The sequence below is a fragment of the Hippoglossus hippoglossus genome, chromosome 22 (assembly GCF_009819705.1).
Source record: "Hippoglossus hippoglossus isolate fHipHip1 chromosome 22, fHipHip1.pri, whole genome shotgun sequence".
In the NCBI taxonomy this organism is placed as follows: Eukaryota; Metazoa; Chordata; class Actinopteri; order Pleuronectiformes; family Pleuronectidae; genus Hippoglossus; species Hippoglossus hippoglossus.
Window position 1 is genome coordinate 21,697,421 of NC_047172.1, and position 288,358 is coordinate 21,985,778.

At 40.4% G+C, this 288,358-nt stretch overlaps 1 protein-coding gene across 1 annotated transcript; it reads right to left on the bottom strand.

Annotated features, from left to right (window-relative positions):
- Positions 1-3,832: 3,832 nt before the first annotated feature.
- Positions 3,833-146,429, bottom strand: LOC117756351 (leucine-rich repeat and fibronectin type-III domain-containing protein 2). The gene is made up of 6 exons (XM_034576795.1): positions 145,556-146,429; positions 99,007-99,142; positions 71,657-71,788; positions 51,008-51,078; positions 11,151-12,544; positions 3,833-7,304 (listed from the first exon to the last, which is right to left on the bottom strand). Exons 5-6 carry the CDS (start codon positions 12,521-12,523, stop codon positions 6,317-6,319), a joined length of 2,361 nt encoding a protein of 786 aa, XP_034432686.1. The 5' UTR covers positions 12,524-12,544; positions 51,008-51,078; positions 71,657-71,788; positions 99,007-99,142; positions 145,556-146,429; the 3' UTR covers positions 3,833-6,316.
- Positions 146,430-288,358: the final 141,929 nt, after the last annotated feature.

A 288,358-nucleotide genomic window follows, 5' to 3' on the forward strand; every position in this document is an offset into this window, starting at 1 on the left:
CACCAGTGGCAAGACGTAAGGACACAATGTGATTTAGGAATGCATACTTTAGGCTTAACTGTCCAATAGGATGCGAACACCTACATGTGACATAGAGAGTGACAGCAATTCTAGCCATTCATGGATGTGCTGTTGGAATGGGTGACGCAAGATATACTGGGATGCTGTGGGAGACATCTTCAGATTTGGGTGAGACATTGCTCATGTTACTCTGTTAGCGTTTGTATATTGTATATATATCTACATTCAAATCTTCCGCATACGACATCAGCTGCTGCCTGAGTTCTCCTTTCACCAGCTTCCGGAAAACCTCCATAACAATACCAACCTTTATCAAATGAAAATCATGTGAGGAAGCCTGTGTCCTCATTGTGTCCAGAACACTATGGAGGAAGCTGCTGCCCTCAAAAATAAATAAATGAATATATACATAGCACTGTGAATGGTGTAAATAGGGAAACACATGAACGTGAAATCATCAACCCAACAGTGCCGTACGGTTAAGGGACCATCAGGATTTGGGCCTTTGCTGCCTCTGGGCCTGGTTGGCTCAGTTTAATGTCAGCCCACCCTGACATTAAACTGAGCTAACTATGCCACGTAAAGCTCAGCAGACATGTAACTACTACTGTCTGAGGCCCAACGCTTAACTCAAGAGAGATGCTGTGAAATGAAGAGAGCCATTTACAGCAGACATCCTAAGAATGTGGCTGAGCTGAAGCACTAATGGGAGGAAGAATGAGACAACATTTCTCTTGAATAGTGTCAGATAGGATCCACACATACTTGAGGCACTTGTTTGAGGTTAATACAGCTAGAGGAGGTTTGGCCTGTTTTTATTTTGTTCTATTGCTTGTGAATGGTTATTTACTCAATTCAGACATGAAAAATCATTTCAGTGTGTGTGTGTGTTGTGAAATCATGTTTTACAATGCATTAATACAGAAAACCAGGGCATTCAAATATGTTCACTTACCTCATCTTGCCATGATGCCTTTCCTCAAGGTTTCACTGTTTTTAAATGTTGGTAAATGTTAGCATGCTAACACGTAAGGCTAATAAGGTGAATATGATAAACCTTATGGCAGCTACATCGGAGCATTTAGCTCAAAACGCCACTGTGCACAAGTACAGTCTCTCAGCAGGGGTGATCTGAAACAATAATGTATCTATCCCAGGCTCATGCAAACCATTCCACTGTGTTCAAACCAAATGTAAACAATTTTCTTATGACGCTATTACATAAGAAGTCAATGCAAGGAGACTTATTTTTGCCATCTGTGAGTTATACGATACAACTTCTCTGTAGACAAACACAAAAGGAGAGGGCTTGGAGATAAGTCAATTAAACATTTGGACTACCAGGTAAGTTACTTGATTTCAGTTATTTATTTGTTGTTGATATTAGCGCTAGCGGCCATCCCCATCATTAATCCATTAATCCAATAAATAGATCAGTGGCTGTATGCACAAGTAACACCAGATGGAAATTTACTTTGAATTAAGTTTAAACACAACTTGAGTCAGCTACCTCTATTGGCTGAAGTGTTTATAAATGCACATATGTTCATGTACAAGTGGCTGCTGCACCTGATTTACCACCACAGACTGATCATTTCAGCAGAGGAAACTGACTCTGAAACCGATATTTAGAGTGTAAAATCTCCTGCACTGTTATATCAGACACAAATGTAGAGAAATTCTAAAATAATATTATTAGGTCACTGAGAGGGAGAGAGACCAATTAAAAGATGCCTCATAACATTAGGGTTCTTTACCGAGGTTCTCCACTCAGCACACAAAGCAGAGAGCAACAATATGTCAACCTGTTTTTCTTTCACTGTCGTTTTTTGTTTCAGTAACATTGAAACAGCTTGATGAGGTTTGAAGTTTTGCAATCAAATCACTCAATCAAAATGTTTCATGTCTGAACAGCTTCAGACAAATTTCCTCACATACAGACGTCCTCTTGTAGAACAAATGGACGCCTACAGTTTCAAAAGTGTCTTGTCATTAACCAGTCGTCCAAGTTCAGACATCAGAAAACACGTCCTGTTGTGCTCCATCGCTCTAAAGACTTTCACAATATGCATCAGAGCATTATTATGCAAATAAACAAGACCTGATGCTGGGATTTATGCAAGTCAGATGACCTGCATATTAAGAGAAGGAAATATTATAATATTATAATGGACTGGGTTTACTGTTGTGATGTCCTCAAGACACCTTCACTGTGTTAATGTTAAGCTAGTTTAAGAAAAAGGGCTGTTAATGCTGTTGTAAAAGTTTCAGAAAGTAACACAAGGTCGGCCACCGATGGGAGGGACCTGAGACAGGAGAAGATCGGGGGGGATTGGCTAAGAGACAGGAAATGTTCTGTTGCTGTTGTTCCTGTGTGTGTTGTTGGACAGACAACTCAGAGCTACTTCTTTGCTCGTGTTTTATTGTTTTGGCGTAGGCTGCGGCCCACAGTAGCGTGTAGCCTGAGTTGTAAATGAACGGTTGGCAAAACTAATTCAAGCTGTAATATGCTAATATACATTGGATTTTTGAACATTGCGGTTACATTTGAAAAAATTTGAGATAAACAACTTTTTTGTTTGATGAATCAGATTTCCTGCCAAATGACACCCTCGTCTACTCAACCAATATATTTGCTTTGATTTCAACGTCTTCTCTGTCATGACAGTGCAAACTCTGACAGTAACAACCTTCCTCCACTCAACTTCCAGCCGCCATGTTCCTCCCGAGCCTTCAGCAGGTGCACATCGCTGTCTTATCATGTAACGCTTGGCCCTCGTGGAGATTATATCTACTCTGTGCTGCCGTAAGCACCTTTCCTGACAGATTATATGAATTAAGACCTTATTATAGGCTCTGGCCAGGAGCTGCGTGTACCAGTGATTTGTAACAAGGGCAGTGCTGAGGTGAGTCAGCAGCGGACTGGCCTGATTACAGCAGCTGGACCTCGGGAGGAAAAGCCTTGGCTCATCGACGGTAAACAAAGACAACGAGAGGAGGAAGGACACTCCATTAGCCGCCTGGCTCTTTGTGGCCAGGGACAATAAGGCAGCAGTTTCAGCCCAGAGGAATCTAATTAGCAACATAATCCGAGGCACGTGACATCATTTGTGAGAGGTTGTCAGAAGAGAAAACACAGAGGAGCCAGGTTGGTTCATAGGAATGAATCAGTATTTTATATTCTTTTGTAGCAAAATGTTTTCACACAGAAACAGTTTTTTTTTTCATGTTTTTATCCTAGAACCTCAGGTGAGAATCATGTCTATGTCGAGTCAAGTACACACTTAAATGGTGTTCTCAGTTAGCAGAGTAAAAGGGATTGTTACACGATGCAACAAGTAGAGAAGTTAAAGGGTTCATTCACCCAAATCACTTAAAAAAATAACTTTTGTTCATATACCTCTTGTGGAGTCCAGCCGTGAAAATAGTTTTGTTCAGGATTTGAGATATCTGTCTTTGAGATTGTCGCCTTTAAGTATTTACAAAACGATGCTAAAATAATTAAGCAATGCATCAGAAAGAAGCTCACATAACCTCTTCTGGACAGATTTCCGCAAAACTTTTTATCCATCACCAAAACTAAAAGGTGTTGCAATTCTACTTATCGTTCCATATTTCCCAAATATCCTCCAAAGAAGTTTTTTCTGAAAATAATAATGCATGTTGTCAAACATTACAGGAAAATTAAATTTAGAACTAAGGTAGTTTTAACTTAAAACCCTCTACCTCCACTTAACTCTGGGAGTGGGGAATATGGATAAAATCCTCTCATGATATATGACATTTTATGCAGGAATATCAATTATCAAAAGGCATTGCAATCTCTGACGAATGGTGATATTCTGTATTCTTCTTATTAACACATCTCATGAAAAGACCACAAACAACAACACAATAATAAAGGATGCACTCAACCTTGAGTTGCTCAATGTGCATTAGCAGGGGACTATTTTCTGCAGCAGATTAATACACAATAGGCTACATCATTTTTTGTGTATTTTGGATTGACAGTACAGTGTGTGTGTGTGTGTGTTCAAGTGACAGAGTGGCTCACTGATGTCTTTTTAATAGTTTTTGGATAACAATGGAGGCACAGAGGAAAATATTAATATCAGGTTTTAAATACACCGACTATTTTGTATTAATGTAAATCAGTGGTCTTTTCATAGGATTTGTTGTAATATATATATAGTATTTTTTGCATCTGTATTTTCAATGTATCTAAACATAACCAATATTGCACAGTTGATTTGACAAAAATTTGCTCACAAATACTTAAAATAGCCAGATATATATTAAAGGGACAACTCGTATGGTTTAAACATTGTGGCCAGATCTCTGACATTTGACACATATTGTCTCACCTTGTCGTTTTGCACACCCTGACCCCAAATATATTGTAGTAAAGGTAGACATCTCATAGAAGCACATATCAAACCCTGGGAAAATAAAACTAATAATATTTACATGGTTTAGTACAACTTGAGTTAAGCCAGACAACCTGCTTTTTTGTAATTTGGGTGAATTGGCCCTTTGAAAACAGCCACTCCCTCACTTCTCTCCACTTGCCGTCATGTAAAATACCATTCCAGTGAGCCAACTAACAATGACCAAGTTGTTACACCACAGTAAAGCACCTTCTCACTGTTTGCTTCACAGGAAAATAAGAGTACTATTTCACAACCCCCCCCCCATTTACATTCTCACCCAGTTATTGTACAAAAAAAATGCTAATATACAGAACAGTACACCTAGGGAGGAAAACAATAATAAAAAAATGATGACCACCCCACATCTTGAAATGCAGCAGAGACCAACAGGGTACTGAGAAAGGCATCAGAATGTGTGGGGATGTTGTGGTTAATCTGAATAGTCAATAATTCAAAGTATTTCACTGCAATGTACAGTCCAGTATGAAAGTGAATGAGAGATAAATAAGTCAATTCAAAATAATACATAAACCAATACAGGTTGAACCATTATTGTATGGTTTTTTAGCTGTTTGGCCCTTAATCGTTTTTCATTCTCCCTGTCCTCTCCCAAACAGCATCATGACCTTTATCAGCACAATAAATGTGATTTTGGACTCAATCCCCCATTTAACCTTGCGGAATGACCAGCTGTCACACTCTCGATTGGGAATCACAGCTGAATGATACATCTCGCTGTGGTTTTAATCATGTGATTATGTGGGGTCCTATGGATTTCAAAGACCATTCACATCTGGCTACTGTAGTGTGCGCTGATAGCATCTGAAACCATACCCTGAGAGAACTCTCTGTTTATATCGATGGAGCTTTAGCCCACAATCAATGGGGGGGTAGTATATCAAAGCATTTAGAAAGACATTTTGTTGCAGCAGGATGAGAACTTACTGAATTCAATTGGTTCGAAACTAAATATATTATTTTGCAAACAACTTTGGTTTTGTGTTTGCAATCCATCCATTTACATTAAATTCTGGTTGTACTTCTATTCATATTATAAATAACCTCATATGATACATAACCTGAGGTAGAAAACACGACTGGCTTGTTGTGGTTCAGTGTTACCGATATCTAGAGACTGGGACTGGTTTTTGCCTTGTTGTCCGGTTGTGATTGATTTAAACTTGATATAAAGCATTAAATTAAATGATGTGAGATAGCAGTATGTGAAGGGACACTGTAGCTTCTGTGTGTATTTTTGATCCAACAACTACAACTACCTCATTACAGAGCTGTGCGTCTGCCTGCTGATGAATCACCTCAAATAATAAATAGTAAAAATGATAGAAAACCCCAGATGAAAATAAAGATGACTTTGCTTTAATTCTCTACTCGCTCCACTGGTCCTTCTCCCTCTACCATTGCAGTAGTCCCATTTCATGCTGAGGATCCACGACATTGTGATGTGCATTCAGTTCAGTTTCACAGTCGGGGAAAATCCTCTTGGCGCGAGACAGTGTATCCACTTTTAACTCCTTTTTCTCAGAGAACACTCTCATGTGCCCTCTAGATTGGGAATTAGTCCACATGGGCCATATATCTGCACAATCCAACATTCTGTGTTGTTCAAAATGGATTTTTCTTTTTTCAAATACAGAGAGAGGCTGACAGAGAGTTGAGATCATGGCCAGGAATCTATTAATTCAAGTGTCTTTTCACACATAGTTACTTAGACAGTATTCACATGGATGATCTTCATGCAAAGTTGTATTCCCAACGGAACACGCCTTCCTCTGCACTGATGGTCCTTTAGTTCCTGATATAGCTTTATAGTTCGACCATAGACCTCACAGTTAGACCAACTGCACTCAAACTGTGCTCTCCATCACCCACTCGGAGCTCTCAAATGTGGGCTTCTCATCCTCGCTGTCATCATACTGCAGCAGCATGCCGTTCACAGACAGACTGCGTTTAGTCCAGATGTTACTGATCCTGCGGGGGTAGTTGCTGCGACATTGCGTGGACCCCACATGGCCCATGTCAAACGAGTGGCTCCTCTTGGGCTTACCCTCCTGGGGTAGCCCCAGCAGACGTCCCAGCATGGTGGTGGACTCTGCCCTTCCTAGCAGAGGTTCTTTATCAGACGGGGGAGCAATAGCCACCGTCATCATAGTATTGGGAGCGGTGGGAGGGCCAGAAGTCCCTTGCTGGTCCCTTGCTGCCCCTCGCAGCTCCAGTGAGGTAAAGGCCCCCAAAAGGTGGTCCAGGTTTGGCCGTGCTTTGGCGCTATGCCCGTGCCTCCTGAACTTGCTGGGCAGGGTGCTGCATTCACTGCCCTGCATGCTGTAGCGGTCACCAGCCCCTCTCCCTGGTTGGCTCTCTAATGAGTTAGAGGAGGAGGAGGATGAGGAGAGGCTGCTCTGGAGAGATCCACACTTGAACTCCACCATTTCCTCACGCATGACAACCACTGTAGACTTGACCTGCGGCGGAGCCCCGTTGAACCGGTTCAATCCCCCATTGGTCTGCGAGTACGTGTTGCTCACAGTGGGTAATTTATTAGTGTTGATACCACTGGTCACCTTGTAGCGCACCATGAGAATGATGATGAATACCAGCAGCGTGGCCACGATGATTCCACCGATGACCAGGATCATGGTGCCTCCCAGGAATCCACTGTGAAGAGACTGGCACTGCGGATAGTCCTCCGTAGTGATGAACTGGACGCAGCCGACAATGTTGGTGGCAGTGAGGGTGGTAGCAGTGTCATCCCAGATGGCCAAGACACACAGGTCATACTGGACCCCCGGGACAAGATTTGTGACTACAAAGGCTCTGTTCGTCATGGGAATCATCCTACATGGAAGATAAAGAGACAGACAGAAACAGCCTTAGCAATATGGACTTCTGGCTTTGAGAGTTCAAGACAAGGTTATATCACTTTAGCATTAAAAGTAGCACTTGGTTAATTTATTAAGTTGGAGCAGATCAAAGAAAGAGCAAAAATAATGCATGCTAAGTAGATATTTATATGCACAGAGTAATTCAGAAAGATGACTTCATTAGCCCGGTTTCATTATATTTGATATGCATGAAGCAATAGTAATGAGATAAGTATTGAATGGCCACTTTTTGAATATTGTTTTGGCGGAATGTAATTTCTTGTAGATTCAGTTTAACATTCATTGAGTTGTTTGAACTGTTATTATACCGGATCCTAAAATATGACTGATTAACTAAGCCTTGCTGCTTTTGACTGAAAGTCAATGCTGCTGTATGTTAATTTGTTCAAAAAGGTCCTGCCAATCAATGGAATGCTGTAAGAAGCTCTGTTGTTGTTGTTGTGTACTGCGCAATGAGAAAAGCTTTTATCTATCAAGCTCATCCATCTAGACTATAGATCGATCAGAGAGATCTAATTAATATGTACTGAAGTTGTCACATTATGCCTTGTAGAGCTTTATACATCCCTGGCAGTATTTAAACCTCTCTTCCCTTGTATGAAAGGCCTTTCTGTCAAAAGCTATACATGTCAATTGGAAAAGACATGTGGAGGTTTATTCTTTTACTGCCATATTGTCCATATCACGTATTAGCACCTTGTACATGACTCGGCAATGGGACCTAGATAAGATATTTAAAGCATGCACATATATAATGAATGTTGTTTGTATTGATGTGTAATTCCATGCAGTGCTTGACTTGTCAAACATACTGCAGTTACAATTTGAAACCTTACACAAGCTGAAGAATAAGTGCTGTGTTTTGAAGGATTTAGATCAATCCTGCTGAGATGGACTGTCCGCATCAACTCTACTCACCATTTCTTCACTAACAGAATGGAGGCTTGTGGCCATTTGCAGAAACTATGTTGCAAAGCCAAATATCCCAAGGAGTAACATCCAAAGGACAAATTTGAACACCAGACTTTTTAGTCTGCTGCCTAATGCAGGAAAAGGGAACACAGCATTTGGTCTTGGAGAATGTCACTAACAATTGCCTTTTTTTAAATTGGAATCCTGTTTCCCTAACCGTAAACTGGATTTGTATTTCTGTTTTATCAACATTTTACCAACATCTGTTGGTTTCAAGGTTACACAACAGGCTACACCATGAAGTTGACATGAACCCCCTCAAAAAAGTCTGATTCAAAAATAAAACATTATATGTAAGGGGATGCAACTAGCCTGGAAGCCAGACTTATCAGCAACCTACTGTTTATTTGTCCTATGTTAAGGCAGATTTTCCCCGTGTCCTTCATCAAAACCCTTTATCTAAACTTGACTGGTCTGATATGTTGACTTACAGTGATGAGCTGAAAAGCATTTTAGTTTATAACTAAGATGGCTGCAGAGTTCTGTTATATCTGCAATTGTGACCAACCAGATGGTATAATTGCAGATAGAATGAAGTGTGGCAGATAAATATATTTCCCTGCACTACGTCATGTGTTTGGTTGCTCTGTAGTTATATCCAATTGTCTTCAGAAGCAATTTGTTTTTTGAAAAAAACTGAAAGATTCTAGAACCTTTTTCCAAATGTGAATAATTTAAAAAAATTGTGTGAATGAATGTTCATGAAATTAATTTTGTAAAAACAAATCTGATAGGGCTTGAGGTGTAACTCTCAAAAATGGATGAGAATCACTTCCGAATACAACTTGAAGTAACAATCAATTTGGGTATAAAATGTCTGTCTTGGGTCATAACCATATTGGTAGTTATCTATGAATAGATTCCACAGTCATCTATCCATTGTTAGCTTGTTGTTCTCCTACAGAACGAGTGGCCAAAGCTTTGATCCATCTGAAGCATCTCCGCCACTGCTGAATAACTTGAAAGAAACTGTGTTGCATCACGTGTTTGAGACGATCCGTGCAATCTTTCTCCTCCCCCACATGGCTCTGATTGATTTTTAATCATGCTGCTGCTTGAGCGCGGGCAGTGCCCTGGGAAACTGTGTCAGCCAACTAGAGCACAGTAGGTGTGCATGTGCAGTCAATGAAGTCATATCAATATTAATTCAAAAGCAGTAGGCCTCCCTATGCGTATTATTTTCCCCCTCAAGCTCCTAATTTGTCCTGTGACATGCTGAAGGCCTGCAGAGGCATAATTTATAAGCGCACATACAGTAAAAGTATTCCTTTAGTTCCTCTTCCTACTCTATATACCCTGATTATAATGCATCAAATCTCTAGACAGACGTTTGTAGCAGTTCATATTTTTTACATAATAGTTACCCGCAGAGCAGAAAATTCCCTTTAAAGAGAAGAAATTTCAGTACTAAGAATGAAAATCACTGAATAATAGTGATGTAAATATAAATGTTTAAGTTGCTGTGCTTTTTGTTTGCAATAACTGAGTTTCTACAATATCAGGACGGCCATTAAGAGTAAACACTGTTTCATGGAATTATTAAGATGCTGTGAATCAATGAATGCAGAAATAAATGAAGTTCACAAAGGGAAAATCTGTGTTATGTTTGTAATGTTGTATAGAGTAGAGAGGAGTAGAGAGCATTTAGAAGAAACACTGATTAGTCTCTAATTTTTCTATCAGTGGGAGGAACAAAATAGAGAATTCATATTGTTCTCTTTGCTCTGGCGTGACAAACTGGCACAGAAAGAAAATCAGATGAACACCTTATTATTGAATTTGCAGGGATGGTGAGTTGTATTCTGAGCAAAGAAATATATTTCTTGGTTATTGTGTACAGTTTTAATCTCATATTCTCAGCTAATACCGAGTCATTTTGCTCTTCCATATTCCATCAATTATCTTTCATTGAATGGCTCTTGCTGGAATGTACAGTACGGATACATTGTGCAGGACTATTGCACTAAATAAATTAGAAACGTCAATGCTAATTCATGATGAGGGGCTGATACATTAATTGCCACAGATGACATAAAACGGCTGTAACTGCTATCAACAATAGGACACTACTGATTTTCACACTATGCTGATTCAGGGGTACTCAGGGAAATAATTATCTGGAGTGACCCGTCAAAGTGTTTAGTTGCATTAAGCCAATGGAAGCATAAGCGATAGTGCATTAAGAAAGAACGCAATATGAAAAGATGTACTGTTTGGCAAAATGTGACATAAATGTATTGCATTGTTCCATTTGTTTGTTCTTACAACACATCCCAGAATTTTGGGATCGTTTTGATGCCCCAATGTGATTAAATATTAGGGCAAGGCTGTTATCAAAATTTCCAGTTTAATTATCTTGGATTAATGTCACTGCCTTCACTGTCTCATTTGACACATGAAATAGATTTCACAGAGCCCAAAGATCTCCAGCCGCAGTCTCCAAGCTTATATCTTATGGACTTGAGCAGCTTAGGAAAGATACATTAAAAGGGGGTCTATAATCCTTTTCTACTTGGATTTGTAATTAACAGTTTCACTTTGGGTTTGCCAAAAATGTGAAAGCAACATCTCTTCCAATGGTCAATTTGAGGTCAAAGGGAAAAAAAAAAGAAAATCAAGGATTAGGAAAATGAATGTTGATCTCCAAGGGACACCTCAGAGTAAGTGTCTCAAGTAGATAGCAAGAAAACAATGATATGTCGGCTTCAGAGGATGAGAAGACACTGTAATGAAGTTAAAATGTATTTCTGCAACCTAATTTATCCCTTTGAACAGGAAGTTATCAGCTCCTACTTGAGTGTAATTGAGTTCCATTAATCATTCTTACCTGTAAATGAGGACTTCATCCTCAGAACAATTGTACTGAAGCTGAAACATTTTGACCTTTGGAGTTGATTTGCTCACAGTCCACTTGACCAGAGCAGAGACGGCAGTCACTTCTGATACAGTCACCACCTTTTCTGGAGGTTTAGGTTCCCCTTTACTTATCTTGGTAGAGCTAGTTATGTCCGAAAGCCCAGACTTGGATTGTGTGGTACGATTTGTACCATTACTCAGATGAGGGAGTTGAATAATTGATAGCTCAATGGAGGCTGTAGATTCCCCAGCAGCATTAGCAGCTATGCAAGTAAAGACACCGTAATCCTTGGATGTGGTGACTGTAATGTCCAGGGTGCCATTTTCATATACCGTCGCACGGGAGGAGTTGCTGATCAAACGGTCATCAGGGGCAACCCAATGCACGGTTGGCATTGGATCCCCAACAGCCTTGCAGCGTAAACTTGCCGTTTGGCCTTCCAGGACTAGCAGCTTGTGCGTATGTTGCGTGATCAAAGGGGGCTCGCAGACAAACTCCTCCTCACGAACAGACCAAAAATAGCGTCCTTTGAGACTGGCAGGAGAAGCACAGGTTTCCATGTCATCGTCACGTTCCAGCCTTCGAAGCCAAAGCACTTCACAGTTGCAGTGCAGTGGATTTCCACCAAAGCTTAGAGAGAGCATAGGTGTGTATGGAGTGCTCATCACAATACTGCTCTGAGAGCGTGCAAAGATAGGGTCCGGGGGGAGCTTCTGCAGACGGTTGGAGGTGAGGTCCAAACGGGCCAGTTTTTCTAGATCTGTAAAAGTCCCCTCAGATATGAAATTGATGAGATTATGATCCAGACTCATCTGATGGAGGTTGACCATCTTGCGGATGGCTTCCCAAGGCACGCTGCGCAAGTTATTATAGGACAAATCCAGATCCTCCAGTGTCGGATACAAATCATCAAAGGTTGAATCGGCGATCTGATTCAGCTGATTGTTGTTGAGTATCAGGTGCTGCAGGTTGATCAGCCCTCGAAGGTCGTCCGGCCCCAGCTCGGTCAACCGGTTAGTGTCCATGTGCAGAGATCTGAGGGTTTCCAAGTCAATGAAAGAGAAAGGCTGGATGGTGCTGATGGTGTTGCGGGACAGGGTTAGATCCACCAGACCAGTCATGTTGGCAAAGTCCTGAGTGGTGACCTTGAGGATGAAGTTGCCGCCCAGCCGGAGCTCCACAGTTCGCCGGTCGATGTCCGGTGGGACGAACAGCAAACCTTTGGAGGGACACAGAGTCCCGAGAGACTCTGAGAGATTCTGGCAAGAACAGTATTTGGGACATGCATGGACCATCATGACTGCGGTTCCCAGGAGCAGGAGACTGATGACCACTTTGTCCATGTTAGTTCATAGAAAGTGGACCTGCAAAACGAAAGAAAACAGAGAATAGGTTTAAATTGAATATGAAAGATTTTACCATTTTGGCATCATGATTGTTTCAGATCGAGGTGCTTCAGTCCAGTCTTACATTAAAAGTGACAAGTAACACATCATTCCCATAAAATCAAAGGTTCAAATGGAATCCAGCTATGGTCCGTAGACCTTATCGGCAAAAATTGCCCAAGTGATGAGATCTATTATAAAATTCATATGCATGTATTTTACAATGCAAAGAATGATTGAGAAATTACACAAGGATTGTCTAAAAGAAACTCAGGATTAAACCGCGCTAAGAAGCAATTTTTAATGACTCACATACTTATCTGTCATTAAAGATGTAATAACAATGGAAACTAGTTTATGTATGTGTATGGCACATGCATGTATATGCAATAAGAAAAGAAAGAAGATGATGGAAAGAGACAATTGCTTCTCATGCTCTCGTGTGTTTTCTGTGTATTTACACTGTTTCTCCTCAATCTGTATCTCTGTGTATGTCTTTATCCTTGTGTCTGATTTGTTTGCTTTAGTCGTTATCTCTGCACCGTTTTGTTAAGAGACAATACAATTTGGGAAAGAAACACTCCTCGAGCTGCAGGTGTTACACTCATCAGTCTTGGCTGACAAAATCCGCTCGCCTCTGTGAATGTCTTAGAAGCTCTCACACCTGGCTGACTCCTCTGAATGGATGGCCACACTCGGCTTAATCCAACGACTTTTTAATTCCCTCAGACATTTGTATCATTAATTTCGAATACACTCAAAGCGTAAAAATCTATTTCAATCATCTTCTTTTTTTTTTACACCAGCAAAATTCATTAATGGGAAACTCTGCCTTGTAGTCTGTGTGTTTCTCACTAGAACCACTGGGAGGGATGCCTGTAATGTTTTAGTGATAACCAAATGTTTGTGCCATCATTCATTATTATTCATAAGTGTGTGAGATGCTGGTTGCAGCATGAGGACTTCTTATCTCCGACTTCCCTGCAACACCCCTTCATGTGTAGACCCTTCTTTTCAATAACTCATAATTACAAGAGGAAACATGTAGCCTATAAATAAACCCTCTCCCTTTCAAGGAGTCATAACCATATTTCAATTACACCATGAAGTGCCACTGCATCTAGACTGTGTGTTACACATAATTAGAATGACATGGCAGACAGAAATCCATTTATTCAAGAGTCTGCAACAATCATTAAAATTTTACAAAGATTATGTTCATGAAATGTGCCAAATTTATTATTGGACCAAATGTTGTGCACAGTACTGTACCACGTTTTTGCTTTTTAATACTACAGGAACATAGTCTAATTAAAAAGAGGGTTGATTTCAGTTTGACATGTGGCCTAAAGCTATTTAAAAAGGAAAAAAAGGAACATGTGACAAATGTGTGAATAAGTAAGGAAGTCGTAAGAGTACTGGCACACGATTTACCCAAGGAGCCTCGGAACTTTCAGATTATGTAACTTTTGTCGTTATTTCAAAATCAGAAAGTGATGAAGTTTGCAAACTGACTCTGTACTATTCTAAACACAGTGATATCGATGTCAGCTTTTTTTGTACCATTAGGCCAACACTAGACACCATTTGTAGGAGCAGGATGTAGCTGTAAAACTAAACTATTACTTGCATTTTACAATGACTCCTCAGATGTGCGAGGAACCATAAGGCTTTTAGGTTATAGGCATCACTTATCATTTAGGTGTTATGTGAACACCTGCTGGATAATCGGCACTTCTTTCACGTTTAATGTTTTTCGCACATGTTATATATCAGAGGGGGGTCGAGCAAGTTGTCTCTCGTGGGTCTAATTGTGATGATGACAAACGACCAGACCAGACAACAAGTACTCGTCTGTAATCCCAGCATGTACACCGCATGATGGTTTGAATCAAACGCGGACTGAAATAGAGTAACATATGGAGTGCCCAAACCACTGATGAGATGCCAGCCAAGCTGAACTAGAAAATTACAGCCAGAGCACTAGCATAGGGATTGTGGAAATATGAATCTTTGTAATTGCAATCGTTACGAAAAAAAAGGTCAAAAACGCACTAAGCACATATACTGATTTTCTTATTTTGATTTCACTTTGGTTTATCAGGCATCATGCAAAAACGTATGATGCAACCATCCTACAGTTAGTCCTTGTTCTCTCTGCATGTTTCTGAAGGGCCATTCAAATTGTTTCAGCACTGCACAGTGTTCATTTAAGCCAAATAATTCCAGACTTGATCCATACTATTCTGTCCCTCTTGGCGCTCAGCAGCAAATCCCCCATAAGGCTTCATGGTGAGGGCTGTCACTGATGACAGACAGTTTCTCTCATGGACTCATTTTAATGGACGGCATCTAGAAACACTGAATGAAAAACCCAGAAGCAGCAGCCTTTTATCATTTTCTTTTGATCTTCCTTTCCACTGAGAACAGACAATTGTGGGCGGGGTAGGCTTCTTCAAAAACTGGGGTAAGAATATACAAATTTGAAGAAATGCACGATGCGGGCTGGCATCAGTTAGAAAGTTCAATATTGCAGCAGTTTCCCATTAAATCGAGCGTGATTTGCAGGGAGTACCGTGGCTAGTGGGGAGAGAAAACCAGGCTGAAGAGAGGCGAGGTGACCTTTAGGGGACAGAAGAGGTTCAGTCACAAAGAGATGGGAACCGAGGATGATGTTCAAGGTCCACATCAATTTACCAATGGCCTTTACCAAGCCTGCAACATCATCTACTAGTCAGTGTAAGGGACCCATTTTCTGCTGAAATACTAAATGCATGTATTCCACACATATAGATACATAGGGTATTAATGGCGATGACATTTATTTCTAACTAATTTCAATCGAACTGACCCTGTGGCTACCTCAGCGAATTCAGTGCTGGCCTTAATCGCCTCTGTGGCAAATACAGCAAGGTTACTGAACTTTTCTTTCATTTGAAGTGTTTTAAGTACAGCTTACGTAAGTTATTAATTAAAAATAAGAGCATATTAAACTTCACACATTGCTTAATGTGTTATCAGTGGAAGATAGCAACTGATCAGGCCCTTCCCTAACAGTGAAGTCCAATGTAGCTCAGCAACGCTATGTTTTTCTCCACATTCCGAAGCAGTGTGTATGGGGCTCTTGTTTAAATCACACTTGCCATCTTTTTACTTAATCCAAAACCACAAGAGAAACAGGAATGTTGCTGTGAGGAAATGCCTACTCTAACATTGGCTGCAATCATTAGCATATACAGCTAATTAGTGCATAACTAATACTAGAAAGGCCAGTATAGTGTGATGATAAAAAGGCAGAAGAGCTCATCATTAGCTATTATTACATTATATTGTGGGGTTTAGATTATGTTGAGGAATGAAATATTGATAGCCTGGTCAAAAACGTGGGGCTTTCGGGTAACATTAGCAACTCTGTCCTGCTGCAATTGTATTTAAGAAAGTTTAGAATCGAGCAACTCAAACATTAGATTTGCGATAGTCCCATTCCTTTTGTTTCTGTATTGGTGACAATACAAATAGTCATCTGTTAACCAGCCATCATCTATACCACTTGCAGGGGTGGTTGGAACCAGTCCCAGCTGACATCAGGCAAGTGGCCGGGTAGACCCTGGACTGGTTGCCAGTGTTTTGCCGGGTTGACATATAGAGACCACCAACCATTCACACCGTTTGACATTTTATAAAATCTCTAATTGACCTAACCCCAATCATGTTTTTTGGACTGTGGGAGGAGGTCTGAGTAAACTGAGAAAACCCAGGCAGACACATGGAGAACCAAGAACCTTGTTGCTGTAAGAAGCCAGTGATAACCACTGCACCACCAAGCCATCCAACAATACAAACAATTACTTGTCTAAGTCTTTTCGTGGAAATGGTGTTCGGACAAAATTGTTCTCTAATTTAAATTACATAATAGAAGCTACATGTAACACTATTTCTAGGTTCATTATTCATAATGAGACCAAACTGCTTTAAAGGAGTTTGGATCATCAGCAGGCAAGTGCATATTTAACAATGGTTTGTCTTTAACAATGTGTCAGTCGCCCTTTTTCAAGCAAGTAACAGTTAGTAATGATCCCTATAGCTACAGTTGTGAAAATTCACAGTTGTAATTTTGGCTGGGGGAAAAGAAATGGGGTTTGGCCTGCGATACAAGATATTGTGGAGAATTATGAATGTAGCAATTAAGAATTAATAGGCAAAGGTGAAGTGTCTGTCTTGGAACATTTATGTTTGCAAACTGCAGCTATTGTTTGTACATAGTTCAATTTCTGACAGCATTTTATTTAACACTGTATCTAACTTAGTTAACGGAAAGCTTAACAGTAGAGTGTTGCTTTGAATATTTTACGGTTACAAGATGTTACCCTTCATGCAAATGAACCAGCAGGATGAATCCCTATTCTTGATTTTTGACAGCAACTTGACTGTCGAGACTGTCCCAAAAAGAATAATCAAGCACTCTGCATCAAGTGCAGAGTGCAAATAGTTACATTTATTCTGCTTACGCTATATGAAATAAAATGTACTGTTGTTCCTCCTGTAAAAGTGAAGACAAATCACTTTCCCAGCAGAACAGGAGGATAAAAAACCTCCCATTGGGTGTTTGGAGCTGCACATATAAAGGCTTTTGAAAATGGCCCATTGTTCAGTCACTTGGGGTGCGATCAGTATCGGTGGTGTATCAATCAAAAGGAGAATAAAAGGGTAAATAGACATTTCTTTGCAGTCCACATCTGTGGATCATCAGTCATGCAGTATGTGCACTCCAGAAACAATTCAGTTCAAGCCTTTTTATTTCCTTTTCCAAATGCAGATATTGTTCAACATGAGCATCAATAATATTTAAATTCTTTGACTGATTGTGTGTAGTGGGCTTCATGGTGGATTACAGATAAAAGCTACACTTTTTCCTTGTGTGGGTGTTTCAGTCGTTGCATAAGGCTACATTAAGAGTCTGATCTATTTCATTTGCATTAAGTATAATAGGTGCCACACATGCATTTAAATGGCCCCTGCAGTGATTGTAGCGGCAGGGGGGGAAAAAAAGTCACGAGCAATAAAAGCTGTTAATGTCTTTAAAAGCTTTATGATATGGACTGTTATCACACCATTAAAAGGGTCGTAGAGTGGCAACAAAGCATTTAGAGTACCACTCAACATGGGAGTCCTGACAAGAGGTGAGTTTCTTTTACAGATCTTTCTGTGCGATTTTATCTTGTTTACTGTATGATAGTGTGAATTTACGTTGAGCAAGTATATATTATACACAGGGGCATGGAGAAAGTCTGGATTACAGTGATCAGTTGTTCTTTGTGCATTTCCTGAAAGGGAACATGTATTTATGGATCTGATTTCCTGTCGGTGTCATCAGAGCAGACCTACTTTATTGACTATGTTGATGGACATTGATTAGTCAGCTGCTCATAGTCGACTGGCGAGTTTGTCAGACTGAAAGCTCAGCGGAGCCTGTGTGGACTAGTCTGAACCAGTGTACATGGTGGCATATGTCTACTGGGAGAAACTCAGTGGGACAACCTTATGTCAGCCAGTAAAGTCAAACATTCTGAATGACAGGGAAAATATTATAGATTACTGAGGATATTTAAGTTTCTAAATGTGGGGATCTTTTCTGAAGTATCTATAGGCCAAGCAAAGTTGCATATTTATTATATTTTCCTGTAAAATTTAATTTAAATAAAAAAGTATGCATGCAACTTGTATTATATATATTTACTTGTTTACTATTAAATTTCATTAACTGGTTTTTATTAATTGGAATTGAAAGATCTGAAGCAGAATTTCTAACAAACTAGGCAGGGGAGATGCATAGTATATGAATTTGACTGCGACCCAACAACATCTGGGTGGAGTTCGGCGTATGTCATTTCACATCTCTCTCTTCTCTCATTTTCTACCCAAGGATGCTTCACATATTTAAAAAAGGGACAAGGACATATTTAAGGGGACTAAGATGAAGACAAGATGGTGGACAGAAATAATTAAGTCAGGTCTAGGAATTATTCCTATCATATTATTATCATTGTGTTGATTGAAATATCATAATTGTCATAATTTCCTTCAAAATGTATAGGTACATACAATTTATCACTATATAACTGTAATTTCTAGGAGAAAGGACTGATTTGATAGGCAAAGGTAGAAATAGTATGAATAGTATCATTGTGATGCAACAAAGTGTGGGAGGCCAGTGTCCTTTCTCCTACTAATACTCACAACACAATGATAACAATGTTTCAGTAACCCTGACTTCTAATTGACTGGCAGATCAGACAAGAGACATGCAATTCATTTTTTGCAATACATTTTGTAATGTAATGACAAACAACCTCTTGCCGTGGAGGGATGAAAACACAAAACAGACGGTGAAGGACAAACAGGCCTGGCAGAGAGACGGTCAGGATAAAATCCATCTTTGTGAGTAGGAGTCTGTTGTACAAAGGTAACCTCCGTGCGAACAAGCCTACACGGCTGTGTTACCATCTGTTCGACAAAAGAGTGTGCTCCACGTAGTGTGGGTCCTGAGGGAGAGGACGGAGTCATTCGGATGGCTTCTTCTGCCTTGGGCACCAACAAAGCAAGACCTTCGATTGGGTCTGAGGCATTTAATGTAAAAACTTCATGTCTCAGTCCAGTGGATCGTTAGGAGATTATCTGGAGTTCAGCAGCTTTTGTGATTCTGGACACTGAAAAGATCTTGACATTCTCAGGAGGGGCTGTATGTGAGATGCACCTCCACATAGAAGACACCGATGAAGATGTCAAGATAGCTTTTGGTGATGAGAGCCAATGCTGGTGTTGATGTGCTGTAAACACAAACACATGATCTCCGCAGCGGAATTAATACATTATTACATCCTGCCTCCTACATGTTGCACCACCCTTCACCTGACTGCTGTGGAGATTTCTGTGTTGTTGTGAACGATCAATCTCCTGCTGCTTTGTTCATGTGTGAAAGGCAACATCCGGAGAAAGCCCATTCATATTGTGTGGACATTTTCCGGAGTCTATGTCTGAAAAAGCGAAGGCAAAGCTCCAGCCCTCCTCACTGTCACCATCTAGACTCAGCTCTGCCCACTTCGGCCTCAGTGATAATTTGCCGTTGTCAGCTGTATTCAGTGGCGTGATCCTTCAACACGCAAACACAGAGCACGGGGTAAACTACTCTATTGCTGCAAAGGTGGAGTGAGCAAAGATGGAGTGAGCACTCTGAGCAGACAGACCTGGACCCACCAACACTACATTACATTGTCTTTGTTCTGCTACGCTTTGATAAAACGGGTCACGGCATGACAGCTTGGTAAACCTGAGTGTGCTGGGTGCAATCCCCTGATGTCATGTTACATCATACGCGGGTGCTGATGCTCAAAGTGGTAACAACAGTTATCTCTCAGTGCTGTTAGGAGGAGCCAGCACGTATGAAGTTGACTCGCGCTGCTTTAAACTGACAAACTTGTCTTTTCTTCCTCTTCTCTCACATGACTCATCTGGCATCTTTGCGTCGGGAGCAAATTGCATGTTAAAGCCGTATCTTGGCAACACGGAAAAGCTTGACAAAAAGATGGAAATTATCAGAGTGGGGAAAAATGGAAGCGGCACATTGTGGCTGAGACCTGACTCTTTCTCTGGATGATAATCAAAGTAATCTTTCTGCTCAATCAAATACACACACACACACACACACACACACACACACACACACACACACACACACAATCATCTGTCTGCCAGATCAGAAATAACTACCTGAAGGACTCTACCTTCCTAGAACAGCGACAGTCAGCTACTGAGGATTACATCAACCGGCTGCGAGCTTGTCTCTCTGCTACCTTACCTGACAAGCTCCTCACTTTTATCAGTTGGGAGCCTATAGGAAAACTCAGCCTTGGACTGATGAAGGACACTTGTACAATGGATATGCTGTCTACGAGCACTGGTTGAACAGAGCTTGTGCGGGTGTTTACAGAGCGAGAGAAACTGTGATTCTGAGGGGCTGCTCAGATAAACTAATGTTACTATATTTGAAGCTTCATCACTGCCAAGTGTTTTCTGGGTAGTATACAGGAAGGTCATTAGTCTACTTTACTCCTGTGCAGCCAAAAGGCGGTGGTTAGCAACACAGTTTGCACATTTCTTCACTCACAAGAGAGGTGTGGCCGACCGGAAGCACTTATTTCAGGTGCCCAGGGATGCAGAAGTAAATGCCCATTTTCTACAAGTTGACTATGTGAGGTGTACAGGCAAGTGGGACACTTCCAAGGATACAGTGGACATGCAAGTCTCCGAGGGGAATCATTAGTACAAAAGATCACCAAAGATGCTTTCAGACCTCCACTGAAGTCCGAGCATTTTCCTGATATTTTTTGGAGGAGCTGTTTGTGTATGCACATATTTCAGAGTGAAAAAGAAGTGCCACACACACTGGTCAGGGACAATGATGTCAACTTGGAAAGACAAGGGGATCTGAAAACTTTGTGTGATAAGGGTTGCCACTCTTGTTTATGTGCTGTAAACAAAAATGTGCAATTTCTGTGGGAGAATGTATACGTCATGTCCTGCCTCCTTCACGCTGTACCCAGGAACCACCCCTCACCTGAATGTACCAGACAATAAAATGTGCAGACCCAATTTTTGTATTCCACAAAACAGCCTGTGTGTTAGAAAATAGCTTCATGAAAAGTCGTATGGTAAAAGCCGTATGAGGAGACAAGTAAATTCTGTAGCGAAAGGTGCTGTTTCACATTCTCTGTAGCACCTCTTACAGAATTCATACAATCTAGAGCGACAGTGACAGGTACACATACTAAAGAGAGAAAGACAAGTTCACGCATGAGAGCTGCATTGTATCCTCACTTGCAGGTATGCACACAACTGCAGCTGAAACAATGAGGCCTGACTGTCTACATGGACAGTAAAAACTTTATGGCAATAGCTTGAGCATTTAGGAAATAGCGCTGCACACAGCTATACGATGAAGCAATGGTGTAAAAAACTAAGTAAGAGGTCTCTTATGTTAATATGATAGGCTTCAAAAAATATTTTGGTTCATTATTTAACTGTAGTGGGACAAATTATAATATGGTGGGTCACCACTGTGCAGATAGTAAACAGGAAACACTGCTCTAGCATGGCGAGATACGGCATCAGCAGAGGTATAGGCTTCCAGAGCGCCCTTCTAGTTGTTTATATTTTTTGCACACAAAAGTAGTGCTTAAAATTAGGCTAAATTAGCTATTAACAGATCCTGTTTGCATTGCACCCACCTTGATACGAAATGTAAAACTATGTTTGTAATTGAGCATTTTGATTATGTGATTAGATATATATTTTGATATCCCCAGAGAGTGTAGAACATATTAAATATAAAGGTATGTATACCAGGCCTGTGCGTTCAGATTTGTTTGAGTATGAACTTTGATGCAAACTGTGCCTGAATGAGTTCAACCTAAATATGGACATTTTCGCTTTCCCTTTCAAAAGCTTCTCGTTCCAAACCACTGTTGGGACCTGGTATTTGGGAACTACACATTCGGCCTACATGTGTAGTCAAAAGCCTAAAGCCGCATGTCCCTTTGTTCTGGAGAAAACCAGAGCCTCCAGAACTCCGTCTCCCAGGGTGCCTCAACGTCACACAGAGGTGTCACCGGGCCAATATAAGGCCAGGTCTCCCCCTCTTCTGTCTCTTTCCATGCAACGCCGAGGGGAGAAGCCTGGCTTCTCCAGCTCTTCCTTCTCTTTCCATACACCTCTTCGAGAGGAGCACACCGCTCTTTCTACGATCCCTCCGAGGGGAGAAGTCTGGCTTGTCCAACTCCTCTTTACGATTCTTCGATTTTATGGTATCACGTTTAATGCATTATTGCACAACACCACAGTCACAAATATTGCGGGTCTCCATATTTCAGAGTGCAAACACATTCACATCATTTGCATGGTAGGAGGGGATATGAAATAATTATGCATGAGCTAATCATTTTCAATTAGTTCCATTGTTCACCTGTAATATTTCATTCATCAAACAGGCCGTCATGGAGGGGAAGGCCACACACATTCAGGATTGTGTACCCGTGGACTGTGTTGTGCTAATTACATACATGCCTTTGACACCTCACTGCAAACACACATTGTCACACATGCTGATTAACAGAACAAAACTTCACAACCCTGCCTGGTATTTGATAAAAGCCTCCCTTGCATAATAATATCACCCAGAACAGGATCAAATTAATTGATGCTGCTTGATGCCAGGAGTTAATAAAAAACATTGTTAATTCTTTTAAACCATTGCCGACCTAATTAACCTTTATCGCATTAGACTGTGTCTATTTATCTTTATGTTTTGCCTGGCATAATGTTTAGCCTGTAGAGGCTGTTAGGTCCCTGAATGCTCCTCAATACTTTAATAAATCCAATTCTTCTTGTTAATTTCCTGCTGAAATTCGACTTTAATGATTTGGTGCGCTGTAGAAAGGAAGTGCTGAAGTCAGAGGAGGGATTCGAGGGATGCCTGTGGCCTTCAGATTAGAGATAAAGACGTACAAATTAATAGAGGTTAATAATTTATAAGAGAAATTAAGTAAACATGAGTTGGTGAAATTGAATGTTAATAGCAAAGTAAGAAGCTTTATTGTGTTGATATTAGAATGTAGACGGGCAGTCTGAGATGATGCAGGACTTAAATCATATTCAGCAGCAAATGGGCCATCGGAGGTAAACTGAATCCACTGAGCTGAGCAGGTTGCACTGAATTGTCAGGGATATTCTGCGGTGAAAATGTGCCAGACGCATGATTAAAATGTGGATGCTGCAGATGGAGAATCAGGCTTGGACAGGTTTTTTATTTTCTTTTCAAGCTCCATAATGACGCAAGTTGCTCAAACCATCTGGAGTTTGTCCCACGATGGGGGAGCAGCTGAAGTTACTCAAACTGGATCAGAAGTCACTGTTGGTCATTGTCATTTCAGTGTAGTCGCACTATAGGTTTCTATATTTACCGGCCCTGACCGTGTTTGTGTGTTACCTGGGGACACCTGGAGAGAGAACTACCAGGCGGGTTTGAATAGTTTGGCTTGTGGCTGATAGCGTCACAAATGTTGAAGTTTCAGTCACAAAACTTTCCATGTGTGTAGTTGAAAACAGAATGAATTTTAAAAACTTGAAAGATGATTGCTGTCCGACCCATGAGTGTAACATGTAGTAACTACTGAGTACTCACATAATAATCACTCTCAAGGCTCTAAAAGTAGAGTACGAGCCAGATGCTGCACCCATCAAGCTCCTCTCCGGTAGAATCCCCTCCCAGTTTCAGTTCAGGAGGCAGACACCCTCTCTGCATTTAAGACTAGGCTTAAAACCGTCCCTTTTGATAAAGCTTTTAGATAAGAGCGGTTTCACATCTGTCTTCGACCAGCTCTTAGTAATGCTGCTATAGGCCTAGATTGTCGGAGGACACAAATGACACAAGTGGAGCTTTTCTTTCCTTTTCTCCCTCTTTATCACATTAATGCCTCATCAATATTGACTTCTTCCCCGGAGTCCCTGTGCTTTATCGTTTGCACATCCAGGATCGCTGCTGCGGCCACATTGTGGATCATGAAGATCGTAGATTTTGATCGTGGACCATAGATCATGGACTATGATTACAATAAGACTGCTTGATATACAATATGCCTCTCACATATTCTACCATTACTAACAATAACTCACACGATGCAGCATTGACAAATGTAGTAATAACTACTGAGTATTTATATAATTATGAAATAACTACTGTGTACTTGTGATGTAACAATGTAATGTAACAAATACTAAGTTATTATCACTTGTGTACAAAGTAGTCATAGCACTAATTACTTTATACTCATGTAATGATTAGTAATTGCTGAGTACTCATGTTGACAGGCGTCACTGTTGGTGTGATCTCATCTCTGCTTTAATTACTCAGATAATTCCACTGGCCGCTGCAGTTTGACTGTCAGCAGGTGTTAATGGTTGTCCATGTGCAGCTTTGCTCTGGTGACGAATTGGCTGTCAAGGCTTGTAACTGATAGTGGGCAGGAAACAAGCTAACAGAAGGACCAGTTCATCAAAACAAACTACTGTGTAACTGCTGCTGACACTGAGCGATGGACATGAGGACTGACGTATATATACACTCTCTGTTTGACCTCAGTCCATTTCATAGGCATGTTTATGGACAGTGTCACATATAGCAGCTTCACCATGCTGCAAAACAAGCATTTAGAATCATTCTCGTAGATACACAGCTTAACTTTATACTATAAATATAAATGCGCAGTGGTGACGGTTAAGGCTTGATTACCCTGGGGGGTGCCAGATCCCGACAAGGCCACACAAGCTCCAAGGGTCAGACAGTGGCTTTATTCAAATGTGAACTGAGGTTTTCATTGAGTTTGCATCTGCAACCTGTGTGTACTCAGTGACTGACTGACTTTGACAGCAGCTCATTACAGTCAGCTCCTGCACTGCGCCTTGCACTGAACGTCCAATACACACGAGTTCACGCCAGGGATGGAGAGCTCCTATAGATGCATGAAGGTGGGAGTTCTATAGAATCACTTATAGACAGTCATTCTCAGGTGCTCTTTTCAGAGCTATTACTTAAAACATAATCTTAAGCATTAAGAGGTAGAAGTCATTGCGAATGATCCGATTCTCTTGAATGGCTTAAGTCATGGGATCCTTTTATAACTGTGCCCAAATATCTCAATGCAGATATTTGAAATTAGGTCAAGCAATACAGGTAATTTAATGCTTTTAAACCGAGTACACATGCAAAAAAGAAATTGGTGGGATGTCTAGGATTGATTCTCATCCAAATCGTATCCTCGTTAGGTTTCACACATTAACCTAGTAACCCAGCCTCCTCTTGGAAAAGGATGGTGCCAGCTGAAATTCCAACACTTACTGTTACTTCATTCCTACGAAAATGCTTTTTTTTAATATCATCAACTTGCAGTAATCAAGTAGCCTAATTTGCATGTACAGTGTTCATTTGGAGTCTTTTCAAAGATAAAAAAAATGTGGAGAGAAATAATTCAAATCTGTTGTAGCACCTACTGCTGTTATTTGCATGAGGGTTCTGGACTGACGCTGTGTGTAAGGACTGCAGCCTGCTCTCCCAACAGTATTTCACAGTGTTTGCTTGTGTGCGTGTTTGTGTGTGCACGCTTGCTGTGCGCACTCATGCGCCCTGTGATATCTTCCTTCCACCCTGTGGCTCGGTGAGTTATTTTGCCCTCCTCCTCCATCTCTGCTCGAGTTGTACGGAATTCTACGGCGTGTAACCATCGTCCTCTCTCTCCCTCTCACAGCAGCAGGTTTGTTACGTGAGGGCTTTCACCTTGACCATAGCCAATCGAGCAAAAAAACTATTGTTGGCCATTTCATAACTTTATATTCAAATAATAAATATACAAATGTCAATTAGGCATTCAAATAAATCTGATAATGTATTTAAAAACAAGTTGCTCTGAGGACCACAGCCAGAGAGGAGAGGGTGAGAAAGAGAGAGACGGATGGAGCAGCTCCAGCTGCTCAGGTGGAGGTGGGGCTAAAATGTATGTTAATGCGTGAGGTGACTGAAGCAAAGCTCTTACTTGAACGACTTACATGTTCATACAGATTCATTCATTACGTGTTTATTAAAAATGTGTTCATTGATAATTGCTCATTTGCTTCTTTTTCCTCCTATAATTCATTTTGTAGTTATACATAAGCCCATACTTCATACAAATCTATTTCCACCGCTACAACCTTGTGTTACAAGAGGGAGTAGCAGCCTCAGGACCTGCTTTATTAGGTAGGATAATACCAAGACATCAGGTCCTGGGCTTGAATAAATATAATTTTATAGAGCTGTAACATTTAACTTTAAATTGTGCTAATGTGGTGCTTGTATAAGTTGTATTTAACCTCAGATACCACAAACTGGGGGTCAACCAGGCGGTATTCAGGGTGTAAATCCAGCTTTAGAGAGGAAGCCATCAATTTGAAGTAAGCAAAGAAAACAACATGTTAGTCTACTGATCAGGTCCTGAAGATTTGATTTTAAAATGATGCGTGAATGTTTCCCCCAATTTTCGAGCAGTGATTTGAGTCCATCCATCCATTGCGACTTTCAGGAGGATAAGCGGTATGACAGAGAGAGTGAGAGCCAAGAGGTGGGATACTCCCTGGTTGCCAGCATATCACAGGTCCAATTTAGAGTCTTCAATTAACCTAACATAAATCTGCATTTCTTTGTACTGTGAGAGGACCCCGGAGTACCAGGAGATTAGTATTCTATTCGGGAACCTTCTTGCTGTGAGGTGTCAAGTGCTATATGGCGAACTAAAAAATATGTGGCTCTCTCCAAAGACACAATGATTTGCTGTCCACAGGTTGTAGCAGGCTTAGAGTTTGTTTTAACCAATCAGTACATCAAAGTCCATTATGACTTTATCTTGGTGCTGTCGCCCAGCTCCTCCAAAATGTGCTGAAGAATTCTGAGCAATCTAAAAATATTCCTGGGTTGTTACAAAGTTCCTGCGGTGGACAATGTTTATTTAAAGACAGATGAATCAGAAACAACCTCAATGACTGCAACATTAAATTAGCGTTTTTTCCATAACCGCTCAATAAGCGGATACTATAGAGGCTCTGATATGTAACAGTACAAGACAAGAGACAAATGTAGGGATGACTCAGCTCGCTGTACATTTTCAGACGGCTCCCACACAAATTGAGTTAGGAGATGACCACATGTATCTCAAGCGGTGGATGCGCTCCTGTGCCCATCAGATATTACCGCTCGCACCTCCCGAGGCAAGTCACAGGTTCTGCGCTATATCAGACACAAATGGGTAACTGACAGGCCATTGCCTACGTCTCATGCCTTTGCTCCTTTTATCCAGCCAAAGCATCTCACTTGTGTCTGTTATTCATTTAATATTTGGCTGGCTCCCTGCCCGGCACATCGCATCGCTCCTGACTGCTGAACTTTCCGGCCCAAGCCTCTGAACCTCTCAAGCGTGAGATGGAGAAAAGGGTGAGATACGAAGGTCCCAGATGGTGTGTGTGTGTGTGTCTGTGTGTGTGTGCATGTGTTAACTGTGTATGTTATTCCTGTATGCTCTATGATGTGTTTGATGCTCATGTCTAACAGTAGAATCAAGATGCTGTAACAGAGCAGCCCTGAGGAAGCGAGACGGAGAAAGATCCTGGAAGTTTATTCACGAGGTGATGATGCATTCGACAGTAATTTGACCGAAAATGAACTGCAAGCCCAAAGGTTCAATGACAAAGGAAACATCACATCAAAATGAAGTTACAGCCTTTATACAGAATAAATGATGTTATACATTCTGCAACTCATATTCATGTTGATGCCAGTGGAGGTCTGTGTGAGGGTCACAAGGGGGAAATACAATAACTTAAAAGAAAAAATGACCTTTGAGTTATTTTGAAGATTGATTTTTTTATTTTACTTTTCTGACTCCTGAGACTTGATATTCATGAGGGGCACAGAAAGGTGTTTAAAAGTCGTGTATTTCAAATGATGTGTCTGACTTGGCTGACCTGGTTTTGTTCTCTGCCACAAAATTCTACTTCTCTGGCAAGACTAAAATGCATATTAATCCATCAAAAGATAAAAGCCAGTAAACAGATGTTTTTAACTTAGTGATCAGAACTGATTATTATCATCGTTATTGCTATTTTTACATATTTCAAAAGTATCTGGGCTTTTTACACTGCTTTTGATACTAGAAAAGAGGAAGGTGACTGTAAATGAATAAGTGGTTTTAATTGTTTCATGGAAGTTAATGTATATGACAGACACAAAAGGAGGTAGGCAGTGATATGTGATGTGGCTCAGGAAGTAGAGCGGGTCGTCCACTGACCACAAGGTCGGAGGTTTGATCTCAGTCTCAGAAAGTGCTCCACACAGATGCACTGTATGAACGTGTGAAAGGCAAAACTGTACTGTATATGCTTTGAGTGGTCATCCAGATTAGAGAAACGCCACATGAATGCAGACCATCTACACAAATACAGTTATACAATCCCATACAATATATGTACCTTCTCAGTGGTTTGTGTGGTAGTTATGTTTTTTACAAAAAAGATATTTCTCTCAGAAGTACAGCCATTTAACTTCACTCAACGAGACGGATGTGCATAAGTGAACAAATGATTTCCTACTTTGTATATGTGCAGCACAAAAAGTCCCTTCTTCAGCACACAGCCATTAGTATCGAGCGTGACGCTAACGACTGACTCCACTCGTGACAAGCTTAGAAAATGCTGTAGGGTTTTATGAAATGGGAGGATGATTATAGCAATTAGGTGTGTCTGCCTCTTTCCCAAGAGTCACATTTGGAATTAATTGCTGAATTACAAATAATGTTAGACCCTTATATCCCACCCCCACAGCCCCAGGTCAAACACAGAATTAAGCTAGGGAAGACGTGTAACATGGGACATATTTCCATCAAGAAGGGGCACATATGCTATTCAACAAAGTAAGCCTAGGAGTGAAATTAATAAACAGATGTTGCAGTATTTATCCTCTGAGGTGAGCAATTCATTTGAAACTTCATGGAAAGAGATTATCTGTGTGATAAAGTGCAGCCTGTGGCTCCGATTATCTGTTCACCACCAGTAAACCAAGCCAAGGCTTTACCTGGAGCATGTTCCACCTCAACTTGAGTTGCCAGGATCTGAACTAGTATCAGCAAGATCTCGACTCTCCTGGGGTACCATCAAAGTCTTTGCCTTTGTAATCTTGAAGTTAAGCCATATTTTTTAACCTCTTTGACAGTTTGTGATAAATAGGCCAATCTTGAAGCTGCAGTAATCCATATTCTTCACATTAACAATGGATGAAATGACTGCAGTGTATGTGGCAGCTATGATAAATTGACTTCAAGTCTCCTCCCCAGCGTCAGCTTGTTGCTAATGGATAGCAACAACATAGAAACAATGGTGGGACATTCAGCAGAGACAAGACATTTCCATCAAGAGTTGGTGGAGACCAAAAAGGAGCTAAAGGTAGATAATTGGATTTGCCCGAAATTTTGTATTTTTCATTTTTGAAAAAACCTCTATCTCCAGAGTTCAGTGCATGTGTGAAAGCAGCTTATGTTTTACTTATATTGACCAACCAGCAACAGTGTAGTTCCCCTCAGCTCTTCTAGCTCATTGTTTTGGTTGCCCAGCCCTCAAACTCTGCTCTACTCAAGCTCATGTCCAGCAAAGCTCATATTAAAATATATACTACTCAATGAGTCTGTCAGTCAGTCCTAAATGCCAGTCGCTGATGAACCGAGTGGAGCAAAGAGCCACATACCAGATCTCAAGATATAGTAGATATATATTTGTTTAAAAGTGGAATAGCTTGTCGTTTGCTTGATTATAGCCATAATAGTAGTTATGTCATAAGTCATGTATTCAGCTTCTGCCAAGTGGACAGCAAATACATGCCGCTTTCAGATTTGGTGCAGCATATGAGAAAATCATCACAAAAGAGCAAATAATTGCATATCTTTTTACTGCATGTAGCCATTTCTCACTGGAGGCACATATGGTCACTGTGTTAACTTTGTGGTCTGAATCCATTGTATAATAATTTTCCTGCAAGGTCCCTTGGACACAGGAAAAACCTTGGCCAAGTGGTCTCCCTGGACGACCGAAGGAAAAGAAAAAATTAAAACATCTCAGAAGGAATAGCACCAGCTCGCTCGCTGGCTTTCTTATCAGAGGCTGCCAGATGCCAGCCCACAACACCATCCCACACATGGCCTGAAGGTGCACTGCAACACGGAGCCGTCGTGCTGGGGAGGGAGAGTGAGGGAGAGAGCGAGATACAGTAAAGAGGAGGGAAGAGGGAACAAGAGACATATAGCCCGGGAACATACGGAAGGAAAAGTGGATCACTGTGCGGAGGAGGGTCAATTGGAGCAGAGGGAGGCCAGAAAAAGGTGGATCGCTAGCATCAAAGACCAATCTATTCCCCCCGCCACCATGCCTGAGAGGAAAGAAAGGAGTAACAACTTTTGATGGGTTCTGACAGAATTTGATCTGTTACAGTGAAAAAAACGAGAGTGAAAAATATGTGGTTTACGACGGTTCCCACGGGAGATATATACGGCAACAGTAAAGATGATGCAAATCACTTGTGAGTAACAAACTCCATCCATCACCCTTGTTACAGCTCCGACGTAGAGAGCGGGCCCCGCAGCGAAGCCACTCATGCACACATTGCATGCAAAAGCCTACAGGCTGTCTTTCACTGTGGGTGGATGACTTCTAAATTTTACATGTGGGAAAGCAGAAACCCTCTTTACCAGAGTAAGATACACTGTCTGATCAAGCCATCTGTGATTAGATTTTGTATGTACACTCGACTGACACACACCAGCGTACGCACAAACTCACAGACACATGATTGCTGGCAGCTGCTCACTGCTTTAACTTCTTTTTCAGGCTGCCAGTGAAAGCTGATTACCAGCACCAGTCGTCCCCCAAACAAACAGCAGAGAGCGAGTCAGAGTGTGTGAGCGGAACAATTTGACTTTGAGGGAGAGAGACAGGGACGAACGAGAAGCCGTCGTGAAAACAGCAACTACTAGTGCAGTTTGTAATGTTCTTGTGTCTTCTCCTGTGTTAATGCTCCGGCGTTACTTCAGAATTATTCCTTGTCATTTCACTTGTTAATGTTTGTGTGCTGGTCGTTGTGTGCGGATCTTTTTATGCACGGTCTACGGTGCAAAGTGAAGTTAGAAAACTTTGTGTTCATCCTACCTGATTATCTGCAGCGACGATTTATTCCTGAATGTTTTATGATATAGTCAAATGTGAATGATTTACTGAACGGTTATCGTTTTCATACTGTGCGTTTTCGGCTATTTCAGAGCTCTGTTAAGCAATCAACTAGATTTTTAGACCGAAGTTCTCAACTTTTCAAATTAAAAGTTCTGTAATTCAGCCCAATATAAAGCATCGCAGTAACAAAACAAACACTGTCTTTTACTTTGTAGTGAAATTTCAAAAGATTGTGAAAAAAGGTGATTATTTAAATGTTTCCATGACAGTTCAGCACAGTGTCTGTCAGTCAGATCATCAAAATGATCTGGCAGAACAGATACTATTGCTGCTGTGCCAGTTTTGCCTGTTTATTAAATATTTATTAATATTGAATTTTTTGCGTGTCCAAATCACACCAAAGTTGACACTGCACTTCCTTGAGTGGTTAACAATACACATGCCAGGTGTGAAGAGGAGATTTCAGGAATTAGAAGATAGAAAGATAGATTCCAGCATCCTTGCAGAGAAATCTGCAAGGATGCTGGAATTAATACATTATATGTTTTTGCTTGATAAATTACTTAAGTAATGAATTATTGATGGTTGATTTTCTGATCTATTAGCAAACCTATCCTATGAGTGCTGCGTTAGCCGGCCAAGGCTGTATGAAAACTCATGAATATGAATAGACAAAAAAGAAAAAAAGTCAGGACAGTTTAGGTTTCTTGTGCAGACTCACTCAACACATCCATAGGTGCCTGATCAATAGAGAGAGCGGAACAGATGCATCCCCATTGTTCAACTAGGGGAAGCGAAGTTAAAGTTGTACAACCTCTTTCTTTGTCTGTATAAAAATAAACTTATCATACAGTCTCTGCAATGTGATGACTATATTTGAGCAGCATATGTCAATGATCATTTCACTATTTTTGGCAGCTGACAAGAAAGGACTAAAACATCAAACTGTTTTGGACCACCCTTTGAGTTGGTTCAGTCCAATCCTTCACTGATGCATTGGAGCGAACTGACAGCACAGTGACAGACAGACAGAGCGGAGGCTTTCCTCACAGCGCCACAGAGAAAAACAGTCATATCATTCAAATGTTCACAGATGGAGAGTGATTTGCAAAGACTTTGATTTAATCTGTTTTTACTTTCAGACTTTGGATGGAATTATTTTTAAATGTGAGGACGATTCGCTCCGTGTAATGATCCTTTCATCCAGCCGCTCTGCTTTGTGCTTTCATTATTCCGATTATTCTCTCATTTTCCGCATACAGGGTAAATGAGAGACTGTAAGTGTTGGTTTCACAGTGAGGTCTAGTCATCTACTAAAACGACCCTTTTAAGTCTTGAGGTGAAAAAGTCATCTTCTGAGTTGTGGATTAAATTAGTTCTTGATTTAAGATCGTGTAGGTTCAATTTCAACTTATATATATTCCTTTATTACATTATGACTACAGCCAGTGGTGCGACAAGAAATCTGTAGAAATCACAGATTCAGATTGTTTCTTTACTTACTTTTAGGTTAGGTGATGTAAAAATCCCCAAAATGTGTTTTAAATAAAAAAAAATCCTGGAGGAGAACCACAGATCCCACATTCAAAAACAATCAAATGCCCCTGGACACACAGTGTCCTGCAGCTAATGTCAGTACAGTCATACACTGGCTTTTTGGAATTAATATTCATGGAGTTCAAAAATGTTGCCAACAGATTAAGTCACAGATATTAAGGAGACATACCTATATGCTTTCTCGAAGACAGTTCATTCCGATCGGTCACCTTATGTTCGCTATGTAAGGCTACAACTAATAGCTGGTTAGCTTAGCTTAGCATAATTAGTGAAAGGTAGGCAGTTAAAAGCTGCTACTTTTTTTTAGACTACTAGACAAGTACAGATTATAGCAGACAAATGTCACCCACACAATGCCTGACACGTAAAACAGTTTTTTTAGACAAAAATATGGTGTTAAATTGTGTCTATATTTGCTGCCAATATCTCTTCTGAAAAAAACGTTTTGTTACCGGCATGCAATAAATCCTTGGATAGGTTGACTTGACAAGGATCCACCCATGGATGGAAGGACACATTTCAGCCATTGTGATCCAATCAATCTTCAAATGCAGTCTCCATAGGAGGCATCCCCTGCGTTGTGACACAGCTTATCTGTACTTCTAAGCATGTTCCCTGTCGTAATTCTGTACATCTAAAGTGCTTAGTGTCTGATAAGGCTACAATAATTAGGCCTGTTGTGTTTTATTGTTCCACAAGAACATACTGATAATAATAGGGTACAGTGAGAGATATGATTTGACTGTGATATTGTCCCACACTGTCTCACAGTCTTAGAAACACTAAAGTGAAATAGATTGGCTGGAGTATATGTGGCATGAAAAGGAGAAATTGAAGTAGGCCTAGACATTTCATAGTAAGTCAATAATGTATTACGTCACTATTTACTGCATAAGATTTAACTGTAGATAATTACCATTTTTATGAACTGATCACTTATATCTTGTTTTGTTAGTTAACGGGTGGCTCGGTGCAAGACTATTCCTTGGACCAGCACAGTGACATTCCCAGTCTCCACTGGCTGCCTGGCAACCTCGCAGCGATGACACAGCTCCAGGAAATAGACAGAGCCAGGTTCGGCTAACACCTCAATGTTTTCGCAGTTTGATGTTAATCCAACAATAAGGAGCATGTGTCTAAATAATTAGTATTTTAAACTGGTTAGAGTTCAAGTGAATTTGGCTGAGCCACGTATGCTATACCGGGGGGGGGGAGTCTATCACAGGCAAAGTGTTTGCAACAGTGGTTAACATAGCCATCTGTAATTCAAACTTTACCCAACATTAAAACTTCTGAGGCAGTAAACCCCACCCATCTGTCAAACCAAGATGCATAAAACAAACAGAGAGAGGATAGTTGGTGAATGTAAATTTAACTCAGGTCTGTCCACAGAAGCGAACAGAGGCGGTGTCAGATATGATACTGGGAGATTAGTCCCTATTTGCACTGTGCTCATGCAAGTAAGATGTGTGTTTATGCAGACGAGTGTCCATATGGAGGCCTGCTATATAATTCATACTGAAGGTGTTAAAGAGCTTATGCTTCCTGAATGAGAGACAAGCAGTTTTGAAATAGGCCCCTCACATACAGTCTGGCTGCATGCTCACGAAATGGCTGACAGAGGGAAGTCATTGAGGAGAAATATGCCCGGTACAGGGACACACAATGGGAAGGGAATATGAAGGGCACAAAACCAATCAGCGGCCTGTCAGCCAGCTTTTTGTCAAACAAGAACATGTCTGATGTGAGGTTTCCCTTGTGGACAGAACGCAGTGTGTCTCGTATTTGTTTGAAGATGAGCTGATAGAGAAGTTTCGAATCAAATCAAAAATAATCAGCGTGTGATTCCGTCAGCCAATATTCTCGTTCCAATAATGGGATTAATTTTTGTTTCTTGCTCAATACGTGATCTGCTTTCAAAGCCCGATAAGACTCCTTTTTAATTAGCTTCAGAAAATGTGATAATAAAAGAGGATTTAAAGTGATGTATGATTAAAGCGGGCCTCGATTCGGAGATACTGAATGCTCCCTTTGATACGAGGTGCACTTTGCTGCGTATTCTGCACGGTAACCATCCGTGTCACGCAGGAGATAGTACTCACCAGAAGACAAGAAAAAGATCCCCCATCAGCGGAAACTTGTACAACAAAGGCAGCCAGTAAATTATAGTGCTTAGTGAGGCTCTTTAGTGCATGTTGAGGCCACTGAGGCTGTGCACATGCAGCTGGGTGGTAGAGCCCCGCTTTCTTCAGATCTCTGTAGGATTCTATCACCCGCTGGGGATACTTTTGTTTTTCTGGTTTACTTCTGGAATCTTTTTTGTGGTCTTCCTGTGGGGTTATGATGGGCCCAGAAAGTAGAAATCTGTCAAAGATGAACACCAGTGTAGGAGTAGCTTAGCATATTTACTGACCATTGTGACGTGGCCGTGGCTGTGGCACACAGCCTGTAGTCTGGTGTTGAAAAGTTTTCCCCTCACACTCAGTCTTGGTGGAACAGGATTTTTTTGTCATCTGAAATCTGTCATATCTGGAGCATCCCTTTAAAATCTCCAGTCTGAAGCATCCTTTGAACACGTTGGACCCAGTCTGCCCTCAGCTCTCACCATGTGGCACTACTCAGTGCCAGACCAAAAAGGAAAAACAGAAGATGAATGCACTGACTCAGAAGGCATGTTTAGAAATAGCTGTGATCACAATACTACTGGTCATTTCCTCACCCAAGAAATGTTATTTTATGAATCCATCCATTATCTATACTGTTTATCCTTTCAGAGTTATGGAGGGGCTGGAGCCAATCCCATCTGACAATGGGTGAGACGCAGGGTACACCATGGGCAGGTCGTATCGCATGCGCATGGGCCAACATACAGAGAACAACCAAACAGCTGTAGGTGTGAATGTAATTTGTTTATCGTCTCAAATTAACCACGTCAACCTCTCCTTGATTTTATATGGACAGAGGCCAGACAGAGAAAGTCCGCAGAGACTGCAGAGCGTCTCACTCAGACATTTGCATGCACACATGCACCTCCTCGGGAGAAAATACAGCGCAGAGTTCAGTGCATGTCTGAAAGGAGCTTATGAGTCTTGACTACAGCTCTGCAGTGTTTTTCTGTTTAAACCCTCACTATTTGTCCTATTTGTCACTTGTTTACCACATGACTTTTTTATTGATTTCTGGAAGATTAAATCAAACACTAATTCAAATATTGAATTAAAAGCTGCATTTCATAATTTCTTTGTCACAAACCCCCTCAACACCATATTAACCATCACCTAGTAAAATATTAGCTACTTACTTGTAGGGAAGGTTTTAAATGCCTATTAACATGCCCAGCAGTGGATTAATGCTCCATAGCTGTATATTAAAGCTGGCGACCATGAGGTGAAAGACGCTAAAAGTCCGAGCTGAGTGGGGAAGTGCAGATCTTGGCTGGTTATTCTTAGTTTGTAACTGTGAGTGAAGCTTTATACATATTACATTGTCATTTTCTTTTCCATTGGTAAGATCAAATATTGATTGTTGCAGGATTAAATTGGATGTTTTTGTCACAGTAGGTATAATGATTATGTATGTCAGTGCTGTAAAAATACAAATTGCTTGTAAATTGTTTGTAATCTTACACTTCAGAGCAACAAGATGGGGTAAAGGTTTCCCGATTCCATCATCAATCATTCACTCAGTGTGATTCAAATTGCAACATTGATCCTGAAACAGAAATTGCATGTGGCCCGAGTTCAGAGTGCACACAGCAACTTGATCGGCTCTGTGGTCATTGGGATGGCTGTGCTGATATCCAGTCACTGGAGTCCATTGATTGAAACATAACAGTCAAGTAGTGTGAGAAAAAAGAATGGGAGCACTGTCAAAGTCATGCTGGGGGGGGGGGGGGGTCTGCAGGCTCCTGGAATCCATTTATTGATTCTCGCCGGCTTCTCACAGCTTCCCTCGACAAGGTAAGATCTTCAGAAGGACACCGCGGACAAACTTTACTTTAGAAATCATATGCTTTTACACTCAGCCCACCACAGGAGAACAAATATAACCACTGTCATGATCTCTCATTTGTTGCTCTTGCGAGATGTGTATTACTGTTTGGCATAGAACTGTCGGTTCAATTTTGCCTCCCCATTCCGTCTGGTAGGATTAAACCTAAAATCTGATCCCTCTCATGTGACATTATCCAACATGCTCTTACTTAATCGATAGATGCTAATCATTTCCTCTTTATGTGTATTAATGAGAATACTGCAACTCATGCAGCACTTACAGCAGTCGAAACTAGTCATTGTAATAGTGTGCATCATTTCTCATAGCAACAGACACAGGACGTGCAGGACATCACACATCACTCACACACTGGCACAGCTCTCAGGGGCCATTTGTGCTTCAGTATCGTGCCCAAGGACACTTCAATACCCGGAATAGGGGAGACATGGGCTTGAATAGTCAACCTTTTGTTGAGTGGACGACCCACTCCTCCTCCTGAGCTACAGCCGATTATGTGAATGCAAATAATGCTCTCCACACTGTTTGCCTTTGATTGGTCAAACTAGAAAAAGAAACTAGAAGGCGTCTCGTTCAAAAATCATGTCCCTCACCTACAGATTGTGTATATTCACATGTAGAATCAGTTTAGTAGAGAATACTGCAGGTATAAGAAAGCCAGGAATACGCAGTTAGAGTTAGATGACTTTACAAATAGCTGGTCATGTTGTACAGACTGTTTTTTTAGCTGACTAAGAACTGAACACAATCGAATCTTATTGCAATTAAATCACACCGCATGATGGGTTTTTCTTTGTCCAGATGCGACAGACGGATACAGGTTGCATGTAAATAGGTTCAAATAGAACATCCTGAACTGTACCAACACTAAATCTTCATATTCTACATATGCTGAATTGTAAAATGGGTTAATGTACCGTCGTATTTCATTTTGCTCTCAACCAGAAACAGCAGAACTAATTGCTGCATCCCTGAGAAAGAAAAAAAAAAAAGTAACCAGTAATATTACCTTTATATCTGGTAATCACACACGATGACAGAGAGACTGCTTTATGTACTCAGAAGCCACCAAGCCTCAAATCTAAGCATGTATTTTTCTAAATGCGTGTAAAATGTCCTTGGTTCCATCTATCCCTTCAATCACAGGCTTCTCTAAGTGCCCATGGTTCCTTCTGCAGACTTGGGAAACACATAAGGGAGGATAACAGAAGACCTTGCACTGATGAATGCCTTGAAAAAACATTTCCAAGGCATGAAAATAATCCTGATGTTATGATGCAACGGAGGGCAATTTAATATGCTCAACGAAAAACGAACTTGTCCGCAAAAGCTTTACCCTTGATGCTGTAATAAAAGTGAAAGAGCTAATCACAGAGGGGAGACAGGTGGGGACACAAAAGGCACAACATGAAAACACAACCCGACGGAGGTGGAAAATAGATTTGCTTCCACAGCAGAGATTTCAAAATTGGGGTCTCCAAAGAGCTAGACGAGCTTGTTCTCGTGCAAGGTTGAGTTCCTCTGCTTTTTGACTCATCTCTGCGTACACTTGCATGACGACTTCCTGTGCCTCCGCAGTGGAAGAATAGACAAAAGCACATGGTGGCTGGTGCGGCTTTTTAACAGCATTAGTTCAGCTCCACTGGGTTTGTCACATCAAATTGGGTGGGGATAGAAAACCCGCTCCGCTTTAGCGCAGATCAGTGCTCTCCTTTCTAAGGAATTGTCCATTGTGTGCAACAATCGTCAGAGGTGGCCCAGTTTGAAATGCATCATATAAGCTTGTTTAGCTGATGGGCTCTGTTGTGGAGGGGTTTCATTTGCCGACTGAAACTGATTAATTATCATGTAAAATCATTCAACAAAAACACAAAGTAATCCCAAGTTAATAAGCAATTAAACCAGGCAAATAAAGAAAGATTGTTTTTTTCTCCTTCTGTACTTGAACGCCACAATGAAAATGTTCATCTGCAGTGAAGGAAACAATCTGTCACTGATCCATTAACATCTTCAGATGTATCCGATCTGATGAGCCATACTCTCCATCGTCAAGCTGACGGACCCCTGCTGGGAGCTTTTTGACTCATACTTACATAATGTACATATATCACACTGCCTGGTACATATAGTTAATGTCAGTCTGCCACATAAAAATGTCATAATGCATGAGAACCATTGTGTGGGAGTGTTTACAAGATATCTTGTTCTCAGCACGGCGCACACTCATTGATTTTAAGCCGTACAGGCATGATCGCAAACAAAGGATCATTTCAAACACTTCACTGGCTTCTGCAGGCTACAGCTAAAATACAGTCAGCTCATTATATGTATTATTTTCCCTAATTGCTTCTTTTATCATGATAATTACACAAGCTGTTACACGTGTATGAATGTAAAGTTTCACAAATGGAGCGACGCTCGCGAGCTAGTTCAGGAAGCCAACTCGAGCTGCGCTGCTCCAATCGTGTGACATACCTCACTCTCCACAATCATCTATAATACACACCCACCTTATTAGGTGGTCTATTTAAGCAGATACCCAGCACCCCCACCTGTTGGTTTCCCTCAGGTGGGGGTTCCAAGTATTTGCTCATCACTCCCGTCATATCTGTGTAATCATATCAGTGATTAAGTCGGAGCCTACACGCCAAACACTAACCTGTTGTACTGTTTCAAGTTGACTGACTGAACATTTCCAAAGGGTCTAACTGATACTTTTTATTTCAACAAATGCCCAGGACTATGTGTGGTGTGAAATGGACGGTATCCCGAAGGCTTAAAGCAGCATTTTATTGTCTTTTAGCTTGTTGTTTTGGTTTTCCTGCCCACATCATGTATATCATACCAACTCTGATAAACCTGCTGTGCACTATATGTCTAACACCAAACATCGAAGTTAGTTAAAACCTCTCAATGTAATGCTGCAATTTTGACCTGCCACACCAATATGATCCCTGGCAGGTTATGGGTTATTTGTCTTAATTATAGACGACATGACTGCACCCCAACAGCATCTTGATCGCCTCCTGGTGGCTAGTTGCAATATAGTTCACAAACCCCAGCTCCTCCATGTTAGCATCATGGGATATGGACAAAAGTAGAAAGTCAAAGTAATCATACACTGATGTATGTTCAAGTGCCCCTTTTTTTCAGGTGATTTTGGATTTAATTAGTTATGCTTTACACCGTTTCTATAAAATCACATGATTGACAGCTGAGACTGACTTGCGATTAGTAGAGCAGGAATTGGCGGGAACTTGCTACTTTACAGTCTATGGTTCTAACCAATTAACTGAAGACAATTAGGTTTAAATTTATTGATTTAATAAACAATTAAATGTTGTTGTAAGCTACATCTGGCACTTGTTTACAAATTGCAACAGCAGCCATTGTTTATTTTTTATTTTTCACAAACCTACATGCTGCACGAACATCAAAGACAAGTTCAGCGTGGCTTTTATCTGTATTGGTAGAACAACAACAGCAACATTCATCACTCATTCCTTCAGCCTGTTTAATTAATGATTGCCATTTTCAGAGTAAAAATTAAACGTTAAATTAAGACAAGATCCAAAAGGTCCTCTTTTGTAAATACAATAAAGTATATCCACAAAAAATAGTGGATTGAAGCATTTACTTATTTCGCTTTATTAAAGATTAAAGCCCACTTTTGAAAACACAGAAGATGGCGGTAATGCACCTTGAAGTTGATCGTCTCCTGCCAATAAACTGAACAAAGAAAAAAAAGGTTGAGTTAAGGTTTAATTTGACCTTTTCTTTGTCTGATTATTATTTAAATTTGATTAAGTTGGGACTTGTAAAAAGTGAATGGTAAATATGCAGCAGAAAGCTTGAGTGTTGACATTTTGTCTTAGAACGGGTCAAACTGGATCTTACAACTCAAAAGCATATTTAATTAAATATTTGCTTCCTTATAAGCAGATCTTTGAAACCCCTTTCATGCTTCTTGCCTCCTTCCGTCTCCACAAATCTCCCGAAATCATTTGACCATGAAACACAGCTGAAATGCCAACGTGATAAATCATGATTCAATTCCAGAGTATTTTCTATACATCATCATCCGTGTACAGACACTATTTTGAGTCTATTTGAGCTCCGTACATTCTGGCTCTTGCAGAAAGACACTTGTATTGTGTAGCGCTCAGACGTGGTTAATGTTGAAGGCTATAGAGTAGCTAAGATTAATGTAGTAATACACCCACCAGTTACACCCACCCACAGTCCTCTCCAATTTAGTAGGTGTTCATCTTCATCAAGCAAAAGGCACGTGCTGCATGGGTTTGCTGAGAGTTGTATCTTGATAATTACTATCTATAATTGTAGAAAAAAGAAAAATCCCAGTCTGTCAATTAATCTTGTGCTGAGTACTTAAATCTTCACTGATATACTGTATCTGCCAGTGGGGTAAAATTGTGCTTGTTCCCAAATGCAAATCAGCTTTGCTTGTTTGAAGATAAGAGCACACACCCACTAACAAATTATATAGGACAAAAAAATACAATATTTTGGAGAACAAATGGGTCGCTAAGAGGGATATTTCTGCAGTGAATGCTGTGCGCCTCTATTTATAAAATCATAAAGTGGAACATGGTACAGTTTGCAAATAGAAAACAGGTCTAAGCCTGATATAGCTACTGAAGTGGCTGTGTATATCTGGTGAGTAACAAGTAACAAACTTTAAAGCAGCCAATCAATGACAGACTTATGAATAAAGAAATAAATCTGCGTAGGTTTTCTTTGTTTGAGTTAACATTATACAGAACTTATTCCAGGTAATGTGGACTCAGTAGAACTTAAGTTGTGAGGATCGATGCCGGGATAAAAATATATAAGTATAAAAATACGATCACAGTCAACACAATGTTAACTTTATAGCTTTGTAACTTCTGGTGAATCTCAAAAGCATCTGTGGATCGATGACCGATATACACAAATTGTGTGTTTGAAAATTGTTTTAACGTGAAACAATCTCTGATGTAATTACTATCACCACACTAGCTTGGCAAATCAAAAATCGCGAGTGACTTTTATTAGCCGTTAGCTTAGCTGTGATTTAAGTGTAAGTTTAAAACTAAATTAAATCGCAAATCCTTTAAACCACATTAATATGTTGTCAGAAGGCTTAGTTTGAACAGTCTGTGAGCTTTAAGGCCATTTCAGATACAACTCAACAACAGTACCACGGCACAATGACGCCTTCTCTTTTGAATGGCCTGCAACATGCAAGAATTAGTTTTTTCTGTGCTGAAACATATTTGTTATTTGGCTTATATGACATAAAGTGTTAGTGTATATTGAGACCTCGAGAGGAGGGCTATGTCATGGAAACACATATCAATCAAGTCAGCTGTGTTTTAACAGTCAGGTGGCTTTGTTTCATTTTGACAGAGAAATCAGCTTCGACTTAGCACATGGTTGAGTTCAAACCTCAGCAAGACTGTGTCTGAGCAGCTAAGCTAGTGAGATGCTAGTGGACACAGCTCCCAAGACTGCAACCAAATAACTAAATACATCAGTGCTGATCACCAACTTCCAAATATAAAAGTTGAATTTGAATAATATGCCTGTGTTCTGAACTTCCAGGTTAATACCTTGTTAGGTTTAGACATAAAAAAAATCACCTAGTTTAGACCATAGATTGTATATATAAGGTTTAGACACCTTGATAATGATGGCAACGTTAAAAGTCAAAATAATCGAAAGGCTGACTGACACACGAAAATGGCTGCCCCATAATCATCTGTTATCCATTTATCAACACTTACAATTAACAAATGAGTCCTCTCCAAGACAACTGAGAAGACTCCATCCACTCATAGGACCATGACGGGGGATAATAAAGTATTTCATTAGAAAAACTAAGTTAAATCCCCCAAAAATGTTAAAAAAACATTGTATATTAGACGTTTTAGAACTGAGGGTAAAGTTTATTTGTGTTTCTTAAAACGGTTGCATTTTGTAAACAAAGCCTTTAGTTGTGAATTACTTTACGCTCACATTCTTTCTAGAGCTTAACACCCTCTGAAGTACAGGAGCGACTTTTAAATAAATGCTGGTGTTTCTCACATAACTCCCCAGACAGTAGGCTGTGCCCGGTTCATTGATGTTAGCAGATATTCAAGTGTGTTACTTCATTTGCACCTCACATACACAGAGCAATAATGTTTTAATTGCTTTTGGGGTTTCAACCACTTTATGGGTCCAGCTCCTAGAGTACACTTTTGGTTCTCATGGCCTTTGCACTGATTTCAACACTGATCAACACTTATAAGTAGAGATATAACTGGAGTGAGGGAGCTTCAAAGTGTTCAGTCAAACTGATAATGTCATGACACATACATACGTTATAGCTGCATTATTAAATGCAACTGTACAATGGTTACAACAATGTCATGTATTTTATGAACAAAGACACAAGGTTTAAACCATCTTAAAAATTGTAAATTGTCGGGGATGAAGGCCTAGCATTGAGGTCCCACTGCAACATGCACTCTACGTACTCAAGTCAGTTTTAGCTGTCAATCATGACGGCTCACCCCATTTTTATAGTACCAAATAACTTATTAAAAACAAAGTTAATGGAAAAAGTAACCCTTGAACAAACATCATGTGAAGACTAATAAAAAAAGTTTATTGAACGTGTACTTTGACTTTTGAGTTTTGCCCATATCCCATCCACAAACATGGAGGTGAAGTTTACGATCCATACGGCAGCCCGCCACCAGGTGGCGATGGAGATGCTACAGCTTCACTTTTAGGGAGCAGTCATGTTGTCCATCTATATACATCTTTATAAGTTGCAGAGCGTCACATAGGTGTGACAGAATTATAACAATTACTAGTAAATTTGTTTGAATTTAGGGATTTTAACTAACATTACCCATCATGAGTCATTTGTCCATCAGGACATGTCACCTCATTTTTATAGCGTCTCATAACTAGTTAAAACCAAACTTACTGAAAAAAGGAGCACATCAGTGTGATAACAACTACCTAAAACACCCCAAAACATCTTGGACAAAACATTTATTTGGCGGCAGAATTTTTGAACTACAAAGCAAAAAACCCACCAGGAGGCGATAAAGAGCAAGAAAATGATTCAGTTAGTCGCTGTTGCCTCCTGTGTTGGATGTTTGAAGTGAGTTGTCCTACAGTGAAAACCAGCAGTGACAGTTTACTGGATGACTATTTCAGCACAGTTTATATTGTTTTCAGTATAGAAGTGGATCCCACAGCAGCTCCAGCAGCTGACTTCTCCCTCTGTATCTTTGATCACTATTCTTTCATCTTTCGTGAGCCTGAGAGTGTCACGAAATTGCTGCATAGCATGATATATGACATTCCATCTCAGCAGCGTATGAAAAATAAATTAGATTTCCCTACACCATTTCCTGATCAGTCCCCCCCACCAGCAGCCCGCCCTCCTTTCATCACACCTGCCTCTCATCCTGCCAATACACGTGGCACCTCGGCTGTGAAACAAACACTGTGTACGAACAGAGGGTTTGTTCAAACTCTGCGTGTCGGGTCTCTCTTGCAGCATAATGTCATTCAGACTAACCCGGATAAGACGACATATGGTAAAAATGTAGATCCCCATTGTATAACGCACATATACATGTAGAGGATGTGCCTTTACACAAATAAATGTCACATTTGAGAATTACACTTACAAGTATTTCTTGAGGAAAACTATACTATATAGAATGTATTGGGTCAGGTTAGGTTTTTTTAGTCCGTGACTTTTCCTCAGCACAGAGTTGTACATTTAAAAACCTGAACTGAGTGAATTATGGCCACGCGAGGTCAGTACAAATGAGCTGTTAGCCACAATATTGACATTTCATCAATATGATATAGTGGAGGTGGTGGCAAGCAGTTGCTAATTTCCATACCAGTAAATATGGGGCAACATTAGCATTAATTTGGGGTCATGTTTGTATGCTCCTGCTGAAGCACAATGTTCCCTCTCCATTTTACTTCTGTTAATAGTCGACATCAATTCTTGTAGGAAAGATCAGGCTCTTTTGCTGCTACAGGCTCCAATGTTGCCAACTTAGTGACTTTCTCCCTAGATTTTATAAAAATCTATGAAAAACACCTATAAATATTATAGGTGCATTGATAATAATAGTTTGATAAAAAATAGTTTCAGTTAAGTTTAGCTTTTATTACTATTTTATCCTTAATATACAAATAGATAGTTGTATGACAATATTATGAACATCAAAATTATTGTGCGGCATGATCTAGTAACATTTCAAGTCTATTGCTACTGTCCATTGAGAGCAGTTGGCAACACTGTGCTCCGTGACACTCACCTAACTGCTAGCTACCGGCTATGTTTTCATTTTAAACAGCTACCTACTGCAAACAACATTAAAGTTACAGACTGTGAAACCAAAACAACGGGCTGAGAAAAAGTCAAACGGTCTCTAGAGCTGAGGAGAGACGCAGAGCTGTGGAGAGATACTTGGATTCGTCACAAGGACCAACATGCAATCCATTGTAGTAATGATAATAATAATAATAATAATAATTAATTGATAGCAGGTTTAAGGTTGTGTTGATACACATTTCATAGCAACTGGAACAGGGGAACTGGATTCAAGTTATGTTTCTCTGAATCAGTCCAAATGAGATGAAATTACTTTTTCAGTATTAATGTGTCATGGCTCAACACATACAAGATTAAATAACATACAATATATAGGTCTTTTGTTCACAGGCCTTGTTTTCTTCTTATTGTTTAAGATATAAAAGACACAATAAAGACAAAATAAGGAGTGGATGTTACCTAAATATAACACAGAGCCCTGTCACACTAAACATGCCCATTACAGTTAAAATTGACTGTGTGTGCAAAGTGTTTTCGTTAAGATATCACAGTTGATGAATCACTGGATGAAGGGGGGAGCTAATTGAGACAATGCATGATGGATTTCCTGACACATTCCTGAAAGGGAAAGCAACTTATTTTTTATCCAGCCCAAGCTCGTTGGATCTCCTCCTCACCGCAGGTCAAAGACGATTTATCAAGCTTTCACTCATTCTGCCCACGAAATATATCTTCATCTATAGCTGCACCTTTTTCCCGCTCAGCCTCGGGTTCAGCAACATCACACGTTAATGAACCACCTCCACCTCATAAAGCTGTTTTATGAATCATCAAACTGCAACACATTATAAATAACACAGTAATCCCTTAACAATGATGCATTGTATTCATCACATTCAAGCCTGCATCTTCAAAAAGGCATCTTGGAGTCAAAATAACACCTTCAATTGATTTGCAACATGGCTTTGATCCATTTTCTTGTGTTATATCCTTTAATTTAATGTGAGAGCCAAATATAGCCAGACACCACTTCCCTCTGATCATGTGCTGTACACACTAAGCTCAACGTACTTCAAATCAAAAATAAATCCTCCACTGCTCAAGTTCAAGCATTGTTTTCCTTCAGTGCCGTGACGTACAGAGACTGAGGCTAAGCTGGTGAAAGTTGCGCATTACAAAAAGGTAAGAGTGCGAAATTTGTATTCCGCATCTATTCTTTAATATCTTTGCTGTAATTTTTTTCCACAGCAATCATACGACCTTCAAAATCCTCCCGCGTGAACATGCATAAAGCATCAAAAGCATGAAAGTGCTCCTTTGATCGTGTCGAATTGCAGGAGAGAAAGTGTGCGTCAATAATGTAGGACGACGCTCGATGAGTGTGAATTAGTGACATCATCATAAGGTGATCAGTATGTAACCCATCACCGCCGTCCTCGTGTTCACGTGCTGCTGCACCTGGAAAGTCCTTGTGCAAATACATGCAGTGTTAACATATTTCATGCACACTGACAGGAGGGATGCAATCAGCTGCTGAGTGGACTCTGTGACAGAACTGTTTTGTCAACTTCTGTCTATGAGGTCACGATCAATTTTCAATCTCAGCTAGAAAAGAGACTGTCATCCTGTAATAAAAGAAAAATCACCCAAGATGGAAAGAAAGGAAAAAATGTTCCCCCATAGGTCATGACTCTGAGATTGGTTGGACAGATTGATTGTTTCAGCGTGAATGATCATTAACTTAAAACTTAAGTCTTGTCTAAGTTGTTTTGGAAAATCTGTGCTTTGTCAGATTTCGTGACTTAAAATGCCGTTTGCATGTTGATGCAAGGCCCAAACCCAGAGGAAAAATCCAGATTGTTTTGCAAAAATATTCGCATTAGCGTGGACAGGGCTTTAGCTGTGTCCACGCTAACAAAGGACCTCAAATCTGAAGAGGGTTTTACTTTTAACCCAATCAACTTAAATCTAGTAAGTGTTATTCCTAAAGCTGACAAAACACTGACTATTCCACAGCTTTTAACACAACTGTGTTTATTCTGGTTCTGACGCTACACTAAAACAACACCAGCCCAAAGGGAACTCTGAGACATATCGATTTTCTTTTGTATGTATTTAAATATGTGATTTTAAAGCTATTTAACCATTTATTAACACATTTGAGATAGCTATGGGAAAATCTAAAATAAACTTTAGCATTTGTCTAGCTGCAGCTATCTCATATGTTAGCTTTCAGTTAAAGGGGACATTGTATGCCCATTTTACCACAAGTTGATATGGTTCCTTGGGGTCTTAATGAAATGTCTGTAAAATACCACAAGGATCATTTCAAACAGCACCCTTTTTACCCTGTCTAAAACAGCCCTCCACAGAGTGACCTGTTTTGAGTGCCTGTTCCTTTAAATGCTAATGAGCCAGCTCCCCCCTCCCCCCTCTCCCCCCATGATTTTAAACGATATAAATTACATATTTTATATGATATAAATTATCAAATATGCATCCCATACTTTGTATTCCCCTTCTGTTGTCCTGGAGTTTTAATTTTCCCAATCACATAATTAAATGTCCCCCTCTGCCCATCCACTACAAGCACACAAGCAGACAGACAGAGAGAGAAAGAGAGGTGGGGGGGGGGGGGGCTATGAAGACCATCATTTACCCCCGAACCCCGACATTCAACGGGTACAACAACAAGCGGAGAAAGCAGAATCGTGGGCTGACCAGCGCGGAGAAATGCGCGTCCAATGGGGGGGCGGGGGGGGGGGGCATGGCCATGTAGGGAGACTTCCAGTGTATTGTGACGACACAATACACAGGAAGCTCATTCCAGTCACTCAAGCATGACGTTTTTTTTTCCAGAGTTTTGGGGTTGGTAGGCCAGATACCCACATTAACGTGTAGAAGCACTAACAAAGTGGAATTTTCATGATATGTCCCCTTTAATATCACACCCTACTTTATATATCATTTGGCACGGTGGTGCAGTGTTTAGCACCGTTTCCTGACAGCGAGAAGAGACTGGGTTCTAACCAGGGCCTTTCTCTGTGGAGTTTGCATGTTCTCCTTGTGTATGCATACGTTTCCTCCAACCGTCCAAACACATGCAGGTGATGTGGGGACTCTAAATTGCCTGAAGGTGTGAATGTGAGTGTAAATGGTTGTTTGTCTCCATATGTCAGACCTGTGATGAACTGGGGACCTGTCCAGCCCAATGTCAGCAGGGACTGGCTCCAGCTTCCCCGCAACCCTCCGCGGATAAGTGGTTTACGGCAAATAAATGATCTTTAACTATCAAGTCAGCCATCTTTCAAAATACAAGCTGTTAAATTGCGTCATTAGCGAGATGTGCTTGCAGGCACAGACAGAAAACAACCAACAATAACAGCACTTATGAGGAGATCAACACAAACAGTTGTGTTTGTGCCTAAAACTGCACAAATTGCAAAAATAATGAGCGGAATGTATCTCTGAGTCTATCAGTGGCAGATCTGGGTTAGACGAAGACTGTGGATGGCTTTTTTTACACTGAAGCTGCAGGAATAAACAACAGTTTCATGGTTAGACAGCTCGTCACTGTGTGTTCATGGCTCTTTCAGGGATAATGATTTGTCAGCGTTTGGATGTAAAGTGTGGCGAATCATTTTGCTTATAATAAACTTCTTAAACAGCCATGCAGGGGCTATTTCACCACTCTGAGTAACGATGAAATCCTGAATTGACAGTTTACACTGTTTACAGTCCAGTCATTTATAATATTACTATAATCATAAAATGAGGGTCTCTGAGGGCTGTTAAATTGTGCAGCAGACAAACAATATGCTAAAGTTAGTGTTTCATACAAAAACAAAGTGTTTTTAATTTCTAGTCAGTAGGTCTGTGCAAGTATGATATTGTTACAACAGCTACCGATTCTCACTGGGATGTGTGTTAGTGTGGTTATTGTATTACTGCATTTATGTGGTACATTTCACGCACACATTCACACACTGACAGCACCACAGCTGTTGGGGGCAACTTGGGGTTCAGTATCTTGCCCGAGGGCACTTTGGCAGGGATGACCTGCTGACCTTCTGATTAGTGGATTGACCCGCTCATAGCCACCCCATAATAACACACATCTGCAATGCAAAGAGTTTGTACATCTATGCAGCACAATAGTTTCTTATTATTCAGAAGATTCAGGTTTGACCGAATGTGTTTTGAGTAGTATTGTGTCCACATACTTTTGTCAACTGCTCATGCATTCAGATTTAATTGCACACATCAAATTAAAGTCCCACACATTTGTCATGAACCAGCACATATGACAAATATTTACCATTCAACAAACAAACGGCAGCACTTCATCAGAAAGGCTACTCCTGAGGAGAAGGTGAGCTATTTATGTTTGGATTCCACTCATGGCTTCACTGCTGTAAAGTGGCCCTAGTGTTGTGAAGCCGTAAGAATTACAGAAATGTGAAAGTACTTCACCAAGGCTTCTAAAAACACAATAAAGCTACCAACTGAATATTTTGCTACGTAAGTGGCATCACTTGACTCCTGCACAATCTGAGGGAACAATTCAGATTTGATTTGATTTCCTTAGAAATTGACCAACAACTAGAAAACTGATGGACACCGTCAACCAGTTAAATCCCCATCAATTCAAACTCGTAATATTCTGAATATATAGTCACCCCAAGGCCAAGCTAAGATATCTAAACTCTTTTTTTAGAGAATGTCATTATTTTTGTTTACACTTGCGGCGGCTCCTATGGATAATCTCCTGCTCTATTCTCTGCAGATTTTTACAACAGGACAGGAAAACCTGCAGAGAACGTCCGCAGCCACTGATTCGACATTTGCGTTCTCACATGCAGCCCCTCTGGAGGATGTCAGGAGATTATCTGGAGTTCAGTGCATGTCTGAAAGCAGCTTAACATAACATTATTTATTTAAACTTTAAAATGTCTCCCTCTGGAACCACAGAAAATACTGTACTGTAATACTGTAAAATTAACTCTGTGTGCAAAATTGGTGAAAGTTCGCCCTGACAGGGAATATGACATTTGTATTGAAACTGAAAATTATTTTCATGGTGGAGGTTATTACCAAAGTCACCACTAAACCAAAAATATACTGTTAATTCTCTGATTAGCAATGCGCTATCTGATCTGGTATGTTGTTAATTTAAATGTATTCAATTATCTGTTGAGACAAGCTACATATTGAAGCACGGAGTACAAGGGTTAGTAAAAAAAAGTAGCTATGTAACATGAGTGGGAGGTTTTGATTTGAAAGGTGACCTGAGTGATTTATTTATGTTATGTGGCAATTTGGCCTTTCACAGGGCAGTTTTATGTTTGCCGAGCTACTTCTTCATGCAAACACCACACAATGTTTAATCTTGCAGATACTAAGCATCGCTGCAGGGTGGAAGATAACGAATACAAGACGATTTCACCGACCAAATCCACAAACCCAGTGTTAAAGGCTGAAAATGATCACCTCCCACCCTGAGCGCTCTGTCATGTATCAAGTTAAAAGTCCTTTGAAAAGTGGAGACCCTGCTGAGGCCTGAGGTCACTTTGTATGTGATTGGATAAGAAAGCTCAAGGACTTTTCGGCTGTAATTTCAGGCCTCAAACTAGAAAAAAAATAAGAGTGGACAAAGGCTCTTTCCTTACCTATAATGTGTGGTATTGTGCCATATGGTCCCTCAGAAACCACACATTCACCCTCAAAGAGCAAGATGAGCCTGTGGAAAAGAAGCAGAGGGTAAAAAAAGGTTAAGGGACTGTTTTCTTTGTTCTTACAAGTGCTGCACAACTCATGTAATCACTACGTGACGTTAGCAAGGGCAGTTATGTAAACGCAAAAAAAAAGCTGCGATTCAAAGTCTATATGTGGGGGTGTCCAGCATTTCATCGTTTAACTAAGTTAACTCACTGCAAAATGACACTGTTAGGAACAGACCTTCTGTTCACACATTTTCACTCTTCAGACTTTCTGGGCTCATCATTTATGAAAGACGTAGTTTTTTGTCTGTTTGACCGATTTTTTTTGCTGGTTCATTTCTGCAGTACAGACGTCATGAGACACCAAGAAGTCCTTTTCATTCGTCTTTAATCTATTTCCAGGGTGACAGCAGCGTTCACAGACAGGCTAAACAGGACCAAACTAAAACTTTTAAGTCTGAAGACTCACTATATACAGGCTTGGAAATACTCAAGACTAGCAACATAAGTACGCTACATATACAATGCAACAAAATACTGTAAATAAAGTGGTACTCTCCAATAAAAAACAACATCTGTTGTGATGAATAAACGTGCTATTGTCTGTACGACATCTGTCTTGTACAGTCATTACGGTAACCGCTTTTAATGCTCATTCAGTTTAGAGACCTCACCGAGTATTATGTTTTCATTTTGTCCATTAAACTCAAGTTCACAATAATGCCTCTATTCAAAAATAGATTGTTTTAGTAATTTAATTTTGTGAAATATCACAATGTTAATATTTTACGTTTTTTAAGTTGTTCAAGTTCAAGAGAAGAATGTTAAAAAAAATGAAATGATCAGTGATCTGTGCCTTTTCTTCGATAACCAAGCACTCTTGTCATTTTTCTTAATTATCACAATTTGGTTCACAATAATGACAACATGGCCTTCTTATTACTCTTTCTAACCCTATCCCTGGAAATACATTACATCCCATTATCATGTTGATAGTAAAGTGTGGGAAATTCAAATAGGTTGAAGGAGATCCCATGTAATGAAGTCACTCTACAGAATACATCACTGTATTGAATTACGCAGCATTATAAAGAGCCTACGAGAAGGGTCTGACTCACTCCTGTTCATATTGGACCTCTGTGACCACCTGAATAACCGGTTGATTGTGACGCCGCCTGGGACGAGGCCATCAGACGCACGTCCTCTGCGGCTAAACCCAAAACTCTCCAGACCAGTGTAGGAGGGAGGGGATTAGATTGGTTGATAGGAAATAATTGAAACAGATCACAGTCGGGTGTTTGTGCACGGCCCTGGCTCCCAAGTGACATTATAATCTGGGTAAGGACTGAACGCACATTATTCATCGCTTTTCTCAAATTATTTTGTGCCCAGTCATCACTCAACAAGCTGTTTGCCTTTCTGAACACAGCGAGAGCTTCATATTGCTCGTTTGCTCTGCCAGTGTGTGTGTGGGAGTAATAGTATGGGTGTGTGGTTGTCTGAATACGTTGGTGCTCTGCTTCCCGTATAGGGATGCTTAATTTAGAAGGTCACACATGTACTGCACACATTGGTTGGTTGTTTTAAAACACAGAGCAAGGAGAAATGTCATCTTCTGCTCTTTGAAGGAAACACATGGTCTCTTGGAGTGATGAAAGAGGGTGAGGAGGCGTTCAGCGTAAAAGGAAATGAAGAACATGGCGCCTCTTTTCTTCCTCTGTTGATAGTAAACATCTTTATATTCTGCTCGGTGCTTCTTCTCAAGCCTTTTCAAGTCGGAGGTGAAGCGGACACACATTCACTTCATTTTCCTGCATTCCTCTCGGTTAGGAAACCTAGTTGCACCTCCCTAATCACCCTCCCTCTCCAGTTCCCTGGCGATGTCATTGTGATGATTGGAAAACTTGCAGGCGCACCCCCAACGGCGCTTTGATTTCTGGGGCAGAGTCTGCTCGGTAAGGCTCTGCTGTCGGCCAGGGGGGGGGGGAGCCAATTAAACAACAGCTTTACCATTCGAATTTAGCAGGTCCCCGGCTGGGCTTATCCCGTCAATCAACTGCGCTAACGAAGGCATCAAAAGACGCATCTTATCATCCGAGAGAATTCAACTCAAACCTTCTGACTGAAATATGATCAAATGATCTTTGAATTTGATGGAGATAGTGATTGGATTCTAATCACCAGATCTTTGCCCATTCAAGAGGTCGATATTAGCTTGTTTAAAAAGGCACAACAGCCGGGAAATCCAAGTCACCTCTCCTGGACTGTCATAGCTGTCCAAATTTAAATTCCATTTAACTGCTTCCAGCAATAACCTGCTGTGTGGTTCATATCCGACCTGACAAAATGACTGAGGGAATTGAGACTTTAAAAAGATGCCATGGGAGCACAGTTTCATTACGACAACACAATAGGCCTATTAATAATATCCATAATGTACTTGGAACTTTGTTTGTCCTTCCTTTATGACATGCAGCAGCACTACTGTTCATTAAAAGATTCTCTCCATAATGTGCTTTCGCAGTAAGTTAACAGGGGACAAAATCCAAAGTCATTCTGGGCAAAACTCTATTCCAAAGTTTACCTGCAGTTAATTTGATGCATCAACAGTCAGATTTAGATACAATTTAATTTATTTAAAATTTGGAAAACTTCCTCAGTGTGGTCCTGACAAGTTTTGTGGTGAGCTGTGGTTGAAGAACATCATGGAAGCTGTCTCTTGGCGAGATAATCTCTTGTGATAGACTTTAATTCACTTCAGTTAAACTCTTGAATTTCTGCACTGTAGATTTCCCCCCCCCCCCCTCATTTACACTGAAAGGGCTTTGAGAAAGGATTTTTAATGGCCAGTATGAATGCGAGGGACAATGACAGTTTGCAAAAGCCGTTTCAAGGCTCATACGGGGAAACGACTTATTTTAGGCTTGGAACAACGGAGTCTCTCTTTTCCAGGGGATGTCCTTGTTGCAGATGAATTCAAATCCAGTAAGCCCTCAGGCTTATAGGCCCACATTGTCAGACCGTTGCTAACCATGTTACTGCTGCTCTAGTCAATACATCTGGTTTCAGTAACATTCAGTTAAAGCTCTACGATGCCTGTCGGAATTCAAATTGAATTATTCAATAAATTTGTTACAGTAAGATCAATCTGTGGCGGCAGCTTGCGGTTTTATTTTGTTGGAGTATTATTTCCTGTTTTAATTTGAAACCACTCATGAGCTGTTCCTCAATTCCGTGGCTGCATCCTTCGGAGGTCACAGTTACACAAAGGATGCGGTCCTCATGGGCCGCGTAGACTGGGAAAGCTAAACCGAAATGAGAAACCCTCGGGTTTTTTTCAAAACATGTGTGCGGTTAGCTGTTTGGTTGACTCGAAACTTGATACTGAAGCTTGTTGGCACCACTACCTCCTTGAAAAACAGTTCTTCACTGAAGTGGGATAGGTTGGGCTGGGAAGAACTCACCCGTCATTTCTCAGGGAAGAAAGGACGCATTTTCAGGGGCCTTCCAAACAGGACAGGCACGCATTCCATCTTCAAATGCAGCCTCCAAAAGAGCCCCTTGATTGAGACACAGCTATTGGGAGATGAGATCAACCCCATGATATTTTGATGACCCAAAGTTTTGAGCACGTCTGATATAGAAATAAGAGGAAGTTGTGTATTTTTGGTACGAACACCAACATGTCTTGCATCTAATGAGGGTATTTGAGTTAAGGTTATTAGCGATAGACTCTTAAATTGGCTGCTTAATTCGCACTCAGTTTTGCATCATATTAAATTAATAAGTCCAATTATTTTTTGCTTCCCTCCAGGATTCATTTAGAAGAGTTGTGGCCAGGCATGAGGATAGATTGCCTGCCGAAGAAATAGGATGAGCTCTAAATGCTGAATGATGAAGATTTTAATCAAATGTTCTGCCCGGGTCAAACTCCAGCTGATTGGCATTCACCTTAAAAAGCCAGGGGGCACAGGGTTAGTTCTATGTGATGTTTCAGCTAATCTGATAATGCTGAGACATGCGATTTATTTAAATAAACAGTTAACATTGGAGAGAAACGCAATGCAATTTCAAATGGGGATATTGGAAACATAATGTCTAGACCAAACCAACAAGTATTCATTTTATATAGTCTTAAATACCCTCAAGTCCAACAAATTATTTTTCATTCACCCCTGGAAGAAATATTTGTAAAGTCAAAAATAAAAGTCGAATAAAAAATATATAAAAGGTACATTATAGGCCTCATAAAAGTTTTCCAAGCACACAACATTTTTCTGCCTGTGTTTGTTTAGTTTTTATTTCAAATGTTTTTTTTGTTTTCTATTTAAAACACTTCCTTTAAGCCTGGCCAAGGTACGTCATCACTGAACAAATATCCATTTGGAAAAAATATTCTTTAATAGGTAATATGAGTGTCCTCTCTTCAGGGTCAGCACTGATGTCAAAGCGTATTATTTATAAAAACTGAGACCTTGGGACCCAAAAGGTTTGCAGACTGTTCCCCCTGGAGGCTCCAAATTCATTTTTAGCATTCTGTTTGGGGTTAAAAATATATGTGGTAATCCATTATTTTTTGTATTCATCACAAGTAGAAACACAGCCATTCTCATATAAAGCCATATTTTTACCATGTTTCTTTCTCGTGATGTTTTCCAAGCTCAGACTCGTGTATTTTTCATTTGCGTGGTGCTGCTTTGTGCCATACACTGGGTCATTTCTAAAGATGAAACAATGTATTTGTGATCTGCCTTTAAAGATTTACAACGTCCACAGAAATCAAACGGCAGGGAACTGACGTCCACAGACAGGGCAGGGTAGTCAGAGAGTGTTGCAATGCTGAGTGACATAATGCCGGTTTTGGTCTTTTCATGAGATTTGTTTCCCATCTGAATAATATGAAGTGATGCTTGGCTTGTCCTTACAACGCCAATTATGAAATATTTTTTTGGTAGGAATTTAAATAGTATTCAGACCAATAAATTAATTTAACTTGAATCAAGATCCAAATGGAATAAAAAATTGTGCATGAATCCTTTAGTGTCATACCTGAGCTTATCGAGCATTAAAAAAGAAGTTTTAAATGATATCTTCCAAAATGCTTCTGTCAGCAGAATACCAATGTGTTTCTTTTTTTTCTGCCTCTCTGTGGTACAGTGCCAAGGTTAAATCATCTCAGATACATTCAGGATTTCTCAAGGAAAAAGAACGAAGGCGATATTAAAACCACTTCAGCAATCAGCATGGTTCCAGTCATTTCAACATCATTTAGCTCAGAATGAACCACTGGGTTTTGCACCACAACAAACCCTGCTGTGTGAAGTTATGTTCAGGACCCACTTTAAATTTAATGAATGAGTGCATTTTGGGTAGGCTGGTTATGGTTATGTTGTGGGATTTAATGAGCACACCGCCATGACACATCACACGCATTCATGATGACTCTACGATGTTAGTGATGGAAACAATGAATAAGTCAAGTTATTCTTCAAATGTAAATATGAGCCACTGTTACTATAGTAGTTTTTGAATAAACTTTGCTTTCTCGTATTGTTTTAACGGTTGCATATTTTAAACTGGTCAGCATGTGTGGCTCAGTTGCTAAAGATAGCTTGCTGTACTCTGAAGTTTGTTATTAAACTCTGGCTCGGGGCAATGGATTTTAAAAATGTAATAATGAATGTGGGGAGCCCAAATGTGATTTAATAACTAGCTAAATAGGCTAGTGGCTAACAATACGTTTGTACTGTGTAAGCATTGTCTCAAAACACAAATCGATTCTTATCTTTGAATTACACATTTAGGTGCTTAAAAGGGTCTGCCTAGATTTGGCATGATCACGTGTTATTGGTGTTATGGCAGCAACGGTTAATATCACTCAGAAGGAAAAGAGATCCAGGTTGAATATACATAATGTTCATTTATAGATTTTTAATCATAGCACTTGCCACAAAGGGGTTTCCACAAGAAACAATATAAAAAAAACAATGAAATTCAAACTACATTATTAAAACCAACCAAATGGAGATAGTCATACATTACAGTAACATGTGCTGTACATCTGCAAGTATGTTTGCATTATTCTATGATCTTCATACTTAAGTCTCTCATAAGCATGATAGAGATGATTTGAGCGTTTTGAGAGAGGAACATTTTGTACTGCAAGTCCTGGGTCATTACACCAGCTAAATGATGACTGTTCTGGAAAAAAAAAAGAGTAAGAACCCTGCATCAGTGAGGACAGAAATTAGTCAAAAGTCACAAAGGTTTGGTATTTTGATTTAATTTCAAAGATCACTTTCTACCTCAAGTGGATGAATGAGTCACTCAGTTCTTTTTCTTTTGCAGTAAAATATGTATCACTCATGAGGCTGTAAACAACAGCCTCTGGCAGCTGGCAGGCATTTAGCATTTTGGCTCAAACTGAAAACCTATGCTCATGCTGTGGCCGTACTATTTTTGGCTTTTTACTCTGTCCGTATTTCAATTACCTTCAACTTAAGAGTCAGTTTACACCAAAGAGGCTACGACACATCCTGTCGTCCATACAACACATCAAGTCATTAGCAACTGGCTCTCGCTCAGCTTCAAAAGCAGATGGAGAAACCGCACACAAACGCCTCCGCCAAAGGCCTCCTCGGACATTGCATGCGTGTCAAAGTAGTTAGTGGGCATGAGGAAACGGACAGAACTGGGGTCTCAGCGACAAGCCAAGAGCCTCCCTGCAACAACGTCCCACACTGCACCGCCCGTGGAGAAGTGTAATCACATTTTCCGCAAGGGCGGTTCTAAAGCCCGTGAAAAAAGGGTTTATCGAATTCACAGACATTGTCATTACGCAGTCCGTGTGGTTTCCCTCCATATCTGCAGCCACTTATATCCTGCCAGTGCAGTTTAAAGAGCTTCGAGGCTCGGAAATACACACACACACACACGGGTGCTACAGATAACACACAGAGGGAAATTACAAGGTACTGTCGATGGGGGATGTGTACTGAGGTGCAATTTTTTTTTTCTCTAAATAATTGAAGTACTGTAGATCCAGGTATATGATTTATTGAGATTGTGACTGTATCTATGACCTATTTTAAACATTTTATCCACTTTACTTTTCATACTGTTAAACCTTTGAGTTGTTGTCATTTTAGTTTCTGTAAGTACTGTCTGTGGCATTTCACTTAAAGTCACAGTAGTTTAGAAATGTATTTTTACATTCCCAGAAAGTTGGGGGACTTGCAAGGTTTAACATAGGCTCAGCCGTGTTTGGAGCCAAATGCTAACGTGCACAAAATAACAATGCCCCTGACTGACCCAACTTGTGAACCCTGGAGCCGTCCCATGGCTGGAGAAGAAAAAAGCAGGTGCTGAGGTATCATGGCTTTGGTCCCTATGGGTCATAGGCTGTATATAAAAGATGGACGACGTGTCTCCACTTTCTCCCACTGCACCAAAATATCCCAATGGTGAGTTAGTGGAGCTGTGGTGTCAAGGAAAATTAATTAAAGTTTTTGTTTTGCCCATGTGCCATCAACTAACATGGAAGAGTTGTTTATGACATACTGCAGCCACCACCAGGGGGCTATGGCGGTGTTTCTTCATTTTTGCAAAGCTGTTACGTAATCCATCTTTACATTAAGTCTGTGGCTGTTTCCGAAATCCCCCCCCCCCCCTACTTTACTATATAGGGTGTTCTATGTAGAGGACTTTATAGTGAGCTTATCAAATAAATAAACGTTTTCGTTGTCGAAGGATTATGTAGAACAGCGTCTACCGGTGGAAAATCTGACAGTATATTTTAATGTTCATTATTTTACAATCAGTATGAATACGTTTAGGAAATAAACTGAATCACCATCTTTAAATGTAGAAATAAAATAGTTAGTCTAAGTTTGTGCTGCGATGCTCTGCTCTTATTTACTTTTGTACGACAGATTCGGCTGTTCCTGCTTCCCTCTCTCCTGTCATCTCTGCGCCGCAAGCACAATGCATGATGGTATGTATTACTCAGTTAGTGACCATCAGTTGTAAACTAGTTTTCATTGTGGGAGACAATGAGTCCACGACAGCACTGCAAAATGGCAAACTCACTATATAGAGAACATATAGTGATTAGTGAGTGATTTCGGACAAAGCGTATATCGATAAGTGAAGCTCAGAGGTCACTGGGTCCTTCACTTCCCATAATGCAACTTAGTAGTGATTTTTGTTGAATTCCACTTCTTTTTTATTAACTCTGCCAGGTTGTAAGTCCTGGCCTAGATATCCCTGATTACATTTTTAGGGTAATTTTGCCACACTGGATTACTCACAGAGAAAGGTTTCAAACTAAATGTTATATATTTATGTATTTTATTTAAGTGTTCTTATAATTAAAGTGTTAATAAAAAAAACAAGGATGTCAATAATGTACAATTCTACATAGCCCTCAAGTTTAAAAAAAAATTTTACTTCAAAAGACAACATTTAATTCTAGCTGTCTCCACAAACCTTCAATAAATTAGTTGGGAAAGTGTCATATTAACTCTTCCTTAGACAAGATGTGACATATGCCGGGTTTAATCATTCATCAGCTATAGCTGTAGAAGTGGGCTAACAAGCCGACTGACCTGCTTTAGAATTACAAACTATTCCATGACATCTACCAGGAGTACGAGTGTTTACTCCAGTTTGGACGACACAGGCGGACTGACCATCTGGAGTCTCTTTTTTCCCCAGAGAGGTTGGTGGATGTGTGGGCCGGTCGTCAGCCAAGCACGGTCTAAATAATGTCCCGCAGTGATTTTGGCTGGTGTACTGTTCATCCCCGATCCATTTTTCTGCCCGTAGGTAAATGTTTGGTGTAGACACAGAGTAGATGGTCATATTCAATCAGAGGGTCTAAATGTAAAAATGAAATGTAGTGTAAAATTGAAAATCTAAAAAACACAGTTCTGACTGAGGATTTGAAGGCGAAAAAAAACCATCCCTGAGGCAGAAGCGGCCTCACAGCATTAACTGTTTCATTCATTTGTCAGAACAGCAGCAACTGTCAGTGCAACATTTCTCCTGAGATCAATATATGACTGCATGTTGCCGTCACTGCGTCTAAGTACTCGGCTATCTTGTCTTCAAGTGCCTCTGGGATTTATCCCCTCCTGGTGAAAGGTAAGCCAACACAGATCCCCAGCTTTAGAATCAGAAATGAGCGAACTGCGTGCAGTTAAATTCGTATCGGCAAGTGCCCCCTCCAATAAAGGCTCGCTGGCCACAAGTGCCTGTAGAGATGTGGAGATGTAAAGCGTCCTGCAGCTAAGCACTTCAGACAGGCTAAAAACATTCCACCTGACTGCTGGGGTATTTAGCAGCAGCGACAGCATGTGGCTGCGATTGCTTTCACTTTGGAATGACATTACATTCAGCCTGGTTTGAAATGAACCCAGCTTTCTCATTCATGTTAATCAGACCACTTGTATTGTGGTGCCCGGGATCGTCTAAACAAAAAAGTGGAAAGACAGTGTCATTCCGAAATGCAGTGGCGTGGCCAATAATGACATGCGACCACACATATCTGTCACAAACAATATCTTGCCGCTTGTAGCATTGTGTATCAGAATCGTATTTATTGCCCACGTAGGTTTTTCAACTTGTTTATGCAGTGCATCAACATTAAGTTGAAGAAATAGGTTGAAAAGAAGAACACAAGCCTCGGCCAATGCCCACCATGTCCCTTTGATTAAAACTAGCCTTGTAGCCATATTAGGTTTCTCAACTCCACACTGGTGGTACTTACAGATTTCTATGTAGCACTTGTTAAATCTCAAACTTCACATCCATAAATAACATGCATATGATACAAGTGCTGGGTCATCCCCGAGTATGGTAGTTTTTCCGTAATCCTGCCAACTAACAAATAAGCAAAAAAAAATCTCCTTGGCGGAGAGAATCAAGAAGCAGGCCTAAATGCATCTACCTTACATAAAATTGAGGCCGAGGAGCAACTTACTAACTTTGCCTCATATTATTTCAAACCGCTGCGCATTGCGTTGCTGTTTGATAAAACTTTAAACTAGATCTCCTGGTTTGCTATTTCATCGTGTACACCTGTAGCAACCCACACATCACACCACTCTTTTTTGTATCTTCTAAATATTCAGCTTTGTTTTATGTGCACATGAGCCAGAGAGTTCAACGGGATCACAAACAACTCAACATGTGCTTACGGGTGGAGAACACAGTGCGCTTCTCATTGTGTCTTCTAGTTCTCAAACAAAAGAGATCAATGATAATGAACAAATGATGAAGTAAAATAAAAAAAACATGTTGAAGCTTGCATTTGGATCTCAATTCATGAGCTGACAGGAAGATAACACCAAACAGCTGCGTGTAAAGGCTGCGTGCTTCAGTCAGTGTTTTACAGCTCATGCTGTAACAACAGTCCATTATATAGGCCACACCCACAGAGGAAATCAACAGGCGTAATCATGACAACGGAGTACAGGTGCCACCTATCAGAGAGAGTCAAACGGCACGTGGAGTAAATCGATTATACATCTTTGGGTTCAAATGTAATTTTCTGCTTTATCGAAAAATGTGTGTACTATGTGAATGAAGAGAAAAATCACATTTCTTAAAGGACAACAGGAAATGCTTGCGTCAGTGAGGCAAAAACACAAGTGTCAGTTTCACATCAAATTCTCGAGTCTGTCACCTTCCCTTATATTGCCCATAGCAGATTCTGTCCCCATAATTGCTCCACAGTGTGTGTCCGTGTTTACCCTGCGGATATGTGAGACAATTGGATAGTATTTGTGTCCCTGAAAGACTTTTGCAGCTGCCATTTGCTGCATCCGATGTCAAAACTACACAGGGACAGTTCTGCATGTAAGGACACAGTAAATAAAACTATGATTTTTATTTATTTATTGTGATGTCGCTGAATACGAATCATATCTCCATGAGGTGTATATAATTGATATGCTCTCGGCTGCTCAATCCCTCCAGATGTTTACTAATGAGCGGGTTATGGTTAATTAAATTCAACACATCTGTCGAAAGTATTATTTTGTGGACAAACAAGGTCTTAATCCTCTATTATTCTTTAATCTTCTTTCACTTGTCATGCTGCAATATAGAGTTGACAAAACATTTTGTTTTCACAAGCAAGGAACGATTATTTTAGAACCACAGCCCTGTCACATTCATTCATTTCAGAAACGTTATCTTCTTACAATTTAATATGCATATAAATAAATCTTTCACTTTAACTGTCTATCCATTCATCATCCCTCCATTCATCCAATTACTTTGAGGTTAGCAGGGATACAAAATAAAAAAGAATACAATTTTATTGATTAAAATGCCATTTAAAGTCCTATTTAAAAACAAACTTGTCTAGCAAATGATGTAATAATATAAAAGCATGACTTATATATGTATATTTATAATTGACATCACATGTGAATATGATATATGCTATTTTGGTAAAGGTCTTTAATTTGTTTGGTCTTCTCCTTGCACATTACTTTTAAATAAGAGTTTAACAGTGAGAAATCTGAAATGGCACCGATTGTGCCATCTGGACTAAAAACCTCTTTGACTTTGCTCTGCTTCACTTTATTAGAATAAACTGTGGCACAAATAATGTTAAATAACAAATACTGTTCTGCTATTGATATCTAAAGGTATTGGGATACAATTTTTTTTAGGCGGACATGAAATCTTTCATTTATATTTTGTTCTATCTTCATTTACTCTAAATAACATCTATACTGATGCAGAAAGTGTTACATTTATATAGATACCATGATTATTTCATGTCATTGAAATAATCATGTCATTTATGAGCAAGGCCCCAAACAGGTTAAGGATTTGTTAGATTTTTTTTTAAATGCCATTCTAAAAGGTATTGCATCCATGAGTTATTATAGGTCTAATTTTACCCCTCCACCTGGGCAGTATTATTTTTCTTTTTTGCTTGTGTGAAAGCAGGTGCTGAACACGGTCATCAGCGTGACGAGATAAGCTTCACCTGGACCTGGTGGTGCGCGCCGCTTTCTAAAACCTGCCTCCATCTGCAGCCTGGTCCTCTGGAGAGGAGTTCCCCGCGCCCTGCAGACCTGATGGCAGCTGTGGTTTACCTGGTTTTATTTCCTTAATAATTCTCTCACCTTGATGATATTTTCCTCTTTTTTTTTAGATAAATCCCTCCTGTTTAGTTGCCATCTCAGGTTGTGATAATCCACAGAGCCGAGCTGCGACATTTTACTGACAATCGCTCACTTCATCCCAACTGTGTCGAGAAGTGGGTACACGCTGGGAAAATGACAAAATGAATCGCGCTTCAAAATAAGCAGCATGAATATTAAACAGGTGATTTGTGAATGGAGTGTTTCGGAGGGAGAGAGCACATCTGTCCTCTATTGTCATCAACTTCAAAACCCTGCTTGTATGTGCGTGACTGTGAATTTAAATACCTCACTCAGTCTGGGTGAGTGCACATGCTTCTAATGTAAAGCACATGGCGTTGACCTGTAAAATACATTATATAAATAGCATGGCCTCGCTTTGATTTGAATGCAAGTGAACTGTGGGTTAAATCAGCCCTGTACTGCTCAGTATAGTCCAATAATGTGCCACTGAAAACCATTGAGTAAATCCGACAATCAAGATCAATCTGACAAATCAATTCAAGCAACCAAGCATGAATATTGACTTGCCACCGGTGCATAGGATTAATGCTACTGGTGCATAGGATTAAGTTATATTAGGAGTTTAAATTCAAATCTTCCAATATGTGTCCTTTAAAGAAAAGAGGTGCTTTGACAGCAGTAGAGAATAGGGACCTTAAATATTATATTTCAGGATTTAGTCACCTGTCAAAACGCTCACAGGGCATAATATTGGGGTATTTGTTTTTAATAATAGCCCATGATGTGACATTTTCTAGGTCATTTATAATGAAAACCTTGCCAACAATTTATGGCGTTTGTTTTTGTCAGGACATTTATTTTCCCATGGCAGATTTGGAACAAAAGGAGAGAGGATGTGGTTAAATATGTCAGAAGATGGTGATTTGCACTACATGCATGATTGCTCTGTGATTAGATCCTTTATCACTGTGAATCAGTCACAGGCTGTGGTCTCCAAACACATCAGTGATGTCATCTAATGACTGGGCCCTGCAATTTGTATATATATATACTTTGACCTAATCATGGAAACACACCAGTGCTACAGGCATATTGATTGTAGGTCATAATCTTGATATAGAGAACCTAAAATGCCTAAATGATAACAAATTTAGTAAAGTTTACTGCACTTATGTGTTTTGTTTTTATGTATATCTACTTTATCACAACTAAATGAGGAGGAGATATTCGGGCTTGTTTTTTTAATAAAAGAACAAGTTGTGTAGCACTGTGGCAAGACATGTCAAATCTACATTAAATCACAACACAGAAAACAAGAGGATTTAATTTCGGTGTCCTCCAGCCAAGGACATTGTAACTATAAATCAATGGTTTTAATTCTTGCGAAGAAAAGCAATGAAGCCTTTTCATTTTTTGAAAATGAGACACCAATGGCGAAATGAAATCAGCTGTCCAATTACAGCCTGGCCGGGGGACTGTAGGTAGAGTTTAGTCCGACAGAAACCTGCTTGGTGAAACCTTCGCCCATTGTGACACCAAAAGTAAAAGGAGGAGAGGTAATAGTGCCAGTAGTGTTGTAGACGAGCATAGCCAGTGGGCTTCTGATTCGTGTCGGAGTTCAGACATATTTAACTGGGTAAAGTGAGGAAAGCGGATCAATTCACCAACTGACGTGAACGTGTCTCGCCTCGTTCCACACGGAAATAAACGGGAAGCGAAGTTGTTTTGCTGAGTTGTGGAATTTTGTGAAGGCACTTTACAATAAACTTGCACTCAAAGTAAGTCAAATGGACATGCAGTGCACTATATGAGTTTCATAAACAGTGCTCTGCATTAAAGGGTTCCAGTCGCTTGGGGCCTCTACTATTGACTCTACGTTCAGTTGCATTTGGAATACAGACAATACTTGTGTGTCTGTGCAACAGTAGTACTCACCCACCCTCATGCCCTCGAGCTATGACTCTGCAACAATGTTAAAACTATTGGAGAAGTGCAGGGGGGGGGGATTTCTATGTAGGGCTGGATTATAAGTTCCTAATCAAACAAACTATAACATTAAGAAACTATTTGTTGAAGCCTTTTGGCAAACTACGATGACATAGTAAAAGAATACAACCTGCATGAGCAGTGACTTGAGGCATGCAACAAAAGAAGTTGGGAACCACTCCACAACTGTACCTTGACAGGATGCTGCATTTTATTCAGTGCATAAAGAGAACCTGAGAAATGTTCAGCTGTTATCACCCGGGCCACCTCTGGTTGTTGAGTACACACCCACCACCGCTTGAATACAAAAAAAATCCACTACAAGTGATTTACAAATTGTACGCCCCGTCACTCAGAGCATATTTCTGATGTAGAGCCAAAGCTGCTCAACTTTGTGATTCGGTGTCGCGGCACATGATTTGTTTCCTCCAAGCCCATTTGGCGCCGCCTGTCAGTGCGGCTTTAGCACCGTATTCTCAGGAAGTTAAACGACTGGATGTGCGTTCAGCATCTCCGGGACTTTTCCCGGTTTTGCGGCTAAGCCCCCTCGACGTTGCAGCTACCAATTGGTCTCAGTTGTTTCCACAATGAATCGGAAAGTGTTTTAATAAGGAAATCCAAACAGCTGGCGGTGTGGACAGAGAACTTCAAAGCCAGGTTAATATAGATCCCCTGAGCATTTGTCGCTCTGCCCCAACCTTTACACAAGTTGAAGAGGGGATGGAATTAAACTCTTATTTTTTTTTGGGGGGGGCGGGGGGGCTATAAAAAGCATATTTGTTTTTCCGCTCTCTGGGCGAGGTTCGCTGTCGGAACACTGCAATAAAACGAAACATGAAGAGTAACAGCAATAAATGCAGAGACGGGTGCTGCCCTGGGAGTTAACCTGCAGTATCAAACCCCACATGCACGGACGATAACATAACTATCCCTGTGATTCCTATAGATCCTTAAATCTAACAGATATTAATGTGAATCCAATAGAAAAACCCTGCACCCCCGGAGGAGGTGCATTTACTGTAAAAGAGGAAAGTCTCTCTAACATGCAACCTGAGCACAATCAAGTTCTCTCTCCAAGATATAGCGAGATCAGCTGACTTCCCCCATGTTATCAGGTCCTGCAGCTGACAGAGACATCAAAATCCCGACACGCACTATATTGCACATGGCACATTCATGACGTGTGCACATGCTGCCAAAGATGAAAGCCATGAGTCTGGAACAGGACATGTGGGAATAGATGTACAGTAACGAGAGCCTTGGGGGCCTGGCTTAATGAGGAGGATTAGTGAACCATGATGGGGCTCTTGTGCGCCGCTGTAAGAGGGGTGGCGAGGCTGGGAACGGCCAGGGCCTAGATATATGAGGGAGCAGCAGTCTGTCAGCTAGAGGACGGGCTCACCTCGGTCCCCAGGAAACTCTTAAATGAGGCGGAGGGAGCGCAGACCAACAGATGAAGCCAGATTGTAAAAGCTGACAAGTGCAATCAATAGATGGCACGCTGATATTAACTCGCTATCATCTTTTTGATATCCTGCTGAGATGGGACGGAAGAGGGAGGCAATTCCCGGCGTTGAAAAATGTTGTGTGTCTTCTTCACCCTGCAAATGTTCACGATTAGTTTTTCAGCACAAACATTATGTGACCTTAGAGCGCTCCATGAATCTCTTTCCAGTTAATTAGGTTAATTTGCCAATAATATTCTATCAAGAGGCACTTTACTACTTCACTGTTCCCATCATTGCGGATAGGACAGATGGTTACGGATATTTTTTGGAGGCAAACTTCCCTAATAAGGACCAATAATGGCGACACATTTGTCTGTTTAGGTTTTTTTTGTTAATTGCTTTCGAGTGCCATCTCTCCATTACCCGTGTGGGGAATTCTCCTACAAGCAGGGACGATACCGATCTTTCAGATCTCGATCTCTGATTCAAGCCGGCCAAGGACCTGACATGCAGTGACATGTTTCTGCTAATATATCTTACAAATGGCCCGGTCACAGCCGACAGTGGAGGTCATTCAAGCAATTCTCCCAGTGAAGCCAGTGGATGGAGCCTGGTGTGTCGTGATCTGCTTCCCTTTGAGAACCTTTTTTGGGGGGACATCCTATTTAGAAAATGGTTCTCTTGTCTTTGTGGGGTTTTTCTCCTACTTTTCTGTTGCACATGTGTCTTGTTTACCCCTTTTTAAGTGCTGTTCACCATGTACTAGTGTTCTGTTCTTCCTCGTGTTTGCCTCTTCGGACTGCTTGTACCTTTTGTTTTGACTTTTGGACCATTACTTTGGATTCCTTCATATTTGCATTTTGATTTGCAATTTGATGGTTGCTTCTTGGATTCCTTCATAGTCTTGACCGCTGCCTGATCCCTGGAAGCCTTGTTTCTATTATTATTCATCCACAGAACTGAATTGATGATTTCTGCCTCAAGATCTGTTTATCATATTGTATGTATGTATCCTAGTCTCATTGGCATGCTACCAGCTAACATGGAATGTACTAGTTTGAGTCAGAATCATAGGCTTTGACTGATATCACTGCTTTGTTTTACTTAACTGCATTGTGGGAGTGTTGGAAGAAAGTAGTGAACATGATGTGGGCATACAGTTGTTTGGTAAGCCATTTTGGAAGTTTTGAGAACACTTCGGTAGCAATAATTGCCGAAATCTGTCTCTGTCAAACCAAAGTTCAACCGATAGACTTCAAACTTGGCAGGTGTTTTGCTGACGACCCTAAAAGTAAATTGTCAGCTGAAGTTTTTGTTTGGATGAGGGGATGTCAAGAAAAACCAGAAGACAGATTCTTTGCATCTTTTTCACGATGAAAAGAGGGAACCAGAGGGGTGGAACTCTGGAACTCTGCAGCAGTTCAGAGAAACATTTAATTTCAGACCTTTTCAGGAGGTGAAGCACAACCGGAGAGAGAACGACAAAAGACCGCAGACAGTGACAACAATACCACATAGAGATTTTATCAGTGAATGGCTCAGAATGGGCTGAGCAGCTGGAGGACTGTGAGGTAGCATACAAGGCTCTACCTGCCTAGGTCAATTGTTACTAAAGTCTATCTGATTTTTTTTTTACCCCTAAAGCACAAGTACCTCAGATTTATTTAGTTTTTTACACTAAACGGATTACCTTGTGGTTCCCCCTAAGAAAGGAGACAGTAAATTAATATCTTGTATATACAATTTGCAATGTCGTCAAAACTTTTTGCTTCATGCGCTCATGTAATTTTTTTTACTGCCTATTAAATCTAAAAAGTATCATGAATACCAAGTAGAATATATTTTCCCTGGGATTTATTAAATTGTGTTACCTGTTCATTTTCACAACAGCTGGAGGGTTTCGCCGTATTACATTTCAACAGCATCTTTGTTATGTAAAATGAGTATCTATCTTTGCAGCTTTTTGGCACAAGTCCAACACTTTCTTTATGTCTAAATGCCAGCAGGTATAAGGACTTTTTATAATCATCAAAACCCAGAATAAAAGTGAGTTCATTCCTACAGCATGCACATCAACTCCACGTCTTATCTTCAAATTAACCCTGTTTTCTTGTCTTTATTCTGTCAGTGTAATTAAGAAAGCTTAGTCGAGGTTCACATTGCAGTGTGTGACTTGGACTTTCTATAATTAGACTCCTGGAAGGAGCTTTATCTAAGACGGTGAACTTTACAAATGATACCTCCCTTTCCAGTGGAAAAGCAAGGCATATGGTTTGCAGACAGTTCTCCTTCCAGCAGCTTCGGAGTTCTTGCCGCAGTGTTTTACGTCTCCTGGTGGCGATGATAGTGAAGATGTCGATGAGGGAGAAAGTCCCTGCAGTTTCCTTGCCCTAGATTTCATCAAATCTTCATTCTAGTCTAGCAGGAGTTTTTCTTTTTACAGAATGTGTGTCTTGACACTCTTAGCAAGCAATTTTAGGTTTTAGAGAAGCGCTCCATCAAACCCATAGAGAAAAGCCCTTAAAGGCACGCCCAACTTTTTAAAGAAAATCAACCTTATTTACCAGACAGATTGCATTTTATCTTTTTCTTGCCCATCCCAATCACTGCAGTCCACTTTGCCTGCTGTATGGCGCCTCCTTGCCATCACTCACCCGAACTCCTTATCTGTTTTCTTCCCCCCGAAAGCAAAATTGAAACAAGCATGGATTAACTCAATGTCATGGCAGCTTTGTCCCTGGGATAATGGGAGACAATGAGCTCAGCAGTGACGGCAGTAAATGATGCCAATTTTCTCACAGAAAGTGATAGGACCAGAGAGGCAGGAAAGAGTTGAGGGGAGGTGGCTTAAGACTCCAACCTAATCCAACTTTGTAAATCAGAACGCTCTAGGTTTTTGCTGAGTGCATCATCCAATCATTGTGGTGCAAGCAGCACGAATGCTGACAGAAGACATGTGACAGGTTGGTTTTAAGAAGATTAGGTGACGAATGTCAAGTTTCTGAGAGGAGAGAATTTTACATGTTTTTCTCTTATTGCGAAGAATGAAGCCATAATTCATCCTTGGTTAACCTGTGAACACTTGAGCATTCGGTGTATATACAACATTTATGTGACTGGAGGGTTACCTGGAGTATGAACACTGATCTGTTTTAGGGGGAGTGATGTTTGTTTTTCCCTGCTAAATGTCAACGCTTCTACCTGAGAGAGCTTATTTGTGCTGGTTTTAGTTTGACTCGACTTCACGGAAACAAGGGCAACAGCACGCACCCTCATAAACAACCATACAGAGGCTGCATGTTCAAACTTAGCAACTTTTGGAAAGTTTTTTTCTCTGGGTAATTTATATATTCTTATTTATGTATTTATATAATGTAAGGTTGCTGTCTATTGCCAAGACCATTTATCATGTTTTGCATAAAAGCTAATGCTACTCGTAGATACTCACATTCTGTATGTGAAATATTTAACAACAGGATTTTGGGACTGGTAGCCCTCCGGTGTGTTTCTAGTTTGACCAATCACGTTTGAACAGCCTTTGGTTGCCCGCAGGTAAAAAGTCTGAGAGCAAACACTGACTGTAATCCATCAGCTACTGGCATTTTAATTTCTCTTCATTCATATGCAAATAGCTATTAAATGAGTTTAGCCAAAATGTCTTCTGGACCTAAAATGCTAACAGTGTTTTGTGTGGAGAAACATGCAAATTGTGTGATAAAAGAACTATGTGGACTGTAAACCGTGTACAGCAAACCGAAGACAGAATCTTGGCCTAGATACCCACTGTCTACACCAGAAGCCCCAAAATATTGACTGTTGCCCGTAGAGGCTAATTCATAGTCGGACAATAGCCGATGGCCTCAGAGATTGGGTTGTCTACGAAATGGGATCCATCTGGGCTCGAGAGAAAACGAAGCGAGCCTGACACAAACCTGACCTGGGTTTTTCTCTTTCCAAACCTGAGCCCGATATTTCCTCGATTACACTCATGTACAGTTTAAAAGAAATAAATGGCCCAGCCAACATGACCAAACCTGAATAACATTTCAAAAGGTTTGTCCGATATATCTGACAAACACATTGAGCAGTGTATCCACACTCTAGAGCGCATTGCTGTGGTAACTGGTTTCATAAACGTCCATGCGGAGAAGCAGTAGGTTGTTTAGTAATCAGATATCTCTCACCCCTGACATCATGTTTTGGAACGATGCTTTTATTTTGTATTTTCTTAGATGCAACACAATCCTTCTATATTCTTTTTGGAGCATCAATATTGAAGTCAGTGCAGTCAGAGGTAGACTTTGTAGTGTGTGTGTGTGTGTGTGTGTGTCAAAGTGACAATGTGTCTGTATTATACAAAGTCAAAAGTTTAACTGTTAAATCAGTTATTTAGTCCTCTAGAGGCTAAGTTGTGTCAGTTTTTGCCTGACTTTGGATCTTTTTTTTTTTTTGGGAAACTGGAGCTTTATCACTAAATGCATCAGCTAATTCCCTGGGACATTCCTCGTGTCCCAGCTTTACTCTCCCTTTCTGAAGTGCATGGTCTATATATACGCTTAAATAGCCAGTTAGAAACCTGGTTACCTCTATATAGTTCATGGCCATGATACAGCTGCTTCTCCTCCTGATGTACTGAAATTAGGTTCAACACAGATTGTACGTTTACAAAATCCGATTACTGCAGAAGCCTGACGAACCAGGGTAATTAAACCTGCAGTAACCGATGTCGTTTACTGAAGGGTGTAGTTTGTGCTGCTGTGGAACTACAATGCACCACACAGAGGTCTTTGTGATATTTATCCTACCCATGTCAATGAATGAGGTGGAGAAATAATAAACACCAGTTGGAAGCGACTATTCTCAGTGTCACATTGTCACAAAAGGTTCATCATGGGCACTTAAATTGCATTTAAACCGAAGGGGGAACATTTGTTATGAACGCATATGCTACATTCGATGTTGTGAGCTTCAAACGAGCATGCAGATGGATGGATATCACTGTGAATATCCTTCTCAGTTCGTGCTTTGGTACTTACAGTTATCAGTCGTCTGGTCAGGTCAGGTATCCGAACACATAATGCCTCGTGGCAAGAAGGACGCGTCTGATTGGTACAACAGCTCCCCTCGCTAGTTTGTCACATTTGTCTCTGTTGGGTTTATCAGGTCACCTGAAGGAGAGAGAGAGAGAGAGGCAGAGCAGGACCAGTTAGTGAAAAGTAGAAATGGCTGACCTGAACGCTGCAGAGTTCTGAACAAAACATCAGTGGAAATTGGTGTTTTGGAACATGACGCACTCTGAATGTTTTCTGCTAAATAAACTGCAGGTCTTCTGAAATTCCAAGGTAATACAGGCAGAAAGATGTGACCTTTAAAATGGGAGGGAAATAACAGCCTGCCCTTTTTGACTTTGGCCTGTCATGAGCTGTATCTCGTACCGCAAGCGCACGGTCGGCCATGACCGAAGCGGAATTAAAATGTCGAGCATTCAAACTCCACTTGAGTGCAGGAGGGAACAGAGACATTGTCTTGGCTTTCTGTTTGGTAATTGCATCCCTCTGATTTTCAGTGTGTAGAATTAAAGTATGGGTAAGTCTGCTTGCAGGGAACGGTGGAATTGAGGACATCAGGGTGTGGCATCAACGGATTCAAACCCACACTGTGAAAAGTTGGTGTCTGACAATAACAACATTTATACATCTCGTTAAAATTCTGCAACCATGTCAGAGCACATGTCCTCCCAGAACCCACTGCTGCTTCTCATCCTAATGGGGGGAAATAAAAGCGCACACACACTGCAGGGAGGGAGAAAGGTGGACACAACAAGGTTTTTATGTTTATTTTAAGAAGAGAATAGTGTGTTCTTTCTCCAGACCGCGCCGGCCAAAGTTAATAAACAGACGCAATTTTGAAGTCTCGATGTAATTTGTGCTCTCTTTACAGGACAATATATCTCTCGTCTTGAGGTTCGCATCTGCCAGACGTCCGTCTTTGCCAGATCAGGTAGAACAGTAAATTACACAAACTCCCGCCGGTTGAGAGGAAGCCGGAGTTTTAATGGCAATGGACAAAAGATAGCACATTAAATAGCGTCAGTGTGATAGTGGATAATAAGCACTGTGGCACAGTGGTGTAGCATGATAGAAAAGCAGAGAGATCAGTCCCTGGAAATGACCATGATTTGCACTTTGTCTATTTAAAAACTTGCCTGTGCCTCTAGAGACCTGCAGCTTATTTAAGTCTAAGTCTGTTCAGCCACGTTATGAACTCGAATTGCAGCCCTTTGGTTGTGCGCCTTCACCAACAGCGCAGTTTAGTTCTGCTTTTCCCAGACTAATGAGATCAGCATGACCTTTGACCACCGTAATCGTTATTTCATGAGTAAGTGAACATCGGTGGCAAATTTTAAAGGATCCTCTGAGTTTTTACAATGTCTCGTTCACAAGGGAAATGGTTTTGTGAGGCCACAGCGACCTTAACCTTTTGACTTAAAAATTCTCCAGGTTATCTGTAAGTGTATAGGTGAATGTTTTAAAAATGTTTGAGTTAATAAACTTATTGCTTATTTGCTAAAGTTAAACCCTTTACAGTACACACTGTCCCTGGTGCATTCATTAGAAATGGGGTTTATAAATTAGAATTTGATGAATGGGTTGAAAGAAACGTTGTTTCATGCTGTGTGATTTCTGCCTCTGTCACAGCTGAAAAGCTGCAGAATATCCTCCCGAAATCCCATTGACAAGCTCCCTCTGCAATGTGGGGTGTTACTAAGCCACAGAGATTTCCTGACTTTGTTGGTTGTAGCGGGTTGGCTGTTGCCAAGTACACCTCTGCTTTGATTCTGACAGCATAATATGCTTAATCAGATGCCAGAGCCTGCGAGCTGTGTTCTCCATCCCTCCCCATTCCCACCCACAGCAGCCCGGGTGCCCACACTGCCTCGTGGTGGGCTTAACACTGTTCGAGTGCAAACAGGCACGGAGCTGTAAAAGTTAAACCAGAATTCAGACAGCTACAATTTCACGCCGTATATTAAGACACTGCTGTTGGCATACATGTGGCGTAGGTCATCAGCAGCTGTCAGTCTAGATTATGGTTGATGAAACGCATTGAAACATGGTACAGTGGAAAAAGGTTTTTCTAAGTATGTGTGGACACAATGTTCGGCGTGAATTTTTTAGTTAAAGGAATTTTTAATGCAGATTCACGACATGACATTACTCATGGGGGTGTAAGGCCTCGAAAGTGATGAATATGTAAATCTAGGAATGTCCACCATGAGGTTATAGGGCACAAACTCATACCGTAGCCTATATGTCTTTTTACATTATGCACCCAAAATACTACTATACTGTGGAGATCCATTCTTAAATATTCAAAGAAAAAGTAATATGATAAGCACATGAAAGAGGAAACCATGATGTTTGGAATCATTTTGATTGAACTGCTTATCCACTTTAATTTCATACGACTGCCACAGTTAACTGCTGTTACTAGAGCAACAGTGACACCAAAGTAATTTGGAGTCAAAATATGAACAGTAGCTTCTGCTGTAAATAAAAGGATAGAGACAGAGACGTATCCATTGCAAAGTTGCAGGAACTGAGGCTGTGTGGCAGAGAATATAATAAAACAAATATTCCCATGTTTACGACTTGCAGGTGTTTTTGAAAATTCATAAATCTCCAGGATGGCAGCTGTCAGTCTCCTTGTGCGACTGCTTTTCACTTGTTACTGATTCAAGCTGTCTAAGTCAACACCATCAAAAACCAAACTATTTGTCAATGAACTTCATGTGACCTAAAAGGCTAAAAAAAACTCCAGTGGCTACTAAACCAGAGTGTGACGGTCGTATTACTACAGATTTGTGTGTGTGTGTGTGTGTGTGTGTGTGTGTGTGTGTGTGTGTGTGTGTGTGTGTGTGTGTGTGTGTGTGTGTGTGTGTGTGTGTGTGTGTGTGTGTGTGTGTGTGTGTGTGTGTGTGTGAACATTGTTGTTGCTAAAAGCACAAACCGTATTGAACTTCCAAACCTTAAAATGGATTTATCTATCATGTGCATACTTTTCAGTGCCAAGTTAGATATACTGGATATACCAAGTTGTGGATGGTTCTTCCCACTTGTCTGCTTGCAGTTTCATTTAAAATGATACGTGAATGCAGCATAAATAAAAAAAAGAGAGGTTTCGTTACTATGTCTGTATTAGAGTGGAGGTACCCGATCTGAGTCCATTGGGATATGTCTGATCGGGTCTGGACGAAAGACACTTACATTTCAGAGCGACCGTTCTTCCCAAAAAGAGGCCTGAAGCATGTGATTGGCTGAAAGGTGACTGAGTGGCGAGCACCTCAGTATCATGAGAAAATTGTTAAATGAGACCTTATCAAATTCAAAGCTGAATGAAGATGTCATTGTGGCATTATCAAATAGTTTGACCAATTGTGTGCTCGATTATATACAAAATGTATTACCTCCACCAAGGAGGTAATGTTTTCATCCCTGTCTGTTTGTTGTCAGCAGGATTACACAAAAACGGCTGAGTAGATTTCTACAAAACTTGGTGAAAGGATGGGACATTAGCTAATAAAGAATCCATTTAATTTTGGCTCTGGACAAAGCAGAAGATCCATGTAATTTGTTTTGTTAACAATGAGATTTCCTAGTGAATAATGGACAGCTCTTAAGGGGAAAATAATCATTCTTCCCCAGTGGATGTTTTAAGTTCATGATTTGCATTGTATGTAGTGTATGTATTGAGGTATGCGCTCCAGTTCCATATTAAACACATTGGGGTTCTATGTAATGGCAGTGGTTGTGAGCTATCTTGATGTAAAACAAGCAATGTACGGTCTCATAAACGTCAGATAACTTAAATAAGAAGTGATTTCCTGAGTGCCTCTAGGCAAATTAAGCTGGGCAGTCGCTTTATTTGCAAGAAGTTGCACCAAGGCAATCAATCAAGAGCGCGTCCTGTCATTTTTGTACTCTTTTAAGGGATCAATCAAGTTGGATGGAGGACGCCAATAAATCGTTTAAGCTGTGTGTCCAGTGTTAGTGATGAGCTCCATCTCAGAGCCAGTATCCCTTCAGGCATTTGTGTTAAGGATTCACTCACAACAGTATGTGAACATCATGAGTTGCAGAATGAAACTGCTTCTAAGCCATTCAAATGCAAACTGTGAACCAGACACAGATGTGTACGGAAACAAAACGTCAGCATAATACAGCATATCAATTAGGCTTCCATATGAGAAACAAATATCCCCTCATAGTAAACACAAACAAACACACACTGTTGCTTCTCATGGTCAGTTTTAGTTGGTCTGAGCCACAGAAAACACATCTGATCCAAATCCAAAGCCTCAACTGGACTTCCCCCAAGGAGACAGCAAGGAGTCGGCTGTTCCCCTGGAGTTAGATTGTTTTTACTTTCCATGCATAGAAGTTATCGGGTGCATTTAAAAGAAGCAGGCCACGTAAATTGATGTGCACGTGTTGGCCACTTATTCATGCACAGACACATAAAGGCTCTATAAAACAGCAGGCCATGAAATGTATTTATTGCAACTGGATGTACAGTGCGGCTGTGTCCATAAAATCTGCTGAAGGCTCAAGCACCAATTTATCATTCTATCAATATTCAGTTGGTCACAGCCAAGACGATTAAGTCCAACAGGGACCAATCAAACATGGCTAATTACAAGAATGTTTGTGTGGATGGTGTTTACATTGCTGGGTATTTTGATCTGCTAGAGAAAAGAGCCGACTGTAAACGCTCTCCAAACAACAACACAGCGACATTTGCCTTCAAATATTTCCACTGTACGTAATGTAAAATCTGTCTTCTTTTTTTCTTTTTTTTTGCTTCACAATTTGGTTTCCCAGCGACTACATATGTATTATTAAATGTACTCTAAAAGAGTCTACAGCCATTCTAGCAGCTCTGTGGGCCTGCACTTAATGCTGCATTCACACAATGTCATCAGAATGGGAACAAGAAAAACACCACTCGGCTCCTCTAGCTTGTGAGTGTTCATGCATTATTTCGAGGTGGTTGGTCCTCGTGCGAACTTTGTTGCCACATAAGATCAATGGTCTCAATTTGTTCAATTTCTTGGGTTATTCATGAGGTGCAGTTTGTTGCAGAGTGAAACCTGGTGCCATTTGAGCAAATAGTTCCTACATGATAAGATTCATTGATTATATAGATTTCATTTTTTTTTTGCCAGTGGCAGTACATTTGCAGCCATTCTGCTATCGGTGAGGCCTCAGCAACAGTGATGCTTTAAGCTAAATGTAAGCATGCTTATATGCTCACAATGACAGTACATGCTATTGTTAATTAGATATAATTGCATGTTCACAATCTTATTACAATGTGTCAACCTGCTAATATTTGCTAATTAGCAAACCACTCATGTGGCTAGAACATGCAGCAGAGGCCAAGGTATGCCGACTTTTACTCCCTAATGTGGGCCAACCTCCACAAACAATATTGGATCCTATACTTCCCATAATGCATTTCAGTTATGTATTTTATTTGACTCTCCTTGTCTGGCCAACACCCATGAAACGCAGACTTCCTGTTTAAAGTCTGCCAACAAGCCACAAATCGGGTGATGAAACTTGATTTCCCCAGCCTTGACAAAGCTCGTCCAGAGGCAGTGGACATGAGACGGCTGCTTTCCCACACTTAAGTCGTACTAACTAAGAGTACTGAATTGACACTACTACACTACACCACACTTCCGCAGGGAGGAAAATCCACAGGTTCCCATTCACTTTGTCCCGTCTTTCCCAAAGTCTCCACACAGCCTCCATACATACTCTTTCCCTCCTTTACCATTACCTGTCCCTCCAAATAACATCAAATCCTCCTCTGCCTATAGACCTGACATAATAAAAAATGACACGTTGCTCAGTAGTATGCCATGGCATTGTCTATCTGGAGGGATTTGCACATGACACCTAAGCTGCAAATGAGGCATCTCAAAGACTAGCGGTCTAGAAAGAATGCTAAGCACGTCGCTCTGCCCTGCTGTTGGCAGTGTTTTGATCCAAGCGCTGGACGGGAGGACCGGTGGTCCCTTTGAATGCAAATGAACGATGTCTTCAGAAAGGCAACACTCCTTAGAGTCACCTTAAACTACTGAGCCTGATGTTAAAGACAACATCAAAGTGCTGGCACAATAGAAAGGCGCTCTCATAGCTCAGCACGTCACCGCGAGCGACGCGTCACATTTAAAACCAAAGCTCAGTTGGCTTGAGACGGACATCTGGCTCAGCCCAGTGGTGCAAACATGAGACGTGCAGCTGGATGAGAATTGAACAGTGAGTTTGCAATAAAGGAAGCAAACTTCAGGAAAGTTTCAAAGATTCTCGGACACAAAGCAGTTTCCTTTTCTTCCGCTCTCGACTTTAATCTTACCTTGTGTGCTGGTGTGAAGAATGTAACACACAGTCTCACCCGCTGCTATTTTCCTAGTGCAAATGGTCCAGTGCCAATACATTTTAATGATTCACACCAGTTCTCTCACTGCCTCCAGAGGCATTCTTTCAGAGTTACATTGCTATATGCATAATCTGTGCTCTAACGACAGATGACAGCTTGGCACGCTATTAAACGTGCTGCTGTGGCTTCTCGATCCGCCTATGCATTGAACCTACAGTGTTTTCTACAACACCGTAGGCCCCCGCGCAGGGGAGATGGACCTGACCAGTTGTTGCCTCTATCTTTAGCTCCGCATCGTGGCTGACACGTCGTGCGGTTTGCTTGAGCGGGCCTATGCTACATAATTCATCTGCGTTTGAGCAAAATCTGTTTGAAAAGAATTAATGTTACCTCGGCTCAAGGCACCAGCCATTTAATCATTATCACGGTGCAGCTAGTCTCACTGCTCTTACTCCCTTGAGAATACAGAGTGGGGGGGTGGGATGGAGGGGTGTGCAGTACAACAGCTGGAGTGGGGTGCTCGGACGCAGAGCAGTCACGGATGTGGTATTTGAAAGCATGTATTTTAGAATTGGATTTAGCAGCTTTAATAGGTGATGAATGTATGTGAATTTGAAAATGCTACGCTCTGCGGAGATGAACACACGTGTGGATTACTCTTCTGTGTACATTAAAGTGCACAACGTATGCATATATATTGGATTAAAGTTAAGTTCACATCCTTCATTTCAACATTTGAGTGAAAACTACACAACAAAATGGTGCGAAATACAGAACTGCAGTTTGTTTACTGCCCTTTGCCACAGAGAAACAGCCTGGAAGACAGCTAATGCCACATTCACATCACATCCTTCATAATTACGAGCAGCGGGGTGGAAAAAGAATGTTCACGTCAGCTTACAAAATGTCAAAGGGTTAGGGTTTATTCCTGAGCGTTTCTGACAGCTACAACATCACCTGGTAAGAACTGCGGCAGTGTCAACAGACCACAAGCGACACGACTACACATCCGGCAGTGTCGTTTAATTCACAAAAACAACTTATTGAGCTAATTCAAAAAGGAGATTTTCACAGTTTGTCTGTTTCCACTTGGTAAAATATATAAGACATGCACTGAACTGCAGCCACTTTCCTGAAATAATCCAGAGGGGCCGCATGTGAGAACGCAAGCGTCAGCTGCTCTGGACATTATTTAACCTTTATCTGCCTCCCCCTTCTTACAATGTCCGGAGAATGGCTGGCTGAGTGAGCCCATGTGAGAAATTTACAGCAAGCAGGTCGGGGTGTTGATCACATTTCTAACACGCAACAGACGTGACAAAGAAAAAAATGTACATATATATATATATATATCTCGGGATGAAAAAGAGGTGCCAGATATAAAGAAGATACCGAAGAAAGATGTCAACGTGGAAGGACGAGATTTGAGAGCTTTTGAAAGCAGTGACGATGTGACGTAAATAAAATGGGATTTCCGTTCACGTCCTGCCTCCTGCATGCTCTACCCAAGCACCACCCCTTAAGGTTAGCAGAGGCTATGGGGTTTTGTTTTTCCTCTCCATCAAGATTGGACTAAGTAGTATTAGTACTGCTGTCTTTGCTTGTATTCGAATTCAAGCACTTTGGTTTAACCTTTTTAAAATCACATTTCCATATGGCAAATTATTTCGGCATAAACATTAATAGCATGCAGACAGACATAGAGATTGAAAAGCCTTTTTTCCTTACATTCCCTCAAGACCATGTAAAGTGCAGTCTCTGCACTTGTTATGTAATATTCAGGTTCTATGCCAATGAATTCTTCTCTTTTTAAATATCCAACCTAAAAATAACTAAAAATACGACCGTGTCGCCTGTAAAAAAGTTTGCTGACCAGCGTGGAAACGCCAAACCCTCTGTATCTCAGCCTCCGTGGTTACCGCCGCATGCCTTTGTTGGGCAGAACATCTAACAGCGCGTGACAGAACTATAAGTTTGTCCATGGCGAGAAGCTACGATACAGCGAGAGGCCTATAGTGTGTCGCAGCTCAGTGTTTAACACCCCGCGAGAGTGATGCATCTGAGAGATGAGTCGGTGTATTTATAGTCTCATTTGCATGCAAGATATATTATGAAGCTGCATACAGTAATTTACTGTGTTAGTTGAGCCCTCTAGTGCCTCACAAAAGATGGAATATTTGAGTTGATGACAAGTACACATGGGCTATGCATAATGTATGCAAGAGTAATAACGCACTTTAAATTCCAAAATTCTTTGTTGTTGCAAAATCTGTTGTGAGTGGATGTTGAGATGAGGCTTACATAAAGAGCCTGAGCCCGAAGCACATGTTTGTCTGCTGCCAGGTTGTGATGTACTCGCTCTCTGCATGCGGGATGTAAATTGTAAACTGGATTACATCCAAAACATTTTATCGCCCATCACACATGTCATGCAAAGCCGCAGTGTTATGTTCCTGTGATATTTCGCTCAAATGCAATAGATGCAACTGAATGGGGATCAGTTTGGGCACGTTCTGCCCATTCCAGCATCAATGTGAGCAACATCTATCTAACCAAGGTGATGTGACGTTCACCATCAATCTGCCTCTTTCCAACAACTCCTTAGTAAGTCACGCCACTCCCTTTTCACGTGAACAGTGAGAACAAAGGATCACTGAGAAGACAAGTGAAGGGGGACTTCTCCCCCCCCTCAATTCTTACATTGATTTTAGATAGTTCTTGCCTCATTGATCAACCAATCACATTATTTCTATCAGGATTTTTTGTCTGTGTGAAGCCATTTAACATAATCAGCATGTGGTTGAGCTCATAATAAACCCAATATTAAGTCTTACTACTTCTGCAAAGTAGGTTGTTTTCAATTGTGTTAGGGTCACGCAAAGATTACTGGAAGTGCACAGTGCCGGTCAGGAAGAAACTCAATTCAGGTGGGAATCCAAATAAATGAAGATAATTTTTCACTTCCTCATGCACATTTGAAAGTCATGCAGAGAAAAGTGTGACAGGTTCTCGAGATTCGGATTGTGACGATAGCACTGCACACGGCTAGACAATGCAGCGGCGAAAGCGAAACACCAGATCAGAGACCTCTTGTGTTATTAGAAGTGTAAAACACTGCGGCAGGACAAATGAGAAAATGGTGGGCCGCCACAGACTAGATAATTAACGAGAAACACTGCTTTGACATGGCAAAGAAAGGGCATTGATGTCCACAATGCAGATAATTGAACTTCAGTAATTTAGTGCTGCAAGACATCCCACCAATTTCTTTTTTTTGCACGTGTGGACTAGGTTAAAGTCGGTTCTGATTCAAATTATCATATCATTACCCTGGTTATGTCACAAGTAAACCGAGTCACCCCACCCAATTAATGATGAATGGCTCTCGGAGAGGAACAGGGCCATACGATGTGGCCCCCTTCAAAGAGCTGAATATCACCAATATGATCACATCTCTGCCTTTTTTTTCTTTTTGTGTCTTCAGATACTTTCACCTCAGCAGAAGAATCGCTCACGTACGTAGGTGGTGCTGCGGTGGTGTAGGGTCGGTCCTTGATGACAAAGCATGGCATTTTGAAAGGTTAGTCTATACAGTGTGAATACATGGTGACCCGTCTTTCTAATATCGCCACTCATGGCCAAGTCTGTTTCATTCCATTTTTATTTGCTTCTGAGAAATCACCATAAGGTCAAAACTGCAGTAAATATAACGTGCAGTCACATTATTGTGGCGTTTCAAGTGTTGCATTTTCACACGTCACATTTAGAGAACATTTCTGGATTATTAAAACGTCCTATGTGTTACACGTCAATATGATGCTGGCACATTAAAAGCATCTCCATGACAACTGCTTAAAAAGAGGTTCAAATCTTTTGGATTTTATTTTGATGTGTTCACATCTACAAGTCCATGCATTTGTCATCAGAGATTTTTTTTTGTATTAATGTCAATGCATTTATAAAGCTTATTAACTCAAAGGCCATTCATTATTTGTTCAGAAGAGAAAAAAAATACACAGGCTATAATTAAGGTTAAGTCCTGTCACATTTATGGATTAAGTGCTTTGAGTTGAGTAATGGCTGGATTCGCTGTAAGTTGGTCTGCAGTCACGGTGCTAACTTGTAAATAAAGCTGCCAATGCCTGTGGACTGATCTCACTCGCTAAGTGCCTCCGTGTGACAGCCCGCCACCAGACTCTGCTTCCTGTCATGGTTAATCACACATGATGAGGCAAGTTGTCACATTTTGATGCCGACATCTGAAAACACCGAAAAAGGCCTCATTCAACACCGGACTCAACGGGCAAAAAAAAAAAGTATTCCCCATCCTCCTCCCTCATACGTCTTTCATCTTTGTATCTACTCTTTTTTTTTTTAAATCTTCCGTTAAAACACTCACCGTAATTATTGCAAACATAAATTAAGTGGAAAATGTGTGTTTGCAGACAGCCAGGGATTCAAGATTTCTCTTTGTGTCAGTAATGTTCAGTCACTTCTTTTGCACAACCACACCCAATAATGATGAGAAGACCTCGGGCTGAAAACAAAAAGGGCTCAGTGCTTCTAGTTTGGGTTGTTGTGTTCAGGGTCATTTTCTACAAAAGCAAAGAAACTATATTTTGATTTCCTCCGCAGAGGAGATTAGAGTTTGGTTCACTGGTTGCTTTAATGGTTAGTTGTACATAATCTACAGCAATGATTTCCACCAAACCCAGACCACTTCCCTTTTCTTTCTCGTGTCTACTATGAGAACAAGACAATCATGAGTAGGATTGAGTATATTCCGGTGTTGCTCACTTGAATTTGAATCATCTGTCTGAATTGATGTGACGACGCCTTTCTTTATTTTAGAAGAAGCCGATTCTAGTAGTCTCCTGAGCCGAATAGACTTCATGTGAAAGAATGAAAGGTTTCAGCCTGTTGGCTCTAATGGCTGTACCTCGGATGGTAGGTGGTAATTATGTTGTCTCTGCTGAGCTTTGTTTGTGACGCACAACGTTCTTAAAAAACAACTCCACAGGATACATGTCTGCCAACTTGTATTCTTGTATTGTGGACATTTTTCAGTCTCCCACAAAGCTTAGATCTGGAGTATCCTCTGGACGCCAAAAACAGTTCACACTGTGCAGACTGTAAACAAAAAAGGAAAGGAAATTGATAGATGCTTGAGGACGGCTGTTTTGGCGCATAAATTCACAAGTTTGAAGTTTGCACAGCTGTTCACATCACTCTGAAACAGGGTTTTACAACTCTGTTCTCAGGCAACATATGATCCCTCTGTTCTGTTTGCCTGGGCCACTGTGATTCAGGATTACAATGGATGACATCGACTCCCCCACCCCTCCCTCACTGAGGCGTCTGGCTCTGTCCTGGTGAATGCTCACGTCTAGCCAAGACCCCAGACTTACATTTTACGATGGTTGAAATATTTCATCCTCCACCTTGCAGTAAAACGTTCAATCCATCCAAATGGGGCTGCAGATTGTTTTATTATGCCTCCGTGCCTGCGACAGCCGGGACCAGAATTATGTTTTTAGGGTGTCCGTCTGTCCCATTGTCATGAGGATGATATCTCTTGAGGGAATTTCTCCGATCTGTGCAAAAATGATCTTTTTGACTCAAAGATGAACCGATTCAAATATAGAGATAAAAGGCAACTGCGAAGTCCCCCCAAAAGATTTTGGGGCAAAACTTGAGAATTACAGTGTTAATTATGACAAAATGCATAAAAATATCTAGCAGGTCTAAATTCTGAGATTTTATATCCAAAGGTAATCATAACCTCCTAACCTAACCTCCGCTTATACACTCGTGCTCATTATTTAACACCATAAAACAGAAGAGGAGACCAAATTGCGACCAAATTTCACATTTGGTGCCAACCTTGAAATTACTAGTGCAGTGCCCGTTCTAAACCCGTCTCTTTGGAATGGGCCGTTTGCTTCTGGTTGCAGTTTTCTGTCTGAAACTGTAAAAAGCGACCTGTAGTAATTTAGCAGCGGCTGCAGGAACACAAAGTGCTGTTCACCTGTTTATTCAGTGAAGCTCGACTCAGTACACAGAACCACGAACCGGAGAATCAGTTGTCGTAGTCGTAAACATGCCGGTTATCATAAACCACAATGTCACTTGTCATTGACGATTCCCAGCCGCTGCTGCTACAGAGCTCCGCCCGGCTGTTAATAAAAAAACTTTATTAATATGGAACGCATCATGTGCAATTTGCACCGATTTCGAGACTCTACTCCCTTGGGTCCTTAACGAAACAAACGGCAAGTGTGAAGGTGACGAGATGAAAGATTCTCGATGTGCTCCACAGAATGACAAAGGTTTGTGTAATTTGTTGTGAGACATTTAAGTTAATAGATGGTGATTGTACAGATCTACAGAAGATGCATGTGAAGCATCAATGTTGTCCATGTGAGCGCATAAATTACATTATATAAGTCTGGACTGACACTGATGTAAATGAGGCATGATTATGTAAATCCAGAATTTCACAGAGAAAATGAAAAGATTAAAGTCCTGATGTTTGTATTATTTGTTTTTTACTTCCTCCCACGGTCTATAATCTCATGACCCATGTGTCATGTCATGTGTTATGACCCCGTGTTGGCGAACGACCCCTTGGGAACCACTGCTCTAGAAAATGGGGTTGAATCTGCTTATGTGATATAACCGACAAATCAATAATGGATTAATCAAATATTAATCAAAATTCTAATTAAAGATTAAACAAATATGCAAAGTGAACGAATAACAGGATTTAATAAGAGTCTGATAATGACGTTTTTTGGAACTAAACTATTGTTGGGTCATTTTTTACTTGGTCAAATGTTTTATTTATACTTTAATAGGATGAACTGGATTGTATTATGTGAAATAAATCCTTTATCGGCATTTGAAACTAAATGGCCTCTAAATGACAAGCTGCGGAGTCTGTCGCATCGCATTAGCTTCTTCAGAACACACATAAAATATTCAATTAACCATTCCTGGTGCCGTCAGTCACGAAGCCGTCAGTCAGAGCGATATGACTGAATGCCTTTTTGCCGCTCCCTGATGACACCGCGGTGTTTGTTGATAACACGCTGCATTCTGTTTGCAGAACGCTGCAAACCAGCTGCTGAGGGCAATAACAAGATGCTGATGTGCAAAAATACCGCAAACACCCAGGAGAGGCACGAATGAAGAAACGGGGCCGGCTCTATATTTAGCATCAGCACCGAGTGAGCTCGTCTGATGAGGCAAATGAAGAGTTGCTCCACATTTGCATGATGTGGGACTGTGGTTGTCTGGCAGTACAATGTATGTCATCAGTTAATTAGATGGGAGAATATGCATCCGTCAATCAATTGCATCTTTGATCAATAAAACATGAAAAGCTTTGTCAGCAGTCGCTCAGCCGCATTCTAAAAAAAGACCAGTGGATTTTTTTTTCTTCTTTTGAACTGGGAAAAACCGTGTTTCAGTGGATTTTCGACACTTTCATGAGCACCACCACACAGATCGCTATTATATTTTATTTAGCTTAAAGAAAACAGAAGAAAGAGTTCAGGCAAAACCACAGGCTATTGGAAAAGAACAACACCCAAACATGCATTTTTCTGCACTTTTTTTCTCATACACAGATCCCGAAATATCTACTTCAGTTCAGTAACACTTACATAGAACAAACTTGCCTCTTTCATTCCTTTCTACATTTTGAAGGTTTTTACTGAGGAGTCTGCTCATATTTCATTCATAGCTTGATTTATAGAACATTTTATTCCCAAATAACATGCCGCAAATGTTTTTTTTCTATGGCTGTAGAGAGTATTTTCTGATTTATGGAACGATAAAAACACCCAAGAACTAAGACCCCCCCCCGAAAACCTTTTTATCAAGAACATGTAACAAGATTTTCACACAACGCTCAGATTTCACCTCTTTTTGCAAATTGTCACACGTTAAACTCAATTAAAAGTATTAATAATTCAACATCTTGCCTTAATTGGTATTAATCTTTACGTATATTCATAACCCTGCAGCCTCTGCAAGATTCTTTCATTGAAGGTAATTGTTTATTGTTAATCTCCATTTACTTGTAATGATACAGCTTTGCAGGAGCGTAATTAATCACATTGAAAAATGTCAGTGTCGCAGTCAGTTTGCTCTGAATCCCCGTGTTACATATGTCACAGCATGGGATCTCAATGATCACCTGCTGCTCCGAGCAGTATTTATAAAATCATCTCTGTGTTTTTTTGAGAATTATCACTTCTGATTAGGCCCAGGCTAATTTCAGATAATACTGTACTGCAGTATCAGTCTGTAGTTCATTTCATGTGCACACAATCTTTATATACAGTGCAATTAACCATCCTGGGAGTCTTAGAGGGAGATTAAGTGGAAACAAAAGAAGTTGTTACCCTCATTGCAATATTAGCTTAACACAAAGTCTCATGAAGCTATTTTGCTAAAATGTTCCCAAGACAGCAGTGCAATGTCAGTGAATGCCCCCATTTTATATTGATTGCATGTGCTGCTTCAGGCTGCATCTACAAAGATGAATTGAAACATCTTGCATGTTGTTTGCAAAAGGAGGTCCCTTATGGAGATGTAGAGAGAGAAAAAACACTTAAGATTAAGCGTTTAAATGGAATAGTTTTTGCAGCTGAAAAGTAGTACGATTTCAGTAAGTGAATATATGAAAGCAAATATACATTTGACTGGTGAAACTGCACATGAGTAAAGGGGGATTGATTCTCGTCAGGGTGACAAACCTCAAGAGGAAGCCTATGGTTTATCCAAACAAAGAATCCTTGTTGCACAGACCGCTATTGTTCAGAGTAAATTGTTATTGCAGTAGGCATTTTACATTTCAAGATTTTGGCCTCAGGGTGGCGCTAAACGGGTGGTTACGATAAATCTTAGGATTTGATCCTCTGGGGACCACACAGTCGATACGCCCTCACAACAAATGTCCTGTAATTTAATCCAGTGGTTTTAATGATTCCTTGGTGTCTGGAGGAATTACATTAACATTGAGCGACTCTCAGCCTCATGACTTTAGTGCATTTAGGGCCAGTGTAGGACATGTTGTGTCCTGAAGGTCAGGCTGACAGTGTGCTTGTGTCAGAGAGGCAAACGGGCTCAGACAAACATTACAAAACTATGAATGTCTTCCCTGTGGAGACCACCGGAACATGGCTTTTCACTCTGCCTTCAGTTGGAACAGCATTTGGAAGAGCAATAAGCACTTCTTATTCCTCACCTGCTTGGAACAACATTCCACATAACGACTTTCACTCTAGGGGGTGTATCAGGGTGTGTTTGATGGGCATGTAACTCACTTACTTTCATGAATAAGCTCAGAAATGTGTTCTTACCATAACTTTAGCCATAGTTTATTATTCATAATCACAATCCTTTTCTAACCTGAACTATTCCGTAGTTAGCCACGTTCATTGAGTGGCAAGCAAACATTTCAAAGTTGTCGTCAATGAACATATCAGGGGAATTGCTAAATAATCGTATATCAACACTGTGGTCTGCAGATCATGTAGCATGAACCAAAGAATCTATAAAAGTGAAATTCTGCCTAACTCAGATGATGTCCATACCGAATTCCATGGTGATCTTTAGTGGAAAAACCTATTTCTATTGATATTGCCTTGTTGAGATAAGATAATTCTTTATTAGTCCCACAAAGGAAACATTTGCTGTGTTGTAGCAACCCTAACCTTGTAAGGGGGGGGGGACTGGTTCTCCATAAGAGATGACTGCTTAGCTATCATTCTCATCTGGACCACCACCTCCACTGGGCCGAGGGGGTATCCCAGGGCCGAGTTGGCCGTCCTTATCAGTCTGTCCTGTCTCTTGTCAGCAGTTGAGATGCTGCTGTCCCAGCACACCACAAAGAAGATGGCTGATGCCACCAAAGTCATGAAAGGTCTTCAGGAGCGCCCCCTGCAGTTCAAAAGACCTCGGTCTCCTTAAGCGAAAGACTAGCCCTTCATATAAAGTGGAGTGTCTTGATCAGTCCAGTTTATTGTTCAGGTCAACACACAGTTACGCTGTTCTGGACCCCACCACAAGCTCAACAGAGATTGCCTCCATATGTGACATCTGATACCACTAAAACATAGCACACATGAACAATGGCTCATAATTCAATAAGAAATCCATATATGAGGATCCCTAATATAAAGATGTAGATGAAAGCTGATCGCACGTATCAGTTCCAACACATCAGACGTATTAAACACATTAGACGTTATGAAGATACTGTAGATATGAGTCATATGAGAAAACAAACGACTTTTCAACTGTTACTGTCTACAGCTACACACACTGTTACACAAAACTCAACTCAATAGGTTGCGTGGGCTGCACAACATTGTACTCTCTGTGTCCATGGCTATTGTGCCGCATGCAAACCATCTCAAGTACAGTGATGACTCATGTTCCGATCGCGAGACCACGACGGTTGAACAATCAAAGTGCGCTAGATGCAAATGCCAGCGTTAAACAAAGTTCCATTCAAGTGTCTTCACAGCGAGAAGCATCAATGGCTCTATTTTTAAAACGACTGTCAAGCAACCAAGTCTCCCACAGAAGGTCTCTGGGCTTTTTCCAGCAGGGTGAGACAGAAACTACAGAGAGTGGAGTAGAATGTGAGGAACTCTGAAATAGGCCAGCCGCCTTCCATTCGCAATCAATGCTTTACCTTATCCACCGTTCCAGGTTAACAATGATTAATACCTGGTGTTTTATAACCTGATGGTTGTTGCATTTGTGAAGCCAGAAAATGTATCAAAACCGCAAACGCTGAACAGATTCACGAGTATGTAAAAGGCCACTGCTGTATTCAAATGAAATCCCTCTCCATGAAAACACAAACGTCTAAAGCCTTTTTCGAGACGGCATTAACCAGAACCTAATTACGGAGCCACCAGGACATTTCCAGTGCGTTATTGTGAAATAACTTGGCTGTTCTCTGAAGTTTGAAAAGCATTAGCTCTACACAATTTGACAGCCCGCATCCTCGTCTGGCAAAGGTTGACGAGATGACAAAATGAATGTTTGATAATAATTGTTGTTCATAAGTTTGATGTGTAATTATGCCCATATAATTGGATTTCTCTTGTTCATCTCATCACTTTGCTGCTCATCTCCTGCCCACAGTATTTCTTTTATTCTGGATGGATGAAAGTTAATATTCTGCGATTGATGATATTGGGAACGGCTAATATGACTGAAAATATTGCACACTAGCACAGAAGGAATACTTGATGCAATAATACATGTTCTTGCTTTGCTTCATTTCTTGCATTTAAATCAATTAGATATCTTTTTACCTAAATCCATACCTTTGTAAAGGAAGTGGGGACCAATTTCATCCTGTGTTTTGGTCGTAGTGTTCAGTGTCCCATGACCATCCATGGGTAGGGTTGGTCAATAAAAAAATCAATAACAATAATTATTGCAATATACATTTCATCAACAGCGGCATATCCATATATTTCTATGTAATGCTTATTGCATGATACAGACATTTGTTTTTCATTCTCTGCTGATAAATAGTTTAAAACCCTCACTGAGCAGCAAAAGTGTAAGTTTTGGACATATCGCCCAGCACTTTTCATCAGTACTAAAAAATGTTTTCATCTAAGCCCCTGTAACACACCGACTCTGAACTAGTGCTGCAGCCATGCCATATCTAAGACTAATTAAAAATCAACCAAAGTAAGTAGTAGAACATTTACTTCAGCCCCCTAATTGCCTAATATATTTGGACTATCTGACAGGTACAATATTTCTCTTTTGTTAAAAAAGGAACTACACTAGTGTGAACAACCTTGGAACAAAATAGCTAAATAAAAATCTGATCCATTATTAACAGTAATGGGATCAATTTAGAAGGAGCCGTTTCTACAGGGCAATGAAGGCAATCATGACAGTTTGCATTTAGTAGCAGCTTTCCTGCCATTCTTCGACATGGCCTGATTACAAGTTATTGGTTGGCAGGTGTGCTGGGACTTTGCCATCTTGGTAAAAAAATAGCACTATTAGTTATGGATCATGGATCAGCAGTTCAATAACATGTCTAGGACAAGGGGCCCTCTTTTGAGGATGGTAGTGTACATATTTTGGCCAGAGAAGACAGGTCAGCATTGTAGGTGGCTGAAAGTTGGTGTCTTAAACCGCCTCCTCTGTTAAGTGATGGTTTTTCCAGGTTGACAAAGATGGATTTTTTCACTAATCAAACCACTTAAGTTCTCTTCCCATACTGCTCAATACCCTAACCCCAGTGATCCTAATGGTCTACACACTAAGAGGGTTAAATGTATCAACAGCCATTCACACCTTGACTCAGAGGACCCCAACAGCCCACGAACTGGTGGGGGGGGGTGTTGCCTGTTCTACATAAGGACTCTCAACACAGGTAAAGACACAACAGATATTTAAATACATCAAGCCTCCTATTAGTCAGTTAGAACTGGAGAAGCCTCTTGGATGAGAGGTGAAACGTCGTCAAGTGTCAATTGTACAACCCCTGAAGACACAATAACCTGGATGACTGAGAATCCTCACGGATATCGTACGTTACGTCATCCCATAAATCTCAACCTTCTCCCAATGCAGACTTTGATGCTTCAGTTAATGCATCACCTGGATTCCTTCTTTCCTACGGTCATTATTACCTGCTGGCACATTTGTAATTTACAGGATGACAGTCTGGCCCAGTTGCGCCAGCTTTTAAAATGTCAAATTCATTAGGTTGTTGAACCAATTTAAATCTGTGTAAATCTTTGGTAATCTTTTTTTTTTTTTTTCACATCAGAGTGTAAATTCTGCCACTGAATAATATAGGAAACCATCTGGACAGTGCTGACCTTTGAAGGAATGGAGAGCCAGAGAGTCCAAAATGGAAGAAGGGCGCTGCAGCATTTAATGTGAAACTGTGTGAATTTATGGTTATTTTAGCCACAGACGCCTGAGCAATGAGACAGGTGGAGCAAATACTTCCTCATTATTCTTTTGTTTTGTTTCTTTTTAAACAAAGTGATCGTCATGCAGTACCTCCGGTGAGGTGATTATTTTGAGCAGCTTGTATCAATGGTTGTTTTAAACTGACGAAAACAAATAAAACATAATCACACATTTTTCAGCCAACCTGTCTCTTTTGTTCAGTTAAACCAATTGTGGATTGATCGGAGAAATCTTGCAGCGCTGAATTAACAGGTTCAGTGGTGGAAGGTAACTCATTTAAACTCATACAGACTTTGATTTAATTTCAGTTAGTTAAAATTTGAGGTGAAGTATTTGAAATATGGACGCACTGCTCCATTAAGGAATCCTTTTATCCAGCTTCTTTACTCTGTGCTTGTTTTTTACCGTGTTGTTTTTTCTCATTTACTTATACAGGGTAAATGAGGTCAGCCATGACCTCCGGGTAAATCCCGGAGAATTGGCTACGGAGTTTACCCAGAGTTTGCCTTTCACACATGCACAACGCAGCGGGAGGTTCCCTGCACAGACGCGTTTACAACAGAATCAAATCTTCTGCGTTATTGAGGCAAGAGGTGGAGCAGCAGAAAGAGACAGGAAGTGACGTAGAGGACATTTAGGCTAAAAACGAATTTGAATTTATATGTTGGGGCTTACTGACACTTGGATGACACCGCAGCAGCAGTATGGAGACATTTAAAAAAAATATATACAGATATTTCTGTTTGAAGAAGTGGTTGACAGTTACTTCAATCGTAGTTTGATTTGGATTTGCCTGCAACACTGTTTACCCCTGAAACTCCAAAAGTGTTTTGGGGACTCAAACACTTCACCCACCCCTCCATCTAGTGGTGAGTAGATAATGAGTGAATTTTTCATTTTTGGGTGAACTATCCATTTAATTGCCTGTATCTGACACACTGAAATAACCCAGCTGTAGACTTAATCTCGCAGACCTTTTTTTTTATTTTTACAAGCTTCTTTTTTCAAATACATTGCTCCCTTAGCACTCAAGATGCTAAAAAGTACGGAACATTAGTCTGACAATGAAAACTTTGTTTCCAGTTCCAGTGAAAATTCACCTCGCCCACAGTATCTGGACCTATCAAAGAAACAATTCCATGTAGTACTTCATTAAATCGCAGGCTGCAGTAGCACAAGACCCCAGGTACTGTCTAACCCGCAATGATGCAGCGTGCCTCATTACACGGCTGGCTTGCGGTTTTATCCGCACGTGAGGCAGGCGAACCGGACATACAAATCAGGCAGCTCCAGGGGGCGAGCCGCTAATACAGAAGAGCACCTGGGCCATTGAAAGATGATGGAGGAAGGGGCTGATGTGGTGCTGGGGGGTGTGCTACTGTTCATCAACCAGGGTGACAGTTTTGGGACGAGTTCCTAAACGGCCGCTGTAGGGGGCTGAGCTATTCAGGGATCTCGCCATCCAAACATTTTCTGATCAAAGCTCAGTCAGAGAGGGAGAAAAACCTATTTCGCTGCACTGTAGATTCTCTCCTACAGTTTCATCAGCAGGTTTTAATATAATCTACACGACAGTGGGATGTAGCAGACTTTGTTTGACTGTCGACTTCGGTTTAGCTCTCTGAACTCAATTTGTTTGGATAATGTTTAAAGTGCACCATATATTTCCACACATTTCCTTTGCAAATCTCTTGTGGATGGATTCAGTGTACACCCACTCTCGAAAACATATCTGCAGACGAAACAATACATCTCAGCAATATTTGAAAAAAAAAACTGATGGCACATCACTTTCATTGCAGTGGTTCACGTGTCCCAGAAACGAGGCCTTTTGCCTCTCGATAATACACTTCTATTCTATGTTCAGCAGTGCATGCAAGCAGTATTCCACACAATAGACGGCCAGCGGCTGATTTATGCTCACGGCAGTTGATGCAGAGACAGAAGTGATATTAGCCAATACCATATGCAGGAGGATTCTGGTATGTGTGCGTCTAAATCCTGCTTCAGACAGGTAAACTGTTGTTTTTGATTGTAAACTGCATTTTTCCCTTACCTTGACAGTTGTAGGCTGAATTACCCATATTGCAACCATGCCTGACTCACATGGAGTGCATAATTATGTAAAGTATGCACAAGGGTGATATTTAGCATCTGGACTTTGACCTCTTCAGTCCCCACTGGGAAACACAAAGATGACAGCAGGCAGTTGGGAGTGATGATGTCATCATCACCCCCCTCTCTTCCCATAGGACACAACCAGCAACATCCAATGCCAATATACATGTATTCCATCTGCCAAATTCCTAGTCATAGTCCATATTCCATAGTCGGCTAACTCATGCATTTACTATTAGGTGAATGTACTGTATGTGCAATAAATACAACAAAAGACGCTTCATTTTATTTGTCATGCTATCTTTCCCTAATCTCTGCAGGTCCTGCATGTGAATATGCAGAATCTGTAGGCAAGGGACAAGATTTTGGGGCCGGGAGCCTTCACTTCTTCAAAAATATTTTCCAAAATATAGGCTGTTGTCCCCAGAGGCTGATGGGCTCAGAGACTGACGAACCCTAACCCTCTCCCTAAACTAAATGTACCTCAGTTGCCATTGACAGGTATTGGTTGGATGAAAATATGTTCTACTTGTGAAATGTAACCCTGGGTATTTGAATGCCAAACCAATATAGAGGCCGGGCCCTTACGCAGCATCTAACCGCTTGAGTTCATTCTAAAACCGACCATTGTGGCCGTAACAGCCACAAAATTGCATTAATACCATATCAACACTTACTTAGCTGAGTGACTACTTCATTTAACTGGAAGTCAACTCAACTACTTTGTGACAGCACAGGGATGAACTCAGATTTCAAGCTTCTTTCTGTTATGTTGAACTGCATCATTGAAAGATAACAGTCAAAACTAAGTCAAGAAATGTGAGACTAGAATTCAGTAAGCTCATCACAGTGTAATACAATCGCTATCACCGGCCCACTGAGAGACACATTTCACTTACTCAATATGTTGAGGAGTGACATATTGAGATCACATCAATATTCCATTGGCTATTATTAAAATTCATATTATGGAGGGTGTGTGAGGGAGGGAGGTGCAGCGGAGGGAGAGCTTTATTTGGCATATCAATTAGTCTGCGTTTGATGTGATAGACTGAATGTTGTCCTCCTTCAGACAGGGAGCCTGCTTTCACACAGACAGAAAACCACAGGAGAATCTGACTTCAAACACTTCATTCCCTCAAGGACCAAATTATTAATTTAGTGATATTACTGACATTCACTAATGATTCACAAATGATTCACAAATGATTCAGTGATTTGGCTTCTTGTCTTTTACATGGGTTTTAGTCAAAGTATTTATTCAGAATAATCACCTGGGTTCACATGAAATGGCTCTCGTGTTAATATCCCAGACACAAATGACAGAGCTGTTTTTAAGGTAACAATATCCAAACAATTACAAAGTACCGACTTTAAACCAAATTTTTGATCCTGCCGAGATATGAGTAAAATATCATAAACTAACCACTGAATAACTCCAGCAATAAGTATCCTACTGCATGACACGGTAGAAAGTCATTAAGTAGTGTTTTTTTGGAACATGCTAATAAGGCGTCCCTTTGGTCTCCCAACAGCCTTATTTGTTTGCGGCACAGATTCCACAAGATGTTGTTCTGCTCCATGCTGACATGACTACCCAACATCATTTTTCAGATTTGTCAGTTTCACATATGTCCTGCAAATCTCTTGCTGTACCACATCCCAAAGGTGTTCTCTTGGATTCAGACTGTGAGACCATGGAAGTTAACTAAACTCTTCGCCATACTCATGAAAACAATTGGACACAACCTGTGCTTTTATGCATTATCTTGCTGGAAGTTGTCGTTATAAAATGGCAAACTGTGGCAATGAATTGATGCACATGGCTAAAGAATACTCTGGACTGATTGGCATTAAAGGGCCAAAGTGTGCCAAGGAAACATCTCTCACACCACCAGCAGCAGCCTTTGCCCACTGCAGTTTCATAGCTCTGTTCTTGGCTGACTTGAGTGAGCGCCAACATATGGTCCTCTGCTGTTGTAACCCACCTGCCCCGAGGTCCAACGTTCCAGAGATGTTTTCTACTCTGCTCACCACAGTTGTAAGAAATTTGTTATCCGGGTCACCATAGCCTTCCTATCACCTCCAACCAATCTGGCTATTTTTCTCAACAAGATGCTTCCATCCATAAAACTGCTGCTCGCTGGGTGTTTTGTCATGCCATTCTGAGTGAAAACTCTAGGGACTACTGTGCATGAATACCCCAGGAGAGGATTTTCAGAATTACTCACACCAGCATCTGGCAACAACAATCACGTCACAGCTGAAGTTACTACGATCAGATTTGACCCAGTTCTGATGTTTGATATGATCATTACATGGACGGTTTGCCACACGATTGGCGGATTGAGCAATTGCATGAATAAGCGGGTAACAAGTTGTTTTTAATGACACAGGTGTGGGCGTGTGTAGAAAAGCAATATGTAAAGAGTCTGCATGATGGTAGCACCTCTGTTTGTTGGCTTGGGGACAATAACATTAAGCTCACACTCACAGTGAGATGGTGACACTTTTTGCAAGTAGGATTTTGTTTGTTCACCATCTTCATTTTTTCATCCTAGCATGCTAACATTTGCTAATTAGCACGGAACACAAACTATAGCTGAAGCTGATGGGAACTTGCATTATTATTTTTAATTAGCCCTTCCATATTTTGATCATTAATTCAGGCTTTATCATTACTGCTCCTCTGTGTGAACGACCGTGCAGCCAATACAAGATAACACTACTGTCCTTCTTTTGTACAGCACACTGGTAATTCAGTTTAGCTACAGCATAGATGGTCCTAAAGGTCAGTGGATATCAAGGTAACAGGGTTTATATTTAATATGCATTGTGGCATTTCAACAGTACGGTCATGTGAAACAGTACATCCCATGGAAATGGTTGACTTCCACATATTTCAGACAGTGCCTATGGATTAAGGTGATGTACATGAACAAAACCGCAAGTAAAAGTTGCATTTCAACCACTATTACAACAATAAGTATCTCTCTAAAGCAGAAATAACTTCCTTTATGTGTTTGTATAGTTTTCCACCAGTCCCTGACATCGGCTTGCTCAAAATTACAACCTCAGTCTTCAGTTCAAAGATGTCTGATTTCTTGAATGCACTGCCAAATTTCAAATCCTCCTCCTACATTTCAACATGGGCTTTGACCAGTCCACTCTATCACCCTCCATGTCTTCTTTTTGAACAATTCCTTGGTGGATTTGCAACAGGTTCATTTCATGCTTATCCAATTGAATGGTCCACTACTGGTTGGACTACAACATTCCAACATAAGACATCATTTTATCTTCAAGCACTGATTGATATGATGCAGAATTCATTGATTGAGTTGAATCGATAACTTCTCAACCATTGTGTGTCAGTTTGTATCAGGTTCCTCCTCTGAAAAAACGTCTTAGGTCATGTCTAATTTAAGTGTGGCCACACGACTTCATCTTACTACAGCACATTATTCCAAAGGGCCTGGTCATTGCGTTTATGTTCATTTTGCTCTAATGTTCATTTTGGACAGAACATGCTCTCCAAAATGCCTCCCATTCCACTAAAATGTATGTAATTTCTTGTTTTATGGCTTTTTCTTGAATCAAAGTTTGGTCTCTGGATGAATTTCCAAGGGCCTGGACAGATTTGCTTGCTATATGTAGGTGAGTTTCTGAAGACCTGGTGTCATCATGCAAAGACAGAACCAGACTGTAGATGTCAGGTCTACATCAGAGATTTCCGGCGGGTTCTGTTTATGGACCACAAAATGTCAAATTTGTTATTCAAAGGTTGGGTTGTTTAAATGTTGAAGAAGTCAACCATTTCCATGGAGTGTATTTCATTTTTCACATGACTGTTTGTGTTATTTCCTCCATCCTATATTCTACTCAAGTATGATGAAATCAATTAAATTCCTCTGAGTCCTAGAGCAACTCCTTTCATGAAGAATAGCTATATGAAGAAAATGCACAACTGCCCGGCCATAAAACAGGCAACCCTTATTGTCCTTTACAGTGTCCTGGGATTCTCTACCGATATAACAGGTAGTATTATTCTTAGCTATTTGACCATGAACCATGTGCCAGGCTTAGGTCCTGGGGGAATGTCACAGCCCCAACCGAATCTCCAGCTATGATTGTTTCCATGAGAGCTGTTCATATTCACCAGGAAGCAGATTAGAAATGAAGAAATCAGAACAGCGCCAAGAAAGAGGGAAGAATGGGATGAAGAGACAAAAAAACAGGAAGGATGGAAGAAATGACATTGCATATTGAAGGAAGTAATGAAGGAAGGAAGGATAGCAGGCACAAAAAAGTATGAGAAGTTACAAAGACGGAGCATTAAGAGGGAGGAAGAAAAAATAATAAGAAAGAAGGGGTGGCTAGCAGGGATAAGAGGAAAACAAATATATGTATGGAGGATAACAAGGAGGGACAAAGGAATAATATATAAGAAGAAAGTGGGAAGTAAAGGGCATAGGAAGGAACAAAGAAAAAGTTGTGGGGGGGTTAAAGAAAAGACGGTAAAGAAGGAAGGAAGGATTGCTATTAGGGTCATAGGAAATAAAAAGATGCTGGAAGGAAAGACTCTAGGAAGGAACAAAAATAAAGAAGGAAGGGAGAAAGGATAAGGGAATGGAATAAAAACAATAAGTCAATAAAATGAAGGCTAGGATTGATAGCAGGGACAAATGAATACAATATGGGAAGTAGTAGGAAAGAATGGGAGAAAAAAAGATGGCAGAAGAAACTGGAATATAAATAAGTGAGGAAGGAAGGAAAGGATAAAAGATGGGAAGTAGGAAGGAAGGAGCAAAGGTAGAATTGAAGGAAGGATCGAATGAAGGATTGATGCACTTTAAAATTTCCTGAATACAATTTACTCTTCTCCTTAGAGTAGCTTCAATAAGTCTCATCAACCCGCAGAGCAGTCTCTACAGTGACGGACTCCATATTCCTCAAGCTGCTGTCGCTGACACACGTAGGGTGTGGAATTACGCAGCAGCCACGATCCTGTCAGGACGACTTCTCACGACTGACACTTTAAAAGCTTTTTTTAAACTAACGTCAACGCTCATATAAAAACAGGTAGACACGCAGGCTATCACCTCCTTTTATAGCTGTGGCTGAATTAACCTGCAACATGATGCACGCGGCACTAACCGTAGTTGGCAGCGTTCGGTGAAGGTCACAAGTGGCTCCCTTTTCTTATGCAATTAACCCAGTTTCTCTGTGAGGCAGCAATCTGTGGGGAAGCAATTAAAATCCAAAATCTTCCCAGTGTGTGGACTTCACAGGGAAAAAAAAACCTTGGACAGCCCAACGTTTGCTTGGAAGTGTTGATTAGAGATTTTCTCTGGGTATATGCTTTTTTTTTTTAAAAAATGGGATAAAGGACAGAAGGAAGGACGAATGAAGCAAAAAGAAGGCATCGGGAAAGGGAGGGAAAGTGGATTAAGCTTAAAGGACACAAGGCGACATGAGGGAACTGTCGATTTGTTTGTTCAATATCTCGTACAAAATATATATATATATACAGGATTTAATGGATTTTTGCTATATCCTCCTGTTGTTTGTGCACAAAGTTGTGACGGACCCTCCTATAAAGCACTTTTTACTGTTATAACAACACAAATAGATGGTACTGTCGTGCTTTATGCTTTTTCTTTCTTATAAAAATGATGCTGGTCACATTTAAAATCACATCCATTCACTTGACCCCAGAGCCAACACAAAAGCAGGCACTCCCTCTCTCCATTTGTTGTGTTTGCTCTCAGGCCCTCCTGCGAGTGTGTGTGTGTGTGTGTGTGTGTGTGTGTGTGTGTGTGTGCGCGCACTGTGTACTGACCTTGATTTCCTCCTGCGGGCAACAAACAATCCCAAGTCTCTCTCCTCCTCCCACTGATGAGCGTTGCAAGGTGATGTGTGTGTGTGTGAATGTGTGAGAGGAAGGGGTGCTCCACCTCATCCGTTCACTTTTTCACCTGCAGGAAAACAACAAGGAGAGGCAGAGGTTGAGGGAGGGCACTGATCTTAGACATTTGTGTGGCTTCTAATCCTTCTAAAGAAAGAACAAACTGGGCCTTAATGCCCAAAAGATTGATTCGGTCAGGGCAGTATTATTTTTGAAGGATGCATATCAAAGAAAATAAAGAGAACAACATGCGAGAATAATATTATCAGGTCAAAGTTGTACATTGGTTTTTTTCTGGTGTTTGTGATTATTATGGCTGCAAATTTCTGGTTTCACTGCAGTTTTTCTGAAAAAGACCAAGCCCCTAAACCATTATCTTATTTCAGAAGTTAACAGTAACTATACATCTCCACATGTATTTACTTTAAATAATGATTTGTAAAGCTTAGCAGATATCGAATGAATTACTGTATATCAATTATTTGTTGGCATTTTTCAAGAGCAAAAAAACAGCATCAAAATCGGACCCAGCGTTTTTCAATGTATTCAATCTATGGTGGTAGCAGGGTGCACGTGCACAAATGGTTGATCTCACACGCAACGGATTTTGAGTAAAAGGTACACAGACGGAGTGACAGACAAATTCTGCATTGATGGCCCTTAGCGGGTACAAGCACCAAACGTCTAATTGTCTCTGTGGACGGTAACAACTTTATGGACAATAGTGTGTGTGGGAAAATCGTCACATGTACGAGTGGATTAATGGAAGAAAATAATGTGCATGCTCTTCCACATAATGCCATTGCATACTGAATTCATGTTAAAGGAATGTCTTGACAGCAATGTAAAAAATGGCCTTTCTTGTTTAATCTGTAGACGGCAGTGCAAACACCACAAGTTTCACAAGCTGTGAATATGTGTCAGACATAAGATGCAGTGTGTTAAGTAGTGAGATTAAGGTGTTCTGTTGAGCTGAGATAAAGATGCTAAACTCCGCTAAACACCTACCTCTGAATTTAATACACAGACATGGGAATGCTAATTGATTGTTAAAACCAACCCTCAGGAAGGGAAATAAATGTAATTCTGAAATTAATGAAATGTTAAGCCAGTGAAGTTGTTTGGTTTCTTGAAGGACTTCTGAATGACTCTCGGGTCATTTGTTTTAGTCTGTAAAGACTTTAAACTTGTGTAAGTTTAGTTTGGACATTGTAGTGAACTCCTGCTCTATTTTTGTATTTCTTACTTAACTATAAAATATGTACAGATATATAACATAGTAACAATATTAGGTACCGAGTAAACTGAGACATTGTTTCTGGACAGAAAAAAAACTGTACCCTTCAAAAATAACAAATTGCATGACCAGACACTGCTGGGTTACATTGTTCCATTTCTCTGTTTGTCAGATTTCAGTTAGACTGAACATTTTGAAGGTTACATTTTTTTTGTTGTATTTTTTCAACACAGAACTCTTGATCCTGGTCAAATCAAGAGTTGGTCAAATGCACTGTGCATTGTATTTGAACTTCATCTCAATGGCCGACAGTAAGATTACATTTCTCTTCTCTGCCTTTGACCAAACCAAAAAAACGGAAATTGATAAAATCTGCGATGCGTAAGGAGGAGCCCATTTGTCTTTGCCGCATCACCAGTTTGTAGCTAAGGTTGGTAAAACAAGTGCATTTTTACATTTGAGCATTTTAATGAAAGCATCTTCAAACCGTGAACCCACTGTCGCTGCCCACCATGCAGCCTGATAGGTCATGAAATGAGGTCGCCCCATCATAGAGCCTTTGGGTCGACATGATAATTGGGGGCGCCTCTTTGTGTCACACTGACTTTGCAAATCCCTTAAGCGTGTCTTCCGGGGCAGGTGCCTGCAGCGTACATCACTCAGCCACCAGCCAGCTTCACTTGGAGCTAAGTGCTGTGCCAATTATTGCATGACACCATCATCCATATCTGTTCTCATGGAAATTCATAATTTATGGCACATCCTTGTTTCCGCCTCTGGGGACCTGAATGCTATTATCCTGCTAAAGTGAGATCTTATTGGGCAGCTGCTATCTCAGTTGCTTCTTTGAAGTCTCATTTTCTTCAAGTGGCCTTCCATAGTCTCTATCATGTATCATCGTCCAGCAGAGGAGAGAGCCACAGCAACACCAGCTCTTCTTCTCTCAAAATGGCAACTGTAAAGCTTCGGCTGAGAGTAACGGCTCTCGGCTGTGAGATTTAGTGCGGAGAATTTTGAAACCATATTCTGTTTGTGGAGGGACAGTCCCTCTATTATCCTCTCCACTCGTGTCATCATGTTGTACAGTATATCCCCAGACATACTGTAGAAATAGGACATGTTTCCTTCGCCAGCTGTTGCCATACTTTTCACTAAGACCAAATAAACACAATCTATGTGTTGAGAGTGGTGACTGTAAAACATGTTAAAAATGAATACAGATCATTACTCTCAAACATTTCTACAAAAAACTGATGCTAAATTTAAAAAATATATAATGTACTGAAGGTGTTGTTAAGCCTCCAGGCTTCCAACAGCTTTGTCAGCTCACACAGGGAAAAAAGGTTAACAAGGTTTCAATGCGTCACTTATTAACATATCAAATAACATATTACAATGAATATATAAAGTGAATCATCTTGTACCTTTCTTTATATACAGATACACTCAGTTGAAGTTCTTACATTGCCCACACTATCTAAATGTTGTAAACGGACTGCATTTCTATAGCACTGATCTCTTATTCATACAGGAAATCAGGGGAAATGTAGGGTTCAGTGTCTTGGCCAAGGACACTTATGCATGTGTATTAGCTGGGGATTGAACCACCGACCTTCAGGTTAGTGAACGACCCGCTCTATTTCATGAAGAGTCCTTCCTTTCTTTGAAAAGTGTAGTAACATCAGTGAAATAATCACACAAGACGGCACGTCACGCTGTTGTGAGCAGCGATATAAGTGTGTTTTTTGTGGTTCAGTTAAGCTTTGATTGGAGTTGGTGAAGAGTCGGCAGCGGCTGGGTTTTTAGACAGAAATCAAACTGACACTATTGAGCTTGTGTCCTGACACCTGATAAAGGACTTATCTTTGTGCTTTTTCTGCCTGCCTTTAGTTATTATCTTCATCAACTTTCACAATATGTCAAACTGAGTCACTTTCCTTCACAATACGACTGCAAATGAGAGTTGAGTGTCTGCTGCGATGACTTATTTCAAAAACTGTTATCTGAAGCACAGACAGAGGACTCTGTAAAAGGTAAAAGGCTTGCGTCATGCATTCATTTTTATAGATTATATTAAAGTAGAAGTAACGGTTAACTGCATTGTGCTGGAAGGTCAGTGAGCGAAACAATACAAAAAGACAAAACATCTGAGGGTGTGTTTGATCCATAAAGATTTTTATGCGACAAGACGGGCTGTGTCAACGTTTTTAGTGAATTGTGGACTTGAAATGCATTCGCCCCCACTAAGATTTATGCCGGGCACCCGCAGAGCCAAATAAACACACCAGCTTGACTTCACTACCCCCTCTTTCTCTCATATTTTCCAGTCTATTGCCTGTCATTCCCTGCCTCATTTGAGCCTCACTTCCCACTCCTGGTGGAGTTCTGCATCTCCATTAGCCAACAGGTTCAACGTGAAACCTGCAGGACTGCACCTACTCTCACAGACGTACTACTTCTTTGTTACTCCCAAAGGTGAATCCACTTCAGTTTTATTTTTCTCCACAGTCGGATAAAGTACTGATGAATGCTTAGTGAGAGATTTGAATTGTAAATTGAGGTAGCCTGTTTGGACGACATCAGAGACCAGTGAACAAATTGCCTGCAAACACTCATCGTATATATTGTGACAGTCTGCAAGGTCTTGTTTTATCACATCTGAAACAAAGCTGGTACCATGAGTTTGAGTTTGCTTCATACATGCTAAAGTGCGCAATGTGTCAACTATCTAGACGCTAACAGCAAAAGTGTTTTAACCTGTTTCCGAATGGCAACACGCGAAAGGTGGTAACAAGCCTGTACTCACAGGCAACTCTTGAATGCATTACACCGACTCCCTGACCTTGCTTTCCAACAAGCACTTAGGCTACAGCTACACTAGTAGTTTGAGATTTAAAATATATCACTGCTGCTACGTTTACTCGTGCCATCCACACTACTCCAAAATGGAAATTTCAGAAACATTTTTTGTTCCTGTTTTAGTGTGGGGCTGCACATATAAACACTAACGGCCCAAGAAAAGGAGTCCCTGCTCTTTCTTTTCACCATCGTTGTTACTCATTTGTATTATTTTCTGTAAATAAGCAACCAGCTGTAGACCATGTGCTTCCTGCTCGTGTGTTTTACTAAAAAAAAAAAAAGGAGAAAGTATGGATATAGCCTTAGTTCCAGACCTTTACTCACAGAATACTAGATGCTAATTGTTAGCTTGATGCACTGAATCGTGTTGTTTTGGGACAAATGGACAAATGAGCCGAATCCTTATTTCAGGCAGAGCACTGAGGCCATGCTTGTATCAGCTAACCGGCATCAGCCGTTTCCACTGTGCAACACAATCACTGGCTCCTTCACAGCTGTATGACCAGTATCATCCAATCATATTAATGCAGATACACACCACGGACATTACTAAATCACACTTATCACAGTTATTATACTAATTACACTCATGCCAATGCTGTTTGCTGTTTGCTGTTGCAGCCTCCTACACAGACCCAACCTCCACTCGTGCTATTTTTTTTTCTTTTTAGTATTTAACAAAACTCATATTTCTGTATGGTGTCTTCATCAGGGGCTGGTCTCTCCAGCAGAATCCGTGTTGCTGCTTGGATTCATTGATAATTTCTCCTGACTGTCTCTGAGTGAATTCAAGCTTTTCCTGTTAATTGATCTTATCATGTCCGGCTTCTATTGGAGATGTTTTAGAGTAGTGTGGACTGAGATGTATGTCGTTTGACTATACATGGCTGGATGCTCATTTTAAAGGTGGCAGTTGTGCTGCTGTTGAACTGAGGAGTGGTGTCTGCTGTTAAGCCTCTGATTTGAATGCAGTGGACAGAACATAGGAACACAATGCAGTTCTACAGCACCACAGACTGTATCCTCCAAATCATAGAATACAGTTGGAATCTACACGTCTTCAACAGTTTCAACATTATGCCCTTCCTGAAGGGAGAATTTATTGCAGGGTATTAAGCACCATTTGTTTTAGCTATGTGTTCCTAAGCTGCTTGCTGAGTCTATGTTCTCCCCTGTAAAGGCTCATTCATGCTCAATGTAAGATACATGTACAGAAAGGGACAGAGCCTTCTGTCTGTACTCTGCATTAATTCCATCTGTATTCGTGCATGTCTTCAGAAAGATTACGGATACAAACTATACAGAGCAGTACCACCACAGTATGCGAGGGAAGTGTAGCCAATAGGTCAAGCAACATGATGGGATGGAAGAAATATCAACAATGGTGGAACTTTTTGAGGAGGGACTGTGCAAGTTGGCGAGACATCTATATGCTACTAGGTACAAACAGCCGCTTTTGATTCTTTCTTAAGACGTACATTATCACAACCTCCTCCAATGAAAATGACCCTTGACTCTTGACTCTGTGTTGCCCTCTAATGGATGGATTGCCTAACAACCATGCCAATGTAAAGTACACATGGAAGTATGTGACCACTGTTGTCAAGCGTAAAGGCAGCACAAATGAGCCTCGAGTCTCTGTAGTCCACTTCAATGGTTTGCATGTTGGCAGGAGATTTGGCAGTCAGCTGAAAGTGGCTGTCCACCAGTGCCTACACCAGTGTGAACTGTGCACAAAGTTCTTAGCACAAAGCCTCAGACCAGCAGGATGGTCAGTGAGCATGTTAACCCGACTGTTAAGCTCATTATCACACCTGCCTTCACTGGGCAGTATTTCTTCATTGGCTGAGGGGCCATTATATCTATCCATAATTGGCAATCATTCCACCAAATGATATTTTATTACACTTGTGCTCATACAGATACAAGTTAATAGGTGAGAAACACTTGCTCCCTGGGGCATCAAGGCCTTAAAAGACATGCTCATACATTAGACTGTTGATTCTCCCCACAGTGGTGTTAGCAACAGAATAAAAGAGTCTAGGGTTCATACCTGGAATTAGTATGCGTCTTTGCTGCTTCAATCACAAGTGCTAAGTATGTGAGTTCACACTTGGAGTTAGAATGCAACTCCCCATGCAAATGAATGTCAATCATTCCTGTTTGCAAAGACCAAACACAATGTTGCTTTTAACTGGCAGCAGATACTTCCTTGCATGTCCGCTAGAAATGAAAAGAAGCAGAAGAATCTGTACAGACTGGGTCCAATACTTGCTGCCTGTTCTGGGGAAAAGCACGCAAAATGTTTGATGCACTCATAATATATATCTTGGTGGGCTTTGTTCAGTCCTTTTTTCTTTAATCTCCAAGGCCAAATGCTGTCAAAGTCCTAGTCATCTTTGCTTAAGTGCAAGACGAGACACGAGTACTACAACAAATGAATGAGCTACAAAAACATTTCTGAATGAGGAAACATTTTTATTTAAAATGATTTCTTTAAGCATGAAAGAGGGACACCAAAGTAGCTCGACTTGCCCTTCAGATTACTCACATGAATAATACATGCATGTCTGTCCATACTTACTCCTTCAATCTCCTTTGGTTTTGGCTGAAAGAAATACACCTGCTCATGGATTTACTCTGCTACTGGACGTGTCTTGATCAAAGCTCTGTTTTACAAACTGCTGCCACAGAGAGGTTTTTAATACTTGTCTACACAGCCAGGCATACACATTTATGATGACGCATGCAGGCTTTAATGTGATTTCCATGTTCTGCTTGTCAGCATTACCTGAGGATATGCCTGTGGACTCATTTAGATCATGCGTACTACAGTTCTATGAAAAGTGAGTGTTTAGACAAATCACAGGGCAGAAAACATTTACTAATGGGTTGATAGAGATGTATTTCAGGGTTTTTTGGCGGATCAAATTGCCAATTCCTTGCTTGCAGAGCTACAGTCAAGCAAGCTGTGTATTAAGGTGATGTTAAGAGCTACCACATATGCCCTTGAGTCATGGCTCAAATTCTTATCACAGTCAATGACCTTGCCTCTGCTCATCTATCTGTCACTCTTTTAACTCAATCTAAAGCGTGAACGTCTTGTAATGGTTGAACAAGATCCAGCCGGCTTGTTTTTCTCCTCTTGTGATGACGGGAAAGCCACTCAGCTCATGTCATGAAATGACATTTCTGTCAGCAGGATGAAAAAGGTGGTGTGACAAAAAATATACTGTCGACTTCTCTGGCAGTTGCTCACAACCTGCAGTGAACTGTCAAACCACAGGGAACTCTAACCTCTGTGCAGTGCCGGTGTCGCAGCGCACTCCCAGACAATGCAAGGAGGAAACAGCAGGAGAATAATGAGGAGGGAAATAGATTTTTTCCCCCCAGTTTGATCAAGAGCTGAGGTCAAAGAATTCATTTAAATGGCTTCGCTGCGCAGCCCATACCGGAACACTCACTCCTGCAGAGATACGTGAACACATAGATACACAAATGCATAACGTGCTGCTTCTGCTGGCAACTGCTAATCTACAGCAGTCTTTGTCTGACAGATGTTGGAGATCAAGCCATCCCACCAGTAGTTTGAAATTCTTGCAATGATTAAATGACAATAAGACCCATCTCTTCTACTTTCAGTCAGTTAGCATTTTGGAAAACCACACAAAGATGCATACCAGTGAAACATCTAAACAACAGTTTTTCCAGATTAGTTACAGTTTTATTTATAAATACATTTGAATAACCTTTGCTGCACTATTTCATCGTATAAGATGAGGGTGTGGTTGAGTAGATCCGTATGTTTACATCAGAACAGATAGAACAGAACAGACCAGCTGTGGACATGGGAGAAAATTCGTTGTAAAACTTCACGACTTCTTCACGACTACAAAGCCACATCAAAACTGGGCTTACAGTTCAGCAGCATTTTATTGATTATGCTTAAAAGATACAAATCCTTTCTAATCCCTCATCAAATCTACACATTTGTCTTTAGGTTTAAGCAACTTTGAGCAGCAAAAGTCACTTAAGCAGCCACAAATCCAGGACTGACTTTCAAAAGAAATCGTGATGGTCTCGGTTCTATTTGTCTTTACATGAGCGTATGTGGGCCAGTCAGTTTTCTGTCCTGCACTACAACTGATGAAAGGCAACAACGCACAACTGAGGCATGCATGTCATGGTAGTGTGTCTTTCCTTGTCTCTTATTAATGAGACCGCAAGAGTCCATATGTCGCAATTGTACAGTCACATTAGTGCACGAACATACTGTATCAGCATCCAACAGGACACATGCATGCACGCATCGCCATAATAAGCTCTCTTATATGTATCACAAACCTCCTCTAACCATGCACACAAACTCAAACCAATCCCCGCTTGTGAATACAGCACACAGACACAATGATCATATTGGCACTAAGTGCCTGTTTGTGTATTTCTCTCCATGTGAGCTTTAAGTCACGTGCCTGGCTCTTCTCATTAAGCTAATTCAAGGCTTTACTCAGTGGCCAGTTTTAAATCCCCAGCTTAAGAACACTATGTAGCACAAACAGGTAATGGGGGGTGAATCTGCTTTGTGATGCCACGAAGATGCTTCTCTGGACGCTGCCTATATCTCAATGGGGCCAGCTCTTACTCACATAGCATTACTCATAAATAAAAAAAGGTGTCAGTGCCCAGCCGCCACCTGTTTATGCCCACTGGCATCCGTTGATGAGAGGAAGTGTGCCCTCTGCTCTCGCTGCTTGGAAGTCAACAGCCTCCTGCCACACTTAATCCGTCCAGTGAAAAAAAGTGTCCTCATGAATCCTCAAGTAGACTTTCTACAGGGAGGCTTAGTCATTGCGGGACAGCCTCATCCTCTATATTTCAGACGAAACTCAGGCGCCATCGCACCCAACCTCTGAGCACTGTAGGTGAATAACTTTCTCTTTTCTTCACTTGACTCATCCCTCAGGCAACCCAAACTGAGCCAAGCTTGGCATTCAGAGAAGCAATTTGTTAAAGGACTGCGGAGTGCTCTCGTCTAATGTTTCATTAAATTATCCCCATTCGCCCGCCTCTAGTCTGTCGTAAAGCCTCTTATGGCAGCAATGGGATTTCAAGCAGCAGCGCCAGGGTCAGTTGCAATCTGATATTTCTTTCCGTGGATGGAGAACGTTATGAAGCCACTCCAGCTGGGAGCTGCGAGGGTCAAGGCTTTGTTTTTGCAATCATGCGACACTGTGTCCTTTCCGGCACCGAGCACAGGCTAACAAAGATAATCACGGCGCTAATAGCAACATGGGCTACACAGCGTACTGGTCTTTGTCAGTGTTTTGCTGCACGTATTTTCACAGTCTTTATCAGGTCTGTCGGGTTTGTGTAAAGAAGCTTAATCATCATGTTACAACACAAACACAGTTATGGCTCCACACACGTACACAGAGTGAGCAGCCTTGACTGTCTATCTCCCCTGGATCTGAACCACATCGAGTCAACCCGCACCTATTAAAGTGGCCCCCTAGTGATGAAGCTAACATAAAGCCTGCACTTAACCCCTGAACATGAAAGCGTGCATTTTTCAAAGGCAACATGTCATACAACAGGCTGTTGAGGCTTTAAGTTCGCCCTATATCTACCTGCCCTCTCCATATTGTGCAGCTGTCAGCCGCTCGGCCTTTGTCTCCAGGCAGATCCTTTAGCATCTGTGAAGCTGCTATTGCTAATGTAGCTGTAGTGTGTCCTCGGGCAGTTGTTGAAGTGTCCAACAGTTGGCTTTTCAAATGTGTTTCCATAAAGCCAGAGGCAAGCTGCTATCTCAGGGGGCAAACGTGTATACTGTACCTTAGACCTCCAACATTACACCTGGATCACATTTAATCTATAATGGATCTGTGCTGCTCATCACCCACATGTAAATTCTATGTTAAGCCATGCGATTCAAAAGTCTTAGAAAAAAAAGAATCTATTTTTGTTATATCATGAGCTTGTTTAGCTGATTTACAGACAAAATAGTCTTTTCACATAAGCTTCTTTCAGTATAAACCAAACAGTGTTGGCTTAACTGCAGGCATGCAAGACTGTCACCCTGATTTAGTTCATCTGAAATGACACGACGTGGGATATAAAGGATTCTCTCATTCGAAATTAATGAACCTCCATCGCAGGGTAATGCATTCCACGTATGTTCCTACATCATGTGCCTCCCCTTCTTGGTAAAGCTGTGTTTTGAATTCATCCGACCTCTGGAGATAAGCACGGTCCCACGTAAGCGCTCTTTCGCCTTCTTTGTATGTTGCACACAATGCATGTCAGCCACTTCCAGTAGCATTCACCGAGCTAATCAGCTAATTCACTACCACAAACACGAAGCACCTCAAAGGACATTTCACTATATCACCCCAACCCGTTTACAGTAAGAAGGTAGGTGACGTGGCATGTTTCCAAGAATAGTGCGCCCTCTTTCCTCCGCTGACTATAAACCCACACAGTGATTTCCGTTCCAGTTAGTACATGTGTGGTGTGTTATGTGCAGACTTAACACATGACGCTTAATTGAAGTACAACAGCAGGCACTTAATGCACGCACCACAAGGCCACTGCCTTTTGTCTCTTACTGTTCACTATTGGACAATTACTCGAAGCCCTTTAAACATCCACTTTCTCATGCGAACCAGAAAAAAGAGGATACATCAGGGTCTGACACAACGCAGTCAGAATCTTTGGCTCTGCAGCATTGGATATTTCTTTACATATATTTCTGGCATGGCCTGAATAACAATCTGCCCTGTGCAGGAACCCGTGCTGATCTGGTGCATATGTTTACCTCGACTACTGGTCACATATAAATTAAAGCTGCACTATGCAGCTTTACAGATTATAGCGCCTTCAAATAACAGAGGGGAATTCACTCTGTGCCATGAGTAAAGATAGATATTCATAGGTCTTTTTCCAGATTGATTTTTAAGCCTTACTACTCATGAGGCTCCATGGAAATGCCATTGGTGCAGACTGAACTATCTCAACAACCGTTGGACGGATTACTAATAAACATTCCTCCTAAATTCATGGTTCCCAGAAGATGCCTCCTCTGATGTCTTATCTAACACCACTAACTGGCAACATTTTTCATTATCCACTGAAATATCTTATCATCTGCTGAATGAATTGGCACAAACTTCTGCCAGAGAGTCAGGATATCTCATCTCTGTGACTCTGATTATGGCCATTTTTAGCCCTGCAACCAGCTTGGGAAGGCAATGCTGGTCTGCCTGTCCAAAAATCGGGTTCAGAGTTAAGCTTCTTAACAACTTTGCGATTGCGATACATTTTTATGCAGAAATTCATGGTCCCCAGAGACTGCATCCTAATGACTTTAGTGATCCTCTGAAATGAAGTTGACCTTTGTGAATTTGCGTTAAAGTTTTATGGATTTGCATGAAATATTGAAATATTTATGCTCCAACAACATAAGATTTAATGTTCTTATCCTCTAACTTCATCTAGCTCCATCCTAAGGTCCACATTTTATTGTGCTGAGTAATTTGGTTAATGACCAACAAGATAACTATGAGATCGTCTTCTCTTACCTCCTGGCAAATAAAGCAAGTATTGTATAAAGTCAAAAATAATAAGAATTCATGAATGAATTATGTTGTTTTCTTTTATTCATCTGTTGATCAACAAATTGAGAGATGAGTGTGGCCTGATGGTGATAGAAAGAATTTCTGAAAACATAATCAGAAATATTCATGAACAAGTTGTATCTTTGCCCTTTCTGCCCACTTGCTGTTTGCCTGTAGCTTTATTGTTGTTTTTTGCAGTTTTCTTGAAATCAGAGCCAAAGCCAATTGAACCCAGCAGATTGACCATCAAATCAGACTGGAGACTTCATCTTCTGACCTTTGGTCAGCGCAGAAGCCATTGCTCATGTGGGTGTGGAAAGTGGAACACTGCAGCAGCTGCTTCGATGTGGGAAATGAGCAACAGTATTTGGCCTTATAGTCGTGGTAATTAATGCGCATTTGATTTGTGCGATCATTCATTTTCTGTCTTATTTCTCAAAGACTTCTTTTTTTTCTTGAATAACTTGTTTCAACATTTCTCAGGCAGAGAAATACAAATGCATTTTCCTCCAAGAAATTTGAATCAAAGTAAATTATTGTCTTGTCAAACTATGACAGTTTCCAACAGAGACCCAGGTTTATTAACAGCCACCATAGTATATTTGAACACTCTTTATAAAAATTGTTTGTCCTTCTAATGATGACAGCATCCACAAGCGATTAAATAGTGGATAATCTCTCCTGTTTCTCTACCCATTGGTTCTGCTATCGCAAACAGGATCTACCAACAATCGCACATGATTTTATCTAGTAGACGTCAGATGATGTTCGGTTTGGTGGATAATTTATAAGCACAGATCAAGTACAGCACTTCGGTCAGCCACCGCCATGAGTGGAATCAATTCTGTCAGAAACACTGCCGTCGAGCTCCATCAACACATAGCGCTTCCTAAAGCTCTCGACATCCTCAAAAAGTACCATTACATTGAATTATACACTAGATCTTTTATTCAAACAGAAATCCCCTGCTTACAGTTGCTTTTCAAAGCTACTTGACATGATGCCTCCTCTCACTTCCTACTCAGTGAAGTGTAAGATTATTTGGCAAACTGTAAGCACACCACCCACATGAGCAGCATCTGTTGCTACATTTCCCACAATTGCAGTGTTGAGCTTCAGCAAACATCCAGAGACCAGGGAGTTTATTTTCATCTATATTGTTCTTGGATTTATTAAATTAAGTGGTTAGTCAATGATCAAATGATTTCCTCGTGAAAAGATCTAAACATCACATCAAACCAATCCATTAGAGATTCTAATCAATTTGATGGCCTAATGTAAAATCCTTTTTCTAGATGGATCTAATTTACCTTCTGTAATCTTTCATCATGTGCTGAAGCCTGCCTGGTCGGTCTGTGCAGTATCTTTTAATCTAAGGACAGTATCATAGAGATCACAAGAGTTAGTTTCACAGTTGTTCAGATTTAGGTTGTTATGGTATCCAAACAAAGCAAAGGATTCTCATTAAAATCATGAAGATATTTCTCTTTTGAATTAGCTCAACCTTAATTAGCGCTGCACTAAATGTGTTATAATAACGGTGGATCAAATTTCTGTGTGGCCTGAAAGATAGTTCTTGTGATAAACACACAGAGAAGCATCAGCCAACTCTGTGGTTTCAACACATTTTAGCATCTTTCAGCTAATTGTTGCTTTGATCCAGTCATCTATCCTGTGTCTAACTCCAGAAAGAAGATGTTTTCAAACAAAAAAGGCCGCGTCAGACAAAGATCAATACACCAACAAAGTTAGCGCTTATCCTGTTATTCCCCTCTGGACATTTTGGGGACCAAATCAGAGGTTAACCTAGACTGAATATTGGGCTAAGAATATTCAAAGTAAAACATAACCACCTAGTCCAGTTCTACACAGCCATCATTGGAAGCTCACCTCATTCATGATAGTTTGCTACAGCAGCCTCCCTCTACAGTCAAATACATAGAAATGCATGGTCAACAAATCAGATCACTGGCAGCCCCCCCTCCCCATCTGTTGAATCACTATACCACAATGGCACCATCACAGGGCGCAAGAAATCTCTGACCCCCTCCCATACTGCTCACCACCTGTTTGAACAGCTTTTTGCCCCACAGCCATAAAGTCCCTCTGCAACAACCATGATGTACATGCGCTTAAAATCCATGCACTATTATACGTGATATTGTCCTGTTCATATCTTGTCTACTCATGTGTCACCACTGTCTGCGTCGATGTCGGTTATTTTCATGTTGGTGAGATCTATCGAATTCCACCAACTTGGTTGTGTGGTCATCAATAAATGATTCTGATTCTGGGCTAAGGTTGGGGAGGTGAACAGAACTCAAGATGAATAGGTGATAAAACTGCATGTCAGTCCTGTGTTTACTGCTTGTTTATCTCCCCGCACATGGTCAACATCTTCATTTCTCCATTTTTAATCCTCCAATAAACATCATCCACATGTATTCTTCTAAATTAGTTGCAAACAACATGTGGGAGGATGAAATATGCTGAGCACCTGTGAAATAGCCTACATCATGAAAAAAAACACAGTCACCCCCCCTTGTTTACCATTTGTCTCCAGAAATGTGACAAAACATAATGTGCTACTCTGATGCATTGGAAGTGCAGAGTTTGTTTCCCTCTTCTTCTGGATATGTTCCAGCCCCCGTCGTCTGCAGGAGCTCTTACCTTGGATTCAATTTGAAGAAAGTTGGCCTTTACTCCCATGTGCCCTGATAAATCTCTAAATGTATTACATCTAATGTGCTTGGTTTTCAAATGCGTCATAAGGAATCATGGTGAATATGGCCGCAGCATTTATCCCGTGGCCACAGCCTGAGCTGCCGGCTACACTGGACCTCACTTGATCACCATGGGAAATGACACATTAATTGCAGCTCTTGAGGTGTTTTGGTATATGTATATAAACGGTATACGTGTAATTCCTCCATTCTTCCTTCACATCACAGACACAACATGTGCTCCGTGTTTCAGCCATCACGCAAACCATTTCCTCAGTTTAAGCGTTATATGTGTGAAACTGCTGTTACTCCTTATGTATGAGCTTCATGACACTGGTTTAGAGACATTTACTGGTCGGACACATGGCTTCAGGAGATATGTCTGACCCTATAATCCTAACTGAGCCAGATTACAGCCTGAGGATCCTCAGGCAGGTTGCAGTTTGTAAATCGAGCCTGACAATGAAGATTGATTAGGTTTCAGTGTATCAGTGGAGCATGATGCCTGAAGAGATAAGGTAGCCTCTGCACTTGCTTTTTTTATTTTTTAAATTACTACTGAAAACATCCATCCATTATCTGAATGTAGCGCTGGAGACTATCCCAGCTCGCATTGGGAAAGGAGGGTTCCACAAAGGACAGGTCAACATATTGACACAAGGCTAACGCAGTAAGACGGACATCATTCCACACTCAAATTAAGCCAATGTAGAGAATCCAGTTCAAGTCCCAATCCAGTGGTTTATTACAAACCCCAATACTCTCCTTTCTTCCTCAGAATTACATGTTCAAAAGAATGAATGTCTTAAATGTCACACTACACCTTCCTTCCTCATTTCTTGACTTGGAACAATGAATCTGTTCATATGGCTCTGACCCCGCTGCCTGTCGCCCCACCCTCACAGCTGACCTGCAGCCTTTTCCATGTACTGGATAGGTTTCTTTGGTGTGGGACATTACAAACCCTGGCTGTTTGAATCTTTTTTTTTTTTTTTTCAGACTGGTATTCATTTACTGCAGTGTTAAAGTCGGAATATAAGGGCAATGACTATGCTCAAAATATGTCTTTCTTAAAAATATATTACATAGAGATAACTGATAAATTGCCACAAATAATTAAGATGGGGTGAGATAAGATAAAGTGGACCTTTATTGTTTCTGCAGCGCAAGGAAGTAGCGATGCATACATATAATATGCTCTTATGTCAATGTTAGCCCTATTTTTCCTTCTTCCTGTAATTTCACCTGTATTCTTAAGTGTTTAGGTCCCTCTGTAGTATGAGGCCATGCTTCTAAACACAGATCACACTCAAAAGCTATTTACAAAAACACGGGTAAGCTCTGACCCTACTGATAAGATAGCTGGCCATAACAAACAGCCAGTGTCTCAGTGCCTCATGGTCAGTTAGCCTCTCTAAGACTTTCTGTTGTAGATCCCAATCACCTCTGTTCCACTGAGAGAATATCTGGGTTCAACTACGCCCTGCAAAGCACCGCTCTCCGAATGGTTAACCTGTGTTGCTCATCTCTTTTCTTGTTGATGCAACACCTGGGCCTCACGAACCTTCCTCCAGCAGCTCACTAAATTGTTCACCACATCCCACACCACAAAACAACGGCTGCAGAAAAGAACAAATAGATACAATTTAAAAAAAGGCATCAACAACAAACTGAGATTGTGAATGAAAATATTATCATAGTTTGCTCTTCATATTTGAAACATGAGGAGTTGAAAAAGGTACAGTGTCCTGTGTGTCAATGTATCATGGTTGGAGAGACATTGTCAGGACGTTGCACAGTGACCTGCTGCATAAGAGGTCAGCTTCTTCAGCTCTGAGCCGCAATACTACTACTTGTTCAAGGTATGTGCACATAGTTATTGTAGACTAGAACTAGGTAAGTTGTGTTGGTGGTTGGATGAATGGATCCAATTCTTCCTATGTGTCTTAAAGGGCTCCATTGATTTAGTATTGCAGAAAAAATTGGCAGAGACATCCAGACCAATAACACTGGATCCAACATTTTTAGGCAAGTTAATAACACATTTCCTTGGACCCTTCCTGCCCAGTAACTGCCCGTGTTTTCCAAGCGTCGGTTTTGTAAATCAGAATAGTCCGAATTAAATCACCATGACCCTTGAAATGTCCTTTCTTCTTTTCTTTTCATCTTTTATTCTCTTAATTCATCCATTATTAAATGTCAGAGTGAGCCTCATTAGTCGAGCTTCATCACACACAATGTCTTTGTGTTGGCTGTCTGACACAGAGGGTGCGAGGAAGTGTGTTGTGGATGGATGAAGGGCAGACATCTTACAGTCACAATGTGGCTTTTCAAACATCACAGACTCGGCTTCTCTTTTCAGCCTACATGTGTCCAACTATTAGCAGTTTCCTCAAATGTAATGGCATGTAAGGTTTCTGTGATAACAATAGCTTGTTAGTAGGGCTGTGACGATTCTCCAAATCCACGGTTCGGTTCATACCTTATATTTTTTTGTGGTGGGATGTAGTGAGAAGAAAAAGTGGGGGAAATTTCTGGGTTTTGGTTCGAGAATCGTTACAGCCCTACTAGTTCGCCTAGCTTCCATGCTCGGAGTGCAATACAAACGGAAAAGCAACATGCGCTCTCCCATATCTTTAAAATCTAAAGGGGAGATGTCTAATTGGTAACAGTTGATAACGCCTACAGATGAAGGGTAAAAAAAAAAAAACACATCTTAGCTGGTCCTCAGATGTCAGTCAAACTCTACTACCACTTAAAAAAAACCACAACTTCCAAACAGTAGCTGCAGTTTAATTATAGTTCATATTTTGTCTAGCAAAAAGTGAGAAAAAAATCATATTTCAGTTTAACTTGCGGAATTTAGCAATGTTTTGATAAAAGGGCCACCTTGTCGTTTCTGCCTCACGTTCCACCAACATGAGGAAGCATGCACTCAGGAGACCGGGAGTGACACAACTTTTTGCTGACTCCTAAAGGGGGTTTCAACGCACAGCCTACTGTTGGGACTCCTGGATCTTTGACCCGACCTCCACAGTGGAACAAACTCGCAGCAGAAAGCCCAAAGGTTTTCTTTAACACCTCACTTGCATTCCATGAACACATGTGATCGCTCTTGAATTAAACATACACCAGTGAGCTCTTGCTGAGATCCAACAGGCTACACCTAGCAGACAAACCCCAGTCCCGAGACGTGTGTGTTCTCCCCCAAGGCTTAGTTTATTCATCCATAATTCCTTTAACCTCAATTAGACAGCTGCTGACTTTAAGAGAGCACATAAACGACTCTAAACGAGGCAGATTGTCTGCAATAGTTGATTGAAATGCGCATGCATCAGCCCTTGAGGTCTCCTATTCACTATGGGACAATGAAAATGAAAAAGCAGCACGGTGCAGATGCTACAGAGGCTACGTGGTCATGTCGAGTCTTTTCAAGGTCTGTCTAGACAGATGAAAAACAGTTTTTACTCTCCATTGTACATTAGCATTACAAGCTGAAGGCTTTCTGTCCTTATTACCTGTCTGTAGGCAAGCAATAACCAAACTTTAAACTACCACCACATCTGAAGCATTGCAGCTCCAATTCAATCTTTTCTCAGCTCCGATTTAACCCTCTGTACCGAGGAGTTAAAGGCCCACAGTTCCTTGGACGTCTTCACTGAATGTAAAACTGATGAACTGAAAAAAGCAAGAATCTCTCCACTGTACAGAAAACCAATGAATGTCTGTCTGTTATGAGAGCTTCTTGTTTTCACATTAATGTTAACGGTCAACCTTCATAACCTTTTGACTGAACGGCTGAGCCAGAAGTAGCTGTTGGTAGAAAACATTTATTGTATAGAGGCACCGTTCAGTTCACTTCAGAGGATGGACCAATAAGGCTGTGCTTGCTTTGGGTTGTGAGCCTTCATTTCTTGAAATTTGATTCTCAGATAGCACAGATTTGGTCTCTCTTTAAGGTTTGTTTGAATCAGCTGCCCTGAAAAGCAAAAGACCAAATTTTAAGGCTAATTTAAAATTCCATGCAGCCAAGCATCGGTACAATGACTCATGCATCCGAAGAGAATGGTGTGAAGATTGATTTTTTTGATACAATTGCCCCTTCCTTTGCTCTTTGGAAGAAGTGACATCAAAACAAGACCAGGGGGTCTGAAAGCATAGGATATCCATATGGCTGCACAGCAGTAATTAGGGTACATCCACGAGGGACCATGAATGAATTCCTGGTGTTAGAGGTCTTACATATTATCAGTCCTTTGGTATTTTTATCTGAAAAGGTTTGTCATAGGAAATGTTACATTGTATATATGACCCTGGATGCAAGTTTCCCAAGTTTAACAGTCTGGCTTTTTATTGCACCTTTGAAAATGTATCTCAAACTAGAATGACAGTCTCCTTATATTCAATCAAGCTGAACCAAATTTCACACACTCATGGATATCAGCTCCCTTAATATGCCTGATCAGGGAAATCTGTGAAAATGTTTTTTACAAAGTCCTATCTCACAATGTTATATAATGTTAAAAAAAAATTCCTACATCCGCCCTGATCCGAATCCGCACCAAAATTCCAACACCGCTTCCTTCCACCATGTTTCGGGGGGAAATCTGTTCAGATGGTTATAAATAAACCAACATACAAACCAACCAATAAACAAATCAACAGGGGCAAAAACAGGACCTCGTAACCAAGTTCATCTAATTCCCAGTGCCACTTACTTCTTTAGTGGAATGTTTTCTTCTGTTTAATGAGTTGAGAATTAATCAATACATTTTAACTGTCAAATAAATTGTCAATTTTGACCATTCCATTAGTTTTTATTGGCTGTCTTAAATGACCCAATTGTGGTCATTGTAGCTCATCCTTGCATATATAATTAACTAAAACAAATTTGAAGTGAATCTTTCTGAATAAGATATAAAAAATATGGAGCTAAGAATGAATATTGGCCTGATCGTGAATGGCTCTTAAGAGAGGGTGTAAGTCCCATTCACTGCAGCGAATATTTTTGATACTGCAGCCTTCATACTTTGCAGGGATATTTTATGAAATTTCGATGAAAAGAAAACGATTTAGGCTTTGTCACCGCACTCAAATGAGTACACCATTCAGTTGAATGCATCACATGTGAAAAGGAAATAGAATATCCTGATTTGTTTGTATGCCGAGATTAGCACTGAGAGCCAACACCTGAGGTCCGTGTCTAGTGGAAAGCCAACACATGCTACCTTTCTGGTTGCTGATGTAATGTCTGAGGTATTTTTTTTTTTTTTACACCATGATTTACAGCTAACTGTCAGAAAGAGCCGGAGGAGACACAGCAGGAATCAGTCTGACTGACACCGAGGCCCGATTCATTCAGAGACGAAAGTTCTGGATGTGATGATGATTCCCTCCAAGGTGAAATGTAACTGCATCGAGCCTGCAAGCCCAAATGCACAGTGGAATATGACAGTAAATTCTGATGGGTGATGTTGCGATAAAAGCTTGCTTCCTAATTGTAAAGCTCCTAAAAGACGTCTTTTTGTCATGCTTCCATTTTGTCGTTCCTCTTGGGACACTCCTGAAGTTCCCGCAACCCCCAAAGGAAATAAAGAAAACAACATGAATGAGTCGTCTTTTGTTTACTAGGACGTCACAGTTGCCAGTTCCTAAAATTAAACCATCCAAAAAGACAGATTTTAGGTAAAAAAGGAAAAAAAATAGAGAGGCTGCAGCTGTGGAGCGCATGCTGTCGCCTGTCAATCAATGTCAGCTCAGGCAGGATTTCTGAGCAGGGTGCAGGCGTTCAACACAAGAAAACAAGTTCTAGTCACAGCACCTTTCCAGATGGGATGTAAGACTCGTGCTCACGGTGCATCATCTGTTCCTGAAGTCAGTATTCAGACATTTCTTTCGACTACTGCTCCTTGTACAAAACAGATACAAGTTAAAGGGATAGTTCACCCAAAAATGAAAATTCACTCAATATCTACTCACCACTATGCCGATGGAGGGGCAGTTACCGCGGGTTTTTGCGATACTCACGTGTTCTCGCAAGAACTGCAGAAATAACTAGGAGGAGAATATCAAAGGACATTTAGGCAAAAAACATGGTGTAAAGGATGGTGTTTCGTGTCAAATTTAAATGCCGGGGCTTACGGACACTTGGATGACACCACAGGAGCAAGATGGAGGCATTTTATGTTTAATTTCTCGTGTTTTTTTAACGTCTGAAAAATTGGTCACCATTTACTTCATTTGTATTGTATTTTGGCTCTAACGCTGTTTACCTCTGAAACCCCAAAAGTGTTTTGTGGACTCAAACACGTCACCCACCCACCCATCGGCATAGGGGCGATTACATATTGAGTGAATTTTCATTTTTGGGTGAACTATCTCCCTTTAACATTACCCAACATGTTTAGTTGCCTTTTGGGGAACAGCACAGGATGTTTTTTAATAAGACTACAATTACTGAAACTTAGATTTTAATATTATTACAGTAGAATGATGACCTATTTTTCATAAATCCTTTGCTTTGTGTTCTACCCTATATTGTAATAATATGGAGGTAATTACAACCGTTATTACATGTAAAGCTCATCCTCTTCCTCTGAGCTTGAAGTGCACCCTCAGCCATATCCTTTATATTCAGACCCAGGCTTCAGCTATAAAAGTTGCATGCATGTAAGCTGACCCTTTTATTTTGATACCAAGTACTTTCTGAAGAACGCTTCCAGTCAGATCAGAACTTCAGGAAAATCTCCTCACAGACAGACGATGTCCAAAATTCTGGCCAATGCTCATGAAAAAATAAATCCACCTTCATAGAATAAGAGCAGGTTATATGCTCCGCTTCTCATTAATGTGTAATGTCATGGTGTCGACTTTTCAGTGATAGAGCTGCTATCTCTCTCTCTCTCTCTCTCTCTCTCTCTCTCTCTATATATATATATATATATATATATACGGGTCCTTTGTTCAGCTCTCTCCCTCTACTCTGCTGCAGTGACACCTTTGTCGTGTCTGGTAACCTGTTTTTCAGTTATTCAATCTTTTATTTCAATAAGTTATATGCATTAGTAGTCTTTCTTGGTCTTGTGTCCATTATAATGTTCGGTGTTTGAGCCAGCCGTAACACAATTATGCGTATATAAATATGAGGAATGTCAGCCTCCATATCAACTTCAGAACTTTAATCCCTAAAATTGCCCTCTCCGCCCCACAGATCTAGTATCAGTCAGGCTCCGGTGATAACAGCATGGCCCCTCCATTGTTTTTGGTGCACGTATTCACAATCCACGGTGCTCTCTATTATTTATAACATCCTACAATTAGTGTGCAGAAGCTGGCAGTGGATTTGAGTGCTGGGAAACAGACAGATGACACCACTCCGCTGCTGTTGTCAGGCAATCCACTATACAGTATCCTGCTGACATGCTCGGCCTCTTCTGAGGGAGGATGAGTGCCGAGAGGCCGTCAGCAGCAACCTGCTTCGTGCACTATCTTTAGGTAAATGTATCTGTCTGTTTCTGGCTTTAGCCCCTGAGTCTGCCTCTTCCCTCACATCTAAGATACACTGTACCAACAACGTGTTTGAAGGGTCTTTCATTGTGTCACTAACCTCTGTGTTTATATAGTGTGTGACTTCATACAGAGAGTCTGGGGGGCACGTCAACGGCTTAGAAGAGAAAGAAAAGACAGACAGGCCTTCTAATGTTAAATATAAGTTGTTTTAGATTCAAACCTATGAGAGTCGACGCAAAATCAACACCTACTGCATGGAGAAGCTTCGAAGTGGAAGATATGCACAGCTTCACTGGGTGGCACATCTTTCTTTTGTAAACATTCACCAATAGGCCTGTAGCTCATCACATTGTGAAACACAGAGGCCTTGTATCCTCCAGTCATTCTATTTCCTACTCTGAAAAAAAAATATTTTAAGAGGTTATACTGTCTTACTCTGCTCCAGGGGAAAAGCTTAGAAAAAGACTCAATTACTAGTGTTTCTCATTATCATTTAAATGTATGCAATGAGCAGAAAAGGATCCCTCCCTCTCTTCAGTCAAAAAACAAAACAAAATGGTCTCATCAGGGTTATTTTTTACTTGGAGAGCCACAAAAGACGCAACAGCACAGTTTTCTACTGTTATTATTATTATTATCTATATTATAATTCCTGTTATTTAATAGTGTGACCTTTTTTTTTTATCAGCAAAAACCCCACTAAATCTTAGGCCTACACATCTGTCTGTCTGTGGAACCGTTCATCTAATCGAATGTGCGTTGTAAATTGCCAGAGGGATTGCAGTGCCAAGTTTTGTGTAATTTGGACACGTTCAAAGTTCAATATTAATACAAATTAAATAAGCAGGCAACCAGTAGCAGTCAGTGGGGGGGCGGGCAGTGTGCCTTCTGTCTCTGAACAACCTTTCCTACGTCCTCAGACAAATCACTTCAGCTATCTTCAACTGGGTCAAACCATGGGTCATTACCCATTGCCAGATCATATAGATGATTACATTTTTTTTTTTTAAGACTAAGACACAGACAGACAGACACACAGCACAGGTCTTGATCTCCGTCATGGGAACAACATTTATAGAATTACTTTCTGTTCAGCGAGTTGTTTTGAAAGTCAAAGCACAACATTGATTTTGTTGCCTTAATGATTAATATTGAGCTTTTATTGCGAAAAGTCGCGATCATGGGACTGAAGATTGTGTTGATTGCCTAACAGGCCCCTGAAATAGCTGATATGCAATGTTAGAAAAATAGTTCAGCACATGATTGAAACCTAAATATAAACAACACATGTGAACACTAACACAGCAAATTTGTTTCATTTTAGGAAAAACATTGATTATAAAATTTCCACTGCAGATAAACAAGGTAGGATGAGCACAAAGTGTTCTAAATTCACTCTGCACCACAGACCGTTTTATTAAAAGCTCTGCACACAAGGTCCAGCACACAAACAATAAAAAGTGACAGTATATTGTAGAGCTGTTTGAGAAGGACTCACTAATAACAAGGAATAATTCTGAAGTATCTCTGGACCATTAACACAGGCCAAGCAAACAGTCTATTCCAAACTGGTATGAACATGCACCGCACTAGTCCTGTTAAATTTCCATTTTCTAGGTTTAGTTTCAGGACAGTAAATCCTATAAATGAGTTCTGGACCCTCCAGCTACAGCTCCATGTCACACAGTGCTGGATTCCCTCTTCTGAGATGGTTTAGTGAAGTATTCTCAGCTGTCACTGCTTATCTAAACATGGAGCTGTCAAAACTTTCCCCAGCCCAGTTTGGTTGGTTAAAAAAACAACAAAAAAAAGCTGAGTTTGATTCAATCAAATCTCAAGCAGATTGCAGCTGAAGCTGAATCCCCCAATTTTTCCTCATCCAGTCTGCCTGATTAAACGTCAGACACTTTATTATTAATCAACCTGTCTGAACACTTAAAGGGAACAGCGGCAGTCGAAGAGCGCTGGGCGGCCATATCACTCTCTCTCTCTGAAGACATTTGGAATTTTAGCTCGTACACCCGAGATCTGTACAGACAGCCAGCAGAGAGGGGAAGCAATCGAACGCAGGCAGGCACCCAAGTCGGTCAAGCCTTGTTATCCAAGGGAGGGGGGGGGGGGAAATCAATGCTCTGCCTTCTGAGTGGGCATGCTGCTCTGCACAGCGTTAACACACGGCCGCCGTCTCAGAGGAAGCGGGGCCCGGGCTTTCTGACATTTAAAGAGTGCAGTTATCAGCCTAGTGTTTACTCTAACTACTAATCAGATGTGAGAGGAGATCACTGTGAATGCACTTGACCTGTTCTTTGAACACGTGAAATCCGACATATTTTAATGGCATTATATAGTCGTTACCTGCAGTGTGATCATATTTGGTGGAGGGAATTCGCTTGGGCTATTGTGGCTTTAGTGATTTCCAGCTAACAATTAAATTAGGATGTTAATGATATTCCACAATGTTCTTGGAGACGTTGAAACATACAAGAAAATACAAAATAATTTAGACTTGATTATATTACTAAAACACAGGTTAGTCAGTTTAAACCAGCTTGGTAAATCAGGATAAGGATAGAGGATATAAACACTGGGTAAACAAAGGGATCAGCACTTGGTGCACCCTAGACAAGAGCGGAGAGTTGGACAGTTTCCAAGATATGAAGATAAATATGATTCAGGCAAACATGAATCCTTCAGATACCTACAATTAAGAGAGAATTATGAGAGGGAAATTAAAATGAATCCCACCATGGAAGTGAATGGTGTGATCCAAATGCTAATCAGCTCCAACAAAGGAACCAAATTAGGAATCATATCACCTCGGATCAAATCAAATCTGATCCGTTTTTTGATCACACCTAAGGTCAAGAGCAAACATTTATACAGGAGCCTACCGTGCCGGAGAGTGTGGTGTGCTAGAAGCAGCATGTATTTTGGAAATGTCCAAAAGATATTGGGAGACGATGCATAAAAACCTACAAAAGATATTGGGATATGCCTTTACAACAAGCTGCATGGCACTCTGTGTCGTTTTAATTCCACAGAACAAGACATATGAACAAAAGAAGGGAAGTTGGTACAATAATGTTAGTAGCTTGCAAAAAAGCTATTACAAGGAAATGAATAGAGATAGAACAAATCTACACAATGGAAAAAGTCACACATCACCCTGAGACTACAAGAAGAACAGATGGAAGACAAGTACAGGATATGGACATTATACAGAACAAAGGGAAACGTAAAATGATTGTCTCAGTACAAGAGGACTCCCGACCTTTTGTTTTGTTTGTATAGATACATGGGCACATCTGTAAGAATGTGTGAATGAATGCATATGCTGTATATATGCTGGCCGTATATGTACTCTTTAGTTTCAAAGATCAAAATAAACATGTTTACCAAGTAGCCATGGGCAGCTCGCAGCGTGATTGTTTTCTGAAACAGATCGAGTCAAGTACGTGAACCTGATCTGTGTGATCATCCCACTCACTATGAAACTGGTTTTCTTTTCCCCGTCTTTCTTTAACACGTAGTATTCAGTATATGGCAAGTAAATTGTATGTAGTGTTAACATCCTTCATATTCCCATCCGTGGGTTCACTGAAACGCCACTTGGTTAGTACAGCTCGTTCAAGTGTTAATAAAAAGTCTAAAGAAATAATGATGGTGCAATCAGTTTTTTTTTTAAAGTTATGGCAACCAAGATGCCAAACTTAAATTATTACACAGGCCTACAGACACTGGAAATGCAAATCTTGTTTGTGTATTTCCAGACAAATTAAAGGGCCCATCAGCGAGTGATAAAAACAACACACAATCCATCAATATACGACCTCTCAATGCCCATTAACAGCCCCTTATTTCAGTGGTGGTCATGTGATGAGCAGTAAAGATTGTGTCTGTTTGTTGTGCAATAAATGAATCCATAAGGCAAAGTTGTGCTTCTTGTGTTGCTGATGTCAGTTATAAATAGTGAGGGCATCGGAATCTAATACAAGTCAGGGCGGGGTCATCGTGGCTCATGAGGGGACCTGGCAGTCCTTCAACCCTACTCATGAGGTTTAGTCCTCCTGGCACGCAGCGAATACAGGACACGGTGTTCCCAGAATGCATCTGATGCACGGAGTACCTTGTAACACCGGCAAATCTTGGCAGACTTTTTAAACTAAAAGTGTTGATACGTGAAAATGTCAGTGATAGAGCTGCTGTGACAGAGGTTAATGATAGTAGTATGAAATTACAATCGATTCAGATGATCTTAGATATACACCCGGTGACACTGAGCTTATCCCTGTCATCGGAATCCAGACTGTTACTCTTAAAGTAGAAATAAATAAACTTTTTTTCTCAGAAATACATTTATTTTGTTTAAGTTTATTAAGTTCAGCACACTGATGGGTTTTGCTCATGGTGGCTAACATTGGCAGTCATTAGAGTGATGTTACTGTATCTCTGATATCTCTGATATCGTCTCTCCTTCTGATAACTTTTACAAATTTTATAATAAAACATTTCATAATAAGTACAGGGTCACTTTTTGTGGTGGGTTAACTGTGACACTGACATGACACTGACGTGTTCTGTCTCCATGAATTAAATGAAAGCTTCCAGGGAAAGGGAATTTAACCTTGTGAAGATTCATTTTTGCCAAAACCATGGTTATATTGTATTACACCTCATTTCAACAGATGCAATTATGTCAAAGCTTTTTTAAAGAGATCCGGCCTTGCACTGTTTTCATCTATTTCTCTATTTGAACACACCACATCCCGCCAGTCAGAGACAGTTTGTCTGCCCATAGAATGCAGGCAAAGACCTCGCATGAAAGGCAAAACGGTACAGATGTGATATTTACTCGAGAAAGGGGTTTGTCTGTGTGAGCAATTTCAGTTTAAGTGAACATACATATAATGTACAGAAGGAATAGTGTTGAGTCAGGTATAAACTGAACTTTAGGCCTCCTGACGACAGCTGCAGCAACTGACCTGATGACTTTTAAATTAAATTTATTACAGATTAGTAGTTGGTATAATTAGTAAATTAATAAATAACATGTTACTTTTTCTACATTTGATGAACTCCAACATTTTCAATTAGGCAAGGCGGAAAAATCTGTGCCTGATTTACTTAATTTACTTTAACTCACATGTAGAAGTTTCCACGGGTTTGACTTTGCGTACTTGGATGTTGACAGCATTTTCAACAAGCTACGTACTGTAAAATTCACAAGGCTTCACAATGTAAAATGTACAAAACATAAACTTTACACTGTATATTTGGCTAAGTGCATAGACAGTTGAATGAATGGAGATTGTTGTTGTAAATGGTTTTGTATTTATATAGCGCTTTTCTAGTCTTGATGACCACTCAAAGCTCTTTACAGTACAGTTTTACATTCACCCATTCACACACACATTCATACAGTGCATCTATTAGCAGCACTTTGTTGTTCTATGAGGGGCAATTCGGGGTTCAGCATCTTGCCCAAGGACACTTCAGCATGCAGATGGGGAAGACTGGGGATCGAACTGCCGACCTTCAGGTTGGAGGACAACCGCTCTACCCCTCAGCCCCAGCCTTCACTTAAAAGATTCACACTCAAATTTGTCTGGCCGACTTTACAGACGTATCGCTTTCTAGGAATAACCCAAAAGAAGGCAAAACTGATTGTGTAGATCTGCTTATTGACGTGGAAACCACTCATTAGATCACATATGGCATAACCGAGATTCCTATGTGTGATTCCACATGCGCTCCATGGTTTGTGTATAAATGTGCTTGAGTGTCATGGCCTCCAGTTGGTGCACTTTCCACCTACCTACAGCTCAAAGGAGAATCTGACGGAGATCCTGTAGTGCATAGAGGCTCTTGTACACCTGTCGTCACAAATGCAAGCATTTCTTTCCACCTCTAATCCTTTCCATCTGTCCAAACAGGACAAAGTGAGCCATGCTGTGGGTGCTACTCTTTAAAGAGATCATTTGCTGTGCACCTGCTAAAGGCCAACAGTAATCCACCTTCTTTCTATTTCCACCGTCACCCTAAAGTTCCATGAATGCAAGTGATTGGGCTAATTCTGTCCCTGGGAAAACTCAGTTTAGCTTCTGCTCCTAACCCCAATACTCATTTGATGTCACAGGAGTTCTGAAGCTTCTCTTTGTTTCACCTGCACTGCAGACCTTTTTTTAACAAACAGCCATTATCACACTCATTATAAAGAACACACCAGGCCTGTTACACTTATCTGTGAATCGACACCCACAAGACTGAGTTTACACCGGCAGCTCCGACTAATTGGGAGGAAGTGTGCCAGGTGCTCTGTGATCAGTTGGCGGATGCTGTGTAGTGTGAACAGTGTTAAAAGATAATAAAGTTTCACATCCAGTGCAAAGGTAGTGATTCTTAGTGTTAATATATCACCTCAAGTCTGAACTGCAGCTGATACATTACTTTTTGATTAGAAATTTAACCTTTTAGATTACCTTTCATATTTTTTTTTTTTCTTCCCCAACAAACACTTTCTGCTACTAAATAAACATAATGAAACACTTGGAGTCCAGTCTGAAAGGTCATTCTAGCCATTCACAAATGCCAGGGGCATTAAGCACGTTTATAGGGTGTCAGAGCAGCCGCTGGGGGGAGGGTCAGTGAAAGAAGGGGACCACTGAGAAAGCCTTGTCCGAAGCCAAACTACCGCAGCTCAATTCAGGCCGGGCCACAAAGATGCTGTGTGCTCTGGGGCCGGGTCTGGGATTAGCTGGTGCTCTGTAATGTTTATTAGTCACTAACAGCTCTCTTTGCAATCTTGTCAGGGCTGAGACACAGAATAGAGGATGGAGCGGCGGTAGCCGGTGAAGGTTTTCTCTGCCATGGCCAAGAAAGAATGTCTGCAGTTTTATTGCTGCCGATCTTCAGCCGGGAGGCTGCTCCACTCCGCTCACCAACATTTGGCGTTATGGGTCCTTTGTGGCTGCTGAATAACACTGGTCTTTGAGAAAAGCTCCTGTAATGACTTTATCACCCCACTGGAACATTCCATAAAAGTGATGGAGGCTGCAATCTTCTCCAGCAGTGAAACAACAACTGGAAATATAATTCAGGTGGTGAAGCATGTTTATGTAAATACATATTTTGTATTTGTGTTTGACCAGTTTATTCTTGTAATCATTTCAGAGAGCTCTAGTAGTATTTTTTTTATCCTTAATGAAAAGGCAAACTACTTTCACTGTGCCACACATTCACACATGCCCAGTACAACCACAGTCTGATCTGCTGACCACTCAGCAGCTCCACTGGGGAACCTGGGAGGAGGGATGCTGCAGTGGTCCTGATGAGGGAGGGGTCAGTGCTGGTTTGACACTTTTCCCACAATTAATCCTGCTTGTCCAAAGGAACTTAAACTGGCTGACTTCTCTATCTGTCCAATTAAAAATGTATATGATTAGTTTATAAATGTGGATGCATTGTTATATCTTTAAATTATATATATTACTTTTGCTACTGAAGTATTTATTATTTATATTATTTTTATATCATCATTCATCCATTGTCTTCCACTTATTCCGGCTCTGGTATCCAAGACGTCTCTCTCATGAGTCACACCTTCCAGCTCTCCCTTGGGGATTCCTAAGCATTCCCAGGCCAGATGGGATAATCCCTCCACTGAGTTCTGAGTCTGTCCTGGGGTCTTCTCCCGATTGGCCGAGCCTGGTAAACCTCCAGGAGAAGGCTCCTAGGAGGTATCCTGACTCACTAAACCACCCTTTAGATGTGAAGGAGCAGTGGTTCTACTCTGAGCTCCCTCAGTATGTGTGAACTGCTCACCCTATCTCCCTGAGCCACCAACTCCATTTCGGCCACTTATATTTGCGACCCTGTTCTTTCGGTCACTAACCAGTGCTCAGGAACATATGAGGGTTGGAAATTTGATCGACCGGTGAATTTAAAAGCTTTGCCTGGCGGCTCAGCTCCTTCCTTACCACAACAGTCCGGTACAATGCCCGCATTACCACTGATGCTGCACCGATCCGCCTGTCCATCTGTCCCTCACTTGTGAACAAGACCCTGAGATACTGGAACTCCTTCCCTTGGGGTAGCAGCTCCCCCCTAACCCAGAGAGAGCAATCTCTCTAAAAATCATATAATATTATATCTTATACAATGATTTAATAGTGCTTGTATCATATTGGCCCACATATAAAACAATATCAAGAACGGAGAAGATTGTATTATATTCAAGGACCAGATAACTTGTGTGCACCACCAGCTCTCTGCAGAGTTATTTGTAGCCTCAATATTGCTGGGCTAACAAATCTCTTCACATCTGTTTGTAGTGAGTCACGGTGAGTCAGAGTTAGTCAGCCCTAATGTTTCGGAAGCCCAGTTTAACCACATGACTTCCTGACGGCTGCCGTTGCGTGTTTTGCTGCCGCGGAGGTAATAAATTCCTAATGAGCGAAAACTGGTTAAAAGCATCTCCGGCAGCAACAGCATCAGGAAGAAAACTTGTTTGTTTGGGCGATAATTTTGTTTTCATAAGGCTCTACATGCTACATTGAGAGGTTGAGTGAGGGAAATGGGGTTTGGGGGCATTTAAAGTGACAGCGTAGTTATTCAGTTTGGATTTGAATATAGTTGGGCAGCTCAGAAAAGATTGCTCCAAAAATAGTCATATTTGAGGCAGCAGAAGTTGGGATCTTCTGATGTTTCGTACCTGAGATGGGTCAAACTAAACACTCTGCACACATCCCATTATGCAACCAGCTATTATTATTATTATTATTCAGGCCCTTCGTGCTTGGCAAATGCAAACTCCTCATAATATTTATTTGCTAACCTCCAGGGGTTTAAAGTCTCACCTTGCTGCAGTGATGAAATTCACTGAAAGTTGCGTCCAACACACCTCGACACCGACACCACAGAGCACACGCTTTAGACAATGAGGGCAGTGAGAGGCTGGTTCTCACTTTGTGTTACTGCTGGTTACTCTTGTGTAGCCTCTAAACCCAAGCTGACAAATTCAACCTGCGTCGTGGGTTTTTCCTCTTGACTTGAAAAGGCTCCTCCAGAGACGAGAAAACATTGCACTCTCTTCCTGTTTTTACAGCATGAATGAATAATAACCAAATGCACCAACTTCAGAAGACAGGAATATTATGTTCTCCTTGCTCAGTAAAACTCCTATTGTCTTGTTGAGTGTTAGAAAACAAAAAAACGGATGAAATGCTGCTCTTGCGGCCACAGAACAGCTTTCATTGATTACCCAACATCCTCTTTGTTTTTGCTTTTACTCCCCCAATCAGTTGCCCTTCATCCGAGTCAATTTTGTGCACACTCTGATGACTCCCCAGCCTCGCTGCTGGACGACTAACCACAAGCTGCACAGACTGGGATTGGCGCTTGACTAAGATCAGCGGGGGCCCTTGGTTTCCAGGAGAAGCTGATGCCACAGGGGCCGCACCACCTGCAGCGCCATGCAGAAAAGAGCAAGCAGGCAAAAAAAATGTTCTCTCCTAAAATGAGTTGCATGATAGATGGGAGAGGAACACTGAGTAACATGTTTTTTTTTGTTTTGCAGGATGCTGAGTCTCCGTCGATGAGACAGCTATTGTTGCCAGCAAGGGAAGCAGCGGTTCATTCAAGTGGAAGAATGGAGCAACAGTTCCTGGGATAATTTGCCTTTCACTGAAGCTGAATCATGCAGACAGAGCGGAGCGCGGCTCGGGTCTGGCAGGGTATTGTTCACTGATCAGCTACTGCAGGGACGTGCACAAACATTTTGAGGAGGGGGGGGGGATTTTTTTTTGCTTTGTTGGGCATCCCTCCACTGCGCCAACCCCACCCTCCTACCTTGTACACGTACATCATTGCCCAGAGCATATAATTCTCTCTTTATCTCACTGTCACTGGCAGGCCCTTTCATATAGAGACTCACTGACACTCGGCCATGTACCTGTCTGATGTGTCTCCTAATACTGGGCACTCTCCCGCACTCTCCGGTCTGGACCCTCGTGATTAGAATCTGAATTAATAGTCTATTTAAAATAGCAGGTACCTTGTATATAATTTGCCACTTCAACAATTCAGAACGTCTGACTGAATCGTCAACTTTTATCTCTCATGGCAGAAGAATACACAGAGACAACTGAACACTTCAGTGTGGACAGGTGCATTTTTATGGATGTGATGTTGACATTGTGCGACTTGACAAGAGGAGCAGTCTATCTCTGGTTTTGTATGCAGCACATATAGACGGGGATCTAGGATTTAAAAAAAAAAATCAGGGGCCATAAAGAGGCCACAATTTACGCAGAAGGGCCAAATATTTCAAATATTCACATACAATTCCTGAGTCAGTATGACACACATTTAAATCATTCATTGTTTACTGTTAGCCCTCTAGCTTTGAGCAAAGCCGCACATCATTTATGCGTTCTTCAAAAAAGCTTAGAAAATATTTCTTAACAGACTGTGAGTGACTATTGACAAGACACTGAAGGGGGCAATACGATTTTCCCCCTGGGGCCATTCCCCTTCGATCCGCCCCTGATGTAACATAGAACCACTACAATATTCTAATTAATTAGAAAATATAACAATTTAAAAATGTCATATTGGATTATTTAAAACAAATGTTCTGGTCTGATAATGCTGTATTTCCTGATAGTTATTATGTGTTTAAATGGATCACCAGGCTCTGCAGCACTGTCTCCACTGGAGCTTTTGTTTGGCTGCGGTTTGGCTTTGGTCCTTCAGAAAAGCACCATGTTAAAGGCAAAGTAATACTGCTTGTTTTTTTTAATCTATTTTCATTATGTTGTTGTTCTGGCATCTGGTTTAATGTTTTCTGCTTTTGTTTTCTTAATGGTGTCTTGTAAGCCCATTTGTGCTGGGCATGTTTAATATATGACACGATAATAACCAAATGAATACTCTGCGCAGATATAACACACAGTGTATTTATCATACAATTATTATCCTATTTACTTCAATAATGCCTCTGAGACAACTTACTACCAATCTGACATTTTGTCCACTTTTCCTCAGGTGTGTGTAAGAGCTGAATCCTTGTACCGGGGCTGCAGTCATTGTCACATTGTGTACTCTGCACCTTTTGTATGAGACTAAACCTTTGTTTTTACTGCATCATTATCGTTCCCAAATCCCTCTCTGTTGATATGACATCTTTACTGGTTTCTACATCTTTACTGGTTTACTCTATTGGTCAGTAAATGATTGAAATGCTGCATATAAAAAAAAAAAAGGAACGACTCGAAATGATCGCCTCTATTAAAATATCTTGGGACACACAAAATGAGCATATCAGCCATTTCTGGCCCCACTGGGCAGCTAAATTACCGTGCATCTCGCCACTTGTTTTTAATTCATCAGGAGAAAATTAGAGAGCAAGATAGGAAAAGGAGGAACGAGAGAACAGCTGCAGCAGACTCCACTACCATTCATTCCATATACAGCAACTTTTTTATTTGCATGTTTCTAAAAGATGGAGGTGGAGAGTGGAGGGACCTTACATGACACGCACGATGGTCACTCACAGAAGCAGTCAAACCAATAGTAGCTCTGTGAGCTATGATCAAACCTGTATTGATAGTGTGGCTGGGTAATACAATGGTATTGTAATTCTTTGGACACATTAGGGGGAATTACAGTATAGCACTGTGTAAAAATCATGAGACCTTTCAGTCACAACTCCCTGCACATTTGGTACGAGCCCTCCTTCTGCTGCTGTGGTCTGAGGTGGTCTTTAAAGAGTGCGTGCTTCATTTTGAAACAGGCAGGGCTTGAAAACATGTTCTTATGAATAAAGATGTGGTTCACATTTCTCGGGCCATACAAACAGGATCCGTAGCCAGAATATAGACATAAACATACAATGATGAAAGCCTATTGTATGTTTTCTGGTGTTCTAGTTAAAGCAAGTAAATCCACTGATTTTATATATTAAAGCCTGTTTCCAGGTGTCGGGGGGGGAGTTGCTGCATGCGTTCAAACAGTTGTATAAAACCTTATGTCTCCAGAGATGAATTATATCATCAAAGTCCTGCTACTCAAACCTTCTCTTAACCATATATAATGAATGTATGCCACATACCAGAATGCATTTACCTATAATGATCTTCTACAATTTAACCATAACTTTATTATAAATAAATCTAACTGTCCTGCATTTTTTATTCTGGAAAATAAACGTTTTCATATCAGCTCATATTATAAACAAGCAACGATACAAAGTGTCTGTGAAACAATATTGTTTTGTGACAAAACCTTTGCAGAACCGTTACAAATGAAAACTGCATGGTCTTTTTCTGTGTTGAGGTGTGGAACGTAGTGTGTCACCATAGGATGCATGTGTGGATGCATGCATTGTGTATGTGGAGCCTGTGGGTTGTTCCTTGTGGGACAAGTGTGTATGAGACTATGAGGGCATCACTGCACTACACCCAAAGTCGTACCGGTCACCAGGACAAATTCCTGTGGCACACCGCATCAGAGGGCTGGGGGACAGTCGAAAAACATCCATACTTTTCACTGGCCCTCTCTGTGTACCTGTCACTCAGGGTGGACACGAAGCACAATCGCTTCAGGTTCAGGTCTGGGTGAAAAAAAAACAAAGTCGTGAGTGTGAGAGGTGACCTTTAGCAAGTGCACTGCATTAAACTGATGAGCACTTAGCACGAAACAAACATTAAAGAAGCTCACACAGCAGATTCTGACCTTCTGTGGCCACAACATGTCAACAGCTTCACATAAATCATTCTAACGCCTCATTAAAAGAAGAGTAAACACTCATCATGTTGAATATTCACAAGATAACTGTTTGTTGAATCAATTAGTTTACATTATCTTCTCCATCAGTGTGTGTGTGTGGGTTTCACCGTGCCTCCATTCTGCACCCACTTTAAACAAGCTGCAAATTGAGGCTTTGTTGCCACTGTTGACATCTGAAGGGTAGCCTGCTGTGGGATTATATGGGCTCAATGCCTGCGACTTTGTTTTTGCTTCACCAGCCAAAAGTCCCAAAATAATACCAAGATATTGCTATTTTGTTTTTGTTGTTTGGTTTTCTGGCACACATCGTCTGTTGGGAGCACAACTCAACATCTCAATCCACAATAACAATCCACAGCCATCATTGCATAATGAGCACACTGGCTGAGACAGACCATAACTGCTGCTTCATCAGATGGGATTAACCAGTCAGCGCTCACTATCACAAATTCAGCTCTGGCACGAGATGATTTCGGATGGGAGGCTTTTTATAGTCTCTGTGAGAGCTGCTGTTTTTGTGTCGGAATTTGCAGATGCACAAAACGATTGTCGGGGGGGGCCCACGGCGCTACGTTTTTTAGGCTCTCACCTAATTTTCCTATTTTTGGCAGTTTTCCCTGCATCCCGGGATATGCTTGCCAGCAGCTTAATGGAAATTGCTAATTACAGCACAATTACACCACTTTGCGTAATCATGTGGAATACGAGCCATGCAGTGCAACACATCTTAGTTACTGTTAAAGGGAAAGATGCCAATTAGACGACTGTATTGGAGCAGTAATCCCAATATCAGACTGGGGTCTGTGTAATCTTGTCAACATCATTTTGTGTTATAACTGCTGAGAAATTGGACAGGATGAAACATAAATTAGTCAAACTTCTCACAAACAAAAGGCTCAACACAGCAAAGGCTTCTTGATTTTTGATTGTACTGTATTTTGTAATGGTATTTTTAATTCCTTAATAATTATACGCCTTGCACACACACAAGCTGCGTGGGCGTCACATGGCATTTGAGTTTATACAAGTACATATGTACAGCAGAGCCATGTGTGATGTGTATTGTGTGTATTAATAAATGCATCCTCAGCTAATCCCATCCCTGGTGTGATTGCTGTGAAACAACTGAGCCGATCTCAGGGAAGCATGACAACAATTGGCAACACGGCACCATCAATGTGCAGCCAGTGACAGATGGTGTTTTTTTCACTTCATTGATGACAATAGAAATTGGTAAAAGAGCCAATCATATATTGTTGAAGCTACTTACTTAAGACGGCATCAATTCAAATTTGAATCACATGGTATCCTCGGTGCAAAGTCTTCGATCAAAACAGAAGCTGTGTCCCAAATCCATACTACATACTAATTATATGCAGTAGCCTATATATTACATACAAATTGCCATAGTAACTGGTGTAGTACTTATTATACAGAATACAAAAATAATTGACCCTTTTCAATCAGTCAAAGAAGTTTTTAACTTGAACTTTTGTGTGTAGGTGTTTCGACACCAGCCACCATTTATTTGAATTTCACTATGGGAGAACTGTGTCAAGCAACAGCACATTAAAGTTGTTCAATCATTTGTTACAGTTTATCCTCTGGGATCAAGAATGGCTGTAAGAAATTGCATGGTTATTAACACTTAGTCAGTTTTAAGTCATTTAGGATGTCATCCTCTGATGACCATGAACAGCTAACACTGCTACAAACGTTTTCTAAGTCTAAAATATCCTGTTTCCAAACATAGGGTGTGAGGGTTTTGGACTTTGACTTTAAACTCAATCTCGTTCACAAACAGAAAATAATACTGCACTGATTTGTGTGTGTGTGTGTTTGTAGCTGCGGAGTTCTACTGTGAAAAAAAATCATTTCACTCGTTCCTCAGCCTAATGCTTAGAAAAGTTTGATGTTCAAAAGCAGCGTCAGGGGAATATTGCTCGCATGCTTTTGGCTCATTCTGACTGAGAGATGTAAACTGGCTGCTGTGAGACAAGGACAGCACTTTGCAAAGAACCCATCAACAGAGCAATCACCGCGGAGGACCCAAAAGCAGCACAGTGAGATTAAAAGACCTGCTATCAATTTATCAAAGACGCTGCAGAGAGGGAACTTCAACTTTCGGGGAGAATTGGGCCGTTTTCCGCCTGATGACTGCGATTTATAACAGAGCATGTACAATTCGGAGACTCCGATCTTGTGAGGCAATTACAATGAGCACTTGAAGTTGTACCCGTGTGAATTTTACTTGTTGATGGTGGAATCTTGAGCCACTATCTTTAAAGACATTCAGCCTAAACAACTACAAAAATCGATGCCATGCTTCTCAAGGACCTGGCGCAGGATTTGTCAAAGTGGGTGTAAGGTGAATTTGAAAAGGATGGAATCAAACAAAAGGTCGAAGGCTCACATGAAGAGAATTATGTTAAATCTTCTAATGGATCCAACCTTCGAAGCTTTGACCGTTGCCATGGCAATTGAAATCAGTATTGGAATGTCCTCATAGCCCGTGCAGTAAGAGACCATATTTAGTATGCTTCAATAATAATTACATTCTCAGATAAGAATGGGCAGGATACTCAACCCCAAATTGTCCCTTTAATTCATACGTATGAACAGTGTGTGATAGAAAAGTCCCTGAGAATAGAAGTGCAGTACGAAGAGGAATGCAAATTGTAGTATAAAGCACCTTGAGTGGTTAATAAAACTGGAAAAGCACAATATCAATACAGTCGCTTTACAATTGATCTTCTGACGTTACCAGCCCAGACAGTGGGACACCGACATGTGACCATGGGAGTTGCAAGTGATGCCTGCAAAGAGTCGAGATAAGTCCAGCATCTGGGATACTGACCAGGCGGGTGCGAGGCGAGCCAAAGGAAAAGGGCCAATCCCAGATCTACACCAAGTTCGGATAGCACCTATTAAACAACAGCTTCGCCATAGCTGTTTTTAGTTAGTTTGACTGCGCAAGAGCAAATTTCACATTGACGTCTGATTCTCACGTCTTTTTCAGAATAACCCTGACGTGGCACACGCAGCATATCTCTGCTATTGTCGATGTTTAACTTTTTTATCTTTTAGTTGCCTATGTGTAGTGGCAATTGGCCTTTTGGACCCAGTGTGGGTGACTCTCACTGTCGGAAAATAGCATTTCATGAGTAATACCCATAGCTGATCTCTTTTTGGCCACAGACGCTTCATGTAGACAGTTTTACTCCTGTTTGCCATTGACAGTGTCTCATTGCTTGTGTCTTGTGTTTTTTTTCTTCCTCCTCTATTTCTTTATTTTGCTCAGGGGCTTAGGGAGATAAGCTTTTCCAACCCCTCTCTAAATTAGGGCTGCTTCACAGTGGCGACATCCTCGGCAATGCCTGAATGTTATCACTCCACAGCGGCATGAGGAGCTCTCCATTTTAGATCTCTGAAGCTAAACAGTTTTTGTTGCTAACCTCAGGGCCCACTGCACATCAGTGGGTAAGAGGAGCCGGCCTAACAGAGCTGCTGTCGTGCGCTCAGTGATAACTTCAGCAATGGCTGTTTTCTCACACCACCATGAGGAGAGACTGTTGGTTTGTAATGTGGGAAAAATGTGTGAGTATACGTTTCGAGGAGGATTATTAGCAACCAGCCGTGTTGTATTGTTGTCTTGTTAATGCAAGGCATTGAAACGCAGTAGGTGCGAATGTGTAAGCATCCAAATGTGTGAGTCAGTGGCATGAATGACTACTATGGAAAGTAATGTTACATATTCATACAATGTCACTAAAGGACGCTGCTATTGTATTGTATGTTGTTTTTTTAACATGAGCAAAACATATATAATAAAAGAGCTTAAAGATTCATATTTGCCAGGTAGCCAAAAGATGTTTGTGTCATGTTGAAATAACACCCTTGATATGTTTAAAAAACAAAATTATACTGTAATGTATAATCCATAATTTCTATTTACTTTTTTTATAAAATGAATACAGGTATCAATGTAAATGTCTGTATATGGTTTGCTGTGGGAACTTCATTAAAAAATCAAGTGCAAATTCAGCATCAACTGCTAGATGTGGATTGATAGACTGTAGATTTTCCATATATAAAAGAATTGGGACTTCTGGAAATCTTTGTAAAACTGTTCCACTTATTAATTCATGAATTAATAATTGCATTCATACTACAGCATTTTAGCTATGGGCTTAAATCCCATTATTGTATATGAATAAGTCATAAAGTCACACTATGGAATCTGGATTGGCACCAGGATCGGTGACGCCGGTCCAATCTCCAGAAGTGATTTCAGTCATTATCTGCCCTCAATACTGACGACTGTATAAGATCACTGCTGATTAGAATGTTGGCAAACGCTGACATGAATCCAGCTCATGTTCTCTCGTGGGCTGCAACAGTCGAGGGGAAATAACACTTCCAGTTTGTCGACAGAGAACGTGTGATCTGGGTGAGCAGTGGATTATGGGAAAGGCCAAGACTCACAGCATAACAATACAGTCAATGTCTTCATGTATTTCACATTCCAGAAAAACAACACTTCTTTATCAATTCCATGAAAATGATAGAACAATGAGACAAATTGTATGCGTTCTGTAAATAGAAAAGTTCAGTGATTCCTTTGAGTTGTTGTTTTTGCCACATATACCCATTAGTATATTTTTGTCCTGTCCTGACACTTAAAACTGAAACGGCTGCCCTTTACTCTGTCTGGTATGTACTCAATGTTCTGTTTGCAGCAAAAGCCTGGACTCTGAGGCTTTTAAAAATGTTTGTTGTTTGTTGAAATACAGTATGGCTGAGTGGGCTGGAGCTGCTGACTATGATGAATGAACTCACCGTTAAATGACGGCAGCCATTGTATTCAAAAGTGCAGCAACAACAACAACAACAACAGAGAATTCTTGCGGGAGACAGGAACAGGGTCACAGCAAAATTGAATGCTGGCTCCCAGTGCTCACAAGCCTATTGAATTTAGAGATCAAACAAAGGCAGCGACGGGAAACATAAAGGGAGAAATAAGAAGAATTTAGCCTTTTGTAATCTGACTCACAGTATAGTTTTTCCCAATGTATTTAAAGGGCCTTTTTGTGATAGGAACAAGAGCTTGAGTCATGCCTCAGACACATCGTCGGCCAAACTGGTTCCATAATTATTGTCCCAGAAAACGTCCTCCAAACGACTCCAGCTGTTCTCAAGTTTCACATCCGTAGCCGCTCCTGTCTGTGTCGCCACGTTCATATTGGTCAGTCAGCATTGACATCTTAATGTTCCGACTAGTGTTTCACAAAGGAAGGGAGCCTATGTAAACTAGCCATGGCTCTCTCTGAGGCTCCACCACGGCCCCGCCTTCAGCGTCTGCAGCTCACTTTGATATACTGCTGCAGTCAAGCACTGCCCTGCCGGGGCTAAGAGGCAAGCGCGACTGGACCAGGATACAGCCGAGGCAGGTGAACTATAACACCAGTCAAAACGCTTCTTGGTAGGATGTTGGACTACTGCCGAAAGGGAAAGGACTAGCAGGAGTGAACAGTCTTAATTTCTTTTCTCATTAATAAGTCTATCAATCAGTATTGAGGGCTAACTCTTATGAATCCTGCAGGACTACGGATAGTTACTTTTGAATTACGACAGCTCATGAACATTTATTTTGATCAGCTGAAAGAAATTATGAATGGGAACAAGTTCAAAAACGAATATTCTAAAGGGCCTGAATGTTGGTTTTCCATGCCAGCAAAATATTTTGTGACCAATTCCTCAAACAGAAAAAAAAAACAATGGGGAAAAAACATAAAATGACTCCATGCTGCTGTTATCCTGACATTTAAGCTAAAAACATGGTGTAAATGTTACGGTTTTGAATCAAATTTACATGTTTTTTTTCTGTTTTGTCACGTTTTAAGACCTGGTCACCATTTACTTCTATTGTATTGTATTTAGGTGCAACACTGTTTACCCCCATACCTCCTAAAGTGTTTTGTGGAGTCAAACATTTAGCCCACCCCTCCATCAGCATCAGAATTTTCCTTTTTGGGTGAACTGTCCCTTTAAGTAGAAGCCAATTTGTGGTAGAAATAGAAGTAAAACAAGAAGTTAACATTGTTCCATGTTGCTTTCCACTGCAGGAGACAGTTCTTGGTGAGTAGAATGTAGAACGGTGAGTTTAACAATGCTGACGTCGGCTATGTAAAGATAGCCACTTTTAAAACACTTTTTGGTACTCTTGATGGAAAGTGACATAATTATGAACATTTTGTATTTATCAGAAGTTAAAGTTGTATTTTGGTTATTGTGGTCATCTTCCAATAGAATGACGTCCCAATCAGAAGAGTTAAACAATCAACAATAGAAAGTGTGATGTAATTTAAGATGCACCCTGAACCTAAACCAACGGGTGAATTTCAAGGTGCAACGATCCCAGATGTGGGTTCATGGTCAACCACTAGTTTTATGAGGATTTGGTTCACTTTCGCAGGATTTCCTGTATGGTGGCCGATAAGGACACCACACATACAAGATAGGCTGCTGTATTATGGGCTCCATATACAGAAATGCATATATGATCTATATAAACCCCACACAACCATCCAACTGAGTGTTCTGTGATATCACAAGTGTGTAATTTGTGCACCACAGGAATTTGAAATCATGGAATGTTGCTCTGTGAGATCACACAGGATGACAAACCTTTGACTTCTAACGCAGAATGAAAGTGAGGCGTGATTATGACCAGCACTTTCATCTTCCATTGTGAACCGTGGACTGTAATGAGACTCCAGCGGTAACAAACGAGAGTGTGTCGAGCGTGAAGCAGTTAGGATGATGCTCTCGAAAAAAGCTGCAAGCTGGATTAACACAGGCCAGGCAATCAGCGCCTACCGACAGGCACATTTTGAACTGGCACTGCACAAGTAAAGAGAAAACATGCAAAAGGAATTGCTGCACTTGAAGTGCTTCCAGAAATCAATTAATTTCCCACGAGCACATGAATGCACCATCTGGAATACCTTTTGAAAAATACCTTTACACCTTGCAGCTGTGTTACTGTTCAATAATAAATCAACTTTGACAAAAAAAAGCTGCAAAATGTCCAAAGTGACGCATTAATATCCAAAGAAAGTATATATATCCAAAGTATGGCCTATAGAAAAAACCCAGTTGTGTTATGGACTATATATACCATCTGAACTGATGTATGTTTAAGATTCAAGTTGATCTCTGTATACACTGTACAACTTGGAGAAAAGGCATGGTTTAGTTGTAATGAAAGAGCTGCTCATCATTACTAAATGCAGCAGAGGTTGAGAATGTGGTCTGGGGGCATACGATGTGTATTTTTGCACAAATTTGAAGATGAAATTTCCCTTTAAGCTACGGTTGATTAAACAAAACCACAAAGTCCATTCCTCCAGAGCTCGGTTCTCTAAACACGTGCCTGAAGTGTCAGCTTCACACCCCACAGAGGCTGTATACTCGACGAGCACGGAAACAAACCAAAGACCAACACAATGACAACAGGAGCATTGATTCAATTCGCTGGGGAAACATCTCCCAGTCCACGGTAACTTGAGGTGAAGGAGCACATACACATCTCTTGCAGCTGCGCTCTGTTCCGAAGGAGTGTTCATCTGTAATGCCACAGATCCAATGCATCTGACTGCATGATAGCCCCTCCCAGCTTCTGTTGTGGATTTATTTGTTTGGCTGTTATGTGTCTAGTGCGCCCACCTTGTTCCGCTGGTGACGGTAAGTGAATGAAACCATAAAGGATAAGTAGAGGGACCAACATGCAGTTTTCTTAAAACAGCAGACTAACACCTATTTTAAATTATTGATTTTACCCAGGTTTTTTAAAATGGCTAAAGCCCCAAATAAGGGGTTAGGTTCTTTTCCCCCAGTGCTCCTTGTTCCACGTCACAAACCTACAAAAAACTGAGGCACTCTCTCATCTCACTGTCCCTCTGAATTCGGGCGTTCACCAATCGCTGTCGATCTGAGTCGGAGCCAATTAAAACCTGTGTTTCCTGCATTTATTTGACCTGGGAGTGAATGCAAATTGTGTTTATTCCCATTGCAGACAAAAGCCAGATGTTAGTGGGTGATACTGGGTTTTTTGACCAGTGGAAAAAGGGCTTTAGAGGTGGTTTTGCAGAGATGCCACATATTGTTTCAGGCTGAATCCTAAATTATGTTCCACTTCCATCCGTGCGGCATGTGGTACAGAACTGTTCTCCTTCCTATTATGTCTGAGCGGGTTTCGGTAAATAGGAGTCCTCTCATCCCCATTTCTCCCCACCTCTCTCTCTCATAATTTCCCTTGCAAAACAACGACTTTCTAACATTCTCCGGGAGCCTTCTGAGGGAAGTCGAGCTTCTCCCCAAGGTAAAACTGGCCTACTTCTGAGTGCATCCTCAGCATCCATATGCTGTTTCCATAAATTGCATTTGCCTTCAATTGCAGGTTATCTAATCCGTCAAATCAGGTCCATCAATTTTCACCGAGCCGTCTCCACCGCAGGCATTAACCCGCCAGCGTCATTCTGGCATCACGCGCTGACAGACACTGCTGATGATATCAACATATCAGATGAGCACTGTTGACAGTGTTGTGTTGTGACTGTTGGCAATGAGAGACTAAAGACCTGAACACAAACAGAATTAAAATGACTCGAACACGTCCTGCTCATGTTGTTCTGTGGGTGGAATAGCCTGATTATCTAGTTTGAAAGGGACGATTAAGCTTTGTTAGCAGGCCCCAAAAGCACAGGATCCTACATTTCCCATAATGCAACTCAATACATCACCCATTGGACCCCCCCCCCCCCCCGCCCCATCAGTGCAGCTGACATAACCTTGATGACATCATTCTGCCCCGTGGTGACATCATCATTCCCCTTTGACTTGGAAAGCGCTAAAGACAACATTATTCCGCTGTGTTCACAGGCTGAGTAGCATTCCTCTCAATGAGAGAACTGGACTTGATTGATTTTCTGATTGAGGTTTTTACTATGATCGATGTGATCCTACATGAACACACTGTTCTTTCAAGCTGCAGCAGTTCTGGTTCATTTACATCGGAGATTCCTGTCACATATTTCTGTGCACCAATCCCGATTTGGCAAGATTTAAATCAAAATCTGATCACAAGTGGTGAGTGGGTTGTTTGGTTCCTGTCAATCAAAGCTGATTTAACCAAACATACACTGACGGAGCAGATTAGCTGACTGTTCAACTCTTAATGCATTCATTTTACTTTAATATTAAGAAATATTTAATATATTCATTTTCTACATTGCTATTATTTTTACTTTATTTTATTGATAACAGCCTAAGGAGAGAGGAAACAAGAGTAGAGAGAAACCATTATCAAATCAAACCATTAATGTTGCAATTACATGGTATCTGCCGTTTGGCCACTGGATGCCCCCAGTCATTAATTCTTAAAATCATTAAGTTTGAAAGGAAAGGTTTCAGGGCCTTTAAATTGAAGCTGCAATATCAGAGTTTTGGGCCACCAGCATGTGACAGCACTACAAACCTCGAAAACATGTAAAGAGTCCAATACCTTCTCTGTTTTAGCTCCATTTTTGGTCTCAACCTGCTGATGAGGTAAATGTCTGGATCTGTAGCTGCTCCGCTCCACGTGTGTTCACCAAGTGGCCTTTCACTGTGTCTCTGTGGTGTTTGGTGCTGAGCAGGCAGTCAAGTTTTTACAGCTGAAACCCTCTGTAGAGAGGTGATGATTCATTGTCACATAATCACTAGGAGTGAGCCCTTTGACACCGTCCCAATGTTTTCATTGTCATTTGATGGATTTTTATCATCCCCACCAAGATGGTTGTGTTTTTTACTCCTGTCTGTTTCTTTGTTGGGTTTGTTTGATTGTGTGTAAGCAAGCTAACACACAACTGAATAGATCACCACTAACACACTGTAGGTGGATCAACCATGGGCCAAGAGAGAACCCATGGACATTTTGTGCTGATCCAGATCAGGGAGCAGATCCTGAAATTGTTGTTGACTATATTAACATTGTGAGACAGGGTGTTTTTCAACATTCTCATTGTTTTCTCTGAGAATATTTTATGGATCTTGGTGAATCAAGCAGGTTGAAGGGACTGATTTACTGATATATTAGTGTGTGCAATTTGGCCGAGATCCATGTTCAAATCTTGATCTAGTGAATTTAAATGTGGTTTCATTAGGGGACTTGATGGAGGTAAGAGTGTCATTCGAATCATAAAGAAATGATAAATGCTTTAAGACAGATTTAAAGAAATGTTTGTACGATATAATTTAGAAAGATTCCTTGGATATAAAATATGCCTTCTCATATATACCCTGATAAAAGTATTATTTGTTTTGTTTTTCCTCACTCATGTGTGGGGTTAAGGGCAGAGGATGTCGTCCCTTGTTAAAACCCCACGTGATTTGTGTTTTTGGACTATACAGTAAATCAATAGAAAATACCTGCTGTTGGACAGTGAGGTTGACTGAGATAAATGAAGGTGGCGGTGGCAGTTAACATTCAGTAGAGAGCAGTTGTCAGTGAGTCATTTGGCCTTTCTGAATAAAAAACAGTGTTGAATCTCTTTGGTAAACTGCAGGGTTGTGCGGCACTACATCCTCCGAAGACATAGGGATTTTTTAGGAGAATAACAGCAATGCAAATGTCGATCAAAGCCCCCACGGTGGGAGTGGGACTGTTCCGTCCTGCTGCGGTTTGATTCCCCTGCGCTGTCCGTGGTGCTGAAGTGTCCTCGCTGACCCAGCACCGCTTCCTACCTGCGGACTCGGGTTTCTTAGCGCCTTCCTGCCAGTGTCATGCTACCACTTGTAATCCACAAGAGGGAGGTGATTCCAGTGGGTGGTGGCGTTACACTGCTGCCCGCGGTGCCTCATGGCGGACATCGATTCCTTAACCAGACACGCGCGCACCCGTGCACGCACGCACACACACACACAGAGGCGCGCAAACCTATATTTTCTCAGGGCATGGAGGGACAGGGAGTTTAATTAAATAATCAGCAGAGGGGACATCTGATATAATCCCCTCTCTCACGCACATACGCGCGCGCACACACGCACGCACGCAGCAGTCCACCCGTGCAACTTAAGGCGAGTTCAATAAACGTCTCAGCCCTCTGTAATCACAGGGGAACATTTTTGGAAAGACGGGGCTCATCCTCCCTTCCATCCTTCTGTATCTCTATTTTACTCACACACACACACACACACACACACACATTAGACAACACACGCGTCGGGCAGACCCACAACACGCGCAATCCTTATGCACGCTCTGGATTAGCATGCGTCTGGCACAACTATCCAACCTTTCAGCTTTCTTGGTTTCGCGCACAGCACCAGCAACATTTCCTTTCCCACATATGCGACGACTGAAACAACACAGAGATGCGTAAAAACCACAGAAATGCCAAGGTGCACTACCCAGGTTACTTTCTGTGGATAGACCCGTAATTGTGCGGGAGTGCGAGCCACCCCTTCAGCCCATCGACACACTGCCTCCCATTGTAGCTTGTTCAAATCCACAGCTTGTGAAACCTGAGAAACAACATTTAGACATTTACATCCAAACCGGTGCGTTAGAATCTTGCAGCAAACCAAACGGACGGCCAACCCGAAGAAGCACCGCACATACAGACGAATAAACTAATAACTGCGCCTCTCCTCTGTGCGGAGTGCACGGCAGTCACAGCTCTTGCACATATCGCACACTTCAGCCTATTCCTTACCTTCAGAGACGGACCAGTATCCATTGTGCAGCACCGCGGGCTCTGTACAGTATACTGTGAATCCCCGGTTCAAGGCGACAGCCGCTCCCTTCCAATTCATCCACTAAATCCAGGAGACCAAGTGCAGAAGCAGCTGCCGCATATATCGCCTCTTCTCCCGCGCTTCTCCTGCTCCTCGACAATTTGTTGTATTATTTTTTCTCTCCTGCGCTTTTTTTTCACTGCGACGACGAGGCTTCACAGCAAATCTGCAGCTTCCCCTTCAAGTAAAAATAACTACAGCTCAGTGCTGTGTGGGTATAGCCTATATTTCCAGGCGGATTCTCACTCGCAGAGTGTTGCTACATGGCACAGGCGCTTTACAGAGCTCTCCCCGCGGCGCAGCAGCACTTGTCAGTGAAAACACAATATGTCCCGTCAAATTGTGTTTCCTCCGCCTCTTCGCCTCCGCACACGAAAGTAAGAAAAAGGGAAAAATAAAATAGTACATCCAAAGTTTATTTTCTTCTCAACAATTCAGGAGTTGTTTGTGTGTCCAGGATCGAGCAGGTGGAGACGCGGGGCGCGAAGTCTCTGCGCAAACCGCAATGGAGCGGCGGACACACAAAGTCTGTGAAGTGTGTTATCACGGAGGAGGAGAGGCAGCAGGGGAGGAGGTGGTGGTGGTGGTGGGGGGCAGAATCATGCAGGTCAGCCACAACTATGGCGCCTTTACGCAAAGAGACACACGACAGAAGCGATGATTGCGCATAAAGAGCCACTTTGGCACGGTCCCCCGGTGTGTGCCGTGTTGTCCGCAGGAGATTAAGGACCCACCGAGGATTAGTGTGCGCTTAGAGGTGTTTAGCGTTCACGGCAACAAAGTAGCCTATCAGCAGCGGCGCGGCCAGTCTGGCTCTTTACATTGTGTGTCAGTGCTGTGGAAATTAGACCAAGTTGTCGTGCGCGGTTGTTTCCACCGTGCGCGGAGATCCTTGTGTTCAGAGCCTGAGCTGCTGCTGCTGCTGCTGCTTTCATCCAGTTTGACCTTCAGGAATCAGAGGGGGCTCACTTGCTTCGTTAGAGCAGCTCACAGGGAGGAGCACAGCACCGGAGCAGAGACTGAATAAAGATCGAATCAGGGACTAACTGGTGGTTAGTCAAGTAGGGCTCCTCAGAGGACCTGGTTCAAATCAAGAGCAGACCGGTCATCAGTGTTTACATCATGTGGTGGACAAGTGCATTTACTCATATATACCTGTCAGATTCTGCACTTCATATAATACAGTAATGAAATATAAGCTAAAACACTAAAGATGTAATCTGTGATCTGATTGTGATTGAGCTGTTTATGATGAAAGCTGGAATATTGCAACATTTCAAGAAAATGTTTTGATGAAATATAAAAAAAGGGGGTTAAAACTCCTTCTACTCCTTTTTTTATTTCCGGTTAAAGTACACTTGTGCTCGCGTGTGTTTTTATTTGAAATATTTTCAAAGTAAAAATCTAAAGAAAGATCATTTTGCATACTGCATAAAATGTGATTGTGAAACTCGTACTGTTGTAGACTTAAATCCCCAACAGTATAATATAATACTAGAAGGTCACTCAGTAGAGTGCGCCCCTCCACCGAGGCCCAACAGTTGCATTGTGAAACCACATTTAAAACAGACTACACCCCCGAAAAAAAGAAAATGTTACAGAAACCGCTGCACATAGATGCACTGTATATGACTTACTGTGTGTGGGAATGGGTGGATGGAAACATTGTACTGTAAAGCACTTTGAGTGGTCATCAAGACTAGAGAAGTGGTTTATTAATAGACAATTTAAACACTGACCATAATATAACATAATATATTGACAAGGGACCTTTCTATAATAAGTAATGAGTACCTTTGAATTTTGAGTGCTTTTTATGACAAATGCTTCTGCTGCTTCTGTAGTTTTATTTTGGTCAGATTTCAAACACAGGTCTTACACTTTTAATGTAATGTGTCGTTTTGTTGTAATGTCTGTCTTGGTGTGATAATGTGACGCTATATCCTAACCTGAAACAAATCATTCTGTAGCTACCGCTCATCACTACCAGCTGACACCAGTTTAACCAAAATATACCATCAAATAAAGTTGAAATTACCTAAATGTCGCACACATTTTGCAGAAATATTTATTGATTCCACTAATTCAATGCTGCTGCCCTATCTTCAGAAGCCCAGGCTGGAAGCAGCTGTGTCAGATATGATTAGTTCTAAATATTCAGGAGTGAGTCACGAGGACACTGAGGACAAGTCATCTGTATTACCTCAGGGTATTTAAGGGTTTTAGAAGTCTGAGGATATTCACACTTTATATGGACCCCAGCACATCATTAGTTTGAAAGGGATGCCGTAGCTCATGCACCAGCATTATAACCAGGCCCTGTAGACAGAGACATTTTAAGATTTGTCATCTGGAAAGATAAAATTGACAGAAAATCTAATCCAACAAATCAACATCAGCTACAATGTGAGGGAAAACATTTTCAGAGGCTGCATGACCTCATTACCACTTTATGACAAATTATTGCAATTAAAAATAATTGAGAATGCTTTCAAGGATTTACTATTGTACATTTGCAGATGACGTGGATCTGTTGGCTTCATCAGGCCGTGTGTGACCTCCAGTGCCCCTTGGGGGGCGGTTTTCCAGCTGAGTGTGAAGAGAGTCAGGATGAGAGTCAGTACCTCCAAGTCCGAGGCCATGGTTGTCAGTGGATGGCTCTCTCCAGTAAAGGACTTTAAGTTAGCTAGGAAGAGCTGGAAAGATAGGCTACCCGTCTGGGATACCCGACTTGGCCGGCTACTTCTGTGATCCAAGCCTGGGAAACAGAATTAATGGATGGATGGGTGTTTCAGCATCAGTCATGTTTGTGTCCCCTCATCATCCTACCAAAGTATACACAGTTCAATCATCTTATCCAGATGATATGCATTGTTAATGACACACATATGTCACATTAGTAGCTAACATAGCTACAGACATATATGACTATTACTTTATTTAATAATCTTTGCCTGGTAATTTACTGCAATCACACTTCCTGTCAAACACAATCAGCAGAATCAATGAGATTGCTGTTTTTGTGATTAATCATAACTGACCTGGTCACGGTCTACTGAGTAATATAACAAACCTCTTCTGGGACTATAAGGAGGTGTTCTTGTTGTTTGTTAATGCTTCTGATTACCATTGACTCCAGTCAAAGTAAACACACACAGCTGGACATGAGACAGGATTCGTTTCCTTTACTGTTGAGCAGAAAAATGAACCCTGGCAACTCTCTTGCAGCTGCTGTATGTGGAGTGGAACGCCCTCCTTTCGTTTCTTCTTCCCTTTTCTTTGCCTTCCCTCTGTTTTTATTGATGCAGACAGTGGGGGACACGGAAGCTGTGCATTTCTTGCCCATGGTGCCATTGATTCGTGTTTGGATCCACTTTTAAAGCAACATTCAGAGGGCGAAAATGTCTCATTATTCCAATTAGCTCAAATGTCTCCAAAGGGAATATCACGGATTTTTAAAAAGAAGGAAACGATGTAATGTGATGTGTAAACACTACAGCTGTTTGTATAGATCACAACCATGGGGTTTAGCAAATCTCAGGCCTGTGGCTCGATACTCGTTTCATTCGTGTCAGCCTGTGTCACGGCGCAGTTACCGGCGGAGGAACACAGTGTTCACATAAATTGTGTCAGAAGCACACAGGCAGTATTTCAAACATTGCGCTCATTTCATGATGCTTTATGAGACCGCTGAAAAGGATAATAAACCAGACTGTCTACTATTTCACTCTGACATGCGGCTGCGGTTGTTGTGCCTCTTGTGCATAGCCTTTGAGCTATAGAGAAATCATCATAATAATGGTTGCAATCATGTCTTTTAGCTACAGTTAAATTACAGTAAATGTGCTGTAAGTGGGCTCTAAGTGCCCCCGGGTAAGAAGAAAGTGACGGCGAGGGCTGTTTCGTTTAGGTAGGGCACGTTTCACGGCCAAACTGTCAAAACACAATTTGCACAGAAAGACAGTGAATCAAAAATAAACCAATATACAGTACGTCTGTGGAGAAAAGGCAAAAAGGATACAAAAACCAAATAGGACAAAACCACAGTAAACAAGACACAACCATTTGTCTCATACCGTACGTGACGGCAAACATGACAGAGCCACGGCAACAGAGGCAAGAACATAAAAATAAGGAGTAATGAGATATCAGTAAGTGGGCAGCAGAGACAGCAGTGATTAGGGTTTTTAGTCGGCTGAGTGGGATACAAATGGAGGCAGCACAGAGAAGCCCAACAGCACAGATGGATGTAGTTCAGTTATACACTCTTTAAAGAGTTTTTTTTGTCCTTAAAGCTTGGCCTCACTTTAAGTCACATGGGGACACTGTTGTGGAGGCAGCTTATTGTGACTCCAGAATGAAACACCACAACACGTGCAGCACTATTTTTAAAGTTAACGGACAAGCTGGTATATTTGTATTTTCCTTTTCATCAACCGATGTCAAGAAAACAACAAAAACAACAAATAAACAGTGTGATGTATCTGTGCCACAGAGCTCAACCGTGGGAAACAACACTGGATAAAAGGTTCCTTCATCATTAAATGTGAGATTTACAAATCTCACCGTCGAGGTCTTTTCTATTCCCCGTAAAGCTCATTTATTCTGCCTTTACGTTCTATACGTCCATTTCAAATGATGTAACCGTCACTGCCCACATACTTCCATCTGTCTTTTATGTGAGCGTGGTTGCTGAACAATACATCCTCTCAAGGGGAGGGCGGCATCAAGAGTTTCTGACAACAAACATGGCGACGGAGGAGGAGGTTGTGTTAATGTTAGAGTGATGTAACATATATAGACACCTGGGATTTCAAAAGGTTCCACCACTGGTGAAATGTCTTCCTAGGTTTCCTATACTAATCCTCCACTGGAAATAGTACACAACAATTGTACTCGTAAATCTTTGATGATCAGAGAGAAGAGAGAGAAAATAATCAAGTCAGAAATTCTGGAGGGAGATTTCTCCTCCATCCACACTGTGCAAACCTCAAAAATTGTCATTTTATGAAGCATTGCAGAGGCCACCACCAAGACAAAAGACAAGAAATTATTTCACAAACTGTCAGAAGCTCGCAACCAGAACATGACTGAAAACAAAGCTGTGTTAACTCCAGACCTTGTGGGATGAACAATGTGGACTGAACTGTACTGTGTAAAACCAGGGGCTGCGCCCATATTCTTCTCCATACAAAGATAATGAGAGGTTGTGTAGTGCGTGTGCACGGATGTGAACACGGCTCCGGGCTAGGAGGATATCAGAGCACAGCTAGGCCCAAAGAATGGTGCAAATGATGCCGTTTTGAGTCGAATTTGAATGTCGGGGGTTTACGGACACTTGGATGAGACCACCGGAGCAGAATGGAAGCATGTCGTGTTTTTTTCTGTAGTTTCTTTACATTTGAAGAATCAGTTGCCATTTGATTCAATTGTATTGGATTGGCTGCAACGCTGTTTACCCGTGAAAGTCCAAAAGTGTTTTGTGGACTCAAACACTTCACCCAACCCTCCATCGGCATTGTGGTTAGTAGATAGTGAGTGGATTTTCATTTTTGGGTGAACTATCCCTTTAAGTGAGTCAGCGACCTCTACAGTTCCTCATCTGTCATCGCTCATGCTGGAACAGCAACTAATTGAGCTGTTCTATTCCTTTACTTTAACTGAATTAATTTTGCATGTACATTCAGCGCAGGCACACACAATGAGATGATTCCCAGACGCTGACCTTTCCCACCCTTGAACGTTTGGGATTTTGCAGTGGATAAGTCTGCTCGGTTGCCTTTTACTTGACTTGCTGCAACTCATGCAGACTTCAGAGAATCAGAGAATCACAAGTAAGCAAGAATACAAAGTGTCTTGGAGTTTCTTTCACAAATTAAAAAAATAGACAAAAAAGAATACAATTAGAAAACGATCTATTTACTGACCATTATGATAAGTAAATAAATGGACTGTGCTGTATTCATGAAATATATGACGAGTGACAAGTGCAAGAATTAGAGCTGACACTTGTAACAATTCATAAAATAATATTAACAGTGGAGGTGAAATGCAATGTACTGTCATTACGTAAAGTCCAGTTTGGAAACAGCACAGATGAACAATTTAGGAGGACAACTGGTTCTGGAAAGAAACTGTTCCTGTGTCTGCTGGTGGAGATTTGATATGGATAGAATGAAGCATTGCGTTAGTTCATTCAGGGCACGGAGTCACTCACCAATCACAGGCCATTCTCTCAACAAAGCGGTCCCTTTAGATATGACCTCCTCCTCACTGATCCCTGCTCAGCTACACGGCCACTCATGCCCTGCTGCCGGCAGCTTGCCTCCACCTTTTAGCACTGAGTCCAAACATGGTCTCGGTAAACGACATTCATCTTGAACAAACGTATCATGCCTGCTACGCCCACTGGGGGGTTTGCACGTGTTCCCTGTTTTTCCTTAGCATGCTGCTTGGCTCATCCAGGGAACATCCAAAGAACGGAGCCATCCGCGCCAAGCATAACTGTATTTCCAATTTGTGTAACACAATCATGACAAAGTGTTCCTGACTGAACTTCTTTTATCAGTTTGCTTTGGTCTTCAGTCATTGTCCTTCAATGTCCATGCAGCTTCATTTTCTTTCAAATCAGAACTTGGTAATAACAAAATATGCACAAAAATGCACTCCACAATCTATCTACAAATTCCAAAAATCATCCTATCGGCTTCACATTTGGTATACAAGTGGCCTGAGGAAGTGCAGTGTCCCATTTGGTACAATTTGGACACACGATACTTTTAATTCTTAGTTAATAGAATTTGAATAGGCAAACAGCGCTGTGTAGTCATTGGAGCAGGGCAGCTGCTAATAGGCAGTCCGTGGTACGAATCTTCTTCTTTCCGTCCATGCGTCAACTACAGCAGTGGTTGGCAACTGGCAGCCGCCAACTAATATCTGTCACGCCAGATCACTGTGATTTTTTCTTTTTTATATTTCACAACATCAGTCTGACACAGACATTCATGGCTATCACTGGTGCTGATCTCCGTCATGGCAGCAACATCCATACAATTGCTTCCACTTATCAGCAAGTTGTAAAGTAAAAGCACAATGTCAATTTTGTTTCTGTAATGCTTCATAGCTTTTATTTTGAAAAGTTGTGAACTTGGGTCTAAAGATTATGTTGGCTGCTTAACAGACCTCTGAACTAGCTCAACTGTAATGAATGAACAAATAAAGCAATTTAAAGGCCCAATATTTTAGACTTTTCTGGGATTTAATTTGAGGTATTGATACCCCTAAGATGATACAGTGGTTTAAAGTCGAAAAAAAACTACTGCAATGTGTATTTCATTCAAAGTTATGTAAAAACGACACAAGTGAAGAGTAATCAATCAAATTCAGTTTCGTTTTATGAAAAACATCAGGAAAAAACTTCACTGCATATGCAGGTAGGATGAAACACTTCTCTCTTCACCATAGACTGTTTATAAAAAAAAACTCTGCACACAACATCCAGCACACAAACAATAAAAAGTGACAGTATATTGTCGAACTGTTTGAGGAAGACTCACTAACGACAAGGGATGATTTGGCTCATGAGCATCAACACAGCACAAGCAGACAGCCCATTCCAAACAGACACGGGCACTGCACTAGTTCATCAAACTGAATCAATCGTGACTAAGGGTTTTTGCTCTCCTCCTTGTTTTGCCCGAGCACCGTACACTTGATTTACATTTCTCACAGCTCGTCAGTAGCAAATGGAGAAGGATTTCCCTGACAGTTTTTGTCCTCTATGCTTTTACAGCAGCCTGACGATATTAGGGTGGAGGTGCGTGGTCCTGAACCTCCTTGACTGACTTGCGATCCATCAGGGCTGAAGTGGATAGAGTTCAGTTTGTCACTCTGTTGCTATTGATCTCTCGTCCTGACGCACAGAGTCGATTGGCTGTCAGGGTGTCAGTGTGCCCCTGTGACCTGCTGACACACTGGCCTCAGTGGGTTAAATGTAACGACGTAAACCACATAAAAACATGGTTACGGTAATTTAAGTAGACGCAGGTCCTGAATGATTTTATGGTCACCACAGCTAATCCTGTTATTCCAACGATCGGTCAGATGAGCTTTGATTAGGTGTGTAAAATTAGCTGGGGCTGATTGATGTTGTCCACTGTAACCACATCATGACCCATGAATAATGGGAAGATAATGTAATTGTTATCAATTGGTAACCATGTTGGATCAGAGTTGTAAAATATTACAGCCTCTAATTAATGTGTTTGTGAGGTTGTGCAGCGATTTCACAGTCTGACCTTCTGATGTGTCGTTATGCAGAGGACAAAGACATTTCCTTTGTTTCATGACGTGATCTTAAATCCACATCAAATAAGCTCCAAATGATTGATCTTATATCAATTTAATTACAATGAAAATACATTTTCTCATCCAGTTTCTTTTCACAGCAATAAATCGGCACAAGTCGGAGACGTATCAAGATCATATACTTAAGTCTGAGTAGTCCTGCATTCAAAAGTTGACTTTTGTACATATTAATTAGCAGCAAAATAAACTCAAATAGCCTAAAGTGCTCACAGATCAGATACATTGTTGGTGTATTGGAATCATTATTAACCCTACTTTTGAACAACTCTGTTTACTGCTAAGTAGCTTAATTTATAATAAATATTTCTTTATAAAGCAATAATATGTTCACATTTAAAATCATTGTTTATAGTAACAAGTAACTATACCTCACAATGCAAAGATAAAAATAAGGGTGTAAAAATAACCAGAGAAGAATTGATAGAATCTGAGATCCGGCGACACCGATACACAACCATGGATGACACCATATTTAGCACACGTTTTTTTAGAGAAGGAAAAAACACAGATTAAAACAAAAATCCAAGACAATTTTCATGGTGTCTTGCTACATTCTCCAACAATACGCCGGCTTCAAGCCTTCCACCATGATACCACATTCTGTCAGATCTTTGCACTGCATTTGCTTCTAAAGTCCACAAATCCTAAACTCAGGCCTCAATCATTCTCACACTCCATGTGTGTAATGTAGAGGGACACACCAGGCCTATAGGGACTGAGGTAAACTGTGACCATTTTAGTAAAGACATGTTTTACTTAGGGACTGGTCATACTGGGAGGAAAAATACATAAATTTTGGTCATTATGTTTAAGTCTGCAGCCATGCTAGTGGCACTACTGAGACTGAAATGCAAACGTCAACATGTGTAATACCCAAAGGTATTGCTAAAATGCACATTGTTAGCAAGTGTAATGCTAATTTTAGTCACCATCACAGTCCAGCATGACAACATTATTTGACCATGAACCTCACTTGAATTTCATTTGTACCTGATTTTATGTTCTTACAATGTCCTTGTGCGAAACATTGTGCAGGGTGAAGGAATTTCATTTTGGAGACAGATTTATTGTCTATACAAGGATGAATCAATGCAATCGGGCAGATGAGCCAAACAGCTGTTAACTGCCATTACCCAATCTGAGGTGTCAAACCAAACTCAAAAACTCAAAGTGGCCACGTCCCATAGGATCAACCTATATATGGAGCTTCTCTATTTGATAAATGTACCTAATCCTTGGCTCAGCTCACAAAACCATCCTCCTCTTTTTGTCTCCAAAGGTAATCCTCACAGAAATATTTTGTACCTTCCTCCAGGTGCTATCTATTTGGCTTCTTAACTCTTGGATTATATGAACACTGCAAAAGAGAACAGGGAAATTGGTATTATAACACATATATAGAAGATTTGGATAATCTAACCTTAAACTGACTCTGTGTACGGTGTCATCCTGGATAAGAGAGCCCTTCATGAATAAGACACTGTATGTTAAGTAAAAGAGAATAAAACTAGCAAATATAAAAGATCTCAACCATAAAAGTCTTTATAACAGTCCGAACGGCTCATATTAGAACTATATATGTGAAATATATGGCTTAATAACTAATCCTAATTGTCACATTGGCTTTGCAGCATTTACCAACTCCACTAACCAGTTTCATGGATGACACCCTGCAATTTAACTGTAATAATATGTCAGGGTCAGCAGATCTTACAGCTACATTAAGCTATATTCCTCTGGTCAGGAGAAGCAGTTTTATCACATTATGCTGATGATAACCCTCTCACACGTGTTCTTTCAGCCATATGAACAATTACTGAGGCAATGCAGTCAGTGTTATTGACACAAAATGATGTATTAGCCATGGTCAGTGCCTAAATCAATCCGTATGCCAGCCCGGGGAGACAGAGAGAAATCCTTCTTCTTGTGACAGATTATTTACTGATCACTGACCAGTTGATCCCTGGAGAAAATGTGTTCACTGGCCTCAAAGCAACAGACAAAGAGTGAGTGCGAAATGCAAATTAGATTGCGAGGAAACAATAAATGTCCCTAAAGTATATCAGCGGTTTTTCAATTTGAATTTGGTTATTCTGAAAGCCAGGGAGAGATGCATCCTTGCAGTGGCTGTGCTTCTCACCGTGTTTTGATTCAGAGCTAAAATGATTGGAAAACGAGAAAAAAGGTACGAGACTCTGTACATATATACATACATTTATTTTAAGAGTAAATACACATCCCATAAACCATTGCAAATGATCCCTTTCCAACAACTTTCATCCAGCTTCATGAATTTAACCTAGTTGTGGTGATTGTCCCCCCTTTTGAGAAATAGTGGTTGCCCAGAGGTGGATGTAATTTAACGCTGAACAATAGCCCACCTGATTTTCGCAGTCATGGTAAACGTTTCCATGGTAACAGCAACCTCCACCAATCATAGGCATCACTATTACACCTGAGGATTGTGGGCAGTGTAGTTGCTCTCCTTGACATTGCCAATAAAATGCTTTTTATTTCAAAACGCCCCTTGATATCACATAAACTTTTGGCTTCTAAAGGAGCATAAAACATTGTTTTACAATCTCGTAGCTTGCATCTGATCGTTACAATATTATTCGGAAAATGAGTCGGATTTTTACTTCTGGAAACACGCTGTTGAGCTCTATATAGTAATGAGATACAGTTTAATAGAAAGCAATTATCTGTAAGCCAACGTGATCACTTTTCACTTTCAATTAATTAATAAAAAAAACTTTTCAACTTTTTTACATTGACAGACATCACACAGAGCTCATGTGACAATGCTAACACGTAAAACATGAAGCTAGCTGTTAAAACACTGATCCCTCCTAAATCTGGTTTCAACACTAATACACTTGATTCAGCTACATTTATAGCAGATGTACAGTGTTTGCTTGCAACTGCCACTAATACATAGCTGAAAATTAGCACCAGGGCCCCCCTGCCTTGGAATAATGCGCAGATATTTTGTCAACACTGCATAACAGCATGGAGGCTCCCTCATTATGGATATTGTGAGATTTAGACAGTAAATAGGCGACTGTATGCTAGAAGTCTGTTGTCAGTGCAAATATGTAATCATGGATCAGTCAATAGTATAAATAACATTTTGCTAACATAAAAGAAACAACATGATGTATTTTCTCTCCATATCCAATAGTCTGACAATTTCCCACTGTCCACCGAGTCACAGACAAAAAATCAAAGTGCCCTTGGCACTGGTCATTAAAAAGCCAAAACACACAGAAGCAGTCCCAGCTGCCAAAACTTAAAAGATGTTTCTTCCTCCATCACCACTTTGTTAAATTCAGACCTCTGACCAGATTGTTAGATACAATAGCAAATGATGCAACATAGGCTGAATGGAGGGTTTCCTGTTTGCTATTTAACCCATTCATTTAGTGTTTCATGTATTTTAAAGTACAAAAACAAGTCCTCAAGTTGATTTTCTAATCAGCTATTGGTCCTAATTTTTTTTTTTACTGTACACCTTTGTGTGTATTTTCAGGAGCGTTTCAAGGGACTCCGGGGGTCCCAGGCCAAAGGGACCTAGGGGGCCCTACGTCGAACCTCTCATTCTAGTCTTCAACCGAATCTCTAAAATGACTAGGCTTTTGGGAGAAAACTTATAGCATTGGGCCTTGAGTGTCCCACCTTGATGTCAGTGCAGTGCAGTGTATGCATGTAAATGTAGAAATACCATTAGCTGAGTCACATACAAGCCAGTTTCTGTTTTGAAAGTAAGTTTTAAACACACACGGCTTGAATAAGCAAAACTACTGAGCATAATGCATTGCTTCTGGGTGAATTTGCTGGTGTTCAGCAGAAACACATTACCTGGTTTGATAATGAAGGGAGTTCTGCTGTATCAACAAGTTCTGCTTTGGACCTGTGAGTGTAAGAATGTTGAGACGCGGCATCACATTTAAACATACCCCCTCGGCACAGCTCGGAGAGATTATGTGAAAGAAAAGTTCCCACAATTATCTTCTTTCTCGCTGCAGCCGCCGTGAAAGCTACTCCTCAAGCTGCTGTCAGATTATCACTTAGACATTTGTCCACATAAGCACATTTTCAATAGCACTCCTAATTCACAGGGAAGTACAATAGAATGTTTTCAGCAATCTTTTGGGCAAATTTCATTTACTTCTTGCGGTTGGCAATTACCTCCTCAGGTCTGAATGCTGACGGGGCATTGTGCACTGGCAGCACTGTGGGCAGCTAATATTGTGCAACCTTGTATATGAAATATGTTATAGGGGCGCACAGAAAATGCCTCGGCTTGTGACCAGCTGTGCGGGAGACGGAAACCTCATTGTCGAAAAGCTGATGTACTTTGGAAAAGCAGCGAGCCGTTTCATATATATACATATGTGCTCCACTGATAAGGAAACATGTGGGACTGTGTTTACTTTACACTATAGGACCATCTGCATTTATTGTGGCAGGTGGAATTGTTGTGTCTCTCATCATCCACACAGACACAGCGCCATAAATAATGTGTTTGATGAACACCTACCAGTTGTGGTACATGTCATGTCACCTGGCTCTCCTCCAACTGGTCCCCAAAAACCTGAAAGACACTGTTTGTCACTGCCTTCCAAAATATCCTGCATGACTGTTCTCTGCTCCTACTGCAGGGGATGGAAACCTTTACTATGCAAAAAAAATAAAATTTCAGCCAGACAGGACCCATAAGAAATATTTGCTCTTTCTGAATGCAGATACCACAGCCACAGTGAGATTGGAACCAAACACTGGAACCAAACACTTAGAGGAATCATATGGTAAAAAGCTGACTCTGAATTGCAAATAAAGAGTCCCGATCATTTCCAGAATGTTTGAAAGATTTGAAATCACAATATCTATGAAATACCTAAATAACGGTTCTTTGGTTGATGACAGAACTGTTATTTAAGCAATACAATGTAGTATTTTACCTTTAAAATAACAGCTTTAATGGTACACAAACCTTTAATCGGGAGAATGACATCTCTGTCATTGCCAAAGTGCTCTCAGCACACTTTGAATTGCCCGGTGTAACTGGATCGTGCAGGAACATTTGCAACATGACATACAGCTAATGTCCCATAATAACAACCAGACCTGGAGCTATTGCAGCTAGCTAAAAGTAAAATCCAGCTTGGTATTCTCAGTATGGACATCATGGCCGAGCCATCGGAGAAGCTGGAGAGGGCATTGTCAGAGGAATGTTGGAAGAGGAAAGGAAAAAGGGGTGAGGGAGTAAGAAACCAGACAGGTGATTGGCTTTTACATGGCAAGAGCGAAAGGGGGCAAATGAAGGCAGGACAGACGCTGACCTAGTTAATCCTCTGGAGGTTTTCTCATGATCAATATAACTTTGGGAGCTGATTGGTTGTGGGTGGGGATGCTGCCAACCTGCAGAGGGGAGTAAAAACTTTATTGGGGTTTTAACAAGCCGCTGGGATTTGTTGCAGTGCTGCGGATGTTCAATGTCTTTGTGTGAGAAACAGAGAGAGAGAAAAAGGGAGCTCAAACAGAGACTTGTATTTATGACAGTGACCAAAACGGGATTTACACACACACACACACACACACACACACACACACACACACACACACACACACACACACACACACACACACACACACACGTAAACCCAGTCTGGCTAAAAACAAACATCATTTGGTCTTCAGGAACAGATGTAATTTATGTGTATATTTGCATAAAGCCAGGCATGGGGATTTTATCACAAGTGGTGACAGGAGACACATTCAGGATGCATTTTAATACCAGGTCTGAATGGGGCCTAACTAGAGACAGAAGTTGTTGTGCCACTGGTCTCCTCCTTCCATTCAATGTCTCAACCTGTTTATTCCCATTCAGGGTCATTGAGAGGTCTATCCTGCATCCACTGGAGGAAGGGCAGGGTTTGCAGAAAATAACCCCTGACAGGAGGACAATCTTTTGTGGAGCTAGCAAATTTTCACCAAGAGACACGAGTTCAAGTGCACTTCACCTGACCTGCACGTCTGCGGATGGTTTCAGAACACTGTAACACCGAGCCATACAGGTCCGCGGGAGTGCAAGAAGAAACCAGAAATCGCATTTAGACAGAAATATTAGTTTAAAAGCTCAGGAAGAAAGGAGAGCTGTTCAAAATGGAAGAAAAAAAAATGATTAGACGACAAAAATACTTGAAAATAACAATGATTAAAGCAATTACTGCTGTGCCTTCTCCTCCTCTCACTTCATCGAGCATGTTTGTTTTCCTCTCACACTCATATCCTTGATCTCCTCCCTTTCTGCGTCCCTCTCCTCAGCCCCTATTCTCCTCATAAACACGGAGAGAGACAGACAAACCCTGCCAATTAAATGAACACAACATCTGACAACATTTCAGCTCCCGATCAATAGATAATTACCAGCAATTTAATTACCCATTCAGACTGTGGATAAGCTGCTGCTTATTTATTTATTTATTTTCAAGGATCAACCAGTCAAAGCAGGCTTTGTGTGCAGTGGCCGAAGAGGAACATTCAAAGACGGTGATGATCACATTAGCCTGATGATGGCTGAGCAGGCTGCAACACTTTCCTCTTACTATGGTGGGGACACACACTCATGCTACCAGCTCCACCTGATCCACAAATCCAAATATGATGGTTCATTGTGAATAAAATATATATAATAATATACATGGAGTATTTGTCAGATGAGGTGCAGACTGACACTTAAATCCCAATCACAGTCAACCTTCTGTTGAATGAATGCAGTTTTGCAGTATAGATTGTCCAGATATAAGATACTTACACGGAGAAATCAAGAGTTTGTTAATAAATAAAGAGGGGGATTCTGTTTTTTGCTAACTAGTGCACTGTCCGTTTGAAACACGACAGCTGTTCTGTTCCCTTGTCCTGTGTTAATGCTCCAGAGCTTCTTCAGAATGATTTCTTCTATCAGTGTGGACACAAAAGTCTATGATGCAGAGTGAATTTAGAAAACTGTGTGTTCATCCTACCTGCCTTATCTGCACTGAAGATTTTATGCTCAATGTATTTCAAAACATTTACTGAATTAGCTTCATTACTGTTCAGATCTTTGGTTTATATACATGTTTGAATGATTTACTTCACAGGTGTTATTATTTCATACATTGCATGTCAGATATTTCAGAGGTCTGTTAAGCAACCTACACAATCTTCAGACCAACAGTCACAACTTTTCAAAATAAAATCTCTGTAATTCAGCTTAATTCAGCACCCACGACCTCTGTGTACGTCTGTGTTAGTCTGATATGGTTAAATAAATAAAAAACAATGAAAAAAAAATTTGGTGGCAACTTGGACCAGTGGTTTGATCCCGTTGCCAACCACTGCTTTGGTTTATCCGAGAACGTAGAAGAAGACGTGCTCAACTCGGTCTACACACTAAGGAACACTGCCTACTGACTGCTACAAAGCACTGGTCGCCTGTTTATTCAATTGTTATTAATGTTAACCGTATCTCGTGCCTAAATCACAAACTCGGCACTACACTTTCTCAGGCAATGTACAAGAGACATGCCAAGTGTGAGGGCGATACGATGAACGTTTAGGTTAGGAAGTAGATAATTTCTGTGTAATTTATTTAATAAAAGTTAGTTTCTGCAGGAATCCACACTCAGGTCAACTCCTGTTTTTGAAAGTGAAGTATAACATCTAAACTGATTTTTTTAAAAGTATTATATCCACAAGTCTTTGTTAACCCATCTGCCATGATGTCTATCCATTTCCTTTCCTTCCACATGCAGCTGATTTTTTAAATGACTTGTCTGAGCCCAGAAATTGGTTCATGATGGTGTGATGATGAGAAAGGTCTGCCAGGACAGACAATGTGGCTCACACACTGAGCATCAATTTCACCCTGTGCTACTTTTTCCCCCACTTTTATTAACCCTTTCCAACAACAACCCACTGACCCAACTAAAAAGAAAAGTTTAAGTCTGCAAACTCTCAGAATTTTGCCCCATATAAGAACTGAAATCAGTTTTTTAAAGTTGGCTGTAGTACCTAAGTATATTAGTCATCAATTCGATATCAAACTTGAAATGAGCGACATTACAGGTTATCAATAGTGATTCCAAAGTACCTTGATCGCCACCCGGTGGCTGGCTGCAGTGAAGCTCATAAACCCTGCCTCCTCCACATTAGCGCATGGGAAAATGCGCCAGATAAGGAATTCAAATACATGTAGCATGGTTTATTTTTATTGTTATTTTTGGTAGTTCTTATCACACTGAGTTACAGTATTTTCAAGCGTTATTTTTAAGGTAAGTTAGGGTTAGTTACTTTGATTGACAGCTGAGACCTGTGATTGGTAGAGCGCCAAATGACTTCTTCGCTGCAAGATGGCAGCGTTTATATCTGGCTGCATCTCTGGATAGTGTGAGGAAGTGGAGAAGTGTCGTCCAACTTTATATGCAGTCTGTGCTAAATACCCACACTGAGTTTTTAACACAGACGTTTGGTGGTAAATCTTTATGGTGTTTTACTTCATACATGTGGCACATACTGACATGCTGTATCCGTTTGGAGTATGCACCTGCATATTTTCTCATAAAATATATATTTAGAAATAGCTATTTCATAACAGAACATGACACAGTGTGTGGTCAGAAATCATTCAAACTGTGAGTTTGTTACATCATCTTACATTATCTGCATAGCAGGGAAGCAATATGTTTTCCTACACACTTAATATAAAGGTTTTGGATCCTAAAGTTGCATCAGCACCAATTACATTTGCAAAGCATTCAATTTTCTTTTTCAATGACACATCAAAGCAACAGCCTACATCCAACGCTTACTCAAAAATCAAACACTTTAAGTCTACATAGCATACCATTTTGGATGGTGAACACAGACCCCACTTACCTGATTAAACATCCATTTGAACATGGGGGGGGGGTTGTATTCGACCCGTACCTCTACAGTAGAGAAGCGCATGGGGCTGTCTGAAGTAGTTTGTCTCCCGATCCAGCAGAGGGAGCTCACCATGAGCTTGACCGGTCGCATGCCCTCTCAACCTATTAGCCAAGTAAGTCAGTAAGGTTGGGTTGATTTGATAAGATAATGGAGGACGCCAGCAAGCAAAGCCGTCCTGAGCAGACAATCACGACAGCATCCGAGAAGCTGCGAGTGGAAGTATTCTGAGGTCTAGATCGTAAATGGCAAAGTGACGATCACGTGTGAAAGGCTGTTTTTCATCTTTGTGCCATGCCTCTGCCTCAGAACAAATTGCTTGGCTCCTCCTGATAGCAGCAGCTGAGGAGGCACCACAGAGCAGAGCAACGTCAAGTGTTGTCAGACTGTGGGCATGGGGCGGGGTTTGAATATATGCGAACGAATTGTGTGTCATGTCATATTCGTTGGAACTTGATTTTTGGAAAAAGCGACAGCCCTAATAGACACTTACTATACTCTATTTTCACACTATTCCAGTGTGAACAAGCCACAGACTTAAGACCTGCTGAGAATCAGTGTGTAGTTCTGGACAAAGCACATGAAACCTAATGGAACATTTTGCTTTTCTACATAATAATTAGCTTTCTCCATCAGCACTAAACCGACCTGCAAATGTTGAATTTCTGGAGTTCCCCCTCAAAGTTTTGGGCAAATATGTCTGTCACAATCTTCATGTGATGCAAGACCCTGTCAAAGCCTTGTGAACAAGTGTGTCCATTTGTTTACCTGCAGGCATCTTGTCCTGAGCCTTACCACTGGTCAAGCACTGCTCCGAAAGACCCCAAGCGTAATAAGACAGTGTCCTCCAGACAAACATCAGACAGTCGACTGAGGAATGTACAAGAACACAGCCTCTCAGGTGGAAAGAACAGGGAGAATAAAACAGTGGCACTGAGGAAAATACACACAGGCTAAGGTTACACATATATTGTGGGGTAGACTTTTTATTGTAGTTACTTGGGACAGAATGAAAACGCGAAGGCAAGATTCTGTTGTAATCGCTCGGAATGAAAAGTCTGCTATAACAGTTAAATACTATTTAATGGTTGGTTTTGACACTAAAAGACACAACATATTGTTCTGAAATACTTGCAGTCAAAGTTGTAATTTCCTAAAGCAGTGTCACAGCAACGCGGAATTTATTGAATCAGGCAGTTTTGTTCCTTACTTCTACAATAATTACCACGATTACAGTTATTCCTGGAATCAATTCCTCTCAGCCATCGTTTCTGCCTCTGAGATGTGTATCTTGTCACAACATTCAACAGAGGAGCAGCGGCGTGAATCAGGGACGTGAATTAATAAGGAATCCAGCCCGATGCCGACGCAGCAGAATCTTACAATCACTGGAACACGGAATAAACCATCAGCAACATAAACGCTACAGATCCACTGTTGTGTGATCATCTCTGGTTTTGTTCCTACAGGCAGGTTTCTGCTGGGACTAACCCAGAATGCACAATAGCTCCTGGTTTACAGTGAACTCATGAAATAAAATTACTGGAGCATTAGTTCAGAGTGGAGTTCATGAGCCAGAAATGTTGCTGTGTTTGTATTCAACTGGGGCAGCACCTCCAAAAAAACCAACATTTTACTTGTGATAAAGTACAAATAAAAAATACAAAAATATACTAGTACTAAAAAGTACCACATTAACTTTGCTGCTTAAATATGCTTAAATATGCCTAAAGTATAAAACAATTAAAGTACTTGCTGAGTGTCACCTTTTCTCTAATGCAACGGTCTACACATCATTACCAATGATTCTCAGCGGTTGACTCTCAGTTTATTTCAGCAGTGCAAATGCTGCTGCTGCAGGAGGCGGGGTCTAATGTTTCTACCTGCTCTGATTGGATCACTGAATCAATTTCTGTGTTGTTATTGATCGTTTTTAGAAACATAAAGACAATGAACTTGAAACACAATGCATTGTAAAGTGTATTGTATAGCGGAATGGAAAGTACAGATATTTCCTGATATGTGTAGAGGAGTAAAAGTGAGAAGTACCTGAAAATAAATCTACTTAAGAAATTTAAAGATACTCAAGTACAGCAACAGTAAGTAAATGCACTTTTTTTTACATCCCACCACTGAAAACAGCCGAGGCTATAAGTGAACATTGATAAATGTTGTAGTTACATCTGTATGTGTTCCCTGCTTTGTCTCTGTTCCTCTGTATCTCCGCCCTGATTCCTTCAATGAGCAGCACCTTCACCTCTGTGAATTAAAGGAGATTTAAAGCTCCTGTGCCTGGATCAGAGGGTTTCCAGTGTAAACACTGCTGGTTGTGCTGCACCTCAGTCTGGGATTTTTGTTTTGTGCTTTGATTTTATGTCTTTTATTTCAATAACTCCCATGGATTTGGTTGTTACCCACCACCAAAGAGGTTAGGTTTGTTGTTTTGTGGTTGGATTGTTAGCAAGATTGTACAAAAAACACTTAACAGATTATGAACAGTCAATCGATACCAAGGGCTTCACCCTCAAAGGTCAGCCCCCTCCGAATTTAATTTGACTTTCATTAAAGTTTTTCTAAAATATTATGACATGGGGGTCACTACATATACATCACTTTATTTAAGCTTTACTGAATTACAATAACTAAAATGATCAAGTCTTAAAACCAGGAAAGAAGTTTAGAGGGGGAGAAATCAGTATTTGATGGAGCTGTTAACAATTCAGATTGGTAAGACGTGAGAAGTCAAGGGAGTTGAAAACCAATGGTTTCATAAATGAACCATGTGTTTGTCATGAGCTTGTCATATTCTATATTTTGTAAAATCTTTATCTTGAAGGTAACTTATATGTAAAGCTGTCAAATATTTGAAATGTAGTAGGAAGCCCAATACTCTTACTAGATATGATCAAGTAAAGAATTAGTACCTTCAAGTTGTTCTTCAGTACAGTACTTGAGTGAATCTATTTAGTAACCTTCCACCACTGGTCTTCAGTCTATCACAGAGATGATTTAGATATGTGCGTGTGTGTGTGTGTGTGTGTGTGCGTGTGCGTGTGTGTGTGTGTACGTGTGTGTGTGTACGTGCCGATGAGCCTCAGCTGAACATGAAGGGTACAAAGCATCACTGAGGATGAAACCGGGTTCATCCTGTTCTGCCTTCAGGGTCCTGCTCATTCCACGATCTCTTTCTCTCTGTGTCAAAAACTCCTTTAGACTCACTTGCTGAGATATTAGTGACCAGCTCCTGTGTAACTGATTTGAATGAATCTCATCTGTCACTACAATCTGTGACCGTGACCATGAAGCTGACACAGCTCTCTGATTCTGCAGTACAGTTAAATTCAAACAATCTGTGACCCCCACATTCTTCTGACAACTCTTTTGACACTTGCAGCTTTGACGTGAGACATATTTCTGATGATTTCAAAGCTGTGAGGCCGAACACTTCAGGGATGCAGCTTTGTGCACCATCTGCGTCTGCCACACGACTCAGAGGTCTCTATCCAAGCTCTACCACAGACAGATGTCTATATTCCCCATTTTGTATTCCGTCTTGAAATATTATGATACACATGGCAGTTCATCATATTCATTTTTTAAATGTTACATCTTAAATGATCCATTTATCTTAGACAATTCCTCACTATTATTATAAATCATGTCTTGTGTATGGAAGGTAATGTCAATTTGTCTGTCCACAATTTGGATCTAGACTGAAACTGAGCTATATGGATTAGTGTGGCTGTAGAATATCTGTCTGGATTATTTATATGTGGTTAGATTTTCTTTTTATTACTTTATAAATTAAGATGGGTCAGATTGTATCAGTTGTGAAACCACAGTCACAATATGTTATATATATTTTTTTTTTTACCTCACAAGCTGCTAGGACAAGGATTACAATAACTGCCCAGAAATCCATTTCATTTGGTATGGCTAAGGAGGAAAAATCTTAATATTTTTGGTCCAGTAGTTCATCTTTTGAACAGATTAAATCTACTGCTCCTCCAGAGGATGGACCCTTTCCAGACAGGCCATAATCCATATGATATGCACATGAAATAGATCATCATCTAAGAAGTGGGTTGCCATAAAGAAGACATAAATTGACTTAGGATCTACAGCATCTTTCAGATTTCTTGTTCAGCTCAGGGGGATCAATGAGTTTTTTTATACCAAAATGTGTTAAATCCATTGTCCAAGGTACAGAACCTCCAGGGATAAGGGGCCTCTCCAGGTTTCTGTGATCCTCAGATGTGCTGACATCTGGTGAGGATTCCTGCTGGTGGCTTACTGCTACATACCATACACTGTATATGAAGAGGGACAATACGTGTCCACTTCCTCCCACGAAGGGAGGTCAAAATATCCAGAATATAAAAGCTGTAAATACTGACATTTTGATTTGATCATTTCTGATTATTACTCTTGTATTTTGTTTATTTCCATTGTTTCTGTGCTGATATCAGAACGAAGAACGCGGACCTAATGTGTGTGCAACACAGAGACAATATATGCTTCAGGGAAGCATTTTCACATCACTATTATCTTATTCCACACTCTATGTGTGTGCCTTATTCGTTTTAAACAGGGTAGAACGTCCTTTCTGTTACATGACATTTCTGAAAGCAGAGTCCTGTAAAGCTTTGCAGCCTCTGGGGGCTTTTAATGGTAATATATTTGAACAAATACATTGTACTCACCTTAGAATTGATTGAATTTTAAATTATGTTTGTGCATATACACTTAGGTGATTCACTTAGCATGGACATTTGTGTGTGAAACTCTATTAGTACAGTTTGTAGTAGGATGGATTTACAGAACCTGAGACTGGTGCAACAAAGTTAATTTTAACAATAGCAAAAGTATAACTTAAACCAAAAAGATAAGAAATGTACATTTCTTGTATGCAGCTTGCATGCAAAGTAGTTGACACAAAGACACAACAAGACAAAACTAATTACAGGATTGTAGGAAAAGTAACCGTAAAACACTTAATCTCATAGAATCCTGGTAAAATCCCTCATGATGAAACTTGGTATTGATCATCACTTCCCTGTATAAGGAGTTGATCCCACTATAGAAAGGTTTAGACAGCTGTGGGGGTTTTTTGATAATGATTTTGTACGTCTCCACAAAGTTTGAAGGATTTTCCACATTCAGAGAAAAAGTAACATCGGTTTTAAAGCTTTGTCTTGTTTTGAATTGTTCACTAGCTTTGGTGTTTTTAGCCTTTTATATAAGCTGCATTTACAAAGATAGGATAAGATTTAAAGAATCAGTGTTTTCTTTTGAAGCTTTGGAAATCATTGGTTCTCAGGGGTAATTAGCCAAATTGCTTAATGGTCCCACCTTCCCAGTGAATCGTGGTGTGAGATAGTTTGTGTAAAAGGTATCTACTCAGGCCAGAGGAGAAGTAGATCTTTTTAAGCATTGCTACTTGAAATAAAACTGAGTACAAAGTGATTCACAATTAAAGATAAAGTATAAATAAATAATATTATGCCTCCAGTGGATATACAAAAATAACACATCTGAACTTTATGATATTTTTTGGGTACATGTGAAGAAGGGTGTACTTTCTGTTTCTGTGATGTGAAAGGGTCAATATACATCTCGTATGTGGATTAAAGAGACTTTTTATTTCTAAGGGCAGCAGTAAGTAGTTTTATTGTGCAGACTGCTGGTATATTTTTCCACTGTCTTCTCTAATGTTTCCCTACGAAACCACCAAGAGTATTTATGCACGAGAGACCATGTGTATGCTTCATGTCTCTGCAGATCTTTTGGGATGTTAGACTGATGCCATCTGTGGTAACTTGCAATTATGTCGGGTTAGTTTTTGGAAGCAAAAAGGCAGGTTGAAACCAGTGAGTGTATATAAAGATGGACGACACGTGTCCACGTCTCCCGCTATCCAGAAAAGAAGCCAACGTAACTTGGATATACAAACATTGCTATCTTGACGTTGGAGTCTGAGTCTGCACAGTCGTGAAAGGGGTTTGGAGCTGTGGTTATAAGGTCCCAACAATACATGCGTTTCAACAATCGTAAGTCAGCCTCTGTTAATCATGACTGCTCCCCTCGTTCTACTTTTTAGAACACAATGAATGAATTTCAAGGCCTTTGTCTTGTGCGAGAGATATGAAGGAATATCCGTGTCCTGGTCTTAACCCATAACTGAAGATAAGGTGAAGTAGCAGAGTAGAGAATAACCCTCAAAACTCTACATTACCTTTCAAACTACAGGCAGATACAATAAGTATTCTTATTCTCAATGATCAGTTCCACATTGGTCTTGTTTGTAGTTTTATTCTAGTGAATTAATATCTGGATCCTTGAGCAAGAACTATAAGACAGAGAGACAATGTTAATACAACTATGGATGCCGCCAAAACATTTCTCTTATAAAATCACCTTGAGAGAAATGTATTTAATGTGTAATTTGACTTTATAGTTCGGATCTTTATATACAGTCTATGGTCGACACACTTAACGCGATCTACTAATCAAATAAATCTAATAAATTAACCCAGATTCATTCCACATCACAAATCAGAAATTTGCACACAGCCCCCTCTGTAACCAGACCATGGTTCAGTTCTGTACACAACATGCTGTCCACCTGTCGGTGCTGCGGGTTCGGCCGTCACTTCATCTCTGTGAAACTCTTTCCAGCGTTTCTACTAAAGTAAGCAAGGAAGCTCAGCAGAGTGCAGGGTTAATGCTGTGAGTTAATGCCCTCATCATGCTTAAGTTAGGTCTGTCACCATGTAAACAATATCATATTTATGTGTATAAATATTTGGTTGCCTTTTAAAAATTAATTGGCCTACAGTGTTTTGCATAAATCTAAATATTTACTTTGCACTTGGACTTGTGTGGACCACCTTCCTTCTCTTTAAGGATTTAGAACATTGGAAATAATGCTGAACAACAAACTGGTAACTTTTCTCCAGGATATAAACCTGCCTTTGTGTCGGAGCAGCAGCAGCAGAGTGCTTTGTGATTGATGTTAACAGCATGAATGAATACGGTGTAATTACAGAATAGTTCATTACAGAAAGGCTGTTACCTATCACCAAGCTTAGAGAAAGGCCGTGACAGAAAACTCGATGATATAATTTCACTTTGCCAAATCGGGTATCTCTTGCCAACCCCTAATGTACCGGCTCAGTTTGCTCCGTTTTGTCTCTGGCTCCTTCCCTTTTGTTGAAGGTTGTGAGTGTTTATATCAAGAGTAAATTACTCATGATAGAAACATTGTATACCGCATTATTATTTTTGAGAGGATTTCCTAGAGCAGAAACAGCCCGTTCTGTTATGCTGCTGCTCTTAGTGTGACCATCAAAAACTAGGAGAAACTTTTTTATTATAATACGGTTGGATGAGGTCAGTAGATTTGATGGAGGCATTCAGTGTGTGAGCGCGCAGCCTCATGCATCTCTTTGATTGCAGGTTTCTCAGACCGGGATCAAAGGTTTACAGGGCTACACCGAGTCCTGTTCCATTAGTCACCTCATCCAGTGTTTCAGGAGAGGATTGAAAGCAAATCATCTCCAAGTCTTGGCTGGATTTGCCACCACTCATCTGGGTCAGGCTCGGGGTGGCAACAGGTAAGCAGGTTAACCCAGGTGACCTTCTCAACACTCTGAGGCATACCCAGGTCAGATCCGGAATGTAATCCCGCCAGGAGGGAATGCCCGGAATTGCTCCACAGGGAAGTACCCAGAAGGAATTTGAATGAGATACCTGAATGTCCTCAAATGGCCGCTTTCCACGCAAAGGAGCACTGATTCTACTTCGAGCTGCTTCCAGAAGTATGAGCCTCTAATCCTATTTATAAGGCTGAGCCCATCTAACCTGTGAGGGAAACTCATTACAGCTCTTTTATCTGTAATCACATTCTTTCAGGTTTTTACCAACAGCTTTTAAACACAGGTGAGGGTTGGAAAATAGACTGACCACTGAACCATGAGCATTAACATGTGATTCTGGCGAATGACTGTTGATATAGAGTGTAACAGTGGCCACTTGTGGAATGGCTCTGGTTCTTAAAGTAAAATTCACGTTAAGTTTTTACACTTACTTTTCAGTAAACCCTTGTAGGCCAACTAACTATGATATTAATCGTGACCATGAATCTTTTGATTAAAAGCAAAAATAACACAAATATTGGAAAATAAAATCATGGTCCTTCTGTGTTCAATGTAAAGTTGAACTACATGGTAGTAGACCACAAGATTCTGGTGGTTGTGGTTAACATTTCCATGATAGAGACGTCTCTATTACACCCAAGGATTGCTTGTAGTGTGGTACTTCTTGTTTCACAATCTCGTAGCTTGTGTTAAACTTACCTCGGATGGTTAAAAATATTATGGTAGATGTCAGAAAATAAATGGGATTTTTAGTTCTGGAAACATACTGTTGTTGTACACTTGTAGCAGTGGCAAACCACTGATCTCAAAAGTTTTGAAACGGATGATGTTTCCACATATTTTATAAAAAATTGCACCAAGAAAGAGGTTACTGTTGATGACAGTTCCCATGGAAATCGCTGCTATGTTCCAGACCCTAACCCCCCTTCCACTGCCCTTTCACCCCCCACCCTTCCCCCTGTCCTTTGCCTGAGCATGAATACCCTTGTTGTTGATTTGCTGGAACAGCGTTGTGCTGTTCGGGTCTTCGAGCTCTCTCAGTGTATGGTTTCCTAAATCCAGAGCAAGGGCTGTGTATTTACATCAGATTGTTTTTCCTGTGCAGACAGACAGAAAGTACAGCTAGCGGACCATGAGGAGATATTAGCAGAATTTGAAAAAATAATTATTGGATTAGAATGGTTTACTCCGCCTTTTAAAGTGGGAATATGCTCAAAGAGAAGTAATTTACATAGTGTTTTTAAGAGGCCAACATGTATGGGTGCTCCGAATGGCAATTTTCTGAGTGAAAATCATTTAAATATGGGCGAAGTGGTGCAAAACTGTTGGGCAAACTTTGCTAAGGGGGCATTCATAACCTTGCACAGGAAGAGCCAGAAATAGAAATACCTGTGAAAAGAGGGAAGAAAAAGTGCACTGTCTACTTTCTCACCTCCACACACCTGGCCAATTGCTGCATGAAGTGGGTGTGAAAGTCAGACAGTCAATTTCAGAAAGTCATACAAATTGCTGGATGCAGACGTCCACAGTTCTGACGTTGCAAAGGTGTGTGTGTGTGTGTGTGTGTGTGTGTGTGTGTGTGTTGAGGGGAGGTCACACACTCTTAGACCATCCAATACACCAATTCATTTGTTTTGCTCTCACAATCCATCTAACCCCAACTCTCCTGAGCTCCTTCTCCCGGGGAAGTGACTCACTCACATATTAAAAGGGAGCAATTCACCTTGTCCTGTCAGAGAGGCACGGCCTCAGATTGAGGGGCGCTGACTCTCATCTCCTTTGCCTCATACTCGTCCACAAACTGCCACGCTGCAGGGAGTATGGACTCAGCTGTCACTGTGGTTATACGAGGATTTAATCACTCACAGTAATGGCTCTGACACCCGGTACAGTACAGATAAGGCAGTGCTCCTGCACAAGATGCCCCAAGGGGACATGGTCATGGTCTACTGGATAGGGACGTCCAAAGAGCTAAGAGCTGGTCCACTGTTCCACGACTAGAATTGAGTCTACATCACACCTCCTGAATCCAACGCTCATAAGGACTTAGCACAGATGCAATTTTTTGTATTTTCATAGATTGTAAAGGCTATGACAAAATACAGTGTAAATGCCACATTGTTTGCATTCTGCACTACTTTAACTTTTTACTTTACCTTACATACAACCCTAACAAGCCAATTGATTTAGCGCAATTGCATGTCTTAGTTATTTGCAGAACATAAATACAAATCATGTCATTCACAATCAGGCAACATACAAAACCTGCAGGTTTTACTAAAGTCGAAACACAGTGGTCTAATCAAGAAATGGGGCCATTGCCTAAACAGACAATAAGCATTCAAATGTGCTGTATAAGTAGCCCCACATTGTGCCATACTAAAAGGAACTCATTAACATGACCACAAATTAAATAAAGGGTGCAGGGGCTGCTGTGGGAGAAATAAAATGCCCAATTTATATGCAAATCTCAACCTTTTTTACAGACGAGGCAAAAAAAAAAAAAACTTTTGTCAAATATAATACTTTCTGCATCACATGTAGTGATGTACACAGTAACGTGCGTGCCTGTTTGTGTGTACTCATGAGTCCATCTCAAAAAAGCATTAACCTTTCACCATTCTCAAAGCAGGCTGATGTGAAAATCACTACATAACCTTCAAAAGTGATTTGACAATATTTATGACTCGGTTCAAACATGAAAAAGAAGAGATGTTTCCCTCTCTGTGTGATATCGGCGAGAAGTGCAGTGCAACAAAGCCAAAGCTGTGTGTACATTAAGAGAATGACCTGTGCTGCTACAGAAGGGTCAGTTTCACGAACACCCACATGAAAGGACAAAAAATCTGAGGATAAGCAACAGAACTGCAAAATATTCAAGTGCACCCTCAATAAGATGCACACTTTTCTACTTATTAATATCAAATAGCCTAATATGCTGTGTTGCCAAGTCATTAAATATATTGAGTGCTAAGCTGCACCTCCTTTTGCCTTTTAATACTGAAACTACCGTGATGTCAGGACCCTGTATCACAGCTTTGGTTGTAAAACCGCACAAAGCCAATTCAGGTGCAACACAAATCAGCCAACGTACCTTTTTAACACCAGAGTTTCCCCCCAGATCATCTCAGAGTGTGATGGTGGAGCCAGGTTTGGCCCCTGGACAGCTGCTCTCTTGTGACCAGCAGTGATGACTTCATAGGAAGAATAGTTCATATAAAAATAATGGGACAACATGATGAGTGGGTGAACTGAGAGGTCACACTGGCCAATAAGAACCCCTGTCTGCCACCCTCTCCAGGTTATAGAGAGCTGTGTGACCTACGGCCCATCCAGGCCTCATAACGGCAGTATACCACCTCCCTCAGAGCAGTAGTGTCAATAACTGAATTTAAACTAAATTTCGATCCAGTTATTGTGTGACTAGATACTACAGGAGCCTGCAGGAAACGTGAAAATCATGGCTTTGTAGGCTACATTACAGCTAATTTGTCCCAGTGGCCACCCAGAATACTGCATAAGAAAACTCCCTGGGGTCCAGAAAGCATTTTCCCCATACACCACCATTATAGAAGCACATTCTTGTATAAGGAATATTATTAAACCATGGCGATTTTATTATTGCAAAATTTCCCCAGAGCCCAGAGAATATTATGTGCATGACATCATGCTAATGTGAAGTCTTAATGTAAAGTCGGGGGGCTGGGTTGGACCACACTGGCAGGGGAAGTGTAGGTGAACTGATAGCAGAACTGGAAGCTGGATTTCTTTTATTTGTTTATTTTGTGACTAAGTTTTATTGTTTTTTTTCTTTGGCTTAACATAAATTGATATTACATAGTTCATCTATTCAGTTGTCCAAGCCCATAAACCATATGTACATTGCTTTTAAATCACATCTTGACATGGAATGAAGCAAAATAACCCAAAAATAAATGACCACATCAAATAAATGAGATATATACTCAGGGTAAAACCCCAAACCCCAAACAGCAACATTGTTTGTGCTATTTACAAGTCAACACATTTAAACAGAATTCAATTACAACTCATTAAAAATGTGTTCTAAATATCTTTATTTATAGTTATGTGGTTGACCATTTAAATGATTGGGCAACATGTTGGCTCCTAGCATCCGATTTATATGCAGCGACATTTGTGAATGAAACATCTCGTTTTTCTGTCTTAATCCAACGTCATGCATCAGACAAAATTTCCATTTCCTTTCAGCTCATTCATCCAGCTTGATAATGTGTTCATATTAACCTTTTTTTTTCAGAGTTTTTTTTTTTTTTCGTAATGCCAAGTTAGTCAAGTTGTTATTTCGGTAAGTTGTAATTTTTGTAAATCAACCTGAAGAGCTTCATTGATTTCATACAAGCTTCATGCCGGTGTTTTATCGTCTTTTATTTACCATCCACCGGAGTTCTGAAGCAGCAAAACACGCATATCTACCTGTCATGGATATTTGTAGTTTATTGTGCTTCGGTCATGCTGAACATGCTTCCAGTCTCAGATATGGCTCTAATTTTTTCTTTTCCTTCACTTTCTGTGTTTATCTTGACTCTTATCTTGGTGTTGATTGACATTCCTTTTTGAAGTTCTTTATTTTCCTTTGCAGTCAGGATTTAGATTTGAAATTAAAGTGAATATGTAAATGACTGTGTAGGGTAAGATGAAATTCACCTCTCCCCACCTGGAAAATATCACACTGTAGGACAATTGGGAGATGCATATAGAAATGCTTTATCTGTTTGGTCCAAAGACTATAATTAAACACCCAGCCCCCTTCTCAGCCAATTGAGTATGGTAGACTGAGATCTTGTAATCCAACAGCATAGATGAGATAAGATCAAATCTGGTCTTTTTTGTGTCTTATTAATGGGGTCTTACATGTCCTAAAGCCTGTGATGGAATGAACCATGTGTTTCCAGACAAAAACCTAGGTAATTATGGAGAGAATTGGACTTTAAAAAATGTCAAGTGGTAAGAAAGTAAAGACACCAGCCGCGGTCTAACACGACCCACATTAAGGCTTCACAGAAGAAAAGATGGTCCAAACGGCTTTTTTGTCGAATATTTATCATGCCTCCCTCTGAGCACTGCAGCCCCCTGGGAAATGTCCTCAAAGACAAAGTAAGGGACTGATCCCACCACTCTCCCTGCAGCAATTTTTGCTCGCGTAGATCTTGAATGTAGATCCAAAGCATCGCTACAGGCCTGCACGCCCTAATGGATATCCTATGGCGTTTAACAAGCACGGACAGGAGCTCGGAAGAAAGGCTTGAGGGAACACACGAGCATTCCTCCGAGAACAGCTCTCAAAGGGAAAATCACAGGAACTGATTCAGAGACACTGGGTGGTAGCACTGTGTATTTGAAGCCATTGTTCTTGGCATTTCTATAGACCCCTTTCTGAAACTGTGAAAGTTAATTCAATACAATTCTCCCAGATGATTTTAAAACTTGCTCCAGTTTCAAACTTTCTTCTTCTCCAGTGACTGTGATGTAGCACTAATCTTGTGTTTGTTTCTCCGGCTTTATCTTTTTTCTTTCTTTTAAAGTTCTCACTGTTCCTTTTGTGTCTAAAGGTGTTATGCTGTTTCTTCTGTTTAATATCATGTCATTGTAACACAACACAGCAAATTCACAAATATTAATATAGGCTTAGTGATAGGGCTGTGCAATTAATCGAATTTTGATCGCGATTTCGATTTTTGGGTCAAACGATCTCCAAACTAATATAATCGAGTTGAAACGATTTATTTGGCATTTTTCGCTGTACAGTAGGCCTAGAAATTATCTGAAAGAGACGCGCATGGGCAATTCAGTCCTTCCCCCAAAGCATTCAACGCGGCCCTGCTGACTGGCACTCACTCTCAAGCAGCTGTAAAGTGAAGGCGCCGCGCGATTCTCAAGCGCGCAGCCGCCTGGCTGTTCACACCGGACCCGCATTTCTCCGTGCCGGTCAGCCCGCGATTCTCCGCTTGTTGTTGTATGTAACCCGTTCAATGTCGGGGTTCGGGGGTAAATGATGATGGTCCTCATAGCCATCCCCCACCCCTCTCTTTCTCTCTCTGTCTGTCTGCTTGTGTGCTTGTAGTGGGGGGGCAGATGGGGACATTTTATAATGAGAGGAAAATCTGGGAAATTTCAAAGTTCTCAGTTACAAAGTGTTTTTTTGGAGAGAAATACTGAATAAATGCATCATGTTTTCAAACTCAAAAGTAATCATGATTATGATTTTTTCCATAATCGAGCAGCCCTACTTAGTGATTTGATGTACAAAATGAAATCTGAAATTCTCTCAGTTTTATACATTGTACTTGTATTTAAAGCGACAATTTGAAATGCAAAGTTCAGTTTGGAGGCAGTAAAAGGCTCCGTGGAAGACCATGACAAGATGAAAACATCACTTAGGACAGCCCTGATTAATTGTTGGGTTCAAATTTGATAAAAAACCCTCCAGAGCCAGAAGTCATGACTCATGAATTCTGCTTTGATTTAGTTAAATAATATCAGGGCTTTAATGTAAATTGTATAACTTCAGATTCATGTTATTATGGTAAATGTTAACTTTATGTCATGCCTCTGATAGGCTTGGTACAATTAGCCATAATGTATCAAAGACTGCCTGTCTTGGTTCTGACCCATATACTCCAGACAGGAAATATATTGAGCTAATGCTGTATCGTCACACTGTGTCATTTTAAACGAGTGAAAAGGGGGTTTGTGTCTGACATTAATGCTGAGTCTGTGACAGCTACTTCTGAAGAGTTTAAGCCAAAATGAAACCTTCAAAATACAAGGGTCCTTTTTAAATCGCAAAAAAAGAGAAAAGAGGGTGAGTGAATGTGTGAGGAGCTCTCAATCTTTTCCAACTGCAGCAGACATAACAAAGTTCCATCAACCAACTGTACTGTGGCTGTGCAGCATCAAACAACACATACAAAGTAGAAATGTTGCATTCCTGGAGCTAAACTTGGTGAAATCACACAGACAGAAGTGATCTTTAACAAAGTGAGATTTAAACAATATGATAACATAACTGGAAAATAAAAGGAAAACGAGAAATAATTAGCTTTAAATTAAGTCAAGTTACGGGTATAGCATAAAAATGTACCAGAATAAAGTTTCTTACTGAGTATTGAAAGTTTAGTTTTTTTCTCTTCCTATGTTACTCTGAGCTGCAGTGATAGAATACGAATTAAAGCATCTACACTGTCGAGTCTATGAAACTCTTTTGTCCCTGCCAGGATCCTGTAGAATGATGACTCTGGTTGTCCACCAATCTGATCGGTGAGTAGTTGGGCTTTTTTGATAGTGGTGATTTACGCCAGGAAGAGGGGAACCGTTGTCATAACCTTGCAAACCCTGGGTCAAAACTGAAGTTACCCCGCTAACCACAAATCCTGCTTTGTAGAACAGGCGTCGGCTGCTGACCGACCTGACAGAGTGGAGCAATTAGATGCTGAAAGGCCAGATATTTCCCTCAGGAGATGGTAGTTACCAAAACTGAGCTTAAAAAAAAGAGAAACGTTCGACTCATATTGCTCTGTGTGCAGCAAATGTCTGAGTAATTATTTCCTGCATTCTGACTAACAATTGTATAGGGTGTGATAAGGTTGTTCTCCTGTCCCTAAAGTGCAAAAAATAAATTTCAGTACAATTTCCTTCCTTTTCTATTTGTGGTGATGACCCCAGCAAAGAGAACTGACAGACACAGTGCTGTCAACAACACTGAGGGTGGGGGTCTCCCTCATTACTGTGCATCTGGTGGCACTTGGTGAACTCACTAAATAACGTGGGATGAACCATATTCCCGCCCTGTTATCTCTGATTGCTGCACTGTGGCAGAGGCTTGATTAAGTGTTTCCAGCCACAGCGCCACGCTTGAAGTGCGGAGGGAAATGTGAAGGCGAACATTTGACTTTCAAATGAGCCTGGCAGAGCTAAACTTGGAAGCCACATATAGGGGGTCTATTCTTGAGCACTGGAAACAGACACGGCAGAGAGGTTGAAAGGAGCAACATAAACAAAGGACAAAGATGCGGAACAAGAGAACAACCGCAAGACACCCGCGTATCATCTCCAGAAACTTCCGAGTTGTGAGTAAACACACCCAGGTGTCGCTCTGTAAAATAATGGTATTGCAGGGGCAAGAAAGCGGTCGCTGATTCTGTTTTGATCTAATTCAGTTTGCTGCCAAGGCGCCGTGCCATTTGTGGTCAGTGTGGAGAGGAATAGTTAATTACTGTGCATAAAAGTGTGTCAGTGTTCAGCGTGTCCCCGTCAGAAAGAGTGAGAGTGAACATCATATTGGACCATCATTGAAAATAAAGGAGTGTTCATGTCAGTAGAAGTCAAGCTGAAGCGTTCTCAAGTGTTTTCACACTCAGTTTGCTTTTTAGTGAGTGAAAAATTACCTTGGAGTGTTGGTGTACCCTCACAACCTGTAATGAGTGAGGCCTCATCAGCAGGCAATCATCAGATCGCACTTTAAAACATTTAGGGGGAATGGGTATTTATACAGTGCGGCTGAGGAACGTACCTTCTGCAAAGGGTGTCAAGTGCTGTGTGTATAAGGGTATCACTCAATTAGGAACACAAGATAAGTAGGCAGCAATAATCAGATAAATATATACCACAGCCAAACGTGTATGTATAGTGTACGTTTTTCTGCTTAGTCTGAAAAACATTTACACAATTCATTGCCCTGTCGCTTCCACACAATACACAAATGCTGCATTCTCTCACAATTTTCAAACAGAAATATATTATACTATAACTGCCCCTCTATTTTTTTGTACACTATTAACAATTTCCCCATATCCTATCAAATTTCCAATTATTTGGTTGCACTCTAATGTATGGAAGCCCATTTCCGCCACTGTGATGAAGAAAAAAAAAATCTGTATCTCATAATTATGACTTAGTATCTCATTATTATGACTTAGTATCTCATTATTATGACTTAGTATCTCATTATTATGACTTAGTATCTCATTATTATTATCAGAGGGGAAGTGAGTCGGAAAAAGACACATACAGGTCATATACTAAGTCATAATTATGAGATACTAAGTCATAATTATGAGATACTAAGTATTCTTTTTTTTCTGCAGTCGTTATTAATATTATAGGTCTTCATTATAATTAATCTCTTTGAGCATTTTAACATCTTCCAATATAGATATAATTTCTTTCTGTAATCTTTCAGATCAAAACTCAAGTGTGTGCACTACCAAACATATGTATGAGATCCCCATCATCTGAGCTACATCTTAGGCATTTAGAAGAGGCGTTGCAACTGAACTGGTGTAGCCTATGTGTAATACACACGGTTAAGTATATTAAATTGAGTGAGTCCCGGTTTGTGAGTTTGCATTCAAAATATTGTTTGTGTGTCGGAAATATTGGTAGTTACTGCTGAGGGATTTTATAGTGTAACTAAGGGTTTCTTTCAGCTGGTGCCACCATCAAATCAATTAGTGGCCTCATATCAGATATTCCACTATTTGTTAATGAAATATGTGGAATGTGCTTTAATTCAATGTCAGAAACCTTGGCCACCTGTCTGCTCAATGTGCTGGAACAAAACATTCAGTCTTTCACATTCTCAATACTAGTTTGCAATTTTCAAATGGATTTTCCCCCTCAGCTAAAGAATACAGTATTCTGGAATGTGCAGCGGGTGGCAAGACGAAAGCCTAAGCACATGACCATGGTTTTACAGAACAACAGCGACCCAAGAAACAACAGTATTGATAGAGTTCTGTAGCCCATGAAATGCAGGAATTACATTTATATTCTGCATCACATGATTCGGATCAAGGTAGTGGATGGGTATATAGCACATTGTCCTGCAACTATATAACAAATGATTCATTTTGTTGATAACCATAACAGCAATTCTAAACCAACTGTATTAGTTAGTTGCCTAATAACCATAGCATCGCTGTGATAACAACCAAAAGTCAACAACCCTCCAAAAGGATCGGTATTGAGAGGATCAAAAACAGATTAAAAAAATGATTTAATGTAAAATCAATATAAAAGTTGGTGATTGGGTTTTTCATCAATCTTAATTAAAACTTGATTGGCACTTAGTAGAGTCCATACCTCTTGCAAGGCCCAATAATCGTCTTAGAATCATCCCTGCTCCACCAAATCACACACACACACACACACACACACACACACACACACACACACACACACACACACACACACACACACACACACACACGTGACTTCCTATCAACCCATCAATCAAATTTTATTTGTATAGCCCATATTTACACATCACAATTCTCAAAGGGCTTTAACAAGGTGTGGCATACTCCGTTCTTAACTTTCAACAAGACAAAATTACCAAAAGAAACCTATTAAAATGTGGGAATAAAACAGAGAAACCTCAGAGAGAACCACATGTGAGGGAGGCAGAGGTGATGACAAAACATTGGTAACTGTTAGTACATTAACAGGATTAGCCAAGACAGCTGAAATGGTTACCATTGTAGCTGTCAAACATCAACATGTTAACCTTGCGTGCTTGTTAGCAAGCTTACATATGCTCATCAGCGCTTCCCAAAAATTACAGCCGAGGTTGGAAATATCATGACTTTCTCAGGTATTTGGCCTTTGGACCGTATTAGAGAAATTACAATTCAAAAATGGTGCTCAATGAAAAGTTCAGAGATAAGAAAAAATGTTACAATTTGTCCTGGGGGGAATGTCAATGGCTAACATCAAATTTCATGGCAACCCATCCAATAGTCATTGAAAAAAATTATCTCAGAAATCTGAAATTAGCCTTAAATTGATGTGCTTTTATTGTCTAATTCAGCTGGTTGAATTCATCTAATACGGCATCATCAGTGTTTTGAATTTGTAACACAATGTTTCTATTGCTCTTGGCTGCAGATGTAAAGATTACCTGCGAGCTACTGACGTCCCGAATGTAAATGTGTTAACTGATGACTACTCGTGACTGAACGAGGTCTGGCAGACATGGCAAACTTTAAGGTAACAACAGTGCAGGTTTGCTCAAAATGTGCAGCTAAGACCAAGAATGCAACTTGATCACAGCTCAACGTATAGTCAACATTCACACGGACACCACCTGATTATCAAAACCACTTGAGTGTCGTCTGGACAGAAACAGGATCATCAAAATTCATAACATGATCGGACGTACTGCTCAAGAAGCACTCCTGGAGCTCCCGCAGCACACTGATGCACTTGGCTACAAAAGGTCAAACAAGTGTGTGTTTGCTGTGTTGTCAAGATTACTGAACAACATTTGTTTGTTTTGTGTAATACATTTCTATATGGGTGGTCCTCTGGGATTGTGCTCTTAATTTAGGGCTAATCAGAAACTCTGCATACGGTAACATTGCAGTTTCCAAAATTCTGATGAAAACAGCTTTTACTCATCTATGCCTGATCTGATAGAATCATGTGCTTCATCACAAACACTGCAGAATATTACATGGAGTAATGTCTTGCACTATTTGAAGGCTCATTAAAGCCTCTTTTTGAACTTTACCTGGAATATAAAACACACTCCAGGATAGATATGAACATCCTCTTCATCAAAAAGGGAATATGGAATTAAGTTTGGAGCCCTAATACCTGACATCTGAAGCTGTGACCCTCATCAGTGCACCATTCAAGCTCTTGGTAATTCTTTATATAATCCAATTTTGCCTCAAAGGGCTTAACGATCTGTACAGCAAAACAACACCCTCTGATTTTAAAATGTATAGATAGTAAATTATTGTAAATATTGACCTTAGCCACACAGCATCCTCTGCACCATGAGAAACTGAAAAGAGGACTATACAAGCACACAAGAGGCCAACCTGAGACTGAAGAGCACATTGTGGTTTAGAGGAATAAGATGGGTATTAAATGGTTATTAAAAAAAAACAGTTTATGAATTTGTAAACCATAAACAGCCCCTTGAATTCTGATTTGACATGATGGGCAGAGAAGGGAGGCTACATTTGATGTAATGTGGTCAACTTGTCTGGATTTAGTCAAAATGAAGCTCTAGCAATCTCAACCATTTTGAGAATTTTTGTGTGAGCAGAAGATAAAACACGACAGTAACCCACTGGATTACACAACCAGCAGAAAAGCTTGGTAATCACTCACATCCCGGTGGTTGTGAAATCACACAGTTGCCAAATGTAACTGAGATGCTGGTCAATAGCTTAACACCAGTTTAACAGTTTCATCTGAGTTTAGGAGCTAGACTAAAACAGATGTGTCGGCCTCTAATGTGAAAAGAGTCATCATCTTTTACAGGAAGATACAGCTGAGCTTTTTCAGATAAGTAAGACTTCAGAGCCAGGCTACAAAACCAAATTAGTGTCCAGTCACTCTAAAAAAGCATGTAGTGGTCCATGGTATAAATAAGCTGCACTAAGAACAAGTAAGAGAAGCATAGAGATAGAATCTGGATCCATAGTATGCATTGTGTCATTTACAACTTTAGCAAGTGCAGTTTCAGTGGAGTGACAGGCCCTAAAAGCACATTGATTCAAAAAGATTACTGGGAGATATGTGGGCTGAAAGCTGCTGACACAGCTCTGTATGCTACTCGTGAAAATAGATGGTTAGACACTGGACTATAATTATTAATAGACCTTGGATTATCGTGTAGTCTTCACAGTTTAGGCACCATCCATCCAGCTAGTGGGGACAATGCCAGTTGTCAGTGATAAATTCAAAATGAATAGGACAGTATGTCCCAAAAATGGACAAAGGTCTTTGAGATTTCTAGCTAGTTAACAACAGTGGGCTTCATTCATTAACACAAAACGGTCCATCACTGAGGCATGACTAAATTCATCAATATACAGTATGTTGTATACAGTCAGACGACAGATAGTTATAGTTGGGTCCAAAAAACTGTGTGTGTGTGTCAATGGAAACTGGTATACAAGAATTCATCAAATGCCACACGCACAAAGAGGAATGGTGTACCCAGTTTAAGATGTATTGGATGCCATTGTTAATGATACATCTAATTTTAAGGTGGAGTCAGAACAGTGATAGCAGTGAGGAGAACAGAGTAGAGGATGCCCAACTACCTAACTGTTTCAGAAGATGAAGAAATCCCACATGCTAACAGAGAGTCAAAGAGGACTTTGGATAAAATGATGCTTCATCCAGCGGAGCTTTAGTGGAATCACACAATTCCTCTTGTTTCAAGAACTGGGCAACAACAGGATTCTCAGGCAAATAAAGAGAAACAAGTGTGTAGAGGAAACATACCAAGTCTGGGTTTGAAAAATCAAGAGATGTAGTCATTAAACTTGCATCAACGCTTCCTGCTGGACAAAACTACAAAGTCTTAGCAGGCAAGTTATTCACTTCGCTGAGTCTACTCGTCAAACTCCTTGAGCCTGACATCCGGTTTGTTGGAACAGTACACCCTGTTCTCGTGCCAGTCTTTAGGTTAGCAGAGGAGAAGGAGCTGAGGAAACCAGACAAAGGGAACATTGACATCATAGAGAAGCAAAGTCACAACATTCTTGATGTGAGGTGGTTTGACAACTGCTCAGTTACTACTCTCCACACCCGGTTGACAAGGTTTCCCCCGGGGGGACAATTCCATCAAGTCCTTCATTGAAATGAATAGACCATCCATTGTGAAGACATAACCATTTCGTGGGTGGGATCGATTTGCTTCTTTTTTTTTTTTTTACAGCAATGTACAAGTCACACATCATGTCGACACGCCATTATCCCTGGAATTGTCTATGCTTGAGTGCGGTACAAGCTTGACTGTAGACCTTTGCAAATCTTTGAACAGAAGGCACCACTAGACACAACTGGCATCCCGTCTCATCCATTTCAGACCATCCATTGAAAGTGATATAGCACAAAACCCCAGTGTGAAAATGTTTTGCCAGGATAATGTGGGGCACTTGCCAATGAATGTTGAAAGAAGAGACCAATGTAGGCCACCGTACGGAATACTTCTCCTGCATGCATTTAGTTACACGCTCATTTGGGCTTCCCAGAGCTGCTTCTTTTAATTTCACAAATACGGAGACCCAAATAAAGAGGACATCCAACAGAGGACAGCCTCCCTGCCTGCTGAGAACTGTGACCCTCGTGAGAGCACATACACCTACAGCTGGGGCTATGATTAGAGCTGCCTACAAGGATGGTATACACTTAATGGATTGGTTTTGATGGCCCACCGACAATGAGGGATATCTCCTGGTGCTCCCGATGGGGGCGGGGAGAGAGAGAGAGAGAGAGAGAGAGAGAGAGAGAGAGAGAGAGAGAGAGCGCACACAGTTCTACAAAGAAGAATTGTATATAAAAATTGCATCTTACATCTTTGTTATGTTATGTTACTTAAGTCACTTTACATCTAACGTCACATGAAACATTTAGCGAGGTGGCATTAGCTGTGGGCAACTGGCAGGCTTGTGTGTAAACTATAAGATAAGCAACAGACTACCCCAAGATTGGTGAAAATGGTCCTAAATCATATGAGCCAGCTCTCAGTGAGCAGCAAAAGACAAATACCACTTGGAGAATAGAGACTGACAAGAATAAATTTGTTAAAAAGGAACTGGCAGGATTAGGTGCAGACAGCAGCTGTCAGTCTCACAGAAAATAACTGTGTGACACGGGAAGCGGAATGACAGTGTCGCCAACGGGTCCTTGAGGTTTCCTCAGCCACTCTTACCCTAGAGTCATTACACCAGGTTACCATGTCAGATGAGCCCCACAGAATGGCATGGGAAGGGGATTTGGTGCTTGCACACGGGCCTTGAAATGAAATGACTGTGGCACTGGAGGTGGAGAACACACTCAAATCACCAACCAGCAACCAAGTCAGAGAAGAGGCCAATTTCTTCCAAGTGTGCTTGGCTCCTCTGCCAAGTGTCATGAGTGGTGATGATGAGACAACTTCACAACTGCCTGTATGATCTCTGATGAGCCAGGATGTGAGAATGGAGATAACAGTAAACAATTTTGGAGGGAAATATCCCCGGTCCTTGGAACAGTAAGTGGCTGTGGAGGTGACACCCAATGAAAGTAAGGGGAAATCCATGTTTTGGGCAAATGCAAACATAACAAATGAACAGATCAACTAGAAGTAAAACTTACTGAGACAATTCAATTAAACAACGATGAAAAAGGACAAGGTCATGGCAGCGATGTGCACCCAGGACGTTTGATCAAAGGGTAAGAACAGACAAGAGTTTTAAGACTGGATTTAAATGTCTCACTGAGGCCACTCTATTTAACCATGGAGCAGAGTTTATCCCACAGATAAGAGGCACTGTGTGAAAATGCTCCACTGTTTTTTAATTGGTTCTTGAAACAGTCTGATTAATGCTAGGATTGGTGTGTGCATTCATTTTCTGAAGTGGATAAAAAAACATATATTAGAGTTAATATTATGGCACAAACATGATTTATTTATAATGTATGAGTAAGAATTAAGAGTTCATTTCTAAAGGAAGTAATGTTTGGTAAATTAATAGCTTGAATTTTATATTTGATTTAGTATTTTAATAGCACAACCGAGGGTTGCGGGTTTTGACTTTAAGAAAACCTTTTGAATATCTAGACTGGAAAATGTTTTTAAAGAAAGTATTTAACAGATAGAAAGTAACTACAAGCACATATGATAAGTTGCTGAACTACAATGACAATTTGATGGTATTTGTACTTTACTATTTTAACATTCAGCTACTGTATACTTCTATTCCGCTAAACACATTTCTTCTTTCCTACCCGACAAACTGCCTTTTGAAAAGACCCCGGGCTGGCAAAGACTGGACTAAACTAACTGTATATCGGTATTAACAATTGGACAGCAGACCATCTCACCTTACTGACAAAAATCAAAGCAAATTTTAGACAGGGCATGACTGCATTGAAAATCAACACAAAGACAGTAGACACAAATTCAGGCAGGCTGCTGCAAATTTAAATCAATGTGATTGTATAAATTGGAATTGTTTCAGCATGAGCGCAAAATGTCTGAGAAATGCAATCTGCTTAATTTGGAGACGAGGGGAAAATAAAATAAATTGCCTTTATTTTATTTACCTTTGATTCACACTCCCACAGAAACAATCAGTGCATCTGTAGGCAGCCAGCTCCCAGTTAACTTCTGACGAGTTGGTGCATTAAGCTGTATGATTTGTACGAGAGGTAATTGGTAAGTTTGTTAACTATGTTAACTATGGAGTTTTACAGCTCTTAGGCAGTTTGGAGTTAACTTTTGTGATATTTTTATTTCAAGTAATTGTATTGCAAGTCAGCACTGTCTGAGAAACCAAACAACACTGGACTTTGTGCAGTCATTCACTACCTCCGTCTCGAGGGTTTATCACCCAAGGAGGTCCACAATAGAGCAATAGACTTTCTGGAGGTCCAAGGTGCTGATTAAAAGGGGCTCAGACAACTGGACCAGGTGTTTCAATTTAGGAGAGGACTAAGTTTAAATAAAAAATCTGCTAGGTTTTCTAAAATTCACTCATTTTCCCTCTAACTTAACTAATCGACCCTTGTACAATCAGTTACAAGAGCAGTGTTTCTGCAAAACGAGTACTTTTACATCTGCTACTTGAACTCCCTTTTTTCTGATAATACTTCTGTACTGAGGTATGCATCTTGTTCTAATGCGTTTTATCATAATAAAAAGAAAGACATTGCTAAGTGCCAGTAAGTCATAACAGCATTCAAAATACCAGGACCCTAAACACAAACCGCTAAATGGAATTAAGCCATCACTCTTTCGATTATTTACAGCTGCACGTACTGTAACGTGCCAATTTTCTCAGTAAAAGGCTCATGGAACATCAAGATTGCTGTTATTACATAGAATGTAGCAGCATGTGTTTCTCAGTCATTCAGAATCTAGACATTTTTCTTTCTCTCTTTCTATCTCACCAGCAAATGAATTGCTTTCACCAGGGCTCCCAGGTGTGAATCAATGCTCGATTAAAAGGCCAGGGTGAAAACCCGACTCCTCATCCCCTTCCACCCCACTCGACCGCACCATCACATCCCCTGAACACTTCCTCTTTATTTTGACTGACATTCAATTAAAAGTGTTGGTGAGGAATCAGAAAGGATGAGGAACTGTGGTACGATCCTCACTCTGAGTGCAGCATCAATTATCAGTTAACACCTATAAAAGATATCAGATTAGGCTGCACACGTTTTACTTTTACTTACTTAGCACATGTGTTTGATGATTTTAAAGGGAAGGTTGCGGCTCAGGAGTCCTTCGCTGATTGGATTCGATCCCTGCCTCCTTAAGTCTTCAAGTCTTAAGTGTCCTTCTGCAAGATACTGAACCACAAATTGCTCCTAATTACCCATTTTAGATATTTAAGTGCTGTATGTAAATGAACGTGTGTGAATGTGACCTGTATATAAAGCACTTTTCAAGTGGCCAGTAAGACTAGAACATAAATATATAAATGCAGACCATTCGCCATTTATAAGGTTTCAAAATATATATTCAAGTTTATTAAATGGTAATGCTGTAGAATGAGATTTTCAATTTTTCTGTCAGTTACAACAAAGCGAGAGTTCCCTCCACTAATAACAAATATAATGGAAAAAAATCGTGGTCCCTAGCATGTACAATTAGGCTACGACTTGTGATAATGCAAGAACTTCTGGCTTCACACTGGTGTCGTTGATATTCTCCATGCACCATGTGCAATTCACAACAGAATAGATCGATAGAAAGATAGATAGATCTTTAGCCACGGTTTCCATTACAGTTTCTGGCATTTAAAGGTTCAGTGTGTACGATTTAGGTGAAAGGGATCTATTGGCAGACATGGAACATAAAATAATCCTAGTGATGTTTTCACGTGTGTTTCATCTAAATTGTACAAATTGTTGTTTTCACTACCCTCGAATGGGGCCTTTATATTTAAATACTTTATATTTACATCGGGAACATGTAAACTAAACACCTTTTGAGTTTTTATGACAGTTTTTATTTCTTTCATGTGTGACGACCCTCTTACGCTACCTGCCTTGCTCTGTGCTGGTGGGTGGAGCTACACCCACCTACCTGCCCATCTGGGTGGGCCTTCCAAGAAAGCATTAAAACACTGCTCTTCTGGGAGTGTCTCTCTCTCTCTCTCAGCAGGGCCTGCTGCACCAGCCTGAACCCTCTTCCTTTGTTTGGTTTGCTGCACTGACAAACACACATCACACGATAGTCTCACTCATCTACACACTTCTGACACAACTCACTAGTTCATTAATATGATGTATGAGTTGAGTTAAATAAATTACTTTTGATTGATCGATCTGCGTGTGACCTCCCTTTTTGTTGCCAGCCTTGAGCCAGGTGGTAACACATGTTTGGAAGGGGAGGGTGAGGTGAGGGGTGTGATGGAAATTCATCTTGAGATTTGAAATAATGAAATTCTCAAACTGGAGTTGCCTTTGAGTCTTTATAACAGTAAGCTCTGCAGAGGTTACACAACAAGCACGGGTGCTCAAAATGGAACTGGCCGCAAGTTCACAAAAGCCAGAACTTATACAAAGAGGCGTTTCATAAAACATAATATGAAAAAAGACATGAAAGACATGAGATCATCTGTGTCTGTCCGTCCGCTGTAGCAGTTGGAAGAAAAACATCACCAAATAAGGGCATGCACCCTGTTGATCAAGGTCATAGCAGTGAGACACCACCAAGTAAGGGTTCCATCCTGTCAGGTAGACAGTATCACAGCAGTGAGACACCTGGTCAGGGGGATTTCCAATACCTTAGACACTGGTCAGTTGAATTTTCCACTACAGGGGTATTCAGCTGCAAAATGCAACTTCACCACTAGATGTCACAAAATCCTACACACTGAACCTTTAATTGACTTCACAGGCTACTTTTATTCCAGGAAATATTGCATTCATACCAGAAAAGTCACATAGCAGCACTGCAGCAAGCACTATTATTTTGCGTTTTTAAATAATCAATAGTCATCTGTTTGAAAGTTATGATGCCGATTTGAACATGGAATGTAAACCCGAGGAACTTCTTCCTTTTTGTATATATTCTTTTTGATGATGTAAACGAATCACAGATCACATTTGGTAAGCTTGTTGATAAGAAGCCAACCTCATACTGCAGCTCTATATTCAGTGATTGGGGCAAATCAACATGGACTGCACCAGTGGACGAATATGCACAAATCACCCCAGCCATAAATAATATGATTTCTATTACAACACAGCACCATATAGAATTATATACTTGTACATAAGAGGTCATTAAACATTGTGGCCTTTGAAAGAATGGTCTGGACTCTTTATGTTTTATATAACTGAGCTCAGTAATTAGAGCAGAATACGTTATTACAATAATCCCAAGATTCTCTGAGCTATACCACAGATCACTGGGGAGGATGAAAGGAGTAGAAGCTAAGCAGTGTCAAACTCTTCAAAGAAGCATTTCGTTTTTGAAAGAAACTCTCACATGTCCATCTATGACGGGGAGTTATGAGAGGGAGAGAACTTGGCAGAGGAGAGAGAAGCACATCCTGAGCATGAATCAGTGGGTTTACATGCATACTAATATTTCACTATTGTTATGACCGTGGCGGTGTTTGATATGGGTCACGTAAGCAGCTTATTTTGTTTGCATATCCTGAATTTGGCCTTAAAGTGAGTTTGACATTTTTCTTGCAGTAGAACTTTGCAGTAGAAATTGTAATATGCGCCTCAATTGGGGTTTCTACAGCAGTTTGCCACACAGCCTTTTTTACCTGTTCAGTCAGATGTGTGAGTTATACATGATCCAAGCACAACAGCTTGTCCAAGTTGGGGAATGTGCTCTCTGAAAAAAAAAAACATTATGACAGACTTTAACAAACAAATGTCAAAATATAAAATTAGAGAGGGGGTTGCTGTCAGGTAGTAGGATTTCCTGTGTGTCATCTGGGTCAGAAGCTCTTTAATGTTGTAATGTAAACCAGAATTTGCATTGCTGCAAGGATATGAGTTAAATATTTAATGTATTTGACAGCATAGGGATATTTAATTATGGCAAATCCTGAATATTTTGTTGATGTAAACATATTGAATAACATACATTACATTGCACATTGCACATTCTCATTGCACTCCTGTTTTGCATTTTGCATTTACTTTTTTTTTTTTTTATATATATATATATCTTTTATATCTTTTTATTTTATATTTGTTTTTTTCATGTGTGTAGTACTTATTGTGTTTTTATGTTTTATGTTCCTTGTATGCACCTATATACCAAGGCAAATTCCAGGTAGGTGTAAACCTACTTGGCAATAAATACTTCTGATTCTGATTCTGATTCTGAACCACCAGGTGAAGTCCTCATGGACGCTCCATTATGCTTCCGACATCAGTGAATGGGATGAAAACAAGGTCATGAAGATCTCCCTCACAGGACTGAGAAAACCCTCCAGTCCTTGATGTGTTTCGTTTCTACTGGAGAAAATGTTTAATCATTTAGTCATGTGGATAGTAATGTCAACAAGAAAAAAAAAAAATATGTGAAAAGTAATATAATTAAAAAAATATAAAGAGGACATCAAGGTCATCACACTGTGAAATATATTTCACAGGAAAACATGCTGAAAGGTATGTATGGTGATTTATATATGATCAAGGCTTTGAAGATGAACCTGAATGTGAGTGCAACAGTTTAACATCCAGGCCGCACATGAAACAAGTGTACAGAATCTCTGTATCGGTCCATTCAGTGTCTTGACAGGTTTTGTGCGAGTAAAATTTGGTCATTATCAGACTAATTATCTTTTCATTTTCTTTTTCCTCTATGAGATCCAGACAGACATGTTTGGTTGGCCTTGGCACCATTATAGTTGAAACTCAAATCCAAACTGTTAAATTCTGTTTCAACACAGAGGGAGGCAGAGCTTCCACAGCTGTAAAGCAACCTCCCTGGTGTCAATCAGACTCAGTATCCTCAGTATCCTCTTTTTCATGAAATGACCTTTTCAATTGTTTGTTTTATTGCTCCATTTTATTGTTTTATTATTATATTGCTTTTAACCAGGTTGTTATATATTTTATTGCTATATTTGATCTGGTGTCTTTTTTAATTGAACTGCATGTATTTTCAGTTGTATGTCCGTGAAGCACTTTGTAAACGTGTTTTTGAATAGTGCTCTGTAATTGAAGTATATTATTATTAAACTATGCAGTTTTTTCCAAACAGCTTCCTCAAGCTAAACAATCAGGTTAAAGTGCAGATTATTAATGCAGTTACTCATGTTGAGCAATTGAAATTACAATCCAATTCAAATAAATGTTCTGGCTCATATATTTCTGCCCATAGTGTACAGTAAAAGCATTTCATATTTTATATTATCTATGTTATTAGCCTAGTCACATGGTTAGATAAATGCATAACACTTCAGTTCTTGCAGGAAACTAAGTAATTCTCCAGGATTTACATACTTTTTCTTTGCCTCTATATTTCCTTCCGGTGTTGTAGAGACAAAGAGCTGACATTTTGAGGTGGCCAAAAATAAAGACTGCAAATTAAGTATAATGTTGCTCGTTGTTTGTTGGGTAGTATATGCATGTAGCCTTTGTACACTAGCAAATCAGGCATATAAACGTGAAAGGTGCGATATGTTTATAGGATTTTTTTTTCTTGCCCTAAAGGGTCCAAAAAAACTCTGTTGTCGCAGATTTACTGTCAGCTTTGAGGCTGTAATGCTCATTCCACAGGAAATAAATAGTTTTGGACAAAAGAAAACAGAGAAGAATCATTGCTGTTACCACCAGTGGCTTGAAAATAAGCTTTTCATTAAGTTTATGCCCCACACTCTTCAGGCTCAGCTTTCCACACATTGGCTCGGTTGCAGTACTTAGGCTGAGCTGTGCCTTGGGCAGAATGCTAAAATGACCATGTTAATATGCTAAAGCCTGGCTGAGCAAAATTAGCACGAGAGCCAAACAGCTAACAAAGTCAAACCTCTAATTTTCTGGTCATTGTGTGTGTCTTGTGTCTACTTGTGGTGCAAACTCTGCTTAAAATGGTAACCCTGCTGATTCATATGTGAAATAACAGCATAATGTGTATACTAATGAGTTTCCAGAGTCCCTTTCTGTTGAACGCTTTTCAGTAACAGCTTGTTTATTCATTGGAAACAGGATCCTTTCGAGGTCTCTACGCATGTGGAGTTGCTGTTCATCTCATGAAAGTGAAAGTTAATATCTTGTGACGTGTGTGGATTTTAGTTTTAATTACACTGGAGTGTCCCTCCCCAATAACACGACAGATAACTGACATTATTTGCACGTAACCAGATTTCCATGATCTACATTGACAAAGAGAAAGAGTAAGTGACTTAGATCCCTGTGATATGGACATTTTGCCAGCGTAGCGTGGTTTGTTTGCTGTCAGATAAGCTCACATTTGATTAGCACCAATAGCATGAAGTACAGAGCACAATCAAATTATGTTCAACATCGTGCTGCAGAGATGAATACCCTGCCGTCACATTAATTCTTTGGCAAAGATATAGCGTTATGTGTACAGGAAAGTGAAGTTGTGTCGTTTGTCTTCGAATAAGGCCTTTCACTTGGAATTAATTGTGCTCCATTCGTGGAAGAATGGCAAAGAATCTGACTCCGACCAGACTTCATTTGTTATAATTACCGGGTCTGACAAAAACCGAAGAGAACATATTCTGATGTGGGGCTTAATTTGCACGATTCATCAGCTGCGGCTGCAGTCAAATCTACCACCAGACCTGGCCCAGAGAGAGTTCAAATTCAATTGCGGAGTTGTTTGGCATTTGTATCTGATTGGTTGTTGTTCCAGTGGCCACGTCATGTTAGTGTGTCGTGTGTAACAGGAAAAGTATGACAAATCTAATTCAGAGGGAATTCTTTTAGCTTCATGAAAGTAGTTTACCTACTGAAAAATTATAAGTGATGGTCATATTCTTACGTTCAATTCCAATAAAGCTTATTCTAACAAGATAGCTGCATCCTGTTGAAATAAAGAGGGAAAGGCAAAGCTACTCTGTGCAACTCCATTATGAATAGAAATTAAACACATACATGTATCACTTCACCTGTGTGCAAGATAAACAAAACCACCTTTGTTTTAGTTATTTCTTATTTCTTATTATTGGATGCTATAAAAATGGGGTGAAACATTGTGGTTGAAAGCTGAGACTGACTCGAGATTGGTCGAGCTACTGTGATCTCCGGCTCCAAATGAGATCAAAAGCACAAGATGGCAGCACCTGTATCTGGGATATTTTAGCTTAATTGTTTATACAACAGGAAGACGTGGAGACAATTAAATGACTAATCATGAGCTACTATTGTCCCCTTAACACCATCCCTGCATGAAGTTGCGGTACATGCACTTGCATGTGCTTTGTTCTGCTGATTTCATTCATTATGAACCAAATCTTGGATAATTCCAAAACAAATTTATATTAAAGGTGTCATTCAAAAGTGTCTCTGGTTGACATATTTATTTACATTTTTTTTGACAACATTAAAACCAAGATGAAGTCATGGGTCAAATAATGCTGCAATCGATTAGCAGCGCCTATTTTAAATGTAAATATAATCTCACTTTTAAAATCTCACAGATATAAATCTATTCCCAGTGGTTGAGTCTTATTCCTTTGTGCTGTCACTTGAATCGCTCACGGTTTTGTTCAAGGAACAGATCAAATGTGAATACCTTCCCAGGCCATTTCCTGCTTTTGTAGTTTAGTCCCTTCGGTGAAAAGAAGGTGAAATATGTTCCAGAGCTACAGTGTAAGAGAATGGGAACATGAGGTGGCTATTAGGAACATTTGCAATGGATACCGTCTGGCACTGAGTATTATTTTCAGACTGTATTGAATGGGCATGTGCATTGCAATCCTCTTGGGGTTGTAACTTTTTAGTTCAGATGCGATCTTTAATGATGTAATATTAAACACTGTTAATGATACTTGCATGTCGCTAATTTGGCACACACCCACTACCAGCTACTTTACCGTTTCTTCCAACCCTCCACATTGTTTTCATAAATGAAACCTCCAATCTGTTCTCTCTGAATGATGGAGCATTTCCACAGGTGAGGCCAACATATCTATCCCATGCTCTTTCCCTCTGACAGGCTGAGAAGCCATTGACCCGTCACACACTGCACGTTCTCCATGACACTGACTGAGCACAACAGGCTGGAGATGACCTGATACCAACAATACTGAGTATAAATACGATGTGAGATCACAGTGGGTGACCCCCCCCCCCCCCCCCCCGCTGGACTCACAGCGAGCAAGTAGGGGGGGATTGACGACGCAAAAAAGAAAAAAAAAAGAAAAAGAAAACATCTCCAAGAGTGGAGCCATACAGGAGACACTGACAAAGAGAGTTTGCGGTGATAAGAGCCGACGCCTGTGTCTGTGTGTTGTAAAGAAAATCATGTGATGAGATTTAATATGTCTCTTCCTGCTGCACCCAGCTGCTCCACCTCTCGCCTGAATAATGCGGAGGATTTGTTGCTGTTGTGAAGGTGTCTGTGGGTAAAGTCCGGACCCAGTTCTCCAGACTTTATAGGAAGTGGAACCGGCTTTAATAAAGTACCTGGTGACGCCAGATACTTTGAAAACAGAGGGATGCTTGTTTTGTTTTCTTGCGTGACCTCAAGCAAAGCGCATCAGGGGTTCCTGGCCCCGGGAATGGATAGATGATTGATTATGCGTCTGGAGCTGAATTTAATTTTTTACTGTATTAAGCACTGAAACTGTTGTTGAATTAATGTTAAAATTATTGTAGTTGGGTTAGGTTTTATGTGATTAGTTTATGTAAAGAAACTGTTAACAGTCAATGTGTTAAATCTAAACTTCCAATTTGCCTTATAAAAGAAAAGCAGTTCTTATGGTCCACCGTGTTTTTTTTTTACCATGAAAAAGGAACTGTTCTGGCACCGTTTAGGCACTGGAACCATTTTAAAAGTATCGATTTAGCACTGGTATAAAAAAAAAGAAAAAAAGATTCCCAACCCTACTCATACACGGTAGCCAGGAATCAATCTGTCCACAGAGATGATTCCTGTTGGACTGAACTAAAAGGACCATCGGATAAACTCCCGCTTATATTAGAGGAATTCGATTTTCTTTTTCTGCCTGTTGGCCGTCCTCCGGCAAAATCAGCAGGGCTGAGCACGCAGCCGGTGGGTGTGTGCCCGCTCCTGATGTTCACAAAACTGCATACAGTATGTGGTGGTTGACTTTTTCTAGACAAACTACAGTTTGAATTGTGAAAACACACATGGTTGGAGACAGGAGATCAATGCGGTGAGACCATGCAAAGCTACTATTCCTCAGGGTGCAGATGCATGAGGGTCTTGGTGCATATGTTTCATATTGTGCACAAGCTCGTCATATCGAGGTGAATATCAAGATGAGCACAAACAGATCAGAAGGTACAGTAGATCCAATAATATGCTCAGTGGAAGAGTCTGTTCTGTTCCTCTCCGTCGCAGACAGGATGTGTCTAAGCAACTAAAGCTTTACAGATATAATAAATATATATATACATATTTATTTATTTTGCCCATCACTCTCTCTTACCCTCCTCAACTCTCGATGCTAAATTCAGGAAAGAAAAACACTGATTTCATTTATGGCACGCATCACCTAACAAGAAGGTGAGAACGCACACACAGCTGAGTGCAGACACATCTAATCATCGCCACAGAAAGCAGTGAAATTGAAATCAGTGCAGTGTTAGTAAGTCAGTGATCTGAATAATTGTCAATCAAGATCTGTCAAAGTCTGCTTTGCTCGAGTGTTTACTTCAGGATCCTCTGCCTCAGCTCTGTAATTTAATTCATCAGAGAGTGAAAACAACAACAATCCCTTGCTGCAGACCTGCTGCTGCCCTGGTGGGTAAAGAGGAACCCCAGCCCAAGGTCCAGGTGACGCCCAGCAAAGGTCGTGACCCTTAAATGGGTGCAAGTATGACGATTTACTTTCTGACTTGCATCACTGGCAGTACATTTTGTATGCATTTACATATAAATGTGGGTTGAAAGAGCCTTTCAACTTGTCATTTTATCACCCACCCAACGCTGTCTGTTGTGAAAATGGTGTGGCCATGACCAGTCAGACGTGCAGAGCCCACATGTCAAGTCAATTTTATTTCAATAGTACATTTTATTTGACAAGCATAGGCTCAATGCGCTTCAAGATAAAAAGCAAAAATACAAAGCAAATACATGACAGTCAAAACATATGAGATGAAAACATATAAAAAAACTATAAGGATATTGGAAATATACATTTATATTAAAATAAATAATAGATTAGTGAAAAAATATATAAATTAAGTAGGATAAAAATAATACAACTAATAAGACAATAAAACATAAGGAATTATTAATACAATATTATAGTCGTATTAGCAATAAATGAAAATAGAGGGGAACTCTTTATCCACTTTTTTCCATAAGCTTGAAGCTTGTGGGAAAGTTTTTCCTACTTTTAAAAGAAGAAACTGACCATAAGTCAAGTGGTAGAGAATTCAATTCCAGAAAGCGGTATCCGTGATTACTGAAAGCAGCACATGATCCACAAACTGACAAGTCATCAACAATGCAGGGCTTGGAGGAGAAAAGCCAGAGTATAGAGAGGGTGAGAAACCTGCCAAAAAGTGAAAAAGCACAAAGTGTTATGGGCTAAAGCAAAGCAGGGCAGACTAACAAATAGAGCAACAGCCAGCTTGACCTTTAAGTAATGTTAGCATGTTCACATAAGTAGTTTACACTAATGCACTGTGCCCTTATAAAGCTATTATGCAGCAAACTGCTGGTATTACTAATGCTTGCAATTAGCAAACTGTTAGGCCTGCAGTAAGCAAGAAATAATCGGGCTGCTCCTATACTGTACAGTACCTCAGTTGAACACACACACACACACACACACACACACACACATTTGACCAATTCTTTGATGAATGCAACCTTCAGTACAGAATTTGATAAATGTAGAATATACATTTATTTGTTCACCTATGATTTGATCACCTATTTGATGTAATGATTTGCAGAAATTTCATCAATCAATGTTTGATTTTTTTTAATCTAATTACTTACAATTTTGTTTCCTCCCCATTGTATTCCCTGTTTTCAGGTAAATAAGTGACTTGACCTTTTGTGCTATATAATTACATTGAGTACATGTATGCAAAACAGAGCAACCAAGATGGTTGTAGAGCACTGGATTTGGAAATGGCTGTTGGAGACTCCGCATCACTACCATAGACTGTATATAGATATGGACATAAAGTTCAGGTCCTGTCAGTGAAACTCGCCCTTGGTATCTGCTTGTTATGCATTGGGGTGTCGATATTGAGTGATTTGCAGCTAGTACCATCCAGTGGGTGTTGGTGGGTGGGGAGTGTCGTCAGGTTCTCGATCCAGCTCACCAACTGGCCACAGTGCCAGACTTGAGGCTTCAAAACGGCAGTTTACAAACCAATGGTTGACGTCGCAGTGGCTGCCACTTGATTGCTACAAGGCCAATGGAGAACCATTTGAAATTGACTATGTTGGTATTAAAGCTAATGGTGGCTAGGTGGTGGTGTGCAGGAGTGGGTGTGGATGGGGGGCCCAATTTGGATCGTGCACAATCCCTGATAACTGGCCATACTGTCATTATTGCAGAATAAAGGTATGGGAATTACACGTTTTTGGGTACCTTGAAAGGCGCTATAAAAATGTAAAATATATTTTTACTATTATTATTTCAACCTGTACGTCAGGTGTATTGTGTTCATGGAGTGTGCGCACCGAAGGATTACTGAATCACCTTTGTGGGCCTTGTGGTCACAGTCTGTTGCAAAATGGCTTCAGAGAAAACAACAACAAACAACAACCACACAGTCGCACCGATGAACTCCATGGTCACGTAGTACAGCTACGAAGAGATGCAAAAACCAGGGACAAGTACATTCTGTGTGTACATTAAAAACTGTATTTAACCTTACCATTTACCTCGTACCAGTCATTAACAAAAGCTGCTAATTGCTTGCTTTGTATGAAAAGGCAGGTAAACGCAGTGGTTCCAAGTGAAAAAAAGAGGAAATAAACCCTTATATTAAAGGCTTTAATGCAAACAGGCCTACATGCTCACATAAAAAAAGTATTGCCTCCTGTATATTTAATTAGGGAAATTGAATATTGCCATAATGTCTCAATAATTTATAAACATGGCTTTTATTCCATTTTAAATGAAATTGTTGCATGTGCAAACAAATGAGCTGAACAATTAATTCTGTGGGGATTATACAATAGAACGGAGGTTTAAATTAAAAATAGATGTGTCCTATCTGAATAAATTAACTTAAGTGGTTAGTAGCACATAATACACACACTAATGCCTTCTTAAAAATCATGTTTCTTCCCTTGCTAATGCTAACCCAATGGTCATTATCTTTTAATACCACACTGTATGTCATTTGAATTTCTGTGCTCTTTCAGTTTTAATGGGCACCGTGCAGCATATGGGCAAAGTTAGTATTACTAATCATGAAGCTAAACTGATGTAACACAAAGAGAGAGGTTATAATGTCTGTAGAGTTTGTTTTACTCTTTTAGCCCAGATAGAGAACAACAAATGTTTGCCAAACATTTGACTCTCAGCTCAAATTTGGATGTTCCTTTTCGAGGAACCAACGAAAGTCACAAGAAAAATATTTGGCTTGAAATCCAATAATTCAATAATTCACTACATGTGCATGAAGCGGTCTTACCAGATGATTGCTAACAGCATATTAACCCAGAAAGCTAATGCTAGCCAAATTCAAGTTCAAGTCGCATAGTGGAAATGTCTCACCATGAAACTTTAGCATTTACATAGTCTTATGATGCTGATCCTGATAATGCCAGTGTAATCTTCGTCAAATTTTATTTTTGTTTGCAGAAAATAATTTAATACTGTCCAGCAGCAACAGCTTGGTTAAAGAGAGCTCTTTAAAAACGATTTAAACGAGGAGACAATAATATCATTTTACATGGAGATATACATTAGAGACAAACGTATGTTTTTAATGTTTAAAATTTGACATGTTTTTGGATATTGCTTGGATGCCTGTTCTGATCACAACCATTTTATAACCAAATCAATTGCCAAGCAATTATAATTATATACTTAAAATAACACATTTTCTTTTCATCAAAATACTTGTAAGAGAGGGTTAGACTGAACCATTATTGGCCGTGGAAACACCACCATGGCTGCCTTATAACCATGTTGCAGTTTCTGGCGTTCCACCAGGACCAGATTTGACCATGAACAGGTTTAAGGTCACCATCGGACAAATGTTTGCTGGGCTGTCAATTTTTAAGGACAACCACAGCAGTTTGTTGATGAGAGGTCGGTCTGTACCAGCGAAAATGGATGTGCAACATGGCACTGGCCACAAAAGATAAGCACACAGGCACTGAGAAGACTAAAAAAAAAATTATTCAGTATGAAACTGTATCAGGTCAGAGGAAATCAGCTGAATAGGCGCTTTATTTTTTATGTCAACAGCTTAACAGCTGGCTCTCACCATAAGGTCAGAAATGCACACATCTTAAACTCATTAAGAAGCATGCATCTTGTTTGTGAAATCCATAAAATTGGTAAATTTTGTAAAACTAATGAAAACACCGCTGTAGCCACTCAAGCTGCTGTCAGACATGCACTGAACTCCTGAGACTCTCCGGAGTTCCTTCTGAGGACATACTGTATATGCGAAATGCAAATGTCCAAGTGAGAGCCTCTGGAGTTTCTCTCTTTCTCCTGTTGCGTTGGGCATGTGTGAAAAAAGAACCTCTGGAGAAAGCGCAGACCCAGTTATCAGGAGTTCCTCTGGAGGTTTTGTCTGAAACAGCTTTTGAAGTCTGTTTGCCTGGCAACCTCAAACTCATGACAAGGGACCAAAAAGTAAATGTTCCTCGCCACTGCTCACTATGCTGAGCCAAGATAACTGACTCTTGGCTCTGGCGTTGTACTTAAAGCAGACGCGAGTTAGACCTTACTTTCTAATTCTCTACCTGTCTGCCCTCTGCTCCTGTAAATGCCCCCAAACACCACTGGTTATGAGGGCGATGCATCTTTATGCTGCTAATCTCAGTTTAATGCCTAGTCATCTACTTTTCCACAAAATTGAATAAAGAAGTCATACATTTTTTTTTTTTTTATTCTGCAAACAAAGATAAGGTTCCAGAGGTTTTCCATTGAGTCAAGATGTTGTAGTTTTTTAACATTTTGCAAAAACTCTAGATGTTCAAACATTCTAAACTCTCCCATTGGAGGCCTTTGGAGAGCTGCAGGTCTGAACTCAAAAGGTTTTTTAAAAAGCAAAATCATGAGAAAAATGTGGAGGCGGGAGAACGGCACGGGAAAGCTGTGCATTTGCTTGAGTCGCTCACATAAAAACAATCTGGAGAATTTATTCCAAGTGAAGACGAAATGGGATATTTATACCCCGCAGTGATGTATAAACTATTTCTGCTTGTTAAACAGGATTTAGTGCAGGACGTGGCAGCTCCATTATTGGTATTTTATGGCAACAGGTGTGTTTGTCCAAACTAATTATGAATTGGCAGTGAAACTATGTTTGTCACCTTCACATTTTATTCTAGTAGCTGAGGCTTGCATTGGGCAAATGTGTAACATTAAATAGCTTGAAGGCATCATTAAATCAACACGCCTATCTCCCCTTCCCCTGCCTCAGATATACAGAGAAATGCAGGTCCATGCTTGGTGTCGAATGCAGGTCTCCTACCTCGGGTATATTAATACCGTACAAACAAGATTTCTACTTGTTTACACTTTGGAAGGAGTGTGATTGGTCTTTTTCTTCGAGGATGCGAGTGTTTCCCCTTGATCTCTCTCTTCCTGTATATCACAATATCTCCCTATACTTATGCACAAACAGTTTTTTACTTGCTCGTGCAATCATCCTGTGCCACCGCACTTTACTCAATAGCATTTCTGCACAAACCACTTCTACAGTGAAAGGTGGATATTATTTACAAACTCAATTCCTTTTCTTTTTTTATATTTGTATTCTCTTATGTATCTTTTTCTTTCTTGCCTGCTGCTGTAACAACTGAATTTCTGGGTGTGTGGATCAAGTTTTATCTTATTAATTACTTTGCTGACCTCTTCACAACCAATGCTCTTTCTGTTCTTGGTTCAAGACTGTCCTTAAACAGAGACATGGGTTAAGATCTCTGCCACATCTTTTTTTTTTTTTAATTACATGACCAGAATTTCTTATTTCTAGGATATGTGATGATACCATAGCCGGGAGGATCAACTGTATGAAAACCATAACAAGTAGTTCAGTTAAAAGCTCATAAATTTGAAGGTAATAAATGGACCTTTGAGCCAAGCTTATTTTGTTGTGAGTGGGAAGTCCTATTAGATACCAATTCTGGATAAATGAACAGAATGCCAACTTTGCAGTGCTTTGATTTCCCAATGCTTTGGTAATTTACTATTTAATGGAATCCATCAGTATAACACTGATATACGAGTGCAATATAGCACTTGATTGTTTTCTCTTATATATTGCTGCCAACAGCTAATATGGGACTGAAATTGCTGCTGAATTCAAGGGCATGAAACCAAACTAGACTCCGTAACATATCACTACCTAACCTTTAACAATGTGATACATCCCTTTAATTAGCAGCAGAGAATTTGAGTGAAAGTTGGAAAGCATTTTGAGATACTATACTCACTTAAAGGTCTTGCACTTTTCTTAGTTATCAGACAAATCTCTGTACCATTTGTTTCTCATTAACACACTCACTCAGCAATGGGTATTTTCCCATCAGGCACAACTTGGGGTTCATTGTATTGCTCAAGACCAAATCAACAAGTCAACACGAGGACCCACCACCCTGCAAATAATAGGTAGCCTGCTCCTTGTTCTGACCCACAGCTGCCCATCACACTGCTGGAGTCCACTTATGTCCCTGGCCCAACTGTGTTCTGCTTTAAGATGTTTACTGATACGTGTTAATATGTATATTAATTTCAATGATTGCATAACTCTTACAATTAGGGTTTTCTAACATTTGAGTTTTGGCATTGTTGAATTTTTGTATGCTTTCTACCATTGTTATGATTATCACTGCTATTTTTTATCATTCATCACCTCATCGAGTTTCTGAAGCCACATGGGAACACCAAAAATTGGGTTCTACAGAAAGGCAAGGTCGTCCTTGACAAGGGTAGATTACATTTTTTTTAAATATTTTATGTTCACTCTGTCTCACACTCTTGTGAAGCCTCTCATGCCCCCAGAGGTATGGAAAGAGAACACAACAGTAATTGCACATCTAAGCTGTCCATGCATTTAAATTATCTTCTTCCAGAAAAGGACAAGGACACTGACTTACAAACAGAAGATGAGTAACAGCATAGCAGTTTTTTGGGCCTCATTTCCATTACAGAGATCGCTTTGTTATCACAATTTTAGCTAACGACAAAAAGTCTGTTTTACTTGTGTTAGCAAATGTTGAAAGAGACAAGCATTTGGGCTAACTGCTTCCTACTGCAAATTGAGTTGATCTATGGAAGATGACAGAGATTTCAAACATAAACATAGACCTTGGTAAACATTTTGTTTTCTCCTCTTTAGACAGTGTTATTATCAGCTACCAAGCTGTAAAAGGAGAAAACTTTTTGGGGCTTTGTTTGGCACTCACTTTGAACTGTTGCAAAAAAGCCTTTACAGGCATACCTGTTCTGAATAAGATTTTCAGGCACAGAGAGACTCACACCCAAAACCTTTAAAATGCTGTACGCTTTCAATCTCACACATAAACCATCCAAAATGCCCTTTGGGAAATGCACAGAGGTGTTAGACAGAGAGGAACATGTTGATTTGAAGGAATGGGAAGACATTCTGAACAGGTTTTGAAAAACCTGCTCCAACAGAGTGTTGGAAATATCATGTGTCCTAAGTACGACTGAAATGGACAAGTATCTAGAGACTATTCAGAGTTCAAAAGGGGGGCAATGTCAACTGATTAGTGTACAGACCATATCTAGTTAGCTTAGCTTAGCACAATGACTAGAAATTGGGGAAACAGCTAGCCTGGCTCATTGTAAAGGTTAGCTCCTAGCTCTGCCTTGACGAAGCTGAATGATCTTGAAAACTGACGGACGGACTAATTGAACAACATCAGAGCAATAGGAATTCAGAAAGTCCTCAGAGGGACCTAGACCCATTGTATTTATGGAATCATTCTCCCCCTTTAGGTGTTGAGTAGAAATGTAGTTTCACCATGCCCCACATCAAAGACAGAGGCCATCATTCGTTGGCTCCAATACAAAAGAAGAACCAACCTCCGAGATCTATGATTGTCCTAATGCACCACTTGCAGACAAAGGAAAAAACTACAACTGTCAAGAGAGAGGCCACCAGGGAAGCTTATATTTCAATGAGACAAGAGTCATTTTTTTGGGTATCTCAGCACCAAACTCGCCAAGAAGAGGGCTGGATTAATTCCAATTAAAGGCAAGCTACACAAGGCTGTCATTGAGTTTGCCCTCCTGCATCCATCATACCTGCAGCTTGTTCAAGGCAGAACGAATTCAGCACTTCTTCGACCTGCCCCATCAGGCTACCGCTTTTCCACAGTATATGGAGTCAGTAGATGTGGGGACTGTCAAGTTTTTTATCGGTTATGTCAGCAGGCTGCCACTTACCAGACTAATGGGCCTTCTAGCCGCCCAACAAATACATGGTAGCTGTAAATGTAACTTCAGTAGCTAATGTACATATTCTTTCCATTTGCACCATCTAACATTCCTATTGTCCCCCATGTTATAATCTCTAGGTTTAATAATTACTTTCATTCAGCTCATTTGTTTTTTTAAAGAGCTGTACATTTATTACTTTATTATTTATTATTAAGAGATGAAAAACAGTCAGTTCTGTGTCAATGCTATTGAATTTTCCTTCCTCCCTACAATTGGGAAAATCTATCTCGTCCAACTATGTTGTTTCTCAGACAATACAAGTTTGGTCCTGATTTAGGAATCATTTTGGATTACAGGAAGCATTAATATAAAGTTCCCCTAACTCCTTTCCTCTAACTCCTATCCCTCCCTATGCAGATATAGAACTTAAAGTACACCAGAGATATGGAATCAGATGCATACAAGTCTCATTTAACACTTTTCAATAACAGCAGTTCAACTTGCCCAGGGCACATTTTGCTAGGCTCCTGCACCTTACACTTTTACAACAAAGTTTCTGATAGCTTCCGGATGAACCCCAACAGCTCCAAATGCGTGTCTTCTGACTTTTCATCGTACTACCAAGGGTTTAGTTTGTTCAAATCTATATAATGAATAGTATAATAATTATGTTAAGTGTCCTTGGGTCTCTTGTAAGGTGCTATATAAATTAAACTTACTATTATTATTATTATTATTATTAATAACACAATTTCCAGTCTCAGTATTGACCCAAATCACCTTATGCCCCTATTTGCCGTGAGACCAGATGCCTTGAGGAATTAAGTGTATAGTGTTGTTGCATTTACTACCTTATTGGAAAGATGGTTTATTCTCTTTAAATGGAAGCATACACCTCTCCACCACCCAGAGCAGATGGCTGAAAGAAATAATGCTTCACATCAAACTGTCTTCATTGGCTAAAATCCATCCTCTTAGGATGTAGCCTACTTTATCTTTTCCGGACTAAAGGTGTCTGTTTGGGATGAGGCATCGGCTTGAACAGTTAGACTTGATCTATATCTGCACAGGGATAAGTATTGAAAGGGACATAAAGCTCTGATGAAACAGGAAACAATTTGTTGTATTGCAGCTCTGCTCTAAATAAATTGCCTGCAAAATGAAAAATGGAAAACAGTTGTTCCCTGGTCATAGCAATGCTGCTATCATCAACGGTAACAGAAACCCCATCCCAGTTTATAGGGTTTGATCCCTCGTAACAAAAATATAAAATGTTATTATTAGGTTTCATAGAAGTACATTTTTAGTTATTGAGCTTTGATGGTGTTTGATGGAAATTGTAATTTAAATTTATTTCTGTGATTAATCATTTTAGTCCACACATAAATAAAACCAAAGTCAGTCAGTTCGATCCAGCACTTTGACCCAGACTGAAATATATCAACAAATTCTGGTACAGATGTTCATGGTGCTTGGATGATGAATCTTAAAGGGATAGTTCACCCACAAATGAAAAAGCTTCTCACACACTTCATTGAAACCAATAGTGACACGAGAATGTGTAACCATGAGATTAAGCGTCAGGAGAGATTGAGTCCACTTGTAGATTTATAACTGATATATATATATTAACAGTAACAATTAGCAAAATTGAGCTTATTAATATCACACAGACTACAACCAAGCAAGAGGTACTTTTCCTTCTTCAGTTGGACTAATACCAATTAATAACCAATGATATCCAACTCTAACCACTCTACCCTGTAATTGTGTTTAAACTATTCACCTGTATATATTTGCTCATGGCAATCCACCACTGTTCACCACTGTAAATACTTGTAATTATAGTATCACTTATGCTATAGTACTAATTTTCTGCACTTACCTTAAAATAATACTGTCTTTGCACTTCTGGTTTGATACAACCTGCATTTCATTAGAGTTGTACTTGTACGCACAATGACAAAGTTGAATCAAATCTAATCTAAACTAATCACTGAATATCTGTATTTCCTTCCAATCCTCTGAAGCTTGTGTAGCACCAATGTGTAGTTAGATTTTAACTTTGGTGTCTAGTGTTCATGAATTAATCACATCTCAAAGCCAAAACTTTAAATTTCTCAATAGCCAATATCAGTATAGCAACTTTAATATCATATAATCAACAAACCCTGTAGAACGCTGTGAAGTATAAATTACTCCACATTATTACGTAAGCACCTGATTCATTCATGAATGTTAAGTAAAAATCATTTCACCTTTTGTAGACATATTTTCACTAATTATCGTCCAAATCCCATGGAGTAATTTAAGACCTCGTAGGGGAGCATGAGGAATTACTTTCTCTCGAATAGTAATTCCCCTTAAGTTGAGCAGGAGCTGTGGAAGACAGGTGACGTAAAAAGCAGAAAGACAGTTGTGATAGCCGACGAGACAGCTCCTGCCGATCTTGATGGGCCTGACACTGCACTGTCAAGACTCTTCACATGGCTTCTCAATAAATGCATTTGTTAGAGAAGTGGGAAGAATAGTTTTGACTGAATAGATTCTAAGGCTCTGAAATGACCTCAGTGGACGACGTCAAAATAAAACCTAAATAACCATCCACGGATACCTCAGTGTGCTGCATCGAAAACGTTGACTGGTATTGTTATTGTCAGTGAGCTCTGCTAATGACCTCTCAGGGATATATGAAATCACCCTGTAATAAAATATTGTGGAATGGAACAGGCACTGTTACTGGTAATTTCACTGTCTACTAGTGTTTTTTGTTTTTTTTTTAGTAAGAGAAAATTTGTTTTACCGTCATTAAAAATGACACTGCATTAAAAACACATGACTCTTTTATATATGTTTCATATACTGCATATGCTTTTTATCTCTGAGCTTCTGCTTTGTATGTTTCAGTTAGTCTTAACAATGCAGCAGAGCTGTAGCCAGGGTGTTGTCCCTTCTCCATAGTGTTTCCACTGTGTTACCCCCTCCCTTGTGTTCCTTGTGTGTCCTGTCTGTGTGTGTGGGCGGAGCGACGAGGATCTCCCTCCCACCCATTCACAATCCAGCTCCTGCAGTATTTATACCCCGGCTCAACCTTCCAGTCTTCGCCAGTTCGTTCAGTTTACTTCAGCGGTGCCAGCTTCCAATGTTTTTTGCTTGGCCTTTTCTTACTTGTTTTCTGATCCTATTCTCCTGTGCTTCAGGTCCACTCCTCAGCAGCCTCCAGCCTGCCTCGTCCTCGCCTCTTCATTCAACCTGCAAAGATTCAGAAAACCAGTCCAACTGCCTCCCTTGCTCTCCACCAGCCCGACTTGCCACATCTACCTTCATTCCATCTGAGTTGTAATAAATCCCAAACTGTCTTTGAGTCCTTGAGTTCCATTATGAATGTTATGAGAGGTCCATGTTGGTGGGGCAGGTCAGTCAATTTAATGTAGACTTACACATATCCAGGCCTATTGCTACTTGCAAGAAACACATTCCGTTGCCGTTTGATTTGTAAATGTGGAAATCTGAAAAATACAAACACATGAAAACCCACTCACTCTGTGGAAATGTCGCCATGTGGCCGTGCTCCCTGCTCTCCCCTGTTCTTTCCTGCTGGCTGTCTTCCTCTTTACCCATCTCTACCCCGTGGCGCTTTTATAAAATGTATACTCCATATAAGAGTAACAGACCACTCAAAGTAAAATAAGGATAACTAGACAAAAGGTGCAGGCGTGGAGAGCTGAGAAGGGAAGAGAGCGCCATGCTGGACACAGAGAGCTTTATATCATGGTGGAGCATTGGACCCGGGTGCTCCAGGTCTGGGAGGGTTACCTAACCCTTGCAAAAAAGTAACAGTAACTAGCAGTGATGCAGCACACAACCAGACTAGCAGGGGCCATCACAATATGTACACATACATATGTGGCTGGACAGTTGTATGTGATTATAATTATTGATTCCTCTATGTCTGTAGAGGTTTATTATGACTGTAGTTATCTTTCAAAAATTAAATAAATTATGAATCATAAAAAGAAGACTGTGATGTGGGGCCAAGAAAACAACCTCCAGCTTTACAGGTTGAAATGGATGAAATGCCTCTCCAAGAGGAACATGGCTACTATTTGTATATTGCACAACCTTAAAAGGACATAAGGAAAATCATGCAGCTCAGACACTAAGACCATGTATAGAGAATCAGGTCAAAGATATACATGTATGCATGTGAGTATTGCTGAATAAATAATAAATTGCTAGAACTAGATCGTCCAGAACAGTTAATATGAAACATGTTTATTAAGCTAAGGATATTTGTAACTGTGACCAGAAAAGGCAAGAGTGAAATAAAATGATTTGTAGCTCACAAATAAATAACTGCTAAGAAAAAACCCACAAATGCCATGAAATGTATTATTGATTTTTTTATGACTTATTTGAAATGCTTTTCTTTCCACGATTGGTGTTACAATTGCTGACATGACAACTACTTCTTCCTCATTTCAATTTAAAAACATGTTAATATTCCATTTCAGATGTAAGTCAAACATTGTGTATGTGTGAGAGAGCGAGTTTAATCTGACTCATCAACATTTGAGAATGGAGATGAGTGGAGTAAGGCTGACTGAGCACACAGGGCCGGTACATGGCCAAATTAGCCTGTACGCATATATCTAATATACCTCTAACATCTGTCTTCACTCCCTGTAAGGTTTGTGTTTAATTATTTATAACTGTGGCTCCAGATGTTAGGGCCAGCCACATATACGTTGGCTCAATTTCTACACATAAGGAGGGAAAGTGGAAATGCATCATCCATCTTTTTATACAACCTAAGCTTTGTGAATACAAGGGACTCATTTCATATTACTCCTAGTCATGCAACCTGTTGTAAAATATAAAAATATTGAATAAGTTTCTATTTTATCTCATATTACAATGCCTATTATTAAGTTGTGTTGAAAAGCAGGTATCCATTGATAATACAACTTTAGAAGATAGATCTTTTTAATTGACCCATTGTTTCCACATTGGAGTCGATTGCTTTGATGGAACCAGATCTGGCCGTGTTTATAAAAAGCTGCTTATCATCCATACGCCACCATATATCCAGATATCTGCTTCCTGGGGCTGTGCTGGGAGAAGCATCGGCTTCAATTCAAAGTGTTCTGTCTGCCGCAGCAGGGGGCGGTTTGTGCGACACAGGTGAAGCTGACAAGCTGCTGAAGTACTTTTGTTCCTCAAGAGCCTTTTGTCCACCAAATACAAAAAAAAATGACACGCAGTGTGTTTCCTTTAAAGAGCTGGCAGACTGCGAGTGCACAAACACCCACTCGCTGCTCCCACCACACATCACATCACATTCCCATCAAAACGTCACATTTCCTTAAAGGTGTGAGCGCACTTTCAACCTCCTAAAATGTGGTGACATGCACTCTACATGATCAATCTTAAAAAGGTAGTAATTGGTTGTAGTTGCCCTCTGTGTTAATATGAAAATCGTAATGCACCTGCGATCTTTCAGCCCTGGCTGGAATCTCAGCCTCCTCCCTTCACACAGGACTGCATTCTGTCAAGCTTAAAGAGCCAGAGACGGGTGTCAGGACCTTTGACGTTAGTGAAGTTGACAGGCGCGTCCCAGGGCATTGTCATCCCTCGCCGTGTTATCTCTGCACACACAACAGCAGGATCTGTTAGCAGGTGCCATTCAAAGGTGTGCGGGAAGTACCTGCACCAAGCGGGCAAACTGCAGCTGACACTTGACCTGAAAGGTGATCCCTGACGGCTGAGCCATGGGTGTTATGTTTTGCTGCAATTCCTACAATCCTCGCCAAGAATTCCAATGGATATGCTGCCACGTTCCTGTTGTATTTGTAGGTATATGGCTGGTTTGTTTTTGTAAATCACCTTCAATTCTAAACATTTAAGAATAAGTGCCGGATCAGCTGTTGGGGGAGGCTTTAGTTCTTGTCTGTTTCCACCTATTGTTTTTGATCAGCCAGTATCCATGTATCCCTCTTGTCACAAGTTGTTTGGAGGAAATTAATCCTATTTTTTTTTTTTAAATGAATCCTGTGCTTGTTTGTCCTTGGATGAAAAGTTTACAAAGTTGATCTGACAAAGACCAACAGTGTAATAGGCCTCTCTGTATAATTCCAGACCTCCACCCAGGTGAACTCTAGCTTTTAAGACTTTGTCATGTGGGTCAAAATGCACACATTTCTGCCAAAGCAAGAGCTGTTTTGGTTACTTCACATGATATTAATGCTGCACACAACATAGCCAGGAGTAAGGTATGGTTTTCACCCCTTTGTGCATGTGTACGAGTACAAATATCTTCGTGAGGACCATTTTGGGCCTACAACTTACAAAGTGAGGACATTTTGGGAAAGTGGGGACATTTTGGCCGGTCCTCACTTTCTGACCCACTTTTAATGAGCTGTTTCAGGGTTAGGACCTGGTTATAGGGTTAGAATCAGGTTTAGGTTAGGGTTAGACATTTAGTTTTGATGGTGAAGGTTAGGGTAAGGGGCCAGGGAATGTATTATGCCAATGAACATCCTCACTGAGATGTACAAACGTGTGTGTAAATTGATAATGTAAACAATTTATACATTTTAAGAAATAATTAATGATCATATAGTAGGAATGATGTCTGAAAATTAAATCATATAATGTAATAATGTAACTCTAGCTACTAGAGACTTACACTAGAGCTACATAAGAGACTTGATTAATTAGGATTAATCATTCATCATCATGGTGATGGTGGGTTACGTGCACCAATGAGGATTTGTCAATATTCAAATGTAAATGTGATGACAGCGGTGGGGTTGTTTGTTCATGTTACCAGGTCACTACTAATGTGAGGGTAATGGTTATTTATTACAGGCACCACCTTAACCATAATGAGCCGACCCACAAATATATCTCTCATTTATCTATGACCCGAACCCAGCTCAACCCACTACTCCAGTTTTAAGTTTAATTGAGATTGATAACTTTTCTATATTGAAGTCTGACATATTGTTAATGGTATAGCTTATTTTTTTCCCTTATTAACTCTTCAACACATGCATTAGACAATGTTGGTTTTGATCCTTTTTATAGAATTTGATGACAATTACAAAGAAGACAATATTACTAAAGGTATCTGATAGTCATAAATTTAACATCAGAGTCTTGGTTTGAAATGTGGCTTATGCTGAGAGGAAAAAAATATGTCAGACTAACCTGAAGAATTTGTTAAAGTAGCTTCAGAGAGGGGAAAAGCTGTGGATGGAGTCTTTGATCAAGAAAAATGGTTCACTCCTTTCACAGTGCCGAGTCACTTAAGGACTCATTATTAATTGCAAATTATGTTTCTTTGTCATTTTGTCTTAATTTACGTCATTCATCATCATCATCATCATCAGAAAATACTACTACTACAACCGAATGCAGCAGGGTGATAACACTGCACATGGGACCTGACTGAAGGAATCATAGGCAGCCATAAATGTACTGTCAGCTTCAAGCAGTGGCAGGCAGCGTGTTAAGTGCCATTGTAAAAAAATAATATTTTCTGTCAAGTGCATGGGGGGAAAAAGCAGTAGTCTGAAGTTTGACACTTGCCATTGTTGCATCAGCTGGAGAAGGTGCGGGCTATAGCTTTATTTTCATAAAGTGAAAAATGAAACTGCGTATGGCGTCTCTGGTTCTTTAAAATGTACTCGCATGTCAGTTTGCAGGTACTGGGACTGTATAGAGTCTGATATTTAATTTAAATATAACTGACTGCATCAATTTATATCACTAGTTAAATAGTGGAAGGGAGATATAAAGTTTTATAATTATTTTTACACTCCATTGTTACTAAATGGAAAAGCTCCCTCTACTAAGTGAACTACTCTTCTATTTATCTTTCTAATTGATCAGTCCACGCTCTTAGACCTTCATACCAAATCATGAACCCGTACTTTTATTTTTCATAATGAAAGATTTGCTCTGGGCTATAGCTGGGCTTCTCCTACAGGTGGGATTTGTAAGTCAGTGTTGTAAATACTTGTTGCGTTCTGAGCTGCCATATGTACACAGCTGTACACTCGAACATTAGTTAATAAGCTGACCGGGAAGAAACTATCAACCTCAGAAGCAGAGTCGTCACAGCATTTGTAATTGTATGTCCTGAAAACATGCCCTCAACTAACTAAATATTTGGACATTCACTGCACTCAACTTAGAAAAGTAGCACACGAGCTAACAAGCTAACACAGCACGCAAGTAGGAGACAGTTATCGATGTGTGAGCGTGAGGACTTGTTTGGCTATCTTGCTAAACACCCACCAAAAATTGGTTTACGTGCTTCTGATGATAAACTAGCGCAGTCGACAACTGCACTTCCACAGATTAACGTCAAGCAGAACAGCACAAGACAAAGCAGAACAAGCAACAGCAACACCAGTTCGACATCTGTCTTTTCCCCTTGATCTTTTTATTCTCTCACCTACATGTCAAATATGCTCCGATATTTACTCTTGTTCTGTCACTTTCTCTTTTCCTCTTCTTCGTTCCCCGTGACTATGTCCTCTTTGGACTCTGGAGGCTCTGTGTGATGGACCACACTGAAATTCAGTAACATGTTGTTCCTGGGGGTTGCTGCTTAAATGGCTTTGATCATTAATTGGACTGCACCATGTCTCTTGTAATCACGGGGAGGGACATTGTTTCCTTATTTAGATTTTTAGTTGTTAATCTTTGACTACTGTTTGATATTTATGTTTAATTATTGTTCCTTGGTTAATATTATATGGCCTTATACTGGGGTGTTATGTTGTGGCTGTAGTTTGTTTTCAATATTCGTATGTCTAAATCTACCCCCCTTTTGTGTTTTGAGTGGCTTGATCAGCCACTATATATGTTCCCCAGTGTAAGTTGAGGGGCAGTTTTTGTGGTGATGTTAACTTGGCTTCACTTGTTACTGGAGGCTAGTTTGGTTGGTTGACCTTTTGCTGGCCCAGATTTGTGAAGTTTGTCCTTTTGCATTTTTGTTAATGAAAACAAGATTAAAATACTATTTTTTCAAAGAAAACTACCTGTGGATCTCTGGTCTTCCTGCTCGGTCCCTGACACTCTGTCATGTCCATCCTGCGAGTGGTGAGCCAGTTGCTCTTTATAAGTTTGTGCACCATCAAAATGATTTTAAAGCTGTTATTTAAGGTATACAAAATACCTAGTGTTGCCTAAATAAACTCTGAACCTTTACAAGTGAAGCTAAACACAGTTATTCACACCTTTGCACCACTCTGTTCAAGCCACCGCAATCTGCTTTGCACCTGCCTTGGGAAGTTCCAAGTAGATGCTACTGCAAGAATGTTGTCGAGGTCCTCCCATGAGGGTTTACTGGTCATATAGTGTGATAATGCATTGACTTTAGCAAGTAGTAACATGAGAGACACAGTTTATCTAGATTAACCAATTATTAGGTATAACAATTACGTATACATCGCCCTTCCGATGCTTTCCTTTGTGTTTTCTCCCCTTGGTTTTGGTGGGTGGGGTTATGTGCACCAAATAAGGCTATATGACTTCATGCTTTTTTAAAACCAAAAGGTGCCTTTTTGACAATAAGGAATATTCCCCCTATTGACTTAGGTTCTGCAAAATCTGTTGAAGCCTTTAAAAAAACTGAAAACCCATTTCATTCAAACTGGCCTTAGTCTCACCTCATGCATTGCAGTGGTTGAAACCATGTATTTTGAATGTCTTTCTCATGTTTTTTACAATGTATTTCTGTTGCAATTATTTATTGTTAATTACTAATTATATGGTCTTAATTTATCTATGTGTGGCACTTAATGATGTTGATGTGAAAGCTGCTATACTAAACTTTATATTTTTCCTCACCACAATCAAGTTTTCCCCATGCTGATTTATTAATCAAATGGGCATGAACATATCTGTTACAGATTACAGATGGTAATTTTCTATGTGTGTAACTTTTTTCAAATTTATACTTTCATGTATTAATGGATTTTATCTGATAACCTTTTGCTACTTTTTGTCACATTGTATTAACTAACCTTGAATTAGAAAATATAAACAAACAAAAAACAAAAACCCAATCAATACCAAGATGTCTATGCCACGTTTATCCCTCGTTTAAGAAGTATTGATCACCATGACAGTGTCCTGAATATCCTCTGCATGTGTTTTCAAGGCATTGTCATATCAAGGTGAGAAACTTTCAAAGAATGCATCTCCTTCAAGGCTATGAGTCAAATGTAGTCCGACACAAACTGCTCATTCATTGTATAAACTGTATACAGCACTTCTTCTAAAGAAAGCTTTCAAAGTACACAGACAAAGACATCAAAACAGTGCAATGATCGATAAATACATTTTAAAATAGTTTTCAATGCAATCAAGGCATTGAGACAAAAAAGATAATGAAAAATCTTTAAATTTAATAAATCAGTAAAAGTATAAAACAAAAGCAACCCTTTTGAAATATATTTTTTTTAAATGTTTTTATTTGTCGGGGGAGTTTTGAAGGAAGGCACTGAGTTAACTTGTTTCCTAAGGGGAGGCTATTCAAGTTGAGAAGCTATACAGCAAAGGCCCTTCTTCTATTCTCTGGCTCCCACCCTGGGGACCGAGGGCAACAGTTGGTCTCAAAGAGCGAGTGTGCGTGTAAGAAGTGAGACGGTCGTTGAAGAAGGATAGCGCAGTGATTTTAAATCAAGCAGTAAAATTGAAACACAAGGTTGAGTAAAGTAAAGGGCCTTATCAAAGATTACTCCCTGGATGGATATTTCTGAAGACTGTCTACTGAATTCAAATGTTTGAATCATCAGTAAGATATAATAGACTGTTAAGAGATAATAGACTGTCAATGTAACATCCACTAACATGGAGGAGGTAGGGGTTTAGGTGGCGAACAACGCACTTTGGCTTTACATTTTGGGAGCCATCACATGGTCTATATCTATATAGAGAGAGAAACCACTCAGTCGCCTGACTAATCTTCTTAAAGTTAAGTAGGGCTGGACAATTGACCGAAATCCAAACCAACATTTATGGCTCTAACCGACTTAATCTAGCTCATGTCGGTTAATTCGGTCAATACTTTTCCCAAAGCGTGTCAGGTTTCTGCTATGTTCATTTTGTAGTGGTGGCACGTGGTGCTGGGTTTCCATGCTGCATGTCCTTCCTCCTCACTCCCCTGCTGATCTGCGTTGACTTTACACGTTAACTATGAACACCAACAATAATCAGAAGTTATTAGGACACGTACAGGACTTGTAGTTTATTTTGTGTTTGTTTGATTCGCTCTAGAGTTTATGAGACACGTATTTAAACATTGAAAAAAACAAAACAACATTTTGCACGCAGTTCACCTGCTACACACAATACGAGATGTAACAGCCAGGACATCAGGGTTAAAGTGACCAGAACAATCCGGATTCATGATCCGACAACAGCAATTCATAACTAACGAACACACATACACACACAGTTTTTTCCGCAAATTATAACACAGCGAAGTGTTTTAACTTCATTGGTGCGAAAAAAAGCAACCCCCTTTTATCCAGGTAAATAAATATATATGTATATAAATAAATATAGAAACAAATGAGAATAAGTAAATTATAATTAAATTCATTTTATTGTGAACAAAGGAGTAGACCTGTTACTCAGAGTTGAGGTGGGTCACTCAGTGATGGAGGTACTGATACGACAGTTCAATGACAGGAGGGAGAGGGCACATTTTTTAAACTTTAACAGCTTACAGGTGATTGGCTCAAGGGGAGTATGTCAGCTTGTGATTGGCTGAAAAGAGAGTGAGCTGGTGGAGCCGAGAGCACAGTGGGAACTGTGCATGTGACTAATGAGGAATGTGCAGGAACGTAGCCTTCCTGTCCGAACTTTCACTAAGCTTCAATCCACTTTTCACACCTGAAAGTCTGGACCAAGGTCCAAACCAAAGCTCTTGTCTTTGTTACGTTGTTTACATTTTATCGGGTTAGTTTTGGTTTCACATTGCAATTTATGGAGCGCACAAAACATTTTGTATGACATACACATCCTGTTGTGATCACCTGTTCTGCTTCTATCTGTACTTTACATTTACTGATCTGTACACGGCTGTGCGTCTAGTGTGTTGCCTGTTAGTGGTAGTCTCTCTATTTGACGGAAAAAAATTGATGATTATTTCACTTATTTCTGTGCCACTGTCATATCATCATGGTATTACCACCTCTATCACAACTTCAGGTGCAGGTCCGGACCAAACCATCTTCCTCCTTCTGCTTAAAAAGTTGTCAGTGTAGTTAGCGCATTAACTCTGAGGGATAATGCAACTAGTTGACGATTTTATGTAAATGTTCCTGTCTCCTTGACAATCCAGCTGAACTTCGTCCAAAAATCTCTTTGATAGTCTTTATAAAAAAAAAAAACGTTAAATGTTTGAATCGAACAAACAAGTCTGATAGAACAGACACAATTCTTAGTGAGACTCAGCCCTTATGTCCTTTTGAATCTGTTCAATGATTTTCTGGCAAAGACTGAGACAGCTCTCACCCCGGGAGAGATGTGGCTATATAAGTTTCTTTTCTTACATATTTATTTCAGTCACACACACATGGTTTTACATGCTTGAGAGGCAACATTTAAAGGCACAATGTTTTTCATGGCTGTTTTGCCTTCAGGTAATGCGCGTTCAGGAATACTAATGTGCCTCAGTTTAAAAACAACACAATCATTGATTGTGGGGAAGTAGATGCATGTGTGTATTGCTGCACAGACTTCCAGCATCATCATGAACAAATTCCTGCACAGGAAGCTTTTTATTCTCTATCAGCAGCGGCAGTTGGAAGCCATTTGTCATTGTCTGGGCTATGACAAAAAACAAAGTACAGTCTGAATACAACCAAAAAAATCCTTCACATGACCGATGACATTTCACTCCTGTTCCTGTCGGGTGGGTTTTTGAGCGGCTAAAAGTGCTACACACAAAAGAAGGTTCAATACACTCTAAGAGGGACTTAGAAATTTTAAATGCTTTGTTCCTGAGGTCGATTGAGGTCCAGAACACCTCCTCTAGTTCTCTGTGTGAGTTGGAAATAACAAGCTTCATCCTGCCAGTAGACTTTCTTGGCTTTTATTCTGTTTCATGAGGTCTACGGGGGACAAATCAAATGGAGACATTGGGGACGAGGTAATCTCAGGGTCGGGTTGTTGTGAGTCGCAGGGGTGTGAGGGAGCAGAGAGAACTTGCAACACAGATGTGGATATATTTTTAAACCGAGATATAAAAGGCAGTTTCACAAACCTGATATTCATTTACAGATATAATGACTCTGAAGGTAGACTCATATCAGTGGCACGATGGAGTGAGAGCAAAAATGATCCTCAGGGAGTTTTCTAATTAAACAGTCAGCTCACAGTGTAAATCATTTAATAAAATGATGTTAATTGTTTTAATACATAACAAAAGTAAGATTATCAACAGAATGTAAAGAAATCCCAACCATAGCATATACAGGGGGACAATGCATCTCCACAAACTCCCACTATCAAGAAATGAAGCCAAAATATTTCCGATAGTAACGCTGCCATTTTGTATTGAGATTGAGGTGCCGCTAAAGCACATGAGGTTTCCCAAGATCATGACCTTTCAATACATGTAAAAGAATGAAGACAAAACACGGATGATTTATTTTACTTTCTCCCGACCAAAAATCAGTTTTAATGGTCTTTAGTTGCCAACAATTAAAACATGCATCCTAAATTGTGAGAGAGGTGATGTAATATCACTTAGTCACTCAAACACCATTTCGTATTCTCTGCAGAGGTTTTCACTCTGGTAAACGAATAGCTATGGCACTATGCTCAACATGGGTCTCCGATGGGCTGTGGATAATTGAGCAAAACATCCTTTGCGCTTTTTACATGGTTCCAAGCTATGAACATTTTGAAAGAGATGCCATTGTAGTTATCCAGAAGAAAAGACCAAATCATCAGATGTGAGCGGTAGCCTTCATCTAACAATATTTCATCACTGCCGAATGGACTGAGTGGGCCGTGTCTAATAAACAAGAGATAAAGGAGCAGCCTTAAGGGAATATTTTCATGGCAAAATTCAACTGTCCCAAGAACTGAAGCTGGCGTAATGAGGGGGATAGCATGGACTGGGATATTTCACAGATACAGTTTAGGTTCTCCAGCAGGAGTGAGGGCAGACACCAAGGAATTTAGGAGTCGGGCCAGCTGTTTTTTTAGCAGATAAAAGTATACCTAGATGCTGGAAAGTCTTTCTTAATTGGCTGAGACTTGCCGGAGGAATCTGATGGGAAATCTATTAAGAATGAATCACTGGGCAATTGCAGCATGAAAGGCAAGCAGTCATTATTAAGGCGAATCCAGCAGAGAGCCTCTGACAGTGAGTCGAATATGGCCGCACTAATTCCTCCACCAAAAGTTAGCCTGACAGCAAAATAAAAAGTTAAATCTCACCTGATAGAAAAGAAGCCACTGAGACTGGTGATCTTTAAAGCATCAGTTCGCTCCATTATCATCAGCTGTGGCAATAATGAGGAATACTTGGTTTGAGTGAGATTAAGGCTATTCACACCGGCAAAGGACCCAGATTGAGGGGGGGGGGGGGGGGGGCAGAAAGATCAAATATCAAGTGCTTTTATTCAGAGTATTTTTGGGTTGCAAAGCCTATAGGCGGAAAAGGAGGTGAATTAATTGAGATCAAATCCTTCATCTCTTTCTCAAAGAGTTCTTTGAATGTCGCCGACTCGTGTAATGCTGACCAATGATTTTTGAAATGCAAGTCTCAGACATAGGTGTGATTAACCCCACCCTGAAACTCTTTGACTCTCAGATGATTAACTAAAGTCTGATCGGGACAGAAGTGGAGATCATCTTAGAGGGCTTGAATGTTAATGCAAGTTAATGGATTCTATTTCAAAACATGTCTCTCTTGATTCTGGTGCACAGACTGATGTCCCCAGGGTCGAGTCGAGCAGGTGAAGACGAAGGTTTGGACACTGGAGGAGGTTTCGGTGCGTGCAGAATAGGCTGAGATGAGTGGTGGTATATTTGGGTGTAGCAGGATGTCCTTGAAGACCATTGACCATAGTCCAAATAGGTGATAAGTGAGTATCCTTTAACTACAATAAGAATCTCCCAATGCAGACTGGAAGGACGTTGGGAAGATTATGCATCAAACAGTCTTATGCTTATTGTGTTGTTCTATTATATGCTAGTCCTACTTTCATTACCAGGTCCATATGGCGAGAGGTAGATGCATTCTGATACCTACATACCTACATGTATGCTGCGCATGGTCAACGGTCTGCATTCATAAAGCACATGACTAGTATTAATGACCACTCACACACACACATTTGTGAAGTGCAACTATGTGCAGCACTTTCTTTATCACACATCACACACAGGGGTAATTTGGGGTCAGTTAGGCACATTGAATTGGAAGCCTGGGATCGAACTGCTGACCTTCTATTTAGTGGATGACCTGCCATACCTCCTCAGCCACAGTCACTCCTGGTGCATCCTTAGTTCCAGTATGCAACAAACCTTAAAAACCTCAAACTTGCAAGTCTGTCATTGGTGATACAATGTTGATAGACAACATATAGTCAGCTTTAGAGATGTTGGTGGCTGAACCATCACCCACTCCTTCAGGGGCAGTGTCGGATGCCTTCTCTTCCTCGGCCTTGTTTGGTTCTTCCTTTTTCTGTTTGCCATCACCGCCTCTGGGCCCCCCACATTGTTAACTCGTGTGTACTCAGATATTTAAAATGATATTTACCCATATGAGGTACTAGTTTCATGTATTTATTCAAAGCTGGGTAATAGTTTAGACATTTATTTAAATTTGTATGCAGTCTTTTGTTTTGCACTTCATATGAATGTTTATCTATTTATGCAACAGGTGTCATGGATGGCGAGCCAAATGTGCATTATTTGTATGACCCACAATATACGAGTAGACGGGGAGAGTGTTTTCTCTGTTTCTTTAATTAGTAATAATTGCTTCCCCTTATCCCCCTAGACACCTCTGGGTTGTAGCAGTGTGATATTTTAGCTCGCTGTTTCCTTGGTTTCCACTAAGCCCAGCTAACTGGGACCCTTCTCCAATTGCAAAGAGTTGAGATTGATGTTGATCTATCTTAAGAAACAAATAATCACATACGGTATATCCACATGTTGAATTGTGAGGCAATGCGGTTTCAGGTGATATTAAATCACCAAAACGACATTAAACGAAAAATTCAGATGATAAAGTCAATCAAGTGAAAGACGGGAACTCACAGGAAACAGTACTGAGGTGTTTCACATTGTCAGGGGCTGCACACGAATACCACTGCAGACGTTTCATTGCGTATCATCAGAGTATGAGTCAGTCATGGAAAGTGGGGTGGGGGGGAATCAAATACCCTTGAATAGTGCATTACGAAAGAAAACCTACATTGGCTTGTTTGAAGAAGTCTGGAAAAAGGTTTCGCAGGTGTTGCATCACTCCTGTCTGAAGTTGGTGTGCATGCGCAGGTACTTACACACACACACACTCACACACACACCATCATACTGTACATGCACAACCATTGTTCCCATGTACAATTGTAAATTTCCTCTCTGACGTACTCTTCCTCCGTGCCTGATCATACTTCAAACAACCCTAAAAGAACTACCATGACAGGGTGGATGTGACTTTTATCACACACCATATTAAGCATTACCTTTTTTCATGGATCTACACTGTACAATATTTAAAGTAGGCATTGTTTCAAGTTACAGGTGTTTATTTACCAGATGAGTTTACGATGTTACCTTGCAGTCTCCCAATCAGAGGCAGGTTCGATTGGCTCCGTTTCTCTAGTCCTACAGAATAGACATTTGTCACATCAAGAGACTAAACAATGCAGTGGCATATCCCCTGGCCACTTATATTTATTTCTATATTTATTTGTGTTTTTTTGCTCTGTGCTTGATCCCATTTTCTCTACCTCCATCTTTCCTCTTAAAATAGCTTCAAGGTTCCAGTTGCTGAGGCTGGAGAGGGAACTGAACTCTGTGGGGGACTTAAGCTCAGAGGTGTTTTTTTTTCCCCCCATTGTTCGTTATTTTCTTCATTTATATAGAAGTAAATATAGACGCATACAGCATATAGGCACATGGAGAATATATATTGGTTGTTTTGGGCCAGAGTTCGTTATGGGGAGTGTGGTGTGATGGCCCCAGAGCTTTGGTCCTGTGTGTGTTAGCATGTGTGTGTCTGTGTTGCCAGATGTACGATAATTATTGTATTTGCCCTCTGTATGATGTATGATTAATAATGCCAAAATGTCCATGATGTACGATAATTTGATCATTGTGTGAGACTTAGTATTATCAGTTGTAATCTGGATAGTAAAATATGGATCATGGATCAATTTAAAGTTTCTGGTGTACCTCAACATTTCCCATCTGGCAACGTGTGTGTGTGTGTGTGCGTGTGCGTGTGCGCGCGCCCTGTCTTGCATGTCCTTGATTGGCTAGAGCTGAACTGCCTTTAAGTTAACTGGGAGCACCTGGCCAGTGTTCCCAGTTACTAAAGCCTGCTTTCCTAGACACCAGTGTGCCAAGCTGCATGTGTGAACGCGAAGGTCCGACTGAGAGCGGAATTACTCCGGCCAGTCCCATGGTCAAAAAGTCTGCAGTATATCGGAAGGAGCCCATGTGTGAAAAGTACAAACAATTCAAACAACCATCCTCCGAAGCATTTACCTGGAGTGAGGGGGCGTGTTGGTGACGTTTCAGACCTAGAAATGAAAATAAACAAAGAGTACTAATATCTCAGGATGAAAAGTTGTGCCACACACCGTTATTCTAAAGAAACCTGTGTCTGATATACCTATATAAAAAACTATCTTCACAAACTATTCTCCCAATCAAATCTCAATACAAAGCTGTTAATTGGGTTCTATAACATGCAATTATAATGACTTGCAAAGTTCAACAAAGTTAATGGCCATCTCAAAAATGCTACAGCTCTCAGTATGCCATTAGGCTTTATAGGTTCAGATTCACTATAATATGTTTTTTTATCTAAATATGGTGCAGCCATATATAGCCACACTATAGCCCTTTAACAAAATATAAAAAATAAACCAGCACAGAAACCTTGGTCGTGGAATTAGACATATTCAATACTACAAGAAACTGACGACCAATGACAACTGGGGACAGACACTCCACAATAGGCAAGTATATTTAAAGGATCTGAGACTTGTATGAACTTTAAAGTTTAAAATATTCAATTTCCAATGCTGTTTAAAGCTTATTGAGAATACTGGACGAGAGGTTAAATATCCCTTGTACGTTTGAAGGTCTTCTTCACAATTTAGGTTACCAACTACCAGATGTTAGCAGGTGTTAAGTGAATGTGCAAAGTTACTTCCCAGATACTCCAGATAAGTTTGTCCCCGTCTTCCCCAAGGTACACAACAAGACACTTCAGCAGACACTCTCTTTTGATTCACCTCGAGGCTCTAGGTGAAAGCACAAACACCCTCGAATGCAAACTGATGCTGTCCAATTTTGCACAAGAACAAGATGCAAACACTAGACAATTGGAGTATCATTAATTGAGATATACTAATGATTTGAGCAAACTAAGAAGATAAACATAGGGTTAAAACTTGAGCATGATTGCTTTACCGAGATGTACATACCTGATCGAGAACTTTTAGTTTATTCCGGGTCTTCTCTCTGAAAACTCCTCCTCCCTTGTTTCTAATGATGTCAATCAGCTTGCTGTGGGTCTTGTCCAAATGAGGCAGGAATCATGGTTGAAGTGGAACAGTTGAAACAGTTGAATTCAGCATTGATCTTTAAAAAAACAAAATCGCACAAGCAGATTTTGTGGATAGGATCTTATTTTTGACATCAAGGGCCAAACAATTTATCTGGCTCAGTTGCTTAGCAGTTTTCTTATGATACAGGTCACAGGTCTGCATTCCAATCATGCAGGTACACAGACAGTTGAAATAGATGCATGGATAGGAATGGCTGCATCTACAATGTCTGTGTTCAAGCTTCTAATGTTTAAGAAGCTCAGATCGTCGTGAAACATAAATACCATATTTCCACATTCATCGAAAGACTAGGAAAGGGGTGAAAAAATAAATAAACACCTTCCCGTCTGCCATTTAATAAAATGTACAAAATGAAGCATGGTACACTTGCATTTGATTTATCCAAACAGTTTTGTTTGCTGTCAGTTGCTTCTGAAAAAAGAGAGTAGATATTGATTTAAAGAGTGTCGAGTATTTAAACTTGTCATTGTCATTATTTGTCTTCATAAATCTTCTTACTTGATTACACCAGCCTGAAATTGTGCACATGCCATAATTCAGAAGCTGCTTTAATGTTATTTATACAGAATGAGACAGTATACACTGGGCTTTCTTATACACAAGAAAGCCCATTTATTTTATTTATTTATTTTGTGGCAAGATAACAGCTATTTTCAGTTTTAACTGTATTATTTGAACTTAACTTACATCACATTTGAAGTTTGTGTTTACAATTCTTGAAATACGATAATGAAACATTTAAAAATACTTATGTGAAGTACATTTAAATACCATGATGTAATTTCTACTGTATTGCAAATTCAACAAAACTTACTGTTACTAATTACTAAGTTTTAAGCTCTTCTCTAAAGTGCTCCAATTATAATTTGGGTTTGTCATTCCTTTTTAAACTTACATGAAAATGATGTTCACATTTCATTTGGGGACTTTTTTAGCTTTTAGGCAAACCAAACAAAACAGGTTTAAAAACGGAAACTAATTTTCAATTAGACCGGATAAGAAATTCACTTCAAATAAATGAATCTTGACAATTCACTTTTTCAGTGTAGAAGACACTGAACATGTCGAGAAAGCTTTTGGCGATAAGAGCTGATGATGATCTCCACAGCAGGATTATTGCGTTACGTCCTGCCTCTTCCTGCGGCGTCTCCCCGCACCTGAACACTCTGGAGGCCTCTGTGTTGTTGTGAACACACCTGAGCGGAGAATCTCCCTTTTGTTTCGTGCATGTGTGAAAGGCAACCTCTGGAGAAAGTCCAGACCCAATTATCTGCACGTCTTACGGAGGTCATCTGAAAACAGAAAATGCAAAGTCTCTAAACTCTTTTTACATCAATTCTTTTTTTAAACCCAAAAGGTCAATTTCTTGCCTCAACAGAAAAGGTGACCTATCACACATCTATGAAGATGATTCATTTACATTCAATAACATCATGACATTTGAAAGTGTTTTTTAATATTTGCAACAAAGTGGTTGCATTCTGACACCTGCTCAACTTGTGACAGTTGTGCATTGCTGCTGTTAAGCTAAACTTAACGTTAGCTTAAAAGAAACACAGCACATTCTTAAGTCCTGGTCCAATGAAAACCTTGAAATACGCATAAAATGATGATTACTTTAAAGTTTGATGTGTCGTTTACACTCAACAACCGAGCTAACTACGAGCTTCTTTCAAGCTACTACAAGACGGGGAAGCGTGATTCCCCGTCTTGTCATTTCCTTTTTTTGTTTGTGTGTTTTGAGCTTCACTTCCTCTTGTTCCTGCTTCTTCGATTACCTACGCCTTCACCCCAACGTGTCACACTTGTGTCTCATTGTCTGTGTTTCTCTCCTGTCTTTGTCAGGTCGTCTGTTCAGGTTGTAGTTTTGCATGCCATCGTTATCCGTTTGTATTTTCAGTTCACCTACCTGCCTTCCAGTGTAAGCCTGTTAACTTAATTAAACATTTTCTTTTTGCTGATCCTTCTAAGTCTGTCATCTTGCATTTGGGTCCTTAACTGTATCAAATGTAAACAATTCTATGTTTGTATGATTGTATGGTTAAATGAACTGGTATGTCTCCAGTGTCTGATCGCTCTGTTCATATCCTCCTCACTTGTGCATTGGGCATAAGGCAGGGTACACACATTCACACCTGGTGACTGGCTGCAGTATTGGTTATAACCTCCTTGTTAGTGGATGGGACATGGACCAAACTTAAAAGTCGGAATACACGTCAAATACATTTTTTTCAATGACGGTTTAATGTCATTTTAGGGATGTTAGTCATGATCACGCTGATGTATGTTCAAATGTTGAAACATGATTGACAGCTGAGATTTTGTATCATATTTGCGGATTCATCTCAGGTTGATGCCAAGATTCAGTCTCCTTCTTTAACCCCCAGTGACAATCAGTTGATTTATGGAAGTTAGCTGTTGCACTACCAGCTGCAGTCCTGGAAAGTGTGGAAAGGTTTTACTGACTTCTGTACTAAAACATCTGTCTGTTTCTTTGTCTGTGGGCTTTTCTGAATGAAAGGATTTGCATGTGACTCAACTGCATGCATATTTTGGCACATTTTGTCTTGAACTAAACTAAATCAAACATTTTTTAAAGCTATTCAAGGACATATATATAAGTTTAATCTTAAAAATATGTTTGTTTTGAGATAAGCAAATCAGAATGCCGTCTTCACTTGGCCTGAATGAAAGAAAATCATTGACCACAAATTGATTTTAAAGGGGACATAGCATGCCCATTTTACCACAAATTGATATGGTTCCTTGGGGTCTTAATGAAATGTCTGTAACATACTTTGGTCAAAATACCACAAGGATCATTTAAAACAGCACCCTTTTTACCCTGTATAAAACAGCCCTCCACAGAGTGACCTGTTTTGAGTGCCTGTTCCTTTAAAGACCATGTAGGGAGACTTCCAGTTCCTTGTTACGACACAAAACCCAGGAAGCTCAATCGAGTCACCCAAGCATGACGTTTCTGACTTAGAGGAACCATAACAAAACGTGCAAGTGTTTTTTTCCCAGAGTTTTTGGGTTGGTAGACATGCCAGATACCCACATTAACCTGTAGAAGCACTAACAAAGTGGAATTTGCATGCTATGTCCCCTTTAACACATGAACTGGCATACTTCACTTATTTACGTAACCCAAGAGCCGAGCCCGTCTTTTAATTCTCTGCAAGTTAGAATACGAGGAATTGTCAAACTGTTGCCGTGTGTCAAGGTGGCAGATTGCCCTGCCACAGCTTCCCATTATGCTCAGAATTACTTTCTGGCATTTCATTCATCTTGAAGATAATATAAATGCTGTGCTGGCAACCTTAATGACCCCATGAGATCAGATTACAGACACATAAATGAAACACATTTCACCTGTGCTGCCCCGACTAAGATAGCGCCACAATGTGACTCATCTCTATGTAAATACAGTGCTGCGCTCCTGTCTGTTTTTCATGTTGAATAATTCAATTTGGCGAATCACAACACAAATTTAGATAATTTTCACTCTCATTACGTTTCTGAGCTTATTTGATAGCCGTAATAACTTTATGTCATTACATGCCCAAATAGATGCGTGAATTGAATATGGGAGGCGTTCGAGCAAGGAGAGGAAAACCTATAGAGATAATTCCATTAAGTGAAGTCAACCAGTGAAAGCGAATGAATGATCTGAGGGACCTTCATCTCATATCCACAACAAAAGAAACTTTGTTCTTCAAAGAGATGCAGAGTTACATAAGCTCCTAAGTAGATGCTAAAAAAAGTAGATATTTACTCTGAATCCCTTTTTTCACTTTGTACCAACACTGTTGACCTTGGAGCAGAGAGGGCTTCCTGTTTACAGTGCCCCTGTAGTGATTTCATAGCAGAGAGGAAAATATATAATAAATAGTCCAGGCTTGATTTGCTTCCATTATTATACATATCACATCTCTGCAGTGCATTGTCTGTTGCAGGGCTTGGCAGTGTGTTCCATACACAGCGGAAAGTCATCTCTCCCAGGAGAGCTGTTCACTGAAAATCCCCAGCATAACTAAATAGACTGGCCTTTGCTATTATGTTGGCTCCCGCATAACCTTCATTGTTTGGCCAAGCCGATGTCTCAGACCCCCTGCTTTCCTCTGCTGAGGGGAATCACGACGGAGAGACACATTGGGTCATTTTCTAGAAGCTCGCAGACATTCCTCTGGCAGGAAACTGTATCTTTGGAGACTGTGTCATTAATCATCAGCCATGTGTCACCTTTAGAGTTTGGCATTGCCATTAGGAATCTCTTCCCTTATTAACGAGCAAGGTTCAAAGTTTTGAAGTATTTTTATTCAGTTTCTCGCCGAGTGGCGATCGATACCACTCTCATTGCTGTCTTTTAAATATTGGGCTATAACACAAAGTAAAAACTGGAAACAAGGGAAAACAGTGAGAGTCTCTCTGTCCAAAGGGAAATAATCCTGCTGCCAATAACAACTATAAAGCTCATTAATTAAAATACTGTATCTCAGTGAGGGGAAAATGAAGTGACTTTGGAGCGTCTCCAGGAAATGAATAAATGTATCCGAGAATGATCTCTTTCAGGCTGGGTCACATTGAAAATAGTGACAAAGTCAATTCGGTTCAAAGGCATTGCAGGGATTTGCTTCTGAGATTGAAGAAAATCAGCAACTTTAATATGTGAATTAATTCCACTGACTAAGGTCAAACCATTTGGATGCTGCTAAACTTTGAGGGAACAGACAGAAGAAGCTATCGTAGCTCATTAGCTGTGTTTTCTCGCACTTGTTTAACCCGCTCTGTCAGATTTGGTGATTAGTCTCAGAACTAGCGAACACTAAAACCAGGAACAGGCATGTGATATTTGAGTGCACAAAACAGTAATTGCAGAAAACCATCCTCGCAAGAGAACGTTTCTGCTCTGCACGCACTCGACTGTGTCTTTGGAGGCTGGGTCAGTGGCAAGGATCCCATTTGAACTATTCATAATGACAACTGTGGCAATTGAAAACATATTCACGGCAATAAAGACGACATTTGTTCAAGTAAGATTGATATCATGCATATCTGCAATGTTCTCTTTGACTAAGAAGAGTTGCAAAATAGGCTAAGTTATTGTTATCTTTATTTATCGTCCTAAGATTTGGAATTACCATTTGTAATAACAGAGATTATGAATGTTAAAATGTCTCAAGTCAATTTAATGACCAAAATAATGTTAGAGTTGCAAGAGGGTGGGTGGCTTTGGCTCAGTGGGTACAGAGGGTCGTCCACTAACCAGAAGGCCGGTGGTTTGAACCTCAGCTCCTCTAGTCCACATGTCTTAGGGGCAAGATACTGAACCCTAAACTGCCCCAGATGGCTGTGTTGGCAGAGTGTGATCGGCGCAGTATGATTGTGTGAGAATGGGTGAATGGAGCTTGCATTAGAACGCGGTTTCATGGGTTGATAAGACAAGAAAAGCCCTACATGATTTCCATCTACCATTTAGGCTTCTGCCCGTCACAGCCTCACAGCGTTTGTGCTTACGAAGCAGAAATCCTGTTTCCTGCTTCCGGATATTGTTCTATGTGTTAGTATCACATGCTTGAGATTAAGTTAACTCCATAGTCAGAGAATAAAATGCTTCAGACAGGCAGACAGTTATGAGTCGAGGGTTGATTGTGGATGCATGTATTTTGAAAACATTTTGCACGTTTGCAACAAAGCTCAGTAGTTTTCTTAATGAGCCATCTCGAGAACAATTGGGCCGTGACTGTAACACTCCTGTAGCGTTTGCATGCCCCCAGCTGGCTAACAAGTAAGGGGTTAGCTCACCAGCAGTAGTTCACCTGCTAGCCCTGTGAGTATTATGGTCGCACGGTTATTTTGAATATTGATTGGTTGCCATATATCAAGGAAGGGGGTCTTATCTAATGAGACAGATGCCAAGGGGAAGGCAGGAAACACAAACTGACGATACTTGGCCCTCTGGGAAGTACTCTCCTCTGTTGAGACAGCGCATGATGAATTACAGCCCACATCCTTGAAGTGTGCACTTTGCATCAGGCGTTTAACTAAATCTAACAGCAAATCATTTCTTTTGTTGTGGCTGTGGCCTGACAGTAGTTACCACGTTTTCAAGTGTCCTGAACAGAAGACGGGCGGTTGAAGTTAGCTGTGACACTTTCTGCTTTGATCAGCCCTTTTGTCCCTCCCCTCGCCCACTTTTATAGAGTTTTCTCAATTTTAAGATCCTCCATCTATCACATCCTCTGCCCAACTCTTTTACTCCGGGTGGTTATTTTCAAATTTCTCCAACTCTCGCCCTCTCTGCCAGCCAGGACGGGAGCCAGAGTAAACTTGCCCAGCGGTGGAATACCTGTGCCATCTGCCGGGTTTGGCTGCTCATCTCAAATCACATCAGAAATGTGATTACAAAGTGTGCAGAGCTCTCAGGCCCTTTTCCGCGCAGTTAAAAACAAGCCATGGCAGACAAATCACAAAGGGGATGTGATCCGTGGCTCATGTGTTTTTGTCGAATCTATTCATCATGTTTCTTTCTGATGAGCTGTCTGCGTGGGCAAGACATTTCTGCAGAATAGCAGACATTATCATCTGTGAGATCATTTTGTCATTCTAATGTATCTATGCACAGGTTTGTATATCAATGTCGGAGACTGGTGGATAGTAGTGATTTGAATTTGAAATTGATAGAAATTCAGGCTCTGCATGTGTCAACCTTGGTGCAAATAATTTATATCTCAATCAAACTAAATACCTCTTATGCTCTAACTTAATAACATAATCTAATATGTTTGGAAAAAACAATGAACACGTCTCCACTTTCTGTTGACACCTTTTTTCAGAGCCACCATCAGGTTAAAGTTTCAATTCATCCTACTGGTGACATTGTTTTGTGCTAGATAGCAAACGTTAACATGTTAACACACTAAACTAATATTATTGCAAAATCAGCATGTTTACATTTTGAGCCTGACCATGCTAAAATGCTGACTTTAGCATTTAGCTCGTATTTAATCGTTCAACAGTAATTGTGTTGTGTGATAGACCTCTGTTGCAAAGTGTATTGAGGGTAGTAAATAAGATACTTCAACTGTTCATATTGGATTTTAGTTTTTAAGAAACAGTCAATGGTGGTACATTAGCTATCGTAACCTCTGTGTCTGCAGAGGAAGTTACTGTCTTTGTTAGATGTTTCCATTATCTTGATGTCTTACTACAAGTCCCAGGCTGGAATGAATATGTTTTCCTAGGTTGGAGGAATCAGATTGTATTCTTCTACGCATGTATTACGCAGGTTACTGGAGTTTTCCACTAGAGGGCACAACCACAGAACTCAGACTGTATCAAACTTCTGGATTTGCATCTTGTAAATAAAAAAACATGGTGACACTGGAGGAGCCTATGATCACTTATCACATGTGAGGCCCTTAAATTAACAACGTGGCAATTATCTGCCACTACACTGCCATACTGTTCATGTGGGTATTACTGGACAACTTACTGCGTTTAATTCTGAGTTCATACACAGTCAACATACCAACGGGTCGCAGGATGAACGAGGTAGCCATGATGCGTATGCGTAGTTAAAAGCAACTATGTCTCCAACTTTACAGTTTGCTTTTTGTCCAAGCATCAGTCAAAATCAGGACTAGACTTAGTTATGGCTAAATTAAACCTTTTGTGGAATAAATAAAATTGTGATTCCTGTTACAGTAGCATGCCACACAGACTACCAGCTTCTTTATATTTTGTACTGAATGTATTCAGTTATCCAGTAACCAACTAGAACTCCAACAACATAATACTACTTGCCTTGTTGTGTTTTCCTTGTCTAACTTGTGGGTATTTGAAGAAACATGACTTTATTTAAGATATTGCACCATATGTGTACACTATGATCTATGATAATTGATAACACACAGTGAACCTGCTGCTGTTGGGGGAACCGGAGGTCATGTCCCAGCCATCACAACTCATGCAGGAGGCTCCTTAAGGAGGTTTCCTTTGATGTTCAACCTATGAAGGTCAGAAATGACCAGGTGGATCAAACCAGGAAGCTGGGCTATCGTAATCTGTTCACCTTGATGCCAGCATTATGTTCTGACCTTTTATGCTTTCAGCTTGAATCACTGAAAAGGATCTTGACCTTCTTTTGTGTCAGCAAAGTTTTGTTATTGAAATTTCTAATTAAAAAACTTTCAAGAGCGATGAAAAGAAATCAGATGCATCCAATTAGATGCACAAAGCCTGCACTAGTACACACATGTAATGAGAGTGTGCAAAACACTGTGCTCTGTCATTCTAGGAATTGGTCTGTCTTTGAAGAGCTATGATGCTGAGTTGTAGCATTATCTTTTGCAACAGTCAAAGTCAAATCACAAAAATAAAAAAAATCTTACAAATGAGGGAATTAACATTGCAGGAAGAGGTGATAAAATGTTTTTCTATTAATTTAATTTCTGCTCCAAAAAGTGTAATTATACACAATTCAGTTAAATTGCTATAATTGTTATAACTGCACATGGAATCCAGAAAGCGAATGTGCAGTGCAATCATCCGGCCCAGGGTCCAGGTTATGTGTATCCTATCACAGGATTGCAGTGATGATCAATGGCTAATAGTTTTAAGTGAAGTATGTCTTTAATTCCAGGTTTTGATTTGATATTAACGTCACACGAAGAAAATCTGGATCTCTTACTCTTATGTCAAATGTTCTCCCCCTTTGATTCGGCGTAACATGTTTTCAGTCTTCAGAAACTTCAGGATCTTCAGGGATCATCACAAGAATCTGAAATAAGACTTCTAAGAGTTCGAGCAAAGCCTGAGTGTAAAAACACTTTAATTACATCCTTCTGACCTCGACATGCCATCTTGATCATCACAAAGACTGCGCTGTATGCTATCTTATTTCTTGTCAGCAGTGCATAGGTTCAAGACAAAAAAAATATATTTAATTATCTTCTTTAAACTAAGATTTATTTTCAGTCAATCTTTGCATATGTCCATCTTTGGTTGGGACACAATGGGGATTTTAAACTGGTGTGAATCAGGCCATAAAAATGCTGTTTGATGAAACAAAAAAAATGATCCGAGCAGGAAACCACCTAAGCATTAATCCTTCAGAAAGGACAAATTAATTAGCTTTAAAGGTCTTTTCACTTTGATGTCTTCAGACTGTTTTTTTTTCTCTCCTCCACCCTTCATACTGATGCGCATCATCTGAATGTCACCGCCTTATGTAAGCATTTTCAGATCTTGACACGAGATCAATATCCGTGTGTTTGCTTTGATGTCGTCCATTTGACGTTTTTAGCATCCAGTCATCATTAATTCATTGAAATCGTACCTTCCAAGTGCTCAGCTGTGCGGAACGCTCACAGAGCTGCTGCCTGCTAATTAAAAAGCGGGCCACAGAAAAGCTACAGCATTAGCAGCTTTGCATGTTCACCAAAGTCTGGGTGGATTAGCGACCAGGAAGTGAAGATGAACCGATATGGTCGACAATTGAATCACGGCGCGTAATTGTGAGCGAGGTAGTGTGTAGAAACACGGGGAAGTTAAATAAAGGTGCTCAGCTGATGCTCTGAGAACATGGCTGGCTGCTAATTAATAAAATTTGGATGTACATCTTAAGATAACCTTTAAGGCTGAATTACACTCTGTCATTTTAATTACTTACAGTATCCACAGACCATGAACTAATTAAAGACAGCTATTTCAGCCCCCGAACTCTTATTTAACCTATAACAAATTAGACCTTGATAAGAAATGCATGCATTCAAAGGGGGCGAATATAGCAGAGTCATCATGTCAGCGTACTACGAGTTGCCGCTAGCCTTATACAAAGAACTGACAAAAAACAATTAATTTATTTGTGTTTTGTTGAATGTTCATCACACTGACTGCTACCTTAAACATTCCCATCATCCTCCACTGTGCGGGGCTCTGTACTAATTAGCAAATGTTAGACTAAGACTATGAACACAGTAAACTTTACACCAGATTACAATCAGCAAATTAGTTTAGTCATTGTGAGCATGTTAACATACTGACATTAGCATTTAGCTCAGACCCATGATTTACAGATCCATCGCTGACTTGAATTTAAACACAAGAAGACCCAGTGTTTTTTCTATTTATGCTATTGACGCTATAAACTCAAGTCGAAACATTATGATTGACAGCTGAGGACGACTCATCAACATTGTTCGAGCAAACGTTTCGGCTGGTCCTTGCTACCACGAGCGCTACTGCACAGGCTCTGGCTCCAATTGCGCAAAATGGCCTCTTCATATCTGGGATGTTTTGGCTTCATTTCTGGATAAAGGCAGGAAGCAAAAAAAAGGTTGTTGCGCCGACACAAAAACACCTTGTATCGTTTTGTTGATTTTATTTAATTGTTTGTACTATGTGTTATTGTTGTAATGTATGTATGTGCATATTCAATTTCCCCTGGTGGGACAATAAAACACTGAAGTGAACAACTCAAGATTGTTTTACTAAATGCTTGAGAAAGCCATGAAGAGGTTGTGTTTCCTTGTCTCCTCAAAATATTTCCTGCCTTTTCCTGCACCACCTCCTCGTTTCTCAGACATTTACTAAAATGATACATTGGTCGAACAGCTGATAAATGTCCACTCATAGTTCTGGACACTGTCTCCTCCCTGCAGACCATAATGTCTCCAAGGGCTCGTCTAAGCCCGAACATTGTATATAATTCTCATCCTCAGAGTCAATGGTGGATTCTGCTCTGAGGCCTAAATCCCCTCTCTCAGCCAAGCCAGTGTTAATACAATGAGATTTGCGAGCCCCTTGCTACAAGCAACAGGCGGAGGCGAGGGACGGCCAACCATCCAGATCAAATGACTCAACTCTCCTGAGTGCTATGTGCTGTCAGCGTGAAGGATGCCATCCTGATTTGTTTTGATTAGTGAGTATAAATCCACGGGAAACAAAGTGGGGAGAGAAAGCTGAGGGCTCCCTGGTTTGTACTTGTGTGCAGAATAGCCTGACCGCAGTGTTGTATGACATGCTTTATGTTGTTTTTCCCGCACCAATACATCATTGACCTCTCCATTCTGGAGCACACGTGGGTTTAGGACTAAAACAAGTTGTCTTCCCCCTCTTTATTTTCCATTGTGGGGATCCCTGAAGGATCTCGGAGCCAAATCTTCAGCACGTCCGAAATGACCTTGCGCTGCTGTCACTATCAGCTCCCACGAAGCCATTATCAGACAAATCATCCATGGAAATGAGAACTCAGTGTTTCCTCAATCCTTCCTCCCCTACAGTGAGAGCCCAGATCCCACTAGACCTCTTCCCACCACCTCTCTCTCTCTCTCTCTGAGCGCATAATCCAAGGCCTGAAAGCCAAGACAAATGTGGTTTCTATGCAACTTTGGCTTCATGCGCTTCTCTAAAGCACATAGAAGTACAATTGCCCAATTCAGTCTCCAGCATTAGTCATGACTAATGCAGGTGAGAGATCAGTGCCAATGCTGTGGAGGTTTGGCAGCATTCAGCCTTTCTAACATATATGCAGGTGTCCCACTGAGCCCTCTTTGGCAGTGTATGTCCTGTACATTGTAAATAAAGTATTTCCTATTGTAGCCTGTAGTTATTGTGGGTATTTTCATCTCGCTAAAATATGAATCCAGACGAGGCGACATGTTAAAATGCAGGAGCAACAACCAGCGCATGTCAGCACTAACATCCTCATTTTCGAGTCTCCTCGAGGAGCTCCCTCTAGGATTTCAACTGTGTCAGCTCATTAATAAGTTGTGTGCTTTATAAAGGGCCATCCTGATCAATTTTTAACAGCTTGGTTTCAGTTGCGACACATTTTATTTCACCTTCAGTTATAGGTCAAGTGTACGTTCCTGTAAAGCGAGATGTAGTTCATATTCTCTGAACAACCGAGGAGGTGTTTGAAACGCTGCATCTTTTCCATCTTATACATGCACAGGTCCAAGTTGTTACAGCAAAGTCACACGTCACTTACGATGACAGATGTTATAGGTTTGGTGAGCAAATTGCATTATTTCCATATTTTCCAACTACACGAATTATCATTTCAAACCTAATTTCAAACTGGCAAAACAGAATGCAAATTAATGCTCATTTACATCCACTACTGTTCTGTGAATATTAGGATTATTATTTTGAGATAAACAGTGGGTGGCGCGAATTCTCCAGACAGTGCAAGATGAACTAATTAAAAGAGTGCCAGTCAAACCTCAGACTAACAAAAAAGAATATTTGTGTGATGTATTTATTTGAGGAATCGCACGGTCTCCTCCTTGCTCTACAGCCGAGCTCACCTATGTGCAGACTGTGGCCCAGGTTCAGACTCAGACCTGTATCCCATACATCTTTGGGAATTGTAAAAGAGTGTATCTATTTTAATCAGAGCTGCTTTTCCAGCCTTTACGTCACTGGTTATGCGTCCCAGGAAACTCACAGACCAATTGCGTGCTTTGTAAATCTCATGCGACGCCACCCAGACAGACAAGAGGGGGGAGAATCGACAGTGAGTTAGTGAGAGAAAAGTAAGGAAAGTTACTGCATAGAGCAGCGGCAACCAACCTTTTCAAGCCCAAGATCACTTTTAATTCCAAATGTAAAGATTTACCACCTCAATATCTTCCAGAAAACCCACTTAGGGGGATGATCTTTATTATTTATTAAACAGGATTAATGTACGAGCACACACACACACACACAAACAAAGTCAGTTGTGCAACTTTATCTATTCAACGCACACTATTCACATTAATATCTGTTCAATAAAAACTATTCATATTTACAGCATCTGTCCAATGCACAATATTAGTTTCTCAGTTCTGCATAAACATTTAAACTCTGGTGAAGATAATTTTCACTGTCTCTTCAGCTGTGAACCGAAGCCAATGTTAATCTGTTGAATATGTCAACATCATACATACTTGCAACACTTCCTTTACATGTTTAAAAATAAAAGCACTGCAGCGTTTCTGTTGACTGAATCCATTCATTTGTTTAACAAGGCTTTGGTTGTTATCACAAGACCGGAAGATGCACGTCTTCATACCCTAGTGTCCTGGCATTTATTTGAGTTTATAACCCATCTTTTATTCAAGGAAACAGCAGCTGTTTCAAAGCACAACTGCAGCCAGTGTGTCCCGAGCATTAGGGGGATCAACAGTGAAGGCTTTCGAGAACAACCAGTCGGTTACGGCATATAGACTCTTACATGTTCCTTCTTCCACAATCCTCGATCAACTTTGTTGACCTTCAACCTTTGAACAAGCAGCACCAGGTTAATCATCGGGAGATACACCAAGTAATTTATTAAAATTTTTTACTTGACATGATAAAAGGAGCATTAATTTATTATTAGAATACTTATTTATAATCCCTCCAGTTCAATGTGAAAACTGACCATTACACTTTATTTTATTTAATAATAATAATAATAATAATAATAATAATAATAATAATAGTAATAATAATTGTAATAATAACTTAATAATAATAACATTTTTATAGTGCCTTTCAAGGGACCCAAAGGACGCTTTACATATTTGAAAGAGAAGGACATATTTAAGGCGACATAGAAAAAGACAAGGACAGATAGCATTTAATAATGGGTTGTTGGCGCACACACACACACACACACACACACACACACACACACACACACACACACACACACACACACACAGATGGTGATACATCTAATATTTCAATAATAATTGCGCAGAATCAAAACGCTGGTTAGACATTATGATGTTTGGCACTTTGAGGACATTATGTCTATCTCGACCTCGTACTTGTCCACGTTTGGCAAGTCTAAACTTTTTGCATAATTTTTACTCTTTTATTTCCAGTTTTGTACTGGCAAGAAGATAAAAGATAAATGGAGAATAAAATATAAGTTGGTTTGTTCTCATGCAATACAGCATGAAGGCTATTTTGAGGCCCTTCTGTTGTTGTGGTACAGCATATTGTAGGCACAGAGAGCTACATCTGATTTATCACAGCTGAATGATCAGTGCAGCAAGGGAAATCTCATCAGACACTGAAAGCCTGGGAAAAAAGCAGGTGTAAAATCTGCAGCGCTCTTCTACTGAACACACGCAGAAGGAAACGGTGACAGAGCAAGAAACGGTTGGGCCGTTATACCATGAAACCCTCCAGGGACTGCAATAAAGAAAATTACAACAAAATTAAAGATGCCTTCCAAACTTATTTTGCAGGAACTTGCAGATCAGCACCACATCAACACAAAACAAAGCAACAGCACAGCCATGCAACAGCTTGTTCTTCTTTATTAACACTTTTCGTTTGGCAGGCCCGGTAGTCCCACAGAGACGTCCTAATGAAGAACAGTCTGAGCCTTAGAAAACCAGCACTGCAGTACCTGGTTTTACACAGTTTTACAACCCAGTGATAATTTGCCGCAGCCTTAGAAAAAATTCCCCATAGAGAACATAGGACAAGAGGGTTAATATCCGTTGTACGTTTCATGGTCTTCATTATTCTGAGCATTATCAGCATGATGGAATAGGTTTTGGCCAAGATACCAAATGACTTCACAAAACTCTTTTAATTGCTCTGGTTTTCCGTCCTGCTTCATTAAATGGAAAACTGTTGATTGTCAGTTGCATGGGGAACTACAGTGAGTTCGAAAGCTCTGAAATAAGGTGTGGTGGAGTATAGTAGATATTTAAAATGTAACACCTGCTTTAACAAAATACAGTAACACCCTGGGTTAAGTTCACTTTCATTGATTGTTTGTGTCTGCTACAAATACACAACACATGTTGCCCAATGATCAAAATGTGACTTGAAGGACGAATTGTTAGTTATTTTATTTGGATGTTTACAAAAGTTAGGATTTTAAATAAAGTTTTGGAAATTAATATATATATGTGTGTATATCTACAATGCTGTGCAATAGTTTATCATCACCTGGAGTTTGTGTGAGACATCACTTTGGTCACTCATCTATATTTGATTTTTAACGCATTTGCTAATACTTCCTTTGTTATTGAGTGTAGATTAACGGGCACAGACGTCTATTTCCTCCCATTGACTGCATACAAAGATGGCTGACTCCACTTCCTCAAAAGATATCCCAAATACGGGATCTGTCATCTTGCATTTTTGATGGAGTCAGTGTTTTTGCAGTGGTGATTGTGGTGTGAGACTGGGTTATCAAAGTCCCACCGATACACACGCTCGACAAATCGTGAGTCAGTCTCAGCTGTCAACCATGATGTTACACCCTGTCTTTATATTACATAACTAATTGCAAACTTACCTGAAAGATGAGCATTTGAACATACATCAGAGTTATAAAAACGACCTAAAATAACAGTACTGTGAAATCTATTTGACTTTTTAGTTTGGTCCATGTCTAATCCACTAACATGGAGGAGGTGGAATTTAGGACCCATACTGCAGCCAACCACCAGGGGGTGATCGAGATGCCGTGGCTCCAATTTTGGCGAGCTGTCATATCGTATGTCATATCTTTATATACAGTCTATATTTAATCAATATAAAGTTAAACAAGCATATAGAAAATTGTGCGTCAAGTGAATGGTTCTGAAACTTTCTGACAGCTCTGTATGCGATTTCCTGACACAGCCGTACTCTCTCACCTGCTCACTGCACAGCGGTTATGTCTGGAATGAACGGTCTTGCCCTGGCTCTTTCATGATGAAGCTATTTTTAAAAAGCTGTCAACAGGTTCTGTGCAGGGTAGCGCCGCACTAATTAGCTGGAAGCTCAAAGCCCGAGGGAATGTCGCCTGTGTGACTGTCATATGATTGTGATCAATATGTCCCCAAGCTACACAGAGCTGCATTAGATGTTTGAACAGTTCGAGTCAGTTCATATTCCGAATAATGTCCCCCTATTCTAAATGGTGAAAATCAAATCATAACACATCTGTGGGGGTTCAGCAGTTACTGTGCTAGGTGCCGAAATGCTCCATCTGGCCCTCTGCTATAATAAACTGTGACTTTACTGAGATTGTCAAAGACAGGCCGCTGCACGCTGGGCCACAGATCTGCTGAGTGTGTTCCATCTCATCGGTCTCTAACAGAGGTCAATGAAAGTCACAGTTCATACTGTATAATTGCCCTGTACTCGTCCAGTCCACACGTGCAGTAAGACGAAGTGCCAGCTCCTCTCTTCGGCTCCAAGTTCACAGAGGAAATTAGCCCAAATCTGACTTTTATGCATCATACGTATATAACCTTTTTTTCTTATTGTTTCTTTATGTACTTGCACTTTACTCCAGGGTTGTATTTGTCATGACTGAGAAATGAGCAGAGCTGCGATGTAGACCTCCGGTGGAGGGGGACAGACGACATAAATATTTAGAATGTTGCTTCAGAATAAGTCAAACTCATAAGCAGACTTCTTGAGTGCTTCTTAAAAGATGAGTTAACACAGCCACTGAAGGGTGAGTTGTGAAAGCAGAGTTAAGAGCCTTACTTGACTTCAAAGACATTAGAGAAGGTAATGACACGCATAATGTGTCTATTTTCCAATGAGCCTGGACATTTTTTATGTAAAAAACATGAACCAGCTGAGCTGTTTTATGACACCTGATATCGATTTTAATTACAAGTTGTCTTAGTGGTGTTTAAAAAAACATGCAAGAAACATTCCCTGTTGTGATTTAACAACATTGCACTGACCTACAGGTGGCAGTAATGGAGCGACGCCTGCGAGCTAGTTCAGGCAGCCAACTCGAGCTGCGCTGCTCCAATCATGTGACAGACATCATGTGACATACCTCACTCTCCACAACCATCTATAATACACAACCACCTTAGCAGGTGGTCCATTTAAGCAGAGAGAAATTTCCCATCATCCCCTTTGCTCGCACTGTTGCTGCAGTATTGCTACCAGTTGCTTCAGCCCCTCCACCACCCCAGCATCCACCTGTAGGCTCCGACGGGGGGGGGTTACAAGTATTTGCTCATCACTCCCATCATTCCTGTGTAATCATATGGGGGAGTGATTGAGTTGGAGCCTAGACGCCAAACACTAAACCTGTTCTACTGCTGCAATAAACTTTGAAAGTGAGAGAAAAAGGAAGAGACCGTTTGCACATTGGCATTGGTTGCCACCAGCTGTCGGGCCGAGCAGAGAAGAAGAAGACACAGTGAAGGCGGTAATCCACCTTGATGTTGGTTGCCACCAGCCAATAAACCAAACAAAGAAGAAGAAGAAGAAGTACTAAAAAGGAGGGGGCAAAGACGATGAGTAAACACGAATGAAAACAATGCTGGGTTTGAAATACTGTTTAAAAATGTATGACATTCAACATTCAACTTGTTAGAGAGCAAGGATACACACAATGCATTTTGTTGAGTCACACTTGATCTAAACAGAACTTTAGTTTGGGTACAACACAGCTGCTCATGGCTCCATTCAGTACCTAAAGCAAGCATATAGACAACATGATAACAGTAAATGCAAAAACTCAGTGTACAGTGTCACATGTGATGAAGTCAAGAATTTAGGAGACTGACTCAGTAATGTCATTAGACTGCTTGTCAAAGACCTGATAAGCATGTAGCACCAAAAAAAAGATTGTATTCAAACTAAGCAAGGGTGTTTTAGTGCAGTGCCCGTTCTAAACCTACCTGTCTGGAATGGGCTGTTTGCTTAGCCTGTCTTAATGCTGGTTGAAGCTTTCTTTCTGAAACCGTTAAAGTGACCTGCAGTAATTGAGCTGTGGCAAGGAAAGACCGGCGTCGGGACTCAGTCCACAGAACCAAAGTTCAGTGAGGCTTGACTCAGTAAGAAGAACCCCAAAGTAGAGAATCAGTTGTCATTACCATTACCGTTAGCGCGCCTGTTATCGTGAAGGTATGTTGATGAGTCCTAGCTGCAGTTGTCACAGAGCGCTGGCCATGTGTTTTCCCAAAGCTAATTCATCTTGTTTGTTTTGCATTTCCAAATCACAATTAATTTGACACCCCACTTCCTTGGGCCTTTAAAATACTCATACTAAATGTAAAGCCAGAAAGAGGAGCGGTTTCGAGATATGCAGACACAGACGGACAGAAAGACAGACTTACAGAGATTTCTGAAATTATTGGACACATTAATTCAATTTCAAATTTGTCAGTAGTCATTTCTACTTTAAAACATTTGCATACAAGACTCAATTCTTGGTTAACAAGTTGCAAGTTGTCCCATGTCTCTGATTGCTGACCATGAAAATGTGACAGCAACAGAAATGTCCTTTTCAAGGCTGTAAACAATGTCTTATAACCGGCTGATACGAGGTTATTTCGGCCTCAAAAAAGTGTTTAATGAAAACAGGGTGGCACGATGGTGCTGTGGTTTGCAAGAAGGCAAGAAAGTTCTTGGTTTGAAGATGATGTACCACTGGTGCTTTTTTGTGTGGATTTTGTATGTACAGGTACTCTAGCTGTCTTCCTCAGTCCAAAGGCATGCGGGTCAATTGACTATTGATGTGAATGTGAGTTTGAATGTTTGTCTCTGTATGTGACCCCGTGATGGACTGGCAACCTGATGTATCCCCCCGCCTCTCGCCCATTATTTGCTTGGATTGGCTTCAGCATTTTTAAAAACCCTCAAAAGAACAAGCATTTTAGATAATGGATCGATGAAAATAGATACAACCAGCCATAGATTATGTCACCATTTTCCATTTTCATTAACCTATGCAAATTCTATGAGATAAACACGAGCCACCAGAGATGCGTGGTGAACTTTTGTCCTCTCTGCATCATCATTTTTTCTTTTCCTTGTTACAGTAAAGTTAGATGCAGGTCACAGAAGAAATGTGACTCATACTGAAGGCTACTTGTAAGAGTGAAAGCCGCTCAGAACCACAGTTTTGTTAACATATAAATGAATACTGAGCTATGTAAACTGAACATGTTTCCACGCGACAGTAATGCCTTTAGAGCAAGAGTAATTCAGGCGTGATGCATGTTCTCATAAAGGCATGCTTGACTGAGTTTAACTGCAGTTTATTTAGAGGAACCAGAGGAAACTTTTTCTTCCTAAATGTAGATGGAGCGATTTGTATCGGTAGCTTTAAAACCAACTGGATGGATAAACAAAAAGTAAATTAACAGTAAATGCTCTCTGCTTTATGGACATCATGTTCCTCAGTTAAATCGTGTTTGCATAAATTATGAATGGTGCAGTTCTCTGTTCAGTGTATCTCTTTTTAAGCATAGCCATTAGGATATGCAGTCACTTCACAGGGAATGCTGGCAAATATTCAGTCTTTTAATTGAGTGTAAATCCAGAGCAGCATCTGCCAGCTTCAGTTGTTGGACTGGCAGGATTGATTGATTGATTGATTGATTGATTGATTGATTGATTGATTGATTTTATATCTGAGCCAGATATTCTAAGAAAAAGATACGTTGTATGATATGTATAATATTCAGTTTAGTTGCACTTATATGGCACTTACATGTGTAGTTTGGGCTTTTTTAAATAAATTGTACTTACTTGATTCTTGTTGTTCTCAGTTTAAATGCACTTATTGTTAGTCGCTGTGAATAAAAGCGTCAGCTAAATGAAATGCAATGATAATGGTTATGGTTTTTATCAAAGTTGTGCCTAGAGTCATCTGAGATATAAGGTTTAAGTCAAGTGTTTATGACATTGTTACATTTGATCTGGTTAGTTTAGGTTTCACTTTGCAATTCAGGGAGCGGATTAAAGACTTTTGTTTGACAGACCTATGTCCGGTCGTGATCACCTTTTGTGGGCTGTGTTAACATATACTTTATTTGTTTGTAGACGAGCATCTGAACTGGGTGTGCATTTCTTAAATAGAAGCAGTCTTTCTCTTTGAATGGAGAAAATAAATGAACCGGTTAATTCAATTAATTGTGTTGCCACTGTTTCAATCATTATCACCAACTTCAGGCACAGTATTTGACTCTAATTTGAATGTGCCAAATGAACGTCACAACATTATATCATCGGAGCCAAAGACCACAAGCAATCCTGTCAGCCACCTCTGCTTTTTTTTCTTCTTCTATTGTTTAATGCTGTCACAACTAACTGCAAATTGTCTGACAGTCCGTACTTTGATCCGTATCGAGACGGCTACTCTTGGTCGGACTAAATTTCCGTCCGACTAAATTTTGGTCCCTTGGTCAGGACCGTGGCCTGAGGCCCCTTTCGCATCTGGTATTGTGGTTTGGACTAAACTGAAATATCCGAAGGTCTGGACCAAACAAGGTAGATGTGAAAACACCCTTAGATGAGTCAAAGTCTCAAGCAATTGTAGATAAGTCCAAGTCAATTTAGATTCAACTTAGACAAGTCAAAGTCTCATGTCATTCAAGATAAGTTGAGTCTATAGCAATTTGTCCAACTGAACTCTAACATAGTTCAAGTTAGGTTCAAGTCATATCTAAGATCTAGTCTTATCTAAGATAATGGCTACAGTCAGTTGAGATTTGTTCAAGTCATGTCTTGAGTCATCCGAGATGTGTCCAAGTTACTTCTTACATCATTTGCCATTGTTTTAAATCAAGTCTCAAGTATAAGTAATTAGAAGAATTCCCCTTTGAAGCCTTAAATACTCTTTTACTATTTTTTAAAAACTTTTTAAAAAGCTATACACAGAGTCAGTGGACGCACTGCCCTCTGCAGATATTCTGCACAGCAGACTGCTGCTGTTTCTGTCCATGACATCTCCTTGAGGTTACAATATTTTGGACGTGAACAATGACGGATGGTTCCGTCCCCTCATAGGCTGTCCTGTCACCTCAGGAAAGGTAAGCTCTTTATCTTCTTATGACTCCATTTCTGAACCCCTTGTCTTCCAGCAAGGAGGTGTGCAGACACTCACTAGTAAATGATTACTTGGATGACTGTTGACACCTTCATAAAAACAGGGGGTGTGGTGCGATTCTGGTGGTGCCAGGGCTTGTGGAAGGTTTTCTAGATTTCAAATGATCAAGGTTAACCTTTTATATTGCAGCACAGAGGGAAGTATTTTGTCCACAGCTTCAAGGTGTTGTAAGTTAATGTCGTTTTTATTTCACCATTTCTGCTGAATCACTGACTCTCACAGAATCGGCCACATAAAAGATGGAATAACCTTTGCTGGGAAGCAGAAGTGAGAAGTCCATTGCTTTAGAAAATCCAGGAATTCTGAAATACAGACATTGACAAAGAAAGTGTCAAAGGCCCCCTGAGGGGTCTTAAAGAACATACAGCTGGACATCTGCTACGGCTGCTCAGATAATGAAGGCGAACCAACGACACCGGCATTTGTTAGTAATCCCATAGCACACTCAGGTGAGGAGCTGGAAAGATAGACAATATTATAAAATAACTCAATTAAAAAATATCCATTATAGTCAAAGTGTTGAAGTGAGGCATCTTTTGGATATGATAAATGCTCCCTTGTCTAAAGACCACAATTTAAAAATCATTTAGTCTTTCACAATAATCCTGCAGGGGCTGAGATAATTGGATACGGGAAACCAATTCAATTCATATGAAATCTATAAATAAACATTGCTGTTTAGCTATGTGATATAATTACTACATCCCGAAACCAAAAAAACTAAAATGGAATATTGTTGAATATAACACGCACAGAGATAGACAACTATGTGAGGCAGAACCTAAGATGAATACATTTTGAGGTGCTGTCGGCTGCTAGTAATACCTTTATCATACCAGCTGACAGGGAAGTTATTTTACTGTAAAATGTCACCTGCGGAGAACACAGAGAAAGTGATTCTCAATGTAACCTTAGCAAGATGGAGCGAGTTGAATTGGTTTGGACTGACATGGAGAGTTTATTGCAGGGCCTATTGATTTCCACTCACCACAGTTCAGCACTTAAAAGGGCATTAGCAGCTACATTACATTTCAGAAAGTGAGATGTGGTTTCCTGGGCCACATATTGGCACTGGCTCCAATTTAGCCAAGACACAGACACTCATAAAATGACAGGAAATCTCTCAGTGTTCATGTAACACTTGGTGACACAGCCATTGAACAGTTTGGCATTTAATGGCAGTAATTATTAATAATGGTCAGCTTGAAAATTTTAAAAAAGTTGTCTCAGGGTGAGTTGATAGAATGTGTTAAAGAAAAGGTCCAGATGGAGGGAGTCCCAATTAATGGGATTGAGAATGGTTTTAGTTGGAGATGCCAGGAAGTTTTTTTTCTCTAAGAGTGGTCACCAACTAGTCTTGCATGACTTTCTATTGACATTTATTTTTCTATCACACGTAACAAAAGCTTTACTAGAAGGGCACATGGAGAGCAAACATCTCCTCCAATGCTAATTGGCCACTTTATTACCATATTGAATATATCCATCCAGATCATTTCACCTGTTCAAAGATATAAACACTCACAAACAGCGATGGAAACGCTGGAATGGCACTCAGTAGAGAGCAAACCTCCTCCAACGCCATGGGGGAGATGTGGCTGGGCTCTAAATACAGACCACAGGAGCTGGGTCACAAGTAGTTTTGAAAAGGTTTTATACAAAAGTTCTTGGAGAATGAATTGACAAAGCAGTTGTGCAGAATTTCTGGTTCTTACAAGACAGAGCTCATTAACACTTCAATACTCAGAGTCCAGAGTCACCTCCTTTGTTAAGAGGCAGACAGGAGACCGAGAGTTAGTGTGACAGAGGTGGCTAGCTGAGCGTCCCAGTCTGTGGCTGAGAGAACGGTGGACGATCCTATCATCTATGACATGAAACAATTACTGCTCTTAATAGACAGAAACATACACATACACTTTGTGTGCACATGTGTACTGATTATGCAGACAACAAAACAAAGATACATGATCTGTGAGTGTCCAATGAGCTGCCAGCTGTCTGAATGTTTCATTGCTCCAATAGAATATGTCTGAAGATATGAATATGTGGCATCAGAGTGAAACTCATGAATTATGGATGAGTTTCACTCTGGAAAGATGAAGATTCTGTGAGAATAGCATTGTTTACTGAGTTGCAGGGTTGTCTTTGCCTCATCCTCCTAGCCTTGCTTATGTCATAATCTTGCTAAGTTCAATATTATGATTTAATCAACACTGATGTAAAAGGGAAACATGTACAAAGCCTCAGCGGAAACAGTGGGATTTCATAGAGTGTGTTGGAATTGTAATGTTACACATGTGACAACGTAAGAAACAAATTAAAGACATGCATTGCATAGTGGTGTCGTGGAAATCACATTTAAATGTTGTTTTTGCAAATTAATAGCTGTATTCCACTCAAAATAAACACCATATACTTTAGAAATAACTATAAAACCTCTGAAAATGTGGCAGCCAAGTTGACCGATATTGACACAGTGACAATGCCTTTATCATATTAGATATAACAATGTTACGAGCATTGCTTGTCAGATTGAGATAGGGTTACTTGCATTGCCTCTTGTTTATTTATTAATGTTGGACCCATTCATTTATCTATTATTATTTTTTGTGGGTGGGGGAGGGGACATCCGTGTTTGTTTTGTATAGCTTGTTAAACCCCAAATTTGAAATTATAATACACAAATATATAAATAAAGTCCAATAATTGCCAAATTTGAATACACATTGACAACAGTTTATGCTGGTGCTGTATGCAGTCTAGAAAAATGAAATGCACTTTAGCAACATTCATGCTAACCGAGGAATCTGGGTTCTCCTGCTCAGGGTGTCTGTCCCTCAGTGCCTACTATGGGTACCTGCAACTGTATGTATTAAGTATGAGCTTCTCATCTGTGAACCAGTGTTCCAAACTAAATGAGATTAGTAATTTATAGCAACATACTGACTCAGATCTGCCTGTGATCCCCCTGCTAGATGTTTTTCACACTATAAACTCGATATACTGCTTAGCTAGTTTTTATAGGCAGTTAGCATATAGTTTTTAGTAAGGTAGCCTTTAACCTATATAAACCCCGAAAAATAATTTATGTGGTTTGGATTAGAATAGTTACACAATACATGTAGTCTTGAAAAGGAGAAATACTCCAATATTAAATTAAGTCTTAAATTAAAGATGGCATGTTTAACTTCATATTGATGCAGTCTGTCAGTGGGGATGCATGGATTATTAGTTAATAAAGACAAACAGTCCTTTTTTCCATCAACAGGAACAACTCATTCAATGTATTTTTGATGCCATAAGTATCTCAGGCCATATTTTTAATGCACAGAGATAAAGTGGTAAAGACCTATCCTGCATAGCAACAAATCAATGCTTGTTGTGTGAGGATTTGTCCCATTCACTGAAATATGCAACACTTTTTGTCACATCTCAGCGTTAGGTAAGGTATCTCTTATTCTACATGTTGCCTTGTTTCCTGTTTTATTTTGAAACTCACATGTAGTCTTGTTTCAGTCACTTCCTGATCCTCCTAATCACACCTGTCCTGTGTCTCACCTGTGTCTCGTAGTCTCCCCTCCTCCTTCAGTATTTATGCTGTGTTCCAGACAACTAGGATGTCTGATATTCTGACTTGAAATATCCGACTTCCGACTTCCAAGCGTTCCAGTGCAGTGATGGCACGACGTCAAATGCAAACAAACATGGCTGACTGTAAGAAGCTGCTATATTTCGCTTGTGATGAGACAATTCAACAGTACAGCCTCCGTTCATACATAAACAAAGCAGAGGAGGGGAAACGACACATGGGGCAACATACGGCACTATAATTTTTTATTTACAGCACTTTTATACTTGGAAACGCATTTCAATACATAGGAGCGAGAGAACACGGGCACATGCATATGTCATTCACTCTCACAAACGAGGAAACAAGAGTCCAACAGAGGGTAGACGGGCCTCAGCGCTACAGTATCTACGTCCCCATGAGTGCCGGCATTGTTGTGTGACGTCAGACAACTGCTTCTCCGTGAAGTCGGGGTAGATGAATTTCCCCCAAGTTCACAAGTCAGAACTCAGACTTTGAGTGGTGTTCCGGTGCACTTTATCTAGTAGGAGGTCGAAAATTCCGTCAACCTCTTTGTCTGGAACACATATGTCTCTGAGTTTCTCTTTAGTTTTGTCAGTTTGTCTTAACATCTTTGAGTTCAGTGTTCCAGCACTTTGGTCAGTATGTTACCACCTAATTCCAACAAAGCAGCCCCTGTGCCGCGTGTCACTTACATTCACACAACTCTGTAAGAACATGTAGAGACAAAAGACCTCAAGGAACCAAAGCCTTAACCCAACATCGGTCATGTATTTCAACAAGGCCATTTGACAGAATTTATCAGATTCACCTCATATTTGATTCACTGTAATTGTGTTAATGGAATAAATATAACGCAAAACAAAGTTTGTCTTATACCAGTGTATGCTAACGCTAGCTAGCTACACTTAGCTGGTCAGCACAGAAGCAATAACTGTGAAAAAGAAAAAGAAGTTGATTAAATGAGTCGAGTCAGCCTTTCCGCGTGAAAAAATGAACTTAAATTAAATTAGTTTATTTTTTACCTTAAATGATACCTCACAAAAAAAGACATGATAGTGAATAAAATCACAGGTTCGGCAATTGTTTGACTGGAGGTTTGGATATGGGGACTGCCTCACGTGCAACATCACACTTTACAAGTGGATAGTATTGTTACGAGGGTGCAAGGGGATGACCTTTATTTCATAGATTACATGGTGTTTATTAAGATGATTGACAATTTATTTAATGGTTATTTGATCCATGATATAATTAAAATGTCTTTGTATTTTTTTAATGGTGAACTGCATAATGATGTGGACTAATGTTAGCTGTTGTTTTTCCCCCTGTCCATTCTTTTGATGTTTGAATTGTTTATTTGTAAGCAAGATAACTGAATTGATTTTCAGGAAAATTGGTGGAGGGCTGCTGTATTGCTCAGGGAAGAACCCAGTAAGTTTCTGTCCAAATCAGGGGGCAGATCCAGGAATTGCTTTTTTCACCTTTTTTAACATTGCAAGCTGCATCTGATCACCTTCACAGTTTTCCCAGGGAATAATTCATGTATCTTGATGGAAAAAATCTGGCATATTTACCGAACTGGTATTTATACGTGTGTGAAATTTGGTGCAGCACATTTGAATTTAAGGAGACTGTTGGGCCTTGGTGGAGGTATTTGCTCTACTGGGTGCTATTAGAGTTTCAAGAGTGACTAAAGCCTCAAATAGTGCTCGACACCTCCCATGCATAATATTGAAAATGAAAAAAGGAGCAGGAAAATGACTGTAGGGGGCATGGCCTAGTGGCTACAGTTAGTGTGTGACGTGGAGGGTCATTGGACATCGGGGAGACTGACTGACCACCGCTCAGTGTGGTACAGGCAGAGTCAGAGCTGAGCAGCCATGAAACTGTTGGACTCATCTTTTCTGAGATGGAAATACAGGGAATCTTCTTCGACAGCAACACTTGTGTCCCTTTGAGAGACTCCGTGTGAGAATCTGTGCCGTGGCTGAACCAGCATCTCTTCTACCAGAGGCTCTCCTGTGAATGTCTGTGGGGGACTGTCAGTATATAGCTGTAGCCGTGTTGTTTATCACAGTTAATGTTAATGTTCTGCTTTTCATACAGGGGGAGTCAATGAGCAAAAGAGATCCTAGAGACTGATTATGTCATAGACAGGGAGGACTAGTCTCCAACTTTCAAATACAAGCAGCCCGAAGCTAGAGCCTCAGAGCCCAATATACAATTTCTATTAGCATGTAAAAAAGATGATATATAGACTTGTAGCGTGAAAATACACTTTCAGATACACTTTCATGTGCGTATAGTGCAACTAGGCTACAAAGTGAGCTGTTTAAGATGGGAGTGTATTTTAACAACTGTAAAACGCAGCTGAAAATGTCTCTATTTACTTCATTGTTTACAGACGTGTGTATTCCATGTGGATGTGTTCTCCTCCTAATCAAACAGTTTGTGCTTGCATGGAGCAATATTTATTTATTGTCCACTTTAGAACCCTGGCATCAAATCCTATTCCAGGAACATGTAAGGGGCAATTTCACTGATGTGAAGCGAATGCTGGGCACACACTGTACAAACTGAGCCAGTTCCTGACCTGAGTTTGTCAGCTGTGTGACCCATTTCAGAGTCAGACCTCATTTTCAGCTTTGTCGTGCATCGTATGCTGTGCAGTACACAGAGGAGAGTGAGGAGGACATTCGGGTGAATCTCTGACTTTGGGGATCTTGGTCGGCCATTATCAGCCTCTCGCATAGATGAAGCCGAGCCATGACTTTATTCCCCAAACTCAATGTCTTTTTTTTTCTCCAGTGTAGTTTATGTCTGGACACAACTGAGCAGCAAGAAGGAGAAGACGGAGAGAAAAATGTTCTTGCACTGCAGTAATCAGAGAGTCAAGATAATCTCTACAGTAAGTTGCACCTAGTTTTCCTACTCATCATCATTTATTTATTTAAAACCTTTGGGAGACACATTGAGTGCACTACAAAAATACAGGAAAAACTATAAATTTGAATTCATATTATATCACGTTATACCAGACAAAATAACTTGAAAATTACTTAAAATTACAATGTTAAAAAGTAAATGTGATGTTAAAATAAAATAAAACTAGTAGTTAAGTTAAAAGCAGGGACAGTTACAATCATGATTTTTTTCCGGGATTGACTCGACGGTATTAATGAAGTCAGCTTGAAGTTCTGTTAGAATACCGTAGGAAAAAGCAGATTTTCCTCGGTATGAATTTGCATGTCTTACGCAACATTCAAGTCCATATACGAGTCTCTCTTTGTAGTTTTTTTTAAATTACAGTTCAAGATGGCACACTACTTCTTTAGTAGCCTAAATAAACCTCGACAAGCTTCTATAACTTGAATAAGCTTGTCCTTTGGAGGAGCTTTCCACTGGGGGCCGATTGACCGATTTTACAGTATTCAAAGTGTGAGGGGTCGGGTTGTGAAAAACAAATCATGAGCTTTGCTTCATTGCAGATGGTTTACTTGTACAGTATGAGTTGAAGTTGAACAACATTACTAGAATCATACAGTGTAGCGGCACTCAGCTTAAAGTGGCCGAACCCTTAACTCCTCACAGTACGTTGTGCATGGGCAAAATTAAAATGACATGCAAATTAGTTAAATAGCTGTAATTTGTAGCAGATAGTTTGCGACTGTATAGTACAGACAATTTTCTACTAGCCCTGGGCTTTTGGACAATTCATAATAATCATAATAAGGTGAACATAGGTGTATGACGTGAAAAATAACTTGAATTGAAAATCTTGTTAAAAACACTGTGCAGGCCTCCACAGTCGACTAATCCAGGGTGTCGACCTACACACCCACAGTCCAGCTACTGGGATGCTTTCACTTTATCACGATCAGACCTCTTCACAGACGTGTCATCAGACTGTCGATTTCTGCTTAAGGCTTTGGAAAATTGGATAAATCAAACAAGTGTAAAGAAGACGAAAGTGAAGCTAAATAATCAGATTTCAGATACAGCCAGCAGTCACAAGAATTTAAATCTCCCCCCACCCCCCAACACACACACACACAATCACACATTTCCACGGCTTGAAAACTGAGGCTGCACATTTTTTTGTCAAGCAGTACTGTCACTTGTGGAGAGACACAGTGATAAAGGAGTCTTTATCTGTTTATTGAGCTTACTAAACTCTCCACATTTGTGCATTTTGCTGTATGGTCGGGGTGGAACGCAGAATGCTTGCAGCTGTGGTTTCTGCTAAGCTCATTTAAAAGTGAAGTTATTATTACTCAGCTTTAAAACGTAGTCTTAATATCTTCACTGTGAGTGTTTTAAATATGACCCGGTTAGGATTAGCAGTCCTGCTGATTAAGGCACTTTTGCATTTAGAGTTTAGTTTGTCTGTTTGATAGCATATTTACATATTCATCATCAATTGTACATTTTATTATTGTGATAATTTGCAGAGTAACACGCACAGCCTTAGTGCAGTGTCAAAGTTCTGTCATGATCACCACCGACACCGAGGCAGCATCTATGACTCTTATAATGAAACAGACCATGAGCGCTAATCAGTATATTTTATATGACCCATGGATCAAATGACTGACTATGTAGAATTTAAAAGTGGCTTGTATGAACCCAGGTTTTTAGTCTCTCTTGGATTATTCATATGTTTTCTAGGCCGTGAAACTCAGGGCAGTTGTCTCCAGGGAAAAACTCCAACCTGTCCAGCATCAAAATCAGTGAGTGGCTGGAGAACATAATGGAGCATTTAGCAGCTAAACAGGCAGATATTTCCCTCAGGAACTGGTGAAAAGCCAAACAGCACAAAAAGCAGAGTTATTAACGGATTTACATTCAATGGGTGGAGAAAAACACCACCCCAAATGAATGTTGATGTTGCTTTGTTTTGCTGTAACAAAATAAAAAGGTAACATTGTGTTTTCAGCTTGTTATGCTGCCAAACGGAGGCCAAAAATCTAATAATGCAGCTTTAAAGGAATTGTTTGCTTTTGGAATATTGGTTAGATTATCATATTTGAAAGACTGGGGAAAAAGGGGAAGCTTACTCTACCTGCACGACATTGAACTAAGGTAACAAATATGCAAACCAGCAGCTCCACAGTTAATGAATAAAAGGTGAGGGATAGCAATAATATTCCAATTAATACCCTTTGTGAATTGTTGGTTCATTTCATCATCTCCATGTTTTCTGTGTGCACTGACAAAAAAAGGAGAGGGTGAAGCCGCAGTGGGATTGAGATGGAAATCTTTGAACCGTAAACAGAGATTTCAATTCAGACGGTCATAAACTGTTTATGCTAATAGTACACGTTACGTGTGTAGTTTGTGTAAATACAGTGGGTGTATTTTGTTTGTATTTTAAAAAGCTAACTCGGACCTGTTAACATCAGTTGTTCACCTTGGAGGTGCAAGTGTATGAACGTGGGGGTGGAGCTTCTGAAGGAGCAGTGAGGTATGGGTAAACTTGTATATAAATACAAATCAACAGTCGTTTCCAGGAATCACAAACTCAACCTTTAATGTGAAGCGCAGCACATTCAAATCTCTAATATTTTATATACTGGTACATTTCACACATTCTTGCTTTCATTTTGGACATTTAACTTGTTTGTTGGTTCAGTTAGAAAAACAAGTATGAGTATATTTTCCACTGATGCTTGAAAATATTGTGAATAGTTGTGGACAAAGCAGTGAGGAGGAAAAATAAAGAGCTAGTCTATAATATTGCTGATTATATCAGCTCAGATTCAATCTGGAAAGGCACTCCAACCATTTCACCACTGTTAGAGTGAAAGTGGCCCTGGAATGAAATTGATATTAGCTGTGTTACACAGCACGATGAACCTGGCATTTGCTGTGGTGTCTGCTAATTTGTTATGGTTCAAGGGGGGTTGCTCTGTTGGCCACTCACTAACAGGGGTAAGATACAAGGATGCAATATGTTTTTTTTATTTTAGAAAGAAGCCAGAATAAAACAGAAGTGACTAAGCCTTTCATCAGGAGCGCTGATAAATATTTGAAATGTTATTAAAGGTTCACAAGCCTGATTGCAAGGCTTTTAAAGCGAGTGGGCTGTCAGCAGGGTTATATAGTGTAGTCCATTTTGATTAAGTCTCCCATATTTTTTGCGTCTATACTGTAACTGGATTCTATTTTGAAAAATAAGCATGCAAAAATGAACCGTATTTATGTGTAGATTGTCAATAAAATCTGGGGAAATGTTTGTTGATTTGAAAAAAGACAAATACCAAAGGATAATCATTTTCATAAAGAGATAAAAAGGTCAAGAAACCATGAAGGAGCTTGTTGAAAATGTCCTCTCCCACTCACAAGCATCTGGCATTTCAGTAATGCTGCGTCTCTGCTAGTGATATCAGCCAACATATCCAGTTCCTCAAAGAGAAAAACAACATAATGAAGGATTTATGAACTTAATTCTTTTAAATTCTTGTGAAAATCCACTGAAAAAGCAGCAGAGAGCAGCTAAGGCAAACTACAGGTAGGCCAGAGCTCCTGCATTTATACAAAGCAAGCGATAACATTAAGGGCTGCAGATATTCAAATATCTGTGAGTTGGCTAACTTTATAAGCATAGACTATAAACATGGATGGCATGACTGCTCCCTAAAAGTGAAGCCAAAGTGTGATTTTCCCCTTGGTTGCAGGGTGCAGTATTGATCTTAACACGCTTTTCCTCCATGTTAGTGAATGGGACATGATCCAAATTAAAAAGTCAAATCATATGTTGAATAATTTTTTCTCAAAGATGGTTTCCTTCATTTAATGTAGTTATTGTAACACTGATGTATGTTACACCTTAGTTGAAAACATTAAATTAGTTATTTGAGGCTATAAAATGAGTTGAAACGTCACGATTGACAGCTGACTCACTCGGGTGCAACCGCTACAATCCATAGATCGCTACTGTTCAGACTCTGGCTCTAATTGTGAAAGATGGCAGCATTTGTATTATAGATATTTTGCATTTATTTCTGAGGAAGAAGCGGAGATGCATCTGTTTACAGTGTATTGCTCTGAGTTGGAATGACTGTAGAACTGTCTATCCAGATCGGTTCCAAAATTAAATATATTCTGTCTTGCCTCATGCTCCACCCCTCCACATAATTCCATGGTTATTGGTTCATTCGTTTTTTTGTGTTATCCTGCTGACTAACAAACAGACAAACAAATGCAGATAAAACCATAACCTGATTGGTGAAGGCACTAATGTGACTTAAGCTAACATACATACACTTTCAGCAAAAGACTAAATCAACATTCAAATGCTGGCTGTCTGTTATCCGTTAGGTTGTTATAAGTATATTTTTACAGTACACTCCATATCTGAGACCTCTTAACCAATGGAAACTTTTGGACCGCATATATGTATATATATATACATATATATATATATATATGTTCACGCACACACATAATAAGACATGTAGCGGTTCATGAACCCGCATGATGAAAAAGTGATGTTAATGTAATCCCACAAGGAGTTCGGTTTGTGCAGGCAGACAGCAGCGATCTCAAGGTGACCCCCCCCCCCATAAATATTTTATCAAGGCCTGCGCAGGACCGAGGTGCCTGTCACAACGCATCGTCTCTGCGGGTCACGCATGGCTCTCACAGGGGAGAAAGTCTTGCTTTGCACATGTCATTATGCACATGTTACTATCCACTCTGACATGTTCTCCTAGATATCAAAAGAACAGTGTGGGGGAAATCACGAATTAACAACATAAAAGATTTCAATGTAATTTAAATAAATAAAGCCTGCGACAATAAGTGAAACATTATATTACATTTTATTATATTTCATTATGTGCTTGAGTCATGTAAAGGCCTCACTTATTATAAAGCACAGTCCACTGCAAAGGGTTTCATCAGTCCTCTGTATCAAACCAGAAATTGAATTGCCTTTGGCATTTCTAAGTGATGCACGACTTTTCTTGTATTTCTGTCTCTCCTATTAATCTCTGAAAATCACAGGCTGTCAGTCAGCATTCAGTTCTTCTTCGACAAGACCAAACAATGTCAAATTTGAAGACATTTAGTATAAACTGTGCAAAGGTTCATGATTTCATGTTTTTCTTTGTATCTTGCTGCTCTTAGAGAGATTCAAGGTCTCACCTATTTCCTCCCCGTATCGCATTCGATTCACAGGAATATCGACAGTGAAAATTATCTTTCAACACAGTTCCAATGCTCATTTGTTGAAAATGTCATTAACAAAAATGTTTCCTGAAGCCTACCAGTTTAAAAATAAAAGCACTTCAGCATTTCTCTTGAATGAATCCATTCATTTGTTTAAAAGGGTTTTATTTCAAAACTATTTGCAAAAGTGAAAGATGCATGGCATCATACTGTTTAGTACTGGTATTTATTTGAGTATATATGACTACTTTTATACAAGGAAATACAATCATATTCATGGCCATTTTCAAGGCAAACCATGAGCTTGTTCAGGATCCATTGAGATTGATCTATTGACAAGTAAGCTCACTCACTTTCTGGTCAACATCTACTTACTTGTTTTAATGCCCCCACACTGGCGACAGCTAGTGGCTGATTATATATGTACATATATACATATATGTATATAGAGATTGTCCATCCGTCTGTCCGTCCCATTCTTGTGAACACAATATCTCAAGAAAGCCCAGAAGGATTTTTAGGTCAACGATTAAGGTCATTGTTGCCTCAACAAACATGTTGGTTTGGCCCCTTGAACATTATGTCTCAGGTTTACCTTTAGGGAACTTCTTCAAATTGAGTGTCGAAGAAAAATATGATGACTGAAACTGCACTAGTTGGCAGGAGGCATACAACCGCATTGTGGTACTTATAGTTTTTTTAACACAGTTTGCCACCAAATAACAGGAGCTTCTTCAATAGCTGGATTCTGAGTCTAAGGTCAAGAAATAACTTTGATGCTTAACGTTAGTCCGACAAGAGGTCAGTAAACTGTAAATGTAACATCCCTGGTTTGATCCCTGCTGTGGTCATTTCACCTCTACTCTTGCTCTCATTGATCCCATTTGGTCACTCTATGCATTTTGGAACCAGATCTTGACAGCTATCTGATCTCAGATGCTTGAAATGAGTGTTTTAGGCTGACAGTACTCACTTTTGAGACAGCATCATGGGGAATTTTTCGAGTTACACTAGCATACAAGTCTGAGAATTAGTGTCACAAAACAGTAATTGCAGATAGATGAGCACATTTTTGTTCTCACCACTGGATTAAAGAGCTCATCCTCTACAATCCCTCACTGCTGGTAGGTGGATGAGCATCTTTGTTGTTGCTCTACATGCTGTAAAAATAAATAACTAATCTAAAATATCTCACATCAATCCCACAACAAGATGAATTACGATATGAGGGCAAATATCTGATATGTACATATGTTATTATGAAAAATGTTTGTCGCATGTCATCTAATACCAGCGCTCATATTTCAGGGGCAGCCAAAACTCCCACAGTCCTGGACTCTGCTTCACCACAGGCTTTTAATGGATTTGTTTGTTTGGGGCTGGGCTGGGTGTTCTCCCCAGCTTTAAAAATAGATTTTTGCAAATAGCAAAATTACTTTTGGAAACATCTGAGTCACAACACTGGGTGCAACAAAACCTGACTTGGTTTATTTCAATGCCTTTTCTCCATCTCTGTCCCTAGATACAGTCTGTACCAGCACAGACACCTGTGTTGCCTTTAAATAACCAGATAAAAATAAGCAGATAGCAGAGCCTTTATTAGTCTGAGACAATGCATGTGTTCAGGAGACAGCATCAGTCACGTGTGCAGCATTTTTTAAATGCCACATTCTTGTTTTTCTCCTGAAAAAGAAAAAAGAAAGAAAAACCTGCATGACAGCGTGGATGGGTCCAGCAACACTCACCTTCTCAAACAACTGACTGGAGGACATTTTGAAGCAGATTCTGTTTGATTTTGGCAGCTGGAACAAGGGAAATAAAGAACAAAGAAAGACACCAGATACTTCATTTATCACCTGCAGGCAGGCCCTTATCTCAATACTGCCTTTTGGCCTTATTGTGGTTCGCTTCAAGCGGAGGCGCGAGCAGGTGCTTATCCACAGTGGGGATATCATGCAGCGCCATCTGCAGCTATTTCCAGCCAGATTTCTGAATGACAGCACGATGTTGGGCCACTTTCCTAAAAGACTAAAAAATCGAATGATTTTGCCTTTGAAAAGAGTCACAATAGTATCAGAACCCATCACTCGTCACAGTAATGAAGTGTGTCTGGGGAGTTACAAATGATCATAACGTCTAGATATACAAGCACAGAGTTTTGTTCTGTTGATCTTTTATGATCAGTGACTGGTGTCTGACGTAGGTGTATAACAGTTCTCTCAATCCTTTGTTTTGGTTCAGGCTTCAATATTTCAGCCACTCAAGTTTATATCATATTTCACTGTGAAATTGGATCATTTCAGGGTTTCAGGGGTAAATAGCGTTGCAGCAAAATCCAATACAATTGAAGTAACTGGTGATCTCTTCTTCAAACGTAAAAAAAAAACCAACAGAAAAATCCCACTGGTGTCATCCAAGTTTTCGCAAGCCCCGACATTCAAATTCGACTTGAAACGGCATCATTCACAGCATTAGCCTAAATGTCCGCTACCGGAAGTAGCGATGCTACCGTGCACCTTGTGTGTGCCATTGGGTGAGAGCTTGTGCGCAGTGTGTGCGTACGAACGCGGCTCCAGAGAAGGAGGATATTTGGGCCGAAAACATGGTGTAAATGTCGCAGTTTCGAGTCGAATTTGAATGTCAACCTCATGATGTTTCATCCTGTTTCTATAGTATTAAATTCCTAATTTAAACCAAATGTACTGACAAAATTTACTCTTGAACAAACATCTGTGATAACTACCTTAAATGATAGAAACTATCTTTCCCAAAAATGTATCTGTACTTTGACTTTTAATTTGGTTAATGTCCCGTCCTCTGACATGGAGAAGGCGAGGCTTATGACCTGTCCTGCAGCCAGCCACCAGGTGGCGATCGAGTCTATGGTCTGAAACATAATTTCATATTTCTCGTGATGGTAAAATAACACATCTTAACGGACTAAAGAATTTTAATTGGACTCAGTACAATTTCCATTTCTAAGGAAAGGATAACACTCAGTGATTACCTGCCTATTCACCATATGGATATTTTTATTTAATAGTTCAATCTTAAACTAGTAAAATAACCAAATTGACAGTATACCCCTGACTATGATACTTTTCATGCTTCACGTATCTGTGTATTGCGGCTGCACAGCAGGTTTCAAAGTCACATGAGAACGGCAGTCAGCTGTGACGTTTACAAGTGTTGACAGAAAAATCCACGTGAGTGAGCGGGTTAAAAACTGTTCTTTGCATCTGAACGGCCACCGAGCTGTCTGTTTACTCACTGAAATGGAGGATACACTTAGGATCCAGTGAACCCAAAGTAATCGGCCATATTAAAGTCACTTATCATTTCAGAGATGAACTGTACTTGTGTAGAACCACATTCATGACCATGGGAGATATTTGGACTATAATCTACTTGCACAGTAAGATACTTAGTAGCTCAGCATCACAAGCTCCACTGGAAGACGAAAGTTTTCCACTGTCACCCCTACTGTCCTTTTTATTTTCACTTTCATTTTCACTATTCTTTATTAATGTAACTCTAAACTCCAACTACCAATTGAACAATATGCTACAAATTCATAAATATGATATAGTGACATATATTCAAATCATTTAAAGTGCAATATCCATTCTGTGCAATAACAAATAGGCCCTTCTGAAGTATTTACCAGTTTTGTATTTATTGGTTGAATATGCATTGATTGGGTCTTTTGTCGGATTTTAAGAAGCAGCAGCTCTAATTCTATTCTATTCTATTCTATATTGAAGAAGATAGGTGTCTGCAGATAGACCAGAAATAGCCCACTCCTTCAGCCTCTAGGCCTCAGGCAGGCAGACACCTTTGTTGGACACCTGAGCCAGCAGGGAAACTGAGGCTCGATGTAAACAAACATGTGCCAATAACTGTAGCTTGAAAGCTAATGTTGGATGACATTCTACCAGCATAACATCTAAAACGATCAAGCTGATTATTTTTTTTAGGTCCAGGTAGCTACAGTCTGAGAGATTAGCAGTGCTTTGAAATACGGTGTGAGATTTATGGGGCTGGTTCGGTAGCTCCTCCAGCAAGTGAAGGTGCAAGGAAATGTGTGAATCATCACGTTAATCTGCAGCTCAGCTCTACAGACAGTTTTAGCATCTTTCAGATGTCTGGTCTTTCAGGTTGTAATGTAACTGCCTTGGTTCATTTCCATCTGTCTCATAAGTTCTAGCTGCAACGGGCAGCTCTAACAATCTCACCTTATACAACCTACCCAACAGTAGACAAACAAAGCTAGAAAGGATGGTTGAGACTAAAACGAAGCTAAAAGCCCAGTAAATGCACTGACATTCATCGGGAGAACATGTATATGTTTTAATAAACCATTGTAAGGGTGGCACAGTGGTCCAGTGGTTATGTTTCCTCTCAGCCAGATGATTAGGATCCCTGTTTGCCTGCAGCCTTTCTGTGTCCGCATGTTCTTCCTGTGCCTGCGTGGTTATCTCCAAGTGCCTCATCCTACAGTCCTGCGACCCTTAAAGGATAAGAGGTCTAGATAATTGACAGTTGGATGCATCCGTGTGTGCATGTAAAGAGAGAGGAGAGATGCGATGCCCCAAAAAAGCTGCATTGAGCGAAATAATTATAAATCCACAATTAGCTTTGTCAGGGCTTCTGTATCAAAATATTGAGTCGTAAGTCGTAGCCATCAAGATTAGAGACAAAACTGATGAAAGAAGCACATTTTCATTACTTATCTAAGGATTACAGACATTTGCATGAAAGATATGTTTGTTTAATCATCACATTTCTCAGTCTACATTGCATCTGAGCTGCTCTCAACAGAAGTTACGTGTGTGGCTGTATTGCCTTTGATGAAGCCCATATTTATTGTATAATAGTGAGTGCAGTGTCAGCATGAAAGGCAGTCTGTTGCAAAAATGAGTCATTGTGAAAATTTAGTAATTCTGTTCCTTTGGGAATTACTTTTCTTCAATTTCATTTATATAGCACCAAATCACAACACACATACATAAGGCATTTTACATAGAAAGGCAGAGACTGTTGATGTTTGCTTCTGCAGTAACATGTGACACCTGCTTTCGGCCAGGGAAGGAGGTCTTTGTCAAGATTTTAGGACACATTGTCAGTCCTGGAGCTCAGGATCATATTTTTCAGCCATTATCACGATTCACCCGTCAGAATTGATCAAATCCCAGGTTGTGTCTCACAGCCGTCCACATTTTGTAGAACAGTGGGTTTTAACACCCGGGCCACACCGGCTGCAGAGAGCAGTTTTTACGTTTTTCATTTGTAGTATCTGGTTCTCATTTTCTTTGTACTTTATTCGTCTCAGCTAATAAGTTTAAGTACAAAAGTCTCCATAAGCCATTACTTGCTGTAAATAGAGCCATCAGTTGTATTTACCATCCTTCTTTTCCTGGCTCTCACAACGTGTGAAATATGTTTTCTGCAGAAGAAGCTGAAGGGGAGCACCGACACTGTCAGTAAGAGTTAATGCTAAACTTTATCGTCCCATAACTCAAGCTCCCTTGAAATAAATTGCAATCTCCTTCACAATATAATCTTTATGGAAAACCAAACGGCACAAGTGGAGACGTTGAAAAGAGAAAAGAAAACCTCTTCCGTCTCAAGAGGTGACTTGATAAAGTAATGAATCGTTCCTTCAGTTGTTATTGACTTATGAGAAAATTCTACAACATCAAATCAGAAAATTGAACATCAACTGTGACGCTAAGCCTAATGTCTGCCTTCTGTCATCCTCATTTTTACTCCCATTTAATTCTCCACAAAGCACAAGCGCTCTTTCTCATTTCACCTCCATGAACAGTTAAAACAGATGTTTTGACACAAGGGAAACTCGGTGCACATTTGACTGTACCTCTCAAGAGTTCCAAAGAGTCCTCAAACCCAGAAAAGTATTCTCTTCCTTTTCCAGTTGTGTGTGTGTCTGTCTGTCAGCGGCTGAGCATTCTTCTCTTCTCTTCTGTTTTGCATGGGGAGGTTTGCAGGGTCTGAGAGGGATGAGCATGAGCAGTGTTGTATGGGATGAGCTGTGGGAGGAATCCTGGATGTTACCATGTCAGTCAGGGTAAAACTGAAACCCCCGGCATGTCAAACAACCACAAGCTATAACAATTTAAACCCTATGAACGCAGGTCTACAGGGAATCAATCTTTTGTTATCGTTCCCAGGTGGAGCTGCACGTACTCTACACAGAGCGGTAAGAGATTTTGAAAGAAAACTAAGCATTATACTTCTACTTTAAATCCTTTGTCTATTTACCCAATTTTTCTTTCTTTCAATTTTCCTTTTCCTCACCACATTTCCTTTCAGCTCTTTTATTATTTTCCTTCTGTACAAATAACGAGATATAGCCATGGATGTGATGAAAAAGCTGGAAACGGTGCTGTCACTCATCCTTGCTGACAATTTTGCCTCTGCCAAATTGTCCCAGCAAAAAAACTGAGACCTAACCCAAACCCAGGACACCTGAAATTCAAACAATTGGTCAATTTGTAGTATGATTTCTTTCAATTTTTATACAACATTCTGAGAGCCTATAACGCATCGTCTCATCATAATGTCAAATCTGTGAGCTGAGCAGTGGCACACAAGACGCAGGCTATAGAGACAAACTCTCCTGCAAAACTAAACACGGAGGCTAGAAAACGTTTGTGGCAAAATGAGACGTTGAACACAGTAAGCAGGAAACGTGATAAAAATTAGCAAATTAACTTTGACATTATTGGTGTGTTAACATGCTGATGTTCGCATTTGGTCAAAGGTTGGTGGCTGATCGTGAAACCCACCTCCAGCATGTTAAGAATGGGACATGAACCAAACTAAAAAGTGAAATCTTTTTTTTTTCCAAAATCGTTTCTGTCACTCTATCATGTGTATTTTTGTTCAAATACATTTTCAGGTAGGTAGGTAATTTTTCAAAAATTAGTTGTTTGACAAAAAAAAAGAAGTAAGTCCCTGATTGACAGCTGTTGCAACTCGTACTAACCCAAGTTGGATAACAACTCGGAAACTGCAGATGCCTCAGACACATTCATGCCAGAAGTGTGGAAACATTTTTGGTAAGAAAAAATTTAAAACAATGGCTCAAAAATTGGAGTGTGAACCAAAATAAGGATTTAGACAATCATTACACCCTAGTTTGGACAGTTTGATTGCAGTTTAATTAAAAATTTGATATTATAAAAACAGGGTGAAACGTCATGATTGACAGCTGAGACTGACTCATAATTGGTTGCACGCGTGTATCGCCAGGATATCGGTAGATGGCAGAATTTGTAACTGGGATATTTGGGATTCATTTCTGGATAGTGGGAGAAAGAGAAGACGTGTCGTCCACATACGTCGATGTGGCTGACGCACTGGGCAAGAGATTTTCACTCAGTTTAATGGGTGTCACCTCTGATGGCCTCTACACATTAAGGGTATGACAAGTAACATGAACATGTGAAATACATATATGTTATATATTTGCTACAATGTTTCAATAAAAACTTCGATTAAACCTGGACCCTCACACTGCCCCACCTCAACCCCCACTCCTCTAATCCTTCATTTGACACCATCTCCACCTGCACTCCTTGTCACCCCACTTTCATAGAGACTCTAGTGGTGACAAACCCTCATCTCAACTTGTAACATAAATGCTTTTCTCAACCGGCTCAGTCTGGAGTCTGCAGTGTTCTGCTTTACGGTTCCCCCTGACACGATTCCACTTGTAGCCTGCCTATCAATTCCTCTTTGCCATAGACCAGTCATGGCTCTACAAATTACATCGAATCATAAAGTCCCTACATGGAACGTGCATTTACATTCTCAAGGCTCTCTCCTGCCGAGGTGCTCGCCTTGACTGACCCGACCTTGTTCAGTGCTGTCAGACACTGGACAAGAGCACATGAGTGGAGGCAAAGGGTTCTTCAGTGTGCTGGGAGGCCTCAAGGGTGTGGGTTTACATGAATACTGTTTGTTGGAGAAGGTGGGTGCTGGCAGACCTTGTATTTGTTATTCCCCTATTCTGCCAATTCTGAATTATACAGAAGCATTAACATTCTTAACGCCGCCTAATAAGTAATTAATTATTGAGGCAGCAGTGGACCCTGCTTTGCCAGAATGCATTTTTTAAAGGCTGATTCTTTTGTTAAAAATACAATATTAAGCCTGGATGGTTCTCTCAAAGGAGGACACATTTCCTCAGATGGCATCCATGTTTATATTTGACTTACAATGGCTGTTTGAATATGTTTGTATTCAGACTGATGCGTAGATGCTGTTATATGCATTAAAGGTCATTCTGAGCAGTTCAATCTAAGCTTTACTGTGGGGTAGGGATGGCTGGGCTGCAAATGAGACCTGCAGTCGGGTCATAATTAAACCATAAAACTTTAGTGGAACAATAAAACACATAAAAGTATAATTATATGCATAACAAATTGCTACAATATCCACTCCAGTTAATACGAGAGGACCAGGAGTCAGTAGCTTGATAGAATAAGAAAATGTGATTCATCAGCAGAAAAACAAAAGACACAAAGTGCTGGTACAGACAGAAGAGGAAGGCAACAAATGAAGGATTCAAATTACAGTGGAGATAAATGAGTTCCCTGTTGCCAGCCGCGATACGGTGTATTGTTTCACTTTGTGAGTCTGTGTCTGTGTGTGCCATCACTGTAGAATGTTTTCTCAGAGACACACACTGCAGAGGAACTATACCACAGGGGCAGATTCGAGTACAACTGGCAGGTGTTTATACGTCTGTCTGATCACATTTTCTCATCTCCATTGTCACATAAAATACACTGATGTGTAGTTAAGATCGACATGAAAGCCGAGCTCGAAGACAGAACCTGTGTTGATGAGTGGCCCTGTCTCAGAATACAGCTTTCAAACCAGAGCGTTATTATTATGCTCAATCCTGGCCATGTGAGGACAGCTATATATCGTCCTAACATAGTTTCTCATTGTCATAACTAACTCACATATACAAATATTGAGTGCATATATACAGTATAATAAACATGATAAGATATGATACGATAAGATCACGTTAGATAATCACCAAATTGTGGCTTTTTATTTAATATCTAAAGTAATTCTTTGTTGTCGTTTCATTCATGTTACAGAACATTGTTGGATTAATAAAGGCTTATTTTATCTTATTTTATTTACCAATAGACAGAGGTCAGTTGAAATCTCTATAATGATAGCCAGTGGACCTTTGATTGTGTGACACATGCTGTAGCTAAACATACATTATGTATTTTACACTTTATTAGGCCGATGTAGAGAGGTGAGCGAGTAAGTGACTGGCGTATGGTGAACTCAGTATATCAACACATTACAAGTAGGAGTGCAGTTGTCTAAATTATGTTTAAGGGGGCGCCACAGGGTCAAACTTCGAAAAAACCATCAGCACTGACAAGTCAATTGATGACATGCTTCAAAGGCTAACCCAAAACTAACAACAGTAGAGAAACCCACTGTCTATATCTTCTCCAGTAAAGCCACCATCAGTGTGTCTTCACTGTAAGAAGAACCCCCAACATGCATCTGACGTGGGTCTCACACAACATGAGCAGACCCTGAGGTGGCACATGTGGGTAACCTCAGCAGGCAAAAAGGATGACATTAGGGGGGAGCCGCACAGGGAAGTACGACATGTTCTTTTTTTTTTTTTTATGTTGCTTTCATCATCTGTGTTTTCCCACAGACGTATGTGGACAGAGAGTTTTCTGTCATCAAAGGACAAGGGCAGAGAAGACAGCAGGTACACTTGGCCATCATATATACCTTCACAGGCTGAGCAGGAGAACACAGATGGAGGTTGTTTACCACACTTCAAAAAAAAAAAAAAGTCCCTCCTCCTTCTTTTTTCCCCTGGGCGGATCCAACATCCAACCGTTTCATTACTTTGAGGTGGAGATGAGGTCGCTAATGTTGGACAGGCTATCAGAACTCCCTGCTGGGCGAAGCTATTCCGGCTGGAGGGAAACACTACACCTCTCTAGATATCCTGCCTGCACACCATCCCTACCCCCCACCCCCTCCTCCTCCTCCTCCTCTCCCTCCACTGGGGACAATTTTGACCATCCAGGTGCCTGAAGCCTGTGTGGCTAAAGCAGCGCCGCGGGCTGCGAAAAAACCACCAGCGAGCGAGCGGCGATGCAGGAGGAGGCCTCGGCTGCCTTCCATCACCTCGGATGAAAATCCAAGGAGGAAGAAAGGAGACCCAAGGGTGCTTGCAAATCAATACACACACACACACACACACACACACACACACACACACACACACACAATGAGTCAACAGCAAGACATTTATTTGCATTTGCAGTTGTTTCTTTTCACCAATTTAATATAATGTTTTCTCAGCTGCGAGCCATGCAGCGTTTAAGTTCATTTAAACAAAGTAAAAGCTCATTTCAATTAGACTGCGGCGCCACTCTTTCATGCCAATGAACATCTGTCTGCTCTTCTGATTGAGGAGTATTTTCCACCTGGCAATCACAGGACGAGTGATTCGTGAAAATGCTCTGCAGCATCTTGTCAAAGCTCTTCTCCGTATGATCTCAGCTGTAGTGTTTCATCAACAAGTCGGTTTGCTCATTGATTTCTCGCGTCCTTCGATAAAGACGACCAATACGAGTAACCAATCACTGAATGGAGGACTCTCATTATACATCAAGTATTCTCTCGTTGTTGTGCGATCATCAAACGCTCCTCTTTTATGTAGAGAGAATAATAAATGAAACCAAACCTTTTGTGTCGATCTGCTCAATGTTGAAAGATGTGAAAACATTTTTCTTTTTTGTGCATATTTTATTGGTGGGTGAACAGGAGAAATGAGATGCACAAATATCGTCCAAAGGAAAAAACATGTTCCTCCATATTTTGATTTGTTTCAATCCCAGAGCCCCTGCCATCCAATTCTCAATGAAAATGGAAATTTATCTTATCGAAAATGAAAGTGTTCTTAATCATAGGGAAACACAGTTGGTCGGTCAAAATAAGACAAGATGGCAGCACGCCAGGTTGAATGATATGTCTCTATAAAAATAAATGAGATTGAAACCTGTGATAAAATTGTGTGGACAGCAATGATGATTAAACAGGCAACTTTGCAGACTGCCATTGCAATTATCGTCATGAATTTGCATTAAGGTTAAAATATGTATCATTATTATTGGAGGGATTATGGCATTTACTGTAATAGAGTTGGGGATACTTTAAGCTCCTATCTCTACAGGCCTTGCTGCCAAATGCTGCAGGACCATTACATCCAGTGTCTCTCTCATTCTTTTTCTGTCTTTGTTCCCATTTTTCAAATAAGACCTGGCTGACCTCTTTTATTCCTTCCACTTCACCAGGCAAGACTTTTATCTAAAAGTGCTCAAGTCATATCACTCAAAAGAAACTGGCTGCAGCACTGAAAAGAACCAATCTGTGTGTTCTGTAATCAATTGTACAAGATTCTGAATTTACTAAGTATTTATAGATCAGTAATAAACAGTGGTGGATCTAAGATTTTTTCTAAATCAGGGACCATAAAGGGGCCAACATTTACACAGAGGGGCCAATTATATGTCCTACATATATGCACAGTTCCTGAAAATAAACATGTGTGACAAATTGTTATATTTACTCTTAGACAAAAAAAAAAAGAAGACAGGACAGCGGTATATTCATGGGCCAATCGGATTCCAGCTGGGGTCAGTGCCCCCTGGCCCTGCAACTGAATCCGCTCCTGGTAATGCAGCATTAATAGATCACACTCTGGGCTAGCAGGTTGTAAAAAATCTGAAGTTATGTTGTGCAATAATGCATTAAACATGATACCATAAAATGGTGTTCCTTTCGGCATTCAATAAATTTGGTTATCAAAATAAAATATTGAATATTAATATTAAAAATATTAATATTAAATAATAACTTTAATTGATTAAAGTTACCTCGGGGCACCACCCTTCAAAGGAAGGGAAAAGATAGCCAATTTATTGATTAAGTAACCAAAATTACCATATAGATAGTTAGCTAAGTTGAAGGATATAGAGTTCTTGACAGTGTAGAACCTTTGGAATGTTTACGACATGTAGCGGGGGTCAGAGAGATAGGTGCTGAGATAAGCGTGTGTCTGTGTGTGTGCCAAGTTAGAGAAAGTTACTAGATGCAAAGAAAGACTGTGACGAGCATAACAAACTAACATTAACTTTCAAATAACTTATAACCAAAATATCACAACACAAATCAAACTTATAAACATCACACAGAATCGAATAAACAGTCTTTGCTTAGCCTAGTATAATTATTGAGCCCAGTTGTGTTACCCGTCCGTGGAAAGGGGAAAAAGGTTGCTGTGCTGTTCGAAGTTCTGTGAAGTCGTCTTGCTGGTTTGTGGCTCCTGCCTTAGTGGTTCTGTTGGGCTGTGCAGCTCAGTTGCTGTTTGAAGTTCTCCGGCAGGACATCGCGTCGCTGCTTGAAGGTTGGTAGAGCTTGGATTGGAGGAGGTTTCCTTGGTGAGATGAGCTGGAAGCTGCAACTCTCCTCCATGAAGTTGATTTGATTTGAAAGAGTGAGCTGGACCGCCACCCTTCTCCTCTGAGAGGATTCGTGGAAAGAGCGGTGTGCTCCTCTCGACAAGGTGTATGGAAAGAGAGTGAAGAGAGGGGGAACAGGCCTTATATTGGCCCGGTGACCTCACAGGTCATGGGGCCCAGAGTGACCAATAGTGGTTGACACTTGTGTCTCCGGTCGGCTTTCACACCTCTGTGTGACGTTGAGGCACCCTGGGAGACTGAGTTCTGGAGGGTCTGGTTTTCTCCAGAACAAAGGGACATGCGGCTTTAGGCTTTTGACTACACATTTGAACTTTGAACTTTGGTTCCCCAAATACCAGGTCCCAACAGTTATTAGAAAGTGAAACACTTGTCTTCATGACTATAATAATGAAGTGACAATTCTGGACCCAACAGCCAGAAAGCTGCAAACTCAAAAGTTGATCTAACTGTTGGCTTAATTATAACTTATCTATAAGAAATTATAAAATGATTTATTTAATATCAATTGATATTTAGAATCCATTAAAAGTGACATATTTTATAAAACAGTTCAATAGTTAAACAGCAGGACTCATCATTTAACTGACTGACTGAATTATTAATTAACAACTGAATATATTATCATCCTGCCATGATAGAGACCTTCAAAACTGAGTTTGTTCTGCAGCCAACAACACGGTACAGATTTCAATTTACCATTCAGAAAGTTAACTAGAAGGGCACTTGCAGAGCGCATCCCTCCGCCAAGGCAGGATTGGCCACTTAATCACCAAATAGTGCATATGTAACAGAAGTAGTCTCGTGAATTCTGCGTTGTGATTTATTTGATGGAAAGGCCTGACCATGTATGTCTTCGGTGGTGGTCACCATTTATTGGTGGTGCCCCTACACAAATTAAACATCAGAAGTCAGCATATTATACTATAACTAACTTTAAAAAAACAATAACAGAGAAGCTAACATACAAAAAGGTTAATCACACGTACCTCTCCCATGGAGTGCAACAATAGAAAGTGGACATTAGGACACAGGACTTTACCAAACTTTACACAATGACATTGCACCCATAGGTACATTACATTACATTACATTTCATTTAGCTGACGCTTTTATTCAAAGCGACTTACAATAGTATTGTCTATATTTAGAATAAAATAAAATGTATTTAAATACATATTTCTTTCTGTGACACATAATATTGCTGTGTAATTGTTATTGTTACATACATGTATCAGGATCAGATACATTTGAGAAATTATCTGGATCTGGACAAAATTCCACCTGTTTATTGAATATAGCACTCTACACGTGCCTGGTTTTCGTCTATGCAATATTTCTTGAGAAAGAAAATCTTTTTAAAATGGTGACAATTCTAGCCCCAAATAAGAGTTCTTGTGTACTCAGTATTTTTCTTAGACTTTTGTTATTTCTTTGTGGACTTTGAATCCATAATTTTTACTTAAAATACAAATTTTGGTATCTTTTGTGGACTTCTGGAATTCTTTGTTTGGACTGACCTTGTTTTTCAGTTTATTTCCTGTATCAATTTGAAGCCATATTCTCTTTCATCTACCTCCGTGTGTCTGCATTTGGTCCTGCCTATCAAAAAAACACCCTATTTTGCAATGGAAATATAAGTGAATACAAAATGCTTGGTTCCGCCCCCTTAATCGAATCCGCTCCAACAGTTAATGAGTTCCTCCGTGGCCCATACTCCACCTTTCCATCAAGTATCAAGAAATCAGTTTAGTAGTTTTTCTGTAATTATGGTAATAAACAGACAAGCAAACAGCAATAAAAAGGCTAAAAGGCCACTCAAGAGAGTGCATACCTCCGCTAAGACTAACATCCTTTCTCAGCATGGCCTAGGACAGTGGTTCTCAGAAAGTGGGTTGCAGAGCCACTTTAACTGGGTCACAAATGTGTGTGAAAGGAAAAAGTCAAGCTCTGCTGCTGTGCTTTTGTTTTGAAGGCCATATGCTTTCCCATGAGGCAGCTCACAAGCAATAAAAACATAACTTCCTTGGTGGAGTAAATGAGATACAGTGTATAGTGTTATGATAAATCATAAATGGACTGCATTTACATTGTGCTTTAGTCTTAACCACATACATCATAGTTTACATTCAATTATTCACAAAAACATCCACACAGCTCTTTCTAGGCCAAGCGCTTTATCTGTCACTCACACCTCACACACTGCGCTATCAGGGCGTGAACGGGTTCACTGTCTTCCCCAAGGACACTGTGACACGCAGACTGGAGGAGCCAGGAATCAAACCACCAACCTTCCGATTGGGAGACATCCTGCTCTATTTACTGACAGTCGCCTCCCACTGTTGTCATCACTATCAGAATGAATCCAGACATGAGTGGTAGATGAATGAAACCTACTGTACACTGCAAGGACGTCAACATCTCACCTGATAAATTGTCTCCCATGCATTCATTTCCAGCAAAATCAACACCTATGTGTGACTGTGCAGACAGGCTGTCAATGCTGACATATTTAGCTATCATTGCTGTCAACAGCCTGTGAAGTGGTGAGAAATGAGAAGTGAGACTGATGATTAATTTCCCTGCATGCATAAGGAAAACCTGCTTACACTAATCACCCAGGCAAAGAAACAACAACACTTTTATGGTTATTATTTTCCAGATTTACATAATTGCTCTTGTTTTGAGGTTGAAAAAAAGTGACTGATAAGCTTTGGGAAGCTCGACTAACAAAATTAAAGTCCTTGAGTGAAATATAACTCGGTGACTAATACTTAGCAACAGGATTTATATTGTTTCTGCTCTCATGAATAACCATGATTTGAATAGTCAGTTAGAATACGTGCAGTCATACAGATGTCTCAAAGTGAAGAGGCAAAGCTTCGGAAGCAGAAGTGATATCACCCCTGACTGTGTTTACCAGGAAGGTATGAGCTGGGATTTATTCCACAAGAATCCTGCTCAACTTCTCAACTCGGGAGGAAATTTCACGTGAGACATTTTCGGCTGCAGCACTCAGATACCTGTCAGATAAGTTCCTCCCACGCGCACAGTGGCCCGTGCACGCCACACATCACTGTACAAACATTCTACATCGTCAACAATGCTGAATCCCATTTTCAATCTTTTGTAGGAGCAGGCGTCACAACAATACATCCCCCTCAGCCACAGCTCAGGCAATTTTCCACACAATGCGTCGCATCATGCCATCGAGGAGCAACAATGGAGCCGGGGGAAGCGGCCTGCTCTTAGATACTGCTGTGCAGTACCAACAAGGGCAACAACAGACTCATTACAACAATGCATGATTCATGCATAACCCACATAGTGTCCACAGATATGTAAGACACTCGTCTCTTGTCCTGGCTACTAATGTTGCTGAGATGACGGAGGTACCTGGGTTCAAAGCACGCAGTGAATAACTTTCATTTTGTGTAATTTCTCTTTCCATGATGAAAAACAAGAAAGCCAATGACTACAATGGGCCTATATGACAATAGATGAATACAAAAAAGATGTTAGAATGAGTATTCTATAAATTGGACAAAGGCTATGATTCAATGTATTATTTAACTTCATAGAAAACCCATTAAGCTTTAGATCTGATAATTATGACCTAATACCTACCTGTCTGTTTGTATGTGGAACGGATACCTCGAGAATCCTTTATCTTATCACCCTCACACTTGGCATGTGAATTGTTAACAGCCAGAGGTAGTGCAGTGTTGAATTTGGTGCAATTTGGAAGTGCAAAACTTGAATAAACAGACCAGTGCTCTGTAACTGTCAGTTAGAGCAGGGCCTTCAGTTAATGGATGGAGTTGAACATGTCTTTGTCTACAGCAACTGGGTCAAACCACAGGTCCAAGTAACTGCCAGATCATTTTTATTTCACCATATCGGACTGAGAGAGACATTAATGAAAGTCATGGATATTGCTCATCGTCATGGCAGCAACATTCATACTTTCTATGTAGCCATTTGTGTGAAAGCACGATGTTAGCTTTGTTGCTGTAATGCTCTACATTGAGCTGAATTACAAGTTCTGAACTTGGGTCTGGAACCTTATATTGATTGCTTAACAGACCTATGAAATAGCCAACATACAATGTTTGAAAAATAACGTCAGTTAGTGAAATTATACAAACTTACATATGAACCCCACACGTGAACAGTTCAGAAATTCAGTTTCATTTTCTGAAAAACATTGACTATAACATTTTTCTTGCAGATGAACCAGGTAGGCTGAACACAAAGTGACTGACTGCATTGCCCACAGTCTATTATTCTATTCAAATAATGACATGGATCAATTTATATCTTAGAATATTATCTGTTTAGTTGTTTGGTATTTTGGTTGGAGAGAGAGAGAGAGAGAGAGAGAGAGAGAGAGAGAGAGAGAGAGAGAGAGAGAGAGAGAGAGAGAGTGTGTCAAGGCCACACAGTTACATAATGCAGAGGCAGCTTCTGTTTGCCCACATTCATTGTAGCGGACTCCTCAAGGATTCACATAATGGAAATGTATTGATATATTGTTATTGAATGTGGATTCTCCATAACCTTGTCCCACATTCATTTACATTACAAAAACAGTTTGTTTGCTGTATGTATTACGAGATTGTGCCATTTCCTAGTTGAATACAATATAGCCGCCACACTAATTGGATTGCTGCTGGAGGCAACGTAGTGTACCAAACTGAACATTATTCATTTTCCTAAAAATATTTTGTTCTGTTAAAGTCTTTTTACTCACTAGTAATTAACTTAAAATATTACTATTTTAAATTAAAATGTCAGATACATTAATTATTATCCAGTGATAGGATTGATTAAAAAGGGGGGTTGAATATTAGAAGCTGAGGCCCCCCCCCTAAGGTCTAATCCTCGAATTGCCCTTGAGTGGAGCCCAAAAACTGAGCTAAAATACTGACAGGTCTGTTTCAAATTACCTGTATTAACCAATGGGGGCAGGGCAAACTTTGCATCCTTCATTAGAAAAACAAATTGTGTATCATACAGACAGAATGGTCAATAGTGTCATCCAATGCAGTAACTCTGAACTCATGACAAAAACTGTCTTTATTTAAAAACTTAAAATTAAGTGTCTTATGTACAACGATTAAAACAATCAAAGCCTTTTATCCTTTTTCCCTCCTCAATCCCTGGAAGCTCTGAGGGTCTGGATCACGTCAGTCCCCTTCTGTCATTGCTCCGATCATTGGGATGCGTTTGGCCACACACTCGCGAAGACCAAGAGGACATGGGCTGGAGCCTGAACCTGCAGCAGCTATAACTACCTATGGGGTCTCCATAGGTAGTTTATGTGCAGGTGGGTAGCTCAGCTGCTGTCCCTAGAAGCCGAGCCAAGGTCCATGTGTCCACCAGAGCATTCCACGTCTCATGTGTCCACCAGAGCAATCCACGTCTTCTCCTCTGTGGGAGAGTGGATGTTAGTCTGATAGAAGGGAGATCATTCCTCCCCTTTTCCCTGCCTCAATCCCTGAAGGCTCTGAAGGTTCGGATAATGCCATATAGGTCCCACTGTCGGTGCTTTGATCATTAGGATGCGTGTGGGCCACCGAACAGACGCCTAAAGCCCAAGCATTTGAGAAGCTTGAGGTTGCTAAAGTTTACAAATTTGTCTCACTTAATCACAGTTATGGTATATTCAGTGGTAATTATAATGTTTTGGTCATCTTTAACTATTACTCCTGTGGGGCAATAGGCTTGCACAGACCTGTATCTGTATGTGATTTTTATTTCCGATGGATACAACAAAACATATACACATGCATTGGATACCAACCTTGGCGAGTGTGTATGTCTTCTACACCTCCTGTGAATGGTGAGCAGGACGTTTATCATGTTTTGTGTTTGTCACCTCTGAGCCATTCGAGGCCCGAGCCAAGTGACATCTACGACTTCTCTGGGAATTCAAGCAGCTCGAGGGCCTACTCATTATAATCACTGTCTTTGTCAGGGCAAGGCACAAAGCGGCCATCAATGTCCCCACTGAATGGTTTCACCTGACCTCCTCACAGCCTCTCTCTCACCGGGAGCATTGCTCCATTTGGCCCCAGTTCATCTCTTCTCAGGGAGATAATAATAGTATAGTCACTGTCATTTGGGAAAAGCAAAGTTCCATTTTCGTGATGAGAAAATGACCCGGGGACACATTGTTATTTAATAACTATGCACTATAATTTCAGTTCATGGTGAAGCTGACTTCTCTTGCATAAATAAAATCCCCTTACAAAACTAATATTGACTTCTTGGATGTAGTAGATTTTGGTTTGTTCTTATGGAAAATACATTTTCAAAACAATCTTAAAGCTTTATTCAAATTCTGGATCAAATCACTATAAGTTAAGTGAAAGGAATGGCTCTTGGTGACAAACTCACTCCTGAGCACTTTATTTAGTTAGCAAATACTATATAGCCCATCGACACCAGATGCATGCCTGTCTAAAAACAAATCAATGTATAGACTTGGTAAACCCACATAGATGATGATGAAGTATTACATATGGATGATGATGAAGTATTACATATGAAAGTCTTAAGTGTGCTTTAGTTACAACCTGAAACAAAAACTAACTGGATCAAATGTAGAAAATGCAACAAAGAAATATTGGTTTGTAAAAAAATATTTTTGGTATATGAATAATACAGTTTATTTTTATTCATGCAAAATTTATGCATGAAGTGCCACACAGCATGTTACATTAAAACCAAAGAATCCTACATTTAAATAAAATTATACGGACAAAAATAAAACAATCTCTGGGGAAAAAAAACACTTGAGGGAAAAAACGATTCAGCCGGAGGATCTGAGGGACACAGCAGGCCTATATTTCTAAACTATATCAGACAGATAAGATGAGGCAAAACCCTTCAGTGATTAAAAAACTTTAAATGAATTCTGTGTTCTCAGACACAGCAGACAGAAGAGATAAAAGCACGTATTAACGTCTCTGCATCGGCCTCGCACAGAAATGTGCAACACTCTTCACGAGACACAGTGGCTGGGTGGTAAATTATTAAATGCATGAGCTCCCCATATAAGATGTAATTGAAGGCAAACGCTGTTTAAGAATGAACAAGTGCTGACATTATAGATTTAATTTGATTCATGCTATAAGGCGTTGGACAGGCCCTCAGGTTTGTAACCATGAACTGTATCTGTCATGTGCTACCTAGAAAAAGGAGCACCTCAGTTACACCTGAGTAAGCTGTGTTTCAATTCTAATATTCAACCGGTGATACATCTCAGCGGTGGATTCAGCCGCCCAGAATGTATTAATGTTTATTACTGTTCTTCACCTTTCACACCGGGTGCCGCAGCCGTATTGTGGAAAGTGTCGTTGTGTGCCTCGCCCTTCCAGAGGGTGATCAGAGTGCACGGTTTACTGCAGTGCCCCATAAACAGCCAGGGCTCAGTGTCCTGTCACTGCAATCATCATGAGCGTCATGAATCAGGGTGATGGATTTTTCTTTATTAAATCAGGACTTAAAAAAAAGCAGGAATAAATATTGGCATGAAATCAGTAAAACTGAATAATACAAAAATGATTTAACTGTACAAAAACACACAAAAACGTAAAATAGAGGCTCAGAGAATTAAATCAAACCTGCTGAAAGGGGGTGCAGCATAGCCACAAGGTGATGTGATACGCAGCAGTTTCCAGGTGTGAAACAATGAATGCATCTGTGAGATGATTTATCCTTTTATAATTCTAACACTTGCTACAAAGAAAACTCCATCATGGTGTCTTCCATTAGACTAAAATGGCTCAGAGTTGTTTCTACAGCTGCATTACTCATCATAGGCACGTCATTAATGTAATGTGGGAAAATGACCCTGGATCTGCCATCAGTGATACATATCAAACCTCTGCTGTCAGCTTGTTGAACAGCCACTCACATCACCATCATCACCATCATCATCATCATCATCATCACTATCATCATCATCATTTTATAATCTCTTTGTTACTGTCGTTTGAGGTCAAGCTGTCAGTTTGTTATCTCACATCCTGTTTGGTTCGGTTACATTAGCTGTCGGATCTCACTGCAGTAAACTTGTCAACCTATGAAGTGATCGTGAACCCTGTCGCAGACCTTCAGGCTCCTCTTTGCTGTTGTGATATGTGCATGGTACACAAAGGCAGACACAGAGTAAAGGGGAACAAAGATTGAATAAACAAACAACCAAAAGTGCTGTACAAAACGATGAGTCAGGAGACTGCTGAACAATAACAACAAACAACTAAAGACTTGTGTCTGTACTCGGCGTTCATCTCTAAAAAGGCCAAACGGAGCAGTACTACCAGAAATCACGGGGGGCACTGTAGCCAATAGTGAAAGGGAGACGATCATAGGACACAACACAGGAATCTCAATGATTGTGGAAGTTTTTAAGGAGAAATTTTGCGCGTTGGTGAGACACTATTCGTATGGGGCACAGGGACAAACAGTGAGACTGGAACGGGAATTAGATGTGAGTTGGACGGTCTCAAAGGGAAAGGCGAGGACAGAGCAAGACCACTTTGTTTGAGTCCACAAGTCCATTAGCAACCTGAGTGGGGACGCTGCCCCTAATCACAAAGCAAAGGTGACCAATTACCCAAATGACAACACTGTATCTAACATTATAAGATTTGTCAAATAACTGGACTACTTGATTTTGCACTGCCCTCTGGATATTTGGGCAGTGATGGCTATTCCAAACAGATGTATCTTTTTTCTATATGTAAAGGCAGCATAAATGAGCCTTATGGGTTCCACAAAAAATCCAGGGTTTGGAGGAATGATCTTTCAGAGTCCAGGTGAAGTGTGGCTTAGGGCCTGACTGAGCGTGGAGGAAAACTGGAGGTGAGCAGGTTATCCTGAGCAGAACAAAGACAGACAGGCAGGCAAAAAGGCAGGTTCTTCAAAAATACAAGGAGAGCAAGGAGCAGAGTTCATCCAAAGCGAAAGTAACATCAGGTAAGTGGATGTTCCTTCGCAAGAAAATGGTGTTTGAGCACATGCTTTAATACAGGTGCAGGTGAGGAGGTTGAATAGTGAATAGAGATCAGCTGGTGAATTGCTGAAAGGAACAGGGACCGGAGGCCAAGTCAAGCCAGCAGCATATACTGGAGGGAAATAGCACCAAGAGTCATAATCTCAACAATTGCTGTGATCTTAAATACCTTGTTTAACCAGGTGGAGGAGCAATAAGGTTTAAATAACAAATTAGGCCTTAACCACATTTATGGTTTTTACTCTTGTGTAGCACTTGGAATCCACAACCTGCCTCTGATGAGTCATCAGGAGCATTTGGGGTTTTGTTGGAAGAGACAAGAGATGTATTTGCACATGCATCTTTACTCAAATTAAAAACACATTTGGCAATTCACGAGAGATAATACAAAGACACAAAAAATCCATTCTTTTTATTTGAATCCAAGACCAAACCTATCCATTCCCAGCTGTTATATCAGCTTTCAAATTGTCACCCTACATGAAGATACTTTATGTCCATGGACTTGATCTAGCAGAGTGTGAGCCGTGTCTCAGTGTACCTAGCTTGAGGCTAACCTGCAGCTGCAGAGAAAAGGGACATTTGTTGGGAGTTACCTTCACCAACAACGACATTAAAGCTGGTCAGAGGGGCCCTCGGGGGGCTCTGAGTTTTGCTAGATCCCATCCATCCATCCACAATCTGTAACCCTCATCGAACCCTTGAGCTTTATCACTGAGACTGCACAAACAAATCACAACACAAATCTTTATGTGAGGTGCAGAGATGAGAAGTCTTTGGTGTGTATTTAAGGAGAGGGAGGAAGGCTGTAAGTCTACAACTCGGCCTCAAAATATATAAATGTTTGAAAAGCAAACCGAGCAGAGTCCTGTTTCAGTGAGGAACTCGACTGCTCACCACCTGAAGTAAACATAGCTTGTCCTAACCACTGCTGTTATGGTTTGCTTTCACTTCTATTTCTATCTAAAATACTACTCAGAGACACCATTTGGACCAAGAGTGGATCCATCCGAACTGGGGATTTAGAAAATATATATATATCTAGGCCAATTCTATTTGGGGAGACATTTTGAGAGAATTCTTTAAAGCCTTAAATGTTTGGTAAAAACACATGGAGTAAACAAATCACATATAAGGTGATAGAATAATATTTCCCAAAACAACTGAGGGAATATTTTAAGCACATCACCTTGTTTTTCCACAGTCCAGATGTGCAGCCAAAATATCCCGACTATGAATGCCACCATCTTACGCCAATAGCGATCGCTCATACATGTGCTAAACCAATCACAAGTCAGTCTAACTGTCAATCATAATGTATCACCCCAATTCTATTGCATCAAATAACTGGTTAACTTAAAAATAAAAACCCTCGGACATACATTTGTGTGATAAGAGCTACATAAAATTAATGAATTCCTCCTTGAGAAAAATGTATTCGATTGACTTTCTAGTGAGGTCCATGTCCAGTCAACTATCTCGGAGGAGGCAGGGTTTTTGACCTGTATTGCAGCCAGCCACCAGGGGGCGATCAGAACATTTTGGCTTCACTTTTGGGAGCTAACATATCACCCATCTTGATATACAGTCTATGGCTGATTTAATGATGGGTCATTATGACTGGACCTTTTTTACGTTCGCTCCATCATTGGATTTATTTTTGTTGAATGTATTTTTTTCAGTCCCGTTTGCTGCCGGCTCCAGGGATGGTACCGTCTGCCACTCCAACCACTTTGGTCTAGACTTAAATATTTCATCATCTCTTTATTGATCGTCAAAATATTTTCAACAGACATTCCTGCTTCCCAGAGAATCCTAATGACTGTGGTGACCTCCTCTGACTTTTCTAAAGTGTCACTATTAGCTTGACATTTGTGTTTCATCATAAAATGGATCATAAACTACTGGAAGGAGTGCTATGAAATTTAGTGCACCTATCCATGTACTACCCAGAAGATGGATTCTAATGCATCTGACCCAGTGAACCCAATCATGAGGCTGATATTTGTGATTCTTAGAGAAATGTATAGAAGAAGCTGATAAGATATAAGATAAGACATGAGTTAAGATACAAGATAAGATAATATTGTATTAGTTCCTCTATGGGGAAATTTGACATGTTACAGCAGCACAGGGGTTAATGAAAAAAAATATATATATAAAGGTTATTATTTTTATTTTATTAATATTCGTTGTTCAATGTAATTAAATGCAGCATAAAAGGTAAAACATTTTCAAACTGATCTTTAAAACTGAAAGCTAAAATAAAAATGAATACTGACGTCCCTTAAAAGAAAAAAACTGGCAAGTTATTTTCATCTATTAAAGAATAAGCCTCTTATCCTATAAGGTTTGGTATATATGCTCAGGCGAATTCTATATTGACTCTTATTCTCTGCCCAAATCTCCTCTGTGTTCTCTGCTGGTCGCCCAATTACAAGGTGAATTAATTTGCTTGTGTTGTGCCGGAGAACCTGGTTAGCAGGGCCCTCCAGCTCGCACACCTGCTTTTCTCATCATTGGCTGCAGTTCCTCAAGATGTTGTAATTAGTTGGAGACACGGCTCGGGCTATAGGGAGCTGGGTAAAGCAGATGTTGGGGGCATTGCGAACCACCAGGTAAGAGGAAAATGAATACAGATGTAGTCCCTAGGCTAATTCTCCTTATACATGCTTTTCTCTTTCCCTCCTCGGTGAAGCAGGTGGGGGATGAAAATATCAGGGAGGCTCGGCGTAGTTTGCCAGTTTAAAGTGCCAAATGTCAAGCTGTCATTTTTAAATGTATCTCATTTCTGGAAGGAAGGTTTGAGATTGCAAGGAACACAGTCGGTGTTTGCCAGAAACAAGACTCATCCTCGCTGACGGTTTAAAAAACACCTCCTCAAAATCAGAGGAGGATGTTCTATACATTTCATGAGTCTGCATCACCACAGAATTCATTATGACGCTGTAGCAAAAATGACATTTTGCATGTTCCGACAACTTTAAGTGTACAGTCACTGAAATCCCATATTCCCTAAGTAGCCGAGGATAATCCTCCGCTGAAATGACAGAGTAAGTAAGGCTGGACATGGATAGATGGATATAATCTTCTTATGTGGCAGCACAATAGCAGCAACTGGAAGTTCCTCGGCTGACCAATCACCTTGCTGACCCCTGTCAAACGCCACCTCAGTGCTTAACAAGATGTGGGATCAGAATGTTTTTCTTTCTCTGTCTTCACAGTGCTGTGTCAAACATTAGAGTCTGGCTGCACCCGTTATCCTTCTATGAGGGAAAAAGGCTCCGGTTTGTTTGTATCTCTTTAAACCAATCACTTGTCTTGGGCAGCACTAAGCCCAGGATGCAGCAACGGTGCCCCTGCAAATTAGTGTAATGGAACATTGCTATTAGAGGAGGCGATCACTGTTGTTAAATTGCCTCAGGCCTTAAAAAGAAAATGCCACAAAGACTCCTCTCTTTTTCCTCTTCCCCAGTATTCTCCGCTCACCCAACCCAGTCAAGGCAGATGGCCGCCCACGACTCTGGTTCTGTTGGAGTTTTCTTCCGGTTAAAAGGGATTTTTTTCTCTCCACAGTTGCCAAGTGCTTGCCCGTTGTGTAAACTGTTGGGTTTCTCTATACCAGGGGTCTTCAACGTTTTTCAGGCCAAGGACCCCCAAACTGAGAGATGGAGCAGGGACCCCCTACTATATATATGTGTGCATTGCTGACTGAAAGATAACGTCGTCTGCCTCCATTTATCTGTTCGCTACAATATGTTGAATTCATGTTAATGTGTATTTAAAGACATTTAAATTTGTGGGAAAAAAATATAAAAAGATTTTGCGACCCCCCTGCAGTACCTCCACGGACCCCCTAGGGGTCGCGGACCCCTTGTTGAAGACCTCTGCTCTATACTATTGTAAGGTTTAACTATGTAAAGCGCCTATATATTGTGATTTTGCGCTAAACTACGGAGCCCGCTAGGGGACCTTTTGGGAAAAAATTGGTCCCAGCCATAAGATACGTATTTGCCCTTTAAGCCTTGTACACACTATCTTTACCGATTTTAGAAATGTGGGAGATCACAGACAATAACTGATTTACCAGATTTTTTATCTTATAATCTTCAGAATCCACACACTAGATGATTTGGCCAAAACGTAAAACCACACACTCGCTTTGTAGAACACGATTTCCCAGTGGTGATTTCAGAGACTTGGAGTCTCACAGAAACTTGTGATATTCTTCTTCTTCATCAGTTTTTTCTTATGGTGGTTTGCAAACAGCTTTTAGGTGCATTACCACCACCTTCTGAACTGGAGTGTGGAGCACTCGCGTGATTGAACATTGACAACATGACACCACAGTCATGACTGAGAAGGCGGAATTTGCTTATACATTTTGCAGTGTGAGCTGTAGGTGAGCTGTTGTTTTTAGTGAGCTGTTGTTTTTAGTCGCAGCTGTTTGGGTTTCTGTCTGAACCGAGTTGAGATCAGGGAGGTTTCAACTCAATTGGTAGCTTTAAGAATATTTTGTAAAACCCCTCCCCACTTCAGGATTATTTGGGCAGATAATCAGTACAGACTGACCTTCAGTCCAGAACGCCTGGCGATTGTCAGAAGGGGCAAATCGGGTCTCAAATCGGCCTGATTACCCTCTAATGTGCAGCAGCCTTTACGAACAAGACCTGGAACTGAACTTAAGAAGCAACTTGGATGGATGGAGACGGGAAATGTTTCACCTAATCACAACTGCTAGAAGCCAACTTGTTCTGTGATGAAACCTTTAATTTGGTGAAGATGCCCCATCTGGGACAGGGAAAGATTTTGATGAACTGGGTTTTACTGGATAGGATTTACTGAACCAACCAGCCTTACTTTTATACTTCCCTTTAAGGAGATGCACACCAGTGTTTTGTCACTTGTTGAGGGCGATTGCCCAAATGTCACTACAGGGCTTTATATTCTTCAGTTCAGTTCATTCAGACTTGTCAGTAAAGAGCAGATTTGTATCTTGAGGCAATGAGCTAGTTATCTCATTATTTCATGGCCACTAGTTATTTTTTTTCCACAAATGTCACTAGGGAGCTCAGTACTATACAAATACAATTTAATTGAATTGCTCAATCCAAATCTTACCATTTTTCTTCATGTAGGTTTTTATGATGTTTTTGCTGTTGTTTACCAAAGCGAGGGAGACATTGAAACATGGCAACAGGCCAGAGGAGGAGGGGGAGGAAAATGTGGCCGATGGCAGGATTATACCCACTGTGAACATGCTGTGAGTCACACAACCTTCACACAGACACCGAGGTAGACGGTGTCAGAAATAGTCAACAGGATGTCGCAGCAAACTTTAAATGCATCATGGAATAAGCTGCTACTTCATTGTACTGATTCCTTTGCAGCAAAAGTAAAAACAACTACAAACAACACCCTGGTGAATTCTAATTTGTTATTTTCTTTGAAGATTTACTCCCATTTGAAAAATGTACCAACATTTTTGTCCTTGTGCATATACACTGGAGGGAACTTTCTAACCTAACACACCAGATGGTTTGTTGCACAAGAGCCTCAGGGAAGGCTTCATTGGAAATAGTTTGGAAAAGGGCAGGCTCTTACAACAAATACTTGGCAGGTGATTGGATGAACCATCTGTCTATCACAGTCTATCACGCTTTGCCGAAGCCATTTGGGAGAAGAGCACAAAAACATCTTTTTTATTGAATTAAAGCCGTCAGTTTGCTCTTTGCCCTTCTTTCAAAGTGGTAATACCATTTCTGATGGCACCTATGCCAAGCTCTTGAAGACCAGGCCTCTGTTAACAAACATCTGCTTCTCACTGTCATCACATCTAATTTACACCTGCAGACCTGCTCCCTCACAGGACGCTGATCAGCCACAAGAGAACAGCTTGGACCCTGGAAAGATGGATCCTCACATGCAAGAAATCCAGCAGCCCCCCAAGGTTGAGAACATTCCATTGTCGTCCACAACCTCGAATAGTCCTACTTTATTATCTCAAGCCAAGATGGTTTTCGCCCGTGTCCAATTTGTTTGTCGGTTGGCTTGTTTGTCAGCAGGATTACACAAAGACTAGGAACAAGCTTCTTGAAAATTGGTTGAAGGACAGAACATGGGATAAGAACGAAGCCATTAAAGGTAGGGGTTGGTTCTGAGACACTTTTTTTATCTTATTCATTGAACTCCTCGACCGCCATCACTAAATATAGACATCAAAAAAGTGAAAGGTTCTGTGTCCGTTGCCCTCGCAGAACTGTAATAAACATGACCAATCCGTTTATTTAAACTAGAAGTTAGCTTTGCCTAGAGCGCTGATGGGAGGGGGTGGGATGTATCATTTCCATTTTTCCAGAAAGCCTTCTCTTGCTAGCTTTTCCAGGATTACCAACCGTATCTATACATTTTGGTGCAGATCTAGGGATGAATCCAATAATTGTATTATCCTCTTCTATCCCTTTCTTTAACATTGATAATATTGGCATTTGAACTTTTGACATCTTCACCAATGTCCCAGGGAAAAATTCATGGAGGTGTGCAATTTGGTGTAGCTTGATTAAATTGAAGGGAACCGTTTGGCCTTGGTTGAGTGATTCTAGTCCATTCTAGTCTAATTATTCCCATTATAAGAAGTAAAAAAAAGAACTATTCAAAATGATTCTACAGCCTATTTTATTCTGGGATTTCTGCAGTTTTGTCAAACTCATGATATAAAGGCACCTGTCTACAGGAGCAGTGTTTTCCATGACAACCTGAAATGAACCTGAGCTCAGTGGTGGGAAGAAAATCTGACTTTGTACCAACAGCTAAAAATGCAGTGGCTTCTCCTGTCATGTGGGTGCTTGGCGCTCGGCTGGTGATGTTAGTCACTGGTAGATGTGAACATGCAGGCAGCTGTATAATGTACTCAAGTCCCCTCTGAACAATACAGCAGAAAATTCCCACTGCTACATGCGTGGTGTGGGAATCCTTCTCTCCTTATCTCTGTAGCATACCAGACATTTCTGTGTTCACTTGGAAGCAAATCAATGTTGATGTAATATCATTGTCAGATTTTTTATTTATTTAGTGACTGACTGATATTTACATTTAAGCTGCTGGGGCCACAGTAAATAGGCTATAGTAAGTTAAAGCTCCTTTTATCTGTGGACAGCCTGAGAGGGAAAATACTGTATAACTGGTAGTACCATTTTATATATAATGAAGTAAACAATGAAGTAAATCTCTTTTTAAATGGGTCCTCTGACTACACCTATGATATATACTGTGTAGTTGTGTACTTACATTATCCCAAATGTTTAACATTGTATCAAAGTAACTGTCCCTTTCTTTTGTTCGCCTGTCAATGGCAACATATCCCTTCTGCTCCTAGATGTACTTGTTATCAAGCTTCAAACCAAATGTTTACAATGCACTTGATTTTAACTGTATAATTTAATACGACTAAGGATTTGAATGGGGTTATCAGAGAAACGTGCTGAACACGTTAGCTACACAATCTCCTGCATTCACTAAACTTTATAGAAACACTGTTGTTTTTTTATCAACGGAGCTGCTTTGTTCAGTGTTTTACTCTTTCATATCACAAGGTCGTTTTGTTGTGGAGAGAAGACCTCAGTGAATTATTCAGCTCCTTGTAATAACCTCCTGAAAAGTTGACGCTGAAAAGTTGAAGGAAATCTAAGGCTACATCCAGACGACTACATTTACGTGTGAAACTGCATCAGCTCTGCTACGGATATGCCTGTTGTCCACACTAGTTTCAGAAGCGTTAAAATGGAGAAGTTTGTAAAATGCTGCTGGCCCTGTTTTAGTTTGAAAACGGCTGGGTGGCATTTTCATCTGGACGGGCAGAACCGGATGTTTGGGAACGATGAGGTAGACGCTCACAACCGCTTGTTGATTAGTTTTTTTCAGTCACGACGTAGCCTTTGCTGGTTCATCAGGTTCCTTTCAAATACCCCCCCCCCCCCCCCCCCCCCCCGGTCTGGAGTGGCCATGTGATATATGTTTTCAGGTGTGTTAGAATGGACAGGGGATTAAAACTGATACGGAGCCAAAACACTTGTGTGGTCAGAGATTGTTTTAGTTGTAATATGTCGGAGGGAGAAGCTAATTGCAATGATGTTTGAGATAAAAACTACCAATGTCTTTTTTTTTTAGGGATAGTAGTTTATTTATTTTTTTGCTTTTTTACATGATGTGTAACCCAGTAAAAAAATCACTGCCATGGGTAAGCTAGTTGGCCAGACATCCTACCAATTGTTAACACATGCAAATGACTAACACGTTATTTATTTAATTCCTTGAACGTTTGATCTTTGGTTTTTGCAGTTTGGAAAGGAACCTCCAACCTTTTTAACTGCTCAAGAATCTCACATACAACATGTACAAAAAGCGGAGAAAATGTATTATACTTTTTGATTAAGTGACACTCCCTGTTATCCACACACCTCTCTGGATAACTGGTTCAATTACTCAGTGGATCGAGCTTTAATACATGTATTGTTTGCCACAGTGAGTGGTAATTGTCCTCACTATATGTCCACGTCTGCTGGAAACAGTGGGTGAAACAATCTTTGGAAAATTAGCCACAGCAGAGACAGAGTCGAGCGCTAATATGGACTGAGTGCCAGACACTGTTGCATTGATCAACTGAGTCTGTGTCCATTGTCAATAGCAACAGCTGTGTCTGTGTGTGCGTGTGTGCGTGTAGCAACAAGGCATCCTTGTGTGATAAAACACAAATCAGTGGCAGCTCTGAATGACACTACAGATGTCGGCCTCCTCTTTGCTCGTCATTCATCCCTTTATCATTCCATTGGCATCAGATTCATGAAGTCATCTGTGGGCAAGGAAATGGAAATGTTGTGTTAACGTTGTGAGTTAGTGTAGTGTTCACTATGTCAAAGACTCAAGGGCAAACATTAAATTAAATTAAAAGTAAATTACAATTAAGTGTGAAAAATTGTCAGCAGACATGTGAGGTCCACACACACACACACACACACACACACACACACACACACACACACACACACACACACACACACACACACACACACACACACACAGACACACAAACTGAGCACACTTTCTCTCATACCTTGAACACGATACCAACTCATCAGTGAGGCCTTGAAAGAGAAAGACGGCCTCAATGCATTTGTGATCATCCTCAGAAACACTGCTCACTCGCCCAGCGATCTGACAGGTAATTGTCTTGTCATACACACACTTCCATGAAGCTGCACTCACTCCACAGCACACCAATCAATTGTGTGGATAATCCAACTGGCTCAAGGACCCTTGATGAACCTGAAGATAAAGGAGGATAATGCCGTTCCGGTTCTCCCCCATCGCCACCGCTCCTTGGTTTCTGTTTTCTTCTATGAGCGAACGGCTGTCATGCTAAACCCTCCAAGCGTAATCATTAGTATAATTATTTATTATTAGTCATTAACCTGCGGTCAGCAGTCGGGCAGATGAACAGGAAAAGTGACTCTCCTCAATAATGAGAGCAATAACTCTGGATAAATGAGATGATTTTGTCACAGGGTGACATGAGGGAGGACTTCATTTGTAGGATGGTGGAAGCTGACTCACACTTTTCATGGGGCACCAGCACCTGAGAGTTGGGAGCTGGCACCTCAGCCCAGCTGCTATCAGACATGCACTGCACTCTGCAACCCCCTGACACTCCGGAGGGGCTGTATGTGAAAACGCAGATGTCTGAGTGAGAGGCTCCAGATATTCTCCCGAGTTTCTCCTGCCAGCCCACTTGTAAAACCTCTGAATATATATATTTTTTAAATGAGAACAGCAAGAACACAACAGGAAGTCCTCTGCAGAAGTCACCATGAGTGAGTGGTGTTTTGATGACGTTCTCGTCACGCAACGGACGCAAAGCTGAGAAAAGAAAACAATCATCTCAGGAGGGAAAAGCGTTGGCGTACACAAACAAAGATGTCAAAAGAGCTTTTCGTGACAAAGGCTGAAGCCGGTGTCTATTTGCTGTTAACAAAAACATGTGATCCCCGCAGCGGAAATGTTTTGTCCTGCCTCTGCATGCTGAACACTCAGGAGATTTCTGTGTTGTTGTGAAAGCCTCAGCACAGACAATCTGCTGCGTTGTTCATGTGTACAATACAACTCTGGAGAAAGCCTGGACCTTTTTGTCAAACAATTAAACTAAAATGGTGAATAATTTGTCACAGGTGGAGACTGTTGCAATTACTCTGACATTTGCAGACTAAGTGCTAATACAACAATTGACACCTGAAATACAGCCGCATGTGTCAGATTACAGTGCTTTTCCTTCTTATACCAGTGTAAGCTGTTTATAGCAAGAACCAATGAGGGGAGTTTGTGCCTCGATTTGTGTTATCGCACAATTCACTTCCACTGATGCAGCAAATCTGACATGGTTGACACAATCAGTTGACAAAGTCCATCACTTAAACAATATCAAACTACAATATACGTTAAGGGTTATGGAGTCTGGTCTTCAGATAGAGGAGAGTACTACAAGCATTGTGCTCGACAAAACTGCACATCCCTATCCCCATGTGAGAATGTGATCCAGGGGGATTGTAGCAGTGCAGACGCTGCCTCTTTTGTGGAGGGGGAAATGTCTGGTAGTGGTCGACTGTGAGGTAGGTAGGTAGGTAAGTTGTATTCACATAATATCACGACTTTAATCTGGAAATCTCAGATATCTTTTCCTTCAATGTGACCCTTATACTCCATCGTAGATAACAAACTCTTAGGTTAATCAAGCCGAAGCTAATTTATCAATGTAATCAGAATTCAAACTGTGAACATCCATTTACCATGGCTGTGTAGAGTGGCTGTAATATATATGATCTTTTTATGATAAAATGACAACCACAGATCTCA

What these genes read in the sequence shown, in the direction of transcription:
- LOC117756351 (XM_034576795.1), bottom strand. Translation starts at nt 12,523, where the DNA reads ATGGACAAAGTGGTCATCAGTCTCCTGCTCCTGGGAACCGCAGTCATG. An exon ending in GATGAAGTCCTCATTTACAG is followed by an intron (nt 7,305 to 11,150) that starts GTAAGAATGATT and finishes TCTTCCATGTAG; the next exon opens with GATGATTCCCATGACGAACA.